Genomic DNA, 219,334 nt, shown 5'->3' on the forward strand with positions numbered 1-219,334 from the left:
TGGTTTTACTCCATAAGCCATACTTATCTGATTGCCTCAACATACCACAATTGCTGATTTCATACAACACTAAGCTAAAACCAACCAGTCCACATCATGACTTAAGACAATGACTCAATTTCTCAATTTTGGGGAGCTGGTGAGTACATCTGAAATTTAGAGAATGTGGAATGTTTCTTCTTGGACAATGATTGCCATATTCAAAAAAATCTGCTTGACTTCTGTAACACTCTTGTTCCAGAAAGCACTTGAAGGAAATGAACTATCTGGACCCATTCAGTTGGGTTTTAGACTGAAGTGCAGTACAGAGACAGTATTAGTTGCACTTGTTAAGCTGTGACAGAATAGAAGTACTGCATACATTTTTGTATTCTTGATCTTTCAGCAGGTTTCAATGCCACCAACCATGATATCTTTCTGAGGTGGCACAGTGGTTAGAGTACAGTACTGCAGTTTACTTCAGCTGACTGCTGGCTGCAGTTCGGCATTTCAAATCTCATTGGCTCAAGGTTGACTCATCCTTCCATCCTTCAGAGGTGGGTAAAATGAGGACCCAGGTTGTTGGGGAAATATGCTGACTCTGTAAACTGCTTAGAGGGGACTGTAAAGCATTATGAAGCGGTATATAAGTCTTGCTATTGCTATGACTTAGTCAACTTACAAATTGGCTACAGTAATACACTCTATATGAGTTATATGCAGTACAGTGCAGTGACCCATGTGCAGATCTGTACATTGGGAAAACAAAGCAACCAATTCATAAATGCATGGCACAACACAGGAGAACAAACCCATCAGAGAAAGTTTAAGAGGCAAAGGCCACTTTTTTGAAGACAGCAAAGTCCACATTTTGGACAGAGAGGACCACTGGTTTGAAAGAGGAGTCAAAGAGGCCATCTGTGTCAAAATTGAACAGCCCTCTCTCAACAGGTGGAGGGATATGACATCATCTATCTCCAGTCTACAACAAAGTCCTTTCAACAGTTCCAAGAAGGCTCCCCACTCATTTGTACTACTCAGGTGACCATGACAACACAGATAAACCTCCAGGTGGCCTCAAAGACTCTCTAAAATAATGCAAATGACCAGCTGTCTACAAGGAATATAAATCCTTCCATTCCCGACCATCCAGTCAGAGTTGAAGAAATTTCTTGAATGAGAAGTGAAATGTCTTCAAAGAAAAACAAAAAAGTCCAGTTGCCTCTTGGAAAAGGACCTTTGGAGTATAAGTCTAATTGTAGATTTACCACTTTCTCTAAAATTATATCATGATTCTCTTCTTTCTATAATCCATCCTATTTAATCATGAAAACCATAGAACATGTTTATTTTTTCTGTTTAATGCAAGAATCCCATAAGGGGTTTCCAGACAGCAATAAACATAGATGGTATTGTCTTTTCTTTAATTAGCAAGTTCTTTCATCTTCACCAAATATTCCTCCATTTGTATATTGCCAAATCTTTCCAAATTTGTGCCTATAATAACCCCAACTGTTGTTTCCATATATAAAAACAAAATTCCATGACTTTTTTCCAAATGTTTATCCATCAGTTCTTTGTATATCAATCTTTAAAATCCTCTGAAACAATATTGCATATGCACTTGAAGCCAAAATCATCTAACTTTTTTGCATGTCCATCAAGCATAGTAAAAATGACACTGCTTGCAGTGGTGAAATTCAATTTTTTTACTACTGGTTCTGTGGGCATGGCTTGGTGGGCATGGCAGGGGAAGGATACTGCAAAATCTCCATTCCCACCCAGAAGTGACATTTGACAATTCTCCGAACTACTCAAAGTTTCCGCTACCAGTTCTCCAGAACCTTCTGGATTTCACCCCTAGCTGCTTGTAATTCATATTTCCAACATAGATTTGAACGCTTTTATACAGGACATTCTAGATAATTTTTCTAGTGATCATACATACAAGAGCCGAGGTGGCGCAGTGGTTAAATGCAGCACTGCAGGCTATTTCAGCTGACTGCAGTTCAGCAGTTTGGCTGTTCAAATCCCACCAGGCTCAAGGTTGACTCAGCCTTCCATCCTTCCGAGGTGGGTAAAATGAGGACCCAGATTGTTGTTGGGGGCAATATGCTGACTCTGTAAACCGCTTAGAGAGGGCTGAAAGCCCTATGAAGCGGTATATAAGCCTAACTATTGATACAATATATCAATGTTCCATCATTTAGTTATACTAGCAGTCTTTGAATATCTGGTTTTGTTCTCAGGCCCCGGATTAGAATGGTTGCTGAGCCCCTAAATGTAATTATTTTAGGGTGGGTTTTTTGGTGTGCTGTGTCTATTCCTAAGTTTATACAGTTCTTTTTTATGTAATTGTTTCATGTTTTTAGAAGTAAGCCTTGTATAGATTGGACAGTCTCTGTATAAATAAATATAAGTAGACAATATGCTTGAAGAAGTACTACATCATGGATTTATCTGTTCAATTCTGAACTCTGCAAACAAGCATAAAAAGGAATGTGACTGAGAAAATACCTTCAGTTTAAGGTGGACATTGGAGACACTGCACACCAAGAAATCAAAAATGATTTTCATAAACATTTAAAGCTCTGGATTTATTACACAGAGAAACACATACACAATAGACAGAAAGTATTGAGTCATTGGAAAAGGAACAAGGGACCAGAGTAAGCTGACGGGGTAAAGAATGGAATCTGCTGGTGGTGAATAGAATATAATGGCAGAGGCTGACTGAAAGTCTCGCAATAATTGAATAGCTAGCTACAACTGAAAGCAGAGTGCCGAGACGGCGAAGTAAAATAAAATTAACTGTTCAGTCTATATCTCAGTTATTGTTCTTTATAACTCTTTTTGGTTATAGTTTTCTCTACTTCCTTTCTGAAAGAGGACTGAGCAAAAGAGACAGTATATAATAAGTAAGTAAAATCTTTATTACGGTCAAAGACCGTACACATTAGTTTTTACACTATATTAAAAAATACATATATATTTGTACATTAAAAAAACCTAACCTTCAGAGACAACCAGTCATTGTCTAGAATGGTCATTTATGGTCATTTATAGGCTTTCACTAGGCTGCCATTAGGACATTGGAGAGATGCCCATTAGCTATCAACAGATAAATCCAGTACAGCTAGGATTGGCCACAAGAGTATCCTTGCCACTATTGCCAAAGTAAAAAAATCCCTCATTACTCTCAAGTTGAATGATTGCCAATCTCTCACTGTGTCTCCTTTGATCTTCTAAATTGGCTGCATGTAAAAAAATGTGTGTTCCACTGATTTGATGCTTTCATTTTTTTAAAAAAACATTTACACATAAATAAAAGCCAAGATTCAAGACAGGATTTTTTTTTGTTACTACTATTGTTAGCTAAACACACCAAAAGTGCATTCCAATTTTGCATGTTCTTACTTGAACATACTAAATCACTACTTTAACTCACTGAGTATCCATAGGCAAAACAATACCATCTGTGCAGAAGCCGTTAAGTGTGCTTGTAGGGGGAAGGGGGGGATTAATGAAAAAACAAATTTCAAAATAGATCAATGAAACCTGCACACTCTTAGTGGCTACATAATTTTATATTTTTGCTGGGAAGTGAATGAAGAAACAAATTCAGGCAAAGGTCATGTGTTTATAACAGTTGCAGTCAGTGATGGGATTCAAAAAATTTTACTACCATTCTGTGGGCGTAGCTTGGTGGGGCGTGACATAGCTTGGTGGGCGTGGCAGGAGAAGGATACTGTAAAATCTGCCACTCCACGGGAAGGTTACTGCAAAATCCCTATTCCCTCCCAATCAGCTGGGACTCGGGAGGCAGAGAGAATAGATGGGTGTAGGGCCAATAGTTCTCTAAACTACTGAAAATGTCTGCTACCGGTTCTCCAGAACTGGTCAGAACCTGCTGAATACCACCTATGGTTGTAGTGCCCCAGGGTGATGACCATTGTCTGTGTTTTAATCACATGATTATAGGGATGCTGCAACAGTTATATGAGCAGGTTGTGAACCACTTTTTTTTAGTGCAATTGTAACTTTGAACAATCACTAAATGAATAGTTGTAAACTGAGCACTACCTGCATTACATTCATATGTACTACTCACTTTTTGTTAAAATCTAACCATTCCTTATTATGGGAAAATGTTTTTTTTCAATTCTTACCTTCCCATCTTTGCCTAGCTGTCTTCCCCAATCTAGAGTTGGACATACTGCCTAGGATATTGTGGTCCAGAATTTCTCGGCAAACCAGGCTGCATTGAATCATTTAGTCACACAGTCCGATATGCTTAAGGAGATAAAATATAACATGCTAAGCTTTTGCAAAAATGATACTCCCTAATAGGCAAGTCTTGATAAACTAAATGCAGATGTTGCCATCTGGTGGCTGTCTGCTAAAAGAGTCTCTAGAAATTTATATATAGAAAATAAAATAAAAAGCCTTTGATCTTGAATGACCTAATAGTTTAGGACAAACTTCATCTGCTACTACTGTATAACACTCTCACTCCACCAGAAGTCATGAAGAGATTCTTTTCTGGAGTGCAATATATTCCAAATGTGTAAAATAACCAAATTGAATAAGTCAAAAGTTTTTGAAGGCGCACAGCAAGTTTCCTAACTATTTTATGCACTAATTATGATTTTAATGAATCTAATTTCTGGTACCCAGGAGTCATTTTAATTGTTTAGTTTAATTTAACAGCTTATTTAATTTGCTTCATTGTATACTTCACACTTTGAAATGCAACCTTTTTTTTTTAGATTTTGAAGTATTTGTAAGTCTCTCTTGAGAAACACTTTGACACCTATGATTAATTAATTTCAGTAATTTTTTTACCTAGTTGACTGTTGAGATGAAATAGAGTAGAAATGAAATGAGGGGGAGGGGTGGAGAATCTGTACTAGAAACCTTATTTTGACCTGGAATCTATTCAGCAACACAGGCAAACAGGATTCTAACTATTAGGAAAAGAGAGAGAAAACATTCAAAATGTGCCCAGAATTTTAAAACTGTTATGTTCGCCACAAAAAGCTCAGGTTTTGGATATCACTGGGAAAGCACTAATATGAAGTCCAGAGAACTTGACATAAGCGTGTCTAAACCCAGCTGTTCTTTAGAAGAGCAATCTAACGTTAACGCAGGAGGTTTCACATCAATAGCACCTGTGCCTTGACCTCTGCTCCAGGAGGAGGGAGGAGGAGCCAGGAAGTGGAAATAAATGCCAGACAGATGTTCAGCATCAAATTATGTCTCTTGCAAGAAATACTGACATTGTTATTCTTCTATTTGTCACTGAAGAATTGCAGCACTTGGAGGTTGCACCATGGGAGCCAGTTAAAAAAACTTCAGCCCCACCCCCCACCCCCAGAAGAACCTGAGAACTTGAGGCTCTGATCATATGGGGTCAAGGGCTTGAAGATGATTAAAGGAGTTTTCATGGCATGTAATTTATTGTCATATCAAATGGCTGCACCATATGGACTTATTGTCTAGGCTTATTAGTCTACAGATTGTTTCAAACATCTCATGTGGAGAAAGCCCTGTCAAGGTGCTTTTATAAAGCTCCATATGTCACACATTTTTCACAAGTTTAGCAGTAATTTTTCCAATCTCCTTGAAGTGTGAACTTTTAATCAAGAATGAACCCCCAGACTATCAAAAGAGCTTGATATTATGGCACCTTCTGAGCATTACAGATTCCTTCAGTGATCTCTCTATATTTTTTGCATCTCACTTTTACAAGGAAATGCATAGGAAGGACTGAAACATACTAAGATATTATTCCAGGTGGTATAGGTTTCATCTAAGTGGGATCAAACCAGACTAAATTCTTTTGCGGAATAGCCTTGGAATTCCAGGGTATATTAATATTATGTTGCACTATATCTGCAGGGTTTAGAATTGGTTGCTGTATCAGATAACTGCAGTAAACAAGCTAACTATATTTCAGATAAGCACTATTTGTTTTCTGGCCAATATTAATGCTGGCTTCAACCAAGGGTGCTAAAATGCTTATCTGGAATAAAAATAATAGAGCTTCTATTGCAGTAATTGGAAAAGCTACCCTTTCCTCATGGCTGTTGTGAACTGCAATGTAGCAACTGAAAATTGGCATGTAAATGGTTTATTATTATTATTATTATTATTATTATTATTATTATTATTATTATTATTATTATTATTATTATTATGCAATTGTATCACAGCGGCCAGTTGTTTCGCCGGATTTGGCATTGGTTACTAGTCGGACCCCACCCAGGGGCCTAGGACGTCGTAACGTATTTTTGTAATATGCGTGCAGATCCAAGCAGTGCGGCTTTTTGCATTTGACTGATGGTGATTTTGTCAATTTTTAACTGTTTTAAATGTAATTCCAGTGCTTTTGGAATAGCACCCAGTGTGCCAATTACCACTGGAATTACCACTGCTGGTTTGTGCCATAGTCGTTGAATTTCGATTTTTAAGTCCTGGTATCTTGCGATTTTTTCATGTTCCTTCTCGGCGACCCTGCTATCACCTGGTATTGCGATGTCTATGATTGTGACCTTATTTTTCTCAACCAGTGTGATGTCTGGTGTATTATGCGCCAGTATTTTGTCGGTTTGTATACGGAAATCCCACAAGATCTTGACCATCTGATTTTCAGTGACTTTTTCAGGCTGATGTTCCCACCAGTTTGTTGCTGTTTTAATATTATAATTTTTGCACAAATTCCAATGGATCATTTGTGCTACTGAATTGTGCCGCAGTTTATAATCAGTCTGCGCGATTTTTTTACAGCAGCTGAGTATGTGATCAACAGTTTCATCAGCTTCTTTGCAAAGTCTGCATTTGGCATCATCAGAGGATTTTTCGATTTTGGCCTTAATAGCATTTGTGTGGATAGCTTGTTCTTGTGCAGCCAGGATTAGTGACTCTGTTTCTTTCTTTAATGTACCTGTTTTTAACCATAACCAAGTTTGTTCACTGTCCACTTTATCTTTTATTTTTTCCAGAAATTGACCATGCAGTGCTTTGTTCTGCCAACTCTCCATTCTTGATTTTATCACATCTTTTCTGTATTCTTGTTTTGTCTGTTGGGCCTTCAGTAGATTTTTGTTCTTTACTTCGATTAATAGATGTTCTTGAGTGTCTTTTAAATAATCAGCCAGTGCATGTTTTTCTTCTTCAACTGTTTGCTTCACTTGTAATAATCCTCTGCCACCTGATTTTCGGGGCAGATATAGTCTATCAGTATCACCACGTGGATGTAAACTGTAGTGCATTGTCATTAGTTTCCTGGTTTTTCGGTCCAAAAGGTCCAAATCAGCTTGTGTCCAGTTAACTATGCCAGCTGTGTATCTTATAACTGGTATTGCCCAGGTATTTATGGCCTTGATTGTATTTCCACCATTCAATTTAGATTTCAAAATTTTCCTAACTCTGTTGGTGTACTCTCGCCTGACAATAGTTTTTACTTCTCCATGCTTGATGTTATCCAACTGCAGAATGCCTAAGTATTTGTAGGCTTCATTTTCTTTGCATTTAATTAGTTGGCCATTGGGCATTTCAATTCCCTCAGATGCAGTGATTTTGCCCCTTTTTATGGATACAGTGGCGCATTTTTCCATGCCAAACTGCATTGAAATATCGGTGCTGAATACTCGGACTGTATTTGTCAATGATTGGATTTCTATTTCTGACTTTCCATAGAGTTTCAAATCATCCATATATAGTAAATGCGAAATTTTTTCAGCTTTTTTGGCTGTTTGGTAGCCTAATTTCATTTTTTTTTAAGATTACTGATAGTGGGATCATTGCGATGATGAAGAGAAGAGGTGAAAGTGAATCACCCTGGAAAATTCCTCGCTTGATATTAACCATTCCGTAGCTCTCATTCCCTACTGCCAACTCAGTTCTCCATTGTTTCATTGCCTTTTCAGTAAAGGATGTAATATTTTTGCTAATGCCAGTTGTTTCTAAGCATTTTATGATCCAACTATGTGGCAGTGAGTCAAATGCCTTTTTGTAATCAATCCAGACCATATTCAAGTTCGTTTTTCTGTTCTTACAATTTTCTAATATCATTTTATCAATTAGAAGCTGATCTTTTGTGCCCCTGCTCCTTCTTTTGTTGCCTTTTTGCTCTACTGGCAAGATGTTGTTTGTTTCCAAATAATCCATCATGTTATCTGCAATAATGCCTGTGAGTAATTTGAAGGTTGTTGGTAAGCATGTTATTGGTCTATAGTTTTCAGGTGTTGTTCCTTTAGTTGGATCTTTCTGAATCAAGTATGTTTTTCCAGTTGTCAACCATTCATCAATTTGGCCCTTTTGTAAAATTTCATTCAGTTGCCTGGCCAATATTGCATGTAAACTGGTCAGATATTTGAGCCAGAAACCATGTAATTGGTCCTTTCCAGGTGATGTCCAATTCTTTACCTTTTTAACTCGATTTTTGATCATCTCAGTTGTTATTTCTAATACTTGCATTTGTTTGTTGCCAATGCTTTTCTCAAAGTCATGTATCCACTTTGCTTCCTTGTTGTAGTCCTTTGCATTTTCCCACAATTCTTTCCAAAATTCAACTGTGGCCTGCTTTTCTGGTTTTTCACTTTTGGTGTCACCATTCACATTAAGACTTTGATAAAAACGCCGTTGGTCTGATCGAAATTGCTGATTTTGTTTATATTGGATGATTCGTGCCTCATATCTTTCAATTTTTCTAGCTGTTGCTGTTATCTGCTGTTTTACAATCTCTACAGCTTCAGTGAAGCAAACAGTTGAAGAAGAAAAACATGCACTGGCTGATTATTTAAAAGACACTCAAGAACATCTATTAATCGAAGTAAAGAACAAAAATCTACTGAAGGCCCAACAGACAAAACAAGAATACAGAAAAGATGTGATAAAATCAAGAATGGAGAGTTGGCAGAACAAAGCACTGCATGGTCAATTTCTGGAAAAAATAAAAGATAAAGTGGACAGTGAACAAACTTGGTTATGGTTAAAAACAGGTACATTAAAGAAAGAAACAGAGTCACTAATCCTGGCTGCGCAAGAACAAGCTATCCGCACAAATGCCATTAAGGCCAAAATCGAAAAATCCTCTGATGATGCCAAATGCAGACTTTGCAAAGAAGCTGACGAAACTGTTGATCACATACTCAGCTGCTGTAAAAAAATCGCGCAGACTGATTATAAATTGCGGCACAATTCAGTAGCACAAATGATCCATTGGAATTTATGCAAAAATTATAATATTAAAACAGCAACAAACTGGTGGGAACATCAGCCTGAAAAAGTCACAGAAAATCAGATGGTCAAGATCTTTTTTTTATATATATATACATTTTATTTATTTCATTTTCATTTTCATTTTATACAATCACTTATATACTGTACGTAACAAGAAAAACAAAGAGAAAAAAAAAAGAAAAGAAAAAACCCCAACATAACACTTCAATCCCCCATACACCCTCTCTTCTCCCCCTCCAACTTTCATTTCACCCCTCCAGCATTCCCCTCTTCTACTTCCCTTCCCCCTCAGACATCTCCCCCTCCCTCCATCTCACCCTCCTTACATTCCCTCTCACTCCCTCTTTACTTCTCCCTCCTCTTTCCCTCTTCTCCTCGCTTTGGTGTATCCATCAGTTTGTTTTTTTTTTAAAAAAAAAAAGAGAAAAAGAAAAAAAAAGGAAAACGAGCCGCAGTATACAAGTGAATTCTTATTGTTCTAAGAATTGAAACTGTAATTCCACCCTCCCCCCTCCCCCCTATAATCCCCCCTCCCTAACCCCCTTACGGCTTCGCAGGTCCCATACCCGGCATAATTCTTTAACAAGCATTTGAGTATAATAAGGCCAGCTAACTTTAAAATTAAAAAAAGAAAAGAAAAGAAAAGCCAAAAAAAAAAAGGGAATAATAAAAAAAAAAAAGAAAAAAAAAAGCACACACACACCCAAAAAGAAAGGAGAAACAGAGAAGGGTCAATAAACCCACTATGTTAACACAGCTTCCCATTATCTGTAAATCTTAAACAATGTAGTTCATTCCAAATTTCAATTATTTTACTACTTGCAGGGTTTCAAACTATATTAGAGCCAGGTAAGTTGATCAATTAGGATTCCCCAACTAAAAGTCTCATTGCTTTGTCTATCTATTCAAACCGTTAATTTATCTCTTTTTTATCCGAATATCCAAACCTTTCTATAAAACCATTAAACTCAAGTACTTCTTTCATTTTTCATTTCCAACACCTCCCTTTCTATCCTTACCCACCTCCACATGTAAATTTTTTACCTTCCACCCTGCCTTTATCCATGTCCATATATATATTTTATCCGCGTCCATTGCTCCTCCCATATTTACTCCACTTTCCTGAAGACTCTCCGACCAATCTTTCTTGACCTTATATTGAAATAGCAACTCAAACAAACATCAGCTTGCATTCTAGCCCCAAGTAGTCTAATTAAGCTTTCGCTACCCTTCCCTCTCCCACGCGCCTCCCAACTCCGTTCGTCCCAGACCACAACTCAAAAAGATCGCAATCTCCGCTCTCCTCGCCTAGGAAAATAATTCATGCACAATTTGAGTTAGAGTTCAGACAAATCTTATATACAATATGTGTCCACAATCAGCAACGCTTCTTTCAGTCTCCATGTCTCATCATCAATATACCACTTTTCCATTTTATCCCAAACGGGAATCATAAAGCTTTAAGAACATCGCTTAGTCTTTATTCTTTAGTCTTCTGCCCTTCCGGAAGAGGAAAGCAACACCCTCCGCCTTGTAGCCACGTGTCTCGCTGTTTGTCTTCTCCTTCTCCTTGTCTCTCTCCAGGTCCGGATGAATCAGGAAGTCCCGCCTTCAGGGTCTCGTAGTAAAATTCTCGGGCTTCACAGACAGAATTAATGCGGTGTTTTTGGTTGCCAAATGTAACTGTAATACCAGCTGGGACTTCCCATTTGTATGGAATCTGAGAATTTCTGAGTTCTTCGGTTAAGAAAGCGTACTCTCTCCTTGTTCTTAATATTTGAAATGGTATCTCTTTGAAAACAATCAAGTCCTGTCCATCAATTCTCAACCTCTTTCCGTAAAGCCTCTGTATTATCTCATTTCTGGATTCCCTTGTGGTAAAGTATATAATTATGTCCCTCGGAAGCTGTCGCTGTTTTGCTACCCACGAATTCTGGCGGTAAATTCTTTGAATCTGCCAATCAAAGTTAAATCCCGGACTTCCCAACAAGCGGCTGAAAGCCTCAAAGAAAATCTGTTTCAAATTCTCCTGTTGGTTTTCACGCAGTCCTCTAACTCTTATTGCAAAGGCAGTCTTATTATAATTTATCATGACAAGTTGTCTTTGAGCAGTTTCAATTTCCTGTTGTAAGGTTTCAATTTTGGATATCAAATTAAGGTTAGTTTCTTCCAAAAGTTCCAATTTGTCCTCCGTTTCAGCAATATAATCTGTCATGACTGTCATTACTCCGATCATATCCTCCTTTGCCTGAGCAATTTTAGCATCAAATTGATCATATAAATCCGATATCAATTGATTAATTTCCTGTCTGAAATCATTAAGCGTTTTGAGAAGAAATTCTTGTGTTAGCAAATCTCCCGTGGAGGGTGTAGGAGGCAAGGGTAGCGGCTTCATAGCAGTTTTTGGAGATATGTTATTAAGGAAGCGCTTCTGTTTAGATTTGGGAGCCATTCCAGAGTAAAAATAAAAGACAAGCAATCAAGCGAGCCAAAAATCAAAGTCTCTGCTCCCCTCAGTTAATCTTTTAGCAATTAGTACGGAGAAGCCTTCAGGAGGGTAGGGCTGACTAAGTACGTCACATCAAACACAAAAGCTACGAGATCGCCATCTTGTGACGCAGCTAAAAAAGAAAGGGAGCCTTTTGCGAAGTTGAAGCTGGTATTTTAAATAGTAATGGAAGAAATTCCTCAGGAATGGTCCCCGCCCGGATTAACATTTAAATAGCTTAGCTTTGTCCTGGGGGGGGGGCAATCTGCCTAGGGCTGCATTTTTTTTTTTTGCAGATGGTCAAGATCTTGTGGGATTTCCGTATACAAACCGACAAAATACTGGCGCATAATACACCAGACATCACACTGGTTGAGAAAAATAAGGTCACAATCATAGACATCGCAATACCAGGTGATAGCAGGGTCGCCGAGAAGGAACATGAAAAAATCGCAAGATACCAGGACTTAAAAATCGAAATTCAACGACTATGGCACAAACCAGCAGTGGTAATTCCAGTGGTAATTGGCACACTGGGTGCTATTCCAAAAGCACTGGAATTACATTTAAAACAGTTAAAAATTGACAAAATCACCATCAGTCAAATGCAAAAAGCCGCACTGCTTGGATCTGCACGCATATTACGAAAATACGTTACGACGTCCTAGGCCCCTGGGTGGGGCCCGACTAGTAACCAATGCCAAATCCGGCGAAACAACTGGCCGCTGTGATACAATTGTATAATAATAATAATAATAATAATAATAATAATAATTATTATTATTATTATTATTATTATTATATATTTTATATATATATATATATTATATATATTACAAGATACAACAACAAATTGCAGCTTCCTGCAATAACACCAACGGAACTGCAAAAAACTGCGCTATTCAGAACTTCTTATATCTTAAGAAGGTACTTGGTTGATACCTAGGACGCTGGCAACAAGCTGTATCAACCATTAGCGCCAGTCACTGGTATTTGTAATGCATTTTTAAATGTTCAGTTGGCTGAGTTTCATGTTTAATGAATAAAGTAAACAATAATTATTATTATTATTATTATTATTATTATTATTATTATTATTGTTGTTGTTTACTTTATTCATTAAACATGAAACTCAGCCAACTGAACATTTAAAAATGCATTACAAATACCAGTGACTGGCGCTAATGGTTGATACAGCTTGTTGCCAGCGTCCTAGGTATCAACCAAGTACCTTCTTAAGATATAAGAAGTTCTGAATAGCGCAGTTTTTTGCAGTTCCGTTGGTGTTATTGCAGGAAGCTGCAATTTGTTGTTGTATCTTGTAAACTTCTTGGACATGGTGCCAAGTGCCCCGATGACAATGGGTATCACTGTTAAATGTTTCATCCATAGCAGTGTAGTTTCAATAGCCAGGTCGTGATATTTCATTATTTTTTCTAGTTATTTTTCTTTGACTGGCATCTCCAGGAACAGCGATATCAATAAACTGTACACTTCTGCCCTCTACAACCATGATATCTGGCATGTTGTGCTCCAAATGATGATCTGTTTGTATTTGAAAGTCCCACAAGATCCTCACCTTCTCATTATATTATTATTATATGTGGTTAATCTTTGGTGAGATTCACAGCCTTTGGGGCTGGTTGGTAGCTCAACAGTTCGAGTCCTAATCAAGGACTTAGGAACTGTTAAAGTAACGTTGGAGGATATAAGCTGTTCCAAGTAGGGTGGTTTTTTGTAGAATCAGAATGTTCAAGTCTGATAAATTTAAAATTTCCAAATAGCGAGGTAGCTCTTTAGGTATTGCTCCCAGGGCTTCAATTGAAAATTGAACAGAGCCTTCTCTGTGGGAGTGCCTTCCCTCTGGAATGAGCTGCCCCCGGAGCTTCGTATAATCCCCGACCTCTGGTCCTTCCGACGTGCCCTAAAAAGTTCATTTTTCCAGCAAGCCAGCCTGGCCTGAACAAAACAAAATAAATTATTGATCATTGTTAATTTTAATTTGATTTTTTTTAAAAAAATGTTATTGTCAATTCTAATTGGGTTTGTTTGGGATATTCTATTTAATTTTTTTTAACTTTTGTATTATGTGTTTCTTTTAATGTTGTACGCCGCCCTGAGTCCTTGGGAGAAGGGCGGCATATAAATCTAATAAACCAAACCAACCAATTACAATCGGGACAACACACAATTTCTTTTTCCACAATCGCTCAACTTCACTTTGCAGGTCCCGGTACCTTGTGATTTTTTCTTGCTGTTTATCTTTAATTCGTGCATCTCCAGGTATTGCAATGTTAATGAACCATACTTTTTTCTTTTCAACTATTGTTATGTCAGGTGTGTTATGGGCCAAGTGCCTGTCAGTCTGAATTCTGAAGTCCCACAAGATCTTGACTTTCTTATTCTCTAAAACCTTCTGAACCTGATGTTCCCAGTGGTTTTTACTGTACTCAAATCCAAACTTTTGGCACAATTTCCAGTGAATGATCTTAGCAATGTGGTCATGGCATTGTAGGTAGTCAGTTTGTGAAATTTTGCTGCACCCACTGATCAAGTGATTGACTGTCTCGTCTTTCTCATTACAGAGGCAACATTTGCTGTTGGATTTTTGGATTAACATGTTGAATTTTTGCCCATGCAGTTTGTGGCTAAGGCTTGTTCTTGAGCTGCCAAAATAAAGCCTTCTGTTTCTTTTTTTCACTGCTCCTGATCTTAACCAGTTCCAAGTTAGCTTTTGGTCAGCTTTGCCTTCAATACTTTTCAAGTATTGGCTATGCATAGCTTTGTTTTTCCAATTTTCAGCTCGCTTCTAAATTACTTCTTTCTTATATTCAGCTTTTGACTTAGTTGTCTTTAAAAGGCCTCCTTTATTTACTTCCTTAATTATTGGTTCTTCACTTTTCTGGATGTAATCATTCAAGCTGTGTTTTTCTTCTTCCACAGTCTGTTTTACTTGTAGGAGTCCTCGACCACCATCTGCTCTTGGTAGATGCAATCAGTCAACATCATTTTTAGGGTGCAAAGCATGATTCATTGTCATAAGCTTCCTTGTTTTTCTGTCCAAATTGTCCAACTCCATCTGGGTCCAGTCAATTATTCCTGCAGAGTATTGAATCACAGGTATAGCCCAGGTATTTATGGCTTTTATGATGTTTCCTCCATTCAATTTGGATTTTTTTTTTAATTTTTGTTTGTATCCTCCTCCCTTGGTTTGAGTTGTGAGCCGCCCTGAGTCCCCTTTGGGGGAAAAGGGCAGCATATAAATAAAATAAACATTCAACATTCATTCAAACATTTTAATATCTTGTGAATTTGTCGAATGTACTTGGCTGAAGTTAATTCCTTGACTTTATTATGCATTAAATCAGAGGCCTCTAAAATCTCCAAGTACTTGTAGCCTTCCTCTGGTTTTACTGCCTTTATCATTTCTTCTTTCTCAAGTTCTATTTCATCATCTTCTATGACCTTGCCTGCTTTGGTTGCCATTGTTGCACATTTGTCAATTCCAAACTGCATACCAATGTCTTGTCTAAATTCTTTTGTGCTTTCAATTAATAAATTCAGTTCAGCTTTTGTTTTACCAAACAGCTTCAAATCATCCATGTACACCAAGTGTGAGATTTTCAGTCCTTTCTTTGCAAGTTCGTATCCATAGTTCATCTTCTTCAAAATGATTGTCAGCGATAGCATTGAGAATATAAAAAGTAGGGGTGAAAGAGAATCGCCCTGGAAAATGCCTCTTTTAATTTCAACTTCACCCAGTACTTCGTCATTATCTATAAGATAAATTTCCAGAGGTTCAGTGAAGTTTCCCTGACCTTGCCTTAGGTTCTTCAAGTTGCTCAAGTCTCCACAAAAAATTTTGACCTTCAATTCCAACCAAATTTTCCATTTAGGCTTCCTCTTCTTGCCTCTTTGGTTCTTTTGTATTTTCAAACCCGATTCTTAGGTGGTTATGAAGGCTGCTGCGTACATCAGCTGGTTTGTTTCAGCTAATGTAGTGGTTTGAATGCACAGCCTCATTGACCTTTTTTAGTACCTTTCTCAATTCTTTCCGGTTCACTTGGTTCAGCTTTGGCAAACGTGTTCTTTCAGCATCTTCTATTTGATGCTTTATTTTCTCAGCTAATTGAACAATATCTGTTGGTGTTTGTTCTTCAGTGCTTCCTTGTTCTTTATCTTCATCCATTTCAGCAGCCTCTTCCTCCCTTTCGTCCTCAGTTTGCTTTTGAGTCTGCAAATCATTCTTGATGTTACTCTTCTTTGTTGGTATATTCAGACCATTAGTTACTTTCTCTTCGATTACTATTAATTCTGCTGTAGTGAAAAATTTGTGGCTTAGAATTACACGTTGTTGGTGCATTAGCCTTTGTTCACTGATATCACAGTCTGTGTGATTCACCTTCCAAATCTGATACATTCATTTTTGAAATCCATGTTTTTCTGGCTCAGACTGATAGTAAGCTTTCATAATAGAGATGTTTTCTTCCCTAGTCCAGATTTTTTGCTTTTTCACTTTTTCTTCTAGTAGCTTGTCAGCTCCATGTCCTGGTTGCCTAGCAGAGGGAGCTGAGCCCTGTAGCTCATTTTGCACAGAATGCCCAGGAGCCATAGCATCCAATGGAACCCTTGTTAATCTGGGCCGGCATAAATTTCATTTTTTTTGTATTCACCATATTTGAATGGGTTGTAGAGCAAATTTTGTCTGGCCCTTCACCGAAAACCTGTCTGATATGATTGTACCTGTTCAGCATATCCCTTAGGATCATTAGAGCGTGCAACCCCCTCCACCACGACAAGGTAAAGCTCCTCGGAGGGGTTATTATTATTGTTGTTGTTGTTGTTGTTGTTGTTGTTAGTATTAATATTAGTATTAGCATTAGCATTATACATTAAAGCAATGGCCCCCAACCTTTTAGGCACCAGGTGTTATATATTTCATATATTATGAGTATATCACAAATATGAATATAGAAGGCCTGTAATACAAACATAGTTAGTCTTTTCATGAACACGCATTGCTGGAATGTGTGTCCTACTACCCATAAGGAAAGATTATGAGTGTGTGTATGAATGATTTATTGTTGGTGATACCAGGTAGAACATTGGTGGGTGTAAGGAATCTAGTGGATTCATGGATCAGGGAGTAAGAATGTGAAATTCCTGAGAAGACGGGCAAAGGTGCTATACACATGGATTCAGAGTAAACAAGCTGGGTATAAAGAGAAGACTGTTATGAACACAGACTTCCAAAGTTCAAGACGACTCTTGTTGGAGTAGGGGACGCCCTGAATCTGCTTCCCAGCCCATTCTAACATAGCCTGATCACCTATATTGAGAGTTTATGTGAATATTGTATGAATGTGCAGCCTAGTTGGGCAAACAATACTTACAGCAACTTGAGTAGCCTTGTTGGGCATAGTAATTTGAATAGCCTTGTTGGGCATAGCTTATTGTAATAAGATAACTTTGAAATTAGACAAGAACATGTACAAATATAAAGGAACCAATTAAGCTTAGCTGCACACTTGCTTTGCTTTTTGTCCGAATAACAAGAATAAAAAACTATTGAAAAACACTATTTTGAATGACATGAACTCAAATTTATGATGCAGGGACCTGTTCTGTGGAGAGAAGTTTTTTTCCTTGGACCAGAGGAGGTGTGGTTTTGTGTGCTGCCTGCACCTGGGCAGCATGGGGCTTCGCTTGTTTGCTTTCTTGTTTTACAGAAATGATGCTGTCATTTCAGGGTTTTCTCCTATGCACACAGCAATAGGCAACTTATCTAGATTAATCCAAGGCATTAAAGGTCAATAAAGCAGTAGTATTGATATTTAATCATTTGGGGTAAAATCAAAAACAATATATGAAATTGAAATACCAAAGGAGTCATGATGGCACAGGGGTTAGAATGTAGTATTGCCAGCTAACTCTGCCAACTGCAAGGAGTTCAATCCTGACGAGCTCAGAGTTGAAGTTCACACATCTTAAAGTTACCAGATTTGAAAACACTGCTTTAAAATGAGAAGTGAGTATGCTATAAATCAAAGAGCCACCCCTCGATTTGAACTTTCCAGCTTGCATTAGCAGTTTATTGACATTTTTCCATACTTTCAGTTTCTATTTTTGTTGGCTTCAATCAGCTCCCAGCCCTGAAGAAGATTGTTTGTTGGGTTCCATCTTATTCTCCTTCTATCTGGAACTTTAAGTGGTAAGACATGCTTCCCAGCTTTTTCACTTCCATTTCTATGTTAAAGCATTTTTTAAAAAAAATCTTGGTTATTATTTTTTCCCAGGCCGGGGTGGGGTGGGGTGGAGTGGAGATGACAATATTATCTACCTAGTAAGGATACTGTTGCTTTTGAATCTGGAATAAAATCATAGACAATCCTTCCCTGGAAAAGCACCTACTTTAGTTTCTCATTCCAGGCTGTCTTGCTGCTTGCCCTAAGCCCATGATAGCGAACTTATGGCACGGGTGACACAGGTGGCACGCGGAGCCATTTGTTAGGGCACGCAAGGCATTGCCCTGTCTGCTCCAGTGCAAATGTGTGCGCTGGCCTGCTGACTTCGGCCTTCTCTTGAGGCCATTTTTCGCCCTCTGGAGGCTTCCTTGAAGCCTCTGGAGCATGAAAATCCATTCCTAGGGGCAAACCGGAACTTCAGGAACGGACTTCCAGTTTGGCCATAGGGCCATTTTTCGCCCTCCGGAGCCTTCAGAAGGCTTCCCTGAAGCTCCAGAGGACAAAAAACGGCCCTACGAGCAAATTGGAAGTCTATTCCTGAATTTCCGGTTTACCCTTAGGTCCGATTTTTCGCACTCTGGAGGCTTCAGGAAAGCTCCTAAAGCCTCTGGAGAGCCTCAGGGAGGTGGGTGGGGGAGGCTATTTTGACCCTCCTCAAGCTCCTAGAAAGCCTCTGGAGCCTGGGGAGGGTGAAAAATGTGAGCCAAAAGTGGGCGGGAGCGCTGGTCGTGCGTGCATGCCCGGTGGGGTCGTGCACATAGCATTATGGGTGTGGCATGCCCGGGCACGACGCCCCTGCTCTCCCCACGAAAGCCAAAAAAGGTTAGCCATCACTGCCCTAGGCCTTAATCTTTCTTGTGAAGCTTGCATGCCAAGTCTTTCTTTCCTGGTTTTAATAAATCAGATGACAGCCGCATGTGGATATCTTTGATTTCTTTGTGCAGGAAGATGAGCAACTCCCATGCTCCTTACAGCTAAGCTGAGCTGTATTCTTGCTGAAGCATGCTTTATCATTGGTGCAAATATCTTGCTACTTTCTTTTGCCTTTTTCATAGCCTTTTTGGATGGAATTATGGCTACCACTCTAGCTCATAGCACTGGAGATTCCCTTCTACATGTCCCATAGCTGCCTTCCCTGTGAGTAGATTAATAAATTCCTGATGTTATTCTGATGGACTGCTTTAATTTCTTGCTCTGCAGCTTTTCTCATGGATTCAACAGCTGACATTCTCTTAATGTCTTTTGATAAACTTTCCAGGCCTTTTCAAACTATTATTCTTGGTAATGTAGGAAAAATCATGTGGTCGTTAAGTGAATCCAGCTTCCCTCATTAACTTTGCTTGAAAGAAGATGGCTGGGAAGATTGCAAATGGTGATCGCATGATCCTGCAACTATTGTAAACACACATCTGTTGCCAAGTGTCTGGAATTTGGTCATGTGACTGGTGGATACTGCAATGGTTATAACCAGGAGCGGGCTTCAAAAATTTCAGCCATGGGTTCTCTGCTCAGTTGCTGGATTCACCCATCCTAGCCAGCCTCATTCAGGGGGGCAGGGGGGGCATTTTCATCCTCCCCAGGCTCTGGAGGTTTTCCTCGAGTCTCTGGGAGGGTGAAACTGCCTCCTCTGGGCTCCGGAGGCTTTCCGGGAGATCCATTTTTCCCCTCCCTGAGCTCCCTGCAGGGCCTCCACTCCAAAATGGGCTGTGTGGAGACTCCTGGGAGGGGCGGGGAGGGTGTGAGGGGCAGGGGAGGATGGCAAGGCCAGCCAGGGGTGGGATTTTGAGGTTCTCTGAACTGGCCATAATGTCTCCCGAACCCAGGCAAACCTGTAGCAGCCCATCCCACAACTTTAAGGACTGGTCATACATCACTTTTTCAGTGTCACTCTAATTTTGAATAGTCACTAAACAAATGGTTGCAAGTTAAGGACTAGCTGTATTAGATGTATTTAAAAAGGCTTCTTCCTCACATCTGCAATTGAGGTGTTCTCTTCTATTCCTGAAAGGTAAGCATAAACTTTAATACCAAACATTCTGATGTGCCTGAAGCTTCCTTTGTTGCTATAATTCCATAGCACATCATGTGGGATCTTGGTTGATAGCCTATTTTAGAAATAATTGCCATTATTGTCTACTTTGTAAAAAAAACAAAAAACAAGCTCAGCATCTTGCAGAATACACCTCATGATTTTTGTTAGAGAGTAATTTTCTACCCTTCTATATCATTCTGTTCTGAGATATAGATATTCTAATCTGAGTACAGTGTCATGCTCATTATAGTCCTTTTTCATTTTATCTGTCATACATTCATCTCTAATATATATGCATAACTGGGAGCTTCTGCCAATGTGTTCCTCACCAAAGCTGCTTATTCCATTAAAATATATACATACATACATACATACATACATACATACATACATACATACATGTATATATATGTATATATATGTATATATATGTATATATATGTATATATATGTATATATATATTTGTATTTGGCTCTTCTCTGAACAAGTACTAAAGCAATCATCTATGAAAGTCAATAAGCATTTGTCTATGCATGATTTTACTTGCATTGACCCACACATATTACTATGGAACAATTCTAGGGACTGCTTTGTCTCTTTTCTTCCAGGAACTAAGGAACCTTTTATTTTGCTTTTCATTATCAGGGTCAATTGGATTAAGTTGCATGTGGCTTTTACCTCAATCCTTTCTTTCTATAATTTATGAACAGCATCTGGATTTCTATTCTCCATCATTCTGTGCCATAGTCTTAAATAAATTCTCTGACTGCATTTTCCCAGCTTATTCTGTACAGTACATAATCCATTGCAATTTTTGAAGGGTGATGATTTTAAGTCCCATAACAATGATTGTCTTTAAATGTATTCTTTTCTGTCAGATTTTATTGGAAGCTAACTGTATTTGTTCTAAATTTGGCACATTCCATACATCCAAAAGAATGTAAGAAAACCTTACTGCTATTCTCCTTGTTAAAAGAACTTACATTATTTAGCACCATCTGCTAAATAAATTGCTGCTTACTCTGTCTAATTGGATAAATCTTTCCTTTTTCTTAACAAGGTTATTTGTAGGACCAAAATCGATGTGCATTTCATTTTTGAACCAGGAAAGCAAGGTTGAGGCTGATCTCTCTTAGTTTCATTATTTATTTACGGTCCATTTTTTCCCCTTGTGGTATGATGATTCATTCTCTCTGAAATTTTATTGAGCTGGATTTCATGACTTAGATTTCGTAGGACAATAAGCTTGCAAATAACAAAGGCTGTCACAATGAAAGCAATGCTGAACCAATCCTGAACCAAAAGAAATAGATGAACAAGCAGAGCATTACTCACCCATAAGCAGCTGATTCATGTGCAGCATCTCATGTTCTGATACTGCCTTGCACCTGTGCATCTTTCTTTGATTAAAGGGGGATGCAAATATAATCGTCATTCAATCCATTGAAGTTTCAGAAGCATTTTTATTAAATCCTGCTTCTTTCAGCTTATCCACTCTGAGAGTTGTCCACTTTTTCCCCCAAGTTTTTTCTTCAGTGACTCAAGATGACCTTTTTTTTTTTTTTCACAGAACATTTTGTTCATTGCTTTGGGCCCATGACTTTATTGGAGGAGGCAATCTGAATGTTTCTGGAGACCAGGAAACTCACTTGAGCAAAAACCTGCAGAGCCACCCTGGAAATGCGGAGGGGCTGGCTTCCACTGCCTTGGTCCCGGCCCACAGGACTTTATTCATGTAGATCTTTTTTTTTTTTACCTAAAAGACAATTATGAGATTATATTAGAATGTTTCCTGGAAGAAAGTGAGCATGGAGGGATGGCGGTGCCTGGAAGCTGCTGCAAATCTTTGGCTTCACTTGGCCTCACCACACCCTGCCCAGCCTCATCATGCCCACCTGGCCTTGCCATGCCATGCCATGCCATGCCATGCCAAGCCTCGCCTCACCCCACCTGGCTTCAACATGCCATGCCTCACCCCACCCCACCTACGTGACCCATCAAAACCGCGTTCCACAAAAGCGCGGTCGACGAAATCGCGTATGTGACGTCATCACAACGCGACGAAAAAGATCGAAAAATTGAAATAAAAATTAAATTACAGCAAGCCGATTCACATAAAGGTAAGGGTTAGGTTAAGGGTTAGGGTTAGGGTTAGGTTAAGGGTTAGGATTAGGTTTAGAGCGTTAGTGTTACGTTTAGCGTTAGGTTAAGGGTTAGCGTTAGGTTTTTCATTAGGTTAAGGGTTAGGTTTAGGGTTAGGTTTAGGGTTAGGCTAAGGGTTAGGTTTAGGGTTAGGTTTAGGGTTAGGTTTGGGGGGGTTAGGGTAAGGTTTTCGCTTTATTTTTACATTTTTCGATCTTTTTCATCGCGCTGTGATGACGTCACATACGCGCTTTCGTCGACCGCGATTTTGTCGTCCGCGGTTTTGTGGTGGAACCCCCCACCTCATCCCACCTGGTCTTGCCTCACCTCACCCGGTCTTGCTACACCTCACGTGGTCTCATCCTGCCACATTTCGCAGCAACCTCTAGAAAGAGGTAAGTGTGGCCAGATACCCCCTCAGGGAAATGGGGCTAGGCTGGGCTGTGGGTTCCCAGTGCCCTGGGAGCTCAGGACCAGGCTGGGCACATGTCCTCCATTTCCCAGGGCTCTGTGAAGCCTGCACCGCGAGCCCCTCTTTGAATTAGTTGTTCTGGTGTGCAATGCCCTATAGTGTCCTTTTGAGGTAGAAAACAACACTATAGGGCATTGCATACAAGAACAACTAGACACAAGGACAGTTTTTTCTCTCATGCCTTCACTTTGCTAAACAACTAATTCCCACAACACTATCAAACTATTTAGTAAAGCTTTATTACTATTATTCTTCTCATCTTTCCTATTATCTATCTTCTTTTCTACTTATGACTAAAACTTTGTTGATATATACTTTGATATAAACTTTGTTGATTGTATCTTTACAAGCTATATTGTTTTATTAGTTTTCTAGTATGATTTATGTTGATTGTTTATTGAATATCCCATGACTAAGTGTTGTATCTTATGATTTAGTTCTGAGACACATTTTTAAAATGCTTCCTAATGCTGATTCTATTTTACCATCATAAACATTTTGTATAATCACCGAACACGGCTACTTTACTGTTCAGCCCTAACACCAAATCATTCATATAAAAGTTAAAAGCAAAGGTACCAATCTGGATTCTTAGAAGACCCTAACCAAGTATGAGAACTGTATATTTATTCCTACCCTATTTTCACTTTTTTAATCAGTTGCTAGTCTGCAAAAATGTTTCTTATATGATTGTAATTAAGTTTGCTCAAGAACCTTTAGTGAGGAATTTTGTCAAAGGCTTTTGGAAAGCCAAGTATATAATATCTATTAGGCCATCTTTGTATACACACTCACTGACCCTTTCAAAGTTTAAAAAGTTCGATTGCAAAATCTTGTCTGATCCTTTTCAACAAGTGTTGTTCTATTTTTGTGATTATTTTTGTTTTAATAATACTTTAAATAAGTTCTACTTGAACAGATGCTAAAATAACACATTTTCCTTTGATCCTTTAAAAAAAAAACAGAGTCACATTGGCTATTTTCCAGTACTCTTTTTATTTTATTTTTTCTCTCTCTCTTCTATGTATCCTAATAGGTGGTCTTGACCTTTAACCCTCTGCCATTTTTAAAGCCATCTCAATATTATTAGTATCTCTGATACTTCCTGCTAATCACTCTAATATTTGTTTGGACTTGTTGTATCTCTCCTGATCTGAACTATGTATTATACTTGGATGTTAATAAACTCTGCACATTGGCCCCATCAAAGTTGGGAGGTAGCCAACATATTAAATAGCCTCCAAATCAATTATGTTTCTATCATATCCAAAATATGTGGATATAAATAAGGATAAGGATTTTATTTGGAGCCTAAATAAACTATATTAAATAAACAAATAAACAAACAAACAGGTTTAGCTTCTAGAAGAGAAGAATTAATGATGGATGCTTTGGAGACTATGATGGATATTTGCAGACTGAGAACAGTAGAGAAATAATATTTTCCACATCAATAATAAAGACCTTTAATTCTGTGCTTCCACTTGAGATGATCAATAGAGGTTACAAACGTTCAACATAAAGCAATATATTTTGGTCTAAGTTTACATTTAAAATGCCAAACGATTGGGCACCAAGCCAAGTTTAATAAAATAAAATGCTTGTGTGAATGATAAATCACTCTTTGGAATTCTTTGCTAGCAAGCTAAAGTTTTAACACTTGAGGGGATTGTTCATTGTGTTGTTCTCATTTTACATCCATTTAACTTCCAGGAATCAATAGATTACTCAGGACTTCAAACCTAATGAAATCAGAAGCATTTAAAACATACAAATGATATTTATGCTAAATATTATTGGAATTAGAAGTATTTAGCCTTTTCTGTTCCTGTTGTAGTTTACACACATTATTATTCTGAAGAAGGGTTTTCTTTTACCCCAACAGGAACTTTCTCCCAATACAAATAGTAGTTTCAGGGGAGTGATTTTTATTAAGATTTCTGAGAGAAGAGGGAAACACCCCTTATGCTTGCTTAAGTCTGATAATTAAATTCTCTTTCTGTCATTAATAGTTTTTATAGTTGGTTTCCAATTTACAACCAAAATTAGGACCAGAATGTCCACTGAAAGACATTGAGGTCATAAGTAGAATCAGACCTGATTTTACAACAATTTTTATCACAGTTGTCAAATGAAAAGTTATATTTAACTATTTTCCCTTGCCATATATATTTAGATATATCTTTTTGTCATTATATGGTATAGTCTGAAACAAAAACATCATTCTAGGCAAAACATTTATTTTTATCATAGCATTCTTCCTAACAGTGATAATTTTAATTTCCTCCTTTTAAACATGAACTTGATTTCATTCCATGTCTTAACATAATTATTTTGAAATAACATTCAGTTCATATTTGTCATATAAATACCCAAGTACTTCAATTTTTCCTTAAAAACTGTTTTCTCTGTCAGTTCTATTTGATCTTCTAATTTCATTTTAACACTTCCATCTTCTGATCAGTAATCTTAAAATCTGCTGGCGTACTAAAGTCATAATTTTCCTATTAATGTTTCTAAGTCACATGGCAAGATAGGCAGCAAATAAATTTAACAAATAAAATAAATAAATCCCTCTACTGCCGGGGGTCAAACTCAAATTCATAGTGGGCTGCATCAACATTATGGTTGCCTTCAAAGGGCCAACTGCACGTAAGACTGTGACAACTCACAGCAACCAGGTGGGTGTGGCTAGCTGGGTGTGGCCAGCTCTATTGTGTGCATGCTCAGGGGAGCGCCCAGCTGGGCTGGTGTGGGCCATGGCCACTTTCTGATATATTGTCCACCACTTTCTGGTATATTGCTCCCTTACATCTTGGGTTTCCTCACTTAAATGAGGTAAGAGAACAGGAGTGGAAATAAATAAAATATACTAGAAAGAAAAGGGAAAAATATGTAAAACAAAGGAAAGGAAAGAGAAAAGAATAAGGAGAGGAGAGAAAAGGAGAAAAGGAAAAAGGAAAGATGAATCAAAAAAGAAAAAGGAAAGGAAGGGGGAAAGAAATGGAAAGAGAAGGGGACAGGAGGAAAGACAGCTGAGAATGGAAAAGAGGGAGGGAGGGAGGAGAGAAGAGGAGAAGAAGGAAAGGAAGGGGAAGGGAAGGAAGAGGAAGGGAGAAAGGTGGGAAGAAGGACACTGCCCAGAGATGGCATCTACCTTGGCGAAGAACCTTTGCCTGGGTCTGAAATGGAATGCAAAAATTGAGTGATTTGGAAAATTCTGCATTTGCAAAGTGAACAGACTAATCTAACTGTGCTGGGCTTTAACCCTTTTGTCTTCTATCACTTCTCACAACCATTGGTAACTTTCTCATTGAGCTCTCTGGTAATCCAGGTATAAGATTTTGCCAGTATTTTGATCACAGGTGAAGCCAGAAAAAGGAGACACCTCAAAAACACTCTGATACAAGAAGATTTCAGAAATCCTCTCAGGAGTCACAGAAATGAGTAAGGAACACATTTTAAGTGGAATGGATGAGACATTTAGAGTTCATACAAGATATGCAATAAGAAATAACTTGCCCAGAGAGGTACACGTAAGATTTATTTTAAAAACCCTAAAAATTAAACACTGCAAGCAATAAGAAGTACTAGAATCAAATACAAGTCTAGAGAGATCGTGGTATTGAAGCAAATTCCAAGGAAGATTAGAAAAATAAGAAAAGAATAGCACTTCCTGACCAAGAGTCTGATTAAAAAAGGCATGAGTTTTAGATGGCTGGTTCCAGAAGGGATTTTAGTAAACTGGCAAGAACAAAGGCACAGATTAGATACATTAAAGAAAGCAGAATTATTTTATGAACGACATATAATAGCACAGGTAGGAATGTTGGTAAGAGAAGAGGGAGGAACTAAATCCCAGGAAACTAGGGAGAAAGATCAAGGGAGGATGGAGAAAGAACAAGAAGAGAAAGCGCTAAGAGAAGGAGCAAGGGCCAAAGAGACAAAGGAGCAGAGGCAGCTGAGAATGATTAGATCAACTAAACCTATAAATCAATGATATGGAGGAAGAAATAAAAGTAATCTCAATTAATATAAGTGGACTAAACTCAGCAATAAGAAGAACAACATTCAACAAACTAAAGAAACTGAAATTGGACATTGTCTCCTTACAGGAAGTACATATTCGAAAGAAACACAGAAAACTTTTGGAACAGGTAAAACTAGGTAATTTATACACAACTCTGGCTGACCAAAGTAAAAATGGAATAGCAGAAAGATATTGAGAAAGATATTATTAGTGGCAATTTACGCCCTAAATGATAAACAAGAAGAATTTTTTGGGAAACTACACAAAAAGATAATAGAATATGAATACGAAGAGATATGTATACTAGGAGACTTTAATGCAATTTTAAATAATGGAATAGACTATAAATCCACAAAGATGAACAAGAAGCCAAGAAAAATCCTACCCAAAACATTTTTCACAATGACAGAAAAATTACATGTGTAAGACGTTTGGAGAATAAGACACCTGATATACCTTCTACTCAAACAGACACTTATCTTGGTCAAGAATAGATATGATTTGGATGTCAACAGAGTTAATACTCAAAACATTCAAAATAGACATAGACATAAGGACATGGGTTGATCATAATCCAATAATAATGACTTGGAAGGGACAGAGGAAAAAGGGGAGATGGACTTTAAATTTAAGAATATTAAATGAAAAAAGTGTCCAGCAATATATGGAAAAGGAACTGACTTATTTATTCCAGGAAAATAGAAAAGAAGACATCATTACAGAATGTATGGGACACCTGTAAAGCATATATCAGAAGTCTTGCAATGACATACTTAGGAAAAAAGAATAGACAGAATAGACAAACTCAAAAGAAGTTGGAATTAGAATACAAAAGTTTGGCGATGGGGCTGCAGAGAAACCCACAAAACAAAAAAGTTAAAGATATATTGGTACAGCAAAAACATAAACTGAACTTAATAGAAAATGAAGATTTGGCAAACAAAATAAAAACGGCAAAACAAAACTTTTTTTAAAATGCAAATAAACCAGGATATTGGCTGGCCTACAAGTTGAAAAAGGAAAGAGGAAAAAAACCTCATCAACCAACTGGTGGATGAAGAAAGGAATTTACAACATTCAAATGGAGAAAAGAAAAAAATAATTGAGAACTACTACAACAAGCTGTATCAACATGAGAGGGTACCAGAAGGGAAAATAAGACAATTCTTAGAAAAAAACAGAATAACTAAGATACCAGAAAAATTTAAGAAGACACTAGAAGAAAGAATTACAATGATGGAGGTAATAGAAGGCATTAAAAGGCAAAAGAAAGGGAAAACACAGGACCAGATGGATTACTGGCAGAACTGTACCAAACATTACAAGAAGTATTAAGCAATGTAATGTTAGAACTATTTAATGACTTACTAAGGAGGCAAAGATACCAGAAACATGAATGGAGGCATATATAATGCTGATACCAAAAGATGACTCAGACCTACAACAAGTAAAAAATTACAGACCTATTTCATTACTAAATGTAAATTATAAATTTTTTGCATCAATAATGGCAGAAAGAATGAAGAGACTCCTAAACGAACTTATACACACAAACTGAAATGGATTTCTCCCCAAGAGACAGATCAGAGACAATATGCGAATTGTATTAAATACGCTAGAATACTACGAAGCCCACTCAGAGAAGCAAATGGCATTGCTATTTCTAGACGCACAAAAGCCTTTGATCGTGTGAACTGGCAATTTATGATAATGCAATTTCAAATGATGGGCTTTGGTGATGGATTTATAAATATGATCAAAATGATATACAATAACCAATCAGCAAAGGTAGTGGTAAATGGTAAGATGACAGGAAAGATAGAGATCACATAGGGAACTAGACAAGGTTGTCCACTATCGTCACTGTTATTTATACTGACACTAGAGATTTTGAACAGAGAAATACGACAAAATAAAGAAGTAAAAGGGATGAGGGTTAAGAAAGAAGAATATGAGCTACAAGCATTTGCAGATGATTTTGTGTTTATTATGGAAGATCCAATAGAAACAGGGCCAAAACTAGTTGAATATGGAGAAGTAGTGGGTTTGAAGATCAATAAAAATAAAACAAAAATTTTGGTGAAAAATATGACAGAAAAACAGAAAAGAGTGTTGATGGGGAAACTGGATATACCGTATTTTCACGACCAAAAGCCGCACCGGATTATAAGCCGCAGTATCAATTAACGTTAATTTTTCAAACTTTTTCCACATATAAAGCGCACCGGGTTATAAGCCGCACATTTCCCGACGCTTCTGGACATCTGTTGCAGTCGCGAGGAGCGGCACGAGGGTTCTTGGCGCTCCGGGGGGCGCCGAGGGCGGCTGGGAGGGGCGCGCGGCTTGGTTTCTCCTCCCTGGACGTCGCAGCGGCGGCCCCGGGCGCACCGATCTCTGTGTTTTTCGCATCGGGGCATGCTCTTGCAGCGCGCCCCGATGCGAAAGGCACTGGGATTGGTGAGTTTGGGGCTGCTGCTGCGGCGTCCAGGGAGGGGAGGCCGGGCCGCGCGCTTCTCCCAGCTGCTTTCGGTGTTTCCTGGAGCGCCGGGAGCCTTCGTGCCGCTCCTCGCGACTGCAACAGATGTCCAGAAGCGGCTTTTGGGGCTGGTGGGGATTGGATTTCCGGCTCGGTGGCCCCTGTCGCTTCTGGACGTCTGTTGCGGTTGTGGGGAGCCGAGGAGAGTGTGGAGGGGAGCGCGCGACGGTTCTTGGCGCTCCGGGAGGCGGGAGAGGCGCGCGGTTTGATTTCTCCTCCCTGGACGTTGCGGCGGCGGCGCCGGGCGCACCGATCTCTGTGTTTTTCGCATCGGGGCGTGCTGCAAGAGCATGCCCCGATGCGAAGGGCGCGGGGATCGGTGCGCTTGGGGCTGCTGCTGCGGCGTCCAGGGAGGAGAGGCCGGGCCGCGCGCCTCTCCCGCTTCCCGGAGCGCCGGGGGCCGTCGCGCGCTCTTCTCCGCGCTCTCCTCGGCTCCTCACAGCTGCGGTGGACGTCCAGAGGCGACAGGGGCTGTCGAGCTGGGGGTCCGGTCCCCATTGGCCCCAGGGGCCGCTTCTGGACATCTGTTGCAGTCGCGAGGAGCAAAGCAGCTGGGAGATCTTTTTCCACATATAAAGCGCACCGGGTTATAAGCCGCACTGCCGATTTTGGATCAAATTTTAGGATTTTCAGTGCGGCTTATGGTCGTGAAAATACGGTACAAAAAAAGTGAAATATTTGGGTACTCAATTGACATCAAGGTGTGGAACACTAAAGGAGGATAACTATTATAAAGTGAGAAAACAAATAGAAATAGATTTGGAAAGATGGAAAAAACCTACAATTACCATTAATGGGAAGAATAGCAGTAGTAAAGATGAATGTACTATGAAGATTGGTATACCTATTCCAAACAATACCGATAAAATTGGAGAAACAATTCTTTGAAAGTATGAACAAAATAGTGGGGAAATATACTGTATATGGCAAGGGAAAAAAGCAAGAATTAATATAAAAATGTTGCAAGATGCAAGAATTCAAGGTGGATTTGGATTACCAAATTGGGAATTGTATTATCAAGCAGCGGGATTAGCTTGGATGAAAGAATGGATTCTACTGAGTAATACAAGATTATTGACATTGGAAGGTCACAATTTCCAACTAGGTTGGCATGCTTTTTTGTGATATGGTAAAAGTAAGATACATGGCTATTTTCAAAGACATTATGTAACGAATGGATTATTAACAATATGGGAAAGAGTGAAAGGGAAATACTATTTGGAAATACCAATGTGGCTTTCAAAAATGGAAGCATTGACACATCCAAATATTAGTAGTATGAAAAATGTCATTAGATATAAAGATATTTTAACAGAATGGGGGGGGGGGGTTAAAACAAAAACAAGAATTAGAAAAACAAGGGATTGATACAGGATGGTTTCCACAATTGCAAATACAAGCAAGATATGAAAAAGATAAAAGGGAATACGGTTTTAACTTAGGAACTTCGGAGTTAGATAAGATATTTATGGGAACTGAAGAAAAAATAACTAAGAAACTAGATAGCTACCAACTAAGAGCTAGCTTAGAAGAAGTGGTTAAAGATACAATGTTAACTTGGGCAAAGAATTTTGGCCACACAATTGAGCTAGAAAAGTGGCAACAACTATGGGAAAGGAAGTATAAATTAACCATGTCAATGGCCTATAAAGAAAACTTATACAAAACGTTTTATAGATGGCACATGACACCCAGAAAAATAACAAAGATGTCTAAAGACGAATCAGTGAATTGTTGGAAGTGTCAACAAGCAATAGGCTCCTATTATCGTATGTGGTGGACATGTGCAGAAGCAAGGGAATATTGGACTAAGATAAGAGTATGGTTAAAGAAAATGTTACAACAAAAAATAGAATTTAGACCAGAGATATTCTTATTAGGTATTATCCCAGAGAAATTCAAGAAAGAGGATATCTCTTCGATTATACATGTAACTATAGCAGCAAGAACTGTATTTGCCCAAAATTGGAAATCAAATAAGCTACCAACAGATGAAGAGATAAAGAGATATTAGATTGTGCAGAGATGAATAGTTGACAATGAAAATAAAGGATAAAGAGGAATCGGAGTACTTCAAGACATGGGGAAGATTCTATGATTGGCTAGAGAAAGGAAACTAGAAAAGAAGATAGGGAGAAGATATAGAACCCAGACGAGGCATTGTTAAATGGAAAAGGGGGGAAGAAGGGGAAAACAGAAAAGAAAATATTAAATATATAAGTATACATCCAAAAGTGAGATATAAAGGGGAGAAAAATATAGCTAGGATAGATTAGCGAAGGTAAGGGAATAAGAAATAATATCGAATTATATTTGGGTCTGCAGAATTATCCCAAGAAAATATAAACTTAGGCCGGAAAGAGACACCTACAATAATAGAAAAGAAAGAAAGAAGGAAGGAAAACATGAAAGGAAGACAGGGGAAAGAAGAAAGAGGTAGGACGAGGAGGATGGAAGGGAGAGGAAGAGAAGGAGAGAAGGTAGGAAGGGGAAGAGGAAGAGGAGGAGTGGGAGAAAGGCAAGAGAAGAAGGAAGGGGAAGGAGAGGAAGAAGGAAGAAAGTAGAGAAGGGAGGGAGAAAAAAAAGGGAAAATGAGGTGGTGTTACAACAGGAAGAAGGGATAGTAAATAAAGCCACCCAAACTGTATATTATAACCTATTAAATGAAATAACAAATGTATAAGAATGATAAATGTATAGAAGAATAACAACTATGTGAAGGTATATTTAAAATGCTATGTAAGAGAATAAAAAATTAAAAGGGGAAAAAAACACTCTGATGCAAAATTGTTTTCCCTCTTCCTCCCCTTAAGTTTAAATTAGGTTTATGAGGCTGTTTCTATAGGAGGCATGGGTTATCTGGCCTTAATAACATTTTAATTTTAAATTTAATTTAATAGCAATAGCAGTTAGACTTATATACCGCTTCATAGGGCTTTCAGCCCTCTCTAAGTGGTTTACAGAGTCAGCATATTGCCCCCAACAATCCGGGTCCTCATTTTACCCACCTCGGAAGGATGGAAGGCTGAGTCAACCCTGAGCCGGTGAGATTTGAACAGCCGAACTGCAGAACTGCAGTCAGCTGAAGTAGCCTGCAGATCTGCATTTAACCACTGTGCCACCTCGGCTCTAATTTAAATTACTCATTCGAGTAATTTTACCCTGGACAATCTCCCATTTGCCCTTCCATTGCTGAAAGGGGCCTTGGTAGTAAAATAATGAAAGAAAACCAAAGTTTTCTTTGTGAGGCTTTAAAAGGGCCCACTAAAGACAGCAATCCACACACGTGCTGTGGAACTCCATGCAGGATTTATCTCTCTGAATTCAAGGGACTGCGAGGGGGGGGCAGGCAAATTACAGTCCCTAAAATTAAGGTCACTCCAGAAGCAAGCATCCATCATTTTGTCACCTCAGTGGGATTATAAATTGTTATTTTTTAAATGAGGATTTAAAACCCAGAATTTGCTTTTTTAAAATTTTCTTTTTCTTTTTAACGGTGGAGGGAGAAAAATAAAGTCTTTGTGAGTCTTTTGCTAACTCTCCAGTTTTTGTTGGAAAATAGGACAACAGTCTGGAGTCCCTTGAATGTGGGTTCGCCTTGCTAACCCAGGAAGATCGCTGAGCTGAGCTCAGCAATTTTCCTGGGCTAGCAATCAGGCATTTTTAATTCCAATCAGGAATTTTTAAACTGGAATTTTTCTCCCCATTTTTCTCAAATGGCATCTCACAAGCTGCACCCAACCAAAGAAGGAACTTTACCCCTCTCAAACTCATTTAAAAACAAGATTGTAAAATTCTGCCTCTGTTTTTTTTAAATCAAACTGGCATCCACAACATGATAGAAATCTATTAATTGTGATCAATGCCCACCCATGTTTCTTCGGTTCAGAATACTAATTCAAAGAGGAAAATTGTGGTGCAGGCTGCCCAGAGCCCAGGGCAGCAGAGGGAAAGTGCCCATCCCAGCACTTGAGCTCCCAGGGCACTGGGATCCTCTAGTCCAATTCAGCCCCACTTCCTCAAGGGGGTATCTGCCTGTGCTTACCTACTCTTCGAAGCTGCTGCAATGTGTGGCATGTCAAGGCTGGGCACAGTGACATGAAGTGAGGTGGGGTGTGTCAAGCTCCAGCAGGGTGTGTTGAGACTGGGTGCAGCAAGTCGAGGCCAGGCGGAGGACTGTGAGGCGGGGTGAGGTGAGGTTGGACGAGGCCAATGAGCTGCAGCTTCTCCCGGGCACCGCCAGCACCCCCATGCTCACTTTCTTCCAGGAAACATTTCTAATATAATCTCATAATTGTCTTTTAGGTAAAACAACAACAACATATTGATCTGCATGAATAAAGTCTTATGGGCTGGGGCCGAGGTGGTGGGGGCCGGCCCCTTAACTTTTCCAGGATGGCTGCGAGGGCCAGATCACGACAGCATGTAGCAATATATATTAACAGTCTGTTCTAACTGCAGGGCTTCACATGTCTGCTCTAGTGGGTCTTCCAAAATTAACACTGAGTCATTCATAAATGTCTGTTCTGACCCCCCCTCGTCCCACACCAACACACACTCCGAGCCAAAGATAAGTTACGGCATTTAATTAACAGACAGACAGGTCCTCGGCAGCAAACTGACACAGACAAGCTTGGGCAGCAATCCAGCACAGATAAGCCGTGGCAGCAATTCAGCCTGCCAAGCTCATAATAATGTTCTCCAACATTCGTTCCTGCATTGACTTCTGCCAAAAGGGGCGTGTGCACAAGCATTCCTTTTATAGTCTGGAGAGGAGCCTAATGACCACCAGCTGGGTGCAACTACCTCCTGTAATTGCATAATTGTTCCTTACGCCTATTAGCTCTCCGGTGCCGGGCATCTAGGAACAACTCCCTTGGCTCCTCCCCATTGCTGATGTCCGAATCACACTCCCTTGTCTCCTCCCCACTGGTCCAAGGCTCAGACGCCTCCTGGTGGCCAACCAACCTCTCTGCACCCTGCTCGGAGTTGGAACCCTGTCCAGGGTCCTCCACATCCTCCAAAGCCGACTCATAGGGCCCCTTGCTGTTGGAGTCTGGTGGCAGCTCCAACGGCTCCTGCTGGGCCACAACAAATGTCCTTAATGTATAATGTCTTAATGTCTATTTTAATCTTAACTCCTGTAATTCTGTCAACTTGTCTTATGTTTCTATTCAGTACCCCAAGAACTAAACAATAGTTAATTTTTACAAGGCATCCTTGCTGTGTTCCTTTTTGTTATTCTCCACTAACAATTATTTGTGTTTTCTGGGAAGTATAAATCTATGTTACCTATTTCATAAAATTATCTCTAGGATTCATGTGTTCCAGAATTCTGAACAAGGAAACCCAATTCAAATTGTCAAAAGGCTTCTCTGCATCCAATATCAATACAGCTTGTTTCTCATTGTGTAGCTCCAAGTACTATCCAAAATATTTCTAATATAATCTCTTTAGATTTAAAAAAAAATTGATCTGCATGAATAAAGTCCTTTAAAATTACATTGAACATTTTAGCCAAAATTATTGTAAACAACTTATAGTAATTATTCAATAAAGACATGGGTCAACAATTACTTGTTAACGTCACCTTTTGGTTCTTTTTAGGTATTAATTCTAAATTAGCCTCCTTCCAGCTATCAGGAACCTTTCCATTCTATAAAATAATACTTCTGGTTTGTTGTAAAAGCTTATAAAAGTTGACCCCCAAATCATTTATAACAAGAGCCCAGCAGCTCATTTAAACCAGGTGTTTTTCCTGTTTTTTAAATAGATTTCCCTTTTCATATATTTCCCTTATGTTATAGATCAATTCAAAATTTGTCTATGATTCTCTATGGTCCTTGGTAAATTCTGTTTATGTAAATATTATTCCATCATTTCTAAGGAAATTTCCTGAACTTTACCTAAAGTAGAATAACATTGTTGAAACAGGTTTTTTGCCTTTTTGCATTATCTGTTATTACAGTATTTCCTCCTTGTAACTTAATATCACTTTATTTCCTTTTTCTTTTTCCAATTTATATGCCAAGCATTTCCTTGGTTTATTTGCAAACTCATTTTTTTGTTCCATGTAATTCATCTTTATTTCCATTTCTCTCACTGATAACACAGATAGTTGTGACATTAAATATCCTTCCCTCATATGCCCCTACTATGGACAGAATATGTAAGGGGCTTGCAAGAGTTTATAGCTAAGCCATTTCTGCATTTGACAATCATGCTGTCCTGCCAACTATATGGGAGAGATTCTGATAAGGACAGTATTTCCTGCATGTTGAAGTACTCAAGATGTAGCAATATATATTAACAGTCTGTTCTAACTTTCTTGAAATATTCAGCCAGCAGAGGACAGTGCTAATCTGAACATCCACTATGCTAAACCTTTAATACTTTAATATGGTTAAAACAGTTGGATATATGGGCCTAATAAAATTGCAGGCATTAAATCCCATGAGTTCTTTGTACTTTGTTACTGAAATTATAGAAAAGTCTGTTCTAGACTATTTTTTCCCTTTTCATTCAGAGAATGGGCCAGCTGAGTATTGGGCTTCATGCTTATCTTGATGGCACATAAACTTGTTAAGTATTTGTTATAAATTTTATTTTGCTCAGATTGCTTTTTTTCTGAGGCAAATGCATTTAAAGCTGAGCTTTCTGACATCTGTAGTATACTTATTTTTCTACAATAAGAGCTACATAATAAGAGCCAATGTGCTGCATTAAAGTAAAATAGAAATTATTTCCAAATGCTTTTATAAAAGAATGGTAACATTGCAGGCAAGCCTACCTATAGAGGACCCTTAACTGGCACATATTTTGAATTTTAATCAGTTTTCAAATGATGTAAAAGAATGGAAAGTATAGGTTTGGGTTTAAAAATATCTCTTTGGTAATATTCTACAGAAATCAAAGGCAAAATAGCAATATAGACTATAATTGGTATTGTACTGTGGTCTATCAAGAACTCTATTCCCAAAGCTGCTGAGAGATGCATTTCATGCAAATTGGGAAAGGCCCAAAGCGAACAGTAGGTATGGCCAAAGTCAGAACTAAATCTGATCATCATGCTTGATGCTTTTTTGGGGGGGGGTATTTTCTGGCACCCTCTTTTTCTCTATATATTTCTTTTCGTCCTGAAGACTGCCAGAGAATGACACATTACTCCTGCCAGAGGTCTGAATTAATACTGTGCCAAAGTTTGCCTTGCAATTTCTCAAAGGTTTTATTCCCCAGAGAATGAGGCTTCTGTTATTCTCAGGCTGCTGAAGAATTCTTTCAAATTTCTCTGATTGATATGCTTTTTAGCTGACTTTACCCAAAGTGAAAGGTGCTGGTGAGGTTTTTTTTTCTTCCTGAGGGAGGTCTCTCCCCTTTTCTGGCACTTCATCTGTTGCTAGCATTTCTCATCAGAAAAAGCTTCATGGAAGGAGATCCCACATGCTGCCTTCTTTTGGGGCTTAATGAAGTGTGGGAAGCCTCTTTTTTTAAAAAGGAATTTTGAAAGCCAATTCTCTTTCATCAGACTAAAGGTACTTCCATGACAGCTTTGCATTGCTTCTGAATCAGCTGTGGACCTCTTCACTCATTTGTCTTTGGTTTTGGCAGTGTTTCTTATTCTGCGGCAATTTACTTGTAGACTAGAGCCAATCTGTTTTATTCTTTGCAATGCTGCTGCTCTTTGGAGTTAACCTGTTTGTCCATAAATGGAAGGTCCAGCCTTGCTATGTCGCCTGACTCCCAAATGGCAACCTACTTTCTTTCTTTCTTTCTTTCTTTCTTTCTTTCTTTCTTTCTTTCTTTCTTTCTTTCTTTTTCTTTCTTTCTTTCTTTCTTTCTTTCTTTCTTTCTTTTTCTTCCTTCCTTCCTTCCTTCCTCTCTCTTTCTCTCTTTCTCTCTTTCTCTCTTTCTTCAGTATCCTGGCACTGTTCATAAACTTTGCTTGGGATGTAATCTTCCCCATACCCTGTGACCACCATAGATCAAGGTGACCAGACATCCCACTTTTGGCGGGACAGTCCCAATTTTTAACAATTTGTCCTGCGTCCCGCAGCGTTTTAAAAAAGTCCCAGTTTTTAAAAAAAATTTAATCAAGAAACCCCCTTCCCCCATTCAATGGTGTCCCACTTTACCAATGTTAAAATCTGGACACCTTATCATAGATGTGAAGATTGGTCACACTTTTACAATTTGAAATGGTCACTAAATGAGGCAGTAGGTAAGTGAGAACTGGGTGTACAAAGATCTATCCTTTCCTATGGTCTTTAGGGGCTAATCTCAAACCAGCAACTCTAGGAATAGTTTCTAATCTGTTCCCCACTACCTTTGAGGTCCTGCTGCCTGCACTCTGCAACTTACTTTCTAATTTCATCTATAAATCAGTAGATTTCAACTATGTTTAATCTTTCTTTCCATACATCAATGTCCTTACAACTACAGGGAAGAGTAATACACTACACTATTAAGAATGTATAGGCAACTGATCTCACAGAGACCGCTCATAGGCTGTCCTGAGATGATGATCCCCATATTATTTATGAAACTTTTATAATTATTTTATTTTTATTTATTTATAAAGTTTATTTGCTGCCCATCTCTGGGCAGCTTTTTAGCCTATCTTGGAGAAGCTAAATCTTCTCTTAAACCTAATAAAAGGTAATAGCAGTGTGGTAATTCTTGGTTGATTTTTGTTTCAGAAGCTAACCTAAGCAGGTTCAACTCTGGTTAATAAAATCAGAACTGGAGGTTAGACTGGAGGTCAAAAAGTATCCTACAAAGAAGGCAATGGCAACCTGCTTCTATACTGTTGCCAAGAAAGTGACACAGAGATATCTATGAAGTTACTGGTTGAGGAAAACTTGAAGGAAAGTTTACCTCAGGGGCATTAGTTTCTCATGAGTAAAAATCAAAAGCTGCCATCGTAGCTTTTCTTCTTCCCCTTAAAATTATGTCAATCCACAATAAAGAAAGCCCTAACACCACATTAGTTTATTGTGTATAGAAACAATTAAATATAACTTATCAAAAGCCATAATTAAAGGATTTTGGACTAAACTGAAAAAAATATTCAGTTGTCATTGTAGTTTTAAGGATTGCAGCAAGCAACAAGACTAAGAATATCCCTGAAGACAAATAACAGTGTTAAAATAATTAATCCCTATTCTTAACCTTTTTGATGTCTAAAGTTTAGGTTGTTGATGATTATTTCACAAAACTGGTTGAAATAAAGTGAAATGTATTTATTAATGAAATAAAGGTATTTCCCAGTAAAAGGAAATGAGGGAATCCCCATTATAGTATGAATCCATAGTGCAGACTTTTTCTCTCCGTGATATATTTCCATTGAAATAACAGAACGGTTATTTCAAGAAGGTTTCAAGAAGGTTAGGGCACATCTACAATTGATGGTTTTTCACTTGAGGTACATTAATCTGAAAGTAGAATAGAATAGAATAGAATAGAATAGAATAGAATAGAATAGAATAGAATAGAATAGAATAGAATAGAATAGAATAGAATAGAATAGAATAGAATAACAGAGTTGGAAGGGACCTTGGAGGTCTTCTAGTCCAACCCCCTGCTTAGGCAGGAAACCCTACACCACTTGAGACAAATGGTTATCCAACATCTTCTTAAAAACTTCCAGTCTTGGAGCATTCACAATTTCTGGAAGCAAGTTGTTCCACTGATTAATTGTTCTGTCAGGAAATTTCTACTTAATTCTAAGTTGCTTCTCTCCTTGATTAGTTTCCACCCATTGCTTCTTGTCCTAACCTCAGGTGCTTTGGAGAATAGCTTGACTCCCTCTTCTTTGTGGCAACCCATGAAATACCGAAACACTGCTATCATGTCACCCCTAGTTCTTCTTTTCATTAAACTAGACATACCCAGTTCCTGCAGAGAATGATATATAAGATCTATCAGCCCCTGTAAAATCAGAATATATATTTGTATTTATTATTTTATGCATCTCTTCCATCTAAGCTGAAGTATTTACCTAAATGTTCAAAGAATGTGCATCCCTTTCTAACAAATGTTGGGAAGCAAGTCCATCTTCAAATGAAATCAAGCAGCAATGCTTATGATGGTCCCAGGGGTTTCCCCAGAACTGGAAAATGAGAAAATCAGTGGCACACTTTTACAAAACCAGTTCCATTCCCTTTAAGCACACCTGTGATGTCCAAATGTGTGTGCACATAATGCAGCCTTGTGTAACAACAATAAAGTCATTGTCCCTCACCACCATCCCCAGCATTTCTCCCATTCCCGTACAAAATAGAAGGGCCAGCTCAGGATATAATTGGGAACAGGCAAAATGGGGAAATGAAAACAAAAAATAAACACGGATTTCGGCCTGCTTCTCTGCACTTCATTGTTTTCAGCAATTTACGGTACTCAGAGTCTGGTTCCAACGCAGGAAAGAGACAGACTAAGGAAAAACTGCTAACAAGGACAATTTTTTCTCATGTCTCATTTCCACGTTTTTCTTACAGGTAATGTTGAAATCTGTCTCCTCCATTTTGTTTATGTATGATAAGGGCATAGCGACAATATACCTGCTTAATATCCATCATGGCTACATAGATCCTGGCTTCCTAAATCCCATTCAAAATTTTCTGTAGCTTATCTGCTGAGATGAAGTATTGATTCCTTATGGACCTTGGCATTCGGATCTGAATGCATCCTGCTCAGAACCTTTCTTCAATCCTTCAGCTGCCTTGCTTTAAGCCGGCAAGCCAGGGTCAGACAAGAGAAGCCTTTGTTTCATCTTCTCTCCTCCTATTCAAGGGCTTCTTCTCTTTGCCAGCAGAGCTTGGCTTCATTCTGATAGCATCTGCCTGTGATTAAAGACAGATAAAGTTAGGACAGACTGCTGGCTCACTGGCCTTTTAGTTTTAATTTGTGTTATTGATATTGACTTTGGATCTTGCCAGGCTTACTTTCATTTGAGGAGGATCTTCTGGGGAACCCGTTCCTATGGTAACAAACAGTGTGCATTGTAATAAGAGCACATTACTGATGAAATAAATAATAATTATTGGCCTTCCTTTAAAAATATTTTTCCTATTCATTCATAGTATTAATGGGCAAGTTTCTTAATAAGGGTTTAAACATTACACATTTCAAAGTTGGAGATACAAGTGTAGATATGGAAAGGATATTTACCTTTCTTTCCTATGCCTCCAGACTCTGTTAGAGTTCGCTTCTTTGGAAGTAGAAGAAAAAGTTTCATTAGCTCAGAACTCAGGATTCCCACAGAAGCAAGGAAATCCACTGCAGATAGATCTCATTTACAAAGTTCACTTAGTGACCATTCAAAATTACAACAGCACTAAAAATGACCTATGACTGTTTTTCACATTTATGACACTTTCAGCATCCCCATCATTATGTGATCAAAATTCAGACACCTGGCAACTGATTCATATTTATGACGGTTGCAGTGCCCCAGGGTCATATGACCGCCTTTGACAAGCAAAGTCAATGGGGAAGCCAGATTCACTTAACAAGCATGTTACTAACTTAACAACTGCAGCAAGAAAGATTGTAAAATGAGGCAAAACTCACTTAACTGTCTCGCTAGGTTCATTATCCACCTATACTATTATAGGAAGTTATCACCCAGCCCTCTCCCAGAAAAATGAAATATCCTAGGAAATATTGAAAAGGCAGAATATTTATCTGGATGTGAAAAGAAAGAAACATGTTTTAAAAGACAGAATAGCTGCCTGTAGCTTCCTGCCCAAAGACCAATAAGATCTCACAGGTTGGGCCTTCTCCGGATGCCGTCGACCGGACAATGCCGGCTGGCGGCCCCCCGGGGGAGAGCCTTCTCTGTAGCTGCTCCGGCCCCATGGAACGATCTACCCATAGAGATCCGGACCCTTCCCACTCTCTCGGCCTTCCAAAAAGCCATGAAAACCTGGCTGTTCCAGCAGGCCTAGGGCTGTTGATCAAGGTCCAGCCCCACTTAAACAGAATGTTTGGTGTGTTTTTTTTAAATTGTATCTCTTCTTTATTTTAACTTTTACTTTTATTTTTGTTTCTGTAAGCCACCCAGAGTACTACGGGATTGGGCGACATATAAATTTATTAAATTGCCAAAAAAATTGCCCATCCCAACTTTGTCAATGGGCCATTAAGAACGCCAAGCTTTACATAATAAAGACTTCTCCACTTCAGCTATAGGGGGATGGGATTAAGGAACTTTACCCAACTCACCACATGGCATCTGAGAACTCAACCAAACCTGGATTCAAAACACAGCCTGGAGAGTTGTCCCTACATGGCCCCATGGGAGTCTGACAACCAATCAGAATACCTTTCTTACACAGGAACAGGAAACAGAGCAGTGGGACTGAACAGGTTATAAGAAGCCTAGCAAGCCCCTCCCTCAGCCCTTCTCTTCTTCTCCACCAACATTGAAGCATGTGATCACCTTTTCTGTTCAGGGCTCAAGCCATGTGGTCCTGTCCACCATTAAAACCATCTTTCCAAGCAGCCTCCATGTCTCCAGTGTCTTTTTCCTCACTTGGAGCCAAACCCAGAAGGACATTTCTTTCATCACTATTTTGGTTTTATGAAATTTATCAACATGACAAGATTTGCACTTGGATAGGAAACAGAAACATATTTCAATCGTGGACTCGGTCCAAATAGAGGACTAGAATCACTCCTAGATATCTAGACTTTTAACCATCTTTCGTTTACCTAAACATATAAGCAAATGTTGTTATTCATGGAGAATCTCCACATGTGTCAGAATCCATACTACACAGTGTTTACTGCTTGTAATGATATCTATCTTCAGTTTGAGTTTGAGTTTATTGGGATTTATAGGCCGCCCTTTTCCCTGAGGGGACTCAGGGCGGCTTACAACCACAAGGGAGGGGGGTGCAGTGTCAAAAAAACAAAACAAAATGTGAACAAAGAAAAATAGTAAAAACACAACTTTCGTTGTGTTTTCAGTTGTGTTTTCAGTTGTGTTTTCGTTTTCAGTTATAGGTCTTTCACATTCTACTTTTATATTGTGAATTTGTTGGTTGTTATATTTATTGTATAATGTTGTAATAGATATTGATGATTACATCTCTCATATTCACTGTTTTGGTCTCGAGGCTAAGTTTAAAAAATTAAATATGTCTGAACTAATCACATGTTGATTCTCTTTTCCCATTTTTATACAATTAAAGGAAATGGCTAGTCTTTTCTGTTCTTTTTGTAATAGCTTTCAAAATGGGCACACCTGACTTTTTAGTGGCATGGGGACACAGCCAAATGATTTATTGCTCCAGGGGGGGGGAATAAAAAGTAACAAAGGTAATTTAATTGAAATTACATTCGGGAACAGATATTTCAATACCATTTGAAAAGAACAAGGAGAAGACAATCGGAAGCAGGGTGGATTGATTCATTTATAGTGGTGGTGGTACACAATTGGAAGATCTGATGGACCTGAATAGAGGCAGATACTCATGGAGAAAATCTATTATGTGTTGTTAAAGTTGATTCTTTGTGGCACATTATCCATCAATTAAGTAAATTTAAGGAGTGCCCTGGAGAACTTACAATGGGATCTCAACTGGTTTACCCATGTAGTTGATTTTCATGTTTAGTTAATGCTCAGAGCTGCTCACCCATTTCTTTCTCTTGTCTTCTAGCAACTATCAAGGGAGTCATTAAAACTCAGTCCTTCAATTTAGTTTTGACTTCTTCTGTGGCCATTCCTCAACTGTCTTCTGACCAGATGTAGTGAAAAGCAGGTGATTTATTTTACAATCACTTCACTGTCAAGTTGGGAGTCCACCTAGGTTACCTTCTTGGTGATTATTCCCTAAGTATGCAATTCCTTCTGGAAAAAAAAACCATCAGGCTAGTTTCCAATAAGAGATTTTGGCAGGTAAGAATCTTTCTATTTAATCAGAATTTAGTTGTGTTGGTTGGTTTGACAGTTCAGTTGGAAGGAGGGCTGCTTTTGCTGAATTTAATTTAGCATTTTAAAATTAAACTGTCTCTGCTGGGGATTTTATTTATGGCATTGATCATTAGGCATCCTGAACACAGTTTGTTGATAGAAAGAAAAGATACAGATCCAAAAAATAAAATTTACCTTGAGTATATTTTTTCTTCTACCAAACATAATTATGTATCAAAGTCCATTTCTTCCAACTTTCTGGACCATCTTCATATCTCCTCTTCCAGATGGTCCATGCCAAATGCAGTGGGTCTTACTAATGCAGCTTCTACCCTTTCCTCAATGATTGCAGTCGTAGCACTGTTGGCATGACATGTGGCTATTTTACATCTGTTCATGCGAATGGTTACACTGGCTTAATTAGCTCATGACTTTGCTTTAGGCCCTGCTTTGTTTATATTGTTGGAGTGAAATTCAATTGGCTCTGGCATCAATTATTTTATTCTCAGATAAATGTCGAATATGTTATCGCTAGGGGTGAGGTTCCATTTCTTTACAATAAAAATCTAAGAATCAATTAGTGATCGAATGTGGCTGAATTATCATAGAACCCCTTTGTTGAATAATGGAAAAAGTTTGGTCATGGGGAATAATTTTGTGCTTGTTGCACAATTATAACACATGGCTTCAACAACGAAATAGGAATCCGTATGTTTTAAAACTCTGCAATATAAGCCAAGAAAGCTGGGGAGATTCCTGAAAATGCCACTTGTCTCTTTTGTGTGGTAACTATGGAACCAAAGCATATCTCCACAATGGACCTTTTGTAGATGGTATCTGTTGAGTGATCATGGACTCGGTGGGCATGGGAACTGAACAGAAGCCACCTTCCTAACAACATTTCTCCCAGCTCATGAATGATGCACTATGGCAAAACATTTTTCAGGAAGCTCCAGCTTCTCTGCCTGGGTTACAACACCTGTTTGCAAAGTCAAAATGAAGATTCATTAGACTAGCAAATCTCAGGGGATGGGAAATAGGTATAATTTTAACAACTTTTAGAAATCATTTATCCAAAAAAAGGCACAGAGAATTTGCCTCCCAGCGAGAATCTTTTTGCCTCATTTACAGCATCCCACTTGTTTTGCATTGCAGTCCCAAGATCATTACATTGACAAGGAGCTCTCCTTCACTACCCCTCCACCACACTAAATTCAAAACCTGGAGATACAACACAGCAGGAAATAGTTGATCTTGGATTTAAAGAAATGAGCTACAAGGCTTGCTGTGATCATCAGCTAACTGACTTCTGTTTCATCAGTTTCTGGTCTTGCCAATGTCTGTCACTAACCTGCCAAGGAATATGCCTCCTTCTTTTGTGCTTTAAAAAAAAAAGCAATTTTAACCTCAAACGGGAAATTATATAAGCATAATTATGAACCACTTTGGCATAGTATACAGATAGAGATGAAAAAATGGGAGAAATTGCACTTATCTTTGCTGGGTAGGATAGCGGCAGTGAAAATGAACACTTTACCAAAAAATTTATTTCTTTTTCAAATGTTACCTATACTTAAAAAAGATGTGAATCTTTTAGAATGGCAGAAGGGTATCAACAAATTTGTATGGGCAGGAAAGAAGCCGAGGGTAAAGATGAAAATAATGCAAGATGTACGTGAGAGAGGAGGCTTGAAATTACCTAACCTAAAATTATATTACGATGCAGTGGCGCTATCTGTAATTAGTGATTGGACTCATTTAACTAATGATAGAATACTGAATATCGAGGGACACGATCTGGTATACGGTTGGCATGCTTACCTGTTATTCAACAAAAAATTGGATAAGAAGTTTAAAAGTCATATTTTAAGAAATGCTTTACTGCGGGTCTGGAAAAAATACCAATGTAAATTAAATGACAAGATACCCATGTGGGCAATTCCTAGACATGCAATTGAAAATATGAACATAGCACAAAAACAGGATAGAACTACCTATAGACAGCTTCTCATTTTGGAAAGGGGGGTGCTACAACTAAAATCTTTAGAGGTATTAAAAGAGGAGAAGGTAGTTCAAACATGGTTCCAGTATGGGCAATTACAGGCGGAAAATAGATCAAAAAATTGGTTTTATCCTGAAGATAATTTGTTTAAACAAATAAGAGATCAAAGCTTAATGCATATAAAGAGGAGATATAATGTATTAATGCAGATGGATTCGGAAACAGAATTAGTTAAAGATTGTATGATAAAGTGGGCTCAAAATATTGAAGAACCAATAATGTTGGATACATGGGAAAGAATATGGGTAACAAATGTGAAATTCACACAAGCTCAAAACCTGAGAGAAAATATTTATAAGATGTTCTATAGATGGCATTTAGATCCTAAAAAGCTGGCTTCTATGTATCCGAATGTACAGCCTAAATGTTGGAGGTGTGGTTCTCTCGATGCTACATATTATCATATATGGTGGACCTGCCAAAAGGTTAAGGCATTCTGGATAAAAATATGGTGGATTATGCAAAATATCTTTAAAAGAAGGATAAAGTTTACTCCTCAGTTATTCTTACTAGGTATATGTACTGACTTTACAGTGGTAGAGACTAACTTGATTCTGCACCTAATAACGGCAGCAAGACTGTTGATGGCGCAATACTGGAAGAAGGAAGACCTGCCTACAACTCAAGAATGGACATTGAAAGTTACAAACTTAGCCGAGATGGCTAAAATATCGGCATATCTTAAAGATCACTCAAATGAGAGATATAAACGAGACTGGAAAAAATGGATTGACTATATACAAAATAAATACGGGACCAAGAAACTCCAGTTAGCCTATGCTTAAGATCAGAAATGATTTAAATTGTTTAAAGTTAGCTCAGCAAGAAGAAGCTAAGATCAATGTAGAGATGTCATTAATTTCTTTATTTCTTTTTTCTCAATAGATTTTAGACTGTGTTTGTTAAAAATCCATACCGTGTACGGGTTCTGGGAAGTCGGGGGGGAAGGAGGAGGGGGGTTGGGGGGAGGGGGGAGGGAGGGAGGGGTATACATTAGGCTAGACAAGAATTTGGTGGTAAACTAGAACTATTTTGACACACAAAAAATTGTACTCCGATGTCTTACTGATTGAGGAATGATGAAATGTTTGTTTTAAAAGAAATAAAACTTTGAACCCACAAAAAAAAGCAATTGTAACTTCATCCTCTTGTAGGAAGTTATCACCCAGCCCTCTCCCAGAAAAATGAAATATCCTAGGAAATATTGAAAAGGCAGAATATTTCTCTGAATGTGAAAAGAAAGAAACATGTTTTAAAAGACAGAATAGCTGCCTGTAGCTTCCTGCCCATCCTCACTTTGTCAATGGGCCATTAAGAAGGCCAAGCTTTACATAATAAAGACTTCTCCACTTCAGCTCCAGGGAGATGGGATTAAAGCATGATAATATTGGCCCCAACTGACCACATGGCATCTGAGAACTCAACCAAACCTGGATTCAAAACACAGCCTAGAGAGTTGCCCCTGCATGGCCCCATGGGAGTCTGACAACCAATCAGAATACATTTCTTACACAGGAACAGGAAACAGAGAGGTGGGACTGAACAGGTTATAAAAAGCCTAGCAAGCCCCTTCTTCAGCCCTTCTCTTCTTCTCCACCAACATTGAAGCATGTGATCACCTTTTCTGTTCAGGACTCAAGCCATATGGTCCTGTCCACCAATAAACCATCTTTCCAAGCAGCCTCCATGACTCCAGTGTCTTTTTCCCCTCTTGGAGCCGAACCCAGAAGGACATTTATTTCATCACTCTATTCATCAGCAAAGAACAATAGTTTTAATGGATCTGTGTGATGGATGCTAATTTCTACGAGGAGCTGCTGGTTATGCTTTAAAGGAGGTTCCTTATACAGAAGCCAAAAAAGAAAAAAGAAATTTTTTGAAAAAAACACATCTATAATTTAACAGCCAGTGTTGCCAAACTACTGGCATAGAGATATGCATATATAGGTATAGAAACACTCTATAGAATGGGAAGGGGAAAATCAACATATATGCATTCTTCAGACACTTGAAAAGATGTCACAAAGGAGAGCAAGAGGTTTATTTTCTGGTGATCCAAAGTGCAAGACAACACTTGATGGCCTTAAGTTAAGGAAAGGATGGTCCTGTTTGAATGCTAGAAATATGCCTTAAGCGCACAAGATGTTTGATAGTGGAATTAAGGAAGTTCTGAGCTGAGCTCAGTGATGAAATGCTACTAGTGAACTGGTAGTAAAAATACTACTGGTTCACCTGAATTGGTAGTTAAAAAAATAAAACCAGTCGGGTGAACCAGTTTTTCCAACAATCTGCTTTGACGCGCGATTAATATTAGCTAGAAATCAAGATTTCCTGATTTCTAACTAATCTACATCACATGGCACAGCGGATTTCCCCCCCCCCCTTTCTGTTCACTTACCTTTGCAGGTGTGCTCAGTAGCAGGCTCCGCTCATCAGCCCAGATCATCCATTTTTGATGCTCTGCACATGCGTGGGAGGTTCTGCGTGTACATGATCACATTACTACCAAACCAGTAACAATAGCAATAGCAATAGCAATAGCAGTTAGACTTATATACCGCTTCATAGGGCTTTCAGCCCTCTCTAAGCGGTTTACAGAGTCAGCATATTGCCCCCAACAACAATCCGGGTTCTCATTTTACGCACCTCGGAAGGATGGAAGGCTGAGTCAATCCTGAGCCGGTGAGATTTGAACAGCCGAACTGCAGAACTGCAGTCAGCTGAAGTAGCCTGCAGTGCTGCATTTAACCACTGCACCACCTCGGCTCTTACTACAAAGGTAAGTAGATTTCACTCCTCTCTATTATATTCAAGTGGAGGCTGGAAGGATTTTGGGGATACTTTAATTTGGATTCTTGCACTTAAACAAGGAATTGATACTCAGAGAGCAACCTTTTAGGCGATATCCTCTTTTTCTATCTCAGTAACCAGGGCTTCTTGACTGCTACCATAGCACAATGATCCTGGATTGGCTCTTAATAGCTTGTTCCTGCTCCCTGTGGGCATGGAAGCTTTAATTAATTGTCTCCTGATTACAAAACAGCTTATTAGAGTAATTATGCTTCCTAAAACTGCCACTGAAATATTCTGGCCATGAAATAAACACTGAACCAGGTGAAATAATTAACTTGGGATGATATTGAGAAAGTAAGCTGGAAAGTGCCCGAATTTCTACAAGACTGGAAGAAAGGATATGAAAGCTTTCTCTGAGCTTCTGTCCTCTTGATGATCTCAAGCTATGATTTATAACAGTATTTTCAGCTATGAAGATAAATGCAACACCATTAGTTTAAATGGACTTTCCTTGCGTCTTGGAAGATGAACATCAGGCAGTCAAGACAAACAACTGAAGTCAAAATGAAGTCAATAAGAATTCTATAAAAAGCACGGCTAAAGTAATTATTCAGAAAGCATGACACCAAGACAGGGTAAGAATATTTATAATGCTACTTTTGGTAAATCTACAAATCAGAGCGTGAGTAATATAGAACTACAAATAAAACAAAACAATGGGTTATTATTTAAGCTCACTGAAGAAGAATGAAGCATGAGCAACTTCAAAAGCCGCTAAAATAAAAATATCACCTACAGTTACAATGGATGAGTGGAGCATATAATAGAGACAAATAAATCACAGCTTCAGAAAGGATTACAGAGCAATGTTTGATGATGATGTTAAATTTAAATATATTAATTCTAATTGTTAATTATCTAAGGATCATTTACAACATGTTGGAAAATCATGAATTATCTGAAGGACTAATTATAACATATTATAAAAACTGTCTAGACTTAATATAAATTGTAATGGAATTCATGGCAAAATGAGATAACACTGCATATTATCCCATGTGATGTTAGAGAGGCATGTCTTCTGATATTATTTATTTATGTTCTTCTAACATATCAAGTCTTTAAGAAAAACCTTAAGATTTATTTCTGGTAATATTCTTGATTGGAATCTCTCTCACATACATGCATATGCACAGTGTTTGCAAAAAAAAAAGGCATGCTTAAGTTAGCCATTAATTTTCTCAATCCGATTTTTTGTACTCATACAATATGCAGAACCATAACCATTTTGTTCGCATTTGGGGTTAACTAGTCTGTGGTTCACTGCACCATATGAACAGTTTTACTGAAAAACAATGGAATAAACATCTAAGTGAAAAACTCCTCTTATTATTTGTCCTCTTTGAAAATTAATTTATTGTCGCATTTCTTGAACTTCAGAGAACAGTGAACAGAGACCCATTGGTTGGTCGTCAGATTGCCTATTATCAATGGCATCCTAGAAGGACAACTTAGGGAAATGCAGCTCTGCAGCTTTTCAAGTGACATCATCAGTCAGAATGCCAGGTAACTAAATGGAATTTCCTCAGCCTGACAAGCATCAAATTTCACTTGGTGTCTCCTATAAACATGTTCAGTGTGTTTCACTGCCAGAACAGTCCTCTTTGAGGGAGATGGGCAGTACAGGAATGTGAAAAATAAAAACAAACTTTCTTCCAAATAGCTATATGTAGGATTATACTTATGCTGATCATAATAACTTGGATAATTATGCTACCTATTATTGTTCTTGAGAGGCAGGTGAGAGCAAATATGTAAGGGGGTTTGATATGAATATTTGCACTTCAAATTTACCATTATGCTATTAACTGTTATACAATAAATTTGAGCAGTTGAAGAATGAAACTAAAAGGTACGTTTATGAAGCCTTGGTCATTGTAAGGTAAAGGTTCCCCTCACACATATGTGCTAGTTGTTCCTGACTCTAGGGGGTGGTGCTCATCTCTGTTTGAAAGCCAAAGAGCCACTGCTGTCTGAAGATGACTCTGTGGTTATGTGGCCGGCATGACCAAATGCCGAAGGCACATGGAACACTGTTACTTTCCCACCAAAATGGTCCCTATTTTTCTACTTGCATTTTTACATGCTTTTGAAACTACTAGGTTGGCAGAAGCGGGGACAAGTAATGGGAGCTCACTCTGTTACGTGGCACTAGGATTCGAACCGCCAAACTGCCGACCTTTCTGATTGACAAGCTCAGCGTCTTAGCTACTAAGCCACCGTGCCCCACTTGGTCATTGTAGAAACTCTATTAACGCAGGACACTCAATAAAACATATTTTCCTCCCTAGCTTTACAGTGTAATTACAGTGAAGAGACATCTATATATTTTCCTTGCCCTAGCATTGCAATGGCACACTTACAAATTATGAATGAGCTTCTCATAATGGATCACACCTGGGCATTGTATCCCCCCCCCCCCCCGCTCAAAGGCCACATCCAATCCTTGGCCTGTTGCTTGCGGCTTGGGTGAAGTCAATCAGAAATTCAAAATAAAATATAAATAAACATATGATGTGCATGTAATACAACTGCACTGCTTTTATTTTGAAGGTGACTGTTGTTTTTTTAAAATTATGTATTTAAGTGCACACCTGCCTACATATCTTCACAGTTCTATTGGTTCGTCCCTCCAAAACAGTCCCAGTTTCTCATGGGAAGATTAATTGCCCAGCCATGATTTAGATATTAGCTTGCCATTGAGGCAGGGTAACAGTGTATCAAGGCGATCCAGCAGAAAACTAGCCATCATCATGCCAACATGTTTTCATTCTTCTTCTGTTATGATTTGACAATGTCTTGAGCTACAGTGCCTGTGAGGCTATTTCTTCTTCAAATATTGGTGAAAACAAAACCTACCTTGGAAACATTTTTCTGCTAGGAAAGGAGAATATTAACTTTATGGAATGTTTTCATGAGATTGCTATTCCCACTCGTAACCCTTGAAAGCCCACTACCACCTTCCACTTGGATGCCATGCCCAACAAGTTCCTCTCCATCCCATATGTTCCTTAATCCTCTTCAATCTACCCAGAGGTGGGTTGCTCCCAGTTCAGCCCGGTTTGGCCGAACCAGTAGTGGTGATTTGGCCTGGGTCGCAGAACCAGCAATGACCCAGGCTGGCCATGCCCCTGAACTGGTTCCCCGGTCTCTTCTGCCATTGCCAGCATGCTGCTGCGCATGCACAGGATGAATTACGGTCAACTGCGCATGCGCAAACAACATGGGGTGAGCGCACATGCAAGCGAAGCAAACCAGTACCAACTGGTACAGGAACCCACCCCTAAATCTGCCTATTGCAAAACCCTGATTTCACTCTCATTTCAGGGGTGCAGCAAAAGGAATGCTATAGAGACAATACTTTCCTTTAGTTTTTCTAATACCTGACTTTAGTTTTAAGGAAAGAACAAAAGCACACTGCTGGGTGTGTAGAAAAGAGTTTTAATTTTTAAGCTTATAAGTTTCATCTTATGACTGTCAAAGAACTATTGAATCATGAGCCTATTGACTCATAAAGACAACATAGCACTTGCATAATTTCCTGCCTCTCCTAACCAGATTGTTCATTCTTGCAAGTTTCAATCTGCCTTGAAACTATCACTCTATCCAGTCAGAATCCCTCTACCATTTGCACTCTTCCCCACTCCCAGAGCATAAATACCTGGTTCTTTATGGTAGCTCATGGCAATTGCAAAATTATAGTAGAAGCAAAAGAAAAATAGCCCTCTTACCTCTCAGGACAATCCCATAAATACTATTTTTATAAGACTGTAATACAACAATTCACTTAAAATAGAGGAGAACCTGGACTTCTAAAAAGGGAGCAATGGGTGGGCAACTGCAAACGGAATTGCTTTAGGAACTGCAGCAGTTAAGGGGTGGAACTGAGAAAGTTTTTGAAGTCTCTTATCGGTCAACTGATGAGAATGCTGATTAGTTTGTAGTAATTTGAGCATTTTCCCTATGTTCCAAGGCCAGCAGGAGTTAAGAAGATTGTGCAGCAGAGAATAGATCTGGTGCCATGTGACAGGGCTCACAGCTGAAAAGTGCCCTCCAACACACTACAAAATCATTATCCTGTTGCCTGTCAACTTTGGGTCTCTGTTAGATTTGTCTTTCAACAAAAACGTTTAGTATGGCTATCCAAATTTTGTCCATGCTAGTGAATTAATTCAGAGTATCTGAGCTAAATGCATAATCACTCTGACTCCAGAAATGAATTCTAAAGACAATGATACATGGAAATGTTTCTATCTAATTCATCCTTCTGCAACCTGTTGACAAAATCAAACATAGCTGGATACATTTGTGCATGTGTCATATATGTAGGTTGTAATTGTCCGACATGCTAAGTTTGATTAATTTTAACCTTGATTAATCTAGTCAGACATTAATCAATGCAAGCACAAGTTTGCCTAGAAGTCCCTCCCCCCAGCACATTTATTGCAATGAAAGTTAGACACTATCTTTGTAGCTATCAAAAAGCAGTGAAGGATGTGGGAAGCAAGGTGACTTCACTTACTAGTGAAGTGCCAGCCATTTTCTAGCATCAAGAAATAGTAGATTGTAGAATATTAACTTCAATGAGAACAAAAAGGGGCAATTTTAACTGTTATGAAATGAACACTCCAGCTGCTTAAAAACTGGGCATTCTCCTTGAAATGAAATTCTGTTTTGGAAAATTAAGATTAATTCTCTCTTTATTTTTTTCCTTGTTATCTCTTGATTAATAGAGGTCTTGTAAAAATTGTTGTATTAACTATAGCTGTCTTAGTTTAATAAGCACTTGAAATGGAATATTCTTAAAGAAGAATGCAGAGAACTTATATCTATTTCCTTATTTGTAAAATATATTTATTGTTTATTCCTTTAGTAGCTCTGGATGGCTTCTGAAATACCATAGAAGTAAATTATTATATAAAATTATTATTAAACCATAGCATCTATAACATACAAATGTTGTAGGGAAGCTCTAAAAATGCATTTATCTAAACTCTAAAAAGAAAATTCTTTCAAATTCATCAGCAATGTATTACACTATATGGATCTGACCACAGAGAAGCTGAATTGGTTATCAGTGACAAACATATGATGACAGGACCTATAATGTAAGTCTCTCTGAAGACCTGAGTTTGATACTATTCAGAAACAAGCAAAATTATAATGCCTTAATTCAATTTTCTAAATAGTAAAGTCCCAGAAAGTTGAGATTACACCACCCAAAATCCCAGCCAGCAACTTGAATGCTGGAAGATGCAGTTCTAATAAATCCTTGGGGTCGTTTTTTAAACTTTTTAAACTTTTAAAAGTTGAAACTTCAACTTAAATGTGTGTCCTGATTTTGTTATTGGGAAAGATTAGAAACAGAATCATGAGAATTGCTTTCCTGATGCCACTTACCTCTCTAAATTGGCTGTTAGATCCCTGAGGGAAAGAAGACCAAGGAGGATTTATCATTTGGGCTAGAACATCTCCTGAACAACAACTATTTATTGGCTTGTCTAAGTTTTAACTCACTTCTATCTACTGTCTGGTTATTTGTGTGTGCGTACATGTGTATGTGTACCTTCAAGTCATTGTTTACTCCTGGCAACTGCCTGGACTATTCCTTGCAGTTTTCTTGTCCAGATTTTTCACAGGTATTTGCCATTTATTCCTTCCTAGGACAGAAAATGACTGTCCCAAGGTTACCTATGGTAACTAGCTTTCTGCGCAAGGCAAGATCTGAACTTGTGGTCTTCTGGTTTCTAGCCTGGTGCCTTAATCATTACACTAAACTGAATCTTTGGTAACAGCCTAGCTATTTAGACAACATAGACACTAAAACCAATTTGTACAGGATTCTAATGAAAAAGAAACCAAATAGGTTACACAAGACAGAAGCCTTTCTACTCTTCATCTGTGTGATACAGGCACTCAGTAAGCAAATAAATTGTCTTGATAAATTTTCCAGCCCTGCAGTTTACAATCACATCTCATTTTTAAAATTTACTATTTAAGTGTTTGCTTGCACATTGGTTTCAATTCCCAGAGTTCCTCAGCCAGCTTTGCTTTGCTTTGCTGGCTGAGGAACTCTGGGAGTTGAAGTCCACAGGTCTTAAAGTTGCCAAGGTTGGAGACCACTGCTCTAGAAGACCCATAATTGGGTCTGAGCATAGCATAATTATTGCTGTTTTTGATGTCATCACCTGGTAGGGATTTTTCTTCCAGACTCTCAAGGTTTGAAATAAGCTGTGAAATCAGACAGAAGTAATGTGCCCTCACCATTTATGTTTCATTTCTGCTGCATGGAGAAAAGTGTGATTGTTTCCAAGCAAATTATGTAGATCCCAGTATTTCTTTCAATATTCCCTAGCAGTTGAGTCATCTTTAAATGACAAGGCATTGTTAATTTTCCTCTCTCGCACTACTTGCCTTTCTCCTTGCTTCTAACCCACTGAAATCCAAAAAATCAATATATCTTTTTAAAAGCTCAAAATATATTTTTGTTTATAGTGAAGTCTGCCTCCAGTACAGTTAGCTTAACTAGAAGATGAATCACAATGCGTCTACTGAAGCTGAACCGTAGTTAATAAGTCAAGATGTTCAGAATCCAATATCTCGGCAAAAGACCATTGATCAGCTTGAGTAAATACTTTTATCTGGTGGACATCTTAGTGCAAAGGAAACACTTCTCAAGCATTGTTTTACTCTTTCCTCTAACTGGGGTGATCAAAGTCTCGATAAGAATGGAGCCATAAAGGGGCGAATCTACCAGCCACCCTAATTCTCACAAACTCCCACACCATTGCTTTATCCAGGCTTTTAAGGTCCAGGGAAATTAAGGCTCCTTACTTATACTATGATTGTGCCAATGTAGCAGTAATGAGGGCAGGCTTTATATCATCTCAATTAAAACCGGGCAACGCTTAAAAAAAAAAACTGTAAGTCACAAGTGGGGGAATGGCCTTCATCTTTTACCAGTAATTGCTAAGCAGCATTGTTCATCTAAATATCCAACCAGAACTCTGTAGAGATTCTCAGTCATCCAGGTCACGGTTGTTCCAAAGGTGGCTTTTTTTTTTCATGAGGCAACTGGACTTTCTTGTGTTGTTGTTTTTTTGAAGATGTTTCGCTTCTCATCCAAGAAGCTTCTTCAGCTCTTGCAGGATAGTGGGGAATGGAAGGATTTATATTCCTTGCAGACAGTGCTTCAATGACCCTCTTAAAGGATGCAAATTTCTAGCTGTCAGCAAGGAATATAAATCCTTCCATTCCCCACTATCCTGCAAGAGCTGAAGAAGCTTCTTGGATGAGAAGCAAAACATCTTCAAAAGAAAAAACAAGAAGGTCCAGTTGCCTCCTGAAAAAGTACCTTTAGGATATCCAACCCGGATAAAAAAACTCTTTTTCCTTTCCTACCACGTCCTAATTCCTGTTTTTAAATCCACTTTTTAAAAACGTTCTGCTGAAATTGGTAGAAGCAGATGGTATGGCTATAGGCTGCAATCATTGAAACAAAAGCATTGCAGCTAACTGGCCAATTAGCTCACCAAACTAAGGAATATGTGTTTTTCAAGTATTTTACACACTCGCAATTGCACTTTAAAGCACACGGATGCTTTAATGAAAAGCATTCCACTTTTAAAAACACATCATTATCCATTTTACTTTAAAATAAGAAAAGTTGGGGAAATGGTTTTAGGAAATGATTTTTCAATTGATGAGGAAACGTTGTACAGCTGGTCCTTGACTTACAAGAGTTTGCTCAGTGACCATTCAAAGTTACAGCGGCACTGAAAAAAGTTGCTTAGTGACTATTTTTCACACTTATGACCATCACAGCATCCCCATAATCATATCATTTATGTTCAGATGCTTGAGAAGTGGTTCATATTTATGACGGTTGCTGCATCCTGGGGTCAGGCAATCCCCTTTTGCAAACTTCTGACAAGCAAAGTCAGTGGGGAAGCCAGATTCACTTAACAACCCTGTTACTAATTTAAAAACTGCAGTGATTCACTTAAGATATGTTAAAGGAAAGTTGTAAAATGGGGCCAAACTCACTTAACAAATTTCTCACTACCTGTACACATTTACATCACTGGATCAAGTTTACTAATGTGAGAGACAGGCCACTGGGTGGCAGCACCCTCAGTGCGCTGTGCTTAACTAATCGGAAACACCATAAACATGTTAACTTGCCAAGAAAAATATTAGTGCATTATCTTTTCCCTAAAGATTTGGTTTTTCAATGCCTAAGGAAGTTTTCAAGGTTCCTGTACCTTCATGTAGCTTATCAGCCACATTATATACAACAGAATAGTGTGGTTCTTTGTTAGCATATTGCTTATAAAGGACCAACACCAGAAAGTGCTAAGTTTTTTTCTCTCTATTTTTTTTCATAAAGCCCACATTTCCTCAGAAATAATGTTCTGGCTTCTTATCACCTCCCAGTGCTGAATAACCCTGAAGCAAATAAAATTGAATAACAAAGCTACTATTTTCTGCCATATCATATTTCTCCTTTTCCTGCTTCTGTCATATTTCGTTCATTCTCTTTTTTCTTTCTTTCTGGCACTCTTGGTTCTATTTCCTTTTGTCATCACATGGTAGTCTGCTAGGAAAGAATAGGCCTCACATGTCAGATATTTGTATTCATCATTTGTACACAAGACAACTTTGAGATGAATATTTCATATGCCCTTAGACATGCACATTCCTCAACTCTGTTCTAAGTGGTGTTTTACAAAGGCACAGTTTGCCTTTTTCCTTTGTGCTTATTGAACTAATCCCACAGAAGGATGGAGATCCAGACAACTTTAAAGCAGTGAAGTTCTGTAGGATGAACTCCTTTAAAATCCTTATTGGATGAGGATCTCACCATTATGAATGAAACATCATGTTTGTGTGAATGTGGCTCTCTCAGAAGAAGTTGGTCTAGGTCAGTGATGGCTAACCCTTTTATCGTCACATGCCAAATGCGTGTGTGCACCCATAATGGAATTTACATGTGGCCTTCCTGTGTGCCCCCCCATTCATATGCACATAACCCCCATGCTCCCCCATGCTCTGTGCATGCACGTTCATCTCCCGCATGTGCTCCGCCTCCCATGCATGTGTGGCAGAGTCCTGAAAACCAACTGGCCAGCAGGAGGCATGCATGCATGGTAGAGTTATGCTGGGGCAACGGCTCTGCATGCCACTTGTGCCATGTGTGCCATAGGTTTGCCAACATGGGTCTAGGTAAAGTTAGAAATGTAAAGGACAATATAGATAGTGTTGTGGCCCAGCAGGAGCCATTGGAGCTGCCACCAGACTCCGACAGTGAGGGGCCCTATGAGTTGGCTTTGGAGGATGTGGAGGACCCTGGACAGGGTTCTGACTCTGAGCAAGGTGCAGAGAGGCTGGTTGGCCACTGGGAGGCGCCTGAGCCTTGGACCAGTGGGGAGGAGACAAGGGAGTGTGATCCGGATGTCAGCAGTGGGGAGGAGCCAAGGGAGTTGTTCCTAGATGCCAGGCACTGGAGAGCTAATAGGCGTAAGGAACAATTACGCAAATACAGGAGGTAATTGCACTCAGCTGGTGGTCATTAGGCTCCTCTCCAGACTATAAAAGGAATGCTTGTGCACACACCCCTTTTGCAGAAGTCAACGCAGGAACTAATGTCGGAGAACATTATTGTGAGCTTGGCAGGCTGGATTGCTGCCATGGCTTATCTGTGCTGGATTGCTGCCCAAGCTTGTCTATGCCGGTTTGCTGCCAAGGACCTGTCTGTCTGTTAATTAAATGCCGTAACTTATCTTTAGCTCAGAGTGTGTGTTGGTGTGGGACATGGGAGGTCAGAAAAGATAGGGAGGCTTTTCAGGCATGAGAAACTACTAAATGTTCCAAAGGCATTTCTCTTGGCAATAGTTTGCATTTCCACTAGTAGGACACAGTGATAGAGAGAAAAGTAGGTGTCAGGGCTGCCTCTGTCCAATTCCTAGGAAAGAAAAACCCTTGGTTCCACAGAGTCAGAGAAAATGTACTTTTACTAGAAGAGAACTGAATGCAGCAAGTTTCAGGCAAGATCTGAGGCAAAAGCACGCAAAGCAACAAATTGAAACAAACGTTGAAGCAGTCAATGAGGATGTCTACCATCCACCCAGGGTGTAGAGGGAAAAATATTTCCAGGCAACAAGGTATTGGACCTTTCCTCTATGTTTCCTGGAATCCAGAATTTCTTTAATTTCAAAATGCTGCTCTCTTTTGATTATCAGTTGCAGGGTAAAGTGATGACACAGTTTCAGGTTTCAATAAACTGAAGTGAAACACAGGGCAAATACGTTTAAAATTCTTAGGCAACTCCAGTTATACAGTGAATAGGTTAATTACTTTAATAAAGAGGAATTGCCCCACACATATTTAGAGCCCAATTTCTTGGATGGTTGGTGGACTGTAAGTACTTTGCAAAACAGCAGTCTGTAAAGATGCAAAATCAGCGCTGGGAGCTTCCACCTCCCAGCACGCTTTATCAAGGTGGAGCATGCCCTCTTTCCCCTGGATAGCCTCGCCCCACCATCAGTTATGTGTTAGCCTAGCCGGCGGGACTCCACCCATCTGTTCCTTGCCCCAGAACAGCTGATTGTCAGGCCAGAACAGCTGGTCATTGCTTGGAGCTTCTGATCCCTGCCTGTGGTGTTCCTTGCATCCCCACACCTCCCCACTTCACAGCTGAGCCCCGTCACTGCCTCCATCACCTCTGCAGCCTTTCCTACACCCCCCATCACTAGTGTTCCATTGCTTCATTGCTACGATCCTGACACCTCCCTACACTGGTGCTGCTTCCTCCCGCCCTATTGTGGCAAACCCCGGACATCAGGGTTTGACAATTGTGCTATTCACTCCACTAAGGAGGGATGTGTAGTTTCTCTTGAGGCAGCTCTGGCACAGTTACAAAGTCCTGACCAAAGGCCACCTTATATGGAGTGAACCCTGTGCTACTATGCACAGAATTGTTATATGCTACCTCTGCAAAGGCAAAAGGTCAGCCTAATGGTCCTGCTGGTAATTAATGTAGCACCTGAGGTACTGTTCCAGGACTAAGTTGGTTCGTTTACATGCTCTGTTAGTTTGGGGTTGATGGGAGGAGTTTAAGCCCTGGTCAGTTCCCAACAGATTCACTCCTCTATCTGAAATAATGTGCTCAGGCCCTCCATGCAACCTATACATGTGTTGTACGAAAAGTTTAGCTAGCATCTTTGTTGAGGAAATCTTGGGGCAGGGAACAATGTGCACCTGTTTTGAAAAAAGATCAGTAACAACCCAAATAACTCTTCTCCCCACTTTCAAGCAATTCCACAATAAATCCATAGATATTTCTTTCCACAGTGCCTGGGAACTGGCCAGTCTGTAAAAGTCTCTTCGCCACTGCACAAATTGGACAGTTGGCCACATAGCTTTCAATGTCTTTCTTCAAGGAAAGCCATAAAACTGCCTCTTAACCAAGTGAAGGGTTTTTACAAATCCCAAATGTCCTGCTGGCTTAGAATCATGAGCATCTTTTAAAACAGTGTTTCTCAAGCTTGAGGGTACATATAATATGCCACTGATCCAAGCCAATCCATCGTGCATGGTGCAGTCATTTTTATGAGTAGTAAGTCATTCATCAACCTTTAACTTTTCTTTAACCTTCTCACACAGTTCATCTGGAATTTCAGGCTCCTTCTTCCCCTGAGCTCTAGTGGTTACTGGGACTGCTAGTTGCTTCAAAGGGATAACAGGTTGAGCTTTAATACTGTTGTATTGGGACAAAGCATCCACCAGTATATCCTTCCCCCTTCGATGAAGAGCTGTCATAAAATGGTCATAGTTCTACAGTTGGGGGACATTCTCATTGTGGAGGGAGACCTTCATTGGCCAGACCAGGAAATGTTGTGAGAAAGTCTTTGATTCAAGCGCTTTGTCTTTGGCTGCTGCATACCAGAGCTAGAAGAAATGGCCTTGGGGAGATAAGCAAAGCCCAGGCCATAGTTGGAAAGCTGCAAGGAAAAATTCTCCACTGAACCCTCCCTCATTTCCATGGCAGCCAGCAGCAGGCTGGCTGACATTAGGTTTCTTTCTTTCTTTGTTTCTTTCTTTGTTTGTTTGTTTATAAAATTTATAGGCCACCCATCTTACCTCAAAGTAACTCTGGACGGAGAGGTTGTTTCAAGGTTACACAATAATTCCTGGGCAGAGTAAAAATCTTCCTGTCAGTTCCATAATGGAAAATAGGACAATGTAGAGAAACTTAAATATAAATAACATCTTGTCCCTTTTCCAGCTTAAAGTCCAGTCACTTCAGAATTGAAGTTAAGAATTAGGCCCCGTTAGGTATTTTTTAGAAGAGTAAAGAAAAACAAGATTTCTTGTTATTATTTCAAATTAAAGTGGGGTTATAAAATGCTTTGATGTCCCTCTGAGCTGCAGTTGCCTGTAAACAGTTATCCAGTAACTGAGTTGGAAACAAAATCTGATGGGAAAATATTTTGTGCCTTGTATAAGACAGGATTATTGAAATATTGTTTTCTTTGGAGACCACCAGTGATGTGGTTACATTTTGCATGCATCTCTACATAAATCAAAACTGGTCAAAATGATAAAGGCATATCAAAGACTTTTTTAAAATGGTTGACATTATAATCATTATAGTGATGGATGATGATTATAATGATAATCTGCTTTACATATAATTATTGAATATAAATGACAACCCCCAAGCACCTACAATTTGCATATTAGCAGTAGTCCCACAAAAAAGGAAAAACCGTGTATGGAATTATAATTGTTATAAAAAATATATACCTTTTGCTGTTACAATCTATGCATATCTTGCAACAACCACAGTTCTATACAGAGATTTGAAATATGATGTTTTTCCTAAGAATCCTCTTGAAAGTATATCAGATATTTAGGTATCCCAGAAGGCACATGGACCTCAGTTACTTTTAATATCACTTAAGATTAATTCATAATAATGGAATAAACTACAGTAGATGCACCCAGATGACAATGTTTAAATATAATTGTAAAACTATCTGATATAAACACTACCTGCCTATAGCCATGGCAACCATTTAGTTCTAGTCGGGGATGTTGATTCTTTTATTTTGTTTTTCATTTTCTAACCCCAGCTTAAAATTAATTCCCTCTGGATACTTTGCTATCATGCATCAACCAACAGAATAAATGCTCTTCTCTGAGAAATGCTTTCCTTTTGTGCTTTATCTACAAATTGGGGGTTGTTGTTGTTGTACTGGCCTTTCTGCTACAAAATTTCATTCTTATCTGAGTTGTGTAAGCTCACTGTGGGATTAACATGGGCATACTCTTGTCCTTTGGTTTTTGAGGGGCTTCAATTTGCCCTTGAGTAGAGACAGCTGATGAGTTCAGGGCCACGATGACAACCATTCGCTTATCTTAGATAACATGTAGAGGGAACACATTTGATCTACCTTTTTTTAAGAATCTGAGATGTGATGAAAAAACATGTTGAAGAAAAGCAAAGAATGAGTGCAATAAAACATGAGGAAGAGCCCAAGTTCAAGTCTTAAACCATAGTGGCTTAGAATAGCAAAGTAGCCCTAATTCTCTGTTTTTATTGCACCTGCAAATAGCTATCCAGCAGCATTGTTTACATTTGCTTGGAACTTGTTATGGAAAACAATGCCAAAAAAATGGCTGATAGGTTATTGTAATGAATTTGAATAGTATCTGGACAATGAAATACTGGGTTTTCCTGAAAATAAGACAGAGTCTTATTTTCTTTTGATCCCCCAAATAAGTGCTTGGCTTTATTTTCAGGGAGGTCTTATTATTTTTGAGGCGCAGGATGCCCCTTATCCTCAGCCCATGGCCTGTGGATCAACTGATCCAGAGAGGGCTGGAAGTTCTATCTCTGTTTCTGGCACACTCTTGCCAGCCCTAGCATCACTGAGCCTGCCACTCATTTTGCGGCCGTCACTAAGGGAAGGGGCACAGTAGCTAGTGTTTGTGGGAGTGTCCTCTGTGAGGCCATTCCACATGGATGGCAGGGGCATGTGGGATTTCCTCCCCCAGGAAATGGTGGGACCAGCTGTGCATGCGTTTAAATATTTTAGGTAAGGGCTTATTATCTGGAGAGGCCTTCTTTTCAGAGAAACAGGGTAGCTGTGGATGCAAAGACTGACTGATTCCATAGGTAGTCCATCTTTAACAGTGGATAAAGTTATGTTTTCTGTTATGGAGCCTGCTTGCAATTTGCTCTGAAAAGAATGTAGATCTGACTTTCAGAAGTGGAAGGAGCGCAATGAAACATTAAAGACAAATCAAACAGCAACTCAGTACTCAAAAGGTGAAAAGTGTGAGAAACTCAGATTAACCCTCCTTTGATTTTGTTTGGTATAATAAAGAATAAAGAGAGAGTCTCTAATAGACTTTCAAAATTAAGTTACCCTATTTTACAACATTAAAGAGCATTCTTGGAATTCCCACTGCCTCTATATCTTTATCTTGCTTACCTTGAAAAAGAGACATAATTTGAAGGTCTTCAGGCACTCAGCCTCCAGCTTGAACAGCCAGCAAAGGTTGTTGCCAAGAGGACCTTTGCACGATATAATCAAACCTTGTGTGTCACTTCCAACCATTCCTCAAACAGGAGGCTTTGCTCAGGGTCACTAATCTCCTTGTCCTCTTGCAATGTGTGTTGTGAGAGCTCTGAGGGCCCTTCCTTCACCTTTGAACTCATTTTAGCAGAATTATCCTTGCCTCCTTTAAAATTTTTAATTTAAAAGAACCCTGTGTTTTTATATTTTATATACTGTTATACATGGTTTTCGTATTTTAACTTTTTTATTTTCCACTGCCCACAGTCCCTTTCTGAAGAAGATGGGTGGTTCAAAAATGTGAAATATATACCTGGATGACTGGATAAATCTAAAGAACAAGAGAATATTAACAATTGAAAGGCATGACCTAGAAATAGGTTGGCATGCCTTTATTTGGGATGGGAAGAATAACACTTATAGTTACTTTCAAAAGCACCAAATTAGAAATGCCCTACTTCAAACATGGTTGAAAATTAAAAGAAAACACTACAATAAAATTCCAATCTGGCTATCTACTATGGAAGCACTAATTTATCTGAATGTATTTGATATAAATAAAATAATAAGATAAGAAGATTTATTAGTTAACCAGGAAAGATTAGAAACAAGACAAGAATTAAAAAATGAGGGAATAGATATAGACTGGTGGCCATACTTACAAATATAGGCTAAGTACAAAAAAAGACCAAGAAACAGATATATTTTACAAAGAATCACAAGAATTAGACAAAGTTTTACAGGGAACTGAAGAAAATTTGATAAAAAAATGTACCACTACTTATTAAGATTTAATATGGAAGAAGAAGTTGTGAAAGAGACTATGATAACGTGGACTACAAATTTCGGATACACTATAGAATTAGCAGAATGGGAAAATCTCTGGGAAACAAATTACAAATTAACAATGGCAAGGGTATACAGTGAGAACTTATACAAAATGTTCTACAGATGACACCTACCATCCGCAAGAATAGCAAGAATGTTTCCGGAATGTTTATCGCCGTGCTGGAAATGTAACCAAGAACACAGAATGTTTTATCATATGTGGTGGACGTGCGCATCTGCAAAAAAATATTGGACAAAAAATAAAAGACTGGTTTGAAGAGATTACTACACACACAATAGAACTACAACCAGAATTATTCTTATTAGGAATAATCAAGGGGAATTATGAGAAAAAAATTAAATACCGAATACTACATGTAATCACGGCAGCAAGAATCACATACGCACAGAACTGAAAAAATAAATATATGTCCACAAAAATGTGAAATATAAATAAGCAAAGAAACAACTATGAATGGAAGATTTATGGAAACTTCAGCTTTTTCAGTATGTTATGGGTATGCTAAGCTAGCCTCCTGAGTCCCGCCGCCCCCCTCGCGCTTAGTTGCTTACCTGAGGGGGAAGCAGCAAGCTCCTGGAAGGCGAAGGGAGTTTTGAAATGAAAGTCAAGCGCGAGGTGAAGCGTCTGGATAACAAGACCCTTTTGAAAAGAGAAGTCTCCAAAAGAAAGACTCTTTTCGAAAGAGGAATGTTAGCCATTGGCGCCACGCTTTTAAATGCTTCGCCTCCAGCCCGCTGGAGCCAATCAGTGAGTGGCACGCTGGGCTAGCTTACTTTAGTGCGGACAGGTGGGGGAGTGAGTGAGCGAGCTGTGATGCGCCGGCAAGGGCGCTTTGGAGCGACAGGGCCGGTGCTGGCATTCCCGGAAGTTACTTGCTTCTGGGCCCACCAACCAATCGGTTCGCAAGGACCGGCAGGGACCAGTAGGAACCCACCACTGGTATGCTTAAATCTACTTATGTAATGCCACTACTTCAAGAACTGCATTGGCTACCAGGCAACTTCCATGTGGCATTTCATCAAAGTGTTAGCTTTCACTTTTAAACCCTATCTGGTTTAGGGCTTAGAAATCTTCACCATTACCTGCTCTGGTTATGTTAATCCATTTATTGAAATCTGGAAGAGATCCAACCCATCCCACTGAGGGAATGTCATCTACAGGGAGCCCATTATTAAGTTTTCTCAGATCACTCTTTCTTTATTAAACTTTTGGAGAGTTAGGAGAGCTTTTGAATGGTATTTGAAGACAAAATGAAAGATCATACTATTGTTGAGGTCTAGGTAAACTAGATATAATGCTATCAGTAATTTTGTTATTATTTCTTATTGCTTTAAATCCTTTTCTATATTTGGTTTCTTGCATGCTGCTCTCCGGTGTTCATACCAGAGTAGTATATAAATACACAGCAAGTACATATAGGCTTTACTATCCAATATAAGAGAAAGTTGCAAAGCATATAATGCATAAAATTGAATTTGGAGTATTGTGTGTCAGCTGCATCTCATCATGCTTGCTCTCTGCTGCCATAGAAACCAGGAGAGGGGAATGGGCATTTGGGATTGGGAAGTAAGCTGGTATGTAGTAGTCCCTTGAGAACTGGAGGGGAGGTTTGAATTCATGAGTTATGGTGCTGCTGAGTGGAGTTGTTATACTCCCTCAAGGCCAACAGTCCTGAGACTTCAGATGTGAGAAATACCTGCAGAGGAGCTTCCCGATAACATCATACTGGACATTGATTGCACTCTCAGTGCTGGACTCTGGAGGGAGGGATTTGGGGTGACTTTCACGTGTTTTGAATAAGATCTTGCCTTGCTTTTGCTGCTATCATTTCAAACTTAGTAAAAGTACCTCTTCTCTAATCCAATGGAGTTGCGGGGGAGGGGGGGTTCTTGAGTTTTGAATGGAGGCAGGCCTGACATAGTATCTTTCAGTGTATATGTCTGAAGACCATGAGAGATGAAGATTACTTTTATAACTGTCATCGAGTTGGGTGCTCTAGGGACAGAAAACCAGGTAACTTTCTTGTTTCCAAGGATTTCAGCAGCTTTGTTCAGTGATGTAATGACATCACCAACATTTTCTTTTTGATTTTCAAGGACTTTTAAGAAATTGCTGGAATGGGATTAATGGAAAAAACCAACGTAACCTGGTGAAAGTTCAGAGCAGGGATTTTGTCCATTAAGCCTTCTAAACAAAATAAAAAATAATGGGCTAAAAAGTTTGTTCCAATTTATTTCTGATGTGCTCCAGATACTACCATTGGGGGAATGTATGCAGTAGTTAATAAGTCTGTGTTATTATATTATGGCAAACTAAAAAAAACTGGCAACAATTGCAGAAAATTCAGACGTGAGTACTATGCTGACGATCTGCAGCTAAAATCAGCCACATCATCATAACTTTAAAAAAGAGAAAAAAAGCCTTGTTTTGTAATACAGGTAATCTTTGACTTGCAACCACAATTGAAACCAGAATTTCTGTTGTTAAACAAAGTGATTGTTAAACGAGTCACGCCCAGTTTTACAACCTTTTTTGCCACACTTGTTAAGCAAATCACTGCACGTGTTAAGTGAATCAGGTGGTCATTAAGAAAACCTGACTTCCCCCATTGCCTTTGTTTATTGGAAGCTGGTTGAGAAAGTGGCAGGTGGTGATCACATGATCCCAGGTGCTGAAACCATCATAAATACATGTTACTAGATAAGCACCTAAATTTTGAGTACTTTACCATGGGGATCAGTGGTGGGATTCAGCCAGTTCGCACCTATTTGGGAGAACCAGTTGGTAACTTTCTAAGCAGTTCGGAGAACCAGTTGTTGAAAGAAATCTCCTTTTGTTTTTTTCCCCACTTTACAGGGCTAATCCTGTAAGGAAAGCAGGAAGGAAATTTTCTGGTGTTGTTTCTAGCCTAATTTTTATTGCCCTGCTTACAGAAACTGCCTTTCCGGTTAACCCTTATTACACTGTAACAGCTAAGGCAAAGTGCCCATTGACCTGAGTGACATTGAGTTGGCCACACCCACCCAGTCACAAGACCACCAAGCCACTCCTACCCAGCTGGTCATTAGGGCAGAGGACCGGTTGTTAAATTATTTGAATCCCACCACTGATGGGGATCCTACATCCGTTGTATGACACTTGGTTGTAAGTAATTTTTTTCAGTGTCATTATAACTTTGAATGGTTGTGAGTTAAAGGTACTATAAAACATTGTCTTTTTCTAGACAAGAAAACACAGCTGATAGCTCATAAAGTGATTTCTATCATCTTAAATTATATGTACACTTTCATTCTTAGAGAGTATAGTTTTGTAGCAGAGGGAGACTTCTCAGCATTATCATCATTAGTTAGATACACTTCTGAATGGTTTCCAGCAGTATGAAGGTTTTTTTTTTTAATCTAAACTGGGATGGAGTTTCATAAAAAATGGCATGTTGGTAGTCTGCCCAGATTTAACTGGCTGGCATTTTACTTGAATTGAATAGATATTGGTTACCTTTTCATGGAATCCAGGCACTAATGAACCAAGTTACCCTCTTTGTTAGGCCTTGGTGTGACCTAATTGTTAAAGTATTTGAACGCCTTTGTTGAGTGCAATTGGTAGAGATGATTTTGAATGTTTGCCCTTATCAAGCAACAAGTGTTGAGGATCACTCTGTCCTTGTGCACTGTTAAAATGTTGATGTCTCTCGCTTGTAACATTTGGTAAGGACAAATTGACCTTTGTTAAATACCTTCAGTAAGCATGTTTTGTCCTTACCAGCTACATTTGGCTAGATTATGTCTGCTCATTATATGTGAATTAATAAAAGGATCCAGTCTTTGGTCCTTGAGATGAAGGTCTAAAGGTTTTTTCCTTATCCCAGAAAAGAGCACAAAGTAGAAAGGTTTAAACATGTTTATTACTATCTGCTTACATTATTTTGTTGTGTTATTTATCTGTGCTTATTTACAGACACTTGTTTTTTGGCTGTCACTGTAATAAAGCCAAATGCTTTTCATAGAATTCACCAAGTATTCTGTGATTATACTCAGATGATTCTAGAAAATTCCTCCTAGCAGTCTATTGCAAGATTTTAAAAAAAATCTTCTGTGCTAGCCTCCTAGACATATTCTGTTGATATTCTCCTTCTTTTTCTCTATTTATAGGCGGAGGAGAAAAATATTAGAACAGAGGAAGGCATATCCTACCACTTGATCTATAAATCAGTTTGTAAACTGTTACCAAATCTAACAGGAGATTTGGCTGTTTTACATATTACTTTTGCTTAGGAACTATTTGATGACAACTATGGTAGCTTGAGATTCCTGTCTTTGGAAAGGAGATAGGGTCATACATATTTATACAGCTGATCCAAATGCTCAAAAATTGGATTAGAGAGGTGAAGGTGTGATGTTTTGAAGTTCAGATATATTGGGACTCTTGACTAATAACCTAAGATAAAATGTATATTAATAAAATTTTCTGCATTATAATCCTAATTTCAGACTTTATTCTAGTTTTAGTATTGTTTGTTGTAAAGTTTTATTTAGTCTTAAATTGTTACCTATTATTATCTGTATGGAATTTTTACTAGTTTATTTTGACAAATATGATTTATTTCAAGTTACTTGTAATCAGACTGCAACCTTACACATAGAAAACCAGCCTACATTGATGTAAAATAAAATTTCAAAAGTCACTCAATCTCTTCTTACTTGCTCATAAACAAATTAAGGTTGAAAAAGAGTTGAAAAAGAATTGCCTTATAAAGTAGATTGCCATCATGTATTTAGATTCCCCGGATGTTTACATTCTCAGCTGGATGGTAGCTATTGCCAAAATTCTTAGGAATTCAATCCTTCCTTAATTTAATTGGTACAAGACTTTCATATGCATACTTTATCTATTGCACTGCCATACAGGAATATTATGTCTAATAGAGGGAAAAAATAAAGTAAAAAACAACATAAACTCCCCAAGTTGGAAGCTGAAAGAGAACTAAATATACTTTTAAATGTCTTATATTATGGGGCAATAAATAGTTCTGATTATCCTATAATATATATTTTTGTTTGTTTGTTTGTTTGTTTTTCACACTTCTTAACCACCATCTCCCTGATCATCACATATGACCTTAACTTGGAGAAAAGTTTCAGGTTTCAGGTTTTCATTTTATTTATATGCAATAGGATACCACAAGATTCTGTCTTAGGTCCAGCACTCTTCAATATTTTCATAAATGGCTTAGATGAGGGAATAGAAGGGAATTCATCAAATTTGCAGATGATACAAAGCTGGCAGGAATAGCCAACACCCCAGAACATAAACTCAAGATCCAAAAAGATCTTGACAGACTTGAACAATGGGCCCTATTCAACAACATGAAATTTAATGTGAAGAAAAACAAGGTTTTACAGGTAGGTAGGAAAAACCAAAAGCATAAGTACAGAGTAGGCAAAACCTGGCTTAAAAGCAATAACCGTATGAAGGACCTTGGTGTCCTAGTGCAGTGGTCCCCAACCCCCGGTCCGCGGACCGGTGCCGGGCCGTGGAGTACCTGGCACCGGGCCGCGCAGCGGCTGGGGGCCATGATCGCTGCTGCCTCTTCACCCACACGCGCAGCCTGAGATCAACCCCGGGACTTGAACCCGAGAGCCGCCTCTCCGGTCCAAACCCCACTCCCACCCCGGCCGCCCGCCCAGCCGCCTTGGTAGCCCGTGGAGATGGAGCACGTTCGGTTCGCCGCTACCTGGGGGCGCTGTCCCCATGACGTCACCGCGGAGTCCTCGCCTCCTTCCCTGGCGAGGCTTTCTCCCCGCCAGCCAATCAGAGGCCAGTCCCCGGGCAAGCGGGGACAAGTTGCTGGCCGGTCGAAGCAGAAGCGGGAGATTGGAGGGGGGGGAGAGAGAGAGAGAGCGAGTGCTGGGCGGGTGGCAGCGCGTTCCACAGCGGACTAGGCGCGCCGCGGGCTGCCAACACCACCCCCCACACACACACACACGTACACACACTGCCTCTCTGGCAATTGGCTGCCCAGGAAGGGAGCGGGGAGCTTTCACAGATAGGAACGTGATGGGGTTTGTTTCCTTCCCCCACTCCTGAGCCCCCCCCCCTTTTTTTTTTTTGCTTGCCTTCTGGGGTCTCCGCCGTGGAGCAGCCGAGGTCAGATGGGGAGGCGGAGAGAGAGAGAGAGAGAGAGAGAGATGGGCGGGTGGCAGCTGTCTGTGAAACATCTTCCCCTCCCCACCTCCTGGGCAGCCAATTGCCAGAGAGGCACGGTGGGGGTGGTGGGGATGGTGGGGGTGGAAGGAAATAAAAAGAGAAGTTGCCCTTTCATTTTGCAATCTCTCTCTACGACCTTGTTTCATTCTCTTCCCTTTTGTTTCGTCCTCATTTCTCAATCTCAGCAACTTTAACACTTTTGGACTTCAACTCCCCAAATTGCCCAGCCAGCTAGAATAGATAGATAGATGGTGGATAGGTGATTGATAGATAGAGAGGGATGGATGGATGGATGGATGGATGGATGGATAAATAGATAAATAGATAGATAGATAATAGATAGATAGAGGATATATACACATACACGCATACACACATACATACACAGAGAGACAGAGCCAGAGACAGACATGGATGGATAGATATCACAGAAGTGAGTACACCCCCTCACATTTTATCAATATTTAAGTATATCTTGCAGCAGTTTAGACATTAATGGCTGGGGGCCATGATCGCTGCAGAACAACGCCCCCCCACCCCTGCGCGCGCTCAGCGGGCCACGGTAAAATTATCAAAGGCTGACTGGTCCGCGGCGACAAAAAGGTTGGGGACCACTGTCCTAGTGGATGATCAGTTAAACATGAGCCAGTGGTGTGCAGCCGCCGTCAAAAATGTTAATACAATCTTTGGTTGTATAAACAGAGGCATGGAATCAAAATCATGTTGGGAGAAAAATCCAGGTCCAGTTCCAAGCCTGGAATAAAATGGAGGCTGGTTGGAAAGAAAGTTGGTTTATTGATGAACAAAACCACCAATAGCATGTGATTCTGGGACAACTGACCAATTGGTTTAGTTTTACATGGATTTTTATACAGTTTTTAGAGCATTTTGTAATATGGGGACTTGCTTTATGTTTTTATTATTTGATTGGTTTTACTTGTTTCACAAAGGCTCACGATGGGTTTTAATTATTACTTCCTTATTCCTAATCCTGTCAGGCATGTGTAGTACATTTTATCCTGTTATCTATTGCCTCTAGTCTATCTTTCTTAATGGACTGGTATTGTTTCCACTTTTCTCAATGAATGGAGTTAAAATATTGTCCTGTCCTTTTTCAGTCGCAAAGGTGATCCCAAAGGTGTCTGTGAATAGATTGGCCCAGTCTTTCTTAATGGCCCCAAAATATCTTCTGGAGCCTTAGTAAGGCCACATCTGGAATATTGGATCCAGTTTTGGTTACCACATTACAAAAAAAAACCATTGTGATTTTGGAAAAAGTGCAAAGAAGAGCAACTAAGATGATAAAGGGCCTGGAGACAAAAATATATGAAGAATAGTTGCCAAAATTGGGTATGGCTAGTCTAGAGAAAAGAAGGACTAGGGGGGCATGGTAGCAGTATTCCAGTATTTCAGAGGCTGCCACAAAGAAAAGGGGTCAACTTATTTTCCAAAGCACCAAGCACCAGAAGGCAGGACAAGAAACAATGAATGGAAACTAATCAAGAAGAGAAGCAACCTGGAATTAAGGAGAAACTTCCTAACAGTGAGAAGAATTAACTAGTGGAACAGCTTGCCTTTAGACATTGTAGGCGATCTTGGCAACTACATCAAGTACTGCAGTAGTCGTGATTTTTTTTTTCTTTTTGGCTATAGCTATTTGTTCTGACCCCCTCCTCCATCCAGTAACGAATGTCGAGACAAGCTTAACTGGAATGTACTTCATTAGCAAGAAACCAAAACCTCAGTGGCTGAAAGCCAAGCATAACAAACAGAGAAGGACCTTGGCAGCAACTCAGACAAACCTTGGCAGTAATCCAGGCTGCCAAGCTAGTTACAAAAGTTCTCCAACTTTTAGTCAATGCGTTGACTTCTGCAAGAGGGGCCTGTGCACAAGCAGTCCTTATTATAGTCTGGAGAGGAGCCTAATGACCACCAGCTGAATGCAATTACCTCCTGTACTTGCACGTTCCTGATGCCTATTAGCTCTTCGGTGCCGGGCATCCAGTAACAACTCACTGCTGGCGTCCGGATCACTCTCCCTTGTCTCCTCCCCACTGGTCCAAGGCTCAGCCACCTCTTGGTGGCCAACCAGCCTCTCTGCGCCCTGCTCAGAGTCGGAACCCTGTCCAGGATCCTCCACATCCTCCAGAGCTGACTCATAGGGCCCCTCGCTGTCGGAGTCTGGTGGCAGCTCCAACGGCTCCTGCTGGGCCACAACAGCTATTTGTTTATTTATTTGATTTCTATCCCATCTTTCATACAGAAGCTCAATATGACTTTCCTCCTCCTATACATTTCATACATAAATACTCTTTAAATATTATTAGAAGCAATAGTGTTAGGTACATTATTTATTAGACAAATTTATATGGCTGCCCAATCACACATGTGACTCTGGGTGGCTTACATTAGAAATGACAACATAAAAATTGTAACATGTATATTCCCATGGCAGCAGCCAACACAATCAGATCGATCATCTGGATCAACTTCATCACCATTCAAGGTCCCCAGGTCCACTGAGAAAACCAAATCTTCAGGATCTTTTAGAAAAGCAAAAAGGTGGAGGCCAATGGTACTTCTGGGAGATGATATTCCATAAGAAAGGGGCCATCACCAAGAAGGCTCACCTGTCATCCCTATCCCTGATAGATGGGAACCACAACATACACTGCCTTCCCATCCTGGTGACCTGGATGATGTAATGTGGGAGAGAGAAACTATTCTGCACATATGATAGAGCTGCATGTGACTCTAGAACAGTGGTCTCCAACCTTGGCAACTTTAAGACCTGTGGACTTCAACTCCCAGAGTTCCTCAGCCAGCTTTGGGGGCCCCCAAACCATATTGTGTATAATCTGCAGCAAGTTAGCATATATGTTAATGCTTTTTTTCACATAACCAAATTATGAAGGATGACATGGGCTTGAGCCTGTCAATGCTGTGGGAGTATTTGTTCATTTTAATAGCAATAGCAGTAGACTTATATACCGCTTCATAGGGCTTTCAGCCCTCTCTAAGCGGTTTACAGAGAGTCAGCATATTGCCCCCAACAATCTGGGTCCTCATTTTACCCACCTCGGAAGGATGGAAGGCTGAGTCAACCCTGAGCCGGTGAGATTTGAACCGCTGAACTGCTGATCTAGCAGTAGCCTGCAGTGCTGCATTTAACCACTGCGCCACCTGTTTAAAACATTTAAAATATTTTCTTTTATTAAGCATGTTCAATAGCATTCCAGTTAAAATAAAAATAAAAATATAATTTCCTATTAAATAATATGCTTTGTCACTGGCTTTTTATCTTAGATTTGTCTTCTCTGTTGTTTATTACTGTGTAGCTATTACACAATTAAACTGCTTTTTATTCATGCTATTGTATATTTAGTAAAACACAGAAATTAAGGCAGTTGACTTCAAGAAAACTGGTACATACGTTAAAAGTACGTATATATCTTTTACCAGAAAAGGCCTTCAACGAAAAGCAAAGAAATGAAATCATACAATGAATAATGGCAATAATTTAGTTCTTGCATTGTTTTTAAACACATAAACAGATTTTACAATGCTAATTGACTTGAAAGAAATCTTGCTTATAAAAATAAACAGGCAAGAAAACTAAAAACAACAATTTTGTTGCTGCTTCTAAAGTGCACTAATTGTTCACCCGGAAACTGCATTTTTTAAAAAGTTGTTAAACTTGTGAAATATCTGCATTCCTTTATAATAGCAACATGAAATTCGGATAGCAATCAATCATATAAACCAGCCTCTGCCTAGTGGTACTCACCAGATTATTATATTAAGTTTGGAAAACCCAGAATTCCTAGTCAGATAGCATGGAATGTATGGATTGCAGTATAATGCACCTTACAAGTGTCAGCTTGAGGAAATCTGTGGGTACATATCTAAAAGTTGGTCCCAGACTCCTTGGATTTTAGTGGTCAGATCAGATCAGCTATCCATACAGTCCAGCTTTCCCTTAATAATAAGTTGTTGGCACTACAATTACCTTATTACAGGGACCAGCCCTAATTTACAGAAAAGAATAGACATTTTGCTTTAATAGGCTTGGCTGTGTAAACAAAGCCTGCATTTGGAGTGATGCATATTAATATCAGGTTCTTCAAGACTAAAAGACACACATCAGTTTAAATTTACAAGGACTTATTGGAAGAAATGTCCATCTGGGTTCAGCTCCAAGTGGGGGAAAAGACACTAGAAATATGGAGGCTGCTTAGAAAGATGGTTTAATGGTGGACAAGATCACATGGGCTTGAGTTCCTGAACAGAAAAGGGGGAATCACATGCTTCCAGATGTTGGGTGAAGAAGAAAAGACAGGTGCTGAAAGTTCCTGATTTTATGCCCTCTCTGGCCTTTGATCTTCAGCTTGTATTCTGATTGGTTGTCAGACTCCCATGGGGCCATGCAGGGGCAACTCCGTAGACCAGTGGTTCTCAACCTTCCCAATGCCGCAACCCTTTAATACAGTTCCTCATGTTGTTGTGACCCTCAACCATAAAATTATTTTCGTTGCTACTTCATAACTGTAATTTTGCTACTCTTATGAATCGTAGTGTAAATATTTTATATGTAGGATGTATTTTCATTATTACAAATTGAACCTAATTAAAGCATAGTGATTAATCACAAAAACAATATGTAATTATATATTGTGAAATGGTTTGCTAATGAAAATAATATATATAATATAATATGGTATGGTATGGTATGGTATGGTATGGTATGGTATGATATGATATGATATGATATGATATGATATGATATGATATGATATGATATGATATGATATGATATAACCTCTAACCTTGTTACAAAAAGTCCATGAAACATTTCAGTTGGTAAAAAATATAAATAAAACAGAAGAAAGACAGTTTAAAAAAATGAATCCAAGAGAAATACAGTACTAGGTTGGATATCCCTTCCTATTTTCCATCTTGTCCTACTGGTTGTTTATGATTTATCAATTGTTGTTTATAACTAATGATTGTAACTATTATTATGACCTATGACCTATTACTTGCTGTTTATATGTACACTGTGAGTTGATGCACTGGAGACAAATTCCTTGTGTGTCTTATCACACTTCACCAATAAACATTTCTATTCCTATTTCATATTCTATTCTATGCCATCCTATTCCTATTTCATTCCTATTGCCATTCCCATTCCATTCCATTCTATTCTAAGCATGGAAGCTTAAAACTTAAAACTAAAAAGATGTAGCGCTTTATTTTATTTTTCAAAGTGGCTGCTGAAGATGTGTTGTAATGGCTACCTTTTTTCCCCTCCACCCCTAAATTCCTGGAATCCTCTCGCTCCCAAGTTTTCCAACCACTCATTCATTCATAGATATTGCAGGAAGGAAATGAAGGCGGGTCTCCTTGTGAATGGACTGAAGTTTTTACAGAAAAGGGGAAACCCGAACGTCTGGAACCAGCTGCTGCAGAGTGCCCACGTGAACTTCTGAGTCTCTGAGGAGGAGGCAGCTGCAGACCGAAGGGACATTGTCGCCATCGTCGCCTCAGTTCTCGGCTTCTTCTTCCCTGCGTCCCCTCCCCTCGCTGCTGGGAGACCGAGCTCAACCCAGCCACCTCTCGGGGCACTGCCTTGCCAGCACTCAGGTGCTCCATTCTCCCCCCTCCCCTCCCCTCTCCTCATCAAGCGCAGCCATCCGATCCGCCCACCGGTGCCTCTTGTTTTGCAATTGGCTGGGCACCGGTTGTCCTCGCACTGCCGCTTCTGTCAAGTAGCCCCTCCCTTTCACAAGGTAGCACCTGCTGCCGCCCGCCGCCTCCACTCCCCTGGCTCCAAACACTGACACACAAGTGTATTTGTTCCTAAGACCATCGAAAATATGTGTTTTCCAATAGTCTTAGGCGACCCCTGTGAAAGGGTCGTTCGACCCCCAAAAGGGTCGTGACCCACAGGTTGAGAACCGCTGCTGTAGGCTGTGATGTTTGGTTGAGCATTGCTTCTTCCCAGATGTTCTGTGGTGAGATGGGCAAAGAGCTAATACTATCATCCCTTAATCAGAAGGGGAGACCTTTGTTATATAAAATAGACTGGCTCGGGCATTTTAATGGACCATTGACAAAGGTGTCAGCTATTAAGAGTGAGTCTGTTTCCTGCCTAAAACATGTTTCTCCATTTCTTATCCAGGGAAATAATCTACCTTTTCAATATTTCCCAGGATAATTCATTTTTCTAGGAGAGGAGTGGGTTTTAACTTCCTACAGACTGATGCAGAATGACAGCCACAAGAATTAATTTTAATATACTGTTTGCTGAAGAAGTTTCTCTCTTTACTGATTATTTTAACTGTAAGCAGCTAGAAGTCAATCAGTAACCCAAAGTGACCTGCAATATGCCAACCATACCTGCTTCTAAGTTTATATATTAATGATAGAGGGGGAGAGGGAGGGAGGGAGGGAGGGAGAGAGAGATCTTTTACATGAGAAGCAAAGCAATAGCTTCTGGAGATATCTTCATTTCCCTAAGTGGCTCACTGTCTAAGTGACTAGGGACAGCAAAGAGTAGCTTGACAAGGGAATTTGACAGAAAAGGTAAAAAAGAGCAACATAGAGATTGATAGAATTCTTGTGATCTGCAGTGAATGTGCCATGATTTCATCCCTAAATGTAAGAAAGAATTATATATGTTTAAATGCCATTTGCCTTCTTAGTGAATATGATGAAACAGCTAGAAGTAGACTTATGCAGTCCCCCAATTTATCATTAAAAATTTAAATATGGATTAGAAATAAACAATATTGGAAAAGTGGCATCACTATCAAGAAATCCATCAGAAGATGTAAGATATGAAGGGATGAAATTGGGAAGGGGTGGGAAAATGGAGAAACATTACATAAATGACCAATCATGCCAACAGGAGCTCTTTTCTGTGGACCTTCATAATAGTTTGTAGAGATCTCACACAAAGATACCCAGACTTATTATTTTCAGCCCCTGTATGGAAAGTGGCTACCACAAACATGACTACCTAAGGACAATAATTCTCAAAGGAAGAAAGAGAAATTTTAACAGAAGCATATGCAAAGTACTACATTATTCATTGGACAGATAGGAAAAATCTGTAGAGAGTCAGAGAGAGTCATACCAGCCAACAATACACATGAAAATAATCAGGCAATCTTGATGGCTCTCCAGCTGAACATGAGCTAACAGTGGGATTCAGATGCAATAAATAAATAAAACCACAATCTTTGCTGAATCAATAGAACTATAATAGAAAGATAGAGAAGCTACCAGGATTTCTACTCTGTATTGGTTAGATCACATGATTTAGAATAATTTTATTGTCACTTTGAATCAGAGGTGATATTCAGCCAGTTCTGACAGGTTCTGGAGAACCAGTAGTGGAAACTTTGACTAATTCTGAGAACCAGCAAATAGGCTGCCCCCCCCCCTCACCTCCCCGGTGCCTCCTAGCTGATATTCTTTTGTTGCCCTGAACAGAACAGAGCTGGAAAGCAGGTTAGTGGGATGGGAAGGAAATGGGGATTTTGCAGTATCCTTCCCCTGCCATGCCCACAAAGCCACACCACGCCCACAAAGTCATGCCCACAGAACCAGTAGTAAAATGTTTTTGAATCTACCACTGCTTTGAATGAAATTTTGTTGCAAACGGCTCTCAAAGGGACACCACCTCCAATAAATATGACAAAATAAATAAATACAAAATTATACATATACCCACATATATGACACAGAGAAACAACACTGTCTAGTTCAGATGTATGCATGTACATGGCAAAAAACCCGAATCTTGCAAGTTTACCTAATGGATGGCATAAGGAACAAAGCTGTTACAGAATCTGGCAATCCAGCTAGAAATACTTCGAAACCTCCTCTCAGAGGGGAGCAACAGAAACAGACCATAAAGTGGGTTTGTGGGGTCTCTAACAATGATTTGGGCTCTAAGCACATAGCATTGCATTTTAGAAGACATTGAGAAAGAAAAGCCTGTTCTAAGGGGAAAAAAAACCTAAAAGGACACCCATTAAAATAATAAGGTGCCTGATATGAAAAAATATATGAAGAGTTGTTGGAAGAGTTGTTGAGAAGCTTTAGTCTAGAGAAGAGAAGACTGTCTTCAAGTATCTGAAGAGTTGTCACTTCATAAAAAGGATAGAATTGTTCACAGTTGTTCCAGAAAGTGGAACTATAAACAATACATAATAGAAAAGCTGATTTCAGTTGTAAATCAGGAAAAATTTCCTGAGTGTAAGTGCTATCCAGAAGTAAATAGACTGCTGCTTCACAGTGTGATTGATTTTCCTTCACTGGAGGTGTTTAAACAGAGACTAGATGTCTATTTGCCAGAAATGCTGTAGTAGTAGATTGCTGCTATGGCAGAGTATAAGATTCTGTGAATTCCAAGGTCCATTCTGATTCTTACGTACTATAATTCTATGAATCCCTGTGTAGTTCCAGAAATTTTTTTGGAAATTTGCTGTAGCTTAATTTAACATTTAAAAGGTGCATTAAATTATTTGCAATCAATTCATTGTTGACTCATAGTGATCACTTAGATTTTCTCCATCACAATCAATTCCTAATCTGTTTTTTTAAAGTCTCCCAAGTGTGTACTAATTGCCATTGTATTTGAATCCCTTCTTCTCTTCTCTTCCACCTTTTCCAGCATTAAAGCCTTCTACAGAGAGCTAAGGTTTCACAAAATGTGCTGACTTAAGTGTAATTTGAGCTTGGTCATTTGTGCCTCTAGTAGTAACTTTGAGCATACGTTCATATTTGCTCTAATTTTAACAATTTGGATTAAATGCAATTTAATTGCAATAAATGTAGTAAAATAAATTATGAATCCTGTGGGAGTGGCCAACTGGTCTTAAAAAGAAATAGGCAAAGTTGCCCGGTAGGGGACATGTTAGTGCACCAACTGCACTAACAGAACAACTGCATTTGGTAAAATTGTTCCTTTCTGATAACCGGTTATTTTGTATCTGGTTTAATAAGGAACACCCTTAGAAGGACTTGGCAAGAATTGTTCCTTTACTAGTTTGTCTGTCTGGTAAATGGGTAATTTGTGACTGCCCAAGCCCCAGTGTCAACCACATTGTGACTGCATCCCCCACTATATACTCAACGTCTGAGATAAGCCCACAAGCAAGGAAGGGCTGCTTATCCTTAAGTACCCTCACTAGGGTGTTGTGCCCCAGCAGGAGCTGTTGGAGCTGCCACCAGACTCCGAAAGCCCTATGAGTCGGCTCTGGAGGATGTGGAGGACCCTGGACAGGGTTCCGACTCCAAGCAGGGTGCAGAGAGGCTGGTTGGCCACCAGGAGGTGCCTGAGCCTTGGACCAGTGGGGAGGAGATAAGGGAGAGTGATCCGGATGCCAGTAGTGAGTTGTTCCTGGATGCCCGGCACCAAAGAGCTAATAGGCGTCAGGAACAGTTGCGCAAGTACAGGAGGCAATTGCACTCAGCTGGTGGTCATTAGGCTCCTCTCCAGACTATAAAAAGACTGCTTGCGCACACGCCCCTATTGCAGAAGTCAACACATTGACTAAAAGTTGGAGAACTTTTGTAACTAGTTTGGCAGGCTGGATTGCTGCCAAGGCTTGTCTGAGTTGCTGCCAAGATCCTTATCTGTTTGTTATGCTTGGGTTTCAGCCACCAAGGTTTTGGTTTCTTGCTAATGAAGTACATTCCAGTTAAGCTTGTCTCGGCATTTGTTACTGGACGGAGGAAGGGGTCAGAACACTAGGGTATCTTTCTTGTATTTCATGCTTCCTTTTCTTGAGTCTTCCCTATTGAAATGTTCTCGTATTATTTTCTTTCTTGTTATCTTTTCTACACTTTTCAACTGATTTTCCCCATCTACTGTAACGCTCCAGAGATTTCCATACCACCATCATGTCGTTTTATTCTGTTCCCAATGCTTCCAAAGAAGTTTCAAGTTTATCCATAGTCATCCTCTCTGCCATCTACTTCAATATAATAAAGCACTATGAGTCAATGCTTTACTGCAACTAACCAAAAGAGAGCATGATGCCCAAATATGTATTTAGCTCACATTGTGTAAATATGCCTGGGGATTGCCAGAGGAAAAAAGGGAGCAGTTATGAGAGCAGTTATTACAGATCCAAGAGATTGCACTTCTATTTCATTAATAGAATCTGTCAAAAGGATGGCATCTTGTCATCATAATAAAGTGAGAGAAACTTTAGAAAAGGTTGGGATATGCCGATATGAACTCATGAGCTGGGAGGAAAAGTGAGACAGAGTATTACAGAATAACAGAGTTGGGAAGTACCTTTGGGGTCTTCGAGTCCAACTCCCTGCTCAGGCAGGAGAGCCTATACTATTCCAGAGAAGTGGCTGTCCAGTTTCTTCTTAAAAAGCCTCCAGGGTTGCAGCATTCACAACTTCTGTGAGCCATTACACTGTTAGGATTTTTTTTTCTTAGTTCTAGGTTGCTTCTCTCCTTGATTAGTTTCCATTTGTCTCTTGTCTTGCTTTCTTATGCTTTGCAAAGTAGGTTGACCCATTCTTCTTTGTGGCAGCCTCTCAAATATTGAAACACTGCTATCATTTCTTCCCTAGTCCTTCTTTTCACTAGACTAGACATACCCAATTCTTCCAACTGTTCTTATTTTAGCCTCTAGCCCTCTAATCAAAGTTGTTACAAATGGCAAAGTTGCCTACTCAAAAGCTTTCCTCAGCTTTAAGGTTCCAAATGGACAGTGTACCTATGTTAAATTCTAGCTACTGCAGGTGAGCCAGAAAAAATAGTTCAGCAGCTGAACACAGATGATAACAGGAGCTCACATAAATATACAGTCACTTCTATAGCAGTGCAAAGCCCCTGCATGGAATTCCCCTTATTATGTTTCCACCACACTCAATCATTTTCATGCATAGGGTTTACTTCCAGTAATTATTCAGTAGGTAGCTATATTTAGGAATGGCCTATAAATGAGTTATTCCATCAAAATCCCTTAGTTTTCTACAAATAGTGTCAACATTTCAAAATTAACCTGATAAATGGAGAGCTGCCTTCCTAGTATCATGATAAAAATACTTTGCTAAGGGAAGCTTTCATAGAAGCAACCATCAAGATCATGAATAACTGTCTACTACTTGAGCAAGCTGCTTGTTCTTGTTTATCTGGACAAAAGTCAGCAGTGAGTGCCTCAATTGAAATTGTGTGTGTGGGTACGAGGTAGTCCCTGTAACAATTTTATTGGATGTTATTTTGCCTCTTGACTGCCAAATGTAATCTTTGTATCATTTACAAAAAGAAAAGAAAATCCAGAAACTTCTAAAACCAACCACCAAACCTCATGACCACCCACAATTGGTGACAACAAGAAAGCTGCTCGGGCAACCGTATAAAATCTTCAAGCTTACTTGTACTGGTTTCCCATCCCTGCCTTAGAGCCTTTGAGATAGTCCATTTTCATCAGCATATCTGTCATTCACAGCCATGTATTAAAATAATCCTTGTCTTCTATTTGTGAACAGTAAACGAGATGGGCATCATATAAATTTAATAAATATATAAAGAACTATGTTCAGCTTGGTTGAACACTGAATGAAGTTAATTTAATATGGAAATGTTTATGCAGAATGGTTATTTAGTTCTAGGTGTACTGTTATCATACAATACAATACAATAGCAGAGTTTGAAGGGACCTTGGAGGTCTTCTAGTCCAACTCCCTGCCTAGGCAGGAAACCCTATACCATTTCAGACAAATGGCTATCCAACATCTTCTTTAAAACTTCCAGTGTTGGGGCATTCACAACTTCTGGAGGCAAGTTGTTCCACTGATTAATTGTTCCAACTGTTAGGAAATTTCTCCTCAGTTCTAAGTTGCTTCTCTCCTTGATTAGTTTCCACCCATTGCTTCTTGTTCTACCCTCAGGTGCCTTGGAAAATAGTTTGACTCCCTCTTCTTTGTGGCAACCCCTGAGATATTGGGACACTGTTATCATGTCTCCCCTAGTCCTTCTTTCTATTAAACTAGACATACCAGTTCCTGCAACCGTTCTTCATAGGTTTTAGTCTCCAGTCCCCTAATCATCTTTGTTGCTCTTCTCTGCACTCTTTCTAGAGTCTCCGCATCTTTTTTAGATCGTGGTGAACAAAACTGAATGCAATATTCCAAGTGTGGCCTTACCAAGACATTGTAAAGTGGTATTAACACTTCACGTGATCTTGATTCTATCCCTCTGTTTATGTAGCCTAGAACTGTGTTGGCTTTTTTGGCAGCTGCTGCACACTGCTGGCTCATATTTAAATGGTTGTCCACTATGACTCCAAGACCCCTCTCACAGTTACTACTATTGAGCAAGGTACCACCTATACTGTACCTGTGCATTTTGTTTTTCTTGCCTAAATATAGAACCTTACTCTTTTCACCATTGGATTTCATTTTATTAGATAGTGCCCAATGTTCAAGTTTGTCAAAATCCTTCTGTATCTTTAGCCTATCTTCTGGAGTGTTGGCTATTCCTGCCAGCTTGGTTTCATCTGCATACACACACACACACACACACACACACACACACACACACACACACACACACGACCATGGGATACTGAAAGTGGGGGTAAACGTGAATGTGGCCATGTTGCTAAGAGCCTGAATTGTGGTCACAATCTAGAACATGTCCATCAGAACTTCAGATCTGAGTTGAACGTCTCTTTTTGGATGCCATTGCAATATCAAAGTGTCGCTAAGCAACTAGGCATAAGTTGAGGTTTACCTTTACTAATAAATTCTCCCAAAATTCCAATGAATACTGCTACTCCTTGTGCTATGGCTTTTATACATCTTGCCTGCATACACATACAAAACAGAAATGTTAACTGTTTGCAAGACTATTTCCAAGCTAGCAGCTATTGCACACAATAAATATCTGGTCTATGTAGCTAATAGTGTGAGCTAAATGTCACATGCATCAAGTTATCCCAGCCCTGCAAATAGCCAGAAAGCCTGACCAAAGTGATATTTAAAATTCAGTGCCCACAGTTCATTGCTGAAGTTAGTGTAATTAAAACCCATAAGGAAAAAGAACACTTTTTGTACATATTACATATGTTTATTAAAAACCTATGAACATTTTAATTTGTGTAGCTAATAAAGTTAGCAGTCAAAAGCACCCTAAATTCTTTGATAAGTGATGGGCATCATATATCAACATTTTATTTGTGCATCTTTATTCATATTATCAGATGCCCACAATTCATACAAGCATTAGCTGTCATATTTTACTTGGTTAGAAAATGGAGAATTGGGTAATATGATTTATGAAATCTTTTCAGTTATATCTTTATTTAATGTGTTTGGTTTGTAAATTTTTTATATGTTTTTATGTTTTTTAATAATTTTTGAAATATCTTAATATCTTACCCATCATTTCATAGCTGCAAATTATCTGGTATGTTCTTCAGCAGCTGAGAGAAGAGAGCAAAAAGGTGATGGGTGATTCAGAGCTTACAAAATCATTTATTTTGTTTGCCACCAAATATTGATCCCTGCTTAATAACTTGTGCTCAGTTATATTGTCATAATGTCAAAGAACATGGGGTTCTTTAAAATATAGTTGGGGGATGTATATTGTTTTAGAATGATTCTTTTTTTTAAAAAAAAAATCTTGGAATGAAGATCAGTTTAGCTTTTTAAAAGGCTACATCCAGAGAAAATATCTTCCTTGGTAAAAGCTAAACTAAAACAAAGTGATGAAAGAAATGTCCTTCTGGGTTCGGCTCCAAGTGGGCAAAAAGACTCTGGAGACATGGTGGCTCCTTGGAAAGATGGTTTATTGGTGGACAGGACCTCATGGCTTGAGTCCTGAACAGAAAAGGTGATCACATGCTTCAATGTTGGTGGAGAAGAAGGGAAGGACTGAGGGAGGGGCTTGCTAGGCTTTTTATAACCTGTTCAGTCCCACCTCTCTGTTTTCTGTTCCTAAATAAGAAATGTATTCTGATTGGTTGTCAGACTCCCATGCAGGGGCAACTCTCTAGGCAGTGTTTTGAATCCAGGTTTGGTTGAGTTCTCAGATGCCATGTGGTCAGTTGGGTAAAGTGCCAATATTATAATGCTTTAATCCCATCTCTATGGAGCTGAAGTAGAGAAGTCTTTATTATGTAAAGCGACTAGCTTGGCCTTCTTAATGGCCCATTGACAAAGTGGGGATGGGCAGGAAGCTACAGGCAGCTATTCTGTCTTTTAAAATGTGTTTCTTTCTTTTTACATCCAGAGAAATATTCTGTCTTTTCAATATTTCCTAGGATATTTCATTTTCTGGGAGAGGGCTGGGTGATAACTTCCTACAGAAGTGTGCATGTGGTAGGTTTCCTTTCTTTAATTCACATTTCTTTCAATTTCAGCTTAGTTTCTAGTGACTTCATGGGCATGTTCTTGTAGCAGTAAAGAAGGTATTTGTATTATCTTCTTCCCAGTTGCTTATTCAGCTTCCCAATCTAGCCTACAGCATTTGCGTGTAACCTCCCATTTACAAACTATACAAACCAACTCTACTTAACAGCTGAACCCAAATGAGGTCAGCCAGGTATTTCTACCTTCTGAGACATATCTTTTTTTAGACCAATCGTTAGTCTAGTTCTATTATATTTTGAATATCAAGCTAGAAAATGTTTTAAAATCATTAAAAGTATCAAAATGAAAAAATAATTAAAATACCAAAAGAGCTGGGGAGGGGGAGGTCTAATAGATCCCCTAATAACATATATAAAACAGTTTCCTGTTGTGTGTTTATTTATAATTTTATCTACCTAAATTCCATGACAATTATTAGATAAATATCCATAGAACCACAGCTTTGGCTTGCCTTGGATAAGTGTGAGCCTTTGACAATTTGTTCCTCTCTTTTCTTTTATAGATTTAAAACAAAGCTTAGTGGGAGCTTTTGTACACCATGCAGCATAATCACAAGGGTTTCATTAGGCTCCTAAAAGAGCAACTGGATTACAATGATGCCTTAATTGATCAATCCTCAATAAAAAAACATAAAAGGTTTTTATTCTGCCTGAGTCCAAAGTCAAGCTTCTTTAGCTCTGTCAGAGAACACTGCTTGGTCTCAGTTCTTATCATGATGTTAAATAGACCATGGATGAACTGTTAACCTCTTTTGTTCAGTTCCTGATCATTCATCAAGTGACATTGCATTTGTTCATCGCTCACTCACTCAGTTTGTTTTCCACATCTCACTTCTCTCCTGCAAAAATCCCAGAGATATATTTCAGAGTGCAAGACTAAAATATTGTGAAAAACATTGAAACCAATCAAAAAGATAAGGGAAAAAACATGTGATCCCACAAATCCTACTTCATTTAGTGATGTTTTGCTCCTCAAAATAGGTGATTCTTAGTGTGCTGCCAAACTATCAATAGGCTTGGTACCAATAACAGGTTTTTGAAGAGAGTGATGATTATTCTGTTAATATTTTGTTAATAATAACACAAGACAGGCCTTCATGAAAATAAAAAAACATGGCAAGGTAAGGAGCAAAATGAAAACTGGTTTAGGATCTATAGTATATAATTTCTTGAGAAATGAATGCCATCTGTATATCTTTAATTCACTCTGACACAAATAGAAATAGCATTAACCTAATAGTGTCATTTTCTGACTTGTGGTTTGTGAACTCATATTGTATACTTCTCATATAAATATAAAAAGCAGGTGGAAGAAAACAGGCACAGGTGGAAAGTGAAGCTATACAATAATCAGTTCCGAAGTGGAATGGAACTTTGGATCCAGTGTGGACTTAGTCAACATATGAGTCCATGGCACTTTAAAGAAACTATGTGTTTTTCTGATCTTACACAGTCAAGCGACTTCATAAATATACATATTTGCGTTTGAGACATATTAAGGAAAAATTGAAACATGTCATTCAATGCAGGCTTTATATAATACATAAGGCATGTGGTGTTTTGGTAGAGATTATAGTGACAATATAGTGACAATACAACCAATATATTGGTTTGGTCTGCTCTTGACTACTGAGAACATGTCAGTTACTGGTAATTTCTCTTCATGGTAATTTTGCCTAAGGCAGCAGAAGAGATCAGGCACCAGGCATCTGCCTAGACACTAGGCATCAGCATTTGACAAAGTGTTGGTGATTCTCTATAATACTGTAGACTGTCTTATCAGTTTTACCAGTGCATGTAGCATTCTCTGTTAATATTGAGGAGGTTAATCAGTTTTGATACATTTTAGTCATTATGTGAAATGTTGATGCTCTTATCCCTCCAACCACTTGCAGTGTACTGACTCAGGATGCTTCTATGAAATCAGCTCAACTCATAACAGGCCCATTGGGATATTGTAACCTGATCTCGGAACAGAATAACCAGCTATTCATAGGTCAACCTTTTTGCACTGCCAAGCAATATAAACAGAGACATAAACAAGATATTGCTGGCTGAACCCCCACAGTGAACTAAAAATGCATTATAAATGTTTTTTTCCCCCAAGTTGCCCTAAGGATACCCAAGGGATTGCTAATTAAGTAACCTTTGGCTTAAAAATAAGGATACAGAATCTTGCATTCAAAATACTTGGCAAAGAAATTAATACACAGTACTTTCTTTGATATAAATGTACGCAGTTTTTTTGACCATTTTTTTCCTTGAGAGAGTGAAAAATGTTGAAGGATTAGGCCTAATCCTCCAAATATTGTAGTAGAAGCAAGAATGTCTCTGTATATTCTTGCTACTTAGTAGTGCCTGCAAAGCAATTCACTACATTTTTCAAATGGTTCTCTGATTAGATAATTCAGTTTATTTCCAACCTGTTAATGTTTCTGCACTTTCATTTCAAAAGAACCACTCAGTTCAGCTGTTTGCAGCAGCAGAGACAGAAAGGAGTTGAGCAAGGGATTAGATTTCTTAGATTTCAACCTATGTTGCCACGCTCATAATACTAGGGGTCAATGGATCATTAGTAGTTTGGCCCATTAGCTGCTACTCCAGTAGTGGATTAAGGCTCACTGGTGCCCTAAGCACTGACAAATCTTGGTGCCCCCTCCTTTGTACATACTGTACAAATCTTCATTGTTTTTTTTCTTTCTCAACTTTGTCAGGCCCTCTCTGAGCCTGGGGCCCTTACCATGTGCTTACTCTGTTTAATGGTTAATACACCACTGGATGGAGCACCCCCAGTGGATGGAGTAAAGGAAAAAGCAGGCAGAGGAGAAAAAGAAAAACGAGAAAAAGAAGAGTGGAGTAGGCAAGTCAATGGTAGCCTGAAGAGATCTCAGAAGCCTGGAGTCCATTCTAGATACAGGTTGTTATTGTGAGACCAAAATGATTGCCTGGATCCTTGGCTTTATTTTACTCAGCACACAGAATTATTTAATGCCAAAAAAACCAAACATATTTCTAGAATAAGAATATTGGCATTGTTCTTTTTGTTCAGTCATAGCCCCACAGAATTTCAGAACTCTTCTTAAAATGGGTGTAGCAACTTTTACCACTCCTGATCTTAAAAACATTTGTTGGGTGTAATCCTTAATATTATTTACATAAAACTGACTTTTAAGTAAGTCTGTTTAGGAATTAATCCTCAGCTAATATATGTTGCTGTAGGACAATGATTTAAAAGAAATAAACTAGCGGAATTTTGAAAGTCTAAAGGTCTGATTAGATAACCTTCTGTTCTTTTTTGAACTCCGGAGAACAAACAGAGTGACAGTCACAGGTGTGTTTTCCATGCTGCCTGAAGCTCAAATCAAATAAATCCTTTTCCTGTTCTTCATAGCAGACGGAGGCATGGGGGGACGGGGGAGGGGAAGGGAAATAATAGACGGATCAGATATTCTAGTATTGAGAAAAGCACACACATAATCAGCATGATCTGTCCAAAGCACATTTCCCACCCTCCAATTCTAGTCTGGGCTAGTCACATAACAATTATGAACAAAGAAATATGTGAACTTTTACTAAGCTTCAGCCATTTGAAGCATCTGCTGTTGTCCTGATGGGTAAGACAAGTAGTAAGGCCAGAATTGCCTCATGCCTATTAATCAATTTGCAAGTTAGTGATAAAATTGTGTGTATCAACCTTTCCTTGCTTGGGGAAATGGGGTGGGGAAAATAAAAATGATGCGAAAGTATGAAAACATAAAACATCTAGATAAACTGACTCAGCCTGAACTTATTAAAATCAGGTGTCCTGACTGATGTTGTGTTCACTTCAAAACCGTCTTCCCCCTCCCCACAGCCTTCGATAATTTTCTTTCTGTACTTTTGTCCTCCTTTCTGTCATTCTTATTCATGGTAGTAAAATATAAATGTTAGCACCCTCTTATTGGTGCTATTGGAAAATCTGGAGAAAGAATTTAAAAAGTGAATAATTGATATAGCACTTAATCAAGTGGCATTTTGTTAGCTCCATGCACTAGTGCAGGGGTATGGAATCTTTTGATAGAGCCCCAGTAGATAGGGTGATAATGCAAGTGGAGAGGGTTAGGACTTTTGTGTTGTTAACTTGAAGAGCAAAGACTTTTGATAGGATCCTTCATTCTTTTTAAAATACTAGCTGTTAATCCAGAGTTGCCCAGGTATTTGTTTATCCCAATTCTGTATTAGACATTCACAAATGTCTGGACCAAACACAATTTCTAATGTTGGATTTTCCCCCTTACCAGAGAGAGTCCCCTTGTGAAGTACTGTGAAGCCATTACCTTGGCAACTCCACTGTGCTGTACAGTAGAAGCCATTTTAAGGCACAACAGGCTGTATCTTAACAGAACTTGAATCCAAAATGCACACTATCACTGTCAAAAGTACTGTGATTTGACACTATAGATATAATTCATACCTTTTCATTTCAACGGCCCAGGCGTTCCAGAGTTATGCTGGAACACACACACACAGAGACACACACCGAGGAATGTTAGGGGTATTTGTTTCCAGAGAGTAAGTCATCTGTGTACGAAGTTTGGTCGAAATTGCTTAAGGCGTTCCAGAGTTATGCTGGAACATACACACACACACACAGCGTGTGTATATATATATGTGTGTGTGTGTGTGTGTGTGTGTGTGTGTGTACATATGTATGTATGTATGTATGATATTCCTATTATTGGGTTTACACTATTAGTGTACAGCAGTGTATTTCCTGCCTCAAACAAACTACCAACTATCCTCAGTTGATGTAAACAAAGCAGGCTATAGGGATAGAGGGAAATATATGCTTAGGTGCTGCAGATTCCCCACTTTTCCATTACTAGAAATAATCAAGGGCAGGTGTGTTACTGCTGAAACCTGTCCTTGCCAAACCATCAATATCATATCAGAGTGCTATGAAATGATGTTGCCTCCATCAGAAGAAAAAAAAATCTTGCAAATTATTGCAGATCACCATGACTGTGGCTAAATATAGACTGCATGGAATAAATCAGAGTTATTTACTCATACGTCTTTTTAAAGAAGATGAAATCTTGCTGATTACCGATTTGACAGAGAAAATGTGTTGGGGGGGAGGTGCTATGGTAAAAAAAAATGGGTAAGATTAGAAGAAATAAGATATCATTGTGGCAATTTATCAGAAGCTACCTTTCCAGGTAGGATATTTGAACAAGATCTTTCTAAATCAGTTCCCAAAGCTCCCAAAAGGACAAGATATAGTGGTAATGAAGACTTCATTTTTTCCTCTAGCAGCTGCAAAAGAAAGTCAGCTAACAGTGGGAAGCCACATGGATTTCTGATTTGTTTTGTTAGCAGTTTTACTTTAAAAAAAGTTGAGATAAGAATAGGATTTAGTTATTCTGAATCCATCAAGCTTTACAAAAGGGGATTAACTGATGGACTGAGGGGATCTTGATAATAAGTGATCAAATTATATTGGAGTTCAAAACAATTAGAGAAAGACATTAAAAGAAGGATTTCCCTGAATTTAGAAAGCACAGATTTTAAAGAATTGAAGCAAAAGATGGGTAGAATAGTAAATTGACATTCTAAAGGATAATTATCAAAGATATATAAAAGCTATTGAAAGCATGATACAAATTATCTTATATGCATAAATAGCAAACTCCCTGATAAGATGAGGTGTAAAAAGGAAATGTATAGAAAATGGAAGCAGGAGTTAATAAATAAGGAGATGTACAAACAGATATATTTAGAGCTTGTAAAGATTGAGTCAGGAAGGTGAAATCTCAGATGAGATGAGGGTCATGAGAAATTTAAAGTAGATAAGAGTGTGAGACTATGTCTGAAATTAAAACCAAAGAGTGAAGAAAGATGTCGGTTTGAGGAAAAAGAGAAATACAATTCAGGAATGATTGTGGCATAGCTAGAGCTTATGCTTGTTACATTAAATAAATTTAGGTCTTTGGGACCAAATAAATTCCAGGGCATAAAAACTCAGGCCAAGGTGATTTCAGAATCACGGATGATAATATTTGAAAACTCCTGGAGAACTGGAGAAGTGCCAGAACATCCGAGAAAAGCGACTATGGCCCAATGTTCAGAAAGAGAAGGAGAGAGAAAGAGGACTGAAAACCCAGAGATCTATTAGTTTAACATCCATCCTGAAACAGATACTAAAATAGACTACAGGATCTATGAATATTTAATACTGTTTCTAAGAACCACAACAGGTTTGTCCAGATCAAGAATCAGACTATTCTTTTTTTTATGATAAGTTTGAATGACCAAGACAAAGTTATGTTAATTATATTATATTATATTATATTAATTATATTATATTATATTATATTATATTATATTATATTATATTATATTATATTATATTATATTATATTATATTATTATATTATTATATTATATTATATTATATTATATTATATTATATTATATTATATTATATTATATTATATTATATTATATTAATCTTCATTTTGGTAAAGCTTTTTACAAGATTTCTCATGGTATATTTATAGACAAGGTAGATAAATAGGAGGTAGATGCAATGGTGGATTCCTACCAGTTCGGACCGGTTCAGCCAAACCAGTAGTAGCTTGGCGGCCTGGGTTGCTGGAATCAGCAGCGACCCAGGCCTGCCACACTCCCGAACCAGTTCTCCCAGTGGTGCCATAGGTGCCACCATCTTATTTTTTGCTTCTGCGCATGCACAGAGCAATTTTAGTTGTATTGTGCACGCATGTGCAGTGCACCCTTGAGTGAACCAGCAGTAGTCTCTGCCGGAACCCACCGCTGGCTAGATGGTACTGTAAGGTGAGAAATTTGCAATTGGCATTGCATTGTCCTGGAGTAAAATATAGAGTTGGGTCACCCAGAGCTCCCTCCTCAGCCCATTCATATTCAGCTGCTTTATAAATGACCTTAAGGAACACTCCCCAAATTTGCAGAAGACAGAAGTGTTTGATATTCTTGAACAAGACAAAATCAAAAGTCAGAATAAGCTCAAGAAGCTTGAATACTGTCCCAAATCCAATAGGATGAGGTTAATTCATGATGTGTTAAGATCCTAACCTTGGGGGGAGGGGAATCAAGTCCATACATACAGAAATGGAAAGATATGGCATCTGCTTTGCAATAAGTTTTTAGGAGTACTAGTTACCTCCAACTAAACATGAGCAACCATATGATGTAGCAGCCAGAAAGATCAATGTAATGTGGAAATGCATTAATAAAAGAGATACATCTATTGAGTTATGTTTATGTTGATTCTCAATCATCCAGGTCACAGTTATCGCAAAGGTGCTGAAGATTGGTGGTTAATTCTCTTGAGAGTCAACCTTCAGAGTACGTAAGACCAGATGACTGCAAAGAACATAAATCCTTCTATTCCCCACCATTCAAACAGAGGTGAAGAAGCTTCTTGGATGAGAAGCAAAACATTTTCAAGTAAAAAAAATCCAGTTTGAAAAGTATTTTTGGGATATATCCATGGAGATAATCATTCAATTGTGATTCTCCACTGGTTAAATGAGACTTAGAATACCATGCCCAGTTCTGGACATCATACCTTAGAACTGACATGGGGAATTTGGATTTGTGTCATAGGAGAACTATCAGAATAATAAAGGGTCTGTATACTAAGACCCATTAGGACAAATTAAAAGAGTTGGCATGTCTAGCTTGCAAAGAGGGAAGATATATATGATAGAACTGTACAGTATCACATGCAAGAGAAAATAAAGTCATTGTTTGTGAAATTGAAAAGAAGAACTTGTAGGCTCAATATTAGGAAACAATTCTTCATGGCAACAAATGATAACCAGTGAAACAGTTTGTCTAGATAGAAGAGTGGTGATTCTATGTTGAAATAGGGTCACCACCAGAGGTGGTGTTCAGCAGGTTCTGACCTGTTCTGGAGAATTTCCGGTAGTGGAAATTTTGAGTAGTTCAAAGAACCAGTAAATATCACCTCTGATTGTCCCCGTCCTGGTCTATTCTCTGCCTCCTAAGTTCCAGCTGATTGGAAGGAAATGGGGATTTTGCAGTAACCTTCCCCTGGAGTGGGGTGAGAATGGAGATTTTGCAGTATCCTTCCCTTGCCATGCTTACCAAGCCACGCCCACAGAACCAGTAGTAAAAAAATAAATGAATCCCACCACTTGTCACCACTTAGAGTGGTTTACACTCTTGCACTGATTTATATTGTGAAAGATGGGGAAGTTCACAATCACTCTTGGCTGTTTTTTAACTAAATAAGTCCAACAACTTCATAGTCTACCTGCAATATTTTTTTTCTGAACCTTTCTCTTCTGGGAAAAAAAATATCATTCGGAAAATTTAATTAGAACCAGCATAGGAAAAAATGGAGTATAATTTCTCCTCCTAGTACTAATGCCTGGTTCTAACTGGCAAAATAATATAGACATTGAATTTATTTTCCCCCATTTTAGAGATCACAGTTCACTTCAGTAAAGAGGATGAATAGGTTATTTAAAAATTGGAAATGAATTAAACTTTATCTTCAGGAGATAGCTGAACATGTTTCAGTTTATCTAAACATTTTAAATCTACATAGCTTGCTATTGTCAAGTTTTGCTTAAACATCTGTTCCATGTTCCTGTTTTTTCTATTTTGTCAAAATATTGAGTGTCATTTTATGCTAGCAAAACAGCACTAAATTACTTAAGACAAACTTTAAATGTCATAACTATATTTTCATTAACTCTTCTGGTGGGATCAGAGACTGTTCATGCTTCAAGTCTATATAGAAAATATATCTTTAGTTGTTTTACTGTGTTCATCCTTTTTCTCTTTTTAAAAATCTTTTTAGGCTTAGTAATTATTGAAATAACTAATAGAACATGTATTTCTTATTGGACATTACAATTCAAACAAACATATTGATTATAATTCCCAAATTATCCATTCTTCTGGCCAGTTTGGTGAGTAAGTTAGCTATCTATGGAATAGTAGACAAAGGAAAAAGATAAATATATTGCAAAACATTAATGATATTCAGCAAAGTCAGGTTTGTTGGGGATTCATTTTGAAAAAGTGTTCTGATTTGGAGGACTGCTTATGTGCAACTTTTAGTTTAAAAACAGGAACTTGAAAAAATGCTAATGTATCATGATATGTTATCTCCAAACCTTTTCTTCACTTAACACTTAACAAAAAGGCTCTAATGAGATAGAAGTTCATGCTTGTGGAACACAATTTTATGGATAGTCCTACTGAGTGCAGAGACATTTATTGCCTTGTAACAATGCAATTGTTTATAGGATTGTAGGTTCCAGTGCAATTGATGAATTATATAGTCTTATAAGTGAGTACAGGTTTACAATCTAAGTATGCTTTGAATGATAGCTTTAACCAGGCTAGATATGAACATTAATATCTCATAGCAAGTCGATGCTATTTTAGTCTGCAGGTGTAAGTATGCAGGGATCATGTTTGATTGCTTCCTTCATCACACACTCTTGAAGGCTAACTTTAGTTACAGGGCTGCACACAAACGCAAAGCCCTTTCCTTTCTGTACACAACTGCAAAACACTGTCCAGTTGTGTGTTTTCCATTACTAGGAAGCAGAAGCAATAGTATAAACCCTAAACTCAATATAATTTTATAAACAAATATGTGCAAATTTTCAGGGGGGGGGGGAAGATAGCTCACTTATCATCTTTCCCCTTTCTAAAATATTAAGTTAATTTAGAGGACAATTAAGGCAATTGTCCTATAAAACATTGCCCATCCCTTAAAATAATATAGAAAAGCCACATCTCATAAAGACCTCACAGGTAATAGTCATACTTTTACATAATGGTGGTGAAGTTTATTTCTTGTATAATTTTTATTCAGAATAAATATAGAATGCAACTTTCATTTTCTTCTTTGGAAAGGTGGTAAAACCCATCTCTCTGTATGGTAAAAACATTATCTTTCCTGCTACTGACAATATGAAAAAACCATTCCTCATCAGAATTGCTGTGCATAATAGAATAAAGAAGGTGCTGTACATAGGAAAAAGGGTGTGTGTGTGTGATTGGGTTGGTGACTCATTCACTTTTGCACCAGCTCAGTCTTGTAGTGAAGGCATAAATATTAATAACAAAGTGTTATTACCACAATACGAGCAGAAGTAACAAATAAATAACTTTCTCTTTTTGAGGTTGTCAAATGTCTTTTGACGTGTTTACATCACAAAATGCAAATTGTAAGATATTATTTTGAGAGCATACCAAGGGCATCCTCACAAAATGGTTGCCAGGTCGTGCATGATCAATTGCTAAATATCATTTAGTACCTAGTTAGTATAGAGGTTAATGTTGGATTTGAATTAGGAAAAGCAAAGTTAAGGCCCATTCAATCATGGAATTTAATGTGTAGCTTTGGGCCAGTCACATTTAGGGACATCACCTTCAGATCTGAAATGGGAGTAGCATTAGAAATTGCTACTATAATATAGAACAGAAGAAGCTGAAGTTTTCTGATAGAAAAGCAGTTATTTCTCTGACACCCATCCCCCCCTTTAAAAATTATATCTAGTGAACTTGAGAAAAGCAGAAAACAAAATTGCAACTATAGGACTAAAATCTGAACAATTAAGTTTACCTAAATTTCCTATTTGGTCAGGTTAATACATCATAGGTAAAGGTAAAGGTTCCCCTTGCACATATGTGCTAGTCGTTCCCAACTCTAGGTGGTGGTGCTCATCTCTATTTCAAAGCCGAAAAGCCAATGCTGTCCGAAGACATCTCTGTGGTCATGTGGCTGGCATGACTAAACACCGAAGGAGCACGGAACACTGTTACCTTCCCACCAAAGGCGGTCCCTATTTTTCTACTTGCATTTTTATATGCTTTCGAACTGCTAGGTTGGCAGAAGCTGGGACAAGTAATGGGAGCTCACTCTGTTATGCGGTGTTAGGGATTCGAACCACCGAATTGCTGACCTTTCGATCGACAAGCTCAGCATCTTAGCCACTGAGTCACCGTGTCCCTTATTAATACATAATACTAAGATTAAAAAATAGTTTTGTTTTGTTTTAGTATAGTTGTGACTCCAACTTTTCTTTGAAGATATTTCACTTCTCATCCAAGAAGCTTCTTCAGCTCTGATACGATAGTAGGGAATGGAAGGATTTATATTTCCTTGCAGACAGTGCTTCAACAACCCTCTAAAAGGATTCAAATGACCATCTGTCTGCAAAGAATATAAATCTTTCCATTCCCCACTATTCTGTCAGAACTGAAGAAGCTTCTTAAATAAGAAGCAAAATGTCCTCAAAGAAAAAACAAGAAATTCCAGTTGCCTCCTGAAAAAGCTCCTTTGGGACAACCATGATCTGGATGACTGAGAATCTCTACAGCCTTTTGCTCAGTTGTGTTAACGCAGACACTATATTTGAATATGCTATTTCAACAGTCTCTACAGCTAGTAATAAATATTTATCCTACTAGGGTGTGCTGTTGATTGCCCAGTATGTATATTTGGAGTACTGTTTGCATCTTGTCTTAGATGAAACTGTTTCAAGGTACATATAATGCAGATTTGACTGAGAAAGTGGATTTGAGTTATGCCAATCAACTTCAAGCACTGTAGAGTGCAAAAGCTGCATAGCAATCCACAAGCTGTGTATATTGTTTGTCTTTCTGCCCAAGCATAATCTACTGGAACCACAACTTTGTGTCATTACTGGAGAAACATAGAAAAGAGTTAAAGAGGGGGGCCTATGGGAACATCTATGAAAGAAAGTTCCTAGGCAAGGTAAGTTATTTATAATGATCCCTTCAGGGAAGGAATGTGAATACCAGAGGATGCAAAGAGGAAGACAGGTGTGAATGCATGACCCATGTGATATGTGGGAATGACCTTGGGAGACAGGGAGAAGAAACACAGCCAAGGCAGAGAAGAGGCAGCTTAGCCCACAGAAAGAACATGGGCTTGGCAAATGTCTCATACAGAACTCTCCCTAGTTTCTTGAGTGGTAAAGGTGATTGGGGGAAATGTACTTTGAGACTTCCAAGATTCTGTTAGTGAAACCTTACAATAAAGTAGAATTAGTTCATCTTGATAGAAGAAGAAATATTGCATAGGCATTCATGAAACTTGATGGGATCATATTCATGATTGGAAAATAGTCCATGAACACTACAACGTATTCAAAAGAAACAGATTCAACAAACAGAATGGGAGTATTGTATTTATAAAGAAAACTTATGCCTGCACAGAAATTTAGGAAACAGTACAGAGAAATCCAGTTGAAAGCATTTACAAAGAATAGAAGGAGAAACCAAAGTGATATTTATGGAGTGTCTTGGCAGGCAAAATATATAGAGGAAGGTTTTCTGTGCCCAAGGACCAAACGTTCTAAGAGACACAACAGTAACAATGGGAGATTTCAATTTCTCTAACATATGCTCTAAATCTAACTTTTCCAAGAATCAGAGGACTAAAAAATTCCTGTTCTCTCTTGCTGACAACTTGATTTATCAGAAGGTGGAAAAATGAATAAAAGAATATGCCTTCTTGGATCTGATCCTTACCAGCAGGAAGGAATTGCTTGATAAAATGAAAGTGACTGGAACTCTGGGAGAAAGTGACCATGTTATGATGTCATGTCATGATATCAAAGAGAAAAGCATCAGACATAAACATTTCACAAAAACAGATTCTGATGTACTCAAAGAGAAGATATATCACATCTGATGGCTTAAAATCCTAAAGGAGACCAGAAAAGATGAACATTCCTGCTGAATAAGATAATAAAGGCACAACTGTTTTCTGAAAAGAGAAAGGGATACCTATAAGAAATGGAAAAGGGGGAATTCAACTAAAAAGGTTATAAGACTCTCAACAAAAACTATAAGGATGATGTCACGAGGCTAAAGAAGCTACAGCTGGTTTAAACTGTAGCAGCATGAGCAGTCCTGGGTGCTTCTCCATACGTCCATCTATCAACTTTGCTCTATAACTTTAATTGACTGCCACTCAGCTTTTAAATGCAATTCAAAATGCTAGCTATTACCTATAGAGCCATGCATAACATTGGGCCTGGATATCTGAAGGAATGCTTGTCTCCAATTGTTTCTTGGCATTTTCCTGCAGAGTGGGTGTAGTCCATTACCCTTCTATTAAATGTTGTCATCTTGTGGGATCAAGGAAGCATGCCTTCTCTGTTGTGGCACCCACACTCTGGAATGGCATGCCCTGAAGATAAGGACAATAGACAATCTCTACTAGGATTCCAGAAAACTCTGAAAACCTGTCTTTGGTCCCCGGCTGGGAGTTGATATATTACTGTTTGTCCAGGATCCCTGTTTAGTTTGATTTGTATTGTTTACAAGATAGTTTTAGTCTGGGCTGTTCATTTGGTTTTATATTTATCTGTTTTTATAGAGTTTCCAGTTTCATACATCACCCAGAATTTGTTAGAATTGGGCAGCTAACAAATTCAAATAAGTAAATAAATAAATTTTAAAAAATAAAGTAATGATAGAAGAACTGGTAACTGACAACTCCTGGAGAACTAGGAGGTTCCAGAAGACAGGAAAGTAAATATTGTCCTCATTTTCAAAAAAGGAAAGGGAGACTCCAGGAAACTATAGAACTTGATTTTTAAACTGGGCATGTTTCTTAAGCAAGTCATCTCAGGCTTATCCAGTCTCCAATTTTTAATATGCTTGCCAGATGAGAAGAATCCTATATACATGATGTACTTTGATCTGAGCAAAATATTTGAAAAAGTTTTCATAATATCCTCATTAACAACATGACAAAATACAGGCTAGATGACACACATGCTGTATGGATTCATATAGCTGAGCAACTATATCCACAGAGTGTCAAGACTAAATCGTTTTGCTTCTTTCAAAAATGATGGTTTTCAACTTGCCAATGAAGTGTGGGGAGGGAAAAGGAATGTGGGGAATGTATGCAGAGATTGTGAGAGCCTGGAGACAGGTAACCACTTCAGGTGCTTGAGAAAGAGATGGAGTATTCTCATAACAAAAGACCATCTCATAATTGGACAATGTGATCATCCAGGGGTGGGGAGAAGGAGAAAGGATTGTATAATTGAGCAAGCATACGCACGAGAAACCAGAGCTGGTTTTCTTTCTTCAGTACCAAGATGGTGTATACAATAAAGTTTTACTTTTGATAATTCAATCCTCCCAAGAGTATTTCTTTGTTTTGAGTTTGCTAATTGGACAGTTGACACAGAGTACATTAGGTTGCAGTGTAATTTCAAGTAAATGGCTGCAAGGCTTTGCTTGGGACCAATACTGTTGAACATTTTTATTAATGACCTAGATGAGAACATGATTATCCTGTGTGTAGATGATACAAAACTAGGACACGCACTCAACATTTTAGAGGACAAAAAGAAATTTCAAATAACTCTAGATCAAAACTCCCCAATCCTCAGTTCCTGGACTGGCACGGGCCGAAAGCATGCCAAAAACCAAGCCGCGCAAACAAGTGAAGTCTCATTCCCATGATGCAGGCCTCCTCCTATCTATGGGGAAAACTCTCTCTGTGGAATCTGTATCTGGTGCCCAAAAGGTTGGGGATTACTGCTCTAGACAGACTAGAACAGTGAGTTGAAACAAACATGATGAAATTTGCATAAATAAATGTCTGTGTCCAAGAGAAAATACTGAAAGGCACAGGTATTGTATGGGGGAAAGTTGGCTTGGTAGTAGTATATGTAAAATGGGTCTGAATATCCCAGATCTCAAGTTGAGTGTGATGTAGTTAAAGTAAAAAGTTCTATGGAGTGATATATTAACATAATAGATATCATGGGAACTAACTTTTTCTCTATGCTTGCTTTGTTCAGATCCTACTTGGAATATTACATCTAGTTCTGAAATACGTAGTTTAAAGTGAACATCAACAAATCAGAGTGAATTGAGAAGATATGTAATGATTAGGCAACTAGAAACTAATTGGTTAAACTATTTAATCTGCAAAAGGAGAAACTTGAAGGTGGTATGACAGAAATCTTCAACAATGTAAATCAGGGGTTTGGCCCTGTGGGCCAAATGCGGCCCAAGGGGTGCTTAGATCTGGCCTGTGGGGTCACCTTAGAAACAGCAAAGGACCAGCCCACAGTGCCTCTGCCAGTGAAAATCAGCTCGGGAGGGCTGCAGGAGGGTTGCAGGAGGCCATCGCAGATGAAAACAGAGATTGTGAAATTGCAAATTTCAAAAGATTGCAAAAGTTTCAATATCTGCTATAGATGAGGGAAGTTCTGCAATTTTATCCTGCATTTTTTCTTCTCTAAACAAATGACTCCAAAATGTAATTCTGTATAAAGCATTTGGGAACTCGCTTTTCTACTTCCAAAGGCATCGGCAGACTAATATTTTCATCTGCAGCTTTTCTAGCACATTTTAAACATCTGGATACCACATACATTTTTTTTTATTTAAACAAGTTCAGCTTGAGGATTGTTACCCCTGTATGAGATAATATGGTTAGGACTATAATTCTGGATTTGCCTTAAGGCACCATGCATTCCACAATTTCATGGTAATCCATGATGCCCAGTTATAGGAATGAATTGTCAGAATATGGTTCCTGATAGCAGTTTCTTTGGACCTCTCTGAATGGAAAGCTGAGCAGAATCACTCTTAATAGCAAGATGGACAATAAATAAATAAAGCTAAACAGTACAAGTAAAATCCCACTGAATATAAATATGAGGGAAGGGAAAAAAGTTTAGACAGAAGGCTTGATTCACTATCATGTTAAGCTGCAACCTTACCTATTTTGGCTTAGCACAATATATGAAGTTGGCCAGTAAATGATGCAGAAGACAAGGTGAGGAAAGACAGTATTTAGTTTATAACATTTTACTGGAAATGTGATGTAAAATCAATATTTTGTCACCTAATAGCAAATATATGTACATCTTTTTTTCTCCTATGGTGTTTTTTTGTAAACAAATAAAGTATTTTGAATCATTATCAGTTAATCTTTAGTGATTGATCTTTTTCAAATAAAGCCAAGTTGAGTTCATACTGATGCCCATGAAACATTACTGGGCAAACATGTTTAATTCTGATCTAGTCTCTCAACTCCTTTATAGGACACTTGTACATGACTACTGTGTTTCTATTCAGAAAGAGCTCTGGTGATACCATGATAACAGACTATTTTTCAGGGATAATCTTATTCATTTCTGCCATGTATTTGAAACCACAATAAAACGAATCTTTTGTTTTGTTTGCTTGCTTCTTTTAAACACAGCACATCTGTGTAATTTGTGGGCAATCCATTCCTCCATTTGCAGGAACCTCTGACTCTCAGTTCATGGGCTTCAGGTCTACAAAGAAGAAAAGCAGCTTTCACAAAACTCTTGGAATATATAAATGATTAACAAAAAATTAACATTAAGATTGATGATTGGGTACAAGCCATTCCTTTATTTTACATGCGATAGTAGCAAGGGGTTTGTTACCAAACCTGAAGCAGCTTGGAATACGGCATTGATTTCTGCTCCACAGTCTTGGAACACAGTGATTATAGGTTATCTTGAAACTGGATCCAAGGGATTGGAAGTAAAAAGGAAAATTGTTTCTGTCAACTCTTGAACACTAACATTATATGCAATCCTTCCTAAAGATAGAAAGAATAGATTTGGGTTGACTTGGAAAGAAAGCTGAGCATCCCAATTTAAGAACAGGCATCCAATCCTTCTAATTCTGAGCACTTCCATAGTTTATGAATGCGCTTACTTGGCCCAAAATATTTTATATTCTACTTGCTTGCTCATGCTTGCAAGGGTTTGGTTATCAAAGTGCTCATTACACATCCCAATTGTTTCACTTTTATAATTTAAGTAGTTGGTTCAAGAGACCCTATTTCTGGAGTATATATACAATAGAGTATTATAGGCAGAACAGTGCAAGTGTTTAATATCCATGTACTCGACTCTTCTTGGGAGTCATATATCCACAAATAGATGGTGATTTGATGATGTTTATGTGGTGATTTAAATCTGAGTCTCTGGGGAAAGATGTTCACCTTTGACAGTCACAACAGAGAGAATACAGATTGAATTTTCTCAGAGGTCCATTGCATTATCTCAGTAGGTCAGCATAGAGAAGAAAAGCAAAAGACATCAATTTATGTTTAAATGGAGGATAGGGACATTATATTTTATAGCATCTTCTATTTAGAAAACTTACAAGGTTTCACCAACATTTGTGTTTTACACTTTTTTTAAACAAAACATTAGGAAACAAAACATTACTCATACTCCCTAAATGCTACAATTTTCTGCCTTTGTTTTATGCAGGTTCAAGTGTCAAAGGACATATGCATATGGTTAATTGAAAAACTGGCTTCTGTAGTTAGGAGTGAAGATGCAGGTAGAAATCGTTATTTGTATTAACAAATATTTGTTAACAAATATTTGTATTTTGAGTCTACATATTTTATCCTGATAATAGCAAGACAAAATGAAGTTACTGCAGGGAAATGTGAACATCAAATATTCATCTCTCAGAAGACATTAATATATTATTCTAAACTGCATTTTTTTTAAAAAAATCTGCCAATAAACTGTAATTTACCAACTGTTTTTGAATATAAACTGACTTATCCCAACATGCGCTTGTTCATTTATACTGCATTAGTCAGAAAACAGCTTGCATTGTTTAATACTCTCTCCAGGAAAGAAACATCAATAGATATTAAATATAGTGGTGTTTATAAAAATTAGTAATGTGAGTTGTTCTTTTTATTTCCTATGTGCCTATTGATAGCAGCGCTAAAACCAAGATCTGACTTCTTCCAATCTAAAGGGCAGAGGGGTGCTTTTAAAAGTGCAGTCACACACTCAGCTGATACATGCTCATACTTGAACATAATAAAGGCTGTGTTTACATGCCATTATAACTCATAGGGATCAGAACTATGTTTCACTCCATTAACTTCAATTACCCAGTCTTGCAGAATACCCAGCCATAAAATAACCATACTGGTTGTTTATGGGTCATAAACCATCACAAACTATCCAGCAACATTTTAGCCTAAACCTGCTGAGAATTGGTTTAATTTTCTTTTTTCTTATTATGAAGACATGTGTGTGTGTGTGTGTGTGTATACATACATACATACATACATACATACATACATACATACATACACCAAACCAAACCATTAGGATAGAAATTAGTTTGTAGAGATTGGTGAATAGTGAAATGCCACTGAGTTCAATTTTTGTATTTCTAGGGTCTCTATGTAGAATAGGCTGTCAAGTCCTCTAGAAAAAAGTAATCTAAAAAATAGAACACCCAGATGATGTCTGGTGTGGAGTGTTAAATTTCAGGCACTGAGGCATAAATATGACAACAGAGAGCATTGATGGCATTTTGAATGGTTTTATTGTGCCCTCGGTTTTCATGAACTGCAGCAGCCTTTCGCAGTGTGCTACTATCCAAATTATTTGAATTCAGCAGCTATAAACGTGAGTCAACCAAAAAGTACCAGGAGGAGAAATGAGGGTTCAAGTCCAAAACAATTGGAGGTGACCATGTTGCAGAAGTGTGGGGTAATGTGCAACCATCATTTTGATGACGCGTCCCTTCATGAAAGCTGCCATAACATCTTGCTAGTTTTTAAAAGTCTCCGCTCTAAACTTAGTTGCCACCCATGTTAATGTGGGAGCCCAGCCAATGCAATGTCCCTCATCTTTTACGATGGGAGGTGGGGGCTGTAACTAGTATTTGTCCTTTCAAGTCACAGAAGAGGGAAGTAGTATTAACGTTCAGTCTTGTTGGCCAAGTCTTCTCTACAGCTACACAAAGAGCAGTGAAATCCAACTTCCTAAAGAGAAACCGCCTTAAGAAATCTGTCACTTGAGTGAAGAAGCATTTCTTTCAGTTGCTTAGTAATCCATGTAGTTCGTCGCCGGCCGCCTCCCTCAGGACAATGGAAGGTTGGCTAACAATAGCTGAGCGAGGCTCTTTTCCTCCTGCGCCTTTGTCTCTGCGCTCTGCAACTCCTGGGAAAGTATAAGCGTTTCTTCTTCCACTCAGCCGTGCGTTTTCCTTCCCGCGCTGCCTCCCAAGACGCTTCCTTCCCTGGCAGGAGGAGGAAATCACCTGAAGCCGGCTGCGCGCGTGGAAAGAGAAGAGGAAAAGTGGGGCAATATTGGCGGCAACGGGAAGCGATCCTTGGCGCCTCTGTTGCTTGTGGCGACGAAGGGGAAAGGGGGAGAGTGGATCCTCCGTCTGTTGCAGTTGGCCCCGACGAACTGAAAGACGCGTTGCCCTTTGCCAGCGTTCCCGCACCCGGTACACAACACACACACAGAGAGACACACAAGCACACAACCCCACTCGTCCTCTGGTGAGTCACAAGCAGGTCAGGAGGACCGCACGGAAAGGGAGGGGCGCCAAGCCTTTCGGAGCCGCCGCAAGAGCTGCGAGCCGCCACCAGAGCGGGAGAGGAGCTCGCTCAAGCCCCGTCACAGCCACGGCGAGAGGCTCCCTCGCAGGCGGCGCCGGAGGCGTCTCGGCGTCCTTCCTCCAGGTGGTTCAGCCGCAGAAGGGAGAGGGAAAGCGTGTGGCTCCCGGAGTCCGGCCCATTGGTGGGACACGGAGCAAGGAAGGCAGATGCTAAGGACCCGGCCGCTGAACAGCTGCGCCCTCGCCTTCAGCACTGAAGGTATGTAATCCTAAGGATCCCCGCGGGCTGCGTACGCTTCACGGAGTGGAAAAGGGATCCAGGCACAAAACCGCCGCTGCAATGCACCAGCCATTAGCTCTGGGGCTTTGCACGACCCCGTGCTATGTTCCGCAGAAGTATCTCTTGCGTAGACGTGACTAGTTGGACCCTAGTCCTGAGCTCATCTCCGCAAACCGGCTAGTTTTTGTAGTAGTGCAGGGGGGTTGCTTTCGAAAGAGTGCTTGAGGGACCGCTTAACCTTTATCCCCCCGCCCTCCTTTCGATTGCAGGTGGTTTGGAGGTAAATGGTAGGAAAGGGGAGTGCCCCTGAGCATGTGCTGACTTCATGCCTGCTTACGGTCTTTGGTTCAAGTGTACTACAACCTAGATCGGGGCGTGACTTGTTAAGGGAGTGCTGGTTCTTAAATGTTTCGTTTGACAGACTCACTATTAAATGCATAGAGTGTTTTAGCCCCAGAAATTAAAACAGTGATTACGCTGCCACGGACCCACATATCAGTCACTCGCCTATTTAACCTAGTATACGATGCGACCCCGTCGCCGTTCGTTTAGGCAAGGAGGGGCGAGTTACCTGGTTAAGGTATGCTGCGAATCCAGCCACCGCGTCATTTAGTGAGTTTCATATTTCACTCTCCAGGGTAGCGGAATTTCATTTTGACCCGTCGCTGCTGTCGATTTGGGTGAGCGCTTGATATGCGTGGCAATTGGCTGTTGAGGTATCGAGCGGCTGGGTTTTTGTTTTTGGCGACGGTGTTGCTGCTTTTGGAGATGTGCCTGGACGCAGCTGGGCTCAGCCCTAAACGTGCCTTTTTTTGTTTTTGTTATTTGCCAGGGATCATTCCCGGAACATGGGAAGTGGTCATAACATGAAAAGGAGACGGTCTGTAAGCGGGTACAAAGCGCCCCCCCCCCTCCACTGAGTAAGCTACCAGTTCTCGTGGAGTTTTTTTTAAAGAGGTGGCGCTTCTAAACCAGAAGACGTTGCAATAACTTCTGTTTGCGAGCTTCGCAGATCTGGGCGACGTTCTCTTCCAGGAACACACCTTCCTCGCCCTTTTGCCTAGGGTAAAGGAAATATGCACGCATGCGCACTAAGCTTCGAGGTGCTCTCCACGTGAGGAGGCCTGGCTTTAGCAGGTGTCGAGAAAGCTCGAGAGCGAGAGGGGGGGAATCCTGGAGGATAAAATAAGGATCGATCTTGGAACAAACGGTGCGTTAAAAACAGCTTCTGAGAATATAGAGCAGTGATTCTTCAACTGACCCAGTTACCCATTTTCCTGCTCTCGAATAATGTCATTACTCCCCCCCCCCACTACTTTGCTCTTTTACAAACTGGATCCCAACTGGATTCACAAGCAATTACAAATGGCTCAATGATCCCCAGATTGTGCCCAATTTACCTGCTTGCTTAATTACTCCCAATTTAAGAACTGATACGGAGAATACCGCCTAGCCTTGTTTCTAGCGTTCGCAGAGCTTTACGATAAGTAATTCCGAACTATTCCGCACTGTACCGTGGAGTTGGGAGAGGCGGCTGGCCTGTCTGTTAGTTTAAACACGAGGCGGTGCTTTGATTTCTTAGGATTGAATTGGCGCGAGGGAGAATATTTCCAACGGATCCTCTCTGCTTTCTAGAGGAAGACTGGGGTGGGAGGAGGGACAGAGTGCGTAAAGTGGAGACGAGAATAAGGAAGCACATAAGTCTTTCTTTTTTTTATTGAAATAGAATCCCGGATGATTCAGGAATGACTGTATCCTAAGGAGGGGGGAAGAGAAAGGGTAGAAGCGGCAGGAGGAAGCTTGAAAACGCGGGTTGCTTACAAAGAATTTGGGCGGCTGGCAGTCTGAGTCAGCTTGCTGGTAGCAGCGGTAGAGGCAAAAAACCATGCGAAGATTTTAGGGGCTGGCAGAAGGGGATAGTCCTTTCAATACAGACCATTTTAGGCAGCCTTTACCGGAGAGGATGACTTCCTTGGACGCTTTGCAGGTGAGCTTGTCTGGCTGCCAGAATTTCCTGATCACACCCCTTGTGTGTGAGTTCTAAGAACTCTGGTTCTTAGAAATGTGCTTAAGAAAATCTTTGTGCACCTTGGTCCTGGTGCTAATCTGGTAGGTGCAGAATCAGGAATGTTTGGGATTGAAACCAACTCTCCCTCCCCTTTTTTTAAATTAAGGAGAAGGGTTTCCGGACTTGCAACACCTCTGAGGACATCTACTTTTATGCCGGTTTGATTGGAGAATATCTTATACCTGATTTATAGGAGAGCTATACAATGCAGTTCAATCATTTGCCACCATAAAAGTCTGCAAAAGAATTAGGATTAGTGTAGTCAGTGGAACTGACTGATACCCTTTGGAGCAGGCCACCTTAAAGATAGCTAGGCTTCAAACTACATAGCATATTAATTGATCATGAGAACTTTGAATTTGGCATGCAAACTTTGTGGTTTTGTAATATATTTAATTAGATACATTTGATTGGTGTTGGCAGCCATAGAAAATGTGTTCCCTGTATTTTGTGGTTTGCATTGCGGTGAATGAATGACTCTAAAGGAAAGTTTATTTGTCATTTTTGAATAGCTAATCCTGAGAAGAATATACTTTATGGTAGTCTTCAATTTATGACTGTTTGTTTAATGACAGTTAAAAGTTACAATGGCCTTCGAAAAAGTGATTTATGACCTGTACTTGCACTTAATAACTGTCACACCGGCTCCATGGTTACATGATCGCAATTTGGGTGCTTGGCAACTGACTCACATTTATGACCAGTGGCAATGTCCTGCAATAACATGATTGTGATTTATGATACATTTTGTCAATATCTGGCAAAAATTGTCCACTGGGAAAGCTGGATTTGTTTAACGACTATACAGATTTTGGAAAAAAATAAGACATCCACAAGTCCATACTTCCATAAGTCCTAATGCAAAACCAGTTTTTCTTTGGAGTATCTCCCCAACACACCAGTAAAGACCATCATGGACTGGAAGAAATTGCATGCCTTTGATTTAGGGAACACCAGGTTAGTGAAGATTGCCTTATGCAATTATACCCTATGACTATGTCTAATATCAAAAATGATTTGCATTCTGTCAGCAAAATAGGGGATGATTGCATACTTTGATGACATGATCAGTTTGTCAGACTGTAGTAATGCCAAATTTCTATAAAGTCAATTAGAATGGTTTTTAAGTATAGTTAAACCTCATTTTAAAGGGTAAATTGGGGGAAAGAATGTTTATTATCCATACCCCACAACATCTTAGTGGTATATTATGTCATTTGCATGATGACATCATTGTACAACAATGCAAATTAATTATTTGGCTCATTTTACATCATTTGGGTAATGATGTCTTTGCCAACCTACATACAGAAAATCAAGGCTTTTAGGATGGGAGGATAAACGTAGTTGGCCAGCCTTTCCTGAAAGATCCCTGGTTAGGGAATGACATTTATTAGTCAATTGGCATGACTGGAATCTTGAGTTTCCTAAGTGTCCTAGGCCCTTATGGAAGTCCCAGCAACATTCTTGGGGAAAAAAAAGGTTGATGATTATAGTCCAGTGCTTTCTTCAAGTCTGTATTTCCCTTCCTTTAAGAGCAAATTAGTAGGCAGCACCCTCTAAGAATTGGGATTTAGAAAGGGAGGCAATGAACAACCTTAACGCCATCTGATAAATGGTAACTGTAAGTAGCCACATCTACCCAAGCAGCCTTTTTGTGAGTGTCACATGACTACTCCAGAAGTTTCCACCTGATCCAAACATGAATCCTCTGGTACAGAGCTTAGTGTTTCAATGAGGCAGCATATAACCAATAGTTACATAGGGCATCAGGAGGGGAAGGGATGAACTTGAGATGATTGCAAGCAAGATTTCTAACAGTTCATTGAGCATGGATACTAGTTGGGGTTTCTGAGCCTTGTAGTTTATGAAAAATTGGATTTCCCACCTCTGGTGTATAGTCTTATTAATTGAAGGTTGGCCAGTGTAAAAAATTCTGTATATAATTAGTTCTGTATAGTGTTAAGAAGTGTGGCTTTTATGGAATGTGCTACTCATTGTTATGGCTGGGAAACATTCCAATAACTATATTACATTGAACTACAAATATCCACCAGACCTCTTATTAGTTTTTGAGATCAAATCCATGCTACTGATTTGTGTACCACATTATTTCTAATAAGTGGAATATGCTTATCTATTTATAATTAGCAATGGAGGGTCTACTTGGTGTCCAAAATAATGAAAAAAATGTGTTAGTGATTTCAGAATATATGTGATTATTTTTAATCAAATAATTCATAGGATGTTCACTAATGCCTTCATTACCATGTGTGGATTATTGCATTATGCCCCACATGGGGATGCCCCTGAAGATCACACAAAAGCTTCAATTAATCCAGGATGCAACTGGCCATTTATTAACTGACACCATCATGAAACTCTGCCCCAGGACCTGCATCGACTTCTAATTAGCTTAAAACATAATTCAATGTTCATTCCTATAATGTGTTATAATAGTCTTTTTGGTACCACTTTTTCTAACCAGAAATGCCCTGCCCTAATAGTTTTTACTATTAAACAACCAGGAGTCCTCACAAGGTTCACGAGTCAGACTCATAGATGCTGTTTCTCTGTATCAGCATCAGTATTAGTACTTTGAAACAGCCCATGGCTTGAATTGAGATTGGCCTCTTCAGTTTGGCTTTACAGAAATGTTTTAAAATCAACTGTTCGGGAAGGTCTACAGCAGTGTTTCTCAACCTTGGTGACTTCAAGTCCTGTGGACTTCAACTCCCAGAATTCTGGGAGTTGAAGTCCACAGGACTTAAAGTCACCAAGGTTGAGAATCACTGGTCTACAGAGAGATATAAAGCATTAGTGATTTTATAATTATGTAATTTTAGTTACTTAGTTATTTCCTATGTTTCATTACTGTAATTGCCAGAGGTCTTTGAATTGAAGTGAGTAATAAATAAATTTCTCTCATACATGATTTTGTGTATTCCTACCGAAATTAGCTGATATCTTTCAATTCTCCTATATGCTGATGAAATGGTTATTCTGTCAATTATCTGTGGCAGAGATATGAAGACCTCTTAGATTCTTTGTCCATGGTTGTGAAAAAGAGAAAATGATGATAAATTATATATATATAAAAAAAGGCCTTTAGCACAAGACCTAAAAGTCATACTTGGTATATCAATGGTTTAACTACCTGGGAATTATCTGTCACTCTTGGAGATGCAGGGACCCACATTTGGCTCAATATGGCGGGTTACCCAGACAAATGCCACAGTTATGCTGTTCTTTTATTTCTCTAAAGGTTTCCATTATATTTCAGATTGTCTAAAACATTTTGAGGCAAACACTATGACATAACTATTATATGGGACTAAAATGGGACCTTACACTAACCTAACTGCACCCGAGAGGGTACAACCCAGGTTCTTAAGTTCAATCTTGCAAGTCTCCAGATGTATATTTCACATAGCTTTAAAACTAGAACAAGAACCTGTTGGGTCATCCTTTGAAAAATATTCTATTACCTAAATAGAGAAACGGGCAGGCAAAAAAATCAGTGACTTCCAACTTCTTGTCAGCTTCCCCATTTACTTTACCTGTAGAAAGCTGGCAGGGAGTGTCAGAAACCACAATCACCAGTCTGTGGCTAATTGTAGCAATGGTGCAGCAGCCATATTTTGTGAATATAAGTGCATTGTATTTCAATTACATTGGAGTAATGGGTCCCAGATTTTGTTTGCATTCTTTAGGTTAGCGGATTTGAGATACGTTGATTCAAAAAATGTTTCATTATGCTGCACCGTTTGGGCTAATTGAAAGTTACAAACAGGAGTTTTAGTAGTGTAGAAATTAGGAACTACAAGAATAGAAGTCAGAATCTTCATTGCCATTTTTAACTACTGGCTAAAACTAATTAAACAGACCTAACATCCCTCATTAACAGTTATAACTTCCAACCTACTTCGAAATACCCATTAGACAAAAGTTGGCAGCCTATGGTTTATCTAATGAGGTGGTACAAAGGATGGTATACAGCTATGCAAAACAATAATTCAACAATAATTCAAGGAGAGGATCGTTAATATAGGATGGCAATATGACATCTAGAAGAGTAGACAGTAAGAACTATCACTTAATATTGCTAAATTCTGCCTAGCTGCTGTAAGAGCAACAAATGCTGTCCAACAAAACTGCTTTTTTCAATAACTTTAAAAAACTTCTTTCTTTCCTTTCTCCTTTAACTTATACATTAATTGTTTTAATTACCATTTTAATGTATATTTATATATTTTATGTACATGTGTATATATATATGGTGTGTATATGAATGTGAATCGGTATACACACATTACATGCATACATACATGTACATATATTGGTAAAAACCATAATAAAGTTTATCTATCTATCTCTATTGACTGTATATTATGATTTGACACTTTCTGTACCCTGGAAAAAATGGTTGTCTTAAGAACCTGATCATCCTGCAGCTTTGTGAGATAAGATGCATAGTTTTCTTCTTGCTTTTTTCTTTTTTAATCTACACTTTGGGAACCCTTTTGGTATAATAAACTAAGAGGGAAAAACAGTAATATTGCTGAACATGTAGGCCATGTCTACTAACAATGAATTTTCATTGTATTTGTATCTCTCGTAATTTTTTTTACATACCTATTATTTTAGAAGTATTGATAATTGATATACATGCATTTTACAATAAGTTTTTTGAACAAATTTCTTTACTCAGTGAAATATTACAGAGAAATATTTAAAGATGAGACTAAGTAAGAGTCCTTTCCTTTTCATTTGCCATTTTCTTTTAGAAAAAAAATCTGTTGACCTTCTTGAAATGCTGTAAATATTGCACAGAATTCCTTTATCATTAATCTTATGATGTTGTCTTGTTTTAGATCCCTTTTAGGAACTTTAATCAGCAGTATAATATAATCTTAAAACATTTTTTTAAATACAGGACCTGTGTACCAACTTGTTTGTTTCAGGATTAACAAATCTTTGGAGTTGGCAGCCTATTTGCCCCCAGGAAGACAATGTGCTGTACAGGAAAAGGATTACTCATGTTATGTTGCAAAATTATAGTAAAAGAGACAAATACCTGCAATTGCTTTTTTTAAGGTGAAAAGCTAAACATATACTTAAACAAAGCTCAACTCCTGATGACTCTACCTTAACAGATTACTTGGCAATATGGTGGAAGTGGTTTGACATTGCCTTTTTTATTGAGATGATTTTTCAGTGTTCTACTCAAGCCTCAGGCTTTCAAATGATTCCCTGATCCACGTACTGTCTGCTTGGTTTATGAGATCAGCCAAGTTAGATGCTGCTTTCTGATATTTTTCTTAATGCCTGGTATCAATATTTATTTCATTCACCTTTTTATTGTTGTCAGTGTGGGCTGAAGTATAGAATAACAACGTACTTGCAATGCAAATGCTACCTTAACTACCAGTGGAGCAGTGCTAAAACTGAGATGTTCAATTAGAGTGTCTGTGTATGTGTATGTTGTACCTATGAAAGGAGTTTTAGAGATGTAGTTTTGGGGATTTTGATTTCTGTGTATTTTAAAACATTGTATGTATATATTTTAAAGCATGATCTCTATGATGCTAACTTGCAGGTACCTAAAACTATCCTTTAAAATCCGATATAGAATATATAGAATGATAATGTATAGAAAACTCTGTTAGAACCATGGAAACAATTGATATAAGTATGTCGTAGTATTTTTCCCCCTGTCTTTATGGACTACATTGTATTGAATAAGAGAAAAATGGTCGTAATTAGGATGTATAATATCAAGTATATTTTTAAAAATGCTGATACAACTAGTATATCACTGTTGCAAAGTTGAAATTGTGATGTAAAATGAAGAACAACATACAATCAAAATATTTTTAAAGATAATCCTCTTCAACACTGCAGTGGCCTGCCAATTCATATTTGAATTGAGCGAATCTAAGCATCCATCTATGATGTGCTATTTCAACTGTCCAAAGCTTAATAATTTCATATCTGGGTTCCACCACAAAACTGTGTTCGACTAAAGGGCGCTTGATGAAACCGCGTAGCTGATGTCATCACAGCGCGACAACAGCGCGGAGACAGAAGCACGCTGTAAACGCTAAACCTAAAATTAACACCTAAACCTAACCCCCCTAAACCTAATCCTAACCCTAAACCTAACCCTTAACCTAACCCTAAACCTAACCCTAACACTAACCCTTAACCTAACCCTAATCCTAACCCTTAACCTAACCCTAACCCTTAACCTAACCCTAAACCTAACCCTTACCTTAACTTGAATCGGCTTGCTTTCAAAGCGCTATTTAAAGCGCCCTTTCTCCGCGCTCGCTGTTGTCGCCCTGTTGATGATGTCAGTGACGCGGTTTAATCGGGCGCGCTTTAGTCGAGCGCGGTTTTGTCGTGCCACGCATATCTATCCACTTATGGTGGATGATAACACAATGTATCTATCCAATGTGGGTCATATAAAATTAATTTTTTTCTACTGATGGAGGTATATTTATATTACTGGCATACCCACTGAGTGAAGAAAAACCAGGTCCACAAACATCAGTACTTAAAATTTTATTGTAATTCCTTGGAATGTTAAGTATTTCCAGCCATTACGTCTTGGGTTATGAAGGTTTTGTAGAATGCTTTATATTCTTTTTGTGTAGGTCATAAAAATACATTGCTATCTCTCTTCTCCCTCTTTTTCTATGTGCTTCATTCCAGCTTCTTTAGACAACCATAATCCTATGTTATTTTATTGTAATAACATTAGACATCCTAGAATCTAATTCATGATGAAATCTCTGCACTATTTCAGAAGAGCTTCATGGAAGTCTTCATGCAATTCTCAGGTTTTTGTATTTTTGGGATAACATTAATATATACATTCAGGAAATAATTTTAAAAAGCTTAAGAAGATTTAATGTTCTTAGATTTTCCCCCTTTCCCTTGCTCAGTAGGTTCATAGACATTTTGGAATACAAAGTGCCTTAGATACATTGCTGAAATTCTTTATACTTTAAGAATTTAAAATTAGTAACAAAGCAGAGATATTTGCTGAAATGAATTCTTTGCTATTTAAACCCCTGAGCTATTTGCTCAGAAATACTGAAAGTAGCAAAGAGGTTGTAGAATCAATCTGGCTAAATTTGCAATTGTTTGTCTTTGACTTGTGAAAATTGATTTCCTCTTCCTGAGCTTGAGTGGTTTGCTGATTAAGAGCAGTGCACTGAGCAGAATAGGTATCAGTTGTTTGTGTTTTGTCCTTGTCCAAGTTTTAGCAGGCTATGAAATATCCTGGAAATCTTATAATCCTGTTATCCTATAATGTGCAATTGTACATGGAATGCCTGCTTGTCTAAAATCTGCAGATGAGACATCTGTAGGTTCCATTGTATGAAAACAAATGCTTTCTTGCTGTATATATTTCCTGTTTTCTGTATCTGATGCTGTTGGAACTAAAGTAAGCCTTCCTTCCCACGTGTATTGACTAATCTTTTAGAAATTGTTTAATCCTGAAATGTTTAAATGAGATACTAACTACCATATGATATAGGCAAAATAGAGGCTGACTTCAATTATATGTCTTATTTTTGATTTGGCATTTTGTTGAATTCTCAGTTAAGTTTCATTAATATGTCCATATTTCAAATTTTCATTCATTTTTCCATACACTGTTTTTGTGCCTTGCACTTGCTTAGGTTTTCCCCCTTTTCTTTGGAGCTTTCAATTTTACATTCTTTCACTTATTGCATTCTCAGAAAAAGATGTGTATTTGCCAAGCTATTACAAGAATATAATGACCATTTCATGTGTAAAGCCATCTGTGTAAAGCAAGGGTGTCAAACTCAATTTCATTGAGGGCTGCATCAGGGTTGTGTTGACCTCAGGTGGATATGTAGGCATGGCCAGATGGAGGTCACACATGTTGGGGCATCTGTGGTGGGCAGGGCTGGAGGGGATCCATTGTCATCCCAGGCCCCATTTTCAGCTTCAATGGCCTCCTCCAGCCCTCTGCCAACAAAAATGGAGCCTGTGAGGGCCACATGCACCCCTGCCAAGCTCTGTTTTTGCTGGCAGAGGCACCACGGGTCAGTCCTTCTCTGTTTCCAGGATGGCCCCGCGGGCCAGCTCTAAGCACCCCTCAGGCCAAATCTGGTCCACGGGCCTTGAGTTTGACACTCCTGGTGTAAACAATTTTTCTTTAGGCAACTATCTATCATTAGTTACATATTTTAAAATATTTAAGGTTGATCCATACAACAAGTTTCCTCATGTAATAAATACAAGCCACTAACTCTTTCTTAACGGCAAGAATGTATAAGATCATACTCTGCTTTAGCCACCGAAAGTCAACTTCACCTGGGTTTTCCTGTTACATACCAAAAGCAAAGTTTTCCAATGTGGGTCAAATCAAATGGTGCCAAATGTTGCTTCATTTAATTGTAAGCAAACACTTTACATCCAGTTGTCTATTGTACACTATACAATAGCCCTTCCTCCAGTTACTGTCTTCCATAGCCATTTCATCTTGGGCTGGTGGACTAGCGAACAGTGAACCTTTTTACATTGTTGTTACTGCTGCTGCTGCAACAGCAGGTACAGTGGTGGCATGGGGAAAGACCAGATTTGTTAATTAATGTTTTTACATACATGTTCACTGGAGCGTTATGCATACTACATACCACATACTATACTATCTCATTTTACACTGTGACAGTGATATATAGTGATATATAGACTTTAAAAAGAATTAGTGAAATAGACAAGAATTTTGCCACCTTTCCATTCTAGTCCATATGATGGGGGAAATGCTAAACTTTGCTGTTTTCTTTCTCTCTTTTTAAAATTCAACTAGTCTTCCAGTGGATGAATCCAATGGGAAGATATCAACTACAAGGGAGAAGCAACAGAAGAGATTCCCCCCCTCCCAAAATGTTCATAGAAAAGAAAGCAGTTTGGAGCCTGGAACGTCCTGGGTCACCTGGTTAGAAACTAGTCAGTACCGCATAGTCAGACATAACACTAATCAGTCTGTATAGTGGACGTCCTTGCCTCTGAAGATGCCAGCCACAGTTGGTGGCAAAACTCAAGAAATCTTTGCCTAGACCAGTGGTGGTTAACCTTTTTGGTGCCAAGTGCCTAAAGCGTGCATGGGTGCGAGCAAATGCACACACACGTGCCCCAATCCCCAAAATATAATGCAAGAGCCCCCTGTGCATGCACACCGCCCCCACGCCCCGGCCCCATTTTGACTTCCAGGTTGGTGCAGAGAATTTTCAGGCCCAAAATGGGGCACGTGGGGCCCCTCGTGATCTCCACAGTTTCACACACACCCTAGCTCATCCTAGCTTCATCTTGCATTCCTGCCGCCCATGCCTTCCCAAATCTTTGACATTTCTCCCCCCAGCATGCCCTAGCTTTTTTTTCCATTCCTGCCATGGAGTGGCAGATGCAGAGGATGGAATCTGCAAAGATCAGGGAAGGCACGGGCAACAGAAATGCAGGAGAAAGCTAAGGCGCGCTGGTGGGACAAAGCTAGGGGGTGCTGGGAAAAAAACTCTGGAGATTGGGGAAGGCCCTGTCCCCATGCATGTGCAGTAGAGACCCAAAGACCAGCTGCCGGCAGGAGGCGCATATACATGCGCGATGGCTTGGGCTGGGGCTTGGTCTGGCATGCCCGCATAGAGAGCTCTGCATGCCACCTGTGGCACACACATGCCCTAGGTTCACCATCACGGGCCTAGACCATGAACACTAAATCCTGAATCCCAACTAATACTGGCAACAAACTAAAGTAAAATGCTATTCCGATGTACATTTGGATATTTGACCCTTGAAAGGAAGGAGTTGTAATAAATACCAAGTAATGTTAGAAAGTAAATTTAAAGGAAAGAGGCAAAAACTGTATGGGCCAAAGCAAAATTGACATAATGGTTAAGGCATCGGACTAGGAAGCAAGAGATCATGAATTCAAGTCCCACATTAGCCATCAAAGCCAATTGGGTGACTTTGGACCAATCCCAAAATCACTCTCCCAGCTCAACCCATTTCACAGGGTTATTGTGGATAAAATAGGAGGAAGGGTGTTAGATATAGTAAGTTTGCCACCTAGAATTATTCGTAAAAATAATAAAGGTGCAATATAAATTAATAAATAATGCAAATTTGCATTATGCAGACAAATGATAAGAGTTCAGCATGAACAGTTTTATACATCTCTAGCTAAACCCTAGTACAAATACTGTATGAACTTCCCCTTTACACAGGTGCAAGCTTTGCAGGTATATACAAAAAATTCAAAATTTGATATGGCAATGCATATAATTCAACCTCTTATTTAGGAATGAGTCAAAAGAACAAAATTAGTATCAATATATTTGTTTTGATATCAGGTGAAACCATAGATCTAGGACTTTTCTCAGTGTATAAAACATATACATATGAGGGTGAAGGTTCATTCTCCAAGCTTGTGGGTTGGTTTCATTTCATTACTGGGTTAGGTAACATCTTCAGTGGAGTTTAGGGGATGTCATTGTCAGTATTCTGTTTATGGGAGCTTCATGTGGTCAGTAGGTCCGGTGATGGTGGGGTAACGTCAGTTGAGGATCCCATCAGGTGAGGGTCTTGTGATGGGTCAGGTGTGGGTGTATCAAGTGAGGGTCTTGTGAGGGTCAGATGTGCATCATCAGTGAGAATTTTGTGTTGGGTCTTGTGATGAGGTTACATCAGGTGAGGGTAATTGGGAGGTGAAATGCTGGTTGGGAGGAGCTTGTGTGGATTGGTTGAGGAGCAGTGCTATCTCTGGTTGGCTATGAGGGTGGTAGTGTGGCCAATGATTTTGTGGTGTTGGTGCTGTTTGGTGTCTAGGAATAGCAATAGCTATAGCCCTCAAATCCACAGCTACACTCCACCAGAAATTATCCAGAAGACAAGATACAGAAGGATGAAAGAAACAATGTAATTTACAAAATCGTAACAATTGCAACCAATTATATGTGGGACAAACATCACGCCAGTTAAAACCAGGATCCAGGAATACTGGCTGGCAGTCAAACACCACAATCCCAAATCTTTAATCTCTACCTACCACAACATCAAACAGCACTAGTTCAATGGGAGCAACACAAAAATCATTGGTCACGCTACCACCTGCCATGCTCGTGAGTTCTTCAGAGCACTCCACAAGCAATTCCATCAATAGTCACATTGACCTACAACCAGGCTACGAACCCCTCAGAATTCAACTGCACTGCCAACCAGAGACAGCACCGACCCTCAACCAACTCAACACAAGCCCTACCCCCAACCAGCACTTCACTTCCTAATGATCTTCACCTGATGTGACCTTTCTATCACAACTCATCACAAGACACACTCTGATGACTTACACCTGATCCATCACAAGACTCATCATAAGACCCTGACCTGATCACCACAAAACCTATTCATCACATAAGGCCCTTATAAACTAAAGAACATCTCCACTTCAACTCCATTGAAGATGTTACCTAGCCTGGTAATGAAATGTTCGGAAACCAACCCACAAGTGAATGAACCTTCACTCTCATTCTACACCCGAGCTACAGATAATTGCAAATATATACATGTATATTTGTACTATTGCAAATATATACATATATAGAGATTAGAATATGTGTATATATGTCTTTAGACTTTGGCTGCAGAGCAAAATATGTGTGTATGTGTTCCACAGAGTCAGTTTTGATTCTTGGAGAGTGCCTGGAGTAGCCCCTACAGTTTACTTGGCAAAATTGTCAGAAGTGGTGTGCCATGGCCTTCTTCCTAGAGCCGAGAAGGAGTGATTGGATTGGACCTAGGTCAGCCACCCTTCATTCCTAAGGCAGAACTAGAACTCATGGTATGCCAATTTCTAGCTTGGTTTCAAGCTTTAATACTACTACAGGTGGTACTCTCCTTGTGACCATGATTGATCCCAGAATCATGGTCATAAGTCATGCTGGTCATTAAGTGGGTCATTATGTGACTGTACCTGATTTTAAAACTTTCTGCACCAATCATTAAATGAACACAGCAGTCGTAAAGTGAACACATTGTCTGCAATAGGCATTTTTGCCATAAATCAGAAGTAAACATCAATTTCTGCTTTGAAAAACATTATAAATCAGGGTCACATGAGCAGAGGACTGATAGCTATAAATGCTGGCTGGTTTCCAGACTCATAAACTCTGAGTCTAAGTTGTAAATACCTTTTTATTTTTTTCAATCTGTCATCATTTTGAACGGTTGCAAGTTGAGGACTATCTGAATACCAAACTGGCTCTCATAATGGAATATAAAAAATGTTTTCTTATTGATTACCTAGTTTTTTAATTACATCGGGCAAGAGGTAATAGAAGAATAGATACCATCTTTATTATTTTTTCTGAGCCTCAAAACTTAATATATTTTCTGAGAAATTCCTCTGAAAATGTATTTTATTGTAAACATAAACAGCAGAGTTCTTCTGTTTCTTTGTCCTTTTCCTCATGAAACCTGAACACTTTAAAAAAATTCCTAGGATACTCCTTTACACAGAAACTTTAAAGCATTACTCAGTTTATGCAAATCGTATACATATTTTAAACTGCCAGCTGATCAAATGATCTTTTTGTCTCTAGATGAAAGTAGTAGCAATATAACTTCTGCAACTTACTTTGAACTCATCTAGTGAAAATCCAGATGGTATGAATTTATTCAGGCTAGATAAAATAAGCTGTTTCACGAATAATGTACTGATTTATTGTAATCCTAAAAAATTGAATTATCAACTCTTCAGAGTAAAACAAACTTTTGGAGATTGAGTGGTATATATTTAAAATAATTTGACCCCCCCCCCCCGCTATGTATATTAACTGTAAATTTTAATTAGAGGGATAAATGAAAGTTTGAAATATATATTTAAGATCTAGACCAGTGGTAGTCAACCTGGTCCCTACCGCCCATTAGTGGGCGTTCCAGCTCTCATGGTGGGGGGTAGGGGTTTGCTGTAATTCTGCTTTATAAATGTTATAAAGTAAAATTACTTCCCTACTTTATAAATCACCATTACTGTGGAACCGGTGGGCAGTTAGAAAATTTTACTACTAACAGAGATACAAAAGTGGGCGGTAGGTATAAAAAGGTTGACTACCCCTGATCTAGATATTTTCCCTGTGATTTTTTTTCCTTTTCCACTATATTTGAATAGGTAGGAATTGAGGTGGTCTGTTCCATTCCAAAACCATCTTCATTTCATCCAATTCTGCAGTACCACTACTTGTAAAAGTAAAATTCAAAGTACCTGATGCAACATTCTTAAAACAATATGAGATCTGGATGCTTTTGTTCACCCAGTCGTCTTAATGTGACACTCAATGTTTTTGGTGTTTCTGTCACACATCCTTCATATATTATTTTATGATAAAAGCTGTTTTAGCTTTATTATCTGTCAAATCGCAGGAATTATTAATACACCATTTAAGCAGTCAGTCATGGTGTCCTGTTTGAAAATAATTCCAATTTGTCATCTAAAGCAGAGTAAATCAAAGCAAAACCACAGTCGGGACAATTTAATTAAGAGCCCTGCCCTTTTCTAGGAAAAGAGGACAGTTTTGAAAATATAGGTGGGACTTCCATCCTTGCATTTTTAACTTTTTGCTGTGAATTTCTTTGTGTTTGATTTCCCTACTTCTAAATGAACTCTTCAGTCATTTCATTTCTCTATGAAAATATCAAGCTTTTACTGTTCGGGTCTTTAAGTTTGGAACTGAACTTCCCTTTATTCTCCATCAACTGCTGGTTTAGTATTATGTTTCCTTACATACAAACATCCAGGAAGCATTTAAAGGAAACCATCATTATTATAGGGCTTCTCCATTCATGTTTGGTGCTAAATCATCAAAATAATGCAGCTGCAACTTCTAGGAGCATTTGCCTGATTTTTCAGAGATACTCTTTCTCTTTTTGCTAACCACAGTAATCCTCAGTGAGGGGAAATCCAAAGCTCAGGGCCTTTGATGATTCCAGTAGCTATTGCAAGCAAAAGTATTGGATGACAATATCAGCAAGATTTACATTGACAAAAATAAGGACATTCTCAAAGTTATAATACAGAAAGTCTTCATAACTATGAGCTGCTGTTTGCTTTTCTTGGAAAGTATTTTGCTTTATTAATGTACAATATTGTGAAGACTGAGAAAAGCTGATAATCTGGAAAAGCTCTCGCTGCAATGTTTGGGTGCTGGGATATTTTCTGTTATGTATAGAGAAATGATGCACATTATTTTGATCTAAATTCTGGTTGGCCCTCAATCCAACTACTGTTCCTCTTGTTTATTCTTTTCTGTGCCTTTGCTATGGTTTTCCCAAGATCATCTCTAAGACCATTCTCCCTTCTTTGACTCTTGGGTTCAACTAGTTAGTGCAAGAAGCTTCCTGATTGCCATCACAAAATTGTTTGTTTAAAAAAGTAAGACCATCAATTAACATTTTATTAACAATTAAAATTACCACGGAGAGTTGGTTAATGTCCTCTCCAAAACAACGTGATACTTTCTGTCTTGTACAACAAAATGGGCATTAGGAAATTTCTAAATTATTTACATGTTTATTTGAAAATATTAAACTTAAAAAAAATCTGTTGTCAAGAAAGTGCCTAAAATGTATCAAGCATTCCAACATGTAGAAACTTCCTGACTTGTTTATAAGAAGTACCATTAATCTAGCAAATTGCCCTCTTTTCAGTCAAACCTGATACTATAGGTAGTCCTCGACTTACAACAGTTTGTTTAGTGACTCTTCAAAGCTACCAAGGCATTGGAAAAAAGTGACATGGCTATTTTTCACAGTTACAGCCATGATCATGTGATCAAAATTCAGATGCTTGGAAAACTAATTCACATTTATGATGGTTGCAGCATCCCAAAGTCACATGATTCCCTTTTGTGACCACCTGACAAGCAAAGTCAGTGGGGAAGCCAGATTCAATTAACAACCAGATTACTAACTTAACAACTGCAGTGATTCACAACAACTGTGGCAAGAAAGATGGTAAAATGAGGCAAAATCCACTTAACAAATGTCTCACTTCACAACATACATTTTGGGTTCAATTGTGGTCATAAGTCAAGGACTACCTGTAGTTGGATATGACTTTCTAGGATTCCTGCCAAGATATCTTCAATATGTACCTGGAGAAAATGATGTAATTAGGATCTATCTTGGTGAAACAGATGTAAGACTAATAGCTTTGAACGTTGCAGATATTTCTCAGCATTTGCCTGTTTTTTGTACATAAAGCTGAAAGGCACTTTTTTCAGTTGAGTGAGAGATAAATACAGTGAAAGCTTGACATGCAGTTTGTGAGTTTATGATGCGAAACATATATGAACTAGGCAACCAATTTATAAAAGAGCTGTCTGCTCTTTGCACTTGTGATGATAATAATCTTTTCTGCTGTATTCATGGATGATGGTATGTAAAAAATGTCATGTATAAAGGAGCCTTAATGCCATTGATTTGAATTAGTAGTGCTATGATTACAAAATAGCACAATTTGCCCAAACAAGTCTTGGCCTTGAATTGCTTTAAGCCTATTTTTTTTTGTAAATGCCTCTAGGTATGCTGTAATTCAGAAGTTCCCCCTGCAGGTGTATCCTGTTTGACTTAAGCTAAAATCAAATAGTTTAATTGAATAATCCACAATCATGTGGTTATTCAAAACTGTAAAGAAGCAATGACTCAGAAGTATTGCTAATGGTTTGAAAACACTTACTGAACCTACTCATGTAACCTGAGCATGTAATACAAGATGATATTTTTTTAAAAATTCAGAAATCCAGAAATTATTCAATAATTAAATTCAAATCTTATAACACCTTAGGAAAAATATTTTTGGAAGGGATATTAAATGTGTTTGAATGAATGTATATATGCTATGTGTAAATGTTTATGTGTGTGGAAGCTCTGAATACAATGATTCCTTTTTAATATATACATTTAAACAAAAGTTTTAAAGCAACAATAAAAACTAATGTAAACTAATGCAAAATAAGCACTAAAGAGAAAAAGAAAAAAAATCAAGTGAAGAAAGAAACAATAAAAATAGAAAGTTCTGATTTCTTTTTGCAACGAATACAAATAGGTTTACGAAGTTATCTCTTACACTGATTTTTTTTAAATTCACTTTCTGTAATTATCTAGTTTTTCCTCCAGTCACCAAAGCACAAGTGCATTTTTTTCTGCTTCATGCAAAAGGGCTGTAAGGAGTTTGCAGTCAATCATACAAGGATGTATTGTGTTTTTGCTAATCAAATAAGTTTAATTTAACCATCTCAAGTGAGTACTTTGTATTTAGAATGAGAAATCCGATTAGATTCTTAGCAGCATGTAGGGCATATGGCCAAGGAGTTCTTTTGGAAAAACATGATCCCCAAAGTTAATCCAGACCTAAGCTATCAACAACATGTTCAATACTTTGAATGTTAATAGGTTCATTTTAAGATTCTGTATCCTCATCCTCCTTTTTATCTATCACAATATATTTTGGGTCTTGTGGATAGTGCGTCAAACGGGATTTCTTCAAGGACTGAATCAGCATTATAGGAAGGTCGGCCGGACACCTCCTGCAGCACCAGCCGGCCAGAATTGGGCATGGGGGGTCTACACACAGCCCCCACGCACCTCATTTTCACCCTCCATGGCTTCCTGCAGCACTCTATAAGCTGTTTTCAGGCCCGTTTTTGGCCCATTTTCAGCTGGCAGAGTGCTGCAGGAAGCCATGGAGGGTGAAAATGAGGTGCGGAGCGGGGGGAGGGCTGCATGAAGCCTGATTTAGCCGCCAGAGGAACCACTGGCTGGTCCTTTGATATTTCCAGGCCAGCCCTGCCTGTGGGCCTTGAGTTGACATTCCTGTTGTATTGGAACTAAATGTAAACAATACAGGTTTAGATGCTATTCTGCTAAATTAGATGGTTTGAATACAATTTTGTCTATTGTGAATCATTAATCTGATTATTCTTGAAGGGACATGTCTGACCACAAAGGAAATGGCTTTAACATGCTTAAAACTCTTACATTGAGTCAAATCATTGACCCACCTTATTCAGTATTATTTAGAATGTAAACTTCACTGACTAGCACATCTTGTCCCACTGTTCACACTGAAACTGCACAAATCATATTTGTCAAACAAGTATCATATTCAATGGCCCTGCACTTTGTATCTTAATACAACTCTTCTTCAGTTTCTTGGTATAGAGCTTACAATTTTCTGTCCTTGACACACATTTTTTTAAAAACTGTGAAGAGCTACTGTAGAGAAAACCGTATCAAAATACAATTATAAACTAAACTTTACAATCACTATACAAATATTACAGGCTATTTAATGCTTGAAATTTTAGTGATTTCATTGTGTTAAATACCAGATCTTCCTGGCTTCTGGTTCCTGTATGTATAACTGCATATTAATATTCATATACAGTGTATTCAGAAAGCATTCAGACCCCTTCACTTTCATTAATTTTCTTATGCTGCAGCCTGATTCTACAATTGTTGAAATTCATTTTTTCTCATTAATTTACACAGTACCCATAATAATTAAAGTGAAAACAGAATTTTAGAAATTTCTATCAATTTATTAAAAAGAAAAAAACTGAAATATCACATTGGTATAAGTATTCAGACTCTTCACTCAGTACTTTGTTGAAGCACCTTTGGCAGCAATTATAGCCTGGAGTCTGGTATGACTTGACAAGCTTTGCACACCTGGATTAGGGGATTTTCTTCCTTGCAAATCCTCTCAAGCTCAGTCAGGTTGGATAGTGACCGTCAGTTGACAGCCATTTTCATGTCCCTCCAGAGATGTTCAATAGAGTTCAAGTCTGGGCTCTGGCTGACAACATTCAAAGTGTTGTCTCTAAGACACTCCTGTGTTGTCTTGGCTGTGTGCTTGTTCTCTTGATGGAAAATTAACCTTTGGCTGAGTCTGAGGTCCTGAGCACTGTGGAACAGGTTTTTGTTGAAGATATCCTTGTACCTTGCTTCATTCAGCTTTCCCTCAACCCTGGCCAGTTTCCCAGGCCTTGCTGCTGAAAAACGCCCCCACAGCATGATGCTGTCATCACCATGTTTCACTGTAGGGATGATATTGGGCAGGCAATGAGCAGTGCCAGTTTTCTCCAGACATAACATTTAGAATTGAGGCCAAACAGTTCAATCTTGGTTTCATCAGACCAGAGAATCTTGTTCCTCACAATTTGAGAGTCCTTCAGGTGCTTTTTTGAAAACTCCAGGTGAGCTTTCATGTGTTTTGTATTGAGCAGAGGCTCCAGTCTAGCCACTCTGCCATGAAGCCCAGATCAATGAAGGATTGCCATGATGGTTGTCCTTCTGAAACTCTGTCCCATCTCCACACAGGATCTCTGTGTGACAATCGGGTTCTTGGTCACTTCTCTTACTAACTTCCAATGCTCATTTTGATCAGGGGACCAGCTCTTAGAACAGTCCTGATTGTGCCAAACCTTTTCCATATGAGAATTATGGAGGCCACTGTGCTCTTACAAACTTTCAGTTCAGCAGAAATTTTATTGTAGCTTTCCCCAGATCTGCGCCTTGCAAATAATCCTGTCTCTGAGCTCTGCAGGCAGTTCCTTTGACCTCATGGTTTTTGCTCTGCTACAGTATGCTTTGTCAGTTGTGAGACCTTCTATAGAGAGGTTGTGCTTTTCCAAATCATGTCCAATCAATTTAATTTACCACAGGTGGACTCCAATCAAGGTGTAGAGATATGCCGGCAACAATCAAGGGAAATGGGAGACATCTGAGGTAAATTTCAGGTGTTGTTTGCAAAGGTTTTGAATGCTTATGCCAATGGGATATTTCAGTTTTTTCTTTTTAATAAATTTACAGACATTTCTAAAGTCTGTTTTTATTTAGTCACTGTGGGTATTGAGTTTACAATAATGACGGGATGGGGAGGGAGAATTTCAATTGTCAAATCAGGCTGCAGCATAAAAAAATTGACAAAAGTGAAGGGAGTCTGAATACTTTCTGAACATACTATATATTATTTTGCTAATTATCAAGAGAAAATTCACTTCATTCTATGTATTGGAATCTATTTGCCTTGTAACTTGTCCTAACAATAGATTAACAAAAATTCTGTTAGTATCTGATAACAAATAGCAGAATATGTTTCCGCCCTACCTCACCTGATATAGAGGTTATTGAATCTTCAGCAAACATGCATATGCCTGTCCATTCATGAAAGGAATGTGACTTAATTCTGTCTTTAATTTACCTCCATTTTAAAAAAGAAAGATGATAAAATAAAATGCTGCTACTGTAAATCATGTCTGGAGAAAATTAATTGCTATCAGGTAGCTCTTAAAATACTTCAAGTGCATGGCAGAGCAAATGAAACTTTTTTCTTTGAATCATTTAAATTCTACATCTTTTGCTTTCTTAGGAAAACAGCTATGCAACTTTGCAAAAGATCTGGTTTCTTTAGTACTTTGAAGAAAAGTGCTGTTTGCACTTCCATGCATTGAGAAGTTTTTCTTTCACGTCCTTAAACAGCCTTGTATTTTAATATCTATAATTTTAAAGTGAATACATACTTCAGATGCAAGTATGAAGTATACTAAACATCAAAATCTGCAATGAAGAAAAGTATTCATTAAAATATCAGATTTTGTTTTAATTATTTACTGAAAATAGTGTTAGAACAAACACAGATGACTTTAAAGGTATTTTTAGCTTTTTAAGAGAGGAAGTGGGAGAATTTCTAAAATTAAGGACTCTTTCCTAAGTAATGAAGAGGTTAAAGTATTCCTGGAAGTAATTTTATGAAAACCTGAAAACATTTTGTGGTTGGGATACACGTTCAGGGTACAGGTTGTGAGTAGGGGTAACTTAGCCATTCACCTATGATGTATCTGAGTCATACAGGTAAGATAGGCGATGTAGAAATTTGAGGAAAGAATTAATTAATAAAAATATCTATAGAGTCTCATTTCTCTTGGTATGGTTTTGTCTCAATAGATGTAGCTCTGATTTTCTCCACCTCTGCCTATGTTACAACATGTACACATCTGCATAATTTAATTTATGTTTTGTAACTATGTTTGGTTTTCTGTGTTGTAATTAAAAGAAAAAAGCTATGTCTGTTAAGTGCTGATATATGAATAGAACCTGCTGGATCATGGAAATCTACTGTAAGTATATAGATTTATAGAATCTACAACCGGAGAAGGGAGATGGCATGATGAAATGAAGGTGCAATTGAATTGTCTGCAACAGAAGAGGTTTTATTCCAAGTTACAAAATGTTTTGCTTCATTGTTTTATGAAGCAGAAGAAAAACAGTTGAATGTCAGGAAAAGGGAGGATTCTGTCTTCAAAGAGCCACAAAATGGATGGGGAAACATACTTATTCTTTTTAGATAAGTCTGCAAAAGAAGAAAAGACTGCTAAATCTTTAGGTTTCTAGACTGCTAAAAATAGGTTTCCTCTGTGGGTAGTTACTCCAACTTTGCCTGTTTTACAGATCTTCAGTTGCAAAGGATAAGAAAGTGATACTGTCTCTCACCAATCTTAAGTGGGTGAAATGAAAACAGTGCCAATTCTGTAGAGTAAGCTTGCATTCTAAATATGAAACTATTCCATGCAATAAGTGTAAAAATGTGAGTGGACTTTAATCACTTTATGATTTTAAGAGAGAGATGGGGACAGAGACAGGAACACAAAGAGATACAAATGAATTTTACACAGAGTGAATCCATAATTGTGAATAATTGAAGATGACAGTGGAAAGCAAAACAGTGCGTTCTGCATCAAAATAAGTATTAATTTAAAAGTCTAATCAAATCTTTACTTTTCTTTCATTGATTTATTTTACAAGAATTTCTGTCAGACTGTATGAACAGGTGAATTTATTTTGTTGCGTTAATGTACACCTGTTTCTATTATATTACTTCATTTATTATTCAGAGAGAATAAAAAACCAAATGAGTATATTTATTGGCACCATTGCAAATCACAATGAGATCAACATGACAATAATTATGCATCATGACTTAATTACTCACGAATATTAGGTAGTTATATTGTCTATATCTTGACACCTGATTAAAGTTTCATCATTATCATGATGACATCATGGAACGTATGTTGTTATTTGTCCTATTCCCCCCTCCTCCTCAGCAAACATTAAATACAGTCACACAATAAAATGTGAATCTAAATATTTATTTCTGTCTGTAGTGTCTATTTTCCTTTTTATTTTTTTTGCTTTTGGTGCTAAATGTTGCTATGTGTGTCTTTTTATACAAGGGGAGGGGGGCTGGGGAGAGCAGAAAGAATAAAAGCTTTAGTGAAGATTTCATAAAGCCCAACTCAGTTCAAACCAATATAATGATACACATTCTATTGTCTGGTTTTCTTTTCCCTGTTCTGCATTCTTGAGTGAATTCCTTTTTCTAGGCCTCCTTCCAATATTTTCAGAATATTTAACTTCCTTATTATGATCTGAAACCTTCAACCTTTACTCAATAGTATTTCTGTACCTCTTCAGTAAAGGTTGGCTGGTATTCCTTCTTCTCAGTCTTTTGAAACAAAATAGTGTTATTGTTCTGCTTTTTCCCCATAGAACATCAGTGAAAACTCTTGAAGGCTTATTATATTAGTAATAATAAAGACCTATTGTGCCATTTTAGTCCAGCACCATAACTATCATAAGGAAAGAAATAAATCTAGACTAGCACAGGTTGAAAAGCTTGCTTTATTCTTAGGGATTTAAAGCAATGCAGTAGGTAACAAAGCAAAAGTATTATCTACTTACACTACAGTTTACTTACTCTAGGTTAACATAAAATGAGTAAAATAATATATTTTCTTCAGAATAGAAGATAAATTACTACTTTTGTATGCATGTAATTAAAAGCATACTACAATAATTGGTTTTGACCTGATTAAATAATTTACCAATAATTTGGTTTATGGAAAGCTGCTATAAGCAGAATAGTATTGATTAATGGAACCTGCATGTAAATATTGGTGAACATTTAAATATGTATTAACTTGGTTTTAATTTTTCTCTTTACTTTTAAACTACAATAAATATAGTGCAAATATTTCATATGTTCTATATTGCAGGAAAACAAAGGGCTATGTCTTCTGGAAAAGCCTATGACTTTTTGTTAGTTCTGTTCAAGTTGCATTAATATTTGTCATTTACTAATAGCATTAAAAGAGATATTTTTAGTTTAATTTGTAGATTGACCATAAAACACAGTTCTGATTTCTGGAAATATTTATCTGTTAGGTGATTAGGAAAACATGTTTTCTCAGAAAAGATTTAGCAAGATTTACTTGAGATGCTTTAATAATGCACACTTCTTTATGATTTTAGATAAAAGTCTTTGTAATTCTAAAAGAGAAAGATAAGGATATGGCAAAAGTTCATTTCCATGAAATTCCAAGCAGGATTACAACCTAATGTGTCTGTTAGTTTTCAACAGAATATGGTAGTTATTTTATATTTAAAACTTAACGATGATCTGAATACCTTTAAAATATTCTTTTAAATTATTTTTTAAAAAGGAATTGAATTATGAGATGCACAAAATGGTCGGTCAGCAGGAAATAATGTTAACACATGAAACTAATCTTACACTTACAGTAAGGAATATTAGGTCATATAAAGTGTCAGTTACATTCTAACACCAGTGTGCATTACTTATTTTTTGCACCTCCAACATGGCACATCATTGCTGACTATGCTTGTGGAGGCTAGCCCATTTATACATGTGGATGAATGCTCTGACATCATGCTCCCTAGAACACATTTGCTGCCTATTGCATTTTAGTGGTCTTTTTGTTGTCTAGCCACAAATTCTGTCATTCTCTTTGAGTTCAATATAGTAACCTTTATGTTGAATCCAAACTGGAAACATATCTACACAAACAACATTGGTATTGTTCAGCTTGTTAAGTGAAACGGCAAATGGAAATATGCTTCATCTCATGAATTTAAAGAAAACTATTCATATTGAGGTTATCTCAAATGCTTTTCTAAATCGAAGGGTCAAATGTTGTGCCTCTGAAGGTTTACGAGTACTTTCCAAAGACTGATAAAAATTATTTTAGCCAATGATGGATATATACAAAGATGGCCCTGTTAGAAGACATTTAATGTACCTAGTAAAAAGAGATTCAAAAAAAAATCGCAATAGCTATGTTGTGTTGACAGTTGGGCTTTTGTTAAAACTGCTACAAAATGTCTCACTGATGACCACCTAATCCTGTTATTCTTGGCTTTATACCTTACAGGCTGTATTGTGATATGTGATAATCCTGCAGTATTGAATTTACAAAATTTCTGCTGTGCAAATTCCACTAAGACTGTAAAATAGGAAATGTAAAAATATATGAATTCATGGTATGAAGAGTTGAGAAGAGATTCTCAAATGTTGTAGCCTCCAGAACAATTTTTTTTCAATCCTTCCATGAATGCAACTGTCCGACTGTGCTTGATGGGGGTCTTGCTCTGCTTTGCACTATTGGCTCCTCTCCTCTCCTCTCCACTCCCTGTGAAGAACCTTGAGGAGAGCCTTGTCTTTTGGATCCCTTTCTATCCTGAAGTGATACATACTTAATATAGAAAGTTTTTTCCCTCCTTTTTTCTCTCCATATAGTATTATCCTGATTTGAGAAAACGTGAAGAATTAAAAGCCAAGCAAATATTGTTTTTGCCAATCCTCTTGTCTATGCAAATAAATAGAGAAAGGAAATTCAATATTTAATGGAGTTAAATGTTCAGGGGACATAACAGCCTCTGTATATCAAATATTTTTTGCTATTTGCTCCCAATTTATCAAATTCAAAAATATGTATTTGTTTTAAAAACTGTCTGGATCCAAATAAATAGCTGTGCAAGTTGAATGTGAAACCTTCCCATTACTGCTCTTTGCAGAACTTTTTCAAAATAGTAAGAGAGAATAGGGAATTCTAGTAAAAGCTCAGGTGAATTTTGAGATAAATAGATAAATGTATTGCTGGGAAACATACAGTTTATATGCAAGCTGCTGTAACTTTAAGCAAATTAAATAAAGCATAATAAAAAGAATATTACTTTAGAAAGAAAGTTGTTGAAACTTGGTTTCATTTTTCTATACTATCAAAGATGCTTTTAAATTTGTTTTTCTGAACAATTGGTAACAATGCTATTCATCTTTCTGTACCAGTAACAATACTATTTATTAATAACTAAATAATACTTTGCACAAAATCCTGTAAACAGCATATGGTTGTCCTTTCAGGAGGCATAATTGTTTCCCTCTAAAGAAACTAAATTTAGATTAGCAACTGTGTCATAAGTATCAATAGAACAATGTTTTGGTTTAACTTGTAGTATAATGTTGAAAACTGATGAATATCCCACTGCTTCAACCACAATTCATTTATTATTCATGTCGGAGGTTTAAAATATCACCCTACTCACAAGTGTCTTGACTTTGAAAACCACATCAAAATGAATAAAAATGAAGAAATGTGCTAGATTAGACTTTTCATCAGCCTCTTAGACAGTTTTAATTCTGCCTGTCTGTATAGCTAAATGCTTATCCTATAACAATGACTTATAGCTGTAAGCATTTTAAAAAGTGAACTAATCTTGAGAAAATAAACCAAACAAAACATATAAAAAACACATTACTCAGGAAATGGAATAACAATATTCCTGAATATACTTAAAATGTCATAGGATTTGAATCAAATCAATACACTATTCAATGCAATATATAAAAAAGAGTGTCTGTCTGCCAATGTTTAGTGATTCATATATTCTGTTTTATTAATCTTAAATGTAATAATTTATATTATAGTGCTGTTAAGGAAATGTATAATGAATAAAGTATTTAAATAAAAATATATAAATTAATTAGATGTTTATATATTCATAAAGTAAATGCTAATTGTATTATTAACACTGGTTTGTTTAAAGCTGAAAAGGAAATCATGAGAAATCATTTATTTTGTGAGTTCTGAATTTCATTTTATTGAGATAAAACAAGAGGGCTTTCAAATTCCCTGTGACTGTTGGAAGTAGATTACCAAGTAATGGCATTTTCCAATTAATCTAATTAATCTAACAATATTTCAGTCAAGATTCTTAGCTTTTTTTCCTAACAAGTTTGAATCTGAAACAAGAAATGCTGGCCTTGTGATGATGATGGTGTCCTAGTTATAACATAACATAGGACATAACTAAGACACAACTAGGAATGTGGAACAAGAGATTCCATGTTCTGTTATATACATCTTTTCAAAGAGGTATATTGCAATGTATTGGGAACATGTACAAAGCCTCTCTTTTTAAAGAATTAAACCAGTCATGCATTTTCTCAGACTTGCATAGTTACTTTCATAAGCTGCTTCTAGCTGTCTCCCCATGTGGCTATAAAGTAGTTATGTACTGCTTTAATGATTTGAAGAGAAGTGTTTTATGTTATCTCAAGTACATTATGAAGCACTTTTTAGAGAGTTTTGCATACCTTATTAATTGCTGTTGCTGGCAGAAAGAACTAGGTAGAAGTGACTGATTAAATTTCTCTAGCAAACCTATATAGTTGATCTTGACTTCATCTCATTATGATTTTCAAAAATAGTTAATTTTTGTAAACAGTGTTCTCATAAAATATTTAAAATTATAGCAGGAATAACTGGAATGTTGACATACTGTTTCAGAATGAATTATTGTTGTTGTTTTTTGCCCTAGCCCTACTATCATTAATTCTACATCTTGGGAAACGCATATTTTTCTAGAAGTGATGGTCTTACATAGAGACTACTGAGCAGACCATTTCTGTTATAATTACCTATTTTAGAAATGATAAAACAATTATTTGAACCTAAGGTACCTTCTTTGCTTTTACTTTCCCTAAATCCATTTCTTTCATTTTAGTCTCTGTCATTTTGGGCCTGAGGGCAGTATTTGATTTTGTATTATGTAAGCTGTTCTAGAAGCTTTTTACATTGAATTTATGGTATAAATGGCTTGAATAAATAATATAGCTTAGACGAATAGTTCTGTTGATTAGTCACATGATAATAAATCTTTCTTAAAATGTCTTTTGACAGGATAAATCTGCAGTTATGAACCTTTTTGCTACTTCTCCCTTTGGGATTATATTATTCCTGTCTACCTTGGTACAGAAGAGCAATGGCAAATGTAAAGAAGCAGGTTCAAAGCCAGAGATGAATTTGAGCATCCAATACCAACTTCCATATTTCATTGCGGAAACCCCAATACAAAATATTATTCTCTACAGACAGCACCTGTATGTAGGTGCAGTTAATAAAATCTATGTCTTAAATGAAACTCTTCACAATGTCTATGAATACAAGACTGGTCCTGTTCTGGAGAATCCAAGTTGTGCTCCATGTGATGAATGTAAGCCTAAAGGAAATCAATCTGATATTTGGAAAGATAACATTAACATGGCTCTACTCTTTGAAACATACTACGATCATCACCTTATCAGCTGCGGTAGTGTGGCCAAAGGAACCTGTCAGCGCCATGTCATTTATCCTGATAATCCTGCTGACATTGGAAGTAGAGTACACTGCATGTATTCCAAACTGATGGATGAGGAATCAGATGAGTGTCCTGACTGTGTTGTAAGCCCCTTAGGAACCAAAATTTTGGTGGCAGAAAAAGAAAGATTTGTATATTTCTATGTTGGCAATACTGTAAGTAATTCACCCCAGCAGGACCATTTGCTTCATTCAATATCTGTTCGAAGATTAAAAGAAACACTGGATGGATTTGAGTTCCTCACAGCTTACTCTTACATTGATATTCTTCCAGAATTCAGGGATTCATATCCCATCAAGTATGTTCATGCATTTGAAAAGGACCATTTTGTGTACTTCCTTACCGTTCAAAGAGAATCTCTTGACTCCCAAGCTTTTCATACAAGGATTATAAGGTTTTGCTCTGTTGATTCTGAGTTGCATTCATACGTGGAAATGCCCCTTGAATGCATTTACACTGAAAAACGTAAGAAGAGGTCAGCGAAGAGGTCAAATGAGGTATTTAATATTTTACAGGCTGCATATATTGGTAAGCCAGGTGCAACCTTAGCCCAGCAAATGGGCCTTAATATGAACGATGATATTTTATTTGGTGCCTTTGCCCAAAGTAAACCAGACTCTTCAATCCCAACTCCTAAATCTGCTGTCTGTGCAGTTTCTATCAAAACCATCAATGAATTCTTTGGCAAGATTGTAGACAAACAAAACATGAAATGTCTGCAGCATCTCTATAAGAAGAATAATAAATACTGTCTGAACAAGGTAAGTAAGCCTTGTATTATAGGATGATAATTATCTAACACTGTCTAATTCCCACTGAATGTTCCAGTATTGAATATGTGACTATGCTGATTTTAATAATGAGTAGTAGCTATTATCTTGGATTATATTTTGGCTTTCATCCAGGATGTCTTAATGTACTTCAGTGTCACTATTAATGCTAGTTACTGCCAATTGTGATTTATCTTCACATAAAACAGTTGTTATAAGTGTTGGATATAAAAGTAATTGGAGAATGCATTCAGAAATTAGAGCTTGTATTATATATAGTATAAACCCTAAACCCTGCTTAGCAGTAGGAAATCAAAATAGACAACTCTATTCAGGTTTAATAAAGCCTAACACCACACAGTGATTCTGTCCCTGCATAATCTTTCAGTTAAAGATGAATATAGCAATCAGAAATTTCCAAAATTTCTACTGCAAGTCATCCAAAATGTTTGTTTGCTTAGAGACCTATCCTATTTCCAATAACTCTGGAACAATACAATCATGGATAATGTTCATGGATCCAGAGTACAAACTATGAATAAAAAACACAAAAAAGTTAACAGCAGCTCAACAACCACTTGGCCATTGGAAAATAGCCTGATTTTCAGTGACTTTCAGAACATCATCTGTGGGGAAACTGAACAGATGTTCTGATATATGGTATTGTTTAATAAAAAAAATCTAAATGCACTTGCTGTGCCCAATATTATAAGATGAGCAAAACCTGTCCTGCCTCAACTAGCCAAATTGTATGCTATGAAGTTGATAACTAGCAGCTTGACTTTATATCCAAAAGCCAACTGGTAACCAGTGCAGTGGACAGAGAGGTGGTATCATACGGCTGAATAAAAAGGAAACAAGATTCAAGGATTATGTCATTTTGTCAATTTAAATTTTATTTTCATGGGAATAAAAGTCCCAAAGAGTTTAGGGGGAAGAGAAAAGTGGCCTTAGAATAGTTTCCCTGAAATTAAAAGATGGTTGGCAAACAATCTTGGAAGGTTTTGAATCAATTCTCTGTGGATTGGGGGGTGTTGCCACTTTAATGATGCAGAAACTGAAATACAGTAAATCTGGGGAGAGATTCAATTGTAGTCATTTTCAGCATGGCTTATTAAAGGATGGTCATTCTTTCAGTTTGATTCAGCATAGTCCACTTAAAGTAGAAGCAATTGGATAATCAGACTTCTATTTTTGGAATGAGAATACATTTTGCTTTCCCCTCCCTCAAAACAGCAAGAACTGCTCAGTTTTTCATAATTTTTATTTGTTACCTCTTTGCATTGTTTTATTCTGCTATCAAAACAAGCTGATTGTGGAAGTGCAAATAAAGGGAAGAGAAAAAAATATAGGAGAGTGAAATGACAGTGAAATAAACATACAGTGATATTTATTTATTAAGATGATAGATGAAATAAATTGAGTTATGCTTATTTTATAATGGGAAGAAGTAATTTCAACCTTCCATCAGGAAACCAAAAGAGCTTTATTGATCTTTTGTCCTTTGGGTATAGCAACATGTAATAAAATAAAGACAAAATAACACAAATAGATTTTACAAGTATAGGCTTTTCTCATCTTCTCATAGCAGGTTTTCTGGTCATATGTCTAGACAGTTCATATCACTTGTTTTAAACAGATTCTCGGGCTTAAAAACTTACACATTACAAATTCATAAAATACAGGGTTGGAGGGTTATTCTACATTTTTCTCCCAGTTCAATTTCAGTTACTTTCTGGAATATATAACACTGCCTACTGCATTAATGCCTACTTTTAATCCTGAAAATGCATTGGGTCAAATTTGAATAGACATAGGAAACAAGTAAACAAAGTTTCTATTCGGCTTATTTCTTCTGTAGAGGAAATAGCAGTGTGTCTAAGTTTAATAGCATTTTTGGGTCTCTAGAAGGAAGCAGCTTAAAGCTCAATGCTTTTAAATCCTTCCGATGGTATTTTTGCAGCCTGGCAGTAAAGTTTAGACCAGTTTGTTCAACACAAAGTAAAAAGTAACATTTCTAGGATAGCATCCATATATTACTAAAACCCTCATCATTATGACCTTTTAATTGGGAGAAACTGTGTTATAGGTCAACAATTTTTGAACTAAGAACCTTCAAACGGACTAATTTGCAGAATATGTCTAAAATCTGGCACCCATGTCTCCCAAGATAATGACATTTGGGAAAGCTATGGCTGCTTCAGTGCTACTGGCTGCTTATCATATGATTTTCATTTTCAATGTTCCATGACAGTTTCCCAGCCACTCTCGCAATTCCTTGCTCCTTCTCCCACCTAGCAGCAATGACTTAACTGCCTCCCCATAGATGTTTTGGTTTTCACTATGACATCTGAGTCACTACAGCTCTTATATATAAAATTGTACACTAAATCAATGGATATGTGCCACGGTGACACAGTGGTTAGAGTGCAGTACTGCAGCCTACTTCTGCTGCCTGCCTGCTGCCTACAATTTGACAGTTCAAATCTCACCAGGCTCAAGGTTGACTCAGCCTTCCATCCTTCCAAGGTTAGTAAAATGACGACCCAGATTGTTGGGGGCAATATGCTGACTGTGTAAACTGCTTAGAGAGGGCTGTAAAGCACTGTGAAGCGATAAGTCTAAGTGCTAAGTGCTATATCCCATTATTATTACTTACCCATCATAATGCAAAAATAAATCTAAAATGCACAAAACCAGTTTTGGTTTTGCTTTCAAATATAAATTGAACCAGCTCTAAGTGGCAATATCATGTTATTAAAAGTTCACTGATTTCATTGGTCTATTTTATCTTTACCTGGAATATTGTGCTTTCCTGAAGATGTAATCATAACCGGATCAAGATGAGTTGATGAATTGGTAGATTGATAATTAATGAGTATCATCATGCTTAATGATTGTAAACTGCCTAGAATTCCTTATGGCGAAATAGGTGGCATATACATTTAATAAATAAATGTGAGTTCAAATCACAGTTCAAATCAATTGTGTTGATAAGAGAGGACTTGTAAGCACATTTGAATGGCTCTGAACAACTCCAAACATTCCTCCCTATTGGCCATGTTTTTCAAGGGTCACATTTTCCCTCATCTTATGCTGTGGTCTTGGATTTACTTTACTCCATCCTATTTTTTCCCCTTCCATGCAGTCTTGTCAAATTCTTGGGAAACTGCCTGGCCCTGCAGTATTATTGGCCCCACAGTTTTCTTGGCAAAGTTTTTCAGCAGTATTTGCCATTGCCTCCTTCCTAATGTGAGAGAAAGTAAGTGACCCAAGGTTGCCCAGCTGGCTTTTTGCCTAATGCAGGACTAGAATTCACAGTCTCCTGGTTTTTAGCCTCATGCCTTAGACTGGCTGAGGAACTCTGGGAGTTGAAGTCCACAGCTCTTAAAGTTGCCAAGGTTGGAGACCACTGCCTTAGACTACAGAAAACTGGCTCTCATCCTACCCCATAATAGAATACTTTATATATTTTGTGTAAATTAGGACAGTTTAATTCTCATTTAATCACACTGCTTATTTGTCTTTATTTCTCTAACATAGCTAATCCTTTTAAATAATGAATATTATCTACATTTAACTAAAAAATAATTAGCAGCCATACAGACTTTGTTCTAGAAACAGTGCATCACCTGCTGAAATATTTTTTGCTTTTTTTCTATTTTTGTATGATATATTATTTGAATTTTGGCAATTCACATATTAATTAATATGAATACACACAGCTGGTTTCTGGGGTGATAGCATATCCAGTGATTGCAAGATTAAATTGATTTAGACATTACAACTAATCAATCGGATCCTCTGTGCCATAACTTTGTAGCTTAATCAAGCATTTTATAGTTTCCAGTTTTGGGCTCTGCCATGGCTTGTGCCATGGAGAACATGGCATTTTAAACCTGGGAAGGAAATCCATTACATCATAAGCATTCATTGAATGCAGGACTGATATGTTTGCCTCTAAAATTATGACCATTCCTCTTATGCCATATCTCCATTACTCCTAAACTATACTATAAATATGTTCTGACAGCTTCTTTTTTACTGTTGGGTCCAATAATGCCGCTTCATCTTTCTTCCAGGCCATGAATGAGTCAGATTCAAACTAGATTTGTGGTGCCTATGTTAAAAGTCACATGTTGATATTAAAAGTCATGAATATCTTTTAATTAAATAAATATTATTTTGCCTTTATTCTAACACTGACAAAGACCTTGTCATCCCTTACCTTAAGAGGAAAGTCAATCAACTGGCAATTACTGAGAAAGGAAAGATATGGATTTTTAGTAGGGTGGAAAAATTCATGCTGGCATGGTTTCTGCTAAGGCAAGGATTGGTAGAGAAAATATGGTATTGGGGGGAATGCCTAAAGTATTAATTAAATATTTCCAAAACATTATTGATATAAGCAATTGTTAAAGCCAAGGCTGTCTTGATCAGGAGGTGTTTTCTACTGTTTTCAGTAGCGAATACATTTTTTTTTGCCCTGGGTTGTCTTTTTTTGCCATTTGTTGCCTTTGCCATAACACAAAGCAAACAGGCAAAATACAAAGAACGCATAAGTCCATTATACATGTACCTAAATCAATACTATTTACTTAGTGCTAATGCACTAACTAGATTACAAGAATTGATGCAGTGGTAATCAATACCAAAAGTGAATAATACTATGAAAGATCTTTGAAAAAAAATGTGCTATGTTTTTAATTTGTATTAGTTAATTACATCAGCATTTATCTCTATTTTTCCTTACGTAATCTAACATTAGCATAATCTTTTTGCTTTTCCTTTATCAGTAAATGAACACTACGAATTTCTGGAAATACGGGATACTAAATTCATAGCTGATGCTATAAATATTTACTGTATATTTAACAATTATTTCTATTGACCTGAACTGGTTTGGAGACACACTTCCTATTTTATATACTTGTTGAATTCAAAATAACCACTGTGTAAGAACTCTTTTAATTTTGAAATATCTTACTTTGAATACAGAATTTTTGCATTTTTATTGATTTAATAGAGATGCTTTCAATTTATATAGCCATTACCTCATAAAACAACTCTGGTTGATTTACCACAAATAAAACAATACAAAATATAATATAAATATCACATAGAGCAATCAGGAGAACAAACCAGTCTAAATAAAGTAGCATATCACAAATTTCCACTAACACTCCAGTTCCATGCCCAGGAATATACATCATAAGATTTCATGATAATGAGAGTTATTATCTTCACAATACAATGTAAAATGTGCAAAACAGTTGTGGTATTTTCCCACAATATTTGTATAAAATACAATATTCAGTTCATGAAGCATGTTACTTTAGTATTTAAATAATGCATACATGAACAGGATTAAAACCATTAAACTACTTATTTAGTTTTTTAAAATGCCATTTAGTTCAAGTTCATACAGATTTCTTTCAGAATGGTGTGTAATGCATTGTTAATAAAATCATCCTTATGGAGCAGATAGTTTTGGCACTGATGGTTAATTATTTTCATGAGTATTATGACATAATTTAGATGTTAGTTTGAGAGTTTAATTTTTTTTAAGCACTTACCATAATTTGTATTAATTTACCTCTGGTCATATGTGCTATGTTGGGTGTACATACACTATATTGCCAAAAGTATCCGCTCACCCATCCACATAATCAGAATCAGTTGTGAGCGAATTTTGGCAATATAGTGTAGGAAAGCAAGGTTCAGAGCTGATCAACTGTAAGGTCATTCAGTTATTTGAGAGGGATTTTTAAAAAACTTTTTTCTGTTATACTGTATTTATGTTTTGGTTTTGTTCTATGCTTTTAGTTTTGTATAGATTGCCTTGTGCATTTTTATAAGCCATAAAATGGGTTATTCATAATTAAAACTAATTCTTACTCAAAGCAATAGTGTTCATTTAAAGTAACAGGATTTTTTTTGTTAAAAACCAAAGAAATACATTAATTTGAAGACCCATATTGTAAAGATTAGTTGTAGAGTAGCTTCACAGATTATTGCATGAGCAAGTAAAATGCAATTTAAATTTGAACAAGGAGGAAATGAGTTTGTATCATCACATTCCAGTTTTGACCTACATCAGATGCAGGTTTTTTCCCCCCTAAATGAGTCACAAATGGACTTTGTACTTTCACTCAAGTGCATGAAAGGAAGAAATAAAAGTAAGCCACATACCAGTAAAACATTTACTGAACTACCATATTTGTGAGATTTGTCACTGGAATTTGGCAGTGAATATGTGTATGTTTAATCCAGAGATAATTTAATTTTCCATTTTGTCTGCCAACTGAATAGTTTAGGGAGTCTTGAGGTGAGGAAGTGAAACTCAAATATATAATTATCACATATAAATTAAATGATACAAATACTCTCCATGGCAAGTTGCTTGAATAAGTGGCTTTGAAAGATTTAACCTTTGAAATGGCAATTAAAAATGCTTTAAGGCTGCCTTGATCCATTTAGTGTAAATAGCTGGAATCCAACCATATACTTGCCATTGTGCACCCTTCACTCTGGAGCCTCATGGCCTCTTCAGCCTAATTTTAAAACTAATTTCTAAACAATTAGCTCAGACCTTTGGCAACACAAATGTGTTCTTTCCCTAAGGACCTTCATTGTTCCAATTGAGCAAAAAAGCAGGTAAAGAGAAATAGAAAGCACTTAAGAGGAAGTGGTTTGTTATTACTTCTCTTCGGGGTGGTGGGTTTTTTTTTTTTTAAACTTCTCATTTAAGCTACAGGACATTTCAAGATTTCTTGATGGTCTCCGATCAGGTACTAAGCAGGTCAGACCTTCCTTAGCATTCTGGAATTGTCAAAGTCTGCTGTAAAGAAAAGCAGAATAGAACGAATGGATGAGATGAATAAATAAATTAAATAAAGTTTTAATGCATAAAACAACTACGGCCTTTTGAAGTGCACCTGTGTTTGTCTGCATAAGGGAGGAAAGTATTTTATACTGCCTTTGGCTGTTACAATCAATACAATCTTGTCTCAGCAAACCCTCTGCATCCTTAGAATCTCCTCAGAAATTTGGATTTCTTTTGAAGCTTATTCGGAGAGGGAATGAGGATGGGAAAAGTAAATTGCAGATTCTGGGCCAGTATTTATTAGAATTAGATAATGGGGAGTGGGATTTCACACCTTCCTTTAAAATGATCTTCCAATAGACCGAGAACCTTTCAAATCAAGACCAAAACCTCCTGGAATAATTGATACTCAGTGGTATAGTTAACTCTCCTAATTGAGGGTAAGAGGATGCTAAAATGTTTTGAACATCTATTAGTCACACATTTACACATAGCAAGAGATTATAGGAGTTGAATTTTTGAAAATCCAGTTTTTCTGTTCCTGGTCAAATGCAGAATTTAAGTTAGATGTTATTGCAGAAATGCAGCAATTAAACATCACATACACACAGTGCCAGATTTAGATGAAAAGAGGCCCTAGGCTATTCCACTTAGGCCCTTTCACCTCCCATTTTTAAGTTTGTAAATTACATGAGAGACAATAAAATACATCATTACTGTGATATATATCAATATATATCAATATATATAGCTGGCCTCCCGATGGAGGGCAGCTCTGCTCTGCGGCAAAGGCAGCGAGGCCAGCCGCCTCCCCTGCTGCGCTCAGCTGCCTGGCTTGGCCCACTCGCCCACACCTGCCTGGCCGCTGGTGGGCTCCGCGTCGACGGGGCGGCTACTGGGAGCGGCCGCGCCTCTCGCCCGACCGCCGGTGCCGGGAACATGGGCGGGCTCCCCAACTGCCACGGCGCTGGAACGATCTTAACCAATACATTTTTATATTTGTTTATTAGTCATATGCGTAGAATTTCTCCTTATTTTCGGTTCAGTGTTTTAGTGTTCACTGTTTTTAGAATAGTGTAATTTTAATTTTGCTAACAATTTGAATGTAAGCCCCTCTTGATCTTGAGGCCCTAGGCTGAAGCCTAGTTAGCCTGTAGGAAAATCCGGCCCTGCTACACATAATGATGTGGCTATGTATTTTAAAAAGTTCACTAGTATCTCTCCTTTTTTATTAATTTATAGTATAAAATAGAAAAATACAATAACAAATAGTAGGAGAAATAGGGGATGGAAAAGGGTTCAAAAATGTGACATTGTAATGTGGCTATGTATTTTGAAAAGATGACCAAATTCTTTTGGCAATTAACATTTTAAAAATTTGATTTACAGCTGAAATGTGAAACAATACAATTGTTATCATTACATTCTGGTTTGCTTTTTAAAGGACACATTCCCATTAATTTTTCAATAGGTCATGGCATAATACACCTTAATTTTAAAACTAATCTTTAAATTTAATAGTAAGTAAAAATGATGACTACAATATTGATTTTAGAAGACAGCTACATTTTTGTTATTTTTACATTATTATGTATAACTCCAGTCATATTCTAGAAATGAAGTATAAAATATATTCTCCAAAATGCTAAGTGATCTCTGTTATGTGAAATAGAAATGAAGCATCAATAGTAAATAATTCAGCTAATAGATTATTATTGAATTGTCAATGCAGCATAACTACATTCTTTTTTAAGCCCAATTTACCAAGATATATTATAAGGGCAATTTGTCAGAAAAATATGTATTTCCTGTTGATGAATTACAGGATTGAAAACAAAACATATTATATGGTAATAAGCATTACAACATAAAAAGAGTTAGTTAAAATATTTCCAGACTAATCTATTTATTTATTTATTTATTTATTGTTAAACAATTTTTTCTGGTTGGAAATTCCGGGTGGCTTAAAAAATTAAACATCCACAGTACCCATAACAACAACAACGTCTCTGTGGCAGCAACAAACACAATCAAATAGCCACTTGATCAGTTCCATATAAGCCTGTGGTTCCAAGGCCCACTGGCAGAACCATGTCTTCTGGATCTTCTGAAAAAGTATCACGGTTAATCTTATATTTGGGAAATACTGTGTTTCCCCGAAAATAAGACAAGGTCTTATTTTCTTTCGACCCCCAAAATAAGCTCTTGGCCTTATTTTTGGGGAGGTCTTATTATTTTTGAGGTGCATGAGGCAGCGAGCATAGTCACCTCATGGCTACTGCTATGTTGCAATATTTTCAGGGAGGGCTTATTTTTAGGGGAGGCTTTATTTTAGTGCATGCACTCAAAAGCCCGATTGGGCTTATTATCCGGGGAGGTTTTATTTTCGGGAAAACAGGGTAATATTTCATAAGGAGGGAGAAATAACAGGGAAATAACATAGTTCCACTATGCACACAGACATACAGTGTATGCATACACTATGCATACAGTCCCATGACAGATTGGACCTGCAACATACTTTGCCTTCCTGTTTTGGTGGCCAGGTATATGTAAGTGGGGAGAGGCAGCCCTATAAATAACCTGGCCACAAGTCATGTAGGGATTTAAAAGGGATAACCAACATGTTGAGTTGGACCTAGAAGCAAATCGGCAGCTCCCACAAAAGAGATGACACATGCACAAATCTAGATTTCCACAAAACTATGCAGGCTGCTGCATTTTTAACCAACTAAACTGGTACTTTCAAGGGTGGTCCTATGTAGAATGTGTTACAGTTTTCCAAATGGGAGGTAACTAAAGCTTGAGTATCTGTGAGAAAGGCATGTTGGTTCAGGAATTGACATAACTATCATACAGCTCTCAGGTGTACAAAGGCCCTCCTGGCCATAGCTGTCACCTGGTTCTTGAGCAGAAGTCGGGAGCCCAGGAGAACACCCAGACTATACACTCTGCCCAACTGGGACAGTACAACCATGTTGTAGCCAAAGATGGTAATTCTCCAGGAACCAAGAAGTCCTGAACTCAAAGCCCCTGTATTTCGCCAGGTTCCGTTCCTGTTGCTCCTCATACAACTTCCAGGTACTACGAAAAAGTGGTCAAGCCATTATTTAACTCATCATTTGCAGAAATGTACAACAGAGTATCATCTACATGATGAATAGTCTTACCTAGCAGCTTTACGTAGATATGAAAAGAGTGGAAAAAGCACCAACTTCTATGGAACTCTTGGAGCAGGGGTCACAGGTTAGACCTTTCCTTCCCAATCAACACTGACTGAAAAGAGTCTCTGAGGAAGGAAGTGAACCAGACAACATAGTGATTCCCCTACCCAACCCCCAGAGCTGCTCCAGAAGGATACCCCAAAGTATCCTTCGGTATTAAAAACTATGGAGAGGCCAGGTAGAACAGGAATGTACTACTCATATCTTGCTCCCACCAGAGGTCATCAAAAAGTAGCTGAGGAAGCCAAACACACTACAGAATGCTGTTGTAGCTGCCAGCCAGTCACCATGTGCTGTACATTCTTGTAGATGCCATCTTTGCCACTTCCACCACATTCCAAGTCTGGGGCTTCCATGCTCCAAAGTATAGCAGCCTACCATTATTAATTACCTGTTTTGCTATTTCTTTGTCTGTGTAGCAGTGGTGAAATCTAATTTTCCCCTCATCGGTTCTGTGGGCATGGCTTGGGGGGGGGGTCATGTCACTGGGTGGGCGTGACCAACTTTTTTTTCACTTTCAGCTATTTTTTTTAGCTTTTTAAAGCAGTTTGCCCAAACCGGCAGGGAAAAGTGCTTTAAAAAGTGAAAAAAATAGCTTCCAATGATCACACAGCTCAGCTGTGAGCTGTGCAATTGTCAGAAGCTATCTTTAAAAGCTTTTTAAAGCATTTCCCCCTGCCGGTTCACCCAATGCTTTAAAAAGTGGGGAAAAAGCTTCCGACGATTGCGCGGCTCACAGCTGAGCCACACAATTCTCGGAAACTTCATTTTTACTACTGGTTCGCAGAACCAAGGACAATCGTCCCTAACGGTTCGGCCAAACCAGGAGGATTTCACCCCTACTATGTAGACTCCAAGAAGCCATCTGCATCTATACAAATAAGATAAATATTGTTTTGCAGGGATGTTGGACTTCAAACCAGTATCAGCCATGTAGTTTGACAATATTATTAGAAGGGTAAACAGTAAATGAGCCTTAAGATATTTATATATAAAGTAAGTATTTATCAAAAAATTTATTCAGTCGTTCGCAAACATACTTTAGAATCTTATTTGCTGGCATTATATTCACATCAGTGGTGGGTGAGTTTAGAAATATTTGAAATATTGAAAAATATATTTTTACTAAATATTTATATTTATTTGTTAAATAAAATAAATATATATTTATATGTTAAATAAAAAACAAATGTATATGTAAAAATAAAAAATATCAATAATACCATGTAAATTATATATTTACTATAAATTTAATAATACTGTCTTGCTTTTAAAATCTAATAAAATTGTTTTCAAAACTCTTGTCAATATTCCTGGTCTCCTACCTACCACTTTGTCAGCTACTGAAGTTCTGTCATTTTCACTGTCTTCTCTGATTTGCTGAAACAAATGTAGGGTTGTTTTTTTTTGTTTTTTTTTTTGCAGACTTTTTCAAGAAATATCTCTTACTGTGGAGCTCAAGATGATGAGTATCGGGTGGAGGTTACTACAGCTTTGCAGCGAATTGACTTATTCACACAGCAATTCAACACTATCCTCTTAACTTCTATATCTGTCTTCATTAAAGGGGATCTTACTATAGCAAATCTTGGGACATCTGAAGGACACTTTATGCAAGTAAGCAATATTATACTACTTGTTGTTGTTTTTACAACAAATTCAGTCAGTAAATGCTAAGGATGGGAAGGAAAGGAATCATCCTTGAATGGGAAAGTCGATCCTAAAATTGTAAACAATAATACAAGTTACGATGAAGAAAACAAATAAAATGCTCAGTTTAAAACCAGTAATTTATTTGAAGTAATGACATTATTTCCTCTATAGTGGAATACTTCCTACATTATCTTTTGTTCAATTTAGCATCCACTGTTTCTGGCTTTGCTCTCAGGTTCTAAAGCAATCTCTTATGATACAGGTAGTCCTTTGGATAGGACAGCAATTGTCTGTCATGGGTACAGGGTGGCTCAGTGGCTAAGATGCTGAGCTTGTCGATCAGACAGTTGGCTGTTCAGCGGTTCAAATCCCTAGCACCGCATAACGAATGAGCTCCCATTACTTGTTCCAGCTTCTTCCAACCTAGCAGTTTGAAAGCATGTAAAAAATCCAAGTAGAAAAATAGGGACCACTTTGGTGGGAAGTTAACAGTGATCTGTGCACCTTCTACATTTAGTCATGCCGGCCATGTGACCAAGGAGTTGTCTATGGACAGTGTTGGTTCTTTGGCTTAGAAATGGAATGAGCACTGCCCCTAGAGCCGTAAATGACTAGCACGCATGTGCTGGGGAACCTTTACCATAATATCATATGACTAAAATCCTTAACAAGGACAAATCCGGTAGCCCCAGTTCCTGTTGTTATACAAGGACTATATGGGTCACTAAGCAAAAATCTTATGTGATTGTAACTTTTAAGTTATTGACTTTGCTTGTGAGAAGTCAGCAGAGAATGTGAGAAATTGTGATGACATGACTGTGGGAACATTGTGACAGCCAGATCTCTGATGACAGTCACAAGTCCCACTCATTCAGTGCCTTTATAACTTCAAAGAGCTGTTGGATGAACTACCTGTATGCCACCACTTTATTAGTGCTCAGATTCAGAAATTCTCCAAGCACCTGTAATTCTATTTTCTTTAACGGTGTTTTATTCATGAGTTTAATCAATTGAATTAAAATAACTATTTTAGGGAAAGAAAAAAACTTCTTTTTCTAAAGTAAGAAGTAGTATGATATAATGATCCTGCTCTTCAAAAAATGAATGAAAATGTTCTATACCATAGCATGGTGGGAGATACAGTATATCTGAATTTTTAAATATCTTGAAATAAATTTAAAATTTTGTCTTTTTAAAGGTACAGCTAAACCATTCTATTTAGATATTAGTTTCTAGCATTGAAAGTTTAGATGAGTGCAAGCTCTTGAAATCCATTTTTATAAGTTGAATAGCTTGTTCAAATAGTAACAAGCATATTTAACTATTGCAGGCTGTAGCTCTTCAGTTGATTTGCAAAAGAAGTCAGCAGTTGTGTGGACAAATAGTAGGGTAATATATTCAGTGAACTGCTTTATGATTAAATGTGATATGGGGAGTAGAATTGTAATTTGCTATAGTTTCCTTTAATGTGCCAGTCCTTGATGTAAAATATTTTTATACCCTCCACAGAAATAAAAATCAGAGTTTCTTATTTCAGAATAGAATAGTGTTCTTACTCATTTCTATCATAAACCAGATCATTTCATACATTTTATCCCCACTACACTGAACTCTAGAAAATATAACACAATACTTCCAGAGCACGTTTCCTTTGGTAAGGCCAGTCAAGGGACTAAAAAGAATGCTATTGTCTGAAATATATTGTGCCATTAGCAGGAATGTCTATATCCACTGTATTGAGTTACTGAGCAAAAATTGTCTTCAATATTGTATTTTAATAACCTGTGGAGTCTTCCCCTCCTCCTCCAATTTTGTTAGAAGAGTCTGACATATTCAAAAGTCCAAAACATATGAATTGCTTTTAATACTTAGTAACATCCTATCTCTTTTTAATATTTTGTCTTGTGATACATCTTTTAGGTATAAAAAATAAGAGAAGGGATGTGAATATTATAGAACATATATAGGCTTTCCTTTATATTGTTAAGCAAATAGTTCCATGGGTAATAGTTTCAAATGTATTCTCGCATGCTATTTCTTGTGATTATCAATAATAAACAAAATTTAAATGTGGTATCTTGTTACTAGAGTTGCTTAACCTCAGGGTACGGACAATGGTTATATATTAGAACAAATCAAATACTCTAACACTCTGTTTAGATATGATAGTATAATTATTAACAAAATTAACAACAATATATCATTACTACAGAACTGCATAATTAATATGTTATTAGCAGGTAAGCTGTGCAATGGACTTTTTTTGTAAAAACTGTAATAAGGAGATGAGGATTTTATTTTAAAACAAAAAATGAAAAATAGCAGCTGTCTATAAAATTCTGTTACAATTTCTTAATTTTCGTGTTTGAGCTTTCTGCTAACCATTAGGACCTATGGAGTGCTTAACTGTAACAACTACCCTGATAGTGCAGTCCTATGCTAGTTTCTTCCCAAATATTCCTCTGCTATTCATTGAGTTTCTGATGTAACTGTGCATAGGGTTGGGACACAACTTAGCTTTGATTATGATAGTGTGCATATTTTACGAGACAGACATTCTAACATTTAACATTTTTATTGGGTTATATAATAAAATAAGATACAAAATACAGATATAAATAGGTGGGGAGGAAGAGGGGGAAAGACGTAAGGAAGGAAGGTATTTTTCCATTGGGGCCAAAAGGAAAAATTCTGGTTTCATCTTTATCTCCATTTTCAAAATTTTCTGTATTAAAATATGAATCATATTCCCAAAATGTATTTTTGCTTTATCACATGTCCACCATAGATGATAAAAAGTCCCTTCTTTACTTTTACACTTCCAACATTCATTTGACATACCTTGATAAGTAAGTATAAGTATAATCTTTATTGTCATTGTACTTAAATACAACAAAATTGGTTTTAACCTAATTGGTGCAAAATTATAACAGAAACGAAAAAAGAAAGAAAAAGAAAGAAAACTAGCATGTGCATGGAGTGATTGTGGTTGTATTTAAAAGTCTCACTGCCCAAGGATAGAAACTATCTTTAAACCTGTTTGTTCGGCTGGCTATACTTTGATGTCTTCTGCCTGATGGTAGAAGTGCAAAGAGACACTGACCAGGGTGTGAATCATCTCTGAGTATCTTCCTTACTGTGCTAAAGCAGCGAGAACTGGCAATGTCATCCAGTGGTGTCAGAGGACAACCAATGGTTTCTTGTGCCGAATTTATCACTCTCTGTAGTGCCTTCCTGTCTGCAGCTGTTAAACCAGTATACCATACTGTAATACAATATGTGAGACACTTTCTATGGTGGACCGATAGAAAGAGGTCATCAGCCGTTGTTCCACCTGATTTTTTCGCAGGACTCTAAGGAAATGAAGTCTCTGTTAGGCCTTCCCAATCACCAGAGACGTGTTGTTTTTCCAGGTGAGATCTTGACTAATAAAAACTCCCAAGAATTTAAAAGAGGAAACCCTCTCCACACAGCCCCCATCGATATATACTGGGGCAGGTTCCTCTCTGTGCTTCCGGAAATCTAGCACCATCTCCTTTGTCTTACTAGTATTTATATGTACATTGTTTCTTGAGCACCATGCGAATACCTTCTGGACTTCTTCCCTGTATGCTGATTCGTCCCCTCCAGTTATGAGACCCAGCACTGTTATGTCATCTGCAAACTTTATTATGATGTTGGATGGATCAGAGGATATGTAGTCATATGTATACAGCGAGTACATGTATGGGCTGAGCACACAGCCCTGAGGGGAGCCTGTTCTGAGGTTCAGCGTGGAAGATGTAAAGGACCCAACCCTTATTGTTTGTGGATGATCTGTCAGGAAGTCTTTGATCCATTCACAAGTGAGGGGAGGGAAATTCAGGTCTTTATGCTTCTTAGATAACTTATCTAGTGTTAAATACCAACAATACAACATCTTATAGAAATTTTCTTTTAATTATAATTTAATGTAAATTTTAAAACCTTCATCCACATATTTTCCCATAGTTCAAGCATCACAGGACAAAAACTATTTTTTTCTTGTTTTCCTGCTGTAAATTTAGGTGTGTCTTATAGTCTGGTGCATGTTATAGTCCAAAAAATATGGTACTTTACATCTGAATGCTAACATTTTTGCACTGCCGACATTTTTTTCTAGCAGGTCTCTGAGGTCTTTAAACACTTGTGGGACAAGCATAACCTTTGCCGATGAGCATCTATTCCCTACAGCATTAACATGTCAGGGAAAGAAACTTTTACTGACAGAATTTCTGTGTGTCAAGCAACTGAGTTTGACAGTTGTAATACCCAAGTGTGCAGCAGCAGAAAACAAAAGTAGAACAATGGTCTTGAGATACTTTAAAATTTTTAGTCATATTGTAATCTGCATTCAAACAACATGTGCTGCTGATGAATCATATCTCTGTCAATTAGGCCACATCAATACAAAAAACCCAGTTTTTAAATAAAAACATTGAGACATTAATTTACAATAATCTAACTGGCTGGAATATCTGTATTATTAAAATTAATATTACTATTTTTTCCCTACCAAAATAACAGAGTTAATAAAAGACCACCAGATGTCTATTCTGTCCATAGGTATTACCTACCTAGAAATACCCCAATAATATTAGATAAATCAAACATATCAGTATATTAGCTGCAAATCAGAAAACAAATTTTCAGTTTGTCTAATTTTTCAAAATGAAAAAAGGATACTAACACTTTATCAAACATTGCATATGTCTATGTAATATATACTGAACTAGTGAAAACATCCTTTCCAATTAAGATCTTCTATTTTTATATTGAAGATCAAGTCACTACAACCAAAAAAACAATAAATGTTTATACCAGCTGCTAAAGGTAATTAAGTATCAGTCTTGGAAATAGATGTAGTATTTAAAATATAGACAGCAATCTTACACTTTTATTTTTTTAGAGCCTAATTGTATTGGGAGTAGGGAATTTTTTTTTTCCTGTCGGAACACGTGCTACATAGTCATGTACATAATTGTTTTGGCTAAAACAAAAGTGTGAAAACTTTGTACTGGTCCTTAAATATCCTTGACTTCAGAGCTGATAAAATATTGTTGAGTTTCTGTTACAAAACAGACTGCTAATAATTTGACTAAGACAGCTGTCATGCATGAGAAAGAAAAAAAACTTATTCTATATCCACCCTAAGCTGTATGACAAGTTGTCTTGCAGATTTTCCCTTTTCTTTCCATTCCCTCCTCCCATCCACCCCCAACATGATTTTGCAGCTGTTTCTGCTTCTTACAGTTGTAATTGTGGTTGGTGCTTGGCTGGGAACACAATCTCAGTACAGCTGTTGAGTGCTAAGTGAATTTGGAAATTTTTCCGTGGTTAAATAAAAAGAATTATAGTATTTCAACCAGCAATATTATGAGTGTGTAAAAGTTGAGTTTTGTCCATTGAAGGCTAATCAACAAAGTTCTATGTTCCTTTGAATGATGTTCCTAAAAATGGCTATAATCTGTCTGATCATATCCTCATTGTCTGTAATGATGATCAATGATATTTTAAGTGTCTATTCTTTCACTGGAATTATAAATTTTATCTGTCTCAGTGTTTTACAGATGTTTAGGAATTTTGCACATGAGAAATAAGACCATTGTAAGACATGATCTTATAAAACATAAAATGTACATCATTGGATTTACTGTTGTGTTGGACTGATCCTTTGCTGCTAATATAGCCATAGTTTTCATCTGTATAGAATAGTCAATCTTATCTACTTCTTTCATTTAAATTGCTGTACAATTATCTTCATGAAACAATTGCTTTATTTGAATAGTGTATGCTTAAATTATGTAAAATTTAATGATAATATCAACAAACTTAGTCCAAGTAAGTGAATTGTCCAATAATTAAGCCATTCCGGAGATTATGAGAGATATTGTAGGTTGGAGTGCTCAGCATGAGAAATGTTGAAATAAAACCAATTCTTGAAGCAACTATTTTTTCTAATAATAATATTAAAATAGTTACAATCCTCAAAACAATACCATTATAGTGAATGGATTAGAAATGTGTATAGTTAAAGTGATCTTCAAATGTGTTAATTTTAGAAGGATATGGTAAAAAAGTTGTGAAATATAATATAATTTGAGCATATATCTTCTGGATAGTGGTTTATAGCTGCCGGTGATCCATAAAAAAACCCAGGCAGAGTTTGATTTAATTTTAAGCTCCTTATGTTTATTTTAAAAAGTCTGAAATTGGTGGTTGCCAGTGTTGATCCTCATTGTGATAAAAAGTTACTATGTACAGTTTTATTAAACAGCAAAAATTTACTTCATTCACTTTATTAAAATAATGATATGCAGGCACATGTAGGGTTTAATTGGTAATTCAGACTTTGCATGTATATTAAGATAAATTGATAGTAATAAAATGCTGCAAAGAATTTATCTGGTAGCCGTGCACTCCTGGCTGATTACTTACTTTCATTTTAAGTGGAACATTAATCTTTTGCTCCTGTGTCATCTTCAGTACTTGCCATCTCCATAGACAGCAATTATTGAGATATTCTGAGTTGCCGTGAAAAGCTGCTATATATATTTGTTGATTTGTTGACTATAATTATGTTATAGTGCCAAAATGAATATATCAGCAGAAATTGCATTATAAATCTAACTCATCCATTTAATCAGAAAAGTTTGGTATATTCTTTATGGCATTAAGTCCAACATAAATAATTTAGTATGAGGAAATCCTATATGAGGAAATCACCAGAACTGGCTAGATCAATCATTTGGCAAGGTTATTTGTTACATCAACTTTTTCTATGGGTATCAGGATCTGGTTAGTCCCTGGACTGAAGGCTGCTCAGGAATTCCACATACTATTCATGAGACCCTTAAAAGAAAACAATGCATATCTTTATGACCACCCCTGGAAGCCTGAACTCGCACCTTAAATTAACGAACTTGCGCATTTTATAATTTCTTTCCTTTTCTTTTATCTTTTTCTTCCTCCTTTGCATGGGTTATGTATGAGATACGTATGAGATGATTGAATGGCCCACTTTTTATGATCATACTGTTGTAAATTTTGTGTTTTTTAACTTTTACGTGGGGACTGTTTGGGGGAGTGTTTGAGTATGTATGATTCGGAGGACCTGCCGGGAGTTGCGGGGGCCATGGGGGTGGCTGAGGGGACCAGAGACACGGGAGAGGGTCGGGGTATTGCGGTCGTAACAGGGAGGGGCAGATACGGCGGGGACTTTAGGGCAGGCCATTACCGGGGAAGGAGGGTTCGCTACATCACAGAGATCCCTCCTTCCGGCCCTAGGAGCCCCACTCCAAGACCAGATGGCGCAAGTAATCAGGACCCTGGTCTCAGGCTGTTGTCGCTAAATGCCAGGTCTGTTGTACATAAAGCACCTCTCGTCCGGGACTTAATTTTAGACGAGAGGGCAGACCTGGCATGTATTACTGAGACCTGGCTGGGCCCAGAGGGAGGAGTCCCCCTTGTAGAACTGTGCCCAGAAGGATTTCAGGTGCTGCATCAGCCGAGAGCCCAGGGAAGGGGTGGAGGTGTGGCCGTTGTTATCCGGGAGTCGTTAGTTCCTCGTAGGGTCCCTGCTCCGGAGATTGTCGGGTGTGAGTCTTTGCTGTTAAAGTTGGACCTCAAGGGTCAAGTGGGTTTGCTGCTAACGTACCTGCCTCCCAACAGCGTTGCAGCAGCCCTCCCCTCGCTCCTCGAGTCAGTAGCCGAGCTGGCGATTGAGTTCCCTAGGTTGATGGTCCTGGGGGACTTTAATTTGCCGTCGCTCGGTGAAAACTCTGATGGGGCGCAGGAGTTCATGGCTTCCATGACAGCCATGGGCTTGACTCAAGTAATCCGAGGCCCAACCCATTCAGCGGGACACATGCTTGACCTCGTATTTCTCTCGGAGCAGTGGATGTGTGATCTTGGTCTGAGGGGGAGTGACATCATACCCCTGTCGTGGTCAGACCATTGCCTACTGAGGCTCGACTTCCGGAGGCCAAACCCCCACTGTAGGGAGGAGGAACCGACCAGGTGGTTCCACCCCAGGCGTCTTATGGAGCCAGTAAGGTTCCAGACAGAGCTTGGGGTTATTCCTGATACTTTCGCCCACAGTCCGGTAGAGACTCTGGCTGCTGCGTGGCATTCGGCAGCGTCAGAGGCCCTCGACCGGATTGCGCCACTGCGGCCCCTCCGAGGCGGCGGATCCCGGAGACCTCCTTGGTTCACCGAGGAGCTCCGGGAGATGAAGCGCCGGAGGAGATGCCTAGAGCACCGCTGGAGGTCCGATAAGTCCGCAGCGAACCGAGCAATGGTAACCACCTGCACCAGGGAATATACTAGGGCACTTAGGGCAGCCAAAAGATCACACATAGCCTCCCTGGTCGCATCCGCTGAGTCCCGCCCAGCCGCCCTGTTTAGGATAACCCGCTCCCTACTGAACAAAAGGGAGGCGGGGGAACCCTTGCAGGGCAGAGCTGAAGAATATGCCCAATTCTTAGCGGACAAAATTGCTCGGTTTCGGACGGACTTGGACTCCACACCCGCAGTTCCAGCCGAGACTCAGGGGGATCAAGTTCAACAGCTCTGGGTTGAGTTTCAGGAGGTTACCCCCGGGGATGTGGACAAGGCCATGAGAGCTGTGAGTTCCTCCACCTGTGCTCTGGATCCGTGTCCCTCATGGCTGGTTTCTAACTGCAGTGAGGTGACACGAGGCTGGATCCAGGCGGTTGTAACCGCCTCTCTTCGGGAGGGGAACTTCCCCGCCGCACTAAAAGCGGCGGTGGTGAGACCCCTTCTGAAGAAGCCATCCCTAGATCCAGCTGTCCTTAACAACTACCGCCCGGTCTCCAACCTCCCCTTTCTGGGGAAGGTTGTTGAGAAGGTGGTGGCCTTCCAGCTCCAACGGTCCTTGGAGGAAGCAGACTACCTAGACCCCTTCCAGTCAGGCTTCAGACCCGGTTACAGCACTGAAACCGCCTTGGTCGCATTGATGGATGATCTTTGGAGAGCCAGAGATGAAGGACATCCCTCCATCCTGGTCCTCCTTGACCTCTCAGCGGCTTTCGATACCATCGACCATGGTATCCTTCTGCGAAGACTGCGGGAGGTGGGAGTGGGAGGCACCGTGTTACGGTGGTTCTCCTCCTACCTCTCGGACAGGTCGCAGTCGGTGTTAGTGGGAGGGCAGAGATCGTCCCCAAGGCCCCTGAAATATGGGGTGCCGCAGGGTTCGGTCTTATCCCCCCTACTATTTAACATTTACATGAAACCGCTGGGAGAGATCATCCGTAGGCACGGGATTAGATACCATCAATACGCGGACGATACTCAATTGTATCTGTCCGCCCCGTGCCAAATCAATGAAGCGGTTGACGTAATGGACCGGGGGCTTGAAGCCGTCATGGACTGGATGAGGATTAACAAGCTTGTGCTCAACCCAGAAAAGACCGAGTGGCTGTTGTGTTTCCCTCCCAAAAATTTGGCCACTAATCCAACACTCAGGCTGGGGGGTCAAATTTTACACCCCTCAGAGAGGGTTCGCAACTTGGGAGTCCTCCTGGATCCACAGCTGTCATTCGACCATCATATAGCGGCTGTGACCAGGGGGGCATTCGCCCAGGTACGCCTGGTGCGCCAGTTGCGACCCTACCTGAACCGGGAGGCCCTCACAACAGTCACTCGGGCCCTCGTGATTTCTAGGCTGGAATACTGCAACGTGCTCTACATGGGGCTGCCCTTGAGGTGCATCCGGCGACTTCAGCTAGTGCAGAACGCAGCCGCGCGAGTGATCGCGGGTGCACCCCGATTCACCCGCATTACACCTATCCTCCGCGAGCTGCGCTGGCTACCTGTCGATCTCCGGATGCGCTTCAAGGTGCTACTGATCACCCATAAAGCCCTACATGGCAGTGGATCTGGATACTTGAGAGACCGCCTTCTGCCAATTACCTCCCTACGACCTATAAGATCTCATAGGTTAGGCCTCCTCCGTACTCCATCGGCCAGCCAGTGTCGGCTGGCAACTACAAGGAGGAGGGCCTTCTCAGCAGCGGCCCCGACCCTTTGGAACGAGCTCCCCGTAGAGATTCGTACCCTCTCCACCGTCCAGGCCTTCCGCACAGCCTTGAAGAACTGGCTCGCCCGTCAGGCCTGGGGATAAGGACCATTACCCCGCCCGAATGTTGTATGCATGTTGCTTATTATTTTATTATGTGTTGTCGTCTTAGTGTTGTATTCCCCCCTCCCTGGTTGTCTGTGAGCCGCCCTGAGTCCCCTCAGGGAAAAGGGCGGCCTACAAATAAAATCAATTCTAATTCTAATTCTAATTTATACTATTAAAGCTCTGTTGGTATCCTGATGTTGGCCCAAACAGTGCACTATAAAGCAACAATTTTTGAATTAAGGTATCTAGAATCCATTAATTTAAAGAATGCATAAAATAATCTGGGACACATTCAATTCCCATCTATGGAATTGAAATTTTAACAAGTTTATTTGCAAAATGAAGGCTGTTGCAGCATCCCTGTGGTCATTTGCTTATGATTTCTGATATTCCCTGATTTCTGATCATACAAGTGAAATCAATTGGGAAACTCACAGAAAGCCAAAATTTGTTCTCACTCCCACTATGTTTTTCCTTAATTTAGTAAACAAAATTACTCCTGCTTTGACCAAAATGATTACAGAAAAACCCATTTGAAAAATCTTAAAATCTAATATAAAAAATAATTATTCAAATGGCTATTTAAACAAAATATGCCAACAGCCTAATTGTTCAATAACAAAAGTGCTAGGTGTACCTCCAATGCAACATAGTCCGTAGCATGTGGGCCAACTCATAAAAGAAAGAATTCTCTTCAGATTGATGTCTTTCTGAACTCTGACACATGTGAAATCTATGCATCTTTCCTTATCCTTGCATAGAAAAGGAAAACAAAGTCTCTTAAGTATTTTGGAACTATCACACATCATAGGTGAAAAGCAGCATTTTAAAAACATATTGGTATTCAAATGCAGCAATCATAAAATTGTGATACATTGTACCGTAATAATGGCTTTCACTCATTAGCAATCTGGGTACTACATTTTGTATAAACTGCAGTTCTAAAAAGTCTCAAAGGCAGCCCCAGGTTGAACTTGCTATGGCATAAATTGCTGTCAGCAAGATCTCTGATACCAGGAAGTGCCCTAGCTTAAGCTAGGCAAAGACTCCTAACCATTGTTTCAATCTGTTGTTCTAACAGGAACCAGGAGTCTAAAGAATTCCCATGTAACAGATTTGGTCCTCTATTGGAGAGGATGACAGTACTGAGAGGGCTAATTGGAACTGATAAGGAGCTGAGGTGTTTCTGGATTAACAGTAAATTTACCTTGTTGAGATTCAATTTAAGTTTGTTTGTTCCATGCAGTTTCTCATGGTCTCTGGGCTCCATGTGTAGATGTTTAAAGAATCTCTGGCCTGACTGAAGTGGTGATAAATTACTGGGTATTATCTGTATACAGATGATGCCTCATCCTGAATTGGTGAACAATCTCTCCCAATAGATTCATATGTTAAATACAAAACCATAAATGGAAAGTTTAGTCCATTCATATAGATTAATCTGTACTTGCATGCAGCTTTGAAATGTGTTCATTATTATATTTTTCACTCACTCCCCTTACTACAAAACCAACCAAAGACTTGATTGCTCTTTCATCACACTTATTGACTGGACTTGCTAGTGACTGGAATTGCCTAATCAGGTTACAGTAGAATCACCATAAAATGGTGCCTCTTCGTCCTAGAAATTGCAGATGGTTCAACGATATCAGGGTTGATGGTACAATACTGAAAGCCATCAGGAAGTCTAAAAGGGCAAGGAGGTTCTGAAGTGACGATCTATCAGAGTGACCAGTGTTTTTTCCATCCTTTATCTAGAGCTTTGATTCATAAGCTGCATTTGAGGAAATGTGAGTGTCCCTAACAGGATTCCTGATTAGCAGTTGCTGGAAAAGTCTGTTCTTTGCACCCATAGTAAGGATTTAGCCTTCAGCCTGCATTGCTAGGACAAAGTTTTGTGTGTTTATTTGCTACAAATTCCAAATTGAATAAAAGTGGGTACTTCTGAAACACCAGTTTACTGGCATCATGACAACAACAGGAAACACTTCTGGCAGAATATTATGAATGTGTTTTGGAGGTTCTCTGGAGATTAGGACTATTGCTCAGTGAAGAAATAATTTTTGGCGAGAAAAAGCCTGAATGACTGATAAAAAGGCATTCCTGGCATTTAGCAATGGATATGGAAGAGACAGAATATAACTGCAATAAAGGTATTTGCAGCTGTGGACTTACCTCTCGTAAATTCCAAGATTAATTTGTATTTTCATGCAGCTTTGCAATGTGTTCTTTGTTAGATTTTTTACTCTCCCTCCTGATCATAAAACCACAATAACATCTGAAATATGGTTTAAAAACCATGGTACTTAAAGATACACGTTTTTTAAAAAAAATTCTCTGCATTGTTACACAGTAAATTCAAGTTTATATTAATTGTTTCCCAATGTCCATAAAAGCGCCCCCGAAGCTAACAAACAATTCAAATATTTGTTTGTTGTTTGTTCATTCAAAAAAAATATATGCTACCCATCTCATGGCTCAAGGCGAGTCTCAGCAGCTTAAAACATAATAAAACATACAGATATAAAATAATTATAAATATAAAAATGAATTAAAATTACAAAAGATTAAAAAACCTAAAAAATAAACCAGACATATTTGGAGCAGAGGTGTGGTGGTTTCTTATCTATTACTGCACCAGTTACTTCCAGCCTCCAGCTTTTTCAGTGCCCCATGCCACTGCCATAGCCAAGTTTTAAAGCTTTTCCTAAAATGATTTTTAAATTTGTACAATTTTTACTGATTTATATAATTTTGCATTTTCTTTTTTTTTAGTCTTTATGCCCTGATGAGAAAAATTTATTGAAAATTTTATTCTTAGGCTATTTACAGACAGAGGGGTACTCATCAATTTCCTCTTATATCTAAAGCTACAGCAAAACCTCCAAAATAAGTTTCTAGACTGAGACTTGATAAAGCATGAAAGAATATTAGCTTTTTCGGTTGGGTTTAGAAAACTAATATGTAGCTATGTACCTGTCAAGGGTAGCAAACTCTGTCAGCCATGTTAGCTCCATATTAGCAGAACTGTTTGTGCAATTTTGAATGTCAGCACTGCATCGTCATAAAAATGCAGTTCTGTATCTATATAAATATAAAATGTTAGAACCATCCTGGCCCAGGAATTCTGGCACTTGAAGTCCACAAGTCATAAAGGGCCAACCACCTCTGATGTAGATGATTCATTAAGAAGTAGGAGTTTTAATTTTTGCTTTTCCTTTCTATTTTGCTTTTTGAAAAACTGTAATTATTTTGTACAATCTAATGCCTAATATTTTAACTGTGACAGTGAAAGTACACCTTTCTCACCTGTATTATTTCCTAAACAAAATCAATGTCTACCATTAGTTCTTTGGAATAATATTTTTTTTTAAAAAAAACTGTTGTATCCACTCATTATGAATTACATCCAGAGAGCAGAACTTGAACTGAAAAAGGATATGGGAAGAAAAAAAAATTAACCAGAGCCATAACCGATGTAGATCTGCAGCCTAATCTCCTTCCTGCAGTGCCAATGCTCCATTCAAGTTATCTACAGTAGCTTCTGCCTATATTCAATTATTCTCTCCACCTCCCCCCATAAAGCAATAGTTGTAGATTAAAATCGCTGTGTGATATAAATATAAACTGTGTGATTGTTGTTAATATTTCTCTTTTTTTAGATAGTGATCTCTCGTTCTGAACACACAACACCTTACATGAATTTCCATTTAGATTCTCAGCCTGTTTCTTCAGAGGTTATCATTGAGAATTCTCTAGGCAATGATGGGCATATTCTGGTGATCACTGGGAAGAAGGTAAAATATTATTCATATTTTTTTTTGTGCTCAAGTGCATTTTTGGGCAATATATGTACATATAGATACATATGTGTACATATACAGGTACACATATAATGATAATAGTGTTTACATTCAGCTACTTTAGTTTTTTTTTCTGCTTTATACATTTCTTTCTGTATCAAAGAAAAGTGAAAATATATTATTTTATTGATAGATGGAACCCGAAAGAGTTTGGCTTCTGTACCTCTCAAGTTTTTCATGAAAATAGATGAGATCATGAAATGATTATACTCCAAGTTTAATATTTTATAATACATCACTAACTTTTAAATGGAATGCATCGACCAACTAAATTTCTTCTTTACATTTGATTGCAAAAGGGAAAATCACCTATTTCCACTCAGGACTGAATCATTTAATATAATCTGCGATTCCAATTATTTTTCCTTTGCAACCTTTCCAGACATGTGTATATTGTATTTCCTCACTGTTTTTCCTAAGGAGGCAAGTAAATGAATAACTGAGTATTGTTTGAATAGGGAAGCTATTCCCTATACAAACCAACCAAAGAAAGGAAATGTAAATATAAGGTTAGATGCCTTCTTTTTTTACTTTGGTGGAAAGTATGTAGGACAAAAATACACAATAACTTAAAAGAATGAGACTTTAAAACTTCCTGCTCTTTGTTAATTTTATATGAGGATTAAATAGCATATGAAACTTCTTATTATCCGTTTCTTCTACACTTTTGCAAACTTAGGGTTTACCAATTAATTTCTACCTTCTATAAGGCTATACAAAAAAGTCATGGAAAAGAAGCAAAGGTAATCTGGTTGATTACTTCTGATAGTCTTCATTGATCACAAAAGTATTTTAATTTTTATGAACTTTTATTTAACTTTTCCTATCCCTATAGGGATAGCTATAATACATTATTATCAGCTTATTAGTTTTCGTACCTTAAATGAAAGTAACTGAAAGCAGAATGGTGTACATGCAAAGCAACAAAATGATGACGATCATCATCATAATAACGCCAATAAGAGGGGGAGTAAAGAATATAATAATAAATATAAATAATATAATGCAACACAACAACATGGACCAATACACATAGACATTAGACAGCATTGTGAGAATTAGGAGTTCAGCAGAGTGATAGCATAAGGGAAACAAACTTTTCTTTCGAACAAGGCATCGCATCCAATGAATTCCACACTGACCATGAGATTAGACTATGCATATAGCTAGATTTTGTTTGTTCTTGTTTGAATGTCTGCTAATCTTGAACCTGGTAATGCATAAACATAGCTTTTAAGTTCAAATTTAAATTGACCAGGTTATGATCTTAACTATACATACTTAATATTAAGCCCCATTAATGTCATCATGCTCAACTTCAGGCTGTAAATTATATAGAATCTACTTTATAATCTATTTATACTAGTATATGGTAACAAAATATGGAGCACCTTTGCAAGTACAATAAGATAGATGATTTTTTGCATGCTTCATCAGGAACTCTTTTTGTTGTACAATTCCTAGTGACAGACAGGTTGCTTCCTCAGATTAGAAGTAATTCCTCCTTAGCTGATGTTTTACATAACCAAAAGATAAAATCCTGCAGAAATGCAAATGGAGCAACAAAACTGAAAATCTTTGAAAAAGGTTTGACAAATTCATGATAAATAACAATAAGAGTCCACAGTCTATTGGGTAGCTCTCATTCATAACACAAGAAAATTTCACAGGACGTGAATTACACACCTAATGCTAAGCTATATGTTTCGGGTTTTTTGTTTTGTGTTGTAAGGTACCTTAGCTTTGTATAAATCTTCTGCTAATCTTCATAATTAGTTTCTATTCTCTGTCATGTTTTACCCATTAGGTAACCAAGATTCCACTAAATGGACCAGGATGTTCTCACTTCAGCACCTGTGGTCAATGCCTTCTAGCCCCCTCTTTTATGAACTGTGGATGGTGTGGCAATCAGTGTGTGAGGCCACATGAATGTCATATAGGAGGATGGACACCAAACATATGTTTACCTAAAATCTCTGAGGTAAAATTACCTTTATCTTTTATTTACTGGCACTGCATAACATGAGTCAGATCATAGTTAACAAATACATATTTGTAAGTTGCTATAGCAATAAGTATGTATGTCTTCAACAATTTCTCTTTTCATGTTTTGAAAGATATTTACCTAACAAAGAATAATTAACTTATTCCCAGATGAGGGGAGATGAGGTCCACTGCTGTTAATTGACTATACTTCCTATTTATATTTTGGCTCACTCTATTCCTTCCCCTCCCCAATTATTTGAAACCTACATAGACTGTCACATTATGGGATATCAGTGAAGCATAAAACTATAACACAAAAGTAGCCATAATATAGGAGAAGCATTTCTTTAAATTAAATATTATGTTGTGTTCCTTATGTTAATTTGCACTTATAGAATGGTCCAGATGTGTGAACATCTCACCGCAACTATTTTCTTACTTGAAACTTTTGCCAAGGCTTCTGTTTACAACATGATGTGAAAGCAGTACAGATGCAAAGAAAAGACCTTTGTACTTCTACAGGAATTCCATGAAGCTGAGATAGGGAAATGCATGAGCCTTTTTTCTGATATTTGCAGCTAGGTTAAAACTGGCAGAGGTTCAGAGAAGAAAATGTGATCTGATACTGTCTTTTACATCTGATTTCACCTAATTAGAAATCATATCATATCATATATCATGTCATATCGTATATATCATTACTTACAGGACTTATATAGCTTCCTATATGATATATTATAACCATAGGTGTCTCAAAACAATCAATAAAAAGAACTAAAACAGTATGATACTGTTTTCAAAAAATCTTGGCACTGATTGAAATAAAAAAAAAAATTTTTTGCCTCTGTTTAATGTGATGTCAATTCTAGAGAGTTAATACTTTTTCTTTAAGCAATCCATCTTATCTTTTGCACCCACTATAGTCTTCATATAAGCCACTTTGAAAGGGGAGAAACAATAGCCATATTCAGCTTTAAAAGTTTGTAAATAAAAGAGCAAATAAGAGTAATATTACATAAAGGGGTAAAGAACGTAATTGCTATATTTTTCAGTAGCAGTCACTTTGTTTTTACCTGGACAAGCATACACATAATAAATCCTGAAATGCTTTATTTTTTAATAAATGTTTTAATGGCATTCAAAACATATCTGATTGGTAAAATAAAAAATGTATTGTTATTGGAACTTAAACATGTATTCTAAGCAAAGTGGAAATAAAAGAGAAAACCATACAGAAATGGAATATTAGCAGAATAATAGGAAATACGTTTTCCAAAGTGGCTTGTGACTTCAGGAAAGATTAGTGAACATCCTTTCACTGTCCTGCACTTTACTAATATATACAGACACACCATAGGAAAGGAAATCCATCTCGTTTAAAAAGAAGCCTTTATAGTCATTTTAAGCGAGCCCATACAAACTAAATGAGGGTAGATGGCAGACCCTAAATAACTTAAATTATGAAGTCTGATTCATAGTTACATTAGGCTCTTGTGTAGCTCACGTAGTGTACAAAGGTGGTTGAATGAATATAAATCATATTTAAAGCTACATTAAGTCCCTTTATTCCTGTGAGGGCAAGGACTAGGTCCCTTAGTGTGGCTGAGATGTCACAAGCTGATGAGTGTACAGAGTTAGCATAAAATTGTTTCAAACCACCCTGTTTGACTCTTTGTGACATGGTGAGAGCATATTATCTCCGTATTACCAACCTACATGAAGTAATTCCAAAGGTCTGGGTTCGGTTATTGCTTTATCTCATTTTTTTTTTTTAAGAAAGTGCTAATTTGTTAAATGGGTACAGGCTTATGCTTTTTGAGGAGTAATTTTGTATGAAGATAATAAATGACAAAAAAATATTAAAGTGTACTCGATTGATTTCAAGCCATAGTTCATATGCTAGATATATTTTAGAAAATGTAATAAATATTCTATGACAATGATAAATAGTAAAATATCCCCAGAGCATGTGCCATAGTAAGTGGAAGATTTTGAGGTTTTGTTTCTAAAAGGAAAGAAATGATGCATTTGTGTTCTTAAATCTTTATGGCTGATAGCTGCTGAAGCAGATTTTATGCTTTGCTGAACCATGACAGTTAGTCATACTACTAAAAAAAAGATTATTCATATTTGGCCTGTAGCTTTAATATAGCACAGGACTGTTTTGGCTGTTAGAAATGCAAAATAACCTCTGGTTTTTGCAATAAAACATGAAAATCCTTAACATATAAAATCATTTTTTGGAAAGAAGAATATAATTAAAAATGTGAAATGAAATTTTTGATGTTAAAGTGAACATAGAGTAGTTATTATAAAAGTCTGAGTCAGTATCAATATTACATTTGCCAATAATGTGGTGAGAAAATTTTTTAGTTGAATTTCAGATCACAGAATCATCCAAGCAATATCAGCTACAGATCTAGAGCCGTTCTAATTTAGCCTTAACACAGGGGATTAAGTATCTATGACAAATGGTACAACTCCACAGGTTTCTGCAAATTGTGGGCAAATTCATTTCAATCTACAGCAGTTAAAACTGGATAGCAACAGTGTTGGGATTAGGGAGGTAGTACAAATGTCACAATGGCAACTGTACAACTGAAACCCATTTTGTATATGTGAAGTGGGACAAATATGATCGATCAGATTTGAGATAGATAGGCAAAAATAAGAAAGAAGTAGTAACAGATGTGTTTCTTAGTTGTAGCATTCTAGTTAAAGGGTGCTTACTTGGTGCCCTTATTCCCATTCCTTAAACTCTAAATAGAGTTGACTAAAACCTGCTTGAACAGTAGAATTATTGAACTTAGCTTGCCTACCAGTGATTTCTCTCTTCTCAGGTCATTGAAAATAAATAGAAATACAAAGCAATCCAAACTATACCTTATAACCTTTTAAATGGAATAACAATAATATAAGAATGGCAAAGAAAAAGAATAACTATGTGAATGTATACCTATAATTGTATGTAAGAGAATAAATGACAGTAAAAATATAAAGCACAATATAGGTAAATAATATTTGGTTATAAATAGCTAAGTATAAATAAATAAAGAATTGTACATAAAAATGGATAACGAATAAGGAGATTATGAATGCAAGATAGAAATGTGTAGAAGGGAAAACACTAACGGCAAAGAAACCGATACGGAACTGCTGTATGATATATGATGGAACTTATTGTTCCTATGTTGTTTTAAGTTATGTGTCTGTTTCTGTTGATGTGTTTATGTGTATAAAATAAAAATTTATATTAAAAAAAAGAAAATAAATAGAAAGGTGGTTTTCCCCTCAAAGCCCAAAATAAGGAACTTGTGTTGTCTCACTTCTGAAATATCAACTATGCAAACTATTAAATCTTGGAAAATAGAGATGCTTTTAATAAGAAATTTTATTTTAGAAAAAATTTGAAATCAGATGTCAAATAAAAAGTATTTTGGGGGAAAAGGAATGAATGCAAGAAAAAACATGGAAAGCAACAGTCACAGCAATTCAAATAAAATCAATATAACCAGCATGCTTGAACTAGCAATTTATTTCAACATGTTTAGAGATTACCGTATTGCAAGAGAAGCTAGTTTAGAAAATAACCACTCAAGGCTCAGATGTTACCACTTTTGTCCTTCCTCCCTTTCTTTTCTTTTTTCTTTTTGTGGATTTTTTTTTTAATGTATGTGGAGAACACATAAAAACCAGCTCTTCTAGAGAAATTTACTGCTGTCCTCACTAACAAAATACTACATTTCTGAAGTTATGATCCTGGCCCTCATATTGTAAACAAAGTTTGCTTATACACAATCGTTATCTTTCAACAAGTGGTATCATTGACATGTTTTCAGTGTTGTTTGTAGGCTACAAATATCTACTAAGATTAAATAAAAGTTTATCCAAAATCCCATCACAATATTTGATGAGCTTTCAAATGACCTTGTGTGAGTCAGGTGTTTTGTGTTATTTGCCAAGACACACACTCCAGTGGTCTACAGTAACAAAAGACAAGCCAGGCATAATCCAATATTTAGTAGCCAAACACAGGGAAGAAAAAAAAAAATTCTGTCTCAGGCAGTGACCAAATAAAATGATTCAAGCAGATCCACGTTCAAGCATAAATCTCTTAGCAAAAAGGATTTCAAATACAGCATATGTGTTATGCCATCACCCAATATCTTTTTTAAAAAAAATTAAACATCTATAAATATTTCTCACTGCATTCTCTCATACATATCTGCTCAACTGATTTTGTCATTGTGGGACTGTCATCTTCGAAACAGACCCATGTTGTCACAGCCGTCTTTTCAGTTCTCAGCTTGCCACACACTATGGGGACGGGGGGGAGAGGTTTGGAATGTCAGGCCAAACAATAACAACTCATCATCCTGTGGGAACTAAGGTCATCTCAACAGGTGCTAGCCAGAGACTTGAAGGAGTTACCCGGGAGACACCAGAACACCTAACTTGACAATGTGACCTGTGACAAGGAGGGATGGGAATACCTATTCTTCAATTACCGTATTTATCGGCGTATAACACGCACCGGCGTATAACACGCATCCCCCATTTTAACACAAAAATTTGAGTAAAATTTTTTTTCATTAAAAATAAATGACTTGGAAGCTCGGAACTTAATGTTGGATTAAAATTTATAACATTAGAACATGAATTACTTCCCCACCCTCTTCTGTCACATCATTTTCCCCCCTCTGATCCCCCTGTACCACCTAATCCCCCCCCCAGATCCACCTGTACAACCTAATCCCCCTGTACCACATAGTCCTGATACCACCTGTACCATATAACCCCACCCCCCATATCACATACTCTTTCCCCCTGCGCCACATAACAAGCCTGTAGCAGACTAGCAGACTCAGGTTACTCTTTAATTGCGCTGACGAGTAACGTCCTCAGCGTAACGTCAGGGACGTCACTCGTCAGAAGTATGGTGGCCTCGGAGGGTCCTGAGGAGCAGCCTTTAAAACAGCAGCGCGGGCGGCTGCGGACTCACAGCTGATTGGGAGAATGCCGGCGCGTACACTTGGGACCAGAGAGCAGGCGGGCGGGAAGGTAAGCACCCGCAATGATGGAGAAAAAATACAGGCAGCGGGCGGCTCTCTGGCCGCTGTGAGCCGCTGCTGCTAGGATGGGGTTAAATCAGGCAGCGGGCGGCTCTCTGGCCGCTGCGAGCCGCTGCTGCTAGGATGGGGTTAAATCAGGCAGCGGGCGGCTCTCCAGCCGCCGCTTGTTCAATGATGGGGTTAAAGCGAACAGCAGGTGGCTGGGGAGCTGCCGCCACTGCTGCAAGGTAGGGGTTATATCAGGCAGGGTAGCTGGAGAGCCGCCGACGCTGCCATGAAATGGATGCTGCACTTCTATGAGTATCATGGGCGCCGGTGAATCAGCTGGAGCAGGCAGTTTGGGACCCGGCGTATAACACGCAGTATCGGCGTATAACACGCAGGCAGGGTTTAAGCTTGCAATTTTAGTTTTAAAACTGCGTGTTATACGCCGATAAATACGGTATATGAAAACCACGGGAAATAGTGTTGGTTTTGCTTTCGTGCGTGCTGAAATGATGTATTCAGTAAAATAGTTCTTAAAGAGATCTGATCATCTTGGAGGGCTGGCTTAGTTGGGTTCGTCAGTCGGAATCTTGACAAGGACATTTGAAAAGATGAAAGGTTTCAATTGAACGGATAAAAATATTTATTAAATATTTCTGGCATTTTTATATTTCTTTTACTATTTTCCCCCTAATCCTAAATTATGCAGTAATTGTTTCCAGGTGGTTTACCACCAAACACCAAAGTCTCAAAAAGACCCCATGCAGGACTACAGGTTGTGATACCTAGATGTCAACTGTGCATGGTTCCATTTGCAATATTGCTTGAAAAATTAACCAATTCTAATGGAGAGTTCTCCCTTTGGCAGAATTTACATAATTAAAACGTGCAAATATGTGCAAATATGACTCTGGGATTTTCAAATGCGCTTGGAATTAGGTTGATTCTTCGTTGCCCTGGAGCAATTATTTCACTATCATATGGTTTAATATGTGTTTACATGTTCAGAATAACCATTTTTCCTTGGCATTTCATTTTTTATATTCTTACAGAATTAAGCTAAGTACATTATGTAGATACAGTTTTTTTAAGGTGCAATGTTACTGGATATCAAAGAGAACAGTAAACTGAGCATTTTTTTAATAGAAATATTCTTTTCAGATCCAACAGGAAAATAGAGTTCACGATGAAAGACACAATTGTGCTACTTATTAGGAATAAAATTGCAAATTCTATAAAACACTATATAACACTTTTATCACAAGTATAAAAAAAAGTTTTGTTCTCTGACCAGGCTTGAATGTTTGCAAAGTTAGATTGTATGTGTCTGTAAGCCCTATAGCATTGTCAATGTTTTATTGATAGTGTCTTGCCAAATGCCGTCCACTGAAATTTATACAACTTCTCTGCTATTCATGCATTTTCCCACCATTGTTACATTTACAGCACAATTTACAATATATAGAAGTTGGTTAGAGTGGGAGGGGAAAGAGCATTTCCTTTTGAGATTGTCATTGCATTGCTAGAATGTAGTTTATTTTTAACTTGAAATTTAGAAGTAACCAACAGATAGCATTTTCAGTGGCAGCATTGTAAAAGCCACATTAATTTTTTAGCTCCCAAGACAGTGTTTGATTTATACACCTTTGAAGCTGTCATTGCTGTGAAGACAAGCTTTCCTTCAGGTTGCTGAAATAAGTTGCTTCATCGGTTTGATATTCTTCTATTCAGTATCATACTCTTAATAAAATAAGTGCATTGTACTCTTTTACATACCACAAGAAAGACATAAAAAGCAAACCAAAGGGTATTAAAAAAAACCTATTACAATGCAGAGCTTGTTCAGTGCCCCTAAACACAATAACTCAGAGCTTTGTAGCAGTGGCAGGATTATTTATTGCTAATATCTAAGGAAGCTCATACAGTGATAAATGAAAACGGAGGAACAATTAAGTTAAAGAGGGGGGTATCTTCAACAGAAGAAATTATTTTCTGCCAGTATTGTTTCTTTTCTTAAAAAGCACCTTCAAAGCCCATTGGAAATCTTAATTTATTATTCTTTTTCCCTTTTAGATTATTCCAAAAAGTGCTGCTTTTGATGCTTCAACAAGACTGACACTGTGTGGGTCGGATTTTGGATTCAGTAAAAATAATAAACCCAGTTTTAAAAAAATAGCAGTCTTTGTTGGGGGACAGCGATGCATTGTGGATGGCAGGGCTAGTGACAAAAACAAGTAAGATATGAAGATATTTTTTCTCATTAGATATTGTGATGTATGGCAAAAATAATCAATTTCAATGTCTTGCATGAAATCATATACAATTATTTTGGCTTAATTGTATTTTAATGTATTGTTTCTCTTTCCCTTTCTGCATAGTTTGTATAGACTTCATTCAGAAAAATAGTATATGAATATTTGTATGATTTTGAGGACAGGGTGACTTGTCCAAAGTCACTCAGGTCTCTTCCTATCAGACTGGACTAGACCTCACAGTCTCCCACAGCCTAGTGCTTTAACCACTACATTGAACTGGGTCTCCATTTGTATGAATATTTCTATAGCACGGGTATCAAACTCAAGGCCTGGGGCCCAGATTCGACCCACTGGGTGCTTAGATCTGGCCCATGGGGTCGCCCTGGAAATAGCTAAGGACCAGCCTGGGGTGCCTCTGCCAGCAAAAACGGAGCTCCATTTTTCTTGCCAGAAGATTGCAGGATGCCGTTGCAGCCAAAAATGGAGCTTGGGAACCTGTTTTCACTGGCTGAGTGCTTGGGCCACCACACCCCCCATTGACACAAGTGACGTCAAGCTCACCATGCTCACCCTTGCCCCCCAAGGTCAAATATAACCCTGATGTGGACCTCAGTGAAATTGAGTTTGACACCCCAGGTCTATAGTAAAAATACTCCTGTTTCAGTGGTTATCGTATTATCCATGTTGATAGAAAAATGTAGGTTTTGATTTTTGCTCATTCAATGGCTATTACCACTCACCATGAAATGTCACTTCCCAAATGTTATTTGTTCTTTATATATGTATTTATTTTGTTCAAGACAAACTTAAAATACAAAATTCAAACATATTTAAATAGATTTAGTAGTTTAACGAAACCCTGTTTCGCAAGAGGTGAGAGCTAATGTCGTAGTAAGGTATTAATCATTATTCAACTAGAGGGCATAATATTTATGTATGTTGTGGGGTTTTTTTGATGTACCTTTTAAATGTTTTGATTGTTTTGTGGTTTTTGTCCTTTGTTTCTCTTTGGTCTTCTTTTGGATTTTTTATTTTATTTTGAATTTTAATCTAATGTTATTTGTTAAAGTAAAACACTGAATGAAATATTCAGTAGATCACTTTTCTCCAACATGATAGTATACATAATCATATGCACATTTCATTCAGGCCCAGTTACTAACTTGGAATATTAATGTGGATTGAAGCATCAAGCATATCCGTCTTTAAAAGTTGTGCAGATTGCTGAATGCAACTATTCGCTTGTTGAGAAGCAATCTTTTTTCCAAAGCAATAATTGAGTGTAAGGACGATTTTAAGAAAGGATTTACTTTTCAAGGAGAAAGCTGTAACTAATCCCTTCTCTTTTTTATATAGTGCTCTTTGAATATATACAGTAGAAGATATTTTTCATACAAACTCTTTGAGACTTAAAATAATTGTTGTACTGCTCTATCATTGTTTATTTTAAAAAAGATGGTCACAAATAAATACATTTCTATTGATAATTTCTATCAATCAATCAATCATCAAGCTATACCTCATCAATTATTTATAAACCACCTGTAAGTTCAAGGGTATTTTTATTTTACTGATTTGTCATATTCTTAATGTTTAAAAAATACACACACATTGGCTGGTCTGTTTATATATGTTGCAATTTACTTACAAGGTTCTGATTTTTTTTTGTTTAGTTATGTTTAATATATTTGTGAGGGATCCTTGGTTCTCTCTGAGCTTGCTTGTTTTCTTGCAGACGTCATTATCCAAACTAGATAATATTATCAGTGCTAGTAAAGAATGCCATTTGCTGTCAGTTTATATTCTAGTGGCTTGCTGTCAATGTTGGTGGAGATGGTCTCAGAGATTCTTTGGTTGGACTGTTTGCTGTTTGGCTTCTTTGGCAGCTTCTTGGTTGGACTATTGCTTACTTGACTGTTGTGGCCCATCAGGAGCCGTTGGAGCTGCCACCAGACTCCGACAGCGAGGGGCTCTATGAGTCTGGAGGATGTGGAGGACCCTGGACAGGGTTCTGACTCCGAGCAGGGCGCAGAGAGACTGGTTGGCCACCAGGTGGCGCCTGAGCCTTAGACCAGTGGGGAAGAGACAAGGGAGAGTGATCCAGAAGCCAGCAGTGAGTTGTTCCTGGATGCATGCCATCGAAGAGCTACTAGGCGTCAGTAGCAATTATGCAATTACAGGAAGTGATTGTACTCAGCTGGTGGTCATTAGGTTCCTCTCCAAACTATAAAAAGACTACTTGTGCACACAGCCCTCTTTGTAGAAGTAAACACAGGATTGAATGTTGGAGGACAGTTCTGTGAGCTTGGCAGGCTGGATTGCTGCCAAGCCTTATCTGTGTTTATTGCTGCCTGAGTTTGTCTGAGTTGCTGCCAAGGTCCTTATCTGTTTGTTCTGCTTGGCTTCCAGCCACCAAGGTTTTGGTGTTTTGCTAATTAATATAAGTTCCACTTAAACTTGCCTCAGCATTCGTTACTGGACGGAGGAGGGGGTCAGAACACTTGACTGTTGTTTTGTGTTAACCTTGGAGTTAAGTTAACATCACATCAACCATCTGATCAAGTAAACAATTCCCCAGTCAAGAAGCTGCCAAAGGAACCAACAGCAAACAGTCCAACCAAAGAATCTCTGAGACCACCCCATCAACACTGACAGGCAAGCCACTAGAATATAAACTGACAGCAAACGGCATTCTTTACTACCACTGAGGATATTGTCTAGTTCAGTAGTGGTGAAATCTAATCCCCCTCCCGGTTCTGTGGGCATGGCTTGGTGGGGGGTGTCATGTGACTGGGTGATTGCCTCCAACTTTTTTTTCACTTTTGAAAGCATTTTCCCCCTGCCAGTTCGGAAAAAAAGCTTCCGACGATTGCGCAGCTCACAGGTGTGAGCCGTGCAATTCTTGGAAGCTTTTCTTTTACTATCACTTTGCAGAACCAAGGACAAACCTCCCTACCGGTTCAGCCGAATTCTCCCAAACCGGGAGAATTTCACCCCTGGTTTGCAAGAAAACAAGCAAGCTCAGAGAGCACATAGGATCCTTCATGTCAACCCTGAGCTACAAATATTCTTCTTTATTAGTAATATATTTGTTTTTATTGAAGATTGGAATGCAGGCTTGACCCTGTAAGGAACACAAGTTTTAATGTTTCAAGCAGTGTTTCAAATGGACAAGCTAATACCTCTTTCAATACATTTTCTTATGTGGTAAGTAAAAGATTATTTTATAATTACATAATTTAATTTTGATTGTTATTTTACTTTTATTTCACTGTATTTATGTTTGTATATAGTTTAAGTAACAAGTGAAACTTTGTTCCCTATGCAGGATCCAAGAATAAGGCATATTTCTCCTAACTATGGTCCAAGATCTGGCGGAACATTGTTGACATTAACTGGGGATTATTTAAACAGCGGTAATTCACAAGAAATTTCTATCTGCAAAAAGCAGTGCAGCCTAACCAGGTATAATGGGGCTGATTTTTATTTTTTTAAAATAAATTGTAAACCTGGAGCTCTAAACCAAATGGGAAATATATATATTTATCTTCAAAACAAAACATCTCTTTTGGAATAAATCAGAATCAGTGAGAATCAGTGATTCTCAGTTTGAAAAAACTGTTAAATCGGTCTAAATAGCTGCTGGCTTGGAAAGGAGGAAGGGAAAAGCTAGAACCGTGATGGCAAACCTATAGCACGCATGCCACAGGTGGCACACAGAGGCCTCTCTGCTGGCACACGAGCGGTCGCCCCAGCTGAGCTCCACCACATATGCACACACGCCCCTTACGGCTAGCTGATTTTGGGGTTTCTGCAGCACATGCTGTTTAATCAAAATGCAGTTAAAATACTTTCATAGACCATCGAGAATATAACTATATACATAGTATATAGGGGAGGGAAGGGTGTTTTTGCCCTCTCCAGGCTCCTAGAAAGTCTCTGGAGCCTGTGGAGGGCGAAAAATGGGTCCATTGTGGGCCAAAAGTGAGGGGAGGGTGGGTGGGGGTTGCATACATAGCATTATGGGTGTGGACACACCCATGCACGACCCCCCCTGCACTCCCCCTGCTTTTGGCACACAATCCGAAAAAGGTTAGCCATCACTGCTATATACTGCGGAGGCATAGATATAGTACAGAAGCCATTGTGAGATCTAACTAGAACTGAACATTGACTGCTCTTAATAGATTATATATGTTTTCTGGCTTTCTCTGACTTCTTCAGGGAATGCAAAATGCTCCAATTACAGTACTCTGTAAAAGTAACAAAAGATGTTTTTCATCTCCTTGGCAAAGGATTGGAAATGCCATATACCTCTTGAGTTTGAATTGGGGTTTTACTCTGGTCAAGCAGCCACTTGAGCCTCAGATGAGGAATCAAACTTCAGGATAGGCCTGATACCTAGTACTTAATATTTCTCACCACATCACAGTCAATACCCAATAATCAAAATCTATTTCCAAAAGGTTTGGCAGCAATTACTGTGCCTGTAATGACAGTATTAATTTTTATTGAAGAAGGGGTTAGAGAGCAGGCTCTACCCAAACTCAACCAGATAAGTCTAATGAACTTTTCTCCTGGGTAGATGAACTAAAAGGAGTATCATTTTCCTGCTGAGAAGTTCTTTAATCAAGGACAAACAATAGGACAAAATGCTGAATATCACCATTTGCCACTGTGCTGAAGGGCTAGTGGTTCAAAGCCATAATTTGTTCAATAACTTTCACAATTGATTATTTTTAATTACCTCGCTATTTGCCCACTTAGGGTTGCTTCATGTGCTGCAAAGAGCCCTGCTGTCTTTTAGAGCAGATGTTTTGCTGCTGGCACTCAGCAAAGTTTGCCTTTTTCTGCCAGTAGTGGAAAAGACAGTTGCACGGTGTCTAAATATGTCTACGCTTTTCTGCATCAAAAAACATTCAGTCCTTTATCTACTTAGATAAACTTAGATAAAGATTAACTACTTGTGCATTTTAGCTAGAACAGTGATGGCTAACCTTTTCCAGGCTGAGTGCCCAAAGCGCATGCATGCGTGAATGCGCGCACACCCAAACCCCCAAAATGCAATGCGTGCATGGCTTCTTGCATTTGCCCTGCCCCTTGAATGTGTACACCCTCTGCATGCACCCCAGTCCCCTACATGTGCACGTGGGCCCCCCGCACGGGCCCCACACCCATGCATGCATGAGCCCCCCCCCCTGTACGCACCCTGCACCTGCACGGCAGAGACCAAAAGATCCGCTGGCTGGCAGGAGGCATGCGTGCATGCAAGGCAGAGCTTAACTGGCGCAAAAACTCACATGCCCACAGAGAGGGCTTGCATGCCACCTCTGGCACATGTGCCATACGTTCACCATCCTGGGCCTAGGACTATTGGGTCAGATTGGAAATAGTCCTCCAACACTGTTTTTGAAATTACAGTATATTTGCTTTAGAAATGGTGAATGAGTTGTTGGTTTTTCTGGGTCATCATCACCATCAGGAAAGAGAAACATCTCCCTCCTAACCCTCAGTCTCTGGGTTCATAACATAATGGAATCGGTTGACTAGGTAAGCATTCGGTACCTTCACCCCCACCACTTTTTCTGAGGGAACAGCTTCTTCCTAAAAACAAGAGTCCTCTTCATCTCCATTTACATTGCCAACTGATGGTGCTTCTGCTGCCACTTTGGTGGAAACTTAAAGTAATGCAGCCTCTTTATAGCTATCATTGCATATCCCTTGACTACATATTTTATCCTGACTCTCCCTCTGTCTCTTCAAACTTTTCTAGTCATGGCATTTTCCAGTGAAGGTTTTGTAAGAGGAAGGCGAATGTGACTAGCTATTCCTAAACCGAGGTGCAGTGCAGAAACTATAAAGTCAAGCCTTGATTTAAAATGAAAGGATCTATTATAATCTGTGTGGGACTTAGCAACCAACAAAGCAGGGCTGTCATTCTAACACCTAATTGGAAAGATTAATTTTTTCCCAAATAAGTAAGCAGGAAAGAAGGGGGAGGGGGAGAAATGTCCTTTTAACATTCAAGGAGGATGAATTGAAAAGCGGGGATGATGGGACAGAGGATCTCCTTTTTTTTCTGGCTTCCCTATAACCTACAACACATCCAGTGCTTCAAAAGTAAAGCACACTAAGCAACTGTTAAAATTGGGTTTTAACAAGGGTTTGCCTGACACTGCCTGATCACTTCTCTATGGAACTTCAGCAGCCCTCTTCAGTTTCCGCAGTTGTTTCTTTCCGTCCTGCAGCAAAGCGCACACGCGCGCGCGCACACACACACACACACACAGACACACTGATGCCCACATGATATGCTGGACTACAAATTTCCACATCGAGCTATGGAAAGAGTTGCCAATTTCTTTTGTAATCTGATTCTTCCAAGGAATTAAACAAGAAGGAAAACAAAAACTATGTTTAGTGTATTACACACCTTGAATAATAAATTCAGCAATCACCAAACTTCTTTTCACCTTTCCTATTTTCTTCTGGTTATAATAAGTGGGCAGACTGTTCATATTACTATGGTATTGAAGTTAAACTATTATAGATTATTCATTTTGTGACACTTAAGGCAATCTTAAAATGTTAACAATATCATTTTTTTCTTTCTGTCTTAAACAATATTATTTCCCAGGGTAAAATTAACAAGACCAAATATAGACAAAAGTCTAAATGTGGATGACAGAAACCAACATACTGCAAAGATGTTAAGATTAAGATTTTTAAAAAGATTAAATAAGCTTTATTGACATTTTTTTTATTGTAAGCACACTAGCACAGATTAAAAATAAAATTCTGTTGCCTGCTTCCAAACGAAATTATATATCTATCCATACATATACATAACACACATATACACTTACTATATACATGTGTTTCCCTGAAAATAAGACCTAGTCTTGTTTTCTTTTGGGCCCCAAAATAAGCACCAGGTCTTATTTTTGGGGATGTCTAAGCCCAGGGATGTCACACTTAAGGCCCGGGGCCCAGATCTGGCTCATGGGGCTACCCTGGAAACAGCAAAGGACCAACCAGCACTGCCTCTGCCAGAGAAAATGGAGCTCAGGAGGGCTGCGTACGGCCCTCTTCAGCTTCATTTTTGCTGGCAGAGGTTGCAGGAGGCTGCTGCAGCTGAAAACTGAGCTTGGGAGCTTGTTTTCACTGGCTGAGTGGTCAGGCCATCACAGCCCCCCCCCCTGACACAAGTGACTTCGAGATGGCCATGCCCACCCTGGCCAAACCCACCCCAGCCCCCCAAGGTCAAGTACAACCCTGATGCAGCCCTCAATGAAGACACCCTGTCAGACACCCTGTCTTAGTCGCTAATCTTAGGACCACTGCAGCCAGGCTTCCTATGTCCCAACACCTGTCGCACCACTGCCTGACTTCTTCTGCGTTTGCAGCCAGACACCATGTGGCTTGTCGTGCCAGAGGCACTGCTCGCAACAGGAGGCTGCATGGCACGTCATGCCATTGCACATGTGAGTGGCAGCATCAGTGCCACATGGCATCTGAGTGGTGGCACCAGTGCAATGGACAACACAGATGAAGTTGGGCAGTGGCGTGAGAGGTGTTGAGGTATGGGAGGCCTGGCTGCGGCAGTCCTAATGTAAGTGGGTGCAGGGTATGTGGGGCAGCCATCTCTGCCCTAGCTTGATTTTTGCTCATGTGCCTCACCCAACCTTGTAAAAGCAAACAGTGGGTGAGGCTTAACTAGAGCTTAGCTTTGGTGTATTAGGCACAGGCATGAAAATCAGGCTAGAACTCCTTTTCCGGATAAGTCATATTTTCAGGGAAACACTGTATATAGGAGGCCACATGGCATGTTTGCTGTTGCACACACAGGTGGCGGCACTATTGTTGCATGGCATGTGACATCCTGCTGCAAGCAATGTCACCAGCGCAACAAGCCACATGGCATTCTGCCACGAGCGGAGATCATTCGTCGGCACGGGATTAAATACCATCAATACGCAGAGATACACAGCTGTATCTCTCCGTCCTGTGCCAGCTCAGCATAGCGGTGGAAGTGATGTGCCAGTGCCTGGAAGCTGTCAGGGTCTGGATGGGAGTGAACAAACTTGCACTCAATCCTGACAAGACCGAGTGGCTGTGGATGTTGCCCCCCAAGGACAGCCCAGATAGTCCATCCCTAAGCTTGGGGGGTGAAGATTTACACCCCTCAGAGAGGGTCTGCAACTTGGGGGTCCTCCTGGATCCACAGCTGACATTAGAACATCACTTATCAGCTGTGATCAGGGGGGGCTTTGCCCAGGTTCGCCTGGTGTACCAGTTGCAGCCCTATTTGGATCGGGAGGCACTTCAAACGGTCACTCGCACCCTCGTCACCTCAAAACTTGACTACTGTAATGCGCTCTACATGGGGCTGCCCCTGAAAAGTGTTCGGAGACTACAACTGGTCCAGAATGCAGCCGCACGAGCGATACTGGGTGTACCAAGATACACCCATGTTACACCTACCCTCCGCGAGCTGCACTGGCTTCCTATCGGTCTCCGAACGCGATTCAAGGTGCTGGTTATTACCTTTAAAGCCCTACATGGCCTAGGACCCGGATATCTGCAAGACCGTCTTCTGCCGCATACCTCCCAACGGCCGATAAGATCGCACAGGGTGGGCCTTCTCCAGGTGCCGTCAACCAGACAATGTCGGCTGGCGGCTCCCCAGGGAAGGGCCTTCTCTGTAGCTGCTCCAATCCTGTGGAATGAACTACCCCTAGAGATCTGGGCCCTGCCCACTCTCATGGCCTTCCGAAAGGCTATCAAAACCTGGCTATTCTGGCAGGCCTGTGGCTGTTGACCTCATAACTGAGGTCCAGCCCCGACCAGATTGAGTGCATGATGTGGTTTTTAATCTGTTTTTCTCTGTCTTTTTAATTCTTTATTTTTAAAAAAATAAATAAATCCTTCGGGATTGGGCGGCCTATAAATTATTAAATACTAAATACTAATACCTTATGGCATCTGGCTGCAAGCAGCCACAGAACAAGTAGAGCAATTGACCCCCTCCTCTTTGTAGCATCCTTTCAAATACTTGAATATGAGCCATGGTGGCACAGTGGTTAGAATGCAGTACTGGAAGCAGTTTGATTCTCACTGGCTCAAGATTGTTTAGCATTCCAACCTTTTGAGGTCAGTGAAATGAGGACCCAGATTGTTGGAAGCAATATGCTGACTCTGTAAACTGCTTAGAGAGGGCTGTAAAATACTGTGAAGTAGTAGTCTAAGTGCTATTGCTATTGCTGTACTACTATCATGGCCCCTCTAGTTTCTCTAGACTAGCCAAACCCAAATCCTGCAACCATATGCAACTATCATATGGTTTTGTCTCCAGGTCTTTAACCATCTTACTTGCCCTTCTTTGTCCTTTTTCCAAAGCCAACATCTTTTTTGTAATGTGATGAAAACTGGATGCAGTATTCCAAGTGTGGCTTTATTAAGGCTTTATATAATGGTACTAATACTTCACGTGCCTCTGCTTATACAACCTAAAATTGTATTACATTTTTTGGCTGCTGATGCACACTGCTGGCTCTTGTTTAAGTGATTGTCCCCTAGAACTCTTACAGTTACTGTTTTTGAGCCAGATTTGACCTAACCTGGACCAACTGCTTTCTTGACTTTTTTTCTTGTTATTTATATGTTGAAAGAAACTCTTTTTATTATCTTTGACTTTTGTTACAAGTCTTTCTTCATTCTGAGCCTTCGCTTTCCTAATTTCATCTTTGCAGATTCAGACTATCTGCTGATCCTCTGCCTTTTTCCATTTTTTGTACTTGTCCTTTTTGTCTTTCAGTTTATCAGAGAGATTTTTGTGCAACCAGTCTGGTTTCTTCTTGGATTTCTTGTTTTTCGTTTTCAGTGGTATTGTGCTAGACAGGGTTTTAGAGTTTCCCATGCTTCTTTAGTTGTTTTCCCCTTTAGGATTTTCATCCATGTATTTTTTCTTAGGATCTCTCTGAGTTTGTTAAAATTAGCTCTTTTGAAGTTTAAGACACTGGCTGGATTATATTCTATTGCTTGTGCTTGCATTATATTGAATTCCAGTGTGACATGGTCACTCTCGCCCAAAGTTCTGGCAACTTCAACTCCCTCTATCACTTCTTCTCAAAGTTACAACGGCACTGAAAAAAGGGACTTATGAACAGTTTTCATACTTACGATGTTTGTAGCATCCCCATGGTCATGTGATCAAAATTCAGGCCCTTGGTAATTGACTCATATTTATGAGGGTTACAATGTCCTGGAGTCACATAATCCCCTTTTGCAACCTTCTAACAAGCAAAGTCAATGGGAAGCAAGATTCACTCAACAACAGTTTGACTAATTTAACAACTATAGTGATTTACCTAACAACTGTGGCAAGAAAGGTCATAAAAATGGGCGAAACTCACTTAAGAAATGTTTTACTTAACAACATAAATTTTGGGGTCAGTTGTGGTTGTAAGTTGAGAATACCTGTACATTCCAGTCATGAGTTCATCCCACCTTGTTTTAGTAATGGCAACTATATCATATTTCCTTAAACTTTGAATGTCGGTGTATAGGCATTTGAGTCCTTTATGAGTCTTGGGTATGTTTCTTATAGCTCCTACTTTGTATCTGAGTTTTCCATCCTTTCCAAGTTGGATTCATTTCTTTATCATGTTAATGTAGTAATAGAAAATGTTAGAATTTTAGTTGCCAGTAACTAGACAACTGAGGGATGTTTATTGTTTTTTAGTGTTTCTGACACCAGAGCCTTGCAGGGATTTTTTGTACTTTAGTTTCTAGTTTGTATGCTAATACAGTGTAATTGGCAGTTTTATAAACCACAGGTATCTGCCTTAGAGGTATCAATTTTTGCATAATAAATCCATAGTAATGAAAACTAAAGTTTTTTTACTTTAATGTATAATCTGCATATTATTTTTTTCAAATACTAAAAATAAATGGACAGAGTTGGTTGAGCCACAGTTAAGTTCTATTATATTTGAACTAGAAATTATAGCTTAATCATAGAACTTGAGGATTTTCATAATGAGTAACATTTCATACTGATTCAGACTGTTTTTGAAAATGTGAACCTAATTATAGTTAGAATTGTTTTAATTCTTTATTTTTTTTTCTTACAGTGTGACTGCTAATACCATAGAATGTTACAGTCCTTTTCAAAGAGAAACATTGGAATGCCTTGTTGAAATGAAAATTGATTCGGCCAGTCGGTCAGCAGGTCATTTTACCTACAGAGAAGACCCTGCTGTTTCTAAAATTTATCCAGTAAAATCTTTCCTTAGGTGAGTGGAATTTTAACATTGATGTATAAATAATAATGAAAAAATAATGAGAGTAAAATACTACAAATAAACTGCAAAAACAATTTTTATTCTTTATTCATGCTTAAAGAATATCTTTATTAATTACACACAGAAGGAAATGTCTTTTTTAGAAAATTTGTATGGGCAAAATATTTCCACTCACTTAATGATATTTAGGTTCCTTTTAGGGACATCCACAAGGGTGAAAGATTTTTTAAAAAATCAAGATGGTAGCTACCCACTTTCCAAGGTGTGAAGGTAGACTGCTTTTGGGTCATTTTGGCAACTTGGGCTGCCTCAGTACCCAGTCTTTTTTCTAAGCATTAACAGGAGCTTAATGGAAATTTCTTAAGGTAGAAAAATATTAATAGAAAAGTGTTTTTTTACAAGAATGGAATCGGCTTGTATATTTGTATTATATGTAGAGTTAAGATATTTTAATGGCAAAATGAGGATGTTTTAGTATTTTATTCTGTCTTTTCTGTGAAAGTGTATTTTTTGTCAATAAACACCAGTCTTGAACCAAAGATTGGAGAAAGAATGATCAGCCCATATCACTGTGGTTGAATGGAAACTTGAACATTGGTCTCCCTCATTAAAATTCAACATATTTATGCACACAGACAACAATCCTGTGTGTGCACTCACAGCTTGTCATAAGTATTGTGTATGTATGTATGCATGTATGTGTATATATATGTATGTATGTATCAGTGACGTGCGGTGAGGGTTACCGTTGGTGAGGCAAGAGCGCTATCTATGGTGGACATAAATGCGAGACGCCTGTCGGACACAGCAGCAGGGGTGTTGCTTCTCGCCGCTGCTGCGCTCTGCTGCCTCGCCCCCCTGCCTCCTCCGTCCCCGCTGACATTCTAAAAGGACATTCCAAAAGTATGCCGCCGAGGAGCAGCAGAGCTGGGATCATTGCCGCTCAAGTGGCCCCCACCGCCAGCTGCTTGCCGTCGTGCTCCACCGCCTTGCCCCCCCACATAAGCAGGTCGGGCGGGGGGGTGGGCTGGGTGGCTGGGGAGGGGGATCATGGCTGCTCAGGTGGCCCCCTCCCCAGCCATCCAGCCCACCCCCCTGCCCAACCTGCTCCCCGCCTGGCCAGCCGGCCAGCACAAGAACTCACCGCTCTCCTCCTCCTCCTCCTCCCCGCTCAGTGCTGGGCTGGCTGCAGGCCGGAGCAGCAGGATTGTTCGTCGGAGGAGGCGGGGGGGGGGGCAAGGCAGTGGAGCACGACGGCGGTGAGAAGCAGCTTGGATGGAGCCGGGACACCCAAGCTGCTGTCAGCAGCGGCGGGGGCCACCTGAGCCGCCATGATCCCCCCTCCCCAACCAGCTAGCCCACCCACCCCCTGACCAACCTGCTCCCCGCCTGGCCGGCTGGCCGGCACAAGAACTCACCATTCTTCTCCTCATCCTCATCCTCCCCACTTGGTGCTGGACTGGCTGCAGGCCAGGGCAGTGGGAATGTCGGTGCTTGGCGGCTCCCACGGCATTGCGGGAGCTGCCAAGATTCAGGTCTGCCAGTAGAAAATGCTGGGCAGAGAAGAAATTGCTGCTGAAGAAACAGCGGCTGGTGGCCCAGAGCAACCTCTCCAGAATCACTCTCGATGGAAACTGCTAGATTGCGCAGTCGCTCAAGTGCCCTTGCACAGGCATGATTCGCTGCTCCCAGATCAGGAGGCGGGAGAATCAGTGCCTCCTTTGCATACAAATGTTTTTGCTTTTTAACCCTTTCTTAACTTTTAAAAGGCAAAAATTTTCTTACGCAAAGGAGGCCTTGAGTTCTCTCGCCTCCTCCTATAGTTAACACTGAGAGCAGACACCAAGCCACTGTGACTTGAAATCTGGTAGCAACTATCCTGGCTTTAATTATTTTTAAAAAATTCTTTAAAATTCTTTCCTTTCCCTCAGGGGACTGGTGAGGCCCCGCCTCCCCTGCCTCTAGTGACTGCATGTCCCTGGTATGTATGTATGTATGTATGTAGGTAGGTAGGTAGGTAGGTACGTACATACATACATACATACATACATACATACATTCCAACACTGGCCAAGGACCACTTCAGAGATTGAGTAGTGCCATTCATTATCTTGGAGGAAAGTCCAAAATAAGGGTGACGATGCAGACTATATGTGTGTGTGTGTGTGTGTGTGTGTGTGTGTGTGTGTGTGTGTATATATATATATATATATATATATATATATATATATATATATATATATATATATATATATATGTTGTATTTGTGCTGATACACACACACACACACACACACACACACACACACACACACACACACACACACACACACACATATATATATATATATATATATATATATATATATATATATATATATATATATCATCACCCTTATTTTGGATTTCCGCCAAGATAATGAATGGCAATGCTCAATCTCTGAAGTGGTCCTTGGCCAGTGTTGGAAGGGGGGGGGGGACTGGACAGAGGGAGAGTGATTGGCCCAAAGTCACCCAGCTAGCTTTCATGGTTCTACCACAAAACCGCGGACGACAAAATCGCGGTCGACGAAAGCGCGTATGTGACGTCATCACAGCGCAACGAAAAAGATCGAAAAAGATCGAAAAATGTAAAAATAAAGCTAAAACCTTCCCCTAACCCCCCCAAACCTAACCCTAAACCTAACCCTAAACCTAACCCTTAACGTAACGAAAAACCTAACGCTAACCCTTAACCTAACGCTAAACGTAACGCTAACGCTCTAACCCTAACCCTTAACCTAACCCTAACCCTAACCCTTAACCTAACCCTTACCTTTATGTGAATCGGCTTGCTGTAATTTAATTTTTATTTCAATTTTTCGATCTTTTTCGTCGCGTTGTGATGACATCACATACACGATTTTGTCGACCGCGCTTTTGTGGAATGCGCTTTTGACGGGTCACGAGCTTTCATACCTAAGGGAAACTTTGAACTCACAATCTCTTAGTCACTAACTTGACTACCACACCAAACTTCCTTATAGGAATGTCATAGAAACAATTGTTGGTGGGGTGTTGTGACTCAGCAGAAACCTCCTGTGAGTTGTTTCGGGATGCAGGACTGATCGACTCACAGGAGAGGATAATGAGCAGCTGTGGCTCATTAGGATCTTCTCCTGTGGATAAAAGACTGATGGTGCCACGCCCTAGTTGCAGAAGTCAACGTTCGTTCCATTCCGTTCTGTTTCTGTTCTAGTCAACGTTCCCCGTTCGTGTTCATGATTCAGAGAAACCAACTTGGAGAAGTGGTTTGCTGTAAGAGGGTTTTTTTTGCATTTGCTGCCTAACCTGTTGCCAAAGCATTTATCTGTGTTTATTTTGGGCTCGCAGCCAGCAAGAGCCGGGACTGATAAAAATATTCCTTTGAACATTCTGTCTGGCTATAGTTTTTGAACAGGCAAGGTGGGGGTCAGAACAGTGGGGTATCTTTCTGTTCCAGTTAAGCACAAGTGGAGAAAGGCTCAGAGAAAAAAGGAAGATTTTGGGGCATTGTGACAAGGAAAAATTGCTTAGCGACTGTTCCAGTATCTTTTAGAAAAACAGTTGACATCTTGAACATTTAAACTCTTTTCAGATTGTCCCCACCCAAAAAATACCAGTGTATGGTAGCACTATAGTATTCCAGAAGCATCCTCTAAAATTGTTATTGCATTATCAAAGAATTGTACAAAACATAATAAATTTAATGCATACTGATTTATACAGCTTGTTCCTCTCATGAGAGAAGAATAGTATTAAGCTTAGAATTCTTGATATAAGAATTGTATTTGTTGCTGTAAATAGAATTCTGTTTGCTCTGATTCCTTGAAATGAAACATTGTTTGTTATTTTTTCTTTGCCACTCTGCTTATTACACTTTGGTCAACAAACTGCAGGATCTTTAAGTTCTGTTGTTTAGATTGCCTTTTGGTGGGAAATATGGTTGAGGTCTTTCTAAAATCTTTCACGTTACTAATCAGTTTGTTGTTATTTTTACAAAATTGGTGAAAGCTGTTGGGGCTTGGGTCAATAATGAACCTAAGATCCATCCAGGACTATGTTAAACTACTAGTCTTTGTTTAATGTGCATGTTTCCAAGCTTATAAAAATAATTACTACATATTAAGCCATATTTTTTTTTGATAGGAGATTCAGGAAAAAAAACTCAAAAAAGGAAAAGAAAGAAAGGTTCAGGTGTTGTAATCATCTTTTTGCAAAATTAGTTTCATCCTGTAACTGCATACTTATGCATGCATACTTATTGAAATAAAATACCAATCGGTTTTCTGGAGTAATATTTACAATATTATTTCAATATTTTTATTTCATCAGCGGTGGAAGTACAATTACAGCTCAAGGGATAAATCTGAATTCAGCATTCTCTCCAAAGATGTTGGTAACAGTCCCAAAAATAGGCAAAAACTTCAGTGTGGTAAGTTCACAATATATCACAGCTGCAGACGTGATTTTCTGCTCATGCGCTAAATGTAGCTTTGCAGCATTTGTTATTAAAATAAAATGAAATGGTGAACACTTCTTTGTTTAACTGGATAAACATACAAGTAGGGATGACTTGATACAGGCAATAGAGGGAAGATAGGTGGTGGCAATGGAAGACCCTGCAGATTTCCTTAATCCCCTAATTCAAGGATAGGTGGATGGATAAACATATTGCACTGATTATGTTACCTAATTGGTAATGAAATATCTGCAAAGAAACAACCAAATTGTTGGTACTCAGGGAGTACCAAGGATCACACAGGATACAAATATATTTTTTCTATTAGATAAACACACATTTAAAAGGAAAGCTGTATTAAGGGAAAGTTGAACGTAAGAGAAACCAAAATGGGCAACGTATATGAAATTAAGTTTTATTCCCTATTTTATAGTGTATGAATTTTATATTGGTATTTCACAAATTTTAAGAGGTATCCTAGAACTCCCTACCCAGCATGTCCACATCTCTTAAAATTGCAGAAGTAGAAGACTTGACTGCTTTAAACCAGATCCACAATAAATAAAAGACAGTATTTTTGTATTGTGCAGAATAGGGACGTGCAGTCAGGGAAGGCAGGGGAGGCAGAGCCTCACCACTGTCATCATGAAAAGAAAAAAAATGTAAAAGGAAAAAGGCTGAGCTAGTTGCTGCCAGAGTCAAAGTGGATGACTCTGCTTAGTGCTTAACTGTAAAAAAGCCTCTAAAAAAGTGCCTTCTACACGGGGCGGCAGGAGAATAAGGTGCCTCATTTAGTCTGACTTTATGATCACTCGAGCAGAACTAAGCAAGGGTTAAAAGCCGAAAAATTCCTTATGTAGATGAGGCACGTCGTCCTCCTGCCTCCTATAGAGGATGTTTTTTTAGGCTTTTTAGAGGCTCCGGGAGCAGCTAGCTCAGTCTGATCTCAGAGCTCATGCCTTTTTCGTTTTATTTTATTTTTTCTTTTCATGATGGCAGGCAAGAGCAGAGTTGAAATCCTCTCTGAAACAACTGGAAAACGTCCGTGTGTGGGGTGGGGGGAGGAATCCAAAAAGTTTGATTGCATGCAGAGCCACGTTGCCTTTTCAAACACACACACACACACACACACACACACACACACACACACACACAGCTGGATAAAAGTATATAAGCCCAGCTTGACTGATTACAAGTTTGAAAAGGCAACGTAGCTCCACCTGCAATCAAAGGCTTGGATCGGAAGGCAGCAGGGGAATGGGGGGTGGTATGGCAGAGGAGCTGCTTTCAAGCCATTGGAAAATATATCCAATCCAACTTCTGTGTTTGTGTTTGTTTGAGAGTGAGTGAGTGAGAGAGGGATCCAACTTCTCTGTGTGCGTGTGTCTGTTTGAGAGAGGGGGGAGGGAGGGAGAGAGGGAGTAAGGAGGGGGAGGGAGAAGAAAAAGAATGAAGGAAAACTTATTTCGCAAAGGAGAAAAAATGCTGTCGCTTTAAATCGGAACTGAGCATGCCTGGCTGTGGAATTCTGGGAGTTGAAGTCCATAAGTCTAAAAAAATTTGAAACCCCTGTTTCAGTGCCTCACCAGCCATAAACCTCACTGCACATCACTGGTGCAGAACATTATTTACTTACACAGAGGCTTTAATACAATAATTTTGATTAATAAAATAATATTATTAAATTGATCTAACTACCCAGCTTGTATACAGACATATATTCTAGTTAACACCATGAATGCAGACCTATACTCTAAACTACAACACTAGTTGGAACCAGTTGAGTCAGGAAATACTTTAGTAAGCCTTGAGTTATAAATTTTTGTTATGCTTTTATTAGTCTATTGAACTTTTTGCAAGAAGAAGCTGTTTTTCTTTCAACAATATGCAATATGTAAGTTGCTGAAAACACATTTTAATATGAATTATGGGTATTAAATGGATACTGGGCTTTATAACTGTATTCTGTTTCTTGAAGCCCAAGTAACATATCTGAAGTATCATTACGAGCAACAGTAAAAGATAGAGGTCATTTTCCTGTCCATTTTTATAAGCTTCCCAAAAGCCATTGTTGGGACAGTTGGAAAAAAATGGATTGATGGTATGATACAACAGGAATAGTTTTGTGCTTTTTGTTACTGTTAATAAATACATCAAGTCAGTAAGTGAAGATGGAAGCAATCCAGGAATTGTATACATACTTAACTGGATATAAATGCCAATGAATATTCATAGAGCTGGGTTTTTTTTAGGAGTATGTACAGATGCATCTAAAGTTAGCAATGCTGTGAAAACGAGCTACTGTTGCAAACAAAAATTAAATGCTATGTTTTGGCATGAGTACTGTTCATTGGTGTAGGTCCTTTATGATAATTCTGTTTAATAACCATATGAAAGAAAGGGATGAAATGATTTTTATTGCTCAATTTGTCTGTGGGGTTCGGGAGAAAACCATTTTCTGCTGTGGCCCCTGCCCTTTGAAATAACGTCTAACACTTCTGGCGTTCCTGAAGATCATTAAAACTATGCTGGTTGGTCTGCGGCATCAATAAGGATGTGCTAGGCTGGGGTTGGCTGAAGATCCCCAGTCCCATGTCACCTGTTCTCTTGGTTTTTAGTTTTTTATCTCACCATTTTAATTGTTTTAACCGTTTGTATTATCTTTTTAAGCTTTTGTAAGCTGCACATAATTGCTGCAACAATGAAGATGGGCATAATCTAAATGTGATAGATGATAGATAGATAGATAGATAGATAGATAGATAGATAGATAGATAGATAGATAGATAGATAGAATAACTATAAAAAATATAGTTTGTCTTGGAGATTATAACAGGAAATAACCTGGCAAACTTATTTTCTACGTCTTTGAAAAGATAAATAATATGCACAAAATTAAGCAATAATAAGCATAGTAAATTCCTTGCTATATGTGGTTGCATTTAATTTATCTGTCCAGAATAACAATATTGATTTTTCCCCTTTTCTTGAAAAGTATGTGCATATGTGAGGGGGAAGGGGAAAAAACCTAGCACAAACAGGAAAAAAATGTGTTCAGATCACATTTTGCATGACTTGCAACCACACCATTAGTGAAATCTAAGGGAGAAGATTTAATGTCTTCAAATAATTTGAAAAATATGTCAGCACAAAGATAATTTGAATGTATTTCAGTTTTGAAATAATGCATGCATAAAAGTATCTACAGACTGGATTTCTATAGACAAATTCGTTGATCAAAGTATGTATGATTGGCACATCAAAAGATTTATCTGTGTTCAATTTAAATATTTTTAACAATAAACAAAAGAACAAAACAAAGATTTGAAATGTGTATATCTGAAATGGTTATGATAAATCTTGAGATAATGCTACTTTAGAAGATTACTTTGCATTATAAATAATAATACAAACTGCCCTCAGAACAATCTCAGATGCATGTCAACTGTGATGATATGCTAACAGTATACCAGATGATCCTAATTTTCTAAACACTGGAATAGAAAGCTAATAAAAGAATAGTTCACAGATCATACTAAATTAAAACAAATTTACTTTGCACAACATGTGAGCCTCTCAATGTTTTAAATGCAACCATACCACTATTTTAAAAATAGAGGCTGTTATATACAAATGGAGCTACCATATATTTTTAGTTTTTTACCCTTATCTCTTGTTCACCATTTTCTGAGTATACCAATTGAATATGTTAATATTGAGCTGATCCATAAATCCAAAAGTTCTTATTTATCTGGATATCTCTGACTTTATTTACACATTCTAATCTGTCTTTACCACAAGGTCATACTTAACAAACTAATACTAAATTAGAGTTAGGTGAGAAAAGAGCACACATTGATGCTAATTCCTAATAGCCTAAACTATTATGAATTGGTGTGATATGCAAATCATTTTAATGCATCAAAATTTGGAATTCTATTTCAAATATTTTAACTCAGGCATTGTAATGGTCTGGCCTCTATAACTTTTTATCTCTTTATCTGAGTCACGCACTTGATGGTACTCTTAAGTACATAGATCTTCTTCCAGTTTTATGTATATGTCACAAAGTTAAGAAAAATTAAATTAGTTATTGGAGTTTTAGATTTATAGGTTGTGTTTATATTCATTAATTCAGAGGTTGCATTATTGTTTCTGGGTCTTACAAGCCATGTGGGTTTTATGAAAAGGTTCCTTCTTCCATACAGTCTGCATTCTACTTGTGTTCAAAGGTGCAGGTGGTGGAAATAAAAATAATAATAATACTGAAATACAAATGAAACTTTTTTATTTAAAACAATTGTAAGCACTCAAATACATATTTCTATTTATTTTGTAAATACACATACTTAGTAATTATATATTATAGTAACAACATTTATAAAAATAACACTAAGTTAAAATGCATCCTAAAATAGGATGCATTTTAATTTAGGCTTAACTGGTTTGATTATAAGGAAAAAATGAAACAATATACTATGTCATGAAAGTATCACATTTTTCAATTGTTAAAACTAATTTCAAAGTCAAAATATTGTGTCAAATAACATAACAGTAGGGGCTCTACAAATGTGATTTACTGTGACCTTTCCAATCAGTCACATTGCATCATCACTAAAGAACATTATTAGATTTTTTTTTTATCATTCTCTGAAAGCATGCTTTTCAGAGTCTAGGCAGATAAAGTAACGAGCTACAGATCCCATTCTTATAGATGACCACAAACTAGATTACAAATGCCACTGTTATTAATTTAAAAGACATTGGTTACTCTGCAGTAGATAAGATGTGCAATGAATTTGTATTAATGAAATGTAGTTTAGTATTATAGGTTTATTTTGCACTGTACAACTGCTTCTTTGTGTAATTATCCATTTTTGAATACCTTAAAAGATCAAAGAAAAATGTTTAAAATAGTTCTTATGAACAATGAAAGAATTGCATCAGATCCTAACTAATTGCATATCAATCTTGCATGTATTAAGTTTTGATACTTTAATATACCTTATACTTGTTACATAAGATATTTAGAATATTTATAAAGCACAAAATGGTTTGCAATATTTCACCATATGGATTAAAAGTCATATGAAGAAAGTTATTTAGTTTAATCCATTTTTTTAGAGTAAGACACTTTTAGATTGCCATTTGGTTAAATGTGTTAAATTAGTAAAAGATAATAAGATAAATAAACAACAAGTAAGGATTGAAAATTGGTGATTTTCTACATATGTCTAAACTACAACTTCAGACATACTTTACTATGCGTCACGATATCTAGAGTAATTGGGAGTTGTATACCAGCAACATCTGGAGAGCAACTATCATTATACTGGAACTAAAAGATTCTTGAAAGAAGGCAGTCCAGATTTATGTTCAATTTCTTCAGAATATGTTTCAATGTTGAATATTTGATACTCTCTCTTCGTTAAGATTTTCTTGCAAATTTCTTTTTCAAGACAGCATCTACATTTTAAAAATAAATAAAATCATTCTACATTTAAATATGATTATTTCTGCTAGACCTTTGTTTTTTTAAGTGGAAATAGAACTACCTCTGTACTTTGAGTTGAGTAATGTCTTATAGCTGCATAAATAATTATTTTGTAGGAACAAATTATCTCAGATCTCTAAATGTAGACCTGTATTAAATTGAGGAAAATGGGGAAATCAAAATAAAAAAAACAGTATGCATTGACGTTATACATATGTAGATTCGGATTTTAAATAAGTAAACAAAGATTAATTTATAATTCATCATCTATCAGTGAAACATAGAATTTATCTCTTCCTGCTTATGATTCTATTGTCAGCATAAGTAGCCATTCAATATAATTTTCAATGCTCATGCACTTTAAGAAAATATAACTGCAGTGTGATTACAACAAAAAGATAAAACTTCATATAAAATGTTTTAGACATAATATTAGCAGATACATCTACTTAATTTGTTTTTCTTACAGGCATGTGACCGTCGTTCAGATTCTGAAATAATCTGTTGTACAACTCCTTCACTGAAAGCCTATGAGCTGATGCTGCCTTTTGTGTCAAAAGTGTTTTTCATTTTTGATGGTGTCACTTCATCTGGTTTTAATTTTGATTATGTGAATGACCCTGACTTTACCATTTCTGAAACACCATTGATGATTTCCAAGGGAAGTCAGAATGTAATAATTAAGGTAAGGTTTTATATAACATACGTGCTTTTACCTTGGTGACTATCTTGGACATTATGGAAGCATTACATTATTAATGGCCTATCTAGCTGAACAGATACTATGTTATACAAAAACTGTGATAATGATTTTAAGCAGATTTGAAAATGACAGATTGCTGAATAGTTTTTAATCTCAGAAGGTAAAAGATGGTTGGGTACTAAGCTAAATAAAAGATGAACTTTACTACACATACATTAAGAAAACATGTTTTCCCTTTCTCTTAGTACAAAATATGCAGTTTGTCATTTCAGTTGGTAATAACCTATTTTTAAAATAATTTAAAGTATCAGTTTTATGCTTTGATACTTTAGAGTGTACATGATATAGTTGTGAAGTTAGTAACCCTGAGCAACTTCCCATAATAGTAAAAAACAAACAGGAGAATATCATTTCAGACTAACAAATTGTATCAAAAACTAAAATTTTCTGAACAGCAGCTTTCTGCATCAAATATTAAGTCTGTTGATCTCATTGGATGGGAAGTGTGTGTGCGTGTGTATATGTATGTGTGTATGTGTATGTATATGTATATATGTTTTCGTAGATTTTCACAGGTGTAGGTATGCTGGTCTTGTTGTATTCGGGTCTTTTCACATGTAAGATTGAGATTGTCTTGGCAATGTTTCGGCGAGGTCTTACTCGCCATCTTCAGGCTGGGTTTGGGGCTTAAAGGGTGGTCGAAGCTGCCGTCTTTCTATAAATCTTGGTGCTGGCTGTGTGCCTGTTGTTTCGTGTTGTAACTGTATGTATGTATGTATATATATATATATATATATATATATATATATATATATATATATATATATATATATATATATATATATATATATATATATATACAGTTACAACACGAAACAACAGGCGCACACACACACACACACACACACACACACACACACACACACACACACACACACACACACACACACACACACATATATATATATATATATATATACAGTTACAACACGAAACATATATATATATATACTTCATTCAGCCTGCTGGCTGGGAATTTGGAGAGGAGCCTGAGGGAAAGAATAGGAGAGGATAGGTGGGGCTTCTGTGGGGCAAACCTGAGGAAGAGAAGTGGATAGGAGAGGATAGGGGAGGGTTCTGTGGGGCCAGGCTGAGGGAGACAAGGGGATAGGAGAGGAAGAGAGGCTTCTGTAGGGCAAGCCTGAAGGAGAAAAGGTGATAGGAGAAATTGATGGTAACTATTCATTCATTTTCAAGCTGTAAGTGTCGATTTATCAAGCCCGATCATATAGTTTCATGGCAGAGCATGGGGTATTCAGTTAGTTTAACATAACATCAACGAAGAAATGCACTCAGTGGGTTAAGTTGAAAGTTGAAGGTCGGGTGAAGTTGTTCAAGCCTTTTATAAAATTTGATGAGAGATTCTTTTCCAGGACTCCAGATGGTGGAAATTTCATCAGTAAATCTCATAAACAAGAGGAGTTCCAAATAAGAATTGAGAAAGCATTGTTCAAAAAAATGTTGGGATATTGTAAGATATGTGTGTCCATAGCTGTGCATTGATTTTAAAACATACAGCATGTTCCAGAGCTCCAATTGGTGAAATGAATTTTCAAATAAGTACAAATACTCAAGTTTACACGCTTCATGATCATGCTTTGTTATGTTGTCATTAAGCAAACACAGCACAAAATTAAGTGATCACTTAATTCAATGTTCAAAAAGTTCTTACCAAAAGAGTTTTTGAACTGTTTTTAATTAGTGCCAGAACAGAAAAGCTTTTATTTGCAGTAATTAATGGGGCACATTTTGCTTCCAATAAATAAATACATGCAAATTAAAAGTGAGTTCAAGAAAAACTACTTAAATAGTTACATACATGTGCCTGTACATTTATTCAGATACTTTAAAACTTATTTGTAAATACAGTCAATGTTAAAATAATTTAAGAGGTTTTAAAAGCATCCTCTGAAAACATGTAACATGGAGCAACTAAAACTCATAGGACAAATTGTGAACCTGGTTGAAGAGTTTTGTTACAGACATTTCAGTTAGAAGCAGCAATCACCATTCTCTTCCTTGTGCCTGCCAAATGAGTATTATTTCAGAGTTGGTCCCTGAAGTTTCATATAGATGCAAAATAAAAACTCAGTTGAAAGGGATGTACCCCTAATCATTCCAATCCATTATCTCATCAAGGCAATTCTTGAGTCTCCCCTCTGTCCTCCACCTATGCCATTAATTTCTTTGGATGTTGAGAGATAAACTTCCCTCTGGATTTATTTCATTAACTTGGAATGGAAATGTGAAATTGTAGGTCACACACTTTTTTTGCTTTTTGCTAAACATATTTTGGAATGCACCGATAACATTGGCTGAGGGGTGAAAGCTTACACCCCTCAGAGAGGGCCTGCAACTTGGGTGTCCTCCTGGATCCGCAGCTGACTTTAGAACATCATTTGTCGGCTGTGACCAGGGGGGCTTTTGCCCAGGTTCGCCTGGTGCACCAGTTGCAACTCTATCTGCACCGGGAGGCACTTCAAATGGTCACTCATGCCCTCGTCACCTCAAGGCTCGATTACTGCAACGCACTCTACATGGGGCTGCCCTTGAAGAGTGTTTGGAGACTGCAGTTGGTCCAGAATGTAGCTGCGTGAGCGATATCGGGTGTACCTATCCTCCGCGAGCTGCACTGGCTCCCTATTAGTCTCCGGGCGTGCTACAAATTGCTGGTGATTACCTTTAAAGCCCTACATGGCATTGGACCTGGATATCTGAGAGACCGTCTCCTGCTACACACCTCCCAACGTCCAATAAGAACCCACAGGCTAGGTCTCCTCCGGGTGCCGTCGACCACACAATGCCGACTGGCGACCACTCAGGGGAGAGCCTTTTCTGTAGCTATTCCGGCTCTATGGAATGAGCTACCAGCAGAGATCCAGACCCTTCCCACCCTCGTGGCCTTCCAAAAAGCCACCAAAGCCTGGCTGTTCCGACAGGCCTGGGGTTGCTGATTTTCAAATCAGGTTCAACCCCCAGTAAAACCGAATGTATGTTGTGTTTTTTAAATTGTTTGTATTGTTTGTATTCTCCCCCTGTGTGTTATTTTATTTCATTTCATATTTATAAACTGCCCGGAGTCCCCTGGGATTGGGCGACATATAAACTCATTAAATTGCGAATTGGCTCTGAAACATGTAGCAAATTAAAGTTCCTTTGCATGGGATTGGGCGACATATAAACTCATTAAATTGCGAATTGGCTCTGAAACATGTAGCAAATTAAAGTTCCTTTGCATAGCGCTTTAAAGCGTTTTTCTAAATTACAATCCCTGTCAAATAATCATTAATTTATACAGGTAGTTTTCATCTTATGGCCACAACTGGAACAAAAAAATAAGATGGCTGTTAAAGTTTGTGCCCAGTTTTACCACCTTTTCGAATAATGTAGCCGTTGAACTAATCCAGCTTCCCTCATTGACTTTGCTTGTCGTAAGTCAGCTTGGGAGGCCACAAATGGCAATCACATCACACTGGGACATTGCCACCATTGCAAATACATGCCAGTCTCAGATCCACCAGCTTCCTTACCTCCAGAAATTTCCCTCCCAAAATGCAATTGTAGATATTACCTTTCAGCAAATATGTATGTAACCTATGTGTAGTTCCCTAAAACATGATTATATATGCATAAGATTTCCAGAGACTTACAAAATAACTGTAACTCCCAAACAAACAATTACCAAACATTAAATATTTGCGTGGGAGCTGGTGTTCCTGGTGAAAGGGAAGCGCTTTGTAGTACAGGGGCTGGGGTCATCCCCAGTGAAAGGGACGTACTTGTGGGCTGCTGAAATGTGGTCAGCCTGCGGGGCAAGACGGGACTGTCTTTCCCCACAGGGTGACCGCATTGCAGCCTGGTGTCCACCACAAAGTTGATGTAGATCAGTGCACAGTAGAGCTCCAGCAGCAGCGACGTGCCCACTACCAGCACCTCAACTGCCTCCATGGCCCGCTTGCCAGCCAGACCATGAGTGCTTTCCTTTCACCCGCTGTATCCTACCCCGCCTCCTGTCCCTTTGCGGGAAAGCCACAGCCACCGACAGTACTGCCACAGTTTCCCTCCCCTCGTCCCTTCGAGGGAGGAAGGAAGGAAGGAGATGAGAAGGAGAAGGGGGAGGCAGGGAAGGAAGGAAGGAAGGAAGGAAGGAAGGAAGGAAGGAAGGAAGGAAGGAAGGAGATGAGAAGGAGGGAGGCAGGGGAGGAGGGAGGGGGAGGAAGGAGGGAGAGAGGGACATTGGAATGAGGGAAGGAGGGTCTGAGGAAAGTCCTGCCTTATCACTTGGCCACTAGCAGCCCTGCTGCCCTTTTGCCATCCTCTTGCCCCCTCCTCCTTGCCTCTCCTGGTGGTTTTCCATCTTATCTCTGAGTATGCTTTGCTTATAAATACAGGTCTCCTCATGTAGAGAAGGAGTGGGCCTGACCCATGCACTTTGCCCTCCCGCACCCACCATGAGCAACTTGGCCAAGGAGAGCGAGCACAGCAGCAGCAGCCTCGAAGAGATAGGCGTGGCTGGATGCTTCCTCAGGGAAGCGAGGCCTGGCTGGCCTGTGAGGTTTTCATGCCCGGGGAACTGGGCTAGGCACTTGCCCTCTGCCCAGGGATCCAGGCAGCCTGTACCACCATTTGAGGGTCTTCTGCATGGCCTGAGAGGGATGGTGAAGCTTTAGCATTTGCCTTGGTCTCACCTTCTTCCATTGGAGACTTCTGATTCCCCCCTCCCAGCCTTGCCTCCCCCCCCCCCCCGAGGCAGAGAATGAAGCTGCTGCACATGGAAGCACGGAGGAGAAAGTTTGCTGGAAGCAGTCCAACTTCTGCCTTGACAGATGTCTGGAGAGGAGGAATGGGTGGTGTCGGAACTGCATGAGGGAAGACGACCACATCAAGCCAGCATCCTTACTGCACACAATTGGCAGTGGGGATTCCCTTTCGAGAAGGGCCAGCCTCCCTTGTGCAGGAACAGGGACCACTGATCCCCTGCCTCTTCCTCTGGTTCTCCAGAGATCTGTTAAGGCAGAAGTTGGACTTGGAGGCAACTGCTTCCTGCAGACTTTCTCCTCCACACTTCCACGTGCAGCAGCTTTGTCCCTCACCTCCTGCTTTGCTGGGAGGGAGCACTGGACAGGGAAATGCCAATGATGTCTGTGATTGGGAGAAGAGTGTCTCCTTTGGCATGCTGTGCACGCACATACCATTCCAAGGTTGGAGACTTTTATCCACATCTCTATCATGGGCCCATCGGAGCCTGAGTCTGAGGTGGAGGATGAGACAGACCTCGGAGAAATGACCAGAGGAGGAGGAAGAGGCATTCCTGCGTCCCTCAGCCTGGGAAGAGTTGTCAGTTAGGGAGAGGGTGCACAGGAGGACAAGCCAAGGGAGGGGGGAGGGCAGGGCAGGCACATGAGCAAAGGAGCTTCGGCAACAAGCAGTTACCTCTCCTCTAATCCCCCAGCACAGGAGGTGGGATCAGCACAGGGCAACCTGATGACTCGGGAAGAGGGCACCCTGCCCTTCTTCCCCTGGGGAATGAGATTTAAAGAGATCCTGTTGGGCAGGGCATTTGTTGGGAACAATTGTTGAATCTGTGGAGCCTCACGTGCAGTTTCTGACATCTGGATTTTGTTGTGCTTTGTCTTGTGTGCCTTGCCCTATTTGCCTGCCTCGTTGGAGTACTTTCCTTGTTTGCTGCCTTGCTAACTTTGCTTACTAGACTACTTGTCTTGGTTGCTAACTTTGCTTGCTGGACTACTTGCAGCCAGAGGCAGTCAGAGGTGCATGTGAGAGCTTTGTTCCAGGACTTGCAGTAAATGTGGGGATGTTTGGGGGAAAGTTGGAGCAATAAAGTGGAGTTAAAACTGTTCTCTGGCTGTGTTCCTTCAGTTCCTCGCACGTGGTTGTCATAATCTGAGCTTGCATAATCATGCCTGGATTTGGGGAGAAGGCCCTTTCCTTCCTCTGTGGATAAAAGTCCCCAAACTTTGAATGTGGTGTGTGTGTGCATGTGTGCATGCACCTGGCTGCCAGCAGTTTGGGGAGACACGCTTATGGGGCACGGAATTGTCCCCATGTCAAATTAGCCAGTACGACATATTCCATCCCAACCCCAGCCGTCCTGAGTCAACTGTGCTCAGTGAGCGGTGTTGAGCCGGCCATCTCAACACAACCACGTCTACCTAGTTGCATCTACCTGGCTGTTACCACCAAGTCACGCCTACCCAACTCACACCTCTGTGAGTTGTCCTAGTCTTACGTGCAACTGGCCCTTTGAGGGCAACCATAATGCTGATGCGGCCCTCAATAAAATTGAGTTTGACACCCCTGACTTAGTACAGGAGTCCTCGACTTACAACAGATCATTTAGTGACTACTCAAAGTTACAACAGCACTGGAAAAAATGACTTATGACCATTTTTCACACTTATGACTCTTGTAGCATCCCTCTGGTCACGTGATTTACATTTGGATCGTTGAGAACTGGTTCATATGTATGACTGTTGCTGTGTCTCAGCGTCATGTGATCACCTTCTGTGACTTTCTGGCAGGTGAAGTCAATGAGAAAGCCCAGGTTCACTTAATAAATGTGGCAAGAAAAGTCATAAAATGGAGTAAAACTCACAACAAACTTCTTACTTAGCAACATAAATTTTGGGCTCAATCGTCATAACTTCGAGACCGCCTACTGCCACATACCTCCCAGTAAGATCCCACAGATTGGGCCTCCTTCAGATGCCGTCAGCCAGACAGTGTCGGCTGGCAGGCCTCCGGAGGAGAGCCTTCTCTGTGGCTGCTCCGACTCTCTGGAATCAGCTACCCCCAGAGATCCGGACCATACCCACTCTCATGGCCTTCAGGAAACCTGTAAAAACCTGGCTGTTCCGGCAGGCCTGGGGCTGTTGACCTCATTGTTGAGGTCCAGCCCCGGTTAGAATGAATGCGTGTGGTTTTGTGATTTTAAACTGTCTTTTTTCTTATTTTTTTTCCCTTTCTCTTTTTCTTCTTTTGTAAGCCGCCCGGAGTCCTTCGGGATTGGGCGGCATATAAATTTTAATAATAAATAAATAAATAAACTTGAGGACTACCTGTATGTCTGTAAATAATTTAGTTTTATTCCCATTGAACTCCATTCAATCACAGTGACAGGCAACAAATTGTTAACTTATTTAGACATTCTTAAGCTTCTCTTAAGCTAACTTTGATTTGAGTAATAAATAATTATTGGGGGATTTTAGGAAGCAAATTTAGTGTCTGTCTGTAATTATTTCAAATGTGAAATGTTTCTGCTTGAATCATTGGCTAACTTTTAGAGACCAAGTAACCTTGTTTAATCTATTGTAATGGCCACTAAGAAATGGCATTTCTTATGGCATTTTTTTAACTATGGAAAGAATAAATACAATCTAGTGTTCATTCTGCCTTTTGTTTTACTACTTCTCTCTTTATGTTTAATTAATGTAACTTTTTTTAGGGAAGTAACATTGACTCTGAAGCTGTTAAAGGCGAAGTATTAAAAGTTGGAAACAAGAGTTGTGAGAACATCACCTTGAAGTTGCAGTCTGTTTCTTGTACCATTCCTAAGGAGCTGCTCAAAACCAACCATGAATTAAATATAGTGGTAGGATATTTATCTTAATATTGCATATATGATTCAGCTTTAAATGTCACAATTTTTACTAACAATCCCTACTGCTCTGCATTTCTAGATGGTTTTATATGTTCACTCTGTCTTTGGTTTATGTATTAAGTGAGTAGCAGCAACATTTGGGAGTACGTAGCTTTTGCATTCTTACCTGGTTTTAACCAATCATTTGGTTCATATTGTATTTCTGCATTTCTTTTTCAAATATATAATTTTAGTTATTATTAATTATATTTTTTCTATTTTTTTAGTATTTTTAGCAATTGAACACTTTCACAATCTTATAGGAAAATATTTCCCCATATGACAACATCATATTTCAGCTAAAGGTATGAATTGCAAATTTGTCTGCAATTCAGAATCAAATTTGCAACCATAACTTGGCATTTTAAATTGTTGATAAAGTTTGAGCTTGGCTTTTAATAATCCTTATTATTTCCATAATTCTTTCTCTCTATATAGATATTTCAAAAAGAAAGGTAGAAATACAGTATGCCATACAGTTTAATTCTCCAAATATTTTCTTGATGAAAGATTTGCTTTTGTTAGCTAAGCACCCTCCTTGATTAGATCATGGTTACATTTACGCTGCCAATATTGAAAGACAAATCTTCCAATATTGAAAGAGGTGATTTACAAGGGTGTGTGTGTATTTGAAATATTAGATATATGTATCAAAGTGAATATGAAGCATGCCAAACTGAATACCTTAGGAATAAGTGAATATAGATGAATTGGAATGGAACAATTAATTTCAGATTATTATAAATTATTCATGGCATGTCTATACAATGGAATAGAGTGGGAGTAATATTCAATAAAATATACTAAGTACTGTATGAGCTTGACTATAACCTAGTAAACAATAGGATTTTAACTGTTAAAAGTAATGGAGATCCAGGAAGAATCAGTACAAAGCTGTGCATCTATTAGGAATCACAGAATTGTAGATCTAAAAGGGAGATCTTCTAGTCCAACTGCCTGCCCAATTATTGCATCCTGGGCAAATTGCAGTCCAGTCTCTTTTTGAAGATCTACAGTGATGGAACATCCCTAACTCTGGGAGGCAACTGTTCCATTGATTAATTATTCTAACTTTCAATAAATGTTTCCTTAGTTCCAGCTTGGGTCTCTTTTTAATCAGCTTTCACCCTTTACTTATTGTCTTGCCCTCAGGTGCTTTGTGGAATAAGTCAACCCTCTTATACCTGTGACAGCCCAAAACACTGGAAGACAGTTCTTATGTTACTCCTAGTCCTTCTCTTCATTGTCCTAGAGCTAAACATATCTAATTCCTTAACCATACAGTTTAGCCTCTAGATCAGGGGTATAAAACTCAAGGCCCATGGGTCAGATCCCCATGGTGCCAGCCTGGAAATAGCAAAGAACCAGCCCATGGTGCCTCTGGCAGCCAAAAAGGGGCATGGGGAAGTGTGCGCCCATGCTCCGTTTTTTGCCTGGATGGCCTCCTGCCACACTGCTGGCCAAAACAGGGTGCAATGGGGCCACATAAGGCCCCTGCACCCCATTATTGGCCTGGATGGCTTCCTGCAGCACCAAAATGGGCCAGTAGCGTGCTGCAGGAGGTGTCCATCCCATCTCACACCAGCCCGCGGAGAACTACAATGCTGATCCTCAAAGAACTCCAGTTTGACACCCCTTTTCATCCCTTATCATCTTTGTCGCTCTTCTCTACACCCTTTCTAGGATCTCTAGGATCTATTTTTGATGCTATTGATGCAGTCTAGGATTCCAATAGCTTTTTTGGGCAGCGGCAGTACACTATTGGCTCATATTTAAGTAATGGTCCACTAGGATACCTAGATCCCTCTCACAGTTACTACTATCAACTCAGCTGCCACCTATTTTGTATCTGTACATTTGGGGGTTTTTTCCTGCCTAAGTTCAGGACCTTACTTTTCTCCCTACTGAACTGCATCTTGTTGGATAGGGCCCAATGCTGAAGTCTTTCAAGATCCTTCTGAGTCTTGTGTCTATTTCTCAAAGTGTTGGCAATTCTCCCCAGTTTGGTGTCTGCAAAATTGATGAGTGTCCCTTCTATCCCCTCATGTAGATCATTTATCAAAATGTTGAAGAGCACTTGGCTCAAGACAAAACCTTGAGATACGCTGTGCCATGCTTCCTTCTATGTAGATATAGTTCCATTAAGACTATATGCTAAGTATGGTTGATCAATCAACTGTGAATCCATCTGGTGATGCTCCTGTCTATCCCACATTGTTCTAGCTTACCAAAAATAGCCTGTGGTTTACTTTGTCAAATGTCTTACTGAAGTCCAAGTAAAGTATATCCACAGCCTTTTTCTGATCCACTAATTTAGTCATTTTATCAAAGAAGGCAGAAAAGTTTGCCTGACATGTTTTGTTTTTAACAAACCCATGGTGGCTTCTAGCGGTTGCTGTGTTCATTTCTAAGTGCTCACAAATCTCTTGCTTGATTATTTTTTCCAGAATTTTCCCAAGTAATGATGTCAGGCTGATTAATCCCTAGTTTCCTGGATTCACTTTTCCCCTTCCTGAATATTGGAATAACATCAGTTCTTTTCTAATTCTTGGCAGTTCCCCCCTTCTCCAGGAACTCTGAAAGATTTTGTTCAGTGGTTCTGAGATCACATCAGCCAGCATTTCAATATTCTAGGATGTAAATCATCTGGTCTGGCAGTTTGAACTTGTCTAAAAGGACACAATGATAGAATACATTATATAGAAAATTGCAAGAAACATTAAATGCAATACTAGGAATGGTATAGAATTGTTCTTGGATTATCTTAATTGCAAAATGGCAAAATTCTGGAGGAACCTCTGTTTACAAGATGATTTGATTATGTCATGTTACTGCCCACATAACTCAAGCACATATTTTTCTAGGATTGTGCATCTTCTGTAAGGTTCTGCCAACAGAATACTACAACAAGCACATACTTTAGATAGGAAGCATCTTTCCCACTTCAGATACTAATACTGCACACTTCTAACAAAGAATAGTTCAAAGCAATGGCTTTTTGTGATAAAAGAGACTGCAGAGACTGGCAATGACAAAGCATGAGCACGCAGTCTTTCAATTGTGGTTATGGAGACAGTATGAACACCTTGGACTATATATATGAATGCAAGCAGATGGTGGAAAGTGTTTGGTAAGGTTTAGAGAAGTAAAAAAAAGAGAAGATAATGGATCAGGTAGATTGCTGACATCAAAGATATTATTGGTATGTCTTTGGAAGAGTTACAAGTTACAAGTAAAAATAATTCAGAATGGAAAAATATTTCTTCATATAATTGGCAGGAACTGAATCCAACTTGATAACAATTAACTAAATTTCAGTAATTACTGTATAAATCTGATAGCATATTTTTACCAACAACAGAACAAATGATTGACGATACCAGAAGGTCTATTATTGTAATCATAAGAAATGTTATAAGCTATTGCAAAGCGTAGAGCATGGCATAGTTTAAAATTAATCAGTAACTTCTTACCGAAATGATCACATTGTTAATTTGGTGAGCTACCTGTTCTGACCCCCCTCGTCCCACACCAACACACACTCCGAGCCAAAGATAAGTTACGGCATTTAATTAACAGACAGACAGGTCCTTGGCAGCAAACCGGCACAGGCAAGCTTGGGCAGCAACCTAGCACAGATAAGGCTTGGCAGCAATCCAGCCTTCCAAGCTCACCATAATGTTCTCCAACATTAGTTCCTGCGTTGACTTCTGCAAGAGGGACGTGTGCACAAGCAGTCTTTTTATAGTCTGGAGAGGAGCCTAATGACCACCAGCGGAGTGCAATTACCTCCTGTACTTGCGCAACTGTTCCTAATGCCTATTAGCTCTTCGATGCCAGGCATCTAGGAACAACTCACTACTGGCGTCCGGATCATTCTCCCTTGTCTCCTCCCCACTGGTCCAAGGCTCAGGCGCCTCCTGGTGGCCAACCAGCCTCTCTACGCCCTGCTCGGAGTCGGAACCCTGTCCAGGGTCCTCCACATTCTCCAGAGCTGACTCATAGGGTCCCTCGCTGTCAGAGTCTGGTGGCAGCTCCAACGGCTCCTGCTGGGCCACAACATCTATCTATAAAGCAAATAAATCAATCTGAAAAGTTACACTGATAACTGAATAAACATTTAGACTTTTTTTCTTATCTCCAGAATTGAGCAAAACTTCTGAATAAGATCTATTACTCAATGAACATATTGCATGCTGCATTATTCTTTGCTAAGCAAGGAATCATTGAGCCAGCAGACAAAGGCAGATGCAAATACTCTTCCTCATCCTCCTCATCATTTTTGCTTCCTTACTAATTGGACATTTTTCCTGGGTCAGAATAAGAGCTACTGATAGTAAAAATAAAGCAAGTAGAATTTGGAATGGATGTGTGATAAAATGTGTTATTATTGCGGAAGCCTTCTATGTGTATCAACTTCCACAATTAAATTATGCTGATTTTTGTCATTGTTGCTACATATATATGTATGTTTTAGTACATTTTAGAGCTTTTAAAATCTTTCTTTCTTTCAGTGGAAAAAAGAAATTTCATCAACAGTTATTGGGAAAGTAATGATTCAACCAGACTCAAATTTCACAGGACTCATTGCAGGCATTGTTGCAACAACATTTTTTCTCTTGCTGCTAGCGTTTGGATTTCTCTTTTGGAGAAAAAAGAGAAAGCAAATCAAAGGTGATGATCATTAATACTTTTTACTGTATTTCAATAAAATCTCTTTTTAGTTCCTGGAGTTTATTTAAAACTTTGCAGTAATTCTTGCTCAGCTAAAATATATTCCATGATGTAAGAGGGTTAACCAAATCCTCGCTTTTTAAGAGTGTTGAAGAAGTATAAATGATAAGGCTCTCTTTAGCAAATGAAAATGCTTTCCTAACAGAAAGATTTGCAGAAAAAATGTGCTCCATACTACTTTGTATCTGTCTCCCCTACAAAAGATACAGGACAGATTACCTGAGCCTTATACTGAGTTTCTCAGGGAAGGAATTGGAACAGGTAATACAGATAGGCATGTGGATGTTGGTGTCAGTGCTGTTTTCTTGAATTAATAAAAGCCTTTAACAAAATTCTTCATCAAAAGTTCTTTAATAAACTTAGTGACCTTTGGATAAATTGACTCATGCTTTTATAGATTATTAATTGGTTAAAAAAACCAAAAAATAAAAAGTAGGAATAAGAAAGCATTATTCAGAATGGAGGATAGAAAGAAGTACAGTTGCTGAAGTATTTGTGTTCAGACCGTTTAACTTGTAACTTTAACATGACCTTAACTTGGGCGTAAACAGTTTCTTGGCCATGTTTGCAGATAATAAAAAAAGGAAATAGTAAAAACCAAAAGTAGCTGATCCAGTAGGAATTCTTCAAACTAGCTTAATAGTCAAATAAATAGTAGAAGCAATTCTATTTTAGTACAATCAGTGTAGGATGAAGGAAAAGGATAGAAAAGGGCAATCCAAGTACTAGAGAGATCAAATCCCTAACCCTTTAGGAACTTTTTATCTTAGGAAAAAAGGTTGCAGAGGGAAAACAGGGTTGGTCCATACAATTATAAATGACATGGCAAGTCATGTGCAGTACTAGAGATGGTTCCATGCCCCCCCCACCCCAAAAAAACCACTACAAAAAGGAAGCATCCAATAAAGCTGATTGGAAGGCAATTTAAAAGAAGAGGAAGCATTTGTTCATATAATCATAATGTATGAGTAATACAAGTATACGTCAGTCTGTGTAAATAATCCATCTGTTGCAACATAATATGATTCTCATTAACCTAAATAACTATAAATTCATGGAGGACAGGTCTATTAAAGACTCTAGGTCTTGTAAACTCCCTAGACTGCAAGCAACCCAGAAGCATCTACTTGACCATTGTTACAAACAAAATAACTGGATTAAGATAAACCTTGCCCTAATCCAACATATTTTTTGATTAAAAATATTTTAACAACAAGAACAGCAACAACAACAATGACAACAACAACAACAACAAATTTGCCACCAGTCAATTGCAGAAGGCGCCTTTACTTGGAACAGCTTTTATCCTGCAACAATATCTGTAATACTGTCAAACATCCAGATTTGCCTATCCCAGGACTGGATAGGTAGACAAAAATGCTGAACTCACTCTGAATAACTAGCTGACTGTGCGTATGACAACAACAAGAGCAAGAACAATAATAAAGAAATTGCAGCTTCCTGCAATAACATCAACAGAAAAACTTTGCTAGTCGAAACATCATACATTTTAAGAAGATATTTGGTTGATACTTAGAATGCTGGCAGCAACCCCTATCAACCATCAGCGCCAGTCAATAATATTTGTGATACATTTTAAAATGTTCAGTCGACTGAGTTTCATGTTTAGTGAATAAAAGATAATAATGATAATTGTTAAAGTGATACCCATTGTCATTGGGGCACTTGGTACCATGTCCAAGAATTTTATAAGATACATAATTGCAGCTTCCTGCAATAACACCAGTGGAACTGCAAAAAACTGAGCTACTCGGAATATCGTATATTTTAAGAAGGTACTTGGTTGATACCTAGGATGCTGGCAACAACCCGTATCAACCATTAGCACCAGTCAATGGTATTTGTGATACATTTTTGAATGTTCAGTTGGCTGAGTTTCATATTTAATGAATAAAGTAAATAACAACAACAACAACAACATTCCATTAGTTCTATTAAGAATGATAATAATGGAAATATCATCTTTTTTATAATGACATTCTTTCTTCTATGATAAGATTTAGGTGGAGAGATTGTTCGCTATGATGGAAGAGTACACACTCCTCATTTGGACAGGCTTGTGAGTGCAAGGAGTGTAAGCCCTACGACTGAATTAGTGTCAAGTGAATCTGTAGACTATAGATCAACTTTTTTGGAAGGTACAATAATTACCATTTTTCTCATTGATAAATACAAAAGGATTGCCAAATGCTAAGCTACTATGTGGTTTCTATAATGAAATATATATTTGTACCTTTTGATTTGTCTTAGAAAGGTTTGTTGTATTAGGTATTTTTGTTACATAACACTGATAGTGATAAAAGGTCTATAAGAAAACAATCGAACTCAAAGAGCACTAAGGACCCCACTCTTGCATATTTCCAAAAGTCAGTAACATGCTAAATCTGTTATAAAACCAAATATCCTCTTGTTTGTCTTCATCAATATTATGATTTTCTCCTTTTAATGATGTAATATGCCACAATTTCAAGATGCTGATGACAAGAATAGTGAACCAATACTTGCTGTAATTTCTATGGGAAAGCTACCTTAAACAACATTCTTCTGCAGGTTTTATGTAATTCAGATGTAATGTTTACAACTAGTTACTTAGCAGATTTCCATCATCATACAGCCTGAATCTGTGGCCCTCTCCTTGTTTCATTTGTCTTTTGCTTGCTAGTATATTGCTAGTATACTGATGCTACCACAGGTGAAATTTTAATTCGGGCAATAGGCCCTCACCAAATTCACCAAAACGTTCCCTCTTTTTATATTCATTATCTGTGATGATTTCAAATAATATATCTTCATAACCTAGTAAGAAGTTTATGCAAAGAGTATTATAACTTACTCATGTTGCCTTTCACAAGTCACAAGTCAATGGTGAACTTGTGACCTTCCACTCTACTTGTAGTTAAGAGATTTTTGCAATTTGTGAAATTTTGGATTCCTCTTTTATGCTGTCATGATCATATAAATCTCAATATCAGCATCCTAATTTGTAGAGTGGAAATAATGTGAACTGTCCGGGTACCTGCAGGATATTTTTAAAAATTCCAAGTAATTCTAGGACATTATCCATCTTAAGGCTTCTTCACAACACCATTTTACTTTCATGTATGGAAAAAGAATAACACTTAAACTAGTGCTGCTGAATACATGAAAAAACATGTCAAGTTGTATCAAAGTTCAATAAAGCAACAACCAGTCAAAGAAAATATCTGTTGTAAATTGAGATACCCAACTTAAGATCATAAGCATATGTGCAAAACCTGAGAATGCTTAGTTCAGGATGTAAAGCATTCAAAACATTAAGGCTGCAACTTCTTCCAGAGTCTTGGCAGGGCTGATGCATGGATTTTTCCAAATGTTCTACTTGCCAGATAAAGTGGCTATGAATTCACACACATGCAGTGACAAAGTATAAAAATCATTGAGGTACTTGGGCTGAGCACTGTGTAGGAAGCAGTTGACTCAATGCTTCAAGAAGGTGCTTCACAAGTGAATTTGATAAAGTGCCTTTTCACATGCTTTGCACAATGCTATTTATGCATCAGATCAGTCATTTGCAATCACTTAGGCATAGTATAAACAGTTCAGTATAAGTATAAAATTGGCCTTTCTCTCAACTCTGGAATTGCTAGTCTACACCCTGTTTAAGTAAGAATAAAATTTATGTATGAGTTGTACATCCTGGTCTTATTTGAGCACAGATGGCTAAGAAAAGAGTACTTCTGTTTACAAGTATAAAGAAAATCTCAACATAGGTAAGAACGCTTTTAGGGCCTTGTAAGAAATGTTCACATTGTTTGGTGAACTATACTTCATACAAACTAAACATTTCCTGACAGCATTATAATAGACCAACTATTTGGACTACAATTATGTTTCTGTACACACACACACACACACACACACACACACACACACACACACACACACATCTCAGGTACTTGCCACAAAATAAGCATAAATAGAATTTGGTCAATAACACTGAGAACGTCATCTCAGATGCAGGTACGTTCCAGATGTGTTAATTGAAACTCCCATAACTCTTAGAAATTGAAGAACCACATACTGTGAGCTTAAAGAGTTGAGAGTTGAGGGACCTAGTTGGGAGAATTCTAATCTAGACAATGAAGCAGTAATGATTTATGTTTTGGATATCAACAGTTATTACCTTCAAATTGTACAAAGTGGCATACCAATGTTAGTTAAATTAAATAAACAAACAATGCAATAAGTTAAATAAATATAAATACAACAATCAGCATACTATTATGCTAGAGCACTTCCTGGTGCATTGTGTCCGCAGTAATAAAATATCCACATCAGCTCTGGCAGGACGAGGTCTCACTTAAAGATTCTCCATTGTTTGCTGAGAACGGGAAAGAGCCCACACATTTCCTAGGCTTTGTCATCATTCATTTCCTTGGATTCAAAGTAATGAGAATGGTAGTTTTGTTTAGACACATTTTTATTCTGCTAGCTTGTCTATGCAAATTCATAAAGACTGATGTCTGATCACCCCTACACATTATGGTTCTTAAACAAAAATAGTAAATTCATTTATTGTACTTAAAAATGTTACATAGTGAAAATTAAAAAAATGAATAATAAAAGATAATTTTCTATTTGAATATTTGCCTCTACATGGTTAAAGTAATTTAAGCAGATTTTAAACTGTTCATTAAATAATAATGTGAAACTAACCAATCTCTTTTCTTATTTTTGTCTTCTCTTCCCTAATGTGTAATGTCTGTTCCCCTAAGATTACTATAAATTCAGATGATTTTGTTACAATTTTGAGCTTGGTTCAAAATATATAATTGTTGGGAAATTGTACAAAAGAAAATGTGGTTTGCACCATGGCAATTCCAATTAAGGTTTGCAGTAGAACAGTATATTTATGAAAGATGAATGTCAATTAGCGTTTGAAACTAGTTTTATAAAAATGGCGTGAAGAAGATATTACCCCAACAAATGAAAGACAAATTATAGTATATAACAGTTTGCTTTCGCAAGCCATATTCTCTTGATCTATAAGAGCTTCTGATTCTGTTTCCAGGCTAAGCTCCACCATTTTAAAAGAATCCTGTTAGTCAAATTTTCCTGTAGCATCATTATGAAAAGTTCTCTTTCAAGGGTATAGCTGCTGTCTCTCTCAAGTTGCAGATAAGATGGTTCCTGTTAGGATTACTGCTATTGTTTTAGCAATTGTGTGTTACATTATGTAATATGGTGAAAAATAAATTTTAAAATGAAAACTAAACAGATAAAATCGGGTCTTTCTGTGGCAGAATTTGCTATTGACAATGATGTTCACATTTTTTTACAGACCAGTTTCCAACTTTATCTCATAATGGATCTTGCAGGCCAAACCAATATCCTCACATGGACCTATCTCCCATTCTGTCTACTGGAGACTCCGATTTAGCTAGTCCATTGTTACAGACTAATGTTCACATTGATATCAATGCCTTAAATCCAGATCTGGTCAAAGAAGTTGAGCATGTTGTTATTGGTGCTGATAATATGATTGTTCACTTCAGTGAAGTAATAGGAAGAGGTAGGTGTCTCAACTGTATTTTATATTTACACATTCAAAATTTACCCAGTTCAAAAATTTGCTTTATCCCTGCTTATGTTGGAATGCTGAATCATTCAAAATTATTTATTTTTATCTGAAAATAAATTCCATTGGGGACTTCCCAAAAAATCATTCAATGCATCAGAGAATATATCCAGCATCAGAAACTGCTTATTTGTACACAGAAAAACTTCAAGAATTGTATTTCTAAAGTTAGGAGAGTCTGATATTGTAAACGTTCAAAGGGAGATGTGCCAAGGGCAGGGTAATGGGTCTAGTAGATTTAGATTTAGTATGTTTCTGTCTCCAGCAGAACTTTTGAAATATCAGAGCTATCAGTTGGTAAAATGATTGTTTTATCATTGTTCTATCATTTTTGGCACTGTCACTGCATTGTTCTAAGCAGCTCAGAATGATTTCTGAAAGAATCCAGGACAAGCTTCTTTCCCTCAGCAATTAATCATCCTCAAAATATAAAGACAGCTCCAGAGAAACTAGTAGAAATTTGACTTATGATGATATTCTCTCTCTGTAGGGCATTTTGGATGTGTTTATCATGGAACTTTATTGGATACCGATGGCAAGAAAATTCATTGTGCTGTGAAATCCTTGAACAGTGAGTCTTACAATATTTTATTCTGAGTCATTGTATTTTCACTGACTAAACTATATTAGTTGAGCCATGATTATTTTTATCAAGTTAAGTGTCTTTGTGTAGCTTGCAGAAATTTTATTTTGCAATGTCCATATGGAAGAATGCTCATATTTTCTGTCCACATAATAAATAAAAGATTAAAGGAAATAGAAAAAAATGTGGTATCATTTTACCATTGGACTATCTTATGTTCAGTTTTTATGAGTGAGACAGTTGGAAAACAGCAGGACTTAATTGGCACAACTATTAATAACATTCTTCTAGTTTGACAGATGGAGCATTTCTATATATTGTTACTAATATGTGAAAAAGGAAGAGAAAGGAGTTCTGGAATTATGTGTGGTAAAATTTGTTAAATAAATTCCAGATAACACTCTTCCAGCTCATTTGCTTATAGATAGGCAGCATCTAGCCCTACAAATACCTGGATATAATTTTGAGAATATTTATTAAAATTTCAATGTGTTTTATTACTTTATTGGGATTGTAAAGGAGTAATACTAAGGAGGTATATTCTCTCCTTTCATTAAAAATGTCTTTAAAGTATCTTAGAAATGATATGTATATTTATTAAAATATTGTTGCTACATTTTTCAGGAATTACAGATTTGGATGAAGTAGCTCAATTCTTAAAAGAAGGAATTATAATGAAGGATTTCACTCATCCCAATGTCCTGTCACTACTTGGAATTTGCTTGCCTAACGAAGGTTCTCCTTTGGTGGTGCTTCCCTATATGAAACATGGAGATCTTCGGAACTTCATTAGAAATGAATCTCATGTATGTGTATTATGAGGTGTTCAGTAGTGATCCAATTAAGCAATTGTGTATGCTGTCTGAAAGTATAAATTGATGGATCAATTTTACTTTGAAATATGGTACTTTAATGAAAGTTGCATTACTTTAATGGTACTTTAATGAAGTTGCATTACACATTTTAAGTAAAATTGATTGTTGAAAAGTACAGAAACATTATTGGAATTAAAGGATTTATGTGTAGGGTTTACTTTGCTTTATTTTTTTATTTATTAAAATTTTATACCACCCATCTTGCCTATAAAGTGTTTGGACCTGAATGATCAGAGTTCTTGTCTGAAGGAGTGCAAGGAATCTGAATCTTGTTCTTCAGTTTCTTGTACATTGCCTATAGATTACTGTTGAACTTGAAGGGAGATGGACTTATAAACATACATTTTCAAAAATGTAGAAAAAAAATTAAAGCAATATGCCATGCTCAGCCCTTAATATCTCCTGGTAAACTTGGGAAAACTCTGTAATCATTGAGAGCTGCTGTAGTTGCTGTCTGGTAGTTTCCCATTTATCTTTGCCATAGGCAATTCTTTACAATTAAAATAAATAAATTACAAAAATTACAGTACAAACATTTTGTTGTTTAAGTAAACTAGTTCTAGTGATAAATTAATTTCATCTAGATTTAGATATATACATGCTATATAATCAAATAAATACTTTAATTTATTCCATATTTTGTTACCTTGGTTACTAATAGCAACTTTAGGGTCAGGAAAACAATGTTTAAATGTACAGCCTTTCAATATTAAAATGAAGACTAAGATTGATTTCATGAATTACAGTACAAATTTATAACTGAAAGTCATTCTGCACAGCATTGTTTTAACTACTAATATGTCCACAATTTTCAGAATCCAACAGTGAAGGATCTGATTGGATTTGGTCTGCAAGTAGCAAAAGGGATGAAATACCTTGCAAGCAAAAAGTTTGTCCATAGAGATTTAGCAGCAAGAAATTGTATGTAAGTGTGGATTAACTTTTTTCTTATATTATTTTATAGCCAGTTTGGAATAGTGATTAAGGCACCAGGATAGGAGCCAGATGATTGTTTATTTTAGTCTCACCTTAGTGATGTAATCTAGCTGAGTGATTTTGATCCAGTCACAGTCTCACAGCTCACCTCACCTAGTGGGGCAGTTTGAAAATAGGAGTACAAAGAAGATTACATTTGTTCACTGCCTTGACTTATTTATTTTTTAAAAAATGAAGGTGGGATAAAAATGAATAGTGGCATTGGGGGGATCATTCCATTTATACTATTTTATTTCTTATTTCGGTCATCTATCTTTTTAAAACAGTGTTTGCCCGAATATGAGACAGGGTCTTATTTTCTTTTGATCCTCAAAATAAGCACTTGGCCTTATTTTCAGGGAGGTCTTATTATTTTTGAGGTGCAGGAAACGGCAAGCATGGTCACCTCATGGCTGCTGCTGGGTGGCAATATTTTTTGAGGAGGACTTATTTTCAGAGGAGGGCTTATTTTAGCACATGCGCTCAAAAGCCCAATTGGGCTTATTATCCAGGGAGGTCTTATTTTGGGGAAATTGGGGTATAAAACTTAGAACTTTATCTAGAATGTTCCTATAGAGAAGTGTTTCTCAGTTTTTGCAAGGTTTAAGATGTATGGACTTCAGCTCCCAGAATTCTCCAGTGAACACGTTTTAAAGATTTTTTTATTTTAAAAGTTACCAAAGAGAGAAACATTGCTACAGATGTTTACAACTGCTGAATATTGCTCAGAGAGTTGCATCACTTAAGTGGTATAGCAAACACCATTACATTCAATTTTGCTTACTCTTTAGAATATAGATAATTATTTCATTTTTTTTAACTCTAAAGAAAGAAAAGACTTTTTTATGGTTCTGATATTTTACTAAGTATTATATATAAAGCAGAAAAAAGAAAACCCAATTAGCTCATTGAATTTGAATCTCTCCCTCAAGTTTATCCTAATGGAATGGATCTTTTTCTTCCCTTATTTTCAAATTTAGTCAATAGCATTTTAAAAATAGCATTTCAAACTTATAGAAGACCATCCTAACTAATTAAATTATTAAATTTAAGTCATTCCCTCCAGCTCATCTTCATAGGATGTAGTCTTTTTCTTGTCAGGGGAGTCTATCAAGTCTTTTTTCTTCAAGAAGTTCTCAGCTTTATTTATATCCATGAAAAAAATGTCCCAAAGTTGTTTTGTTAGAACTTGTAAATTAACCTAGAAATAGGTATTTCTAGAAGAGTTACTTTATTATGGCAGGGGTCAAATCTAGTTATTTGCTGGCAATCCTTGTAGATTAAAGTTCCCTTCTCTAAGAATCTGTTTTTCTAAAAGAATTCTCAACCTTGTTAGTATCCATGAGGAAAAACTCAAAAACTTCACCTCTGGAGAGTTGTGAATTTACTTGGCACTCACTCTTGTTTCAGTTGCACTGGGAGGGTTGTATTCAAACCATCATCATAACAGAAAGCTGATATCAGATTTATATTCCAAAGGCACAATTAGGTTATTTGTGCTATCCAGCTTTTATAGAGTTGACACAGTGGGTTGATAAGTTTCTACATCTAATTGTGTCTTTTGTTCTTTTTTAATATCCTCTGTATAATTAATATCTTTTAACTGTTTTATGAAAAGAACAATTTTCTGTATGGACTTTTCAAATATTTCCTTGATGACAGAGTCCAGTTCAGAGTTAAATATCTCTTAGCTCCCTCTGATGGTCAAAAATTTTATTTATTTATTTATTTATTTATTTATTTATTTATTTATCCCTTTTTCTAGCCAATCAGAGTTTATGAAAAGCAGCAAATTTCAACCACCCATAACAAAACAATATAAGGCTACAGATTATTTTAAAAGTAGTAAATTAAAACCACAATTTTTATCCTTATATTTCAAGAGAAAAAATACTCCACACTTCCTTATTCTGGCTGCCTCTAGCCTGGGTTGCAAAACCAGCAGCAGCCCAGGCTGGCCACAAGAGATGGGTGGCTCCCGGTTCAGCTGAACCAGTAGAGGCGGCAGCGGGAGGCTCCACCCACCCAGACCCTTCTGCGCATGCATAGAAGTGTTGCGCACATGCGCAAGCGAACCAGTAGTAAACCAGCTAGCAACCCACCACTGCTAGCCATACCCCAAACCAGTTCCCTGGTCTCTGTTGCCATTGCTGGAATCTTTTTTATTAACTTTTAATGGTCTTTGTGCATGCACAGAACCATTTACAGCAAACTGTGCATGCACAACCAACGTGTGCGCAAAGCGAACCAGTACTGGTTCGTGTAGGAACCCACTCCTGTCAACAACAATGTGATTTCAACCCCACCCCCCCTTCAGTTCACCAACTATTCTGAAGCACAACTCGAAGATTGCAATTTTAGAACAAGTTACTTGTTCCTCACATTTTCTGACATTTGCTGTCAGAATAAGAATTTTTAGTCCAAGCAAAAGTTATGGGGAAAAAATATTGTTGATAGGATAACCAGACAGATTACTTTGCATAATTATTCAGTAATCCAAGAATTCATCATTTGAATAATGAATTAATGAGCTTAGCATCAACTGGTTATGATTATCCACAATTAAAATTTAATTTTATTATACTAATTATCAATTATTATCTCATCATGTCAAATTTAAGTTGTATTGCTATAAAGTTATGGCTACCCAAGAATTGTGTAGCTGATTAATAATGTCAACTATTAAATAAGTCAGCAAAGTTGCTATCAACTATCTACTGGTACATTACAAACAAAAACAGTAATGAACATGAATAATTTAATATTTTGATTATTTTTGAAAGTGGTTTATTAAAATTATAAATTCTGTCTTCTTAGCTCCAAATAATATTTTATGTTTGTGTGTGTATGTTGTTTTTGTAGGCTGGATGAAAATTTCATAGTCAAGGTTGCTGATTTTGGACTTGCGAGAGATGTATATGATAAGGAGTACTACAGTGTACATAATAAAACAGGAGCAAAATTGCCAGTAAAATGGATGGCTTTAGAAAGTTTGCAAACCCAGAAATTCACTACAAAGTCAGATGTGGTAATATATTTATCATTATATGGGACTTGCTTATTATATTTCAACAGATTATTGGAAATATCAAAGTAAAACAATTATATAGTAGATTAATGCAAGGAAAAAAACTAGCCTGTTTCTTAATTTGCAGGTCAATGGGTATTATTATTTTTATGTCCATATTTCAGATGACCAAATCTTAAACCTACAACTAAGAAGCTTTCCAATCTTAAAATACTAAATTTGAATGATTGCTTTGAAAACCTTGATGGTACTGACCCGATTTTGAAACTGTCCCCTTAATATATGGATTTACAACTGCTCAGTTGAGAGCAATATCATACTTCCTACAAGAGATTTAGAATCAAATAACACTATGTTCTGGACCTGGGTCTGGGAATAAATAGGTGGGTCATTATCTTTCAGAGTTAAAGGATTGAAATATAAGTGTTAAGTATCTGTTGGTTATTTTGCTGTTATCCAAAGTAGCCATTTACTCTGATGATCACAAAAGAGATGGTGGGCCTTACTTTTTGCTCCCTGGTTCATTTTCATCAATTCAGTTTTTATTAAGACTAAAGACTTAAATCTGTATGTTTGATAGATAAATGCCTATGTTTGTGAATCTTACTAGTTTTTTTCTTCTTCATTAATTCCATACAACATTTTCCCAATAGGCTATGCTTTATTCTTAGAAACCCACTTTTCCCTTGAAATTTGATTTTGTTCTGGAGATTAATTTCTTTTGAGGCCTTTGTTAGCTTGAGTCCATTAATGCCAAAATTACAGAAGATTACTTCTGTTTAGCATGGAAGAAATCCCAGATTCAATTATTATTCCCCCCCCCCCCAAAAAAAAATATGTAAAGAAAATCTATCAAAATAGAGAATATTGGACTAGATGATTGGAATTTTTGTTGATTTTGTTGAATAAATTTCATTGTATTTAAGTACAATGACAATAAAGATTATACTTGAGGCAAGCCAGAAGTGTATAACTTCCATCAGCTTGAAGTATTCACCTGGTTATGCACAGCACATCAAGAATAGAACCAAGAAAAATTTGCAGAAAGCATTTTAAAGGGGTATAATGACCACCTTACAACCTCCAAGACTTAAGACTTGCCTCTTACTTCTGTTCTAATTTGCAACAACAGAACAAAAATGTTGGCCTTGTCTTCTTGATAATGTGGTATTTAGTTATAAATGCTTGTGGCTTTCTTTCACAGCCTTATGATTTGATTTTTATGTTCTTTTTGTTAGTGGTCCTTTGGTATTTTACTCTGGGAGCTGATGACAAGAGGCGCACCACCTTATCCTGATATCAACTCTTTTGATATTACCGTTTACTTACTACAAGGAAGGAGGCTCTTGCAGCCTGAATACTGTCCTGATCCACTGTAAGAAAAGTCTAAAATACCTTCTAGAAATCTTGTAAAATCATGTTGTTAAATGTAATAGATAAAAATCATTTTTCTGCTTTTTCATTGCAGATATGAAGTCATGCTCAAGTGCTGGCATCCAAAGCCTGAACTACGGCCAGCCTTTTCTGAGTTAGTTTCAGATATATCCATGATCTTCTCCACTTTTATTGGGGAACATTATGTTCATGTGAATGCCACCTACGTCAATGTGAAATGTGTCACACCATATCCGTCTCTGCTGTCATCACAAGATAATATAGATAGAAATGCAGATACATGATGAAGTTCATTAAACTCTGCTAAAGGGGACAGGGCATAAATAATGGCCAACTACTTTTTAAGTGTTTTTCTGTGTGTGAAACCACTGCATATGTGTATATGTTGTTAAAATTGCACTATTTTGAGGAGGCAACTCAAGTTGTTGAACTCTACAAGGTAAATGTATTGTTCGGATATAATTTTCATGTGAGGTGGGCAATTGCAGAAACTACACTGCAGTGGAAATTCTTCATCTACTGCCAAATATCACTCACTGTGAACAATCTCTAGCTACTGTTATACTGTTATCGACTTACAACAGTTCGCTTAGTGACTATTCAAAGTTACCACGGCACTTTAAAAAGTGACTTATGACCATTTTTCACACTTATGACTATTGCAGCATCCCCATCGTCATGGGATTTACATTCAGAAGCTTGACAACTGACTCACATTTATGACATTTGCTGTTTCCCAGAGTCATGTGATTACCTTTTGCAACATTCTGACAAGCAAAATCAGTGGGGAACCAGATTAACTTAACAATTATGTTAATAATTTAACAACTGTTGTGATTCACTTAACAACTGTGGCAAGTCATAAAATAGGAAAAAATTCACTTAACAAAGTTCTCACTTAGCAACATAAATTTTGGGCTCAATTGTGCTCGTAAGTTGAGGACCACCTATACTCTGCAGAACTGATGATTCAGAAATTTCTCAGTTACTCATAATACAAGATACTGAGAGTTGAGAGAGTTTTATTAGTCAAGTGCTTTTCACTCAATAAGGGCCAAACTAAATAAATATTCTAATGTTCAAAGATTGTACTTCACTATTGAAGTTTATTTGGTATAGCAGTTATAATAATATAAAAGTAACCCAGATCTAATGGACGTTAATCAGATTGTCCAGCTATCACTACACAGATTTTTTAAATAATTTGGGAATACTGATGGCAATACAACAGATTATTATGTCATACTGCAGATGCACCAGCCACAAACACAGCATAATGAATATTTAAAGAAAATGTTTCTGTACTATGATAAGAATGAAATGTTTCAGAAATTCCTTTACCCAGTAGGCTGAAGAGTATGTTAAGTATGTGGACAAAATTCCACAGGAGGATACCAAACTGTGCAGGGAAGCAGTAAAGATTTAGTAAAAGCGTCTCTGTGTGAGAAAAATACAACAGAAAAAAAGTGAAGAGCTTGAATCAGAATGTTAGCCTATTCAGTTAAAGAGAGTGCATCTTTACATTACTGCTGCTAAATTCAGATCATCACATTTAAACAGTTTTTTATTTAAAAAATGAAATGAAAATCTGCAAATACAGATCACAGCTGCTTGATGTTGTCAACTAGTTCTTAAGATTTTGACATGACGTAAGCCTTCCTGATGACCAAAATATATTTTTAAAATGTAATTTTTTTTTACAAAAAGGTTAACTTGACTGAACATCATATTGGTTTCTGTTCCTGTGGAATCTTGTGCATTCTACTGTATAGATTTGATGTAGAATCAACAGATAGGTGAGGAATGTTGCTGTGTGTGTGTGTAAACTTTCAAATCATTCTATTTTTATACTGATTTTTAATTAATTTTATAGATAGGTGTATAGATAAATTCTTGGCTAGGGTATAAAATGTTGCACTGTGAACACTTCAAAAATATTTTATCACAGCTTTTAATATTTATAAACTTGTTTAAAAACTCTAATCCTGTAAAGACTGGAAAGCCAAGAACTGTTGCAAACCACTTGTAACCCAAGTGTTTAATCTCCTTTTCTGGAATCAGACATATTTTGATATCTTTGAGGAGACAGTACTTATAAAGAAGCCAATTACAGGGGAGATTTATTGTTCCAGAGAAAGGATACCACACTAAAAGATTTATGATGAGATTGGAGTGGTAAGCAAACTACTTGCTGATAATACTGGATTATATTGAACTGCCACATCCATTTCAGGAGCAAATACTTCATGTCTGCTGAGAAAGCAATATTACCTGTAAAAGGCCTTAGCACAAAAACATAATTCTCCTTCAGGCAAAGAGAAAAAAATGCTTGAAGGTTAAGGCAAATTATTATACCATAGTTTAATGTTGATAATATAAACCTACATATACAAGGAATGCAGGGTGCAGGGATGTAATATTTATGTGATAAAATTAATGCCATGTCTGGGACCCCTGTAAATAATGTTAAATTGTTGTAGGGATTTGATGTTTTACATTCATATACTTGCCAATCGGATAAATGGTACTTGCCTTTTTAATTGTGTTACGTAATAAAAAATAAAACATTTGTATATTGGCTATTTGTGAAGTTATGTCTGTATTTATAACAGGTATGTATATGTAAATGTAGTTGATTATGTCAAGACTTGAATTTACTTGAAAAAGAAAGTATAGACAAGAGACAGTTTGCATGATTTTCACCTCTTAGCTTTTGTGTTGTGATTGAAGCAAAAAGTAGCAAAGGTGACCAGCGCTAGGACACATCCATCATGTGGCTATTGACATATTGCCTGAGTTAAGATTACAGAATTCCATGCTATGATATTAAGGTTGCAACCATATGATTGATGTGGATTATGTGCCATCAAGTCCTTGTCAATTCTTAGTGCATACATATTTTTCTTCTTGATGATCTGTCATAACCTGATGCTTCAACTCTTCTAACACTACTGTAACTTTGCTTCACCTTTCCAGCCTTATCTCGGGAATTGTTTTCCCATAAAATGTCCATATAATCCATATATATTGTAGACATAATTGTGCAATTGTAACCATAAAATAATTATGTTTTATCACACTGGATGAAATTATACAGAAATTCTAAATGCACTTTTAAAATATTTGCTTATTAGGTTATCTGCATGTAAAATTGGCTTTAGAAAGTGAAAAATGTGAAAAACATGCCTCTGTAGTTCACAGAAACCAAGTAAGCAAATGCTCTTCAAATGTGTTAGATGACAAGTCCTGTTATCCCCAATCACCAATACCAATCCCTACTATCTAGGAATAATGAAGATTGCAGGTCACCTAGAGAACATAGACTAACTTATTTGATCAAAATTACTTTGGGTTTAACTTTTTTATGCTTTAAATTAGAATTGAAGGTCAATAGTGACATAATCAGGCAATCTAGAATAAATGCACATTTTGCTATTGATAAGTTTACAAAATCCATTTTCTACACAAAATTATTTTTAGAACCTGTATATTTTTAAAAAATGTGGGAGGACTTTTTAAATCAGTGCTTCAGTGTGAATGCAAATGAAACTTCATTCCAGCTCATTGAAAACTTAACAACTTTGTCCCCGTTAAGAAACAAAACATTGCTTTGGTGATTAAAAGTTTTGGTACTGTAGAAATAATTGCAAGTAATTTCTGCATCACAGAATATAATTGTGTGAGCCACCCAGAGTCATGTATGGTTATTAGTGCTTATGTAAATTGAATGAATAGTCTTGTCTTGATTTCCTTGCAAGTAGAGGCATACACAATCAAGTGACAACTTCAGCTGATCTTGTCCTGGAACCCAAGCAAGGTCAGGAGGCCTTAGACTAGATCAGGGGTATCAAACTCATGTCGTCATGGGGTTTATCAGGACTTTTCTCCCCTTTGCTAAACCTGGCATGAGCATGGCCAGCATGTGGCACATCCGACCCATGGGCCAAGAGTTTGACAGCCCTGGACTAGATGGCAGAAAAGATCTCAAAATATGGCAAGATATGAGTCCTATTCTTCAATATTGCAGTGCTACTGAAGTCTTCAAGAACTGAGTTATTGACTCAAGACTTTTATAGATAGATGGATGGATAAGAAGAAAGTAAAGAAAACCTAAGGGGCAAAGGGACTGAAACATTCCAGAACAAAGAAAACATTCAAATGA

The 219,334-nt window shown here is 38.1% G+C and overlaps 1 protein-coding gene across 3 annotated transcripts; it reads left to right on the forward strand.

The window, feature by feature from the left end:
- The first annotated feature begins 103,419 nt into the window (after positions 1 to 103,419).
- On the forward strand, positions 103,420 to 217,745 carry MET (MET proto-oncogene, receptor tyrosine kinase). 3 transcript variants are annotated; one of them, XM_014076678.2, is made up of 22 exons: positions 103,489 to 103,756; positions 124,607 to 124,670; positions 131,984 to 133,201; positions 144,686 to 144,877; positions 158,744 to 158,878; positions 160,752 to 160,925; positions 168,061 to 168,221; positions 171,347 to 171,449; positions 171,571 to 171,707; positions 179,378 to 179,539; positions 183,901 to 184,000; positions 189,991 to 190,206; positions 197,750 to 197,896; positions 202,459 to 202,618; positions 204,697 to 204,837; positions 208,020 to 208,250; positions 208,807 to 208,887; positions 209,524 to 209,705; positions 210,590 to 210,699; positions 213,612 to 213,777; positions 215,016 to 215,152; positions 215,246 to 217,745. In XM_014076678.2, exons 3-22 carry the CDS (start codon positions 131,999 to 132,001, stop codon positions 215,454 to 215,456), a joined length of 4,149 nt encoding a protein of 1,382 aa, XP_013932153.2. In that variant the 5' UTR covers positions 103,489 to 103,756; positions 124,607 to 124,670; positions 131,984 to 131,998; the 3' UTR covers positions 215,457 to 217,745. The 3 variants fall into 3 exon arrangements, with proteins under 3 accessions (XP_013932157.2, XP_013932153.2, XP_013932154.2); XM_014076682.2 differs by lacking the exons at positions 103,489 to 103,756; positions 124,607 to 124,670 and adding an exon at positions 103,420 to 103,438; XM_014076679.2 differs by lacking the exon at positions 124,607 to 124,670.
- The last annotated feature ends 1,589 nt before the right edge of the window (positions 217,746 to 219,334 follow it).

This window comes from Thamnophis sirtalis, unplaced genomic scaffold (genome assembly GCF_051295495.1).
Source record: "Thamnophis sirtalis isolate CommonGarterSnake01/CBP01778 unplaced genomic scaffold, rThaSir2_p1.2 scaffold_9, whole genome shotgun sequence".
NCBI classification, from domain to species: Eukaryota; Metazoa; Chordata; class Lepidosauria; order Squamata; family Natricidae; genus Thamnophis; species Thamnophis sirtalis.

Excerpts from the sequence above, each read along its gene's own strand:
- MET (XM_014076682.2), top strand. The coding sequence starts at position 131,999 with ATGAACCTTTTTGCTACTTCTCCCTTTGGGATTATATTATTCCTGTCT. Across the intron at positions 144,878-158,743 it reads CTGAAGGACACTTTATGCAA|ATAGTGATCTCTCGTTCTGA; the intron begins GTAAGCAATATT and ends CTCTTTTTTTAG. Across the intron at positions 215,153-215,245 it reads GAATACTGTCCTGATCCACT|ATATGAAGTCATGCTCAAGT; the intron begins GTAAGAAAAGTC and ends TTTTCATTGCAG.